Source organism: Anopheles merus, chromosome 2R, assembly GCF_017562075.2.
Source record: "Anopheles merus strain MAF chromosome 2R, AmerM5.1, whole genome shotgun sequence".
Taxonomy (NCBI): Eukaryota; Metazoa; Arthropoda; class Insecta; order Diptera; family Culicidae; genus Anopheles; species Anopheles merus.
In genome coordinates, this window is record NC_054082.1 from 24,016,952 (window position 1) to 24,302,420 (window position 285,469).

Consider the following 285,469-nt stretch of genomic DNA (forward strand, 5'->3'; position numbering starts at 1 on the left):
AATTTTACATGACATTTATTTAAATTTATTGTTATGACACTTCTTCAGCTCTGATTTGTGTGTATGTGTCTCGTTTTAGAACCATCCACAAATTTCAAATTTCATGTTCAATCTCAAAAATGTAGCCACCAACCAACATTCCATCGTTTTGCATAGAAAGGCAGCGAGAAAGCCACAACATTCAGCCACATTTTCCTCTCCCGCCCGATTCCGAGCCAAGCAACTGGTGAAGGAATTTTAATTTCAGTTTTCAATTCCTTGTCCACCGGTGCTCCGGTGGCGCTGTGCCTGCTCCTTTCGCGATGGTGGAGCGTATCGTTTTCGTCCTCCAGTCCATACCCAGCTCATAAGACCTTCGAGTGGGAAGTTTTCAACTTGAACTTTTCACAAAATACTAAAATACGTGCGCCTTCCCCTTTGCGTTCTCCTATCCCCCCCCCCCCCCCTTCGGTAAACTATTAAACTGCAATTACATTTCGCTTCCTTCCCCTGTACGGGGAAAGTCTCGCCGTTGAAGAACGGTTTTCACCCTACCGTGAGTTTTTTTTTTCACACACCGGTACGGGCAGCTTTTTTTTAGCGCTGGGTCTTCTACGGGAGGAAGCAATAAACTCAACATCAATACGGCACTCGAGCAGCGAACAGGCACACAAAATATCGAACCGATTGCGACTCTCTTCCCGTGCTTCACAGCTTCATTTAGAGCGGCTTTGACACCCACTGAGCGACACCGGTTTTTTTTTGGGGGCGATGTGTAGGAGGAACTTTCTCAGCTTCCTTTCCTTTTCGCTACACGTAGCCTTATTAACACTTCAGTGAAAGGTTTTTTCTTTCTTTTTTTCCCCGCCACACGACAAACGACACGTGATACAAAGCTAGTGATGGTGCATGGGGAGGAGAGGCTTGTCGGAAAATCCGAAACTAATAACGATTTTACGGGTTTTTGTGTTTCTTTCCTTTCGTTTTACTCTTTGTTGCCAAGCGGTTTGGGTAAAAATGATTTAAAAAAAATGAAAAGGTGAGATTCTTTCATTGAGAAGGAACGAAATAAATATTCGCGAAGAATAACCAAGGCAGTTAACTGAAGTAAAAGCAGCTAACAAATACATAATCTACAATTAAACTTTTTTGTATAAAATGCCACAAAATCCTTCAATATACCATGAAACGTATGAAAAAGATTTGCAGCCAAAAAAAAACTCCACTAAAAGTAGTTTGGTTTATATTTATCGTAGGGATTTTCTATTGTACGATTGCTTTCTTTACCATCGCTTCTTACCCAACCTCTTCATCCTATCGATTGAAAAAGAACCTCCAAAAGTACCTACGTAATATACAAAGGAGCGAAGAATCGACTGGCGCTTCATTCTTCATTCTTGCCAGCCGTTCCGATATGCCCAAAGGTAATATTACGACAGGGGAGTGCACACATTATCTCCTGGGGATTTAGAAGGCAAACTAAATCCTCAATAAATATCCGTTCGCCACCACCGCCTTGCTTTAATGCTTTGAAAATCTCCACTGAAAAAAGGAAGAAAAAAAAAAGATTAAACAATTCATTCCCCCTGCAAGGCTAGGTTCGGTGTCCCCTTTCAGGGCAAGCGTTACTAGCTCGACTCCTCCGGGAACTTAGGTTCAGGTTTGTTTCCTTTTCCTTTCGGTGTGAAAATTATTTGCCTTATGTTTTTTTGCAACCTAACCTACACTCGTTCTGGTAGCTGGTTTGGCCGTGATGTGGAACCTCAAACCATCCCTGCTGCCGGTGGTTTGGTCTGAGAAGAAGTTGGGGTCAAAATTGAAAGAATAATATATTGTCACACCCTCACCGTTCTGCCCGTCGAGAGCTCTCTGCTGTGAGCTTAAGCGTGCCCTCTAAACAACACCAAATCCCCAATAACAGTTGGGGGTTCCCAAAAACTGCCCAAAACTTCGCTGGCTGTTGAAAGTGTGGCCAGTTTAGGCCGTTTGTGCGGTAGTAGAGCCGAAATGTTATCTTTTTTTTTGTTTCATGTGTACCCGGGAATGTAAAAACAGGCTGAAAATGTGCGTAATTCCCGCTAACGTTCGATTGAAAGCCGATGAGCGCGTTGCGAGGGAAAACGCTCCCGGGAAGTGCTTCATTGATACCAGATAACAATGGCATTCGTTGTACCCCTTGATGCGTATTGTGTGGCGAAATTTAACGGCAGAGTTAAATACTTCTTTTTTTTTGTATTTGGAAATTTGCATTTTTGGAGCTTTACTGCATCCATCTATGCTAAATGCATCAATAGTGCGGCAATCATAATGAGCTGAAAATGTACCGAGAGAAGTCTGATAACTACGGACCCACACTGTATTACTTATTTTCGAATTGGCGAGAGATTATTTGGAAATTGAATGTAGAATTTTTCACTATTGAGGATTAGAGCAATTCGATGCTTTTATACACAGCAAGGTATTGTACCTTTTCTCGATGAAATCATTCCAGAAAAGCCCGTCAAAAATGTCTATAAATTATGTTGCTTTTTTGCATTTTAAATTGCCACTTGTCTCACAGCTCATTTTGAATTTTCAACTACCGTCAGCACAACCTGGTTCCCTTTACAAGGAACCACACAAGTTGGCAGCTTCCAACTAGTCGGCAGGTTTGTACAATCATAGTGACATATAGTTTATCGGTCCCCCAAACAGTTTGTCTGGCGGGTTTGCATTTGTTTTCTTCAATTCCCATTTTCACGCTGTCGCGATGTCCTTCGATGTCAGTGGTGTTAAAATATTCATCTTCGCAGCCCCTGCCCTTGTTTTGTGTACTGCTGCTCACTATTTTCGTTGCGCTTGGTTGTATGTGTGTGGGCTAGAATTTATTTCACTTGTTGTACACTCGCTAAAGCGAATAGTTTTGCAGCTTTTTGTTTCGTGAAGGACGCGCGACCGTTGCGGAATGTGGTACGCAAAAAAAATCCGAATTGGTAAAAGGCTGTAAATGGGATATCCTTCCAACAAAAACAACAACAACAACAACAGCAACAATAACAACAACACTAACAAAATCCATGCCATCATGTCATCTGAGATGCATTTTTTAACTGCATGACATTGTGCTCGACTTTTTCCCTCTTTTGACTTGCCGTCGGTGGATGGTAGATTGTTGTGCAGTTTTACGCCACCGTGCCACCGTCGATGCCGTTGTGTGGGAAAGTTTTTATTGTTTTTAATAATCATCCGCCGTCGGTGCTTGTATGGGGCGCTTCCTTTTAACCGAGCATGGAGAATGGACCAAAGAAGCGCATCTTTGGCAGGGGCAGGGGATGTAATAAGGAAAGCAAAATGTTCGCAAAAGTAAGACATGGCTGTGTGCACTCCCATCAGCCTGTGACACGGTGACACACCGTGTTTTTTTTTTCATGCCTTACTACTTCAACTCCCGGCCCAGCAAGATATTCCATTCGCGCTGAATGAATTGCAGGAAGCAAGCAAGAAAAAAAAACTTTGCAAAAGAATGTGCCGTCCTTCGTTGTTATCGCCATTTTTTTTCCTTCGCTCGAGATACGAACAAAATTTAATCAATCAAAACTCAACCGCCCGGTAAAAGTTGCATCATTGCATCGGTGTGTGGCATGTTCTATTTTTATTATTTTGTTGCGGTTAGTGAGCTTTCTAACTGTGATCTTCATGTTTTTTTGTTTTGTTTTATGCCTTACAACACAGCTATCGCATGACTGGGGAAAACAAACTGGGTGGTAGCATATAAAATGTGCACTTCAATCTTCAATCCGAGGCTTTCGTGTGCATTGTTTTCTGCTCATGCTGCTCATCCGTGCTCAGGCTGATGGTGGTTGTTGGAGGCAGTTCTATTCGTGGAGGATTGGTTCAATGCATAACATATTGATGATGTCTTCTGTAAGGGCAGTATTGAGCAACAGCTAAGCAATGCATTCATGTTGCTGTTACATTTTCAATCCATTTTGCTTCTGTGTTGAATTGTTACCCGCTTGCTAGAAGTTCTTTTGTTTAATCTTTGTATAGAAAATGCCATGGTTTTTCATTTTATGTGGTGTCACGATGATTTTTAGAAGCTTTAAATATCGATGCTTTGTAATTAAATACATTTCAATTGATCAAACAAATAACAGCGCAAAAAATGAAGCAAAGAAAGTCCAACAATCCAAAACCTTAATTACGATTGAAGAATGTTTGCAAATTTACACGACGGAGGGCCAAGCCAATACCATTCTTGGTCTGAATACGTCTTTTGTTTAAACATTTAATCCCTTTGATTGTCTATAGTTTGCGGTTACTCTATTCAAATAGACCGAGCATCGTGGAGCAGACGACCTCGACCGTGAACCAGACAAATCTCACCCAAATTGGTTGCGGATCGGTGTCTACTACCATTGCCGGCATAAGCACCCATTTCTCTCCCCCGCCGGCACGTGTTGATGCTTTTCAGCTGCTCCATGGTGCGTGTGGAACAATTTTAATTAACATTCATCTGCCAATCTACACCGTAAGACGACGGGGCGATGGGGGCGCTCATCAAAGTCATGTGGCTGCTTCAATCGAGTCGAAACTCCCCAGTTCTCCCCAGTCACATGGGAGCGGTACAGTGATGAAGTATTTTTGAAATGTGGTTTTACAGTGTTTACTGCTTAACAATTTCGATTGAAGCGCTTGAATCGAGTCGCAGTCGGTGTAAGCCCCCGTTCACAGCATCCAACCCGACGTACATCCCCATGACATGGCGATGGATGATGATGGATTGACAGGTTCGGTATTATGGAGCACGGAATGTACGTTCATCTCCAGATCGTTATCACTTTGAGGTAGTATAATCATCAATATGCGTTCATAATAATTGTCTGTCCCCTGGGGCAAGTTTGGTTTTCCTGCTCTTTCAGTGAATATTCATTAAGTAAATCGGAATGGAAATGGTACAGCAAAATGAACAATCGTTTCAGGAAGGTCTGCACAATGTGTACCAATTTATGGACAGATCAATGAGTGGAGGAATTGTTTTTTCCGCCTTTTCCAATATCAAATGCATATTGTTGCAGCATCATCTGTCATATTGCCTGATGTGATGGAAATGTATTTCTTTGATGTTTGTGTAATAAGCAGAATTTTTAAATGCTTATCAACGCAGAGAGGGAGAGAGAGAGAGAGAGAAGAGAGAAAAAGTTACATTTCTTCCGGTTAGCAGGACCATCTACTGCTGCTGCCAGTTCGTGTAGGTTCTACATTCTACGTGGAATGATTGCAGGTAACGCAAGCTACCATTTGCTCTCTACCCAAATTCTGACGACGGACAGATCCGACAGTTTGACAGAATGTTCATTATCGGGGTTGAAGCAGGAATCAACTTTCTTTGAAGATGAAACGAACGTCACAAAGGCCAAGTAGCGATCGAAGAGCTTGCAAAATCCAGATCCCCGATACGGAGAGCACAGTGCCTGTGTGCTTGACTTGTGTGCACCATCCGAACCGTTTTTTCCCTCCGATGCCTCCGTCTCGGAAACACTGGTTTACCTTCTCAAGCGTACAGATAACAAGGAGCTTCACCTATTGCACGTACCAATCGCCATCGCCAAGGCCAGCACAGCACTATTGCTTTAAAGTTTGTAAACGATCGCAAAGAAAAGCGTTTCCGTTTGACCACCGCAAGAACAACGAAACACTGGAGAAGAGTAAATGGTCAACGGTCGGAAAAGACAGGGAATCAAATAATAAAAAGGGGACATTATTTTCACCACCAAATCCTGTATCCGACAGCCCGGACGTGGGTGCGTTTGTGTTCGTTTGCTTGGGAGTGTTTTATTTTACGTGGGGCCATTTCAATTCCGTTGCACTTTTCATTTTTCGTCGCCAAATTTTGTGCTCGACAGCTCGGGGCTAATGTGACGTGTGTACGTCATACACGCACGCACTTCAAAAGCAGAGCGATTCGCAGTGCTGAAGTAGCATTTTACTGGGGTGAAAAGTTCTAGGAATAATTTGTCATTCATTTCGATGGTTGTATTGATGCCGTGATAGTATAGTTGGAGCAGGACTTGATTGTGAAATGCTGCAGCAATTGATATATCTTTTCGTTTCGTTGCTGTGAGTCAAACTAACAAACAACATCGTTTCGTGAGGATAAAAAATGAGAAGAAACCTTTACTATATTAACTGTACTATATTTTTGACTCATCTTCAAACATTGTGGCTGGAAAATATCACCTCATTACAAACACAAACACCCTAGATCCTGCCCCAATTTTTAATCGTCTATTCGGTCCTTTGGAACCGTCCCACACAGCCCCTAAAAATGGTAGCTTCATCCTAATGTGCCATAAAACTGTTGTTTGGTCTGCAATTTGTAAAAACCCACTATCTTCGTCCAAAAAAAAAACCAGAACGGTGACACTTACCAGACCCACAATAGCTGTGACGTGAAAAAATTTCATCCTTTTTAATAAGTTTACCATAACATAATCCACTCCGACACCGACGGCACATCACGGACGAAGAGTGTCCTTTTTTCCCCATAGCCCAGAAGAAGGGAACTATTAAAAAATGAAACCAGCACCACCAGCACCGAAAAAGGAAAACGGCTCCGTTTGGTGCAACAATTTATCACCGGTGGGGGCCGACGGCTCGTAGCCGTTGAACCACTTAGACCTATCGTGCGGAGCTTTGCCTAGTGCATCACAAACCCACACACACACACACACACACACACACGCACACAGATACACCTTTTGAACCGGTACATTTCCGGTCACGTGCGCTGGACGGTGGAATTTAGATCAATCTACCATTACCGCGACCCGAGGCTTCCTCCAAACAGAACTTACATACTGCATCGTTTTGGATTAAGCAACCGCAAAACCGTAAGTGTGTGTGTATGTGTGTGCACTAGGTTATGTGCCTTCTCCGTGTAGGCTCCTATCGCGTGTACCATCTAGTGTCCCCTGGTGGGCCTGGTGGCCTGGAGCCTTACAAGAAGTGTCCATGTTCCGTAATGGTGGTGGCGCCGGCAGCAGTGGTCGCAATGAGTGATGAAAATGACAACATTTGCACGAACGTCAGCTGGTTTTGCGCTAAAACAAAAGCACTGGCGCATTCCCCCCGTTTCGGGAGGGCGCCGAAAGGGGTAAAGGAAATGCACTTTTGGCTTTTTTGGAGTTGTCTGTGTTTCTTTCGTTCCATTTCAACCGACAGTAGCGATTGGGGTGCTGGGTTGATGATAAAGGCAAACATTCAACGTGGTGATACAGGATAGAGTGAACTAAGTATATCAAAAGACAGTGTAAATGAGGATAAATTAATGAATCCTCACAAAATATCGAGCGTCACATCGGAGCGTCGGTTTGTCGGCTCTTGTTTGTTGATACAAATGATGCCTGGGATTGAAACATTTGCTGATAAATGAAACAATTGTATGTTTACAGTTCTTAGTACTCAGCAAGTTTCACTTTATACTTCAAATCGGTAGGTTTTCGCTTATCGCACTTACGGACGATGGGAACGAGTGCAAGAGCACGAAGTGAAAACGAAACCAATTTTCCGACTTCGTGCCATGCTTGTGTGCGCCTATAGACAAAAAGGGAAAGTAAGAGATACGTTTTCATTTTGCTGTCCCTCCTGGCGAACTATTGCATTATAGAGTCCTTTTTGGAGGGCTGTCGAATAGAGGACATTTTCATACAAAAAATGTGTACATTTGATTTTTTTTTCTTGCTTACTTAAATCAACCAAACGCCATAATCAATAGTCATTATTTTGTTATTATAAAAATACTTTTCATATTGAAGTATTTAGAAAAAAAAACATCCTTATAAAAGCCCTTAACATTTTTTAAATTACTTGGACTTGGACTCTACTTAAAAACAATCCTGCCTGTACTAAGAAGATTCGTTACCCGATGTACTACCAGCGCGTTTGACAGCCCTGACTGGCTAAGCTTCCGCTTCGGGTGTTGTTTAAGCGTCGGGGCTCGGTTCGTGCCGTCGTTCGGGGCCCGATCCATTCGTACACAAATGCTGCCGCTGCACACATCGACGGTCGCGTTTGGCGGTGTAAGCTCCCGGGTCCAGATGAATATTGTTTACATTCTACATCGATTCTGCCGTGCACGATCAACACGCTGCCGTAATAACCAGCTGGCAGTGGTGCCGCTAACAACACACAAGCGTGTTCGCCAAGTGTTTTGTGCCATATGTGTGTGCGGTGTGGTGGAGGTTGAATATCATTAGATAAAAAAATCCCCAAAACACACACAAAATACAATCAAGCACTACAAATAACATATGGCCGGATCGGATCTGGAAGACAGTGACGCGGTGGTACGCAAATGATTAATATTACCGTTTCCCTCACAATAGTGTGTTGTTACGTGGCCCCTCGTGTAACCTCGCGCACGAGGGGGAAAAACAATATGGCTTTCCGTCGCTGCTCCGGTGAAGTGATTTGTTCGACGATTGTTAATATTTATTCACTGCCGTGTTTTTGTGTGCAATGCGGAAAACTAACGCTCTCGCTGTGCCCCACCACGCTGTTTGGTGGTAAGGGGCTTCGAGTGTCGCGTGCAGTAACGCGTGTGCTACGACTAAGTTTTGAAGCTGCCGAAGCTATCGTAGTAGTGGCACAATAGTGTATATTGCGTTTGTGGTTGTGGTGGTTGCTATGGCTAGCGAGTATAACGCAGGGCATGGATTCGCCTGCGAGTGGTATTAATAGTGCGGCGAAATGAAGTTTGAAATGATATGTTGTGATTTTTTTAAATATTCGGTGTTAGAAGTGACCTTACTATGAAAAAAGATAACATATATAGCATATATAACAACACATATACAATTACTCGAAAAGTGGAAACTTGATTTTTCATCATTTGTGAATACTTAACGTTTGATGAAGCCCATCATCATTTTAATACATGCGATCGCATGCAAAGTTGACCATTAGTTGGTGGAAATCAATTTCACGTTGTGTTTGTATGCATTTGAAGCATGTGGCTGTGAGCAGTTTTACTGTTTTTTTCTATCTTTCGCTTACATTGATTATTTTTTACCCTTACCCCATCTGCCACTTTGTTCCGCAACAATCGACAAGGGCACGGTTATTGATGACCGGCAGCGACATCGTTGTAGGTTTTCCTCCCTTTCAATAAAGCAAGACACTGCGTGTGTGTGTGTGTGTGTGTGTGTGTGTGTGTGTATTGTGGTATGCCTGAGGCTAAAAGCCTTTCAGGTTACCCAACTGTGGCGAATAGAAGTAGCGTCGCGCAAAAGGGAACCCGCGCATTGCTTTGCTTTGGTGCAGCTGTACCGTGCTTCAACTCCTGCCTCCTGTCTGTCCTGTGCGCGTATCGGTAATAGGATTAGCGGGATTAGGTGGTAAAATGGTACCGCCACAACCTCTCCCAGCCGCGCAGGATCGGCACCAGCAACGATCGGCCACGAGCGGCCATTCGGCAAGAATAGGTTCTGCACAGTGTTTGCCGCAGGTCGTGCGGGGAGGACAATAATACCACTCACTTTGACCTTCTGTCACCCTGGCCAACCATCTTCTTTTTGCTGCCCTTTTGGTGGATGTGGAATCGGGAGCAGCTAATCAGGTGTTGCTGGCGGTTGTTGCATTTGGCATTTGGGATTTGGTTGGTTCTGATTCCGAAACGGCAAGAATTAGTGGCCGCCGACGTCGCTTCGAAACGTCCAGTAATTCATGCGATCGAATTGCTCAGCGAGGATTAGAACGGCTCGAGATTTAAGTGAATTAACCGAAGCTCCAGGGTAGAACCTTCTCAAACCAGGGGTAACGGGGTAAAGCCTGTGCGCGTTACAGAGGATAATACACTTTGATGTGAAAGTCTTACCTGGGTGATGGAACCCACGCTGCTGCTTCTGTGACATGCTGTGGCCAGTGGCAGCTGGAAAGATGGGCGGAAAGGGCCCGGATGGTTTGCTTTTAATTGCAAAAATGTGTTCAAAGTAGTAAGAGCACATTTACCACCGGTACGCCGAGCATTCTGTTTCAGTTACCGAGCTACTTCTAACGACAACGACGTGCGGGTGTATTTTTTGGTGAAGATGTGATCTAAAATACTAATTTTAAACAGGCACAAAGCCGCTGAGATGGCGCTGAAAATGGGCCGCTTTTGCGTCTTTTCAACGAAATGGATTTTCACACGTGCGTAACCGTTCACAGCCCGGAGCGTGTAGCGGCGAGACGAGGGAGCCTTTATGATAATGATAACACCGGCCAAGTAGTCTGCCAAATGTCCTCACAGTTTGCCCGGTTTTGCGGGGGTGGGAGGCACCCATTGCCCACGTTTGAAATGAGTGAAACGGGTCGGTAGTCGCTTTTGGGTTTTAGGGGAGCATTTGCTTTATTCATGTGTCCTCCTTTTAAGGAATGTCACTAATTTCTTATCAAATGTCTTCTTTTTTAGGGCGGGCAATGTGGGGCTAATTTAGGTAGTAGCGGTTGGCACGTCTTTATGTAGCTTAATGTCCATTTATTGTTACTTTAGTTGATAAAATATACGAAATAAACGTTGTACAGGAAGATGATCGTTGATCGACGATTTTGAATAATTTTGAATAAGCTCCAGAACTTACAAAAGATGCAATGTATGTAAATGTATGCCGAACATTCGACGAAGAACTCTGATATGTGGTATTTACTTTAAAAATTTTAAAAAAATATACTTGAAAGGATAATTTAATGCTTCACTCTGCGTAACTGCAATGCAATAACTTCAATTAATACAGCAACGTAATGAAATTAGCAAAACGATCATTTCTATCAATTCAATGTAATTGTTATTGACTGACAAATGAAACAAATTATTTCAGCAATTCTTCGAAGTTACATTTATTTATGTCGTCAATCCCGATAATTGACTATTAATTATATCCGTTAGCCTTGCCATATTTTACAATCCATGCTGTTCTTGTTGAAACAAAGGTTTACTGAAATAGGTAAAAAAAAGGATTTGCTAGAAAAATAGAAACCGTACATTCAATAAGATGCCCTACCATTAAAATACGGTTACAACCTCATGAACAACTGCGTAATCAACTCATAGAATCCGTATCATTCCACTCCAATCCGTGCATTACCCATTAATAAGTGGAACACACACACGCACACATCAGCATCCCCGTAGCTTCCGTGTTTCGTTTTTCAAACCCAAGCAGCAGCGAATACACTAGAAGCATATTTTACACAGCAATGCGCGTGGGAAAATGTTCCTTCCTGCCGTGTGCATTCCCTTGGCTGCACATCAACTCGGTCACCCGAAGGCGTTGGGTTGCATTGTCGAGTGCGAAGATCAAAGCCGTGCCTTGCTTCTCCGGGCAATGAAAATGAAAACTGAGTGAAGCCGAAGTAGAAGAACGAGCTTTACGAGGAGCCAAACCAAAGAAAGGAAAACTCTCCTCGACGAACGACATATTCCCGTACATTGAGCGAAGCGTACACGACAAATAACCACTTGGAATGCTGCCTTTACATTAGCGGCTGCTGCACAGCTTCTCACCTTGCTCTACCTTACATTTAGCGCTGTGCGCTGGATTAATGTGTGACGATTTTTCCCTTAATTAATCTGTTACTCGACGCTTTCCTCCGACGTACGATGCCTGGTGCCGGATGCGTAATTGAAAGCGGTGGATAGGAATTCGCATTCATTTTACCCACCGTTCGCCCGGATAAGGATGCTACCATTTTACGTGCATACGAGGGCTCATCAGTTGAGGATTGACACAGTTTTTTTTTTACAACTGTGGATTGTAAATACAAAAACAAACTGGCGTTTCTCCTGCCATCTGCACTAATTGGCCTCGAGTGAATGCATTTGCGGGTGAATGTGCGGGACTAATCGGTGGATGCGAAAACCTTGCATTAACGTTGGGCACATTTTATGTGGCTTGCAAGTGGTGAGAGCTACACGGTGAGAGGTTACTTTCACTTAATGCGCTAGCAAGCATTAGGGTAGCTCCTTAAAGACAATGAAGTGCAGGGGAAGGGAGCTTTCATTTGAACACGTTAGAATATGTCATTGAAAGTCCAAATGCACCTTATTTTGGAAGACGAATACAGACCGTTGCATTTACCCACACCAAACCCCGTGTGTCTCTGTGCATTAACAAATTCACATCTACCTAGCTCCACACCACGTGTGCGGATGTGGGTCAACTACTAGAAGGCGATGGGGTTTTAGTAGCAACAAACCAACTGCTGCCGCCTGTGCCGGTTGAATACAATGATACACGAAAGCAACCACATCGCTTCGGCTAGCTACGTGCGCATAGTAGAACATTCTTCGCTGTGAGACAGGTGGTGAGCGCTCCGGCAAACTCAATGTTGGAAAAGGGAAGAAAGCACAAGGTAGGAGTGAAGTGAAATACAAAAAAACCAGTACACCATTGTTAAGCGTTGTTTCGAATAGATAGACGCGGTGAATCCGAACGAAGCTGTGGTTTAGCGAAGTGAATGGGTTTTATTTTCGTCAGCCCAAGAATGTGACACAGTTTCGCGCAAGTATGTCTTTCTAAAAATCTTAATTACGGGAAAAGCATGCCCGGAAGCGAACGCGCACAATGCTTTCAGGATTATTTAAGACTTTGTACACTTTGTTCGTTTTGGACTGTATGGTTAAGATGTTTTTTTTTGTGTGTGTTTGTATGTGCACATTTGGATGGATTGGATTTTTATTTTCTGGTTTATACTTTGTTGATGCTAAGTTTTCTCTTGGGACAGTTAAAACGATAATGTTGTGAGACATTTCGTTCCTGTAAAAGATGTATTATGATTGTTTTGAAAGAAAATGTAGATGCGAAAGAGACCCCCCAAGGTCTAAAATCTCTATAACTAGACAACAACAGCAGCAACATCTTTCATTTACTCTTTTATCGTTCTTCATCCTACAAGCTTTCGTTAAAGAAAACAGGAACAGGATACAGATTCTTCCATAACGCATTATCGCTCGTGCTTTACCCGATTCGTACAATTTCGTGCAGCGTTGTGCCGTCATAGCATTTGACGCATTTGGCTTAATGATCTACCAATTCTTGGAACAACTGTCGATTAATACGTCAATCAAAGACGAAACAGCAAAGCAAGGGTTTACGAGAACGGTTTTCACTACTTCCCCCGTGTGTATGGTGGAATTCGTCGACAGGCAATGGTTACCCCAGTAGCATAGCTGTGCCAAATTCGGTATAGAAATATGTTATGCCTCATTGTTTAATCGATTTAATCTATGAAAACTGAACAGCGAACCATATTTTGAAACGCACTCATCCATGGAAGCTTGACGTGGAAATTAAAATGCGTCAAGTTTGCTGCTATATTGTTTGACATAATTATTATCATTACATTATTTCTACACTTGTACAGCCTCTCCTAACCGGTGAGGCCATATTGTTGAACGTTGGCTGCATTGTATGAACGTACGGTGATGGGCAGTGCTGCAAAATGTCTTGAGTATCACGAGATTTTCACCAACGAAAACAATGAACATATCCGTGGTAGCTTGATGCTCATTGCTGATAGTCAAAAAAAGTGCGTCATGACATGCAGAACACGACATGTGAATACTTGAGTCCAACGCGATACTCTGACTGACAAGCTTAACTTAATGCCGGCGCAAGCATAATCATGATTTTTTTCTGGCTGTGATCAGTACTGCCAAATGCCACTGTTTCAGTCATCAACGCTCTTGACCGAAACGAAGCTCAAATCAGATCACGTACACAACTGAGATGATCAGTGACTATACTCAAACAGTTGGAGAATCAATCACATGCTTGGTGACATTTAGTTTAGCACCCAACTTTTGGTCACTCACTTGGTCACGACATTGTTGTAGGCAATAATCGCGACATTCTTGGAATATACTTTGCGCGTGGGCTCTAGCAACAAAATTAGCATGCTTTCTCCCTCTATCTGCTTTGATTATCTGTCGGGTCAAACAGAGCGAGAAAACATGCTCATTTTGTTTCTTGGAACAACTCGCACGCACCGCATATCTCCCATGACCATCGCGATGATCACCGACTGAAAATGTCGCGACCAAGTGATTGAACACGAGTTGGTTGCACACAATGTCACTAAGCATGCGATGGTCGCACCAACTGTTTGAGGCTCGCCTCTGATCATTACAGTAGAGCTCGTGACGCTGAAATGATTTTGTTTCAGCCGGAATTTGTCATGACTATGTTAGTGACACTTTGCAAAACTGATCACAGCAAAAAAAAGTCATGACATAGTGATTGACCAACCGATGGTCGCAAACATGTCATGAGCATATATTAGTCACACCAACCGTTCTGAGTATCACCTCTGATTATCACAATTGAGTACGTGACGCTGATATGGATTTTGTTTCAGTCTGATTTTTTATGACATTGATAGTGACATTTTGCAGCACTGGTAATGGGATATTGATACCGATTTGTGTTAAATTACGTTGACCTTCTACTAATGATAAAAAGTCCTTCGTGCATTGTTGTTCTAGTTCATCACATATTGTTACGTGCAAAAACAGAAAAACAGGACGTAATAGAGAGAAAGTCAATACAATTTTAAACCCAATGAACGAATGAATTGCACTTTCAATTGTAATGAATTTAGCAAAAAAAAAAGCAAAAGTCCACCACTGATGAGCTCATGCCACCCCATCGCGAACCTTGAATCATGACCACATCCAAGGATTAGCCTTGCACATGCTAACGCACCGCATTGGTCCGCGAACGAAATGATCGCCACGATTGAAAACTTTATTCCACACTGCCTCGCACAACGGCCCCGTCAAATGGTAGTAATTATTTGTATTTGGAATTCCCTCCCTTTGCTCGAGGCTTGACACTGAATCAATCGGTCGGTGGGTCTAAAAATGGACACGCCTTTACACGACGTGACGATGGCGTGGTCTCTCCTCCTGCTCAGTAGCCTTTCGGTTCGCTAATTCAACCACGCGGTGCTCCACGAAATTGGAAGTCGACGGGCGAGGCCGAAATATGTTTCCATTTCCGCCATACCGGTATGCCCTTCCGCGTGCACTAATTGAAGTCGAAGCGATTAGCATAAAACGTGTGCACGAGTGTGACGCCGATGCCAAAACGGCTACCGACCGACAGCACCAAAAACCTGCCAGTCCCGGGTTCGGGGTTCGGGGCGGGCAAAATTCTTCCATTCCGTGCTGAAGCAGTGCTGAGCAGCGTTTGATAATTCAATCACAAACTTTGCACATCTCCGTTTCATTTCCGCCGTTTTGATTCCATTCCCGTGAACCCGTGGTGGTCCAAGAGCAAAGGGTCAGGCGACGGATGCTTGCCGATGGTCAGATGTCCAGCAAACGCTTTCCAGCCGGTTGGGAAGAGTGTCGAAGAGTCGAGTGAAAAATGATGTTCCGTTTGTTAGCCGAGCCAGCTGGGGCCAGTCATTCGCTTTCGTTTTCATTTTGCAGGGTGTTTTTTCTTCTTATGTTTGTGCGTGTGTTCGTTGTTGTTTATTCGCCCCATTTCGCTGCTTCATTTCCTAAAACGATTCCCATTTTATGACGCCAGACGAAGAGATTTCAGTGATTTCGACGGAAGTTAGCATTTCAAGTGTCCACTCACTGACGCCTGCTCGAGACTCCGAGTGCGTTGTTGCGTCCAGTGTGGGCTGAGTTTGTGTGTGTGCGTGTTGACTTTCCCCTAACGGAAGTACGCTCAACAAGTGGTTTTATACACTAGTTTGTTCGTTTGTCGCTGTAAGAGGCGGTAGAAGCTGTCCAGCTTCGAAAAACACGATACTCCCGCTCGGGGCGGTGCGTTAGTACGACACAATGGCTACGTCATTCTTTGGCTCCTCGACGACGCCCGCACCTATGGCGTCGGCGGCCGGAGCCGGTACCGTTGGACTGTTGGACAAGCTGGACCACTTGCTCAGTACGACCGTGCTGCACGAGGCACGCGTTTATCCTGTAACCATACCGCCGGCCACAGCAGGTTATCGACCGTCGGACGCGCTGGGCAATGTGTCCGAAATGAGTTCATCAGTACCCGCCGCCACCTCGCCGACGGTTCTGACCACTGTGGTACAGACCGATGATTTCGTCGTCCTACCAGGTATACCCACCCACCCCGACCCCGGAGCTGTGTGTGTGAGCTGTGATTTTTGCAATCTTTTATCATTTTATTTTCGCTCCATAATCTTGGGAACGAATCTACTGCTTGGTGTCCCTCTTAACTCATTTCCCTCGTTTTGGGCGTTTTTTTTTTCTCTCCCGTGTTCTTCACTTTTCGTCCCCATTTCCAGGGCCAGAGGATGTGCTGCTACTCAACACGACCACTGGACTGTACCAGCAATCGGTGACGCTAACCGCACGAATGTATCCGATTGAGGCCACCGCGGCAAAGTCGATCTGGGGCCTACCGACGCTGATCTGGGGTATACTGATCGGAACGGTCGTGATATTGATACTGATCCTAGCGACACTCTTCTTCTGCTGCTGGGTGCAGCCACGTACGCGCAAACTGCTCAACTCGAGCTACTACACGACCACCGCCAACAACGGAAACGGTAGGTTTGGACGAGGTATTTTGCACGTTTCAAGCTCATTTCTGTAATTCTCTGAAGGATCGTGACTCAGGCTTGGTACTTCTATTTGTAATACTTTAAAAACATTCATCATTTCAAGCTTAGTATCGTGTATGTCTAAGCTTCTTGTTGTATATAATATTTATTTAGCAAAACTATATGGATCATAAAACCGTTTTTGAATCATGTTGGCATGCGAAGTATTTGAAATTTTTTTTACGACGGTTGTTTTACTTTGAACTTTTGATTTATCCCTCTGGAGAACACTTCAAACAAAAAGTGGTTTTAACAGTATGTCATCCAGTTATAGAGTATTCCGGTGTATCATTGCGTCTTTGCCATCCTTGATCTAGCAGGCCTGAGCTTCAAGTTTTGATGGTGTAATTTATTTAACGATATTATTATCTTCGTCTTTGGTGTGCTCTAACCTTTTTCGTTTCCAAGTCCATCACGCCCTATCTTTTCTTGTTACTTGATCCTCGAATAGGCATTTCTTTTGACTTCGATGTAATTAAAATGTTTTGATTTCTTTCACGACACTTCCCCCGACAGCCTCCCAAAGCTCGATTGTAGCCAAATCGTGCACCAGCAGCGACTCGAACCAACTAGTGATGCCCCTATCGATCGGCATCTGTCCACCGCAGTACAGTGCCCCGCCACCGCCCTCCACCAGCACCAACACCCCGCAGCACACCGCAGCGAGCGGCAGCAACAGCTCGCTACATCATGCTTCAACCCATCCTGCCGGCGGATGTGCACACCATACCTGTAGCGCCGTCCCAGCAACCACGACCAACCAGCAGCAGCAGCAGTGCAACAGCATGGCATCCGGTGGGCAGGACTACGGCCACCTAAAGTACGGCAGCTCACCGCAGCAGTACGCCGCCCAGCAGTACGCTCACCATCATCATCATACACAGCAGCAGCAACAGCAGCAACATCACCAACATCAATGCATACATTATCAGCAACAGCAACAACAATACAATCAACAGCAGCAGCAGCAGCAACAGCAGCAGCAACATCACCATCACCAGCAGCAGCAGCAACACGTACAGCTGCATGGGCACCACATACACGGACAGCAGCAGTATAGTCCCTACAACCAGCACCAGTACTATCATCATCCATCAGCTCAGCAACAGCAGCAGCAGCAGCAGCACCAACAACAGTACCTTCACTATCAACAACATCAGCAACAACATCACCAGCAGCAGCAAAGGTTGGCTCGTGTAAAGTCATCGAGTAAAGCAAGGATGTGTTAAATAATGTATCATTTTTCATTGTAGAGAGCACCATCATCAGCATCATCAACAGCAGCAGCAGCAGCAGCAAACACAACAGATACAGCATCAACATCATCAATCTTCCTCAGGTCATAACCACCACCAGTCGCCACAGCAGAGTCAGCTGGTGCACACGCAACTGCACAAGTCGATGTGGGCGATCAATCCACTGTACGCTTCCAGTGGAGGTAAGGCAGCTCGCCCTTGGCTGGACATACTCCTGAAAAAAAAACCCCTTCGCCTTCAATCTAATTCTGCGAATCGGTAACTCTTTTCCTCAGTGATCAACGATGAGAATGAGGGTGACACGAACACCACCTACCGGACACGATCCCTACCTTCGTGGGGTAAGAATAAGCAGCGCCCGCTTTCCAATGCAGACGATCTGGAGGAGCTGTACGCGAAGGTACTAAGATCTCATACACTTAAAAGCTATAATGCAACCACACTAGTTGACATGCCATTAATTCAACTTTTTCTCTTGCTGTAGGTGAATTTTAGTAAAAAACGACGCAACAGGATGCGCAATGATGAAGCTGCCATTATTGCCCTGTGCCGGTCGCGGTCGCAGAATCTTGCCGCACTGCCCCACGCCGCCGATCAGGATGCAGTGGTCGTGTACGATGAACGCACTGCCCTCTAGATCAAAATGCAGGCTTCCTGGTAGTTCTCTTACTGTAAATCGAAAAAAAAAACACGTCAATAGATATTTGTAGCTATAGAAGGTGGAAAGGAAAGGAGTATATCTTAGGCTGTCGTCACCTGTCACTGGTGGAAAGCATCGCTCTAGTCTCTAGTCGAATACGTTCGTACACGTGCGCGTAGTTGTTGAATCACTTCATACCGCTCGGTAGCATAGTCGCGTTTCGTGCAAGGAACAACCCGTGTTGTTATCTTTGCCTACGTATGCATACCGCAACCACCCCCAGTGCCATTTTAGCTCCCGTTAGTGTTGAGTGAGCGTGCGAGGAAACAATTTCCTAGTGCTCTAGCTGAAGGTTTGAACAACCCCAAAAAATTAAATGCTCAATTGCACTTGAAGACGGTGAAGTAAGCAAACGAACAACCATCGACGATAGCATCAATTTGCATCATATTGCATAAGTCATTTGTAATCACCCGTTGTTGCATTCCATCAGAGTAGCATAAAATTCGTATCCTTCTTTTAAAACGATTTCATGCTCCTCACCTATTTGCGAAGAGCGTACTATCAGTTTAAACATACCAGGAACTCGCCACATGGTGGTAGCATTCGTCTTCTGCCTATCAGGTGCAATTTTGCGCGAAACGACTAAACTTCTCTTCGGCTAGCGAATGTTGATGGTTGCGTAAACAAATTAGCTAGTATTAACAGGAACCGATTCAACGATCCCCTCCCCAACCCCCCTCCTTATGTCACACAAAAGATGTACATGTGTTGAAAAGAAGACTGATGAACGAACCCGACAAAAAAAGAACTCAACTCCCGCTGATATTTAATAGTACTTTCACATCACCGTTTGTGGATCGTAGGTGTATCGATTGGGCTGGGAGAGAAGAAAAACTCGAGATATCGCCAATATTCCCATTTTTATCTACATCTACATTGCTGCCGAGAGAAAAGCGGGCCGTTGGAAACGTTCACGGCAAAACGTTCAGTATTTTTTAGAACGCCTGCCCAAAACCTTCCCATGCACTACACATTGTTCGGAGTAGGAAGCAGCTAGCAGAAAGTTAGTAAAATGTTTAAATCGCGCCAACGCTTTTTAGTTTAAAGTGGTGCCGAGTGGAAATCCCGGAAATAGCACCGTAGGTGGTAAAGTGCAGTAGAATCGTTGTGTTTTTTTTGTTGTTGTGTGGATCGCCAAACTATCGCGGAATGGAAGGTATGCAATTTCTTCTTGCCGGATTAATCTTATCATTCGTCGTAGAAAATCATTAGCAAACTCGTTAAATGGAAATTGTATCGAACCAGTGGATCCAAGAGGCTTGAAGCTTGGCGGCGTACAGGTAATGAGATAGAGAGAGAGAGAGAGAGAGAGAGAGAGAGAGAGAGAGAGAGAGAGAGAGAGAGAGAGAGAGAGAGAGAGAGAGAGAGAGAGAGAGAGAGAGATAGAGAGAGAGAGAGATAGAGAGAGAGAGAGAGATAGAGAGAGAGAGAGGGAGAGAGAGAGGCAATCAACGTGTTGGAATTATTAGAAAAAGAGTGGGCAATCATGGTTAAGGGCAGCCGATAGGCTAGAATGGAACACGAACAGGAAAATAGTAGAGAAATTTGTAACATGCGAATATCGTTGGAATGTATAAAGTGAATTGATGAATTAAGCTAAAATCGACCACACAAGATGTGTTTTGTTTTATTATTGTGCTTTGATGACTCTAAAATGAAAACTGAAGTACTTATTTGTGTTTTGCTGTGGTTTTCATCACAAAATTAATAATTATAACAACGCGCTGATCATAACATCGAATGTAAAATAAATTTCTTTTTCTGCTTATGTTTTAAATTCGTCAAAAATATAAAACCATGCACATTTTCTGCAAGAGTTCAATTCTATAAAAAATTTAGTGTTTAAACGTACTAAATTAAAATTAAACCCTTAATTAAATTTATGAAATGTATTTTGTTTGTATCTTCAAACAGATAATACCGTTTTGAAGATTTATATCATCACGAGTCGATCATTTTTGTTATTCAGCATTCAAGAAACAATTTAAAATACACTTTCCATGCTAAACTACTTAACTTTTCAGTGCACAACTTCTGCATAAAGTAATTTAGATATTGATTAAATGGCATGTTTATTGACGTGAGCAAACAAATATGAATGGATTTCGTTTATTCACATTAAAATACTTTTTATTTCTCCTGTCGCATAAACTCACAAGTTTTTATATATCTCCTCTCAAACTGATATTTTACACCGAACCGTACTAACGGTACATTCAAATCGCCATCCGTCCAAACGTTTATACCACACACTCGAGGTGTGCCCAAATGCCAAGATGTAGACAGCCCCGGTTGCTGCTCTGCCGATGCACACTATGGGCAACGGAGCTAGCACCCCCGGTCAAATTTCGGACGCATGTGACTGAGGTGTTATTGTTATTGGTTTGTTATTGTTTTTTAACTGCTGGTGGAGGATGCAGTGAAAACGCGGATCGCTCGTGCCGTGCCGTGTCTTTCTGCTACGGGAAGGGAGACAGATAACAGCAGCAGCAGCACCAGCAGCACCAGCAGCAGCTCGTGGTCAATATCGTACCTCAATTAACTGTTGACGACCGAGCGGCTCGGCAAGCTGTGCCGAGGGACCAAGAGGGGGACAAAATCCGGGTGATTCTGGTACCACCACCCCGCCGCACTCACGGCACAATCATCCTCTCCGATGGTGCGTGTGCGTAAAGTGTCGAGTTCGTGCAGTTAAAGTGAGCAAGAAGGGAGGGGAAAAAAACAGTGCGACCGTCTCACAAGTGAACGAGAAGAAGAAGCAGCAGCAGCAGAAACAAACCCCACACACAACAGCAACAAAGAGAAGAAACGTTCGAGCTCGATAAGAGACACCGAGAGGCACAAGGAATGACTTCTTATTGTCGGTCAGGCCCTTAAGAAAGACGGTTGTCGTTAGTGTGTGTGTGTGTGTGTGTTTTTTTTCTTCTGTTTTTTTCCCGTATTTGGATTTGCGTTGGGGTCGTTGGTTTCATTTTCGACTGCCGTCCACTAATAACTACTCACTTTCCGGTGCATTTCGGGCCCGTGCGAAACCGTCGTTGGGACACCCCTTCTCCCTCGGAAAGCAGTTCCCGCAGTCATCAACCCTCCAAAACCTCGCGTGAATATCGTGTGTGTGTGTGTCCTGTGTGTGTTTGTGTGTGCTGTACGTGCGTGCAAAGTGAAGCAGTGTGGACGGTTTTGGTACATAAATTAGCCCGCATTAATCACCACCACCAATCGATCGATACCGTTCTTCGGACACATTCGGACACTGGCCGTGTCCCTTGGCGTGCCCCCCCCCCCCCCCACTCCCAAGGCTGTGTTCTTCCCCTTCTAGTGTGTGTGTGAACGGTGGTGTACGGTACGGTGTGTATCACGTTTCGCAACCCCGGAACTATGGAATTCAAACCCCCGGACAAGTGGTCCTAGTACATCATACTTCTTTCGTACTACCGTGGTCTGTGCGCGTGTGTGTGGCTTATCTCGCAATGTTGCTTTAAACGCAATCGCGCTACCTGTATGCAAATTTGCTGCTTGTTTTCCTAAGTTGCCGCATCGCTCATCTGTTTTTCTGTCCGTTCCTCCCAAAAACCCACCCCGAGTGTATGTGTGCCCTGTATGTGTGCGTGGTGCAGTCTCGTGAGTTTGAGATCTTCGGCAGCAAGTGATTCTCACAAGTTTCACAAAAGGGGTCCTAGTAAGCTACGAAAAAGTACAAAAGGGTGGTGAGCGGGCACGCACCATTCGTAAAGACGCAAACGGCAAAGGCAGGCTACGAAATAATTAGTGCAAACCGCGTCCCCCCTTCACCGCACCGCCGTGTATACGCGCGCGCATTCGTGTAATACGCGACGCACGACCCGATTATGGCCCGGTCGGGAAGATGGGCAATGTTAAAAATAATAGCACAACACCTTACCGCTGCCGTCCTGCCGCTGCTGCTGCTGGGCGGTGCCACCTGGCGCACGGTCGACAGTAGAGCGGTGGTCGACCGGGGGCACGATGTCGGATCGCCGGAAATGCAACCGATTGTCGGCGGCGCCGAGCGGGTTGCAATTGTGACGGTGGTGCCAGGTACCGGGGGCACACTGCGGCTGTACGGGGACGCTGGGGACGGACGCACGTTTTTGGTCGATCGTGTACGGGCGCAGTGTCATGAGCAGCAGCTGCACGTGGTCGAATCCTTTCCGCCCGGCGTGGAACGATCAGCAGCCGTGCCGGCGATGGAGGAGGAGCTCTGGCGAGGTGGTACGATGCTGTGCTGGTCTCTGCAGGGAAATGTGATTGAGCTCGTGATCAAAGAAGAGTAAGTACATTACATTTGCGCCTCCATTCATCCATTTTAATCGATCTCTTTTTTTATGGTGACTCATTCATTAATTCATTCATTTCCCATACATCAATCGGCTTTTGGTGGTGATACATTCACTCATAAATTCCTGATCCAACAAATTAGCATATGAACCAGCACCAACACCACCAACGAGAAGCTAAAGCTAAGGATATTGCGCAATCTGAAGCGATCGATGGGGGTTAGAGGATGATTTTTAGAGGCTGCAAACGGATACGGATTTACGCATTTACAGCGCATACACAGTTTAGAATTTGGATGTTTTCCGCTACCAATTGCAACGCTGCTGCATTAATAGTCGCTAAGTTTAGGCATTTAATTAACCACTTAACTCGATCAGACGATCGTCCGTTCTGCACATTACAGACACAAACACGTGACGAATGGCTAATGTTAACATATTGTCCCCTAGGAAGGAAGAATGTTTCATGTGCCGTCTACGTTTTGTGCTATTGTTTGTTTTAACTTATTGCGTCACTTGCTAAACAGCCATGCCCGGCGGGGGGGGGGGGGGGGGGATTTATTAAATTACAATTAGGGTGCGAAAGCTCATCCACCTAAATGCTTGTTGCATTGATGCTTCCCCAGCTTTCGCTTTCACCGGGCACACCCGGGTCCGGCGGCACCGAATGGTTTAAAATGCAAAAAAAATCACACGGCCACGCCATGCCACACCGTTACAGTATCCCTCAATGAATCACGTCACCGCGCGCTGGTTTTTCGCTCCCGCTGCTGCCGAGTTACAGCAGGAACGTGTAGCCGCCCTTTGCGTCACAAATCGTCCGATGATGGGACCCACACACACACACACACACACACACACACACACACACTCGTCCATGCACATTTTGCCCCAGAACGTTTGATGGTGACGCGGTTTTCCGTGTGTCGCGTCTACTACGGCCTGGACAGCAGGGGGTAAATGCATGGGGTATTTTGGGGCCGGGTTTCGGGGTTGCACGCCATTTGCGCCAACTGTCCACGCTGTTTGGCAAGCGCGCCACTCACTTTCATTAGAACGTGCTGTGTCGTGGTTGTAGTGAATGGAATTTCTACGACGGCACGCATCCATCCACCTTTACAGCAACATGCACACACACGCAAACAAAACACTTGCTGCCGACGCCAGCAAGTGACCTTCGAACGGAACGGAACGGAAGGAAGCACAATTTGAACCAAGGGAGGAGAAAAAACATACACACACACACACGGGAGAACCAGCGTGGCTTGGAGCATGGTTTTGCCGTACGTTGGCCTTCGCTAATCCGTCGGGAGCGCTGTTACGCTGCCCCCGTGTGGCAATGCTGCAACATAACAACACGCTGTGCGATGGTTGAAGGTGATCAGCACCGTTGGCGAATTGTTCTAATTCGATAGACAGACTCGATGGTGTTAGCTGGTTATGAAAACAATCGGGTTTGCGCTCCGAATTGTTTAATACCAAAAATAGTAACCACTGTGGTACCAACTCAATTGACCGCTTAAGAAAGTAGCGATCATGCCTGTGTGTTGGTAGATCTTTCGTTAAGATTGTTTAATCTGTTCATTCTTTCACACTCATTATCCATAGTGCAGCATGATGCACTGTTACTCGCGCGGACTAACAGCATGTGAACGTGCGTTAGTCGGCCATTTTCCCAGTGATCGGATGTTAGTGACACACACATATACACTCGCGAACACAGAGCTACACCAAAGACAATTCCGAAAGGGTTTGAATCGAACCACATCATCTTACAGCTGCGTCCACGTTCGCTAACGTCGGTTCCAAACCATGACGTCATGAGGATGGTTCATCTCGCACGATGCGCTTGTTGCGGCAGTGGCACTCGAGGAAAAGACAGAACAAAAAGTGGCATGATGCCTCCTGCAACAACTAGACAGGGCCAGCAGTTCAGGTGATTTGCATCCGTGCAGTGCATTGCTGGCGATGATGTCAGCTGACACTTTTGATTGGTTTTTTTTTGTTGCTTGGACATGATTTCCTCGATACACTAGAAACAACCCGAAAGTCGACTTAAAGTGCGGAAAATCACACAAGACTGGTTTGAGTAGTTGATTATTATTGTTATGTACCTTTAAACGTTGTTGGTTGTTTGCTTCACTTTCATACATTTTTTGGCGACTTTGCACGAAAGCTGAATTACAAGTACAGGTAAAAGACTTTTTCACCTTAGTTTCTTCGATTATTTGACGACTTAAGCCCGGATTACAGCATCAGATGGGATTTTCCGATATATTTCATTAAATATTAATGAGAATATGACTTTTTGTATACCAAAAGAAAGGATATTCAATTCCCCAAATATTTAGAACATATTGAATTATTATAAAACTTAAAAAAAATAATTGCATTTCCTTGTGATTAATCGCTTTGTTTACGGCCAAACAAATAATAGTAATTTAAATTTAAATCATTATTTTAATATATTTTGTAAACTAAATAGTATTCATAGGGGAACTGAATATCCTTTCTTTTGGTGTACGATAAGCCATATTCTGATAAATATTATAAATAATATATATATATAAATATAAATATAAATATAAATAAATATCAAAAAATTTAAATATCAATAAATATCAATAAATATAAATATAAATAGCCATATAAATAAATATCAAGCCTGTGCAAAACAGCCTGAGAATGTTTCATTGGTAAAAAACAAACTTAAAATTGAAAATATGACAATCATATTTATATCATGTAAACGTAAAAAGAAAATGCTAAAATCCACTGGCTGGATATTAATTGAATGTGAGCTTGTTTTACTGACGATTTTTATTCCATGCTAGTGCCATGTAAATGTCCAACACATCCCACAAAGCCACTTCAGAGCCACAAATACAATGCTTCCGCCAGAGCGCTTCACATGCGTTGCTTATCGCAGCAACCCTTGCTTATCAGCCGTTAAATGCTACCATCGCGTCTTTGAACGAAACATCGTCGCTCGTACCTGTGCTTCCACCTGTGACGTGTACACCAATTTGCACAGATTATGAAGCAGTGATGGTTTAGCGGTCGGTATCGTTCGCTAGTATGTGGCGGATAACAGTACAGAAGCAAGCCAATGTAAGCCGGCCCAACACGTTTTACACGCTTGTGAACAATTCTTCATTGTCAACGTGAGTCATTCAGATTTTGTTTTCAAAAAACAGCAAGCATTTCAATACTAAACATCGACTGACGACGTAAGCTTCAAATGCGCTCTAAGCTAGCAAAGAGGTTAATCTTGCATTATTTGGTTTACACCCACAGCCTGATGAAATGTAGCTACCGGGGGCCGTTGGGTTCGAAAGACACAAAATGCCGGCCGGCACCTGCAAAACCGGCTTCGGGCGCTCATTGTCACTTCCCAAAAGGGGGCTATATATATATATGTAATGTAATGTGCTGATAATAGTACAGAGCCTGCCCGGTTATCTGCCGGCGGTGGGAGGGCTGATTTGATTTGTCGAGCGTTTCTTTAAAGCCACTTGGGCCAGTATGTGGTTGCCAGCCTTCAAAGCGATGGTTGACCGGTTTTTAGATATAGGGACCGACCGGCGAGCTCCGGCGTGGCTTCCTGTTATCTGTGCACTTTATTCTGTATTTTTGTTCACTTTGATTTGCTTGATAAAAATGATGGAGAATGGTGGTGGTTGTGGTGGGAACGAGTGGTGCCAATTTGATTCTGTTTTTTTCCATACCGAAAGATGAACTGGATCATTAACAGCTGTCGAAGAAATTGCTCTGAACGTTTTTGTGTTTTGAAAGACACATTTTTCTGTTAATATGATAAAAAAGAATAAAACGAACAAGACGATCTTAAACTTCTTTGATCATGTTACTATTAGATAGAAAACAACAGACAGTCAATGATATTAGCATGCTTTGCAAAAATATAATCCTGTACAATTCAAAATTGCTCCCAAAACGGTCTCTTAATGCTCAACTAATGCGCAATTAAATTCGCTCGACCAAACTCGATCGTACGATCGTAGGCACACACACACACACACACGCACATCCCTACCCATACCTATGAAGAAAGCACTGGAAAAGCATGCGACGTCTTCGTGATGCGGCACAAGAACGTAAACAACGTGTCTGCTATCGAGCGATCATCCGATTGGTGCACCGATGCCAAAGACGGACAAAAACAACGCCTGTAGTTGTTTTTGTCTTTCGCAACGGTGACTGAGAACCTTGATCCTTTCATATGTACAATTACGAAAAGATTATGTAGATAGGTAGATGCTTACATATTAAAAAGGCAATGGGAAAGTTAGGAATGTTATATCCATGCTAAACAGCGTCTCATGACCTTTAAGATCGTCTATAAATTATAAAAAATGTTCTCGCTGTTCTAAAAGTTGTTTTAGGACAACAAACGATTTTATTTAGATAAAAAAAGGTTTATGTTTAAGTAGTAAAAGATGACTTTTGTATTCGCAAACAACGGATGAGGGAAGAGATTTTTGTGGCAAACAATGATAAATATTATCAAACAAATATGGACACTGGCAAAATGTTTCATAAATGCGCAATTGAGCTTGTCCGACTTGGGTCGGTACTTTGGAATGCAAGTTGCATATGAAACGTAAACAGCAATCTTCCGATGGGCGAAGCGTGTTTGACAAAAACAACTTTTTTTTCGCCAGGGATGACTCATAGTCTGCGTTCTTAAGATATAGACCACCACAACCACTCCACGTGGGGCTGTGGTTGGAAAGTAAAGGGCAAAAGACAAAGCGCGAAGGGTCGTCAAAAGTAGACAGTTGTTGCAACCACCATATTGGATAAGAATAAACCTTATTAAAAAAAACTATTAAAATGCTTTTAATGACATCTTTACAAGCAAAACAATTAGGTAAAATATTGATACGATCAATAAATAACACTGACAAAATGGTGAAGCAATTAAACACTCTAGAGGACGCAAAAACAACACATACAGGAAACGATCCAATGGCATCCTGGAAATGCTTGTGCTGTTGCCATGCATGCCACACGGATGCACACATAGCTTCACTCAAATCACTGCACCGAGGTTCGGTAGGCGAAATAACTACTGTCTGAAAAGAATCACCCCACGGCGGGGAGAAGGCATCAAACGATCATCCGATTTGGAAATGGAATGAAGAAGAAGAAAAGGCACACACCACGACAGTTAAGGGTTGAATCATACGTTGTTTTGTGAATGCTGAACAAGTGAACAGCAAGGGAACGCAAGGTCGTCAGCTAAAGGACGTTTGGTTGCGCGTTTGGTTTCGGAAGGGATGCTATCCGAAGTGAAGTAAGAAGACGCCCATTTTATCCTTTGTTTTCTACATCTATTCAAAGCTCATTTACATAAATATGTATTTAATGCGGACGATGCAAACAAAGCACCGGAACAAGATTGTTCGTCAACTCGCTTTCGCTGATTTACTTAATCGATTTTTAAATTTTTGGGATCTAAATTTTGCTACCGGCCTCGCTGTTGTTCCGCTCATCCATCATATTGATAGGTATCGTGTCATCTTGCGATGGCTAGCGATGACATCATAAAAGCCAGCTCTTGAATGGAATGAACAATTTTGCACTATTGCAATAGTGCTTGGTGCATGGGAACTATTCAATCACCCAATTGTAGCACTTTTTTTTGTATTTTTTTTTTACTAAACATTAATTTGCATTTCATCTTTATCATCTTTTCTCACAGTGCGCAAATAATACCAGTACTAAAGACTGACCTACCCAGCAGCAGTGACATTGGGAGCACCAATGAACAACGCTCAAAGCGCAACATTGATAAGGATAGTGATGCGAACAGCATCATCCACGTTGAGAACCCCGAAACCGAGGATCAGGGCACACTTCGCATCGAAGGATATCGAATCGAAAACTCGGAACTGGCGCCCGAACGAGACGATAACGATGTACCGTCGGTGCGCATCAACACGCAGGTGCAGCTGCGCCTGTTCGGTACGGGTATTACGCGGAATGTGGCCATCATCTTCACGCACGAAACCTACCGGTTCGGGGGCCCGTGTCAGGTGCCGGTCACGGAAAAGTTTCACGTAAGCTTTGCTCAGTGCAGTGCAGCCGGGGGCGATGCAATTAATGCCATTTGCTTTTCACTTTTCTCCCAGGTAACGTATGCGGAACCGAACGGTCGCAGTGGGCTGGTGGAAATCGAGCTGCCGGAAGTGATCAAGAACAAAAAGTATTTCTACATGTGCGCAAAGTACGAGAGCGTCGATCCGTTGGAAGGCTCGGATGAATACGATAAGGTACGAGGGTGAAAGCGTGGGAAGAGGGAAGGGAGAAGAGTACGCTTTAACGATGCAAACAGCATGGAGGACCATGTGCGCTTCCCCACCACATGGTCGTGTTTGCGCTTGGGTAGTGCATGTGGATAGTATACATCTAGGCGCTTACCTTGTGAATTCATCGATTCTTTCACAATTCGCAGGAAGCATCGAAAGTAAACCCTTTTCTACACCAAGGATCGGATATGTGGTTGCGCATGACTAGCCATCAGCCGTTGCTACCGCTCTGGCTGTCGATCACAGTGATTGCCGTGTGTCTGATGTTTTCGGCGCTCTTCTCTGGCCTTAACTTAGGTCTTATGTCGTTGGATAAAACCGATTTGCAGGTACGCTTTGCTCGTGTGTTTGTGTTACACTACCACTACCATACTGATTATCATTGCCCATGCCCAATAGATCCTGTGCAATACTGGCAGCGACAAGGAAAAGGAATACGCCAGGGCCATTCAGCCGGTTCGCAAGCACGGCAACTATTTGCTGTGCAGCATTCTGCTCGGCAACGTGCTGGTCAACTCAACGTTCACCATCCTGCTGGACAGTCTTACATCGGGACTGTTTGCCGTCATTGGTTCCACCGTTGCGATTGTAATTTTTGGCGAAATCATTCCACAGGTGAGACAGAAAAGTTTTGGATGAAAAGCGCAGCAGCGAAAACACTGAAGCAAAGTAATTAACTTAACCGTTTATCATAGGCCATCTGTTCGCGACACGGTCTCGCGGTAGGAGCGAAAACTATTTATATCACCCGAGCGTTTATGATGCTCACATATCCAGTATCGTACCCAACGTCGAAAATACTCGACCTTATTCTGGGCAAGGAAATTGGCAATTTCTACGATCGCGACCGGCTAAAGGAGTTGGTCCAGGTAAAACGATCCCCATTAGCACTCATTGGACAGTGGCAAACAGATGTACAAATGTATAATATCATTATATTGCTCGCCCCGCTGCAGGTTACGAAAGATGTAAACGATTTGGATAAGGATGAAGTGAACGTCATTTCCGGTGTTCTTGAGTTGCGTAAGAAAAAAGTGGAAGACGTGATGACTCGTCTCGAAGATGCCTACATGCTGCCGATGGATGCAGTGATGGATTTCGAAACCATCTCCGAAATTATGCAGACAGGTAACAGCGCGATCCATGTGTGATCATTTTGATTGTTTGCACAATGTTTGGCATGTTTTTTTTCATTTCAGGCTATTCGCGCATTCCCGTGTACGAAGGGGAACGCACGAACATAAAATCCATCCTGCACATCAAGGATCTGGCATTCGTCGACCCGGACGATAACACCCCGATACGGCAGATTTGCGAGTTTTACGGCAACCGGTTACACTTCGTCTTCTTCGACCAGACGCTGGACGTAATGTTTAAGGAGTTTAAAAGTGGCGAGTTCGGGCACATGGCGTTCATACAGAACGTAAACTCGGAGGGCGAGGGCGATCCGTACTACTACACGCTTGGGCTGATCACGCTCGAGGACGTGATTGAGGAGCTGATACAGGCAGAAATAGTCGACGAAACGGACGTGTTCACCGACAACCAGAGCAAAGTACCGCGCAAACGTATCAAGCGGCAGGGTGTGCCACTGTTCGGCCATCGGTCGGACAAAAATATGGAAGTGCAGCGTATACGCATCGGCCCGCAGCTTCTGTTCGCTACGTACCAATTCATATCGACCGGTAAGTGCAGAGCGCTTTGTCAGTAATGTTTTATTTTCCGGAAATATGATGAAAGTGCAAACGCGTTATCATTTCCATTAAGGCGTAACGGCGTTTACACCAACCTGCATCTCGGAAACGATCCTGCGCCGCTTGCTGAGTCAAAACATTTTCCATCACATCAAGATCAAGAGCAAAACAAACAACGAACGCGTGGTAATTATCGAGCGCGGTGCTGCGATCGACCATTTTGTGCTGATCCTCGAAGGGCGCGTGGAGGTAACCGTAGGCAAGGAGAATTTGCTGTTTGAGAGCGGACCGTTCACCTACTACGGGCTGCAGGCGATCGTGCAAAGTCCCAGCTGTGGTAAGACAGCACACTTACATTGCTACTTTTACGGATGATATCATGTTGTTGCTAAATTTAACGTTATGTTTTGATTCGTATTGCCCCAGATACGTCCACCAACACGCCGCAGCAAATTTTGGGATCGCTTGAATCAATCAATCGCGACGCCAACTCCAAGCATGTCTTCATACCGGACTACACGGTGAAGGCGATCACGGACGTGCTGTACTTGCAGATCCACCGCAATCTCTATCTGGCGGCCAAACGTGCCACACTGATGGAGCGCAAGCAGAAACTGGGCGACCAGTCGATGGATCCAATCGACGCGGAGGTAGAGCAGGTATGATATCAGAGCAAGTCGTCAGTGACAGAGCTTCCTGTAATGTTTTTTTTTTTGGTTTTGCTACTCTAGTTGATGCACTCGCTGGATAAAGCAGACCAGAACAGTATCACACCCGATGCCACCAACTTGACTGTCAATTCCGGGGCGAAGGCTAGTAAATCGTCAAGCGATGTGGCCTCACCGATTACGGCCTTAAATGTAAGTTTAGCGTGCGTTTAGAAGCAACATCCTTTTCCTCCCTTCGGATATTGTTTGCATTTCGATATATGAATTGATACAAATGATATGTATAAGTTTGTACCCCGACTGTAGCCCGTGAATGTTCTGTGTAAGTGTAACACTAATGTGAACAGTGTGTAGCTGTGTACTTAGGTTTTTGATCGTCGTCGTTATTAGTGATCATTGTTTTACCCGTTGTAAAAGCTAACCGGTTGCAATTCCATGTTTTTTCTGTCTTTTTCTCATTAAAGGATCCTATTAACAATACGAACTCCTCTGTGACTCGCAACCATATAGTATTAGAGCACGACAATTCTTCCAGTGCCGCTGCTGCCAACGATATTAACATAGGTAGTTACAATTGAAAAATGTACCCCCAATAATAGCATTTTGTGTAGTGTCCCCTGTTACCTGTTAATTGACAGCCAAGAGCCGTCAATAAGCAACAAGCATCCGTACACTAATCCATAATCCTTCGCCATGTTTCTGCCACACACATCCGGTTTGCCGTCTGCCGGGGTTTTGTTACAGGAGCATCGACCAGCTACGGAAATGAAATGGTTGTCGCCGGGGACCGGGACACGGATCCCAGCAGTGCCCCACTGCTGCCAAAGCCATAACCCACGGTGTACCTCGTTGTACTGTACTACACCCTCGCGTACAGCACCAGCAGAGCATCCGGCCATGCATCGAACGCATCATCACCACCAACACCACCACCCGGACCATTGCCAATTCGATAGGAGTTTATCGTTCGACTGTTGGATGTCGTGTTAGCCTGTGCGTGCGTGCGTGCGTGCGTGTTCCGATCCACTTCCTCACTCTGATCCCCTCTAAACTACCTACTTGTTCGATAAATTTACTCTGCTATATATTATTAAAAACCGTTACCTAGAGTTTATCAGGGTTTGTGCTAATAATCGTGGGGCATTTTTGTTTTTGTTTTAAACTTACGCAAAGCACGTGCAATACACGGACCGAACGCGTACGCGAAAGAGTAGTAGTAGAAATGCGCTATACGCGCTAGTGAGATTTGTTAACGTTGTTGGGCCAGAGATTGTTGTTTAACGACTGTGTAAATTAGTATTACTGTTATTATTTTCGCGTGACGCTCGGGTTGTGCTCCCCAAAACCCCGTCCGACGGTATCATGACGGAGCAACACTTAAAGGCATAAAAGAACGCCCCGCCGCAACATTGCACCCGTGGATTGGATCAGTGCTGCTGCTGAAAAGTCGGTGGTAGTGTATCTCCTCGCAGCAATCGTTATAGCCAGCGTCTGTCGTTAAGGCAATCGTTTTGTAGCCAATTCCTTCACTCAGTTAATCCACACCTGAGCGTACAAAAGAGCGTGCCTACTTCTCCGTCCGCCGGACCGCCGGATCAAGCGGCAACCGGGGACCGGGAAGGATCGCGAAAGCCCCGTTACTGACTGGTGAAAGTATACCGAGCGATAGAACAAACACAAACGTCTATTGGACGTCGAGGGGCACCGTGTGCTATATTTATCCTAGGACGAGCAATCCGTGCGCGATGTACTTACGGGATGGGAGGGAGGCGTAGGCAAAAATGTATCGCGATGGTTGATGGTCCGCAACACTGTAGAACCCAAAAAGTGAAGCCAAAAGATTAAAAAAAAAAAAAAAACACACACACACATGTGCGGCCATGATGGCTCCAGCGAATTAGGAAAGTAGTGTATGATAGGGTACAATCGAAATGGTAAAACGCGTTAAAAGCAAGATCGTGTGACTGAGCGCACTTAACAGTACCGTATCGGGAAATATGGAAAACCCTATTGTTTAGTGTACAGGACAGCGGATTAGGAACGAAACCGAAGATGTATCGAGGTCTGCAAGCATTCAGCCGTTGTTTTCGGTGTGCAGCACGGTTTGTTTGTTTTTTTTTTTTTTTGTTGGTTTTAGTTCTATTACGAAGCTTTGGTTAATCGTTTATGTTTTTTTTGGCAACAAGGGTAGAAGCAAAGACACAACAACCACAAAAAAAGGTAAAATACATCTTTGATATAGTGAGATAGTGTAATTTGGCTAGGCGCCGTGCAACGAGCTAGTTCAGCAAGTAGGTAAGCAAGTAGCGAATTTCGCAACGAAAAAACAGAAAAAAAGAAATATTTTTCCACTTTCCACTCGTAGTTGAATTTGAATACCACGAAGAAAATATACACATCTACGTGCATGGGTGCGCCATTGTATAATAACTGCGTGTGATTAACTGCGTTCACCCTCTCTGTAGCATGAAAGAAAGTATCTACGCGTCTTAACTGTAACTGAATGTAAGTGTTTATTATTATTTCGTCCATTTCATGTTTCCTCAAAACCAGTTAAAATGTGCAAGAAAGGTTTGCAAACAGCAGTAAAATAGTAAAACAAAACAGTTAACACACACCATAAACTTTCAGTCCGCACTGTACGATTCAGATGAATCGCTATCGATGGGACCGGACTGGAAACCGATGCCGTGCAATCCGTTCATGGCGAACCTATACTTCAGAAAACAAATGGGTAAGTAGCTCTATATTTTACGTACGATCACTAGCACATCGTCGGTTTTCATTTACCTGTGCCTAGCTGTTGAAATTTGCCTCAATGCATCAAACGGTGTATACGCAGGTGTGCTGACATATGACGCTCCGCTAAAGACCATGGAAGATAAAATGTATCATCAATTATCTGCCTAGCCGAGACTGAGACCGATTCGTTCGCCCCCCCCCCCTTCGATAGTCACACGCAATTGATCTTACGGTCGGTGACAGTGATTGGTTAGAAAATAGGCTCTTATCGCAAGATGCCCGGCAGAACCGATTCATCGCACAACGGTTCTGTTTTAGCGCATCGCTTGCTAATGACGTTAGTAGGGGGGTAATTTTGTGTACGCAAATTGTTGGGCGTCAATCAAGGTGGACCAGAAATTAGTGAAATCAATCACATGAACGGAAAAGATGGAATGCACACTCAAAAAAAAAAAGTGCAGATGCTAATCAGACGGGCGAAGGCTTGGCATGGGAAAGTGATGCATCATCTCTGGCTCTATAGTGTCGGACAGGGACGAAGACGAATCAAACGCCATCATCTATTTGTAATCGTATTACTTGCGTGGGCCAAAGTTTTCCAAGAAACGGCAAACCCTTTACCGAACTCGGAAGAGTTGGTAAAGTGCGACAGACACACACACACACACACCCTGTAAAAATAGATTGAAATATTCCTGAAGTGACTATTATCATCTAGTTGATAAGCATGGGCAGATTTTAATAGTCATTTCAGGGTATAAGTGTGTTGTGCAAGGGGAGCAGCTCAATGTCAGCTGGCGGGTGTGTAATAATTATCACATAATCGTATCTTACGGCGCCGCCTACCCCACTACTAACTGCGGCGCAATGATGGTTGATAAGCGCTCCTTTCTATTTTTGGTAAACAAGCATTAATTTTGGAAACTGCGGTAGCTGCTCGAATTAATATTCGAATTAATATACTTACTTACTTAACCTTAACATGTTTATCCATTTTTCTAATGGGACTCCAAAGTTCTACTAAACTCAGTACACTTCTATCCTGTCATCTTGGACACTCACTAACGAAAAGGGGTTGAGTTCGCATAACAAAAAAAAAGGAAGGCACACTGAGCGGTGTGCAATCTAAGCTGTTTGAAATGTTGTACAGGTATTCCCTAATATACGCCATTAGGGCAAACACGTATATCAAATATTCGCGTAACTAAAATTTCGAGGTTTTCAGTCAAATTATAGCTAAGTTTCGTAGACTTTTGCATGAGGTGGTAGGTTTTAGCCACTAAATTAATTTATTGGTCTTGGTTTTGAACTGAAGATTACAATTTTGTTCCTTTGAAAATGGTTTTAAAATACGACACAATTAAGATCTCAAATCAGTACAAAGTGTTCAAAGAATTGTCAAATTTCAGAAAATTACCTACAGCAAAATCGCGTATGTCGGCGAATAACTGTACTTCAAATACTATAGACCGGTTGTAAATATTCGCAACATGCCTCCAGGCACTGGCATAAGTTAAATTCTCGACAGCACATTTATGCACATTCCATATGAACGAAGGCATTACACCACAAACGCTTTTTGCACTGTGCTCGAGTGGATCAATCGTTTCCTAAAGTGTGTCCGCTTAGTGTTCTAGTCCGGCTGGGTGCTGGAGGAGGATGGTACAGTTTTGCGTCATGATCCCGGCAGTACCCTGGCTAGCCGGCTAGGGATGATAATCGTCGATGACTTAAGCTTTCTATGGTGTGCTCTTGAACGGTAACAAGTAGATTCGATTGCTAGACTGGTTGTAAATTAATTGACTTTCCCCCCAGTGTGTGTGTGTGTGTGTTTTAATCCGGTTACGCGTGGCACCTATCAACGCTGGCGCTAATCAGTGTCCCCTGTTCTTGTCTACCTTGGGCAGGAAGTCATTTTATGTGATGGCCATTGCACGTAGGGTGATAGTGGTTTGATGCGCGAAAGAACGCTTTTCCTGGTGTGCAGATATGGGGAAATTGATTAAAAAAGAAGCTTGAAAAGGGGTGTTTTGCTATCGGGAAAATGGCCTCTGCACTGTTAAATTACTAATCACAAGGTGACTGTGGTATAACCTTCAAACCGTCAAACGTTCTTAACCTCAGCGCCATTGCTTACGCCGGTAACACAATCCAATTGGAATCAGGCAACCGAATGGGAATTTCACAATCACGCAAGCAAGTACGCTTAGTTCGAGTACTGTCTATCATACTTCTAAGGTTTATGGGATAAGTATAATGACCAGCAGTAAGTTTTAGGAAGCAAACACTTTAACAGTTGTTAACAGCACTAAGTCACAGCTTGCAGCCGTCAAACTACTACTCCTATGGAGGTGCGTTTGATTTGATTTGACAACGAGCACACGCATTTTTGGTTTGCGGCCTGTGATTGCCCTCGAAGTTAGCACGTACACCGGGAGAGTTCAAAGCGCCCGAATACAAAAAGTGAACGACGGTGGATCGTTTTGGTCATCCAGTTTCGGAAGCGGACACCTTCGTGGAAAAGGGAGGGGTTGCCAACGATCGTCCAAAAAGGTTTCGTCGGGCAAGTAGGGGGAATTATCACACCCATGTCGAAACACGCCCCTCCGCCAGCTGGTTGATACTAGAAATAATTAGCAAGCTTCTTCTTTTTTTGTTTTGTTTACTAGCCCGCTTTCACACGGTTGTAGTAATTGTTTTGAAATAGAATCAGATATGATTCTCCGCGACTTTAACCTAGAAGCTTAGGGTAGAGCATTCGCTTTGTAGGCATTTCAACTTAAAACTTTGTTAACGGGTGACGAATGCCGCTTGTTAACCTGCACTGGCGGCGAGTGGGCACCACGTGCTTCAACAGGCTTAAATATGCTTTTTCTGAGTTATTCATGGTAGTGAGCTTGAATTGAATGAAAATAAAGCCTTTTTTTCTAATATTCAATTACAAAAAAATATTGTGAAAATAGGTAGTTGATACACTTATTCGTGATCAGGATATTAATGATCATAATTACGCCTTGAAATGATTTTCTGTACTGTGACTTTTCGAAAACCAAACCATACTTTTGGTCATAATTGATAACTCTTAACCGGCACACCTGTACTAATTGGCGCACCTCAGCTGGATGTGAAATAAAGATGCTGTACTGCTACAGTACCAGCCCGTCGCTATCTGTGTGCCGTCTGTCGGTGCAGCTGTTGCGTGCTTATCTCTCCCCGTTGGAGAAAAGAAAGATCCCCGTACCCCGTACCGTATCCCAGCCGAACGGCGATAGTTCCTTGCAGGAAGGAGTCGATCGATCTACTCAACCTGACAGCATCATCCTACACAAACACACTTGCGCATCAGACCCCTCCCAATACTACGCTGCCGGCTCGGCCCGGATGTACTATACCACCACGCTGTGCCCTGTACCCCTCTAAACATTCCCTCTCACTCCCGCACATTATCTTCGGCGGTCACTAGAGTGACACACGCTGCGCTTCTTTCCTCGTTTGGGACTAAAGCCGACGATTGCACTTGGTAGCCGATGATTTTTTTTTACCACGCGCGTGTATTCGTGCGTCTGTGTACGTAGTTGTAGTGGTAGCAGTAGTAGTGGTACTATTAGTAGTAGTAGTAGTAGCTAGTCGCACATCGGAAAACATTGTTAGCTCTACATATTGACACCCCGGCGAGCTGGTGCTGGTGCGTACCCTGGAGGGACCGGGCCCGGCCGCGGCGGTATAAAAGCGTGTCGCCAAATGAAGACGCTTTTTAGAAGTCTTGCGAAGACGGTCGCCGTCAGACGCCGGGTCTAGGCGCGCTTTGTTGTTTGTGTTGAAGCGATCGCGCGGTGGTCACGTTAGCCAGTCGTATGTTAATGTAGGAGAGGGCGGGCAGCTTTTCCCCCCTTCCGCACTACCGGGTCTGGGTCGTCTGGTGCTGTGGGATGCGGGCAGGTGTTGTTGTTTTGGGGCGCAGGATGTGTTTTCCCCTAAATAGGAGTGTGCATTGTTTGTTCAACCCTGCTAGCCGTTATGCTGTCTGTGTAGAGCTGGGCATGAATGTCTGTGTTAGTTGTTAGTAGCTTTCTATGGGGAAAAGGTTTTAAAATGTAATGGTGCTTTTTTCAATGTATTGTTTAGTGTAAAACAGCCCAGTAATCGACAACTCGTGTAATGCATCATTAGCATATACACACTCACACAGCGTGCAGACGATCGCTTCTATCGGTCTTACCATTCTTTTACAGCAATATTTCTCTGTTATCCCCTTTCTCGCCCAAAAACAGTTCCTTCGAACCGTACGAAGTACAGTGCAGTGTGGTGGTGTAGTGAAACGTGCTGTGCTTGTGTGGTGACTAGCGTTGAATGTGTGTACGTGAGTGACAGGCAATAGTGGAAGATTCCGGCAGCAAAACCCTATCCCGAATCCCATCTGCCAAATTGCGGACTTAGTGAGGCAACGCAAAGTGACGGAAACAGTGGCCCGAAACAGGGTTACAGGTTAGTTTGCGCTTTCTTCTTTGTACTACACCAGCAGCAGTAGTTATTGTTACCCACATCATCATCATCATCATCATCATCAACACATTATCATCACATTACCGTCAACTTCGTCATTTACATACCAGTTGCCAGTGTTGTGCGCTTGTGTCTGTGCGGTTCTTTGCGGTTGGATGGTGTGGAACTTTTGCACTACTTGGTGTGCCCGGAAAGGGATACGAAATTGAAGAAAATTAGACAATATGACGACCGTACAAATCTGGGCGCAAAACCCCGCGAACGCACGGTCGCTGTCACGTGTCGCAATGGGAGTTCCCTCCCTTAGTAACCTTTTGAGTGTTTGGCGGGGGTTTCAAGTAGATGCGTTGAAGCCCGGTACATACTTCTTTCTTCCTCATTTACACCAACATATGTTTGCTCCACATTTTGCTGTGCTATGTGTGTTATGTTGCAATGTTGCACTTCGTCTACCGCTAACGATTCTTACCCGTAGCTGCTTCCTAGACAGTGTGTCGAGGGCCACGGTACGCCACGCATACTTTTGCCAGCAATTTGCATCTCTCGGTGCATCTCTCATTTAGAGAGCAGTGCCGCGTTTCCCGTTTGTCTCATCCATCCCTCCTTCCGGTCAACGGGGGGAGGGTCGTAGGAATCCGGCCCGAGGAGGCGTAGCGAATGATTTCGATCTTGACTCCGTGATTTGCTCCCGCAGCTCATCTGGGGCACTGCGATGTGCCCCCCCCCCCCCCACAACACACATGCACAAGAATGCACATAAGCGCAGCAGGCGGCCTTTGCGGACAATTGGACGTACGTGCTAGCGTCTGTGTGACACCATTGGGTGGAGAGAGAAAAAAGGAAACGGCCCCGAACCTGGCTTTGCTTAGACTTGGGTACACGATTTGTACCATGGAGCAGCCGTCATAGCTCCATCATTAGCCCAAAACATTTCTGCACTGCAATGATTAAGCTGTTACAATATCGATAAAAAAAACCTGCCGGAACAACCTTTAAAACCCCACAATCCGTAGGTGATCAATTGCCCAATATTATCACCATTCAATTAAGACCGATGATCGCGTGACAGTTGATTCCACCCAATCAATCGGTTTGTGTGTTGCTTGTTTTGCCGGGCGATAGTACAACATAATTGGCTATTGGCACTCACCCTCAAAACACTGTACACAGAGTGTTTGCAGCAAGTATGATCGATTATTAATGGTCTGCTGTTCAGGGGCAGAGCCTTCGAAGCCAGCGGCTTGGAAGGGAAGAACGAACGAAGTGGGTTACACAGCCTTATCGCAGTTCCGATATTAATTGATGTAAACGCAAACATCGCCATCGCTTACAAATAGCTGGCCTGCGCATGGTGGAGGAGAGTTTGAATGCTGCTCCTTACCGCGATCGCATGCTCACTTTCACCGCGCTTTAGCGATCCAGTGTGCCGTGGACGTGGTGGATTGTGACAGTGGGCAAAGTGCGTTCGGACCGCCACCACTGGTACCACCAGCAGTGGGCACAATTTTAAATTCAACCACAAAAAAGGAGGCTTTTGATTAGGCACCAAGCCTGTTGGAGGTGCAACGGCACCGGTTCCATCGCGATGCACTTGCTCCAACACCCCGCGATTCTGGCGGGTGGCTGTGCGAACACAGACGAGAAGCTTTGCAGCAACATATTTATTCATGAGCTGTGCTGATGCCCATATTAGACGACTTTGTCGCTGGCGGGCGGGAGGAAAAAAAACTCGAACCAGTCCCGCGGGAGTCGGACTGTCAGGGAGGCGAGACGATCAGCGCCCGGTCAGCTCGGATTATGTCTTTCGGTTTGGTTGTGTGAGGCGGCCGTGCCGTTTCGTCGTGACATAAATTCCATTTCCCTTGGCCGCAGTTCCGGAGAGTGTGCGTCAGTACTACTACTACTGCTGCGCACTCATCCTCACGCTCTCGGAACTGTCGCGCACCATTCGGTACGACAGGAGTGGACAGTTTTTGGGGCCGGCAGACTCCGACCAGGCCAAGCTCGTGGCCGAAGCTCGCGAATCGAACCGCGAACAGCTTACTGCTGGCCAGCACGCTCGAAACGAATCGATCGAGCGGGAGGGTCGAGAGTGTATTCGGCTAAGCGGACCGTGGACCAGAGGAGGGGGGGGGGAGGGGTAAGGGCTACCTCACGCGCGTTGCTGATGTGGTGGAGAGAAGCGAGTGGCTGAGAACGTGGCGTTGGAGGGGTTGTGCCACGGTCCGCCATTTAAAACGCGCGGGAGGAAGGGTTAAGAACAATAAAACATCACCAATTAGTTGGACGCGGGTGTTTGGTTCTAGTTTATAAATAAGGGTACCGTGTCGGCGATCCCCAATAGTCGGTTGCAATTCGTCGTCGGGTTCGTGCGAGTAGTGCTCGTAATACAGGGAGAGAGAGAGAACGAGAGCGCTATTTGATGAGATCGGCAGTGCGAACAGAGCAGCTAGCGCGTTGCTAGGGTAGCCAATCGTCCTGCCACATCTTCCTGCCAGGAGAGCATTTCGAACGCTTGCGGTGACGGTTGCGCAAGGATAAAACGCATAGTGGTGATGGTGACGAAAAGGCGTGACACAAATTTTGGGTGCAAAGAAAAGTGTCCTTATCGGTCGTAAGAGTGATAATTACTGTTTATCTTGCTGTACAATTTTGATCGAATTTTACAAGTGCGGCGCGTTCGCGTGCAAAGCCTCACAGGGGACCAAGGTGAAGTGTGCTGGAGCTTTAAAAAATCAGCCAATTGTTCAAGTGCGCAAGCGAACGGCAAGTGTCCCAGATTATCACCCACCCACCCACCAGCAGCGCTGTGTTTCTAGCCGTCCAGCTTTTTGCCCCGGTGCGCATCCGGGCTACAACACAGGTTCAAGTGGTTGTTGTGGCGCGTGCATAGCTGTCGGACGTTTCGCGCGCTCGTCCTCCATCACCGGCGCGAGCTCGTGACAGTTCCCGAGGGTACCGAATATCCCCATCATCATCGTTAGCTGCTGCTGGTCGCTGCTAATAGCTCGGGCGAGATTCGCTCTAAACGGCCACGGCAAGCGGGCAAGTGAGCTTAGTGTGTGAGATTTGGAACGACCGTATCTCCCGCCGGCACCCACCTGCCCTGCCGCTCGCACGTGTAAGCTTGGTATCAGCGTACAACCCGGAACCTGCCCGCTGTTTTTTTGCTTTGTGCCGGAGCCGGAGCGCTCCCGGAGCGAAATCATGAAGAAAACGTAATTATACACAGCTGCGCAATCGACCAGCAGTACTAATAGTAGTAGTAGTAGTAGTAATTGTAGTAGTAGTATTAGTAGATTGTTCTCCCTTTTCGTTCCACCGCATCTAATCCTGCATCCAGCACTCGCGTGCTCATCATTTGCATTCTTTTCGTAACCCTCTCGCCACTGCCCCGGGCCGCAAACGATCATGCGGTGCGATCGAATTTGGAATCGATCGGGTGAGCAACACTCTCCGCCGCCTGCTCCGCCTCCATCCCAGTGCAGTGGCGTCGTTGATTGGTGAGAACAATTCCCACGGCTGACCGGGTTGGGTCGGGTGTCTGCGCTCCGCTCAGTAGCAACCTCAGCAAGGGACAGCAGGTGGGGGCACCGTGTGTAGTGCAAAAACATGGGGAGAAGGGGATGGGGTGGGGGGTGTGGTTCTGATGCACCCCTCTTTGGACCTGCAACACGATTTTGGTCGCCCGAAACAGCCTGTAGTGCGTCAAGTGAGCGGTGCGTGCCGGGTGGCGATCATCTGATCGTGTAGCGCGCCCCGGTGGGAATGACCCAAAGGGACGGAAGGTGATGGATGTTCGTGAACTCGCACGCACTTTGTCTCAAGGCTGTAAGGGAGCGTTTTTGTTGTTGTTTTACATTGCGAAATATTTGTGCAACGTTGCTAATTAGATTGGCAGCCAATTCGTATTGTCGTAGAAATTATATTGCGGCTTGAAAAGGGGTTTTTGTTATTGATGGGTTTTTTGTCCTGTTTAAACTACATTACATTACATATTGGAAATTGCAAAAAATATGTAAATTTGTAATTTGAAATTGAATTTACGGTTTACTGTCACAGATTTTTTAGGATTCATGAATGCTCCACTTTTTTGCTTATTACCGTATTCTACGATTTTTGAATGTCTGCCTGTCAATACATTTTGTTTTCCAAATGCTTCATTTATTTTAAAATTGTATGTTACGATGTCGATAAATGATTTGATATTTATTTATTGAATTCAACCGACCGCAAGAAGGGGCTCCCTTGAGTTGGGATGGTGAAGATTTCATGATCCTTGGAAAACAACCAAAACACAACTACTCGTAAATACTATCATTCATTAATACTTACATTAGCTAATTTAAAGTTTATCCTGACCTAAAACCTTGACATCAACAAAACCTGGATATCCCTTTTCACTGTTTCTGGATAAAGTATTGTCCTTGGATATGAATAGTGCTTAAAAATGTCATATCCTGAATAGCTATGAACTCGTTCATATCTTCATCCGGTGCCAAATGTGTTATATTTAATGTTTGCCGCAAACCGCAAAACTATTCTACAGTACCAGCCACCGCATCACAGAACTGCATAACACTACATACCGAGAGCGTTCACAAACGATCACAACACCTTAAACCCGCCATCGACATATAGACACAAGGGGTGCGTGTGTGTGTCTGAATTGATAATTTCATTGCCGTTTGTTTGCGTGTTCCACCGGTCGCATCGCATCGGGGTTTGTGGAAACTTTTGACAGCGTCCTTGGCTCATGCCAAAAATGGTACGATCGCGGTTCTACTAGCAACCGCAGTAGCAGTTAGGCAGGACGGAAGAGGTGTCATGTTGAATGCGCGTTATATCAGCAACGCCAGGACGGCTGGAGCGATTCTCTACGCATAGAACCTCGGGCCAGACGCCAGACGGAAGGGTGCACCGTCGGTTTTAATTGCGCATTCGCTGCTCCTAAATCAATGCCTATCCCATACCCTCCCCGTTCTCGACAACCTGTCCGCCATTCCGGCCCGTTATCAACAGCAAACCACCCGTGGCCGTGTTTGTCTGTGCGCGCCATGGCAATTATGAAGCTTTGATTAATTGATTAACTTTTAATTGATTTATTAAATTCTGCCGCTTATTAATGGTGAAAAGCTTATCATGTGGCGGGTGGTGGTGCAAGGGCCAGCGGTGTACCGGTCGCACTGGCAACACTGTCTCCAAACGGCGGTGGCTTGATCGTTTGCTTCGCCGGCCGAACGGTCGAACGATCGAAACGCGAAACAATTAGCTTAAAATGGAATGAAAACATGTCTTGAGCACGCAATGGTAACGTGTTTGCAAGGAATGCCTTTTCTAGCGGTGCAGCAACTCTCAACCTCTCGGCTGGTGAGATTTTCTGCAAACAGATGCCACTGGGGGAATAACAACTACAAAAAATCCCCCCCTGTGAACCTGTCATTCGTTGGCGTTGGGTGACGAAATGCGCGTCCATAAATCTTCTAACGATGGTGCAGTCGGATGGTACGGTACGCACAAATCTGCCACTCTCGATTGGGTGGGTTTGATAATGATTTCCAGTCCGGCACTCCATAAGCAGAGTGAAAATAATATTAATGTACCAACGTGCAGTTTGCGGCAGATCTGTTTTTTTTGCAAGTTTTTTGCTTGCCCCCTGGCAAAATCATTTGAGCTGTAGCGTAGCGCCCTTTAATGAACGATGAAGGATGTTTACTGCGGGGTGTAAGTGATGTGATATGTTTTTATTTTCCTTTCTTATCTGTCAAGAGTTTCATACCAGCATTTCATGCCTCCATAAACAAATCACATGTACACATTTTATGTCCAACTGGGACATGTGTTGTTTGTTAGATAGAAGAGGGTTTTTGTCTCAATTGAGTCGAATGGGCCACACTTTATTTAACAAACATTTGCCCAACAAACAATCTATCAGGTTGCCTAGGCCGACGTAGCCTTTGCACCATCAATGCGAATTGCTCTGATGAGCTGAATCATCCGCTCGGTGTGGCCCCTTTTGCTGTCAGAAAAGCTCCCTGCGATAGGCTGGAATTTTGCACGCGATCGTCACGCGACCGGACAAGTGGACACAGCAGGATGGCAAAGCAGCAAAGTTCACACACGCCTATTGTCACGAGCATACGCATAAGCATAAAAGGGTGGATCCAAACCCAAACAGGACGGAACCGGAAAAAAGCCAACCGAACTGTAACATTGGCGCCAGCCGAACCTAAACCAATTGCTTGCTCACTCTGAACGTGTAATTGATCCTGATCTGGCCCAGGCGTGAATCGCGTTGCAACGCACAATTGAGTGGACGGGCTAATGGAGTCAATAGATTTATTTGTTGTTGTCCCACTGCTCTAATTATGTTGTTGGTTTGATAGCCTGGGGCTTTGAACAACAATTTGTATGACATGACGCAAGCGGCCGTTCAATGACCACCAGCATATGATCCGTGCGCTCAACCGTAATGCGATCAAGTTCAAGCTGGATGTTGGCTGTTGGTTGGCGAGGTGTTAAAAGCTTACATCCTTTTTCGTGTGCCAACTGTCCTGTTCGTGCGTCAGTGAGGTAATGGTTTGGTAAACAGACGTATTATGCTGAGCAGCTCTCAAACATAGCCCGTCTTTTCCGTCCTTTTAGATGCAGTTAGCGTGCTATTAACGGTGGTGTTACATCACGCGCATTAATGGGCGTTTAGCTTGACAGATGTTTTGGAAGTGTATGTTCTCTGAATGCGGAAGGGTTGCAACTATACATATCGTAGACATTACAGGAGGTTCAATTAGGATTTTTCGATTATCAAAATCCGAAATCCACAAATTTGAAGATCACAAGACGGGATGTTTCGGAAGTCCAAGGATTCGCTAAAGTATATGTAATGAAGTTTGGATATGGTTCCGATCTGATTATCCGATAGTTTATAAGGCCGGCATGTGTGGATTAAGAGTAGGCCGTATTGGAGTATTGTATAAGTCTGATATCCGGCAAACATATCATGATCGCGATCATAATAGCTTAGCTAAACAAGATCATCACCAACGAAAATGTTCAGAAGATTCTCATTCGGAGCAAAATGAAATACATACTCAGAATTAACGTTAAACAGTGTCAGAAACCATCCAGAATGAAACGCATTTTATCCAAGAAATAGTTCTCAGCATACATTTCATTACTGCGCTGCTTCCTTTGGCGGAGTCCACCTAGTCCACCTTTATGTGTTGCCGAATGTCTGTTTCATCCGGTCTGATGGCTGCAAACGATCGATTAACCACTGACCTGTATGGCGCTCGGTGCCGATTAGCGATTGACGTTAGTGGAGAGCGTGCGCTCGTGTCAGTTATTGGTTGGCCGTTTTCCCCGGCCCAGGCGAAGCACTGGGGCTTGGATTATGTCACCTTTAATTGTACGATTTTATTGTCCGTCCGACATCACCAAACGGGCATCGTGGTGGAGGGAGCTTGTGACGTACTAGGATCGATTTGCGGGTGCAAATCGTGATCGTGACCATGATTAGAAGGATGCGTATGATTTGACACTTACCAGCAAGACACAAAGCAACGCTGATGTCGATCGCAAGCGTGTTCTGATGGGTTGATGTTGAAAGAAAAATCCCTCAACAAAAATTAACAACAAACATGCAAAGACACATAAATTGTGCATTGTTTCTAAAAAGCTGAGGCTTTTCACACTCACACACCCACTTGCTGCTGACATCCGCTTTCTAGAATGCGTTGGACTTTTACCATCGGTTTACCGACCCGGGCCAACCCGTGTGTACGGTCGAGTCTGGTCGAGACACCTTTTAGCATACTTATCACATTGACCATGCCTGTGCCGTGCCAGACCCTCATCATCGTAATCATCATCATCATCATCATCTTCATCATCGCTACACCGGTAGCCCGGCCTAGTGTACGGGGTCCGACCGGGCGGTAAGTTTGATGTCGTGACTCACATGACTCGCATGACGCGATGATGAACAGTGAACCGTTTATCACCGTGCCTGTCCATAAGGGGTTCGCTGGTTGAGGGACACGATCGCCACGTGTTCGGTCGGCAGGGTCTGCTGCTCCTGTCCGAAGGGTTTATTTTTTTTGTGCCAAGTCGCAAAGCACGCGACGGTATGTGAAATAAGCATGCAAATAATGGCATGTGAATTGTAGTTGTCGATCGATGTGTTACAAATATCTTACTTCTATCATACGATCATGGAGGCACAATTCAATAAAGATATAGTTTTCACCACAATGTTAATCACATGTTCTGCAAGGCATCACCCATCTGTTTGGAAGGAACTCTCCAAATGTGCGAATCGCTCCCATTCTTAGGTAACTTGTTTATCCCATACCAATTAAAACGGAGGTTTCACGTGACGTGCAAAGCAGGAGTGCGAATTGGAAACATAAATAGACTACTTGTTAATAACACTTTTTTATTTTATTCCCACCGTTGACAGCTTCTTGCTCCGGTGGCGCGGGTTTTCCATAGGGTTCAAAATGAAAACCCTAATTCCACATGTGGCCAGATCCTCCTCGTTGCGAAAAGTGGCCAACCAATATAGCTCCCATGCAGTAGAGCACGGTTAAGCGGGAGGCGGCACTGTTTACCCCCCGCTTCACATGTGCTGATTCAATTAGCGCCTATCTGTCCAGCCCATCGGATGCCCCTCCATAATCGGGATGCGATTGCTATTCGCGCTGATCTGATCGAGTTTTAAAAAGCACAGCACAAACTGAAACAGCAAACGGACGTGGACGCGCTCGTGACTCGTAACTGGATACGCAAATAAATTGGAAGGCAGTTGCGATCGTGTGCGACTATTTGTGTGACACGCTGCCAACCCATGCAAACACAAATGTATGGTGGGGTGAGATGGGTTACAGAGGGCGACACGATCGCGCACCGTGTGTCAACAATCGTAATAGGATGAGAGATGAGAAGATTGGAGACCCCGCGCGCGCGTGTGTGTGTGTGTACATGTTTTGCTGAAGCTAAACTAGTCAATCAGAACTGCGAGTGGTGGCATCGGCCCAGATTTGGTAATGTGACGCCTATTAGTTATGGCAATTGTTTTCAGCATTATCACCTCCAAGTACGGTGGGGACGGGACGGCGTTTTTCCGAGGTACGGCGTCTTATCGGCCAATTGACATGCTAATGAATGGCCCGTCGTCCTAGACCTAGTTTTAGTGGGTATTTGTTTTGTAGTTCCCGAAGGTAAGCATATGGAGTGGTATCTAGAGGACTTTTGGACACATTGAAGCTTTAGTGGATGTCGGTGGTAAATGTGTTTGTATTTTTTTCGTAAAATAAGCTGCTATCAAGTGCATTGAAAGATGCCCTTCGATTAACATCATTTGACTGGCGCGCGTCTAATGAAGATGCAGTGCCTGGCCCAGCCACCCTGTTGCGCCCCTTTTACCAGAAGCAGTCTGAATCGTAAGGCTAAGTAGCAAATGATTCGCTCTAATGGCAAATGATAAGTATCGCTGTAATCTTCGTATCATCCCCTCCCCGTGAGGTATAGGGTAGGATGAGAGAAGATGGGCACGGAATGTGATCCAACGAGCGAACGAGCGAGCGATGGGAGATTAACAATTCGACAGAACAAACGCACATCGCTACAACTATCCCTCTGCTTGAACGGGAACGGGGTGTATTCGGCGCACATAGAAATGACGCATGTGGAGCAACTCGACCCAATGCCCTCGAACTTTGACGATCAAACCCGGCTTTTCTCGGCACCAGACGGCCCATTGTTCGGAGAGCGTCTTTATAAAGCTTCCGTCAGCAGACGGAGCGCGGCATCGGTATGCGACAATCTAGCGGATATGATGTACTGAGCGAAGTTTTATGCATCTACTCCCTCCTGTGTTTAGCACTGCAAGAATCACACCAAACTTTGGAGCGTTTGTAACAGCAGCGCGGAAACCCAACAGCATCGAGTATCCAAAACCCCCATCCCGCCCCAGGTCCGCACGGATGGCATTTAATTTCTCATCCACAACCCCGGCCAGTCGGCAGCACTCATTAGACGCACGGCGGGCACATTGCGGCTACCCGCCTGAAACAATAATTATTGTTGAAGCGTCAAACAAAGGGTGGCCCGAAGCCGATTGTTCGAATTCCACGGCTCACGGCAAGCGTGCAGCTGAACTCGTGCGCCTCCGGTGCAACGGCGAACGCCGTTTGTTACGGTTGCAACGCGGGGAGCGGGGTGGGTAGCAGCATCCAGCGGTCGATAGCATCCCGGTGCCACGTGGTTGGGCGGAACTTAAACGACACACGCACGCATACAGGCACACGTACAACGATGCTGATGTCTGATTTCCAATCAATCAGAGATATCTGAGCGCTTGGATCGCTTTGTGCCCGTGGAGGGTCGGTCGATCGGTCGTGGAAGGCTGGAACTGACTTATTAGTGCATCTTCTCACCCGCCCACAGTTGACCTTTTGGCATTGATTGTGGGTGTAAATGTGGGCGAAAAGTTTTGCGAGATGGAACGATTGGAGAAATGAAATCATATTTCTATGGCAAAACGGGTGCGCAACCGGTAGCGATTTACAATCAACCTAAGCAACTTGTTTCGGAGATGTTGAACTCATGCGGCCTTCCGGGCGCTAATCGCTGGACGGCGTGGCTAAACACTCAATTACAAGCATGAAACCAGCGGTCTCCTTGGGTTATATTCAATAAGTAGGCGGCAAGTGTGTTTGGTAAACGTGTTTCAATATGCAATAACAAATGGCATAAACAAAAACTGAGTTCTTAGACTGTCGGTATCGCGTGGCTTTATTCGCTAGATCACGTATTTATCTGCGACTCCAGCTCATCAGAACTAGTTTGGAAATCTGCAGAGCTTAAGGCAACTCAGGTTATTGTGTAAACGCTCGGTTATCGCGCATTAAAATTTCCCTAGCACTAACTCGTGTCCGTTATTGCCGTTTTCTTGAATTACTGTTTGAAATAGTATTTGTTTTATCTAATCGTTGTCATTTCATACCATCTGTCATATTATTCTAGCAATAAACCTTTCAATCCTTCCGTAAAGTGCTAGAACATTGATATAATACTTAATACACTAAGGTATATATGAATGTATAATTTAGTATGAACGGGTGAATTTGAAAGATAGGACAATAAGAATAAATTGTATTTGTTAAGCTTTTCGATTTTACTTTTGGAACGTTTTAGAACGAATATACAGTATCGTTCGTTTTATTAATTAATCTCCAAAAGAATAACAGGGTAGTAGTAATGGTTGGCTTGAGGACGCGTGTCTTTCATTTAACACCTAGATAGATCATGTAGATCATGTGTGGACGGACAATGGAGGAGCCGCTATAATGACGAGCTATACGAGATGTACGGCGACCTCACTGTCGTACAGCGTATCAAGCTCGCCAGGCTCCGGTGGGCTGGCCATGTTGTGCGCCTGGAAACGAACGACCCAGCCCGTAAAGTCTTTTTAGGCCGTCCACAAGGACAGAGGAAGCGTGGTAGGCCCAAAATGAGGTGGCAAGATGGCGTGGAGGCGTCCGCCATTAAGGCCGGGATAAGGGACTGGCAAACAATGGCGCGAGACCGCGAGCAGTTTCGTACACACCTGAGGCAGGCCAAGACCGCAAATCGGTTGTAGCGCCGGATAAGTCAGTAAGATCATGTAGTCAACAAAGCGAATAAGCAGTTGGGTTTCATTCCTCGGATGGGCTCTGAGATTCGTGACCCGCTCTTTGTCTGAAGGCATTGTAATGCTGCTGGGCTCGCTCTTTTCTGAATTATGCTAGTGTTGTATGGACTCCAGCTGGAGGTACTGCTACGCAGAGATTAGAAAGAGTACAGAGGAAATTTACGCGTATCGCATAATTCGTATATTTCTGCACGGTTTTAATGCTCCTGTGCCTTCCTATCTTCTCTGCTGCCGTAAGCTGTGATTTATTGACATTAAGGCTCGTTCCATTCCATCGTATCGCCCAATCCCTTCGTTTTTGTGATATACCTCCCATATACATCCCTTCCCATCGATCGGCTTTTGTTCAGAATGATCCCTTCTTAAGAGGCTTCGCTTCATTTAATCGAGTTTGACTCTTTCGTTCCTGTGTCCCGCTCAGGTTCTCGTCGCTCCGCATCCTCCGCACTATCTACTTTCTCCCATCCTTATTTTTTACTTTCTCTTTCCCTAGCGTTTAAGTATTATATATTGTGAAACCCTGGGTGGCAGTCAATACAAATATTCAAATAAACAAATAAACAATAAATAAGTTAATAAGTTGGAATACGGCGGAATGAATTATGAATGAATCCCCAACATCAAGTCACTCATGCATACATATTTTGTTCAAATTACGATCAAAGCAAGAAATATCATTAATATTACTATTTAGTTAGGTTTAGGCTATCTGGCAAATACCATGGACATAGTGAAGACAATTATCATTATTATGGTTTAAATTATTAGTTCCATGATTTCATGAACGCTTCGCATGCTTCTTATCCCTTTTACCATATAAGAAAGACATGATACAATTGCAAACATTGTCCAAATGTTAGTTTATTGACTGCAAAACCCCTTCCCGTTTCCCGGCAGTATTATCAAGATGCCTTCGGAGGAAGGGAATGTTTCCTCCCAGTCGTCCAGCGGCGACACGAAGCGCAAGGTCAGCATCATCACCGAACCGGTCGTCGAGCGATTAGGTCACGATAATTTGGGCTTTGAGCAGAACAAACGCAAAATATCGCAGGTAGGTACCACACACGCTGTGGTTGCTTTTGGACGGATATTTCTGCAGTGGAACCTCCTTTCACCAACTCTTTGCAAACAATCCCATAGCAATCGCATCATTCCGAGGAAGGACCGGCGCGAAGAAAAAGTAACCTGCACAACAACAACTTTGACACCTCGTCCATCCACAGCGGTAAGTGCTTTACTTGGGAAAATGCTTCAGAAGATCAGTAGGCTGTAATCCAATTCCTTTTGCGTTATCAATTCCAGATCGCTACAATGGCGAGGCTGGTGGTCGTGCCAAAAAGCAATCGTTCTCGGAGGCGCTGGAAAAGATCGAACGAGACTATGATAACTCCCGGCTGGAGCAGTCGTGGATCTATTCGCTGTGCATGCGATGTCGGGTGGAGTACACAACGCCCTCGTGGGAACCGCCCGGCTGGCAGAAAGTGTGTCCCTATCCGTTGTGTCCGTCCTACCGCCAGTTTGCCCGTATCCTGTCCATCATTCTTATAGGTATGGTTGGTGGTGGTGCATACCAGATAATTCGGAATACCTCAACAAATACGTGTTTTGTTCCCCTTGCAGGTGTACTACTATGGATAACGGCGTTTGTCATCATTGGCGACACTGCCGCACCCGGTGGACAGTTGTTTCAGCTTGTCGTGCTAACAGTGGCTGCCAACTTTGGCGGGTTTCTCATCTCCCTAACGACGCTGCCCCGGCTGATCGGGATGCTGATGGTGGGCATACTGTTCCAGGTGAGTTAGTACTCATGGTTGCCCCAGGTGACACCAGTGGGCGTTAGTTATCGATCGGCTCAGACGGTGTTTGTAGATCGAGCAGTCGAAAAAGGTCACCCAGTCTTCGATGGAGACTGTTGGTTCCAGGAATAGTAGTATCGCTGGACCTTTCCGACGACGCCTCATTAGGTCGAACAGACAGGGTGGTAGATAGAGAGAGAGAGAGAGAGAGAGCACTGTACGGATAATAAATTAGTGCTGCCCGTTTGCCACCGCAATGGTACACGCGCTCTGCATACGGGAGGCACACTTATTGTATTAAGTCATCTTCAACCCACTTCCACCCCTTAGCGCTCGGACAGGCCCTTGCGCACAGGGCAGGAAGGAATGTGCGAAAGATTGATGAAGAGTTGATTGCATATGCATTTTCGCAGCAAACCTCGGTCGGTTTGCATCTACTTAAACCGATGGACGAGCGGGGGGTCCGGGCTCGCGACTAACGTAACGTTTGGTATTTATCGTGAACCATCTCGGTATCATGCTGCGCTCGAATTTGCGCTCATCAGCCCATTAGACCGTGATATGTATGCGCAGAATGAGTTTGTTGCCAGTACACGACGCTAAATGAGACCGCATACGGAGGATAAGGGCAACGTGTTATCAAAGGAAAACAGAGGACATTTAGGATGGGCAGTGAAAAGTGAATAGAACTAGATTTTGTTTAGTGATAAAATGTTGCCAAATGTTAACATTAGAAAGACATGAGATATGACAAATTTTAAAATATTTCCCTAATAAGACTTAAAATATTCGTTTAAAAATATTATAAATATTACACTCTCGATAGCGATGCAAGGCACTGTGAACAAATGTCCTATCCAGTTGGATTCATAGTCTTTCGAATTGTCAAATTCAACTAGATGTTTGCACAACTGAATACAAGCAATCCGATTCAGCGGTTGTGCAGATTTACCTGTCGCGATGAGCAAATCTTCATGTTTCAAAAGAAACGTAAGGTTTTTTTTTCATTTTCAAGACATTTTTAAACGCCTTTGGACGATTTGTATGTACGCATGGTCTGATGGTAAAATGCGTGGTAAATTGGTACAAATAAGTTGAGGCATGCATATAAGTAACCCCATATAAGCTCGCAATGGACACATAGATTATGATAATTCCTATATGATATAAGCACACTAAGGTTTGTAAACAATCTACTCACCTCTCTTCTCCACACTCCACAGAACGTCGGCTGGGTGAATCTGGACGGCGAGTTCCAGATCGTGACGGCCGAGCTGCGCAAGCTGGCCCTGGTAATCATTCTGATCCGAGCCGGGCTAGAGATGGACCCGACCGCGTTCAAGAAGATCTACAAAACCATCCTGAAGCTCGGTCTCATCCCGTGGTTCGTCGAGTGCTCGCTGATTGCCGTGTGCGCCCGGTTCTTCCTGCAGCTGCCGTGGATGTGGAGCATACTGCTCGGCTCGATCGTGGGCGCCGTGTCGCCGGCCGTCGTCGTGCCCTGCCTGTTCCGGTTGCGCACCAAGGGGTACGGTGTGGTGAAGGGCATCCCGACACTGATCATTGCGGTGGCCGGCATCGACGACGCAGTGTCGGTGGCCGGGTTCGGCATCATCTCGAGCATCATGTTCAGCACGCAAAGCCTCGGGCTGCAGATTGCCCAGGCGCCGGTGTGCATTATCGGCGGGCTGGGTTTCGGTGTGGTGTGGGGCTTCCTGTGCAAGTATGTGCCCGAGCCGGGCGATGCGTACGTGGTGCCGATTCGCACACTGATGCTGTTCGGGGGCGGACTGCTGGCCGTGTTTGGCAGTGAGGAGATCCACTTCGAGGGCGCCGGTCCGCTGGGCGTTGTGTTTGCGGCGTTCACTGCGTCGTACTTTTGGTGCGGGCAGGGCTGGGAGCTGGAGGACAATCCGGTTTCGACGGCGTTCGAAATCTTCTGGATGATCTTCGAACCGATCCTGTTCGGCATCACGGGCGCGTCTATTAAGGTAGGGAGGGTTGGGACACCCGTTCCAGCGGTCTGCGCACGTTACTTATCACGATTCTTCATCCGCAGATTGCTGAGCTGGATCCTCACATCGTATCGATCGGTGTCGGTAGCATTTACGCGGTTGCTGTGATCCGCATCTTGACAACGGTGGCAATCGCTTTTGGCGACAAGCTAAACGTCAAGGAGAAGGTAAGGTTGCTGGTTGTTGTTGACAACAGACTTAACGCTAACTCGCTTTCTCTAACTCGTTGCCAGATCTTTGTTGCCATTTCCTGGATGTCCAAAGCGACGGTACAGGCCGCCCTAGGTCCCGTCGCCTTGAAGACGGTTATGTCGAACGAAAACCGCACGGAGGAGGAAGTCCACTACGCCGAGCTAGTGAAGATGGTGTGCATCCTGAGCATCATCCTGACGGCCCCGCTCGGGGCCATTCTCATATCCGTCACCGGCACCAAGCTGCTCAAGAAAACGAAGCAGCAGCTTGAGCCGTTGGATGGTACGTTGGGTGCGTTGGGTTTTTTTTTTTAATTTCTTCTTCAATCCTTTCTCCCCGAACCACCAGCTACTGTATTCCCATTTATTTTCCAGGCTGGCGGCGAAGTCATCGGCCCTCGCTGCACGACATCAGTATCATCGACGAGGAGGAGGAGCGGGAAGATATCGAGGGCATTGCGGACGAGGATACGGCTGCCAACACGCTGTCCAACGCGCAAACGGCGACAGCGTTCACCATCACGAAATAGAGCCGCACTAGAGGCGAGAAGTTATTCTTTTTTGGGGGAGAATAAAAGCGAAAAAGGATATCGTAAGACAATTGTTCCGGAAAACGAGAGAGCGAGAGAGAGAGAGAGAGAGAGAGAGATGAAGAGAGAGAAACCCAAGAAAGCGTAAGAACAGCAAGCAAAGGAGCGTTAGTAATGTGCTCCGTTAGGGTTAGGGCCACCGCGTAAGGGCACTGATCGTCGTATTGCCGGCGTGTTTCGGTGCATTCGGTTTAGTTAGCGTACAGTGTTGTTATAGCCTAATCAGTAGTTGTAGTGTTTCTTTTCGATATACAAAAAACAAAACCAGTCACGATGGCCAGCTAATATTCCATTCTAATCCCAGCTCAAAGCGATATATCTTCCAACAATGATGGTGACCGTGATCCTTTTTTTTTTTGTAGATAAAACAGAGAGCGTATTTTCCAGAGCAATGTATACATTCCAAACATTTTATCCACTCCAGACAGGCATAGTTAAGGGAAGATTGTATGTGACTACGAGGATGCCAGAGATCCCGCCCGATTATCGACCGCTGGGTTTTGCTACGCAAGAACGAACGAAAGGGACCATCAGGGGCATGTATTAGTTATTAGCGCGCCTTTTTTTTTACGACGGGGATAACGATCCCTCTCTTACACTATTTACTTTGTTTTAACGTGAAATGAAATAGTACTCGCAAGCGCTGTTAGTTAGTTAGTGTAGCACTGTTATAGCTCATTACTGTTGTTGCATGGAACAAGCATGTACTGTAAGATATAAGAATAGTACTTACTATCCGCGTGAGTTGACGTTCTTTTGTACGCTTGCGGAAAGAAACCAGCCCCAGTTTGGGACTGGCATGCCATCGTGTCGTTGTTGTCGTTTTTTTTTTGTAAATTCATTTATTTTATCGCTAAAATTAACACAGGAACATAGTCTAAAACCTTACATCTTATATCAACGACCCTCCGGCTCCCTTCATTGCGCAAAGCCCCTTAGTTCCCAGCCACGGTTGTGTTGTCGGTGTCGCTTCACTTAGCTGAGCTTAGAAGCACACGCGAAACGGTTTCTTTTATTGGTAATTTTTTTTGGTACCATTGAAAAATCTCATGTCTTTTGTGTGTGTGTGTGTGAGAGAGAGTGGTTGTGTTTGTCTGTTTGTGCGTATTCTTACAGAGTTTTTCAAGGGGTTCTCATCATTTTGGAACACTTTTTAGACACTGTCTTATAGGAAGTGAACTTTATGTGACATTTGTGAATCCAATAGGAATGTCCAGGGTGCCTGTCCAAAAAGGCTTACGGCCCTTTTAAAATAGGAACATTGTAAATTCCTATTGCATTCACAATTGCGGTCCCGTAATAAAGAGTCAACAACATGTCCTAAAATTTTGAAAACTCCTTGAAACCCCCTTGTAATAAGTCCCAATGCGGGTGCTGTGCTGATTCGAACCTTCCCACACTCACACACATCCAGCTTCCCGACGGATATTGCACACCGGACAGCAAAAAAGGGGAGCAGAATCGTTTCCCCCCCCCCCTCCCCCTGTCCTGGGCTTCTCAAGGTATCTTTGCTTGCTTTTGCTGCTTTGCTGTTTTTCCGTTCGCTGCAAGTGCTTACTGCTGCGTGATAAAATTACCACTATTGCTACCGATGCTGCCCGGCCCGGAGCTGTCCGAGTAGTGTGCGTCGCTGGTGCTACTGCTGCGCGCGTGGTTCCGATCGCCGATGCTGCAGCAGCTCGGATGGTAGATCGTCTTTTGGGAGAGATTCGTCAGGACGCTCGTTTCACTGCGCAGCGTAAACTCTTTCGTGCGGGCTTGCTGCAATGGAACGCGAAGGAACACAGATTTCAGTGAAAGGCACAAGAAACGCCCGAAACGGGAGTCGCTTACCTCAATCAGTACTGCCGCAATGTCGTAAAACAGCCGTTCCACATTGTCCGCCTGCTTGGCGGACGTTTCGAGGAAGTACATGCCGTGCTGTTTCGCAAACTCGGCCCCGACCTCCTGCGGGATCTCCCGATCGTCCCGGTCCGTCTTGTTGCCGACGAGAATTTTTAACACTTTCGAATTTGCGTGCTCCTGTATTTCGCGCAACCAGTCGGGCAGACAGTCGAACGTGGGCTGGCAGCTAATGTCGTACACTGAAGAAGATAAAAAAACGGCGTTAGCAGAAAGCGTTATTACAGTTGAGTGTTTTTATAGGGACATTTTAGTACCACTTACCTAGTATGAGGGCGGACGCGGATCGATAGTAGCTTTGCGTGATCGAACGAAACCGCTCCTGGCCGGCCGTGTCCCAGATCTGTAGCTTAATCTTCTGATTGTCCACCTCGACCGTTTTGATCATAAAGTCCACCCCGATCGTGGCACCCTGGCCGGGCGGGAAGAGCCCCTGGGTGAACCTTCGCACCAGGCACGTTTTGCCGACGCCCGCGTTGCCCACCAGGACGACTTTGAACAGAAATTTGTAATCCTCCATCGCTACTGGCTTCTAAAGGTACGGGAACGGGTGATCTCAACACAGACAGCAGGCACCAAACCCGACGGACACGGTGATGCAACTTGGACCCACTGTTCCACCTTCCCAACTGCACAGTGTTGTGGCACGATGCAACCACTTGAAAAAGAAGAGAGAAAGAGAGAAAGGACAAAATTCGGTTAGTAAGTTGATAACAGCGATTGGTGCGAGTGGAGGGTCGGTGGCATGGTACAATCTTCCAAATGCGCGTGTTCCATTATCACAAAATGCTTTTTTTTAAAGTGAATCTTCTCCCCTGATGCTCCTCACTTTCCCACCACTATCACCCGCGCGATCGAAAGTGATCGCGCGTACGAATGAGTCATAAATTACGCGTACACCTAGGCACCATTAGCGCGACCACTCTGACCGCAATATTGGTGGGTTTGCGTGTACTTTAACAGCAGCACGGCGTCCGATTGCGTGACGTTCGTTGCGTGCGATCGCGATGGGTTCAAACATACCAGCACTAATAAAAAAAAGCACGCACACACACATACACTAGTAAACAGCTGATCCACTTTGGCCGAAGGAAGCGTTACCGTGTCTAATCAACCCGTGCCCGATCAGCCGGTCAAGTGAAGTTCGCTGACTTTCGATTTTATTTACCGATTCGTACCGATTCGTGCTGCACATCGTGAAACGGCCACTGCGGCACACATGAGCGTTTGTGTGCGTGTGTGTGTGTGTGTGTTTTAAACCCTTCCTCTACCGTTCAACTGCAACGAGAAGGGAAGGGGACCACCGTCTATTGGGCCATGGAGAGCCACTATTGCTATAGGGGAGCGGTACGGCTGGTTGTGTTCTTCGTTAACGGTGGTGTGTAGTGTTCCACTTTCTTGGTTACTTCGATGTGATTTCCTTTTCGTTACAATGTGCACCGCCTTCCCCCCTCCCCTCCAACCCACACTGCGCACACGAAGAGAGAAGGTTTGTTATCATCCCAAATCGAATCGACGTTTGCAGAAAGTCGTTTGCCCGCGCAGATGCGTGTGGAGCAATTACGCCGTTTGAGGTTTTTTTTTCTCCCTAGAAATGGTGGTGCAGCGGCCGCTATTTGGTGCAAATAATGCACCGATTAGCAGCCAGTAACCGTTTTTCTATCGTGGCCTTGTCCTTTGCGGTTCGGTCGACGGTCGAGAGGGCTGTTAAAGTTAAGGTCGATGGTAGTTTTCAAACTGGCAACTCAAGGCCAAAAAAATAAGTGCGTCGTTTCTTCGGGTAAATGAAACGCTCCATCGAAGTCAGTGATAGGAAGCTTAAATAAAAAAATATATAAATTATAAAAATATTTGTTTTTTCCTCAATAAATAAAGACATTTTAAATGTTCTTCTTAATCACGCGGATGGCTTCCGTTTTAAACCGCTGGATGGTTTGTTTTTGGTTTTTTAACAAGACCGCTTTTTGATAAGCAATCTGCCGGCAGATAACAACAATTCGTTACAATGTTATAACTATTCAAGTTAAAACGCTTCAAACCCAAAAAAACTGTGTTTCCGGACTTTTCAAACATTTCTTCACTTACGTCACAAACAAAACAAAAAACGCTTTATCGACTTCCTTCTTATCAGCCCTTGTTACCATCGCTTATCGTCGTGTAATTTGATATGCGATCGCTCGCCGCACCCTTCGGCGGAGGAGGAAAAACAGGCAAATGTGTTTTCAATCAAAATCATTATTCTTGCCCGGGTCTGGGATGGCAAACGAATTCCATCCCTCTTTGCATTCTGGCGTGGCGTTGAATAACATCGAACAGCAACGGAATCGAATATCGAACGGAATCGTCCAACGACCGGACTGGGACGGAGCGGCTCGTAAGCTCCCTTCCACGCTCAATATCAATCAATTTAATTGAACGCCATCACACCAACGGCGTAGCAGGCGGCGCCCTGTGCATACTATTTTTTACTTTACTTTACTTTGCTCCTGGTGGCGACAGTGGCCTACTGCCAGGACACAGTCAATTCGGCGACATTTTGGGCCTAGCAACAGCACCACTTTGTGTCATTGCGATCGACGGGTGGGCTCGCCCCTTAGCGTAACTGTAGCTGTGGCCAAGCGTGGTGCATTCAAATACGCGTAATTCCCCTTTCGGGCAAGGCGCACCCTTTTTGGTGTATGTGCGTGTTCGTGCGAGCGTGTGTGTGTGTGTGTGTGTGCTGTTTATACTGCTTTGTTTACGGTACAGGGCATGCTAATTATTACAGCACCGCGCGCTCAGTTTGTTTTGCTCTTATCCTTCCGCTATGCCGGCTTTGAAGGGAAGGATGCGTGAACGCTACGCGTCGAGCAGGCGTGGGATGGCCGTGATGGCTTGGCTTGTTCGTCGTGCTGTAAACGGGTGGGTCATAGTAGCGGAATCTCGCCGATCGCTTTTGACCATCTTCATCGTCGTCGTGGTTGAGAGGTGATACAATTCCAGTCCGACAATCACGCATTCGAGGAGCGCGCGCGCGTGTGTGTGTGTCCCTCGGCAGCTCGCTCCATTCGGTCGATGATGTCGTTCCGGCTAGCTGCACCCCACGGTCAAGCAAAGGTTCATAAATTCAACCCTCGCCTTCTACCCTCGCCCTGCTCCATTCGCTCCCGTACCGGCCCTGCACTGTGTTCATTCGGTTCGTCGTCAGGTTCGTTGTCACCACCCCTCACGCTCTGCGCTCTGCACGCTCCGGGGAAGGGAAGTTCCGCTCGTGCGATGCAACGATGAACGAGAACGCAGGGCGGGGGGGGGGGTTTCCACACACCGCCGTAGTAACCTTCTCAACCCGGACGGAGCAATTACACACACACACACACCTCGTGCAATCGCGGTAGATTGAATTGGTCACCTCATGACCACACGCCATCGCCATCGTGTGGCCATTTTCGTAAAGCTCCAAATTTGTCTCGCTACTTGTGGGCGACGATGACGGGGTACTAACACCACCACTCTTCCTCGTGCTGCCGATGACTAATCGTTCAGTGAAACGGAACCGTGCCTCCGTTCGTCGATGGTCTGCGGTCAAGGATAACGCAGGATGGTTGGAAATTTGTTACCGTTTTACGGCTGTTTGCTTCGTGCTTCTTCTCATGGCACAGCTGGGGTGGGGTGGGCACGATTTCTCCCCCCCCCCTCTCCTCCTGCACTTGTAGGTCACGGTGGTTGGTGTCCGCGGTGCATTCAACCAAACGGCAAACAAAAGGCAACCGATTGTACCGTCGTCGTGTGGGTGAGCTGTTGTTTTTACAGTTGCAAAATCCCGTCCACATGCCTTCCTACCCCTCCTTACCATTCGCTAAATCACACCCGCCCGTGGTAAGAGGTCGCGCATCGTCCGTGAACACACACACACACACACACAGCAACCACTCCGCACACTGCACTGGATGGGGACTGACGAACGAAAACAACGAAGCACACGGGAAAGTAATGCACTAGCTGCAGTCACTAACGAGCCCAACGGAGCAACCGAGTTGGAAGAGGTGGGGAGGGGGGAAAAAGTACAACAAAAACCGAGATGCAATGTGCACTCCGAACTCGCGAAACTGCAGCAGCAGCTTCTTCTCTCTGCTTATCTGCCTGCTTTCACCCCTCAAACGCACCTGGTCTTGGGTTGGTCGGTAAACGGGGGCGTGGGGGAGCGCAACTCCTTTCCTTTTTTCGATCCGCTCACTTCCTCACACCGATTGCAGATGATTTTCATTCACAACATTGCACTTTTCCCCCCTTGTTGCTGGCGAGTGGAAACAATGGTGACACTGGCGCGGCTGCGAACTGCACGGACTAACGGTACGGTGAACAATAATATTGTTTCGCTACCAACACACCAACCTGCTGTTTTCCAGTTGTTGCAGCGCTCGCTGCCTGTGTGTGTGTGTGTGTGTATGCGTAGTGCTGTTGCTGCTGTCCCCTTCTCTAAAACGCACAACTACATCCACAATCGTCAGGGGTGTGCAATCGTTTAGTGAAAGAGGGCAAATAGCAATAAATGCCATTTTCAATAGATCAGATAGTTTTCAGCTAAGTTGGATCACTAATTAGGTTTTTTTTATTAATAATTTTGTTATGTGAAAGATATTACACACATTTTGGCAATGAAAAGTACAACAACGGAGTGAAATTTAAATTTTAATTAAAAATTATTTTTAACTTTATATTTATTAGTTGCCGACCACTGTATTGCACAATTTGACAGCTCGTTGCCCTGTTTGGGAGAGATTTGCGTAAAGCGAGTCTACACTTTCTCTGTCTCTTTCTCTCAAATAAGAGAATCTGCCACTCCACGCTAGAGCAAAACATCACAATCGCTCTCGCTCTAACTAACACACCATCGCTGCTTGCTTCTCTGCGAAAGCGTCTAGCGATGCACACGCTTTCTCTCCCTCTCTCACTCTCCCTATTACGTTCGCGCACTCAAAGCGTCGTACTCTGCGTGCGTGCTCCTCAACCGAATTGGAACCATCGTTCCGGGGTGTGATGCGAATCTTTGGCCCCCCTCTACGGTGGAGCCGGAGCTAATAAATACCCAACCGCTAACAGCGTTATCAACTCGCAGCATCCAGCTCCAGGGGCCAGAATTGAATCTTGCACGCTCGAGCAAACAGCCTGCTCTCGTACCGCGCTAATCAACCATGACGATCGTACGGTACTATTCCGCCGGTGCACTGTCTGCCGCAAAAACAAACGCGTTGCTGGAATCGCTGAAAGCGGTAAGTTTTTACATTCAATAATATCCTGCGAGCGTGCGCGGGTGCGAGAGAATACGATCGAGCGGTTAAATTGGTGTAGAATTGGTGAAGTGATCGTCGGTGTGTCGCGGTGGGTTTATGTGTCGCTCTAGGGCCACTTGATTGATGACCTTTCTCAGGCGAAGAGACGCGTAAGCATGTAAATCCGGTTTCTGCACGTGTTTCTGCTTAGGGAACGCCAAAACACGCTGCCCATATGTGTGTGTGATCTTGTACGGGACAAATCAGCTGTTGTGGGGGGAGCACTCGTGTTTCATGGTGCTAGTTGCTTTTTTTAAATTAAAGTTGTTAATTCAACAGCAAAATATGTTTTTCAAAGTGAAATAATCTTCCTCACAACCCATCCCCCAATGGACTTGGCAACAAACGTCCGTGTTCCAGAGACAGGGCCCATAATCTTATTTGTTGCAGCATGCTGGAATTGCGTAGGAACGGGACTATTGGTGTGTTTTTCTAACGATCAGCGCAAACGGAAAGAGTGAGGCAAAAATAACAAACAAACAGAACGACGAACGGTCAGGATCGGCGCACGGAAACTGTGTCAGTAACAGAGGAAGCAATTCCACACCCCGTACGGGCTGGAGTTTGTTGCTCGGCAACGGTGTGGCTCGATCGACGATCATCTCGAAGCCGGAGGGAGGGGAAGGTCTGCGCGCACGATCTCGTGTTGCAGGACCTTCGGCCTGATAAGCGAAAGTGGAAGATGATTACGCTAACGTCACTGATAAGCCGCATATGAGGGAGCGAGCGAGAGGGAGCGAGATTGTTATTTTTGAACCTAAACACAATCAATCCCTTTCGCTTTTTTGAATTAAAATTAACTTTTGGCTTGTTTGGCTTATGTTTTCTCATTTGTTCTCCCCCCCCCCCCCCCCCCTTAAGGTCAACCCGCGCGTTCAAACGCTGCAGACGGAGAAATGCTTCTACGTGCAGAACAATCGCTACGAGCAGCTGCCGGCCAACGTCGACGCGATGCTGCGCGGCATCCTGAAGGAGCTGGACGCGGCAGACCAGCTGTCGGGGAAGGCGGGACTGGTGGCCGGATCCAGCCAGGTGGTGATTGAGATAGGGCCGCGGTTCAATTTCTCCACCGCCGCCAGCACGAACAGTGTCAGCATTTGTCACAACTTGGGGCTGGACTTTATCGAACGCATCGAGGTGTCCACCCGCTATCTGGTCGGGCTGGATGGAGCGGTCGGTAAGGATGGGGCGGGTATCGTTTCCGCGCTGTTGCCCACGCTGCACGATCCGATGACGCAGTGCCAGTACACGGAGCGCAACATCCCGGCGAAGGATTTCTACGAGATGGTGTCCCGATCGAAGGAAGACTGGTACTTCGTGCCCCTGCTGGAGCAGGGTCGTCGTGCGCTGGAGGAGATTAATGTGAAAAATGGTACGCATTAGGCGGACAGCCTTTTTTCTATTGGATTTTTTTTCACATTTAAATTCCCATCATTGCAGGGCTCGCGTTTGACGAATGGGACCTTGAGTACTACACCAACCTGTTCGTGAAGGTGCTGAAGCGCAATCCTACCAACGTGGAGCTGTTCGACTGTGCGCAGTGCAACAGCGAGCACTCGCGGCACTGGTTCTTCAAGGGCAAGCTTACCGTGGACGGGAAGCCGAAGCAGCAGTCGTTGATTGAGATGATCTGTGACACGCAGCGGCACACCAACCCGAACAATACGGTCAAGTTCAGCGACAATAGTAGCGCGATCCGGGGCTACCAGCATACGGCCCTCCGGGCGTCCTGCTTCGACGGGCCGGGGAAATTTGTGCAGCGATCGGTACAGTCGGATCTGATCTTTACGGCCGAGACGCACAACATGCCGACGGCGGTGTCTCCGTTCAGTGGGGCGACCACTGGCACCGGGGGTCGGTTGCGTGATGTGCAGAGCATTGGGCGCGGCGGTTTACCGATCGCCGGTACGGCCGGGTACTGTGTGGGTATGCTGAACATTCCGGGTCACAAGCTGCCGTACGAGAGCGAGCAGGAGTATCCGGGTTCGTTCGCCCGTCCGCTGAAGGTGCTGATCGAGGCGAGCGACGGTGCGTCGGACTATGGCAACAAGTTTGGCGAGCCGGTCATTTGTGGCTTTGCCATTTCGTTCGGCACGGTGCAGTCGGACGGACGGCGTAAAGAGTACGTGAAGCCGATCATGTTCAGCGGTGGCGTTGGTACGATGGACTCCGGTCTGGTGGATAAGAAGGATCCGAAGCGGGGTAAGTGATCGATTGAACTGTGAAATGAGTTTCTGTTGCTATTAAATACGTTTTTCCTACACTTTCCTCACGTTAGGCATGCTGTTGGCCAAGATCGGCGGTCCAGTGTATCGTATCGGTGTCGGTGGCGGTGCGGCCAGTTCGGTGGAGGTGCAGGGCGACAGCACGAACAGCGAGCTCGACTTTAACGCCGTCCAGCGCGGTGACGCGGAGATGGAGAACAAGCTGAACCGCGTAGTGCGCGCCTGCATCGAGATGGGCGACCGCAACCCGATTCTGGCCATCCACGACCAGGGCGCCGGGGGTAACTGTAACGTGCTGAAGGAGCTGGTCGAACCGGGCTGTGCCGGTGCGGTCATTTTCTCCAAAGCGTTCCAGCTCGGCGATCCGACCATTTCCACGCTGGAACTGTGGGGCGCCGAGTATCAGGAAAACAATGCCGTCCTGCTGGACGCAAGCGATCGCGACCTGTTGCAGCGGATCTGCGATCGCGAGCGGTGTCCGGTTTCGTTCGTCGGACAGGTGACCGGTTCCGGGTACGTCACGCTGCTGGAGCAAGAGTTTGACGCCGGCGCGGACAGGTTTGCCGACCGCAGCAAGTGCGGCAAGGAGCTGGTCCACGTTCCGTTCGACATGCACCTGGACCACGTGCTGGGCAAGATGCCGCAGAAGGAGTTTAAGCTGCAGCACATCGGCGAGCGGTTGGACGAGTTCCAGCTAACGGCCAAGGTGAAGCTGCCGGAAGCGCTGAACCTGGTGCTGTCGGCCGCCACCGTCGGCAGCAAGCGCTACCTAACGAACAAGGTGGACCGGTCGGTGACGGGTCTGGTGGCGCAGCAGCAGTGCGTGGGCCCGCTGCACACACCGCTGGCCGACTTCGGGCTGGTGGCGGTGTCGCACTTTGCCCGCGAAGGCGTCGCCACGTCCATCGGCGCCCAGCCGATCAAGGGGCTGGTCGATCCGGCCAAGGCTGCCCGCATGACGGTGGCGGAAGCGCTCTCGAACCTGGTGTTTGTGGGCATCAGCGAGCTGGCGGACGTGAAGTGCTCGGGCAACTGGATGTGGGCGGCCAAGGTGCCTGGCGAAGGGGCCAAGCTGGTCGATGCGTGCGAGGCGATGTGCGAGCTGATGGGCCAGCTGTCGATCGCGATCGACGGCGGCAAGGATTCGCTCTCGATGGCGGCCCGCGTGAACGGCGAAACGGTCGTCAGCCCGGGCACGCTCGTGGTGTCGACGTACGCGCCCTGCCCGGATGTGACGGTGAAGGTGACGCCCGACCTGAAGGCGGCTGCCCTAGGCACCGACACGACCCTGCTCTACGTTGCGATCGAGGGGCAGCGCTTCCGGCTCGGCGGCTCCGTACTGGCCCAGTGCTACGGCCGGCTCGGCGGCGACTGTCCGGATGTGGGCAACGCGCAGTGCTTGAAGAGCGCGTTCAACGTCACGCAGCAGCTGCTGCGACAGGGCATGCTGCTGTCCGGGCACGACTGCAGCGATGGTGGCCTCATTACGGCGGTGCTCGAGATGGCGTTTGCCGGGCTGACGGCGGTCGAGATCAATCTGGAGCAGCTGCTGGCATCGAGCGGCGGTGCCTGCAGCCAGGAGGAAGCAGCCATCCGTGCCCTGTTCGCGGAGGAATGCGGCTGGGTGCTGGAGGTGCAGCAGGCGAACGTGGCCGCCGTGACGGACGCATTCCGCAAAGCTGCCGTGCCGTGCTTCACCGTCGGTCGCGGTGTGGCCGTGGCCGATCTGCATTCGCGACAGTCCGTGTCGGTGCGAGTCGGCGCGAAGGTGGTGCTGCTGCAGGACAGCCTGTTCAATCTGTTCAATCGCTGGGAATCGACCAGCTTCGAGATTGAAAAGCTGCAGAAAGCAAAGGCAAGCGCAATCGAGGAGTACACGGGCATGGAGCGGCGCACCGGGCCGCACTATACGGTCAGCTTCAATCCGGACGCGGTGTACGCGGACCTGAAGCTCGGGCCGGCCGGGCCGCAGGTGGCGCTGATTCGGGAGGAGGGCACCAACGGCGATCGGGAGATGGCGGCCGCACTGTTCAGTGCCGGCTTCGAGGTGCACGACGTGGTCATGAACGATCTGCTGCAGGGCCGCACAACGCTCGATCGCTACCGTGGCATCGTGTTTCCGGGTGAGTTTGGTCTTCATTTCCTTAAACAAAGAGGTTTTTTCTTTACATTTTTTGTGTTTTTTTTCCGCCAGGTGGATTCAGTTACGCAGACACGCTCGGTTCGGCCAAGGGCTGGGCGGCCTGCATCCAGTACAACGGTACGATCGCACCACAGTTCGAGCACTTCCGGCAGCGCGAGGACACGTTCTCGCTCGGTGTCTGCAACGGCTGCCAGCTGATGGGACTGATCGGATGGGTCGAGACGGGGCTGGCACCGACGGCCGCCGCGCCAACCGTGCCGGAGGTAGTGCTGGTCGGCAATCGGTCGGAGAAGTTCGAAAGTCGCTGGGTGACGCTGCGTGTTCCGGCGAGCCGGTCGATCATGCTACGCCGTCTGGCGGGCAGTGTGCTCGGCTGTTGGGTGGCACACGGTGAGGGTCGGTTCTCGTTCCGTACCGATGCGAGCCGCGACCGGCTGCTGATGAGCCAGTGCGTTACGATGCAGTACGTGGACGATGCGAGCAATCCGACCGAGCAGTACCCGATGAACCCGAACGGCAGCCCGCTGGGCATTGCGGGCGTTTGCTCGCCGGACGGGCGCCACCTGGCCATCATGCCCCACCCGGAGCGTTGCGTGCAGATGTGGCAGTGGCCGTACGTAACCGCCGATTTCCCGTGCAAAAACGCCGCCCCCTGGATGTCGATGTTCCAGGAGGCGTACCTGTGGTGCAATGGGCAGCAACAGTAAAGCAATACTCTTCCATACACCCGAAAAGAACATTCCCCAACTGGCACGGAGCACAAGGTGTAGTGGCAGCACTAATCCTTTGCTTTCACCTTTCGATCCGATCATCTCTGTTGCCTTTTGCAAATTTAATTGAAGTGCTTTGCTGATAAAGCTAAAAGCTTCCCCACGCCGTTTTATTCCCCGCGCGCAACCACTGGCCCTTGGGGTGGCAGTGTCTTATAGTTTAAGTATCCAGCTCCGCATGTAACGGTAGCAGCTCGTAGCATAAGATCCGCCAAGCCATTGAAATAAACGGCTTCAAGTTAATCACAATTTATACGTCTCACCATGCTGCCTTGGCGCACGGGGCAACCGCCACATTCATCCTCGTGTGAATACACTCGCAAACTGTAGGGCGAGGGCGAAAGGTAAACACACGGCTCCGGCGTTCCCGGCCCCGGTGTGTAATGAAGTCAAACCATTTAGTGTGTATCATGAAGATAGATTCCGGGAATTAAACTCATAGCTCGCAGCAGACGGGTGGGTGGGTAGCCGGGCGCCCAGCGACCGAGGCGCTACCTCTATATCAGCTGCCGATCGAAACGAAGGACCTGCCCGCGGTGCGGTGTCAAAGCAGGGAAAAGGGCACTCACAAAAAAAAGGGAACAATCAATCCTCCGAGAAGAGTCTTGAGAAACCAGCACTTAAAATTCAACCGCAAATCCAGTACGGTGCGGTGTGGAAGGATCGCGGCGACGAAGGGCTGTGTGCAGAGGAAAAGAAACGAGTGGTGAGAAAAGTTTTCCCATGGAAATGGTGCTTACTTTGGCATCGGGGAGGGTTTTTTTTTCTTCCCTTCCGCCTGCCTCATGGTGTTTTTGGCAATGGAGTAAAGGATGGTAAACGAGGTTCGCATTTCCGTGCAGCATCCCACGCATCCTTCGCTGGTAATCGAAGGGCGCTCGCTTAATCGATACGGCGAAACGGGAACAGCAGATTGAAGCCAGAGTCTCGCTCCTCGAGCGTCCTCGAGGAGCAAAAGAGCAGGTAAGATAATTAGCTACACTTGAGGTGTGTACGGTTGGAGAATTGCGTTTATTTTACGGCGGCAGCACGATGGGGTGCTATGGAAGCAGAGCAGGTTCGAAGGATCCGGTTCATTTCACTTTCACCTACCCCGGTACGCCGGCGGACCGCTTGCTGCAACCACCTCCCCCCGGTCTCGGGCCCATCGAAAGCGGGGCAAAGCGGAGAGGACCGACAATAAATAAGTATCTTTATTTGGCCCCACAGCCACAGACACGCTCCGCTCGTTTCGGTTGTGAATCTTTGTAATGTAATCTGCCCTCTTCCCAAAACACCACTTTCTCTCATACACACACACCTTCCAGGAAAGATTCTGACAGGCTTGCCGGTGATGCTACTTCTCGGTTCCGGCAAAATCGAATCACGAGAAACGCACCGACAGGGTGGAAGCGCTCGGACAGGGTGGTAAGCTTGCCAATTGTTCGTACCGAAAGCCTCCCCGGTAGGCGGCTCAGGTATGTGTGTGTGTGTGTGTTGCCTGTGCCGTCAACCCCCAGAAGGAGCAACAGCAACAGCAGTTGCGATAGCAACGAGCACGCCTCCTGCTACAGTGGAGCCCGAGCCCTTGAGGGGAGAGAAAAACGGAAATGTTTAAATTCTCTTCCACGCATCCGCTGGATGATTTTCCTGCGCGGCCCTTGACGGTGCTGCACTTACCACTCGCTGGCCCGCCCTGCCGAGAAATGATTTCTTGTCTGTTTTTTTTTTCGTGTTCGCAATCTCGGCACCCGGTCGACTGCTGCTACGGGGAATCTGTTTCCCCGTTAAGTGTGAAGCGTTCGGTTCGCGTTCGAGAAACTTCATGACCCGCCGAGCCTACACACCGGGCCAAGCCAAGCTGGCAGCTCCACATTCATCCGCTTCGTGATAGGCTCGGGTAGGCTACACAGGTAGGATGGGGCATCAGCTTCGGAGAATTGGAAAGAAAGATCCGGCATGGTGTTGGGGTGGGGCGCGAACCCGGTAAGCTGATAGTTGTCAGCTCCTGCCCGTGGGTTGTCTCCGCTGGCTGGATGGGAGGACAAAAAGTATCGCACTCCACACCGTCAAGGGGGACTGCTGGTGGTGCTGCACGAAATGTGACGGAAAATTCCTACGAACGCGTCCGGCCTCACCGTCGGGCACACTGCGTGCCAATAGCGAGCAGTACACCTGGGGCGAAAATAGGGGGGCGGAAAACAGCAGTGAAAGAAATGACTCGTGGAAGGTTCATCCTGCGCCCAGGCGGAACCACTTTGCTATTTCGAGTTTGTTGCCGAATGTAGGGGTAGGACAAGGGAAGGTAATGCCACCCGTGCTGTTTCTTCGAAATATAAATTCGCTGGAATGTGTAACAATGGTACTGTAAAAAAAAAAAACGTTTAACTGACCTGCCATTCAACCAGTTCGCTTTCAAGCAGTGAAATCATTATCAGCACGAGGTTGTTAAGTTGTACCTGAAAGTATGCAATCGGTACGACTGCGCATGTTTGATGGAGACTGCTAAATAGCTGAATACGTGTTAATTATAATTGTTGAAAGGAAAATTGCAAAAAAAAAATCAGATAAGGAAATGGGACAGTTTTGATGAAATGATGTAAAAAGAGGTGTTAAAATATTTATTTATTTATTTAATTTTTAGTATGACGGCTTTTTACTAGCCGTATTGTTAACACTTCTTGTGCAAACGGTTTACATAATTCTCAAGGTATTTCCCCCTTGTTGTTTTGCCTTATACGGAGGCGTTATAATAGTTAACTCACAAATAACATTTTATATAGGAAAGAGGGTAAAAGTAAAGCTCAGCCCTCTACGTTACATAGGAAAAGCGTTAGATTCCTTAAAAGATTCCCAAGCATCATTTTTAATATCGATTTTTCGATCCACGCGACCGACCGGTGTACATTGGTTCGACAAAAAATATGTAAAACTGCGATGAAAATGTAAGCTATTTGTGTTAAGATTAAATGATATCAACGAGGTAAAATTCTTAATTTACATGTAAAATGCAGGTATGTTATTATTCATTGTTTCACTTTGATTTATGAAAAATGATCGTCGAAAGTTCTTCAAAACATTTAAAGCATTAAATTGGAGTAACACATATTTAAAATATATGTAAATAAATTAAATATATAAGATGTATTTATCACACATTCAATTTACTTTTCTGGCCTTTTTGAATCATAATTACATAAGGTGCGAGGGCACTATTATTAGAGCGCTTAATTAGGTTTTAGATAAAATTTTCATTAATTATGATTTTAATGTTCCAGTTTTACCTATAGGCTGGAAAATAAAAAAATAAGCATTTCTTGTAATGAAATCAATGTTTATTTTCAATGTTGTTAACTTTAAAAGCTGTAATTTTTAAAGTTGTTATTACTCTGATTGATGTAAAGAATAATCAGATAATAATAATATCATAACGTTTTTTGTTATACTAATGATAATGTTCATAATTGTTGCTTTTCTCATTATACCATAAACTAGCGTAACGTAGAGGGCTGAGTCTTAATTTTACCGGAAAGAGAACAGGAATTTGTAATGCGATGAGCATACATTTAGGCGCATAGTTGTTCGAGAGAAAGCTCATAGCTCAATCTAATGCGTGGTCGACCTAGTAATGTGAATGTATAAAAACTAAGAAAAAACTATACACTCAAAGTCTTTTTTTTCGATATCAACCGTGTCCACTTTATTTCATCACTGTTTTGTTACAACGTCACATGGTGTACGCATTGGTGGCTCCGGCCACGCATTGTCCCAATGGGTTGCTGTGTCTGTCTGTTTGTGTGTGAGTATGAATTCTGTTTCTGTTTCTGGGAAGATGCCAATTATTATGGCTCTCATACAGCACAACATTGTTTGTAAGTTATTTCTTCTATGTACAAGCTTCGACCTACAGCAACCGTTCGCCCGTTCGGCCACCGATCGAACGAATCCTACCGCATCAGTACTTTCGTGTGTACAAAAAAACAATAACAAAAAACAACTAAAATGGGAGGTTTCCTCCCATCACATGTTGGCAGGGACATTTCTATACAGAAATTTCCTGTATCTGCACTCGCTTTTTGCTGGTGGAGCTGGCGGGCCCATCGGTTGGTTGCTGCGATTGCTGCGATTGATGGAGATGATGCAGATGCTGATGCTGATGGTGCAGCTGATGCAGTGAGGGAGGCCGTAATATCCCTGCCGTAGCACTGCCACTGCCACCTGGTACGTGCAGCTCGGACCCATCACGATGTGTGTACTCCTTGGCCGTTGCCAACGATCGCGTGCTGCCACCGATGGCTGGGGTGGAGCGAAAGTCTTCGCGTAGATCGCGCCTCCGTGTCATGGTCGCGGTGCTGGCCATCGTTGGTCGGGGTGCCGGATTGCCCGTGCCAACGAGCAGATGCGACACTTCGGCTAGATCGTACTGGGTGGACTGATTGCACAGCTCCTTGGGCAGACTGACGACGGAGTAGCTGCGGGTGTCGCGCGTATGAACCGGTGGCGGTGCCTGATCCGTGCCGAGCGAGGAGGCCGATCCGGAGGAGGATTGATCGTCCGATGGGTTCGGCGACACGATGGACACTTTCTTCGGTGAAACCGTACGATTGCTGCTGCAGGACGATTGATGGTGATGGTAGAGATGTTGCTGCTGCTGCTGCTGCTGCTGCTGAAGTTCGCATTTGTGCGAGTGCTTAATGGCGGAGGTACTGCTGCGCCGCATGGAAGTAGCGTGACCGTGCCCGTGATAGTGCGGTGTCAGCGATAGTTCGATTGTCTGTATGCTGTTCGGGCCACTGCCACCGCCGGGTGCTGCCTTCGCGCTAGTGGCAGTGGTGCTGGAGGCGCTCGAAGCCACCCGTAACGGGGCACCCTTCGTGTGGGGCGCCGGTCCATCGTCCTCCTGGTGAGGTGGCGGTGCAACACTGAAGGACGTTTCCTCCTTCACCTCGCCGGAAGCGGCGGCGGCAGCGGCCGCTGCTGCCGCGACCGCGCCCGAAGACGACTCGACCACGTTCAGGCGCGATTCCAGCTCGAGCAGGTTGATCTTCATGCGGGAGTTGCTTTCGCGCTTTTCCCGCTGATAGTAGATCGCGACAAAGATCAGCACGTTGAGGAAGAGCAGAAAGCACCCAACGCCGATCGTGATGGCCAGCGCGGTCGAGTAGCTGCGATGGTAGCTGTTCGTCAGTCGGTTGATCAGGCTGCGGTTGGAGTCACTGTGCTGGGTGGGAAGCGCTGAATTGTGCAGCGGCCAGGAAGCGGATGCCGTCTGGATGAAGGTGATGTTGGGAGGACACTCTGGAAAACGGGAGACCGGAAAGAGAAGCGTGTTTGTGGGTGTTAAGGATAACTAAAAGGAGGTAAAACGATGCACGAAACTGTACGTTTGAATAGCTGTAGAGCACAATTTGCCTGCATGTATACAATTTTCGTAACAAACCGCCTACAGGTATGCAAATTATTAAGCGTAGATATGGTTTTTAACACAGCAAAGAGCTGTAAGCCATAATGAGCCTACATGTATGCAATTGGCGTAACAAAACGCCTACAGTTGTGCAAAATATTAAGCGTAGATGTGGTTTTTAACACAGTTTTAAATGACGTACCCGTTGAAATGGATTGCAGTATGGTGGAGGCGATCGTTTCCGTTTTGTGCATTTTGGAGGTGGTCGATGTTACAAAGCCAATGTGCATCAGCGGCGGCTCTATGATTTGCTCCCGCACAAGACCTATGCTCCCAGGAAAGAGAGCAAGAGCGGAAAAAAGGTTTTAATTAAGCTCCATTGTCCAACGGATCGCAATGCAATGGACCATACCGTCGTAGAACATGGGATTTTCCTCGCTAAAGTGATGATGTCGCATCGACAGTTCGGGTATGTTGAAGGAAGAGTGCAGCTGTGGTATCAAGCTTAGCCAGAGGGAAAGTTTGTGCCCTCGGTAGTGACTCTTCGGTACAACCTGGCTCCCTGTTAAAGTAAAAATGTGAAACAACAATGCCTCATGTACAAAATGTAAATAAAGCAAACTGTTTAACAATATTTTCCCAATACTCTCTTTCACGAATCCTCCCGAGTACATCATGGCCAACCCACAGCTGTCACAGTGCTGTTAATGTAAATATTACCCAGCGCCTCCCGCTTACCTATTTCCATGAAAACCTGATTGGTGGTGTCATAGTGTCCCCAAAACGGTAGATTGTACTTGATGGTCGTAAACCCGCTGTACACGTAGTCGCTGTCCACGCTGTAGTAGCTCGGCTCCGTCTCACTACGACCACCCGACTCGCCCCCGTCCCGTCTATCACCATTCTCCTCCTCCTCCTCCTCCTCGTCCTCATCATCGCCACCCCGACCACCGTTGCCGTTCGAACCGCCCAGCGTCCCAGCCTCCTCGCTCGAACCGTACGCGGCCCCTTCGCTCGAGCCGTACCGCTGCAGATCGTTTGAAAATCTCGTTCGCTTCCGGCGCGAATGCTTCGGCTGGCGGGCGCTCTGTTGCTCCTTGCGGTAGTACTGCTGGAGCTGCTGCTGCATCAACGCCTGCTCGGGCGTTAGCAACGGTTGGGCCGGCATGCCCGGAAGTGGGTTTCGCGGTTGGGGCGGTGGATCCTGCTGGCGAAAGGATGACACCAGCTGACGCATGAGCGTCTCGTTGTGTGGTTTCTTTGCCGGATTCCAGCTACGCTTATTGTTACTGTTCACGAACACATCCATCCGTGGTGTGCGAAGCCCGTTCGGGTTTCTGGAAGGGAGGTAGGTGGGCGTAGAGGAAAGATAACATAAAACGGTAAAACGGTGATGAGTGGTGCGCAACGCAACCAAGCACAGCTTGAAAACTTGACTATGAGCATTAAATGAGACAACAGCCACGGGGTGGCTTCCCATCAGTTTTCGATGCGGTTCCCATTGCGCCACGGATGACGGATACGTACCCTGTTTTTACAAAATTACACAAATAGCGCATCACGGTACTGCTGACCTGCATGTCCAGCCGGGTGAGGGTGAGTGGGAACATCGGTGATGGTGAGAATCCTAATGCAAAAGGCACATCCTCGCCTCGAACGGACCCAGTTCGCTGTGGAGCCATGAAGGAGTAAGCAGAGCGACAAAGGAAATAGAACGCACTTTACTAACTTGAGAAAAATTAATTTTATAAGCTTGGCAGACGGTACGCTACGACCACTACGACTTGGAACAACTTAAAATGACCTGACTGTCCGGCAAAATGTGTCACCAGCATTCAACAGCAGCGATGTGATTACAGATGCCATGGTAACAAGGCTCGGTAGGATCAAACCGGAAGAAAAAACATGAAAGAATTTCTAGAAACATTACCGGGCTAGTATGACATTTTAATGAAAGCGGTCTGGAATTCTGTCTGCAGCAAGTGGGTTATGCAGAGTGCAATAAGAGAAAACATGGCTCGCTCGGGTTTTGAATGATGCCTCTTGGCATCACAAGAAATTATTTATGGCAGAATTAACTCCATAGTATTTGACCCTTTGATGTCAATCGGAAAGTCCTAAATTGCACTCGAGACCAACAACATTCGTGTACTATCAACTGCTACTGGTAAATGCACTTTGCTGATGTATGAAGTGTGGAAAGGGTTGCTCACGACAAATAAACTCATTTTTCACTAATTTCGGCAGTGGAACTGCGTTTTCATTTTGTAGCATAGCCTATTTGCAATAAAAAGCTACACATATTGCATAACTTTAGGCGACGCTGAGCATTCCACGAAGCGCAACATACAAATTACCCGTAAAGTATGCAATTTGCACGACAAAACTATTCCGCCTGTGTGCAATTCAAACCACGTGCCACGCTCAATGAAGTCTTATCTGTATAGTACCTGGATGCCTGAATGCTGTAGTATTAAAACATTTAACGCTGCTACGCTTTACCTGGGGAAACTTCCACTCGTGCGACTGGTGCTTAAAGTGCAGAAAGTACGACCGTCCACCCTGGAGACTGTGCAGGTGGCTTAGCTGCACGAGCGGTGCCGCCGTCAGCCCGTCGCTTAGCAGCTCCAACACTGCGTCCCGGTATCCGTAGGCGCTTCTCGGCGACCGTTCCCAGTTGGTGTATTCGTTCTGCAAAGTAAAGTGACGCATGAAAAATAAATAAAAAATACCGAAAATACATTAGCACTGTCAAATCCTTACGGGGGGTTTTTTTTTCGGTGAGGATAATTGAAAAATCAATCAACCCTCAGCTAAACACCAAAAGAATAAAACGCAAAACTCGTGTTCGTAACCACAGTTTCAGACGGGGAGAAGGGGAAGACAGAAATGTTAACCTCCGTCCGCACTGTGGCAAATCTGTCCTTTTCTTATTCGCTAGATAAAAGTTATTTCTTCCGGAGGCGTTTGGCGGCACGGCGGGAAATCGAAAATGAAGGACAAAATAAATGTCCCTGACAGTTGGCTCGGCTCGGGCATTTATTTTCTGCCATTCGCTTTTAGCGCGATCCTTTCATCGCCGCCCGGCGTGCTGGGAACGGGATCGAACATTCTGCAGCGAGGATTTCGATTTCGGGGGCAGCCCTGCCGCGACTTTCAGCACCCATTTATTAGATAATTACCAATTTATGGATTTGAGCCCTTCCCTGTGCTTCACTTGCCTGCACACGGTTTTGGCGAAGCGTTAATAAGATTTTTTGTGTGATTAATTTAGCAACACTAGCCGGTTTGCCGCTTAGCAGCACCGGAGCCACTTACCCCCTAGCCATTAATTTGCTTTGGCTAATCAATTTAAAGGCATATTGTAAGACTGACACCAAAATGCTGTTGGTAGTCAAAGGTTTAAGAGGACTTTGTGATAGCTTCGGAGTTTTCGAAGGAAAGGCAGGCATACGAAAACCTCAAATAGGCTTGAGAGGGATTTAGTTCCGAGCTTAAGCATTTTTGTTTTCAAGAGCAACTTTCAAGTGAATCCAGATGGCAAATAAAACGTATAGTTGCGTATAGCTGTAACCACTGAGCTTAAGAGCTTTGCTTTCATTCTAATTAAAGTTGCATGAAAGACAAGCAAGACGGCGAGAAGAGTGGCCGGTTTCACTGTTCCCACGTTAGCAGTGCCTTTTGCAGGGTTTCTCTGGTTGGGGTTTTTGCGATATCTAAACAAAACATGGGATATTTTGTATCTTTTTTTATCATATGCAGTCATATTTTCACAGTCCACAGGTCACAGTTTAAAAACATTCGTCTTTATAAAATATTTATTCAGTTTTCAAAAATGGTCATATTGCATAACTTACGGCGCTTAGCTTTTCTATCTAGATGTATCCTATGTACTAAAATATGATGAATTGTTTTAAATTATATAGTTAAATAAACTATATTTTCTAAGCCTATACCATACACCAAAAAATACGCGCAATATAAAAAAGAAAGAGTAAAGAACTCGTTAAACATTTGACCCAAACTCAACACTCACGATTGCGCTACTAACCCTGCCCACTACCGCCTCTGCCTGTTCCCTACAAACTTCAAAAAGGAAACCATCTTCGATGGAACTTCAATATGGTATAAAATGTTTGAAGCTCCGGTGTTTGTACCGTTTGCCTCTAAATAATTAAATTGCTTTTTATTGATTAAAACGTGCGACCACCAGCAGCGGTGGGAAAATCGGAGCGCGCTCGCAACCCTCCCCCCCCTTTCCTCGGCACATTTTTAAATTCCACCCCTCTCTATCTCTCCCTTTGGCTTCATTTTGGCTCAAACCACCGTCAAGTTTGAGTTTCATTATTCACCTCCAGCCAGACAACTTCCGACAGCCTCTGGCCTTCCGGAGTTGTTATTTTGCTGGGGTTTTTTTTACCCCTCCAGTTTGAAGTATCATCTCAGGCGCGGGCCTGAGACGAAACGGTAGCGATCCGCGTGCTCGGGTTGAGGAATTAAACCGAATTTGCTTAAAGATAGTTTACGCTCTCACTTTGACTGCGGTTTCGCGTGTGCTGAAAGCAACCCCGAACCGAACCGGGAGCTAACCACAGCCACGGGCGAAACACTACCGCCGCCTGCTACCGTACCGATGGCGAGTCCGCTACTACCTTACCTTCAGTGCCGAGTAGATCTCGTTCAGATGATACCGGTAGGTGTTGCGTACGAAGGTGCGCAGGATGCGGTCGCGCTTGGTTTCGTTGAAACCGAACTCGAGATCTGCCGCCGTCAGCTCGAGGTAGGACTCGTACGTCGTCAGCCCGAACAGGACGTCCTGCTTGTGGAAGTTGCTGAACTCGATGCCGCTAGTACTGCGTGGAGGAATGTGGAAATGGGAACGAAATCAGCAGAATAGCGTTGAGTGTAAAACTTTACGCAAGGTAAAGTTGCTCGCGGTGCAAAGGTCAGCCAGGGAGGAGGAACGTGTGATCGTGCGGAGAATGATGATGGTGATGGCGGTGGTGGTAGCAAGCCGTGCCTCCAAACATCGTCGTCATCATCATCACCACCACCACCACCACCAACATCATCACCATCATCATCATCATTATTGTTATTATCATCATCAGCATCTTACCTGGCGATGGCGGAGTCGGTCGGTATTTTAAGATTATTAATAACGGCCGCTTTGGCCGGTGTTATGACGGTTCCGTCGACAAACGGTGCAAATCCTGGCAAAAATCTGTTTTTCCGCCGGGAGCGGCCGGTAAATGAAAGGTAGGAAATTAAAAATCACAGCACAAGATAATCATTATCGGCGGATGGGAGAGTTTGTTGATATTTGCTCGCGTCCGAATGTACCGTGACCCGCCGGGCCGGGAGAGTTCCCGAGTAAATGATATTTATTTGAGGAATTATTACATTTTCTATTTAATACAATACGAACAGTACATGAAAAAATTGGTAATTTTTAAGCAGATTTGCACTTTTGTTTCAGCTCAGTAATGGAATAAATGGTGCGTTTGGTACGCACCACTGCCGAAACCGACAACGCCCCAATTTGTGTTTACACTTAGTGCACTTTAATGGATGAGTTCGTACCGTTCTGGGACCGGTATAACACGTGTAGGAAAGTTTCAAGTGGCAGCAAGGCAGCCGAAACAAAACTGTACACTCCAACGACAACGTCGGTGTCGGTCGAAAGTGGGTCGGTTATGGGTACGAAAAGTTAGAGTGTAAAGTTTGCTCTACCGTTTCGACATTCATGCGTACAGGAAACGCTTGTTCTGGCCTTTTTTAAAATAAAAAATAAACTTCATATACGAATTATTGTTTTACGCTCTAATACAATTTTGTACAACTGTATTTTGAAGGCATAATTTTTGTAATACAACAATATGTTACATACATAAGCCTTGTGTCATCATTATCAATATCAACCGCTGCGCACATGCTTGGCCCAGTTTTGTGAAACAGTTCTAATCACGTTTGAAGTATATATTGCATTCAATTAACAAACCTTGTGCTTACCGACATGCAAATGAGAGTAAGTAGCAATCAAATTAAAACATTCAACAAATTCGCTCGATGTACATTGTAATCGGTGTAGGGTGAAAGGATTCCACCAAAACCCCTTGCTGGAAATAATTGAAACGTAGGCAGATGCAGACGCATAATACATACTAATGATAGGTACGGGAAGGTACACGGTACGAGCACGCCGAACGAGTGAATTAACTTTTCATACGGCAAATATTGAGCGTTCTGGGAAGCCGTTTTGCATACATTCGGGCGACTCGCTGCAGCTAAAGGGCCAACGAGGTCACTATGCTATTAAAATGATAAGATATTTTTAACAAGCGCACGAGGTAGATGCATTACCCATCGCTTGACATAGTTCCGTGAAGATGCGAGGTGATTATTTTGTACGCTAGTTTCAGTGACAGCACCGCATTGCAATTAAGGTGTTTGAGATTTCATTTTCGTTAATTATGTTTTTGTGTATTGGACATTTTGTACCAGTTTAACGATGAAAATAAGATAGACTAGTATCTTCTCACGTGCGAAGTAATTTTTATATAAAATGGTAATTTATTAGAAAAAAAAAACTAAAAACATTGAACAAATAGTGTTTCGCGAAGTAATGTTTGGGCAATAGTAAGTATTAGTATTAGTGATGCGCCTAAATGTATGCAATTAGCTAAAAATACCTCAATCGGCAATCTACTATCCCTGAAACAGCATTATTACCCGCACTTCAAGTAATTCATCGATTAAACTCTTTATCGTGTTTGTATACAGTCCATTAATTCCAATTTGGAGTTTCGGGGCTTTCCAAAACATAGTAATAATCAAACAACATTACTGTAACCGTAAAACACTTTTAAAATCCCATAAAGTAACAATTAGCCCATTGGCTCATAACTTTTGGTTTGGCTACAAACACACACACAAAAGGCCAAATCGTACGCAAACACTACACCGAGAAAGGTCCGAGCGACCGAGAAACGTGGTGACCGTGGTAAAACCCCTCATTAAAAGCATAAACACTCCGAGGACAGCATGAAACATTTATGATGTAAAATTAATGGACGACCAGGTCGGTTGCCCGGGTGAGCCTTTTTCCTTTTCCCTCCACCACCGCGGAAAGGCGGATCAGGAAACCCCCTTCAGTGGGAGCTGGCAATAAAAGTGACTTTCACATCGGAAAAAAAACAAACACGGAACGGGCCAGCGGTACAATGAAGCGGGAACGGGACTGGACAGAAGAATAAAAAAACAACAAAGTAAACTTACCTAGGACTACTCAACGATATATTCATAAGCTCCGCAAGTGATTTGGTCCGCAAACAGGGGGCCAAATCTTCGTTCACTACGTCGCCCGTGCATGAGGTCTGTTGAGCAACTTTGCGCTTCACGGACAGCGGATCCCGCTGGATCGCCCACGGTGAAAGGGCGGACCCGCTCAGCAGCACCACGCGGTGAATCAGATCTGAGAGAGAAAGAGAAGGCCAGCAGCTTGCAGGAACCGTCCGGGAGAAAACACTGGGAGGAACAACTGAGATACACAAAAAAAAAAAACAAACTTACCTCCTGCTACCGGCGAGACGGCGAGGATGTTGGCGAGAGCCGCACCGGTCCCGTGCCCCATCAGCGTAATCTTTGCCGGGTCGCCCCCGAAAGCGACCAGATTCTCGCGCAACCAGTGCAGCCCGGCCACGAGATCCATCAGTCCGAAGTTGCCCTGAGCACTTCCCTTAGCACCAGTTTTCAAAAAACCTAGCAAAACGAACGAACCAAACGACGGACAATATTGGTTGAAAGTTGGAAAGGAAAAACGCCGCTCCCTTGACAGACTGGGGCGCTTAGCCTACGCAATGGTGCTCCGCCGTGCTCATCATCTCTGCTCTGGTTTGGCTAGTCGCTCGGGTAACGGTGTCGCTTTAGCGCTTTATTTGAGTTCTCTTCCATTTCCAATTGCACCGTCCATTTGATGCGAAGAATATTGTTTCCCAACGACCGGACCGAAGCGTACTACCGCTTTCGGCCGGGGAAACTGAAGCGCAAACTATGAACATTGGAGGGAAAAAGAACAAAAAAGAACGGACGAAACTCTCCCACAAGATAATGATCTTGCTAATTTGCAAGATTTCATTCCACGAAATGGACGTTGCGTCCGTTGCGTTTTGTGTCTTCGTTTTCTTGCGAATGGCAAACGACGCTTCTGCTTCGAGTTTGAACTCGATGCAATCATATCAAGTAAATAAAAACCCCGGCTGAAAGGATACCGCTTTCGGATTGTTTACTTGTCCGTTCGCTTTGCGTACAACTTTTCATCGCGGAAATAGTCGCTTAAAGTTTGGATTGTCAGTCAGTGGCAAGTTTCCGTGTTTGTGCGTTGTATGCTTTTTAATTTTCTGTGGTTTTCTTAATTGGAGGAAAGTTAGTTCGTTCGAAAGTCAGTTCCAGCTTTTAATTGACTCTGTGCCGTGAGACAGGATCGGGAACGGAGATAAAAATGACACCGCTCATGATGCTTAGTAATGCAACAAAAAAAAAAGACAGTAACGATTTGCATAATCAATTCATTCTTGTTTTACTATAACACTAATACTATCCTACTCAGTTATTTTGTATAACTTTATAAATTATGAGTTGAATCTGAACATCTTTTATCTTCAATATTGCGTCCTTTGCCGTCACTAATCGCTTTTAATTTGTAGTAAATATAATTGTTTATATTCATTTGAAGGTGCTACATTAAAAAGCAGTTAGTATTTAAAAAGATTGTCTAAGTAGCAAGATGTAATTTGCCAACAGTTGAACGCGGCGTGCATTAAGAGTGTCTACTTGTTCGGTCTTGTACAGCGCCTAGAAGTATGCAATAAGTAAACTTATTTTCTGGTATTAGCAAACTTTCGCCCTTGCCTGGCTCGCGCGGTCTGCGGAGGTGGAGCGCATGTACAGTTTATTATTTTCAAATAATATGTTTATCATTTGCAATCAGAAGTTCTTTTTATATGCTATAAAACTAATTACAAAAGTATACTTGGTAACTATCATGCATACCTTCAGGCGCTGAACCAGATCACCAATGATGTATTCTGCACTATTGACCATGGTTGTTACATAGATCAATCAATGAAATTAAGTACTATTTTCCTTGTCGCATCGAGTCATATCGAGTCGTCACACGAGACTGTGTCCATCTATCCAGCCCGGTCAGTGGTTTATTTGTCTTTCTGTTTGAGCGCGCTCTCGTCAAAAGTTAAGCATTGCCCTTGCAATCATCTCTCCACTTAAGCTAAACGCTACACGACCCTATACAACCAAAGTTTTTTTCCGGCCATGAAGTTCATTCACTCACTCCCACAGCTCGTTCCGACGAAAGCCACAATGTGAATGATTCGCTTTCTTTTTGCTACCATACACCACGTGCTTTAGCTGCACACACACACACACACACACACATTTTGGGCATCCTCAAAACCCCGCCAGCGGCAAACAGATGTGCCCCGCCCTGTGCTCCTCATTATTGCTCAAGTCGTGCAAACAAACTTCATAAAAATGTCAACAGTTTCTGTGCAACAATAACAACAATGACACAGGACACGGGAGCATGAAGTTTTTCGAAACAAAAAAGAACGAACACACATAAACACAACACACCTGCTGCTTGGAAGTTTGTGAGCTTTATTGGAAACTTTTCCTTTTGTTGTTGCGAAAAGAAAACATCAAATGAGGGTATTTATCTAGTGGAGCGCTTCCGAAGAGCACGGCGTAACGATGGGCGTAAAGATAGAGCGGGCCAATGAAAAGGAGAGCAAAGCGAGGGAGGGGGACGGGATTAAGAAAAGGACGGCGGGGCGTCGTACTTACCTAAAACTCCTAGCCTAAAATTTATTGTAACTACGATAACATTCCCGTTCATTGCAAGCGTTGAACCATCGTAATGGTTGCCAGAGTTCCACTCGTAGGACTCGCCATGGATATATACAATTGATGGTTTGAGGTGATCTGGCCGATGTGCTGTATCTTCTGTGTGCCGCGTGTTGCAGTTTAATGGACAGAGAGTACATTGATCGTAGTTAAAGTTAAAGGACAAAACAAGGGTACCATTCGATGGGGCATGCCCGCATACACTCGCACGAACGTTGTTGGTTCCTGCGGACGGCTTCACTCCCACAATGCTTGCAGTCGTTCTCGTAACCGTGCTACACTGCAATGCACTACGGAATTGAGGCCGGTCCGAGGATGGACTTCTTCACTTGGCATCCGCGTGGGTCGGTGAGTCACTGTGGCGCTTACCTGCGTGTGGCACGTACAGATTAAGATACAGGCAGTCCTCCGACTGGTTGACCAGCGTCGGTACCAGCCGCCGGAGCTGCTTCAGTCGATCGATCGGCAGATCTCCCAGCACGCCCGCATCGGTGCCGTCCAGCTTGGGCAGCTTCTGCGGGCAGACGGGCGCAAACCGATCGACCAACCGTGGTGCCTTCCACGTAGACGGCGTTACTGGTGGCATGTACCTGGAACGGTGGGGCAAAAAAAAAGAAACTCGATTACCAACGTCAACCATCCCAGCCAGCGCCCAAACCTACCTGAGACTGCCGATTGGAGGTGACGCGTACGGTACACCCAGGAAGCCCTCGACGACCACCGGCACCGTCCGGAAGACGATGCCGCGCAGTGGTCCATACTTCGTCTTGACCAAGCTGTTGCTATAGGTGATGTTGTTGAGTGAGGCGGCAGGCCCGGGGCCAGTTCCGGCCACGCCCGTCGGCACCATTCTGCCCGCCCCGGTAAGCCATAGCGTGAGTAGCAGGAAGACTACAGCCAGTTGCCGATCGTGTTGCCGTCCGTCCGCGCGTCTCCCGAGTGCCTTCATTGGCGGCGCGATCGTTGTGGGACCGTAGTCGGAAGCGGATGCGTCACTAGCATGCTTCGGTGGCGGGCCCGTTGCTCCACGCACTATCCCAACTGGCGACGCGGGCGATGGCGCCGACGACCATTGCCGTGATCCGCGGGCTGGGCCGATGGCCGGGTTCGGCTCGCTGCTGTCCCGTTCACAACCATTCAGCCATACCAGGACGGATCAACCGGCACGGCCTGGAGATGGAAGAACCGGAAGTGGCAAAACGTTACCGTCTACATGGCTTGCAGATCGACAGTCACAGTCACAGCACTAGATCAATCACTGGTGGCCATCCCGAATAGCGGGTGCACCACAGATCCCGGATCTGCTCACACGGAGCACCAACGCAGAACTACGCCAGCACGGTCCCGGAGCTGTCCGTTTTATAGACGGACAAGCACCCAGGCCTGGCGCAGCACCGAGTGTAAATGCCAAAGACCGCAAAGTGATGACACACTGCCATCTGCGAGAACCATTCGTGCGGGAACAGTAATTAATGTTTCTGTATAAAATTGCACTGCGGAAGGAAGAAAACACATCCCACAACATGTTTGCGCACCGTGGCAGGCTTTTGATTTTCCATCATTAAAAAGATGCATTCTGTCACGAGGATTAAATGTTTACTCTCGACTACTTTTCATTCCACTCGTCTCACAATAAACTCCCCGTTTGTTTTTTTCAATTGGGCTCCGGAAGTCAGCAAACCTTCACTCCTTGAGATGGGGACGGCACAAAAGATGTCCCACCCATAGCAGCACGCGCCCATGAATAGGATAATGGTTGATGGTTTACCGATGCGTATCCTGAGCCCTCTGTGATGGGTTACGGACTAAAAAGGATCCGGCATTCAATATCTACACGCCAGCATCAGCCAGAACAACTTCCACCACCTCCGGTTTGCAAAGAAAAGAACCGGGATGGAGCCGGTGGCTGGCCCTTCCTGCTCGGAGCGTTCACTGTCAGTGGCGCTTCGCATGATGCTTCTTGGGCATGATGATGATGCTTTGCATATTTCATAACCTCATTTCATCTATCCAAACAGTCATCACAAACGGGTCTGTGGCGGCTTCCAACGGCACTCTAGGTCCGCTCGCTAGGTAGCATCCATTTTTCGAGACACGTTATCGATAAGGTTGAAAATCGTAAAAAAAAAGAACGCGAAACAATCAACGAGAGCTAAATGATAACGTCCCGAAACGACCCAAAGCGGTCCCGAGCATCGCACATTACATACTCCATTAGCATCCTGTGATGGTACGAAAAACGGGGCCGCCGCTCGCAACAAGTCCAAGCAAAGGCGCGTACCGCCGGTTCCGTAACGGTTGATTAACAATTTGGACCGTTTTCCGGGTGCCACGGTGCGGCCCGGTGACGCGTTGCTGACGCGGTGAGAAAATCACCTTCTCTTGTTTTTTTTTTTTTTGTTAGTGCTTCTGCACTGCAGGTCTATTAGACGGTGGGGGGTAGCATAGGTTTTTTTTCGTTTGCTTTTTCACTCTTGGCGTGCGCTGGTGTGAGGCGTACTGATTTCTTGCACCAGCGCAACCCGGAATGGGAAATGGGAACGTAGGGCATGCTCCGGAAACCGTTTGGCAACCGATTTCCCAAATTGACAGTGATGCTGCACGGAGCAGGATGCTTAACGGGATGCCGGGTACTTGTGTACTTAAGCGGCGACACGTCTCCCGTCCTCTTTGCCTCTCTCTCTCTCTCTCGGGTCGCTGGGGGTTATGTATGCACAATGCTGCACACACACGATGCGACCCCCCTCTAAACTAGGCCACGGCAGGGGGTCTTGCCGGGGGCGTGGTATGATGAGCTAAGCTTCTATATCCGCCAGCAAATATGCATACATGATCCAGAGATGGTAGCGCAACCATGCTCGTGGAGTGGATTCGCAGTGCTTTACCCCGGCACGACACGACACAAGGGTTGACAACGGTTTTCCAGTGCCAGTTCTGCATGAGTCAGAGTTCGATTGTGTCTGTGTGTGTGTGTGTGTGTGTGTGTGTGTGTGTGTGTGTGTGTGTGTGTGTGTGTGTGTGTGCTTTTGTATGTTCTACAACGGGAGAGAAGAATGGTCGAACGAAAAAAAAAACACCCGGGAGACCCCGGCTGTCATCCGCATTTGACTTTTTGGCTCCAGTCCGGATCAGTACGTATATTGAGGATGAGTGCAGTGGAAATGGTTGAACACAAAAACTCGCCTCAACCAAAACCCTTGTTTTTTGTGTTTTTTTTTTTTTTTTTTTTTTTTTTTGGAGGACGTTTGCTGACCCCATATCTTTGGGTATCCTCGTTCGCTCGCCCCTCATCCCGCCTTCCCCCCTGCTCAAGTACTCAAGTTTGCGCTTTGTTTAAACATTAATTATCAATCAGTCCATCAGTCCGCGGAAGGGCGCAGGGCGAGCGAGCGAGCGAGCGAGCGAGCGAAGAAGTACAGCCCAGTTTGTTGTTTCTGTTTTAATTGGTTGTGTGGAATGTTGGGTGCTTTGTTTTAATTTTTCTCCACTCGCTGTGGCGAAATGGGCTCCCGGCGGGTGGGTCTTTCCGGATCGTTGAAAGATATTCGCCCGTTCGTTGCGCTGGTCGGGAAGCAGCATAAGCACCCGCGCAAGGGCGGCGAAGCGCAGCGCAGTGCTGGGACCGGCGTCTCGCGTCGTAACGCTCTGCACGACCCCGAACCGGGGCTGGTGTAGAATAATTAGGTTAAACTCTTCCCGCACTGTGTGACACAGTGTACATGCGCAGCGAGACCAACTTCTAACCAGCTTTTCGGGGGAAGCAATTTTGGCCATCCGCCCGAGAAACTACGCTCGTCCCGCGATGGGCAAAGTATGTACACTGTACGCTGGCAAGTGAAACTTTCACACTGCCCTGTTCTCCCCCCATCCCCTACACACAAACACACACACACACATTCTGGAATGCAATACGAGGGGGGTTTGGACAGGCACTGGAGTGCCTGCCGGCCTGCCATCCCTGTGCACGGTGGCAGCATTCCAACGAGGGTAAAAACAGCAACAACATACCAAAAAAAAAAAAACCCTTCGAAAAGTCGTAAACTGGTGTCCCCGTTGCTGTCGCACGCGCGACAGTAAAATTAACCGCCCGAAAGTATGCACGCACTTGTCTCATTCGACGACTTTTGGTGTGCGGTGCTGGGCCGAACTTTTCCTTTCTCTCTCTTTTTTTGTGTCCTGGGTTTTGTGACCGTTTCCTTAACTTCGCGCTATGGTTGTGTGCGATAGAGTGAGCTTCCGCTTTGTTCACTGGCTGGCCTTGAATGGAATTAATTTTACGAAAGTTTTTCTCACCGCCAGCGTGTGAACGCCGGCTAAACCTGCCCGCCCGGGGCCGGCAGTTGCTTCCGGTGTCAGTTTTATGAGTGTACTATGTCCGACGTTTTGAACGGAACGAAACAGCAATCAAAAAAAGAACAAATAAAGCCCACTTTTGAAGTTGCGAAGGAATGATGGCTAACTGTTGGTGGAACAGTTAAGCTCAAGGATTTTCGTTTTTTTTTTGGGGGAAGAGGAAGTACGCTGACTCATTTACAATAAGGTCGCAGTGAAAGTTTTGTTTCACTTTGCGTAAGTCGCATGAAAGGATTTGAAGTTGATATCAACAGCTCCGGGTGAAGTCATTTCTTAATTAGGAAGAGTTTTTGAAGCAATGAGCAACGGTAGCGCAGTGTCCAAAAGATTAAAATACAGCTGTAACAAGATGTACTACGACGGAGCAGAGCCTAAATGTATGCAATCCGCAAGTACAAATCGCTCATATTCACACTATCATCAGTATTAAACTGACAGCAATTTATGGTTTCATCAGCAGTTCGTTTGCTAGCACACTTTAGCAAAGCTCGGGGCGATAGTAGTAGTTTCCCGATCTGCACATACAGCAGATAAAACTGTGCCACTTTGTTCTAGAAACCCTTCTCCCCCTTTTCTTCCTCACTGCATGGAATGTGATTAAAGTTAATCGGTGCCTTAAAAATACCCCCTGACCCCTCCCACCGCCCTCGAAAAAGTGGACGATGTTCCTTGAAACTCATTACACCGAATTTGGTGGAACGCGTGCAGGCCAAATAATAGACGAAAAAGGGATTGACATAATTTTAATAGCGTGCCTTTATCTCGGTGCCTCCGATGACCGGAGCGTTTTAAATATTTATCGCACTGGCTCCTACGTGCCCCGTTTTTCTGCCTCGTGCAGCACTTTATCGGAGTACGCCCCCCCCCCCCCCCCCGGTGCTGGGCCGGATATGGAGGAAGTGCCGCAAACACAGGCAACCGTAAAACAGGGCAAATTATTATCCCATTTCCAGATCCCTACCAGAAACCCTACTACTCACTGCCCCGCTCTCCCGCCCAGTCGACATCTTACGTTTTAACGACCCGGCCCCGGAAAATCACGGGCCAATAAAACGATCCCCCCCCCCCCCCCGGGAGAATATTAACCAGCCGAAGCAGGAAAGATTTATCATCGAGTCAAACACGCCATTGTGACACGGCGGAATTAAACACATGCTTAACCCGGGCGGGCTAGCTTCAAAGCACCCTCGGCAAAGGCCACCAAAGGCGGTGCAAGAAAAAGTATTGGAAGGGGGAAAAAAACATTGAAGAAAGGACTAACAAACAAAAAAGTACACGAAGGGATAGCAAAAAACAAAACAAAAAAAAACTTTGCTGGTAGCATATCCTTACATCAGTCAGAAGCCGCCTTTACTGATGCTGCTGTTGTTGCTGCCGTTGCTGCCGCTTCAACTTCCCCATTAATCTTCCAGGCAGCTGTCGCTGCTACTTCCGGCCCTAGATGGAGCGTGGCAGAAGGGGAGCCGGTCAGAAGTATCGCGGCAATTTCGGGAAAACGAATTCTTAACCCACATAAGCCTCTCCCCGCTTCGTGCAAACCATCCTGCCAACCGCTCCGTACCCAGTGTTCGCGCCTCGTTAATGCGATGTGAAGCAGTGATCGATAATCAATTCGAAGAAGCGAAATCATTCGTTTCCATTTGACCCGGTTTGCCCCTGCACCTACACCTGCCATCGCTCCGCACCTTAGCCCGCGCTCGAGCTTTGTTTGAATTCCTGCAGGAAATACAAGCACAAAGCTTTTCGAACAGAAGAAATTAAAAACCATCCCACCAGGCCTGGGCCTTCGCCCTGTGGCTGGAGCGTCTGGCTAAGGCGCACGCTTTCGACTTTTTAAAAGATAAGCTGCCCTGGCAGCACCGTTGTCCTTTGCCAACTTCCGCTCCGCTCACCACCAGCCGACTGATCCCGCTTCCCATCCACTTACACGTTTCCACGTCCCGAGGGAAGATTGAGCCGTGGAATCGAAAGACAAGGAAATAAATGCGTCCCGCTCTGCCATGGCTGTCGAAAGCAAGGGCCCCGGCGATGGATAAATCAATTGCTCGGCAAGCGAAATACGGAACGATGAATTTGCATATTTCTTCATCTAGCCCCGAAAGCCCCAAAACCCAAGCCCTCCTCTAAATCATTCCCAGTGCCTCGGGACACTGACACACACACACACACACACAGTCACACGAACGCACACGTTGCTACCCCTGTTTTTTGGAGGGGGGAATGCAAAAGTGGGGCGAAGGGTCAGGGTGACTTTCTGCACACATGCAAATTGGAAGCACACACTGGCACCGTATTTATGGGTAGAAGCACTCCCGGTTACCAGCAAGTCAAGCCACTTAAAGACGCTTAACTTATGCATTATACCGGGCGGAATGCGGTAGGTTTGGAATTGAATTAAAAGTTTTAATTTAATCTACCGCAAATCAACACCACCACCAACGGCAGTGGAGGATTTCTAGCTTTGCGGAAGCTCTTACTTTGCCCCGGGCGTAACGCTATAAATCACTAGCGACTGGGGGTGGATTCAACGCGTTAGCCCGCAGGGTCAGCCAAGGTGGGCCATTTGTTGATGAACATGTGTAGGAATTGTAGGAAATTTATTCGACTTTCCGGGTTTGGGAGGGGACGAGCTAGTTGAAAGGTCGTACGGACGAATAAAGACAAAACTGTACATTAGCATGAGAATGTATTTGCAAAAGTAAAACATTGCCTGCAGACTGTAAAGGAAGTATGGCAATTGCATACTTTTAGGTGCGTTCTCGATTTGTTAAAATGTACGCCTAAATATAGGTAGCTTATTAAATTAATAGTTTTTAAGAGTTTTTTTTAATGTTGATAAACTTGTTCTTCGATTCAAAATGATTATTCAATGGAAAAAGAATAGCAAGCAAATTCGTTCACATGGTGTGAATTATCACCTATCACCGGTTAAATACTAATGCCAGCTGCCATTCTGTCAAGTTTATAAATGCAATTCAATTCGAATGCAATTCAAATTTCAACAAACCCATTCAGACATTTAAATTGAACAGCCAATCGTGCTGATCACGCTTTGCATAATATAAACCTTTACTTGCAAGTCTCGCGTGCGACACGATGGACATGATGGAATGACGGAGAAATCAATCTCACATTGCCATTTTTTTTGTGCTTTCTACTCAGCCTTTCCAAGAAATCGGTAAATTACGGTTACATTTCGTTGACTTTCTTTCCAATTAATCCTTTAATGCACTAGCAAAACCCTTCCCTTTAGTGGGAATTTCAAGCTATGCTGCTGTCCTGCAACAAGAGGATTAACTTTCAACGAAACAACCCGCCCGCCTGTTTGTAGGCAAATCGTTATCACTTTGCAGGAGCTCCTGCTTTCGGGCGCTTACTTTAGTACCAGCAAAACGCGGCCCATTTTTCACACCTCCTCTGTCCGTTTCCCTAGCGACAGCTGAAGGGTGTGGCAGGGCATTTTATTTTTCAAAATTTTACCATTTTTTCGCATGCCACTATACAACATTTCCCGCAGGACTAATCGCCACCAAAACCTGCCCCGGACCGGTGTCATAAATATTTAAAACAGCGTTCACCGTTTTTTTCCCGCCTTTCTGCGATCGGCGCTTTATTTTTCTCCGTTGTTGCCAAATGGACTGGAGAGTGTCGAAATTCCGTCCGGCCAGGCTGTTGCTTCTCTTATTGTTTCACTTTCCCACCGAGGCCATTTCCAATATATTCCTGGGGTTTTCGGCGAGTTTTTTTCCAATTTTCGCCTCGCTTTCCCCCGTAAAAACCGCAAACCATTTCTGTCCCAGAAATTGAAAAGTTACCAAACAAACAAACAAACAAACAAAAAAACGATCAACGATTTCCCCGAACAGTAAGCAGGACAGAACGCATACCGACACAGAACGGCACACGCTTCGGGAAAACCCCGTCTGGAAAGGCCTCGCCAAAATATAATCATAATCGAATCATCGTCCTGCCATGCAGCCATTCATAAATTCATGATGATTTTCTCGGTGATTTGAAAATCCCACCGGGATTTTCCTCTGCCTCGCCTGCACGGCAGAGTGCGGTACATGCAATGGATGTCTGAGATGGTAAAAGCTGGCCAACTCAGCAGCGCAAGGAAGGTGGCCTGTTCGCTGGAAAATGAGGCGTTCGATTCTCGGTCTCCCGATTTGGTACGTCTCGTGCGGGACCACTCCGACTGGGTCCTTCGCTTCATTCCTCAAACCACCATCACACGGGTGGAGAGCAAGCATGACAGCAGTGCTCCTTTTTTCCATTTTGCATGTGGCACTATCAGCATCATCTTTGCGTTTGTTTGTTTGTTTTTTTTTTTGCCCGCTGGCTCGCATTTTGATGCACGATCAAACGGACTCAAAAACACTGTGGTCGGGTTGGCCGGCACCATGGTTGGGCCAGAGGCTCGGAATAACTTTTCCCTCCCAGTGTGGTGTGGCGGAGAAGCCATCGGAACGCAACAATAACGGGCAATGAAAGAAAAGGAGAAAAAAGGGATACTCTCGGCGGCGGGATTATAGGTTACACTTTTCTGACAGCACACCCGACCCGGCCAGAGTGGGTGCTAGGGGGCGTTGGGCAGGCAGACCGGGCAGAAAATATTTGTGCTTCCCAAAGGAAGTTACTTCGGCATGGTTTCGGTCGTCCTTTCGGTCGTACAACGCTGGGCTTTATTTATCGCTTCCCAGCATTGACGCACCGAAAGGCGTCCTGGTTTTCCTTTCGCCCGCCCAAACCTCGGCTCGTGTCGAGGCGGAGATTTGCATGATGTCGGAAAACCGCCAATCAAATCAAAATACGCGCTTCACCATTTCCGTCCTAATGTGTGGTTTCACTTCAAACGGAATTACAAAGCAGCAGCAGCAGCAGCAGCAGCGATGGCGGCGGCCGCAACACCAGCACCCCGGGAAAACAGATTTTGTGCGTATCGTGCCGGCTCCCTGCGGGTCCATCACACCAGTCACTCCCATCTTTCCTAACAACACGGTGTTTTTTTCTGTTTTGTTTTCCATTTCTTTTTGCTGTCCCTCTCTCTCTCTCTCTCTCTTGCTGTCGTTTTGTTGCACTCCGGACTCGTTGCGCTAATAGAGCCATAAGCGCTTGGGCCCCCGGATCCCCGGCCGCTAAGCGCGCAAATTGTTCATAATTGTAATGGATGCCCGCGTTGTGTCGTGCGTTGGCGCCTCAGCTGCCGCTTCCGGTGTGCGCACATCGTCACGACACCGCCACCGCACAAGGGCTGCCGGCAATTCGGCGGAGGTGGTGTTAAAATATTAACATTTGCATACCTTTCGGCGAAGTTTTGTTCACTGGATGGAGATGTGCGTGTGTGCGTGGGAAGGTGTTTCGGTGGGAGCGGAAGCGTGTATGTGGGCTCGCGTTTTACCTTTTGCGCGAAAGCATACGCACGGCGCAACGAACACACTGGGCACTGGGTGTATTAGGTATCGCAAAACAGCCCGGCCTGAAGTTTCGGTTTTTTTTTCAAGCTAGCGGACAGGCAAGCCCTCTAAACGCACACACACACAAACACCTACACACATACAACATGGTGTATGCATAGTATTAGGATGATTTTATATGTTTATGTTCCGCCAGCTCCGATGATAACAACAGCATCCGGTGAGTGGCCTTTTTTTGTTGGGTTGGCGTTGCTGTTGCCGGCCTCCGCCAGCACATGTCCTGCCCGTGTTTGCCGCGCTCGTAGCAGTGGGCCGGCGGATTGTGTTTTATTCGGTTCCCTTCCATCCGTTCCGTTCGACCCCCAAAACGACCTACCAGCCCACAAATTGCCGATGATTTTGTGCTTAAGTGGTTGTTGCTTTTGCAGCCTCCGTTCTGTGGTTCGGTTCTTTGTTTCGGCTTCGGCCTGGTCTAGTCGGAAACATCCGCTCGCCACTTTTTCTCGTTTTGATTTGATTGTTGGTTGTTTGTGTTGCTATTCCCAGCAGTCGTGCCACAAGTCTATGCTCCTATGGAGCGCAGGGATCAGCATGGTGGCCAGTGTGGCAGTATTTGTTTAGGATTTGTGTACGTACTTTTTTAACCCATGTCTCGGCGTGGTGCTTTATCACTACTTACAAGACGGGTTTGAAACATCTTGGAAGATGGACCGTGATACGCAAAGGGTGTCCGTTCGTGCCCGGTGAACGGGCAGCAAACAGGGCAGCTGACAGGAGCTTAATTTATGCAAACGACAAGGTGTAAGATGAACGATGTGCGCACGAAGTATGATAAAGTAATAATAACTTTACAGAGTTATAATAAAATATTTACTGCGTGCTATGTGGTGCACAATAGGACACCATTAAGATGTTAGAGTATTTTAATGCGCCTAAGCTTATGCAAACATAACGCATGTCGCGTTTAAATCACGAGAAACAAAAAAACAGATGTCGTAGAATGTGAGCTGTTTGAATAGTTTTTTGTGCTTGTTAAAAAATACATTTTTAACTACTTCATATTTGTAATCAATATTTTGTTTTTTTTTTAATTTTAATAAAATGTTTCTTATATGTAACAAGAGTTTAATAATTTTTTATAAGTTTGATATTAATCCATGTATAAATATATACATACACATCAAATATGATTGATAAAATGTTTAACATTCAAATGAGGAATAATTTCGCAAGAATCAAAAGCTAGCGTAAATTAAAATCATTCCAAAGAAAAACAGAACGCTCGTCACTTCAAACCCATATCGTGCCGTGTGGTTTATCAAATCTATTAAACACACAATCTAATCCGTCCTCAAAACAGCTTGTCAATCCCTGCTCAATATCGATGGTCCGGTGCTCGTCCAGCACAAGTGGAAGTTGTTGCATTTGTCGGGTCGATTTGATGTTGCGTAAAATAAATCACAGATTGGTCGGTCGATGAAACTGGTATAAAAGGCTCGAACCGTCGCTTCCTCCCTTCTCGGGGGTCGAGTGGAACGAGAGAGAGAGAAAAAAAAGGGCGGCCCATTTAACGATGGCACCAGAGTGACTGATAATGCTATAGTTTTGTTTTTCCCATCGGTCTTTTCACGCAGCTATGCTCTGGGCGTAGGGAGTGATAATAAGTGGGGAGTGAGAAGCGGCAGAAGCGACCAAACCCAACCCCAACCAATCCATCTCCGTGGAAGTGCCATCGCTCGCTTGGATCGCCGTGCGTCGGATAACACGAAACGAAATGGAACGAGCAAAACAAGAAGAAAAAAAAGAACGAAGCACGAAATCGCTTTTGATCAGTGAATGATAGTCCCCTCCCAAAAAAGAAGAAGGAAAAAAACAAGCTACGAAATGTTGCGATCAAACCTTCCCACTGGAGGAGCCGACGATATTGACTGCGAAACGGAGTGATGGATCAAAACGCTTGGGCAAAGGCTTATATCGAATTATGCTTCGATTTTGCTTCCAATCGGTGTTGATTTCGGGCGCAAAGTCGTGCTTCGCATTCGAAACAGGGCAGTCAGGCGACCGTCCCGGCCGTCGTATGTGAAATCCGGTTAGGAGAAGTTAAAACGTGCACACGCGTAACACATTAAAGTGCGAGGAGAGAAGCGGAAAAAAACGATACAAGGAAAAACAAGCTTCATTTTGACGCAGTGAAGTTTTGCTTCATCCTTGATTTATCTGTACGTTTATCGCATCGCTTAGTTCGACCGGTTCGGTGCGGCGCTTAAACTGTGCGTGTGTGTGTGTGTGTGCGCTCGACAGTGCGTATATTTGTAGTATCATGCGTGTGTCTGCTGACATTTTAATGAATTTATGATGAACATCGTCAATTGGTTGCTTTTATGCATCACAAGTGTGCCGTTAAGTGGCGCATCGAATGGACCCTCAATCGCACCATCAAACCGCTGGCAAATGTGATACACTGGGTGTTTACAGTGTGTTTGAAAAGAAAATAAAAAAGAAGGTATTAAAAAATTTACTTCATCTATGAAACGGTAGCATAACTTTAGGCGTAAATATTTAGTACACTAGCATGCTTATCGCAGACATAATACATTCAGTCTAGTAGTTAGGTAGATGCTGTCTACTTAAGTCACAATAAGCCCATTCATTTGTTGCAAAACAAGCAATTATGTGTTTTGGTTGCATTGCCAAAATGAGAGCTAAATAATAACATATGTAAGTACAGTCAGGATGACGGAAATAGCGAGGCTAAAAATAAATTGCAGCATCGAAAATATGCATGCATACCTTCAGGCGCTTAGCATCTATTGCACAACGCTGTCGAGAGTTGTGTTACCTTTCCAAATATTAATTTTTTTGCAAGCTTCTCTTCATCAAACCTGAAACACACTGTACATTCACAAACGCTCCAGCCCTCGTGTTTACGCGTATCGGTTGAATTTATTGTATTTCATGCCGGCCAGTGCTCGTCCCTTCCCAATTTCCCATTAGCACCACAGCGATAGCGCAACATTCAATGTTTGCCCGGTGTCCGGTGCGTCATTTATTTTGCTTGCTTCATGTAGTTGCACAATGTAGCTCGCTGGTAATACATTTACTTCTACTTACTACATGCCCGATTTCGCACTGTTCCCACCCGGCCGCTTTTTGCTGGCAGCTGTTAATTATTCTACCAATCGGTACCAAACCGAACCATTAATGTGTTGTTGGTGTTCTGTTTTACTCATCCGTTCCTCTTCCTCTGCCCACTTGTTTTGTGGCCAACCGCGGTAGTACTTTAAGTTTCGAATGGGGCCCAACTCGTCGCACACACACATAAGCACACACCGCCGGTTGGATGGGCACAAAGTTTAAGATTGAAATTTGTGACTTTCCGCAATTTTATCAAATTTTATTGTCCACAGTGTGTGAAAATTTATCGTCAATTTACTTTGCCTTTCCTTTGCTTTTGTTTTCTTTTTTTGCTTGAGTTTTTTCTTTCTGGCGCCGGCACGACAATGCGTGATACCCTGAACGCCTTTAGTACAGGTTGCGTACATCCCGAGAGGTAGGTAGCCGCTTCCGCTAAGCATGGTTTATCTTCTGTCCGATAAAAATTTTATTACAGCAAACTTCTCCTCCACCTTCACTTTACGATGGATCTCGGGGAAAACCCTTTTTTTTTTGCTGCGTGCGTCGCGCTATCATGATCGCACCGAGCAGTGGGAGCAGAGCAAGCAAAAAAAAAGATACTCCCCATGCGAAAAAGATTGAGGTAAAACTGAATTTGATGACGAAAGTTTTTTTCTCCAACCGCTTCACGCTTCAAAGTTTAGGCTTTTATTTAATAGCGCGCGCATAAATCGGTTCAGAAAGCGGACGCCTGTACATGTACGGCACGGTTATGGATGAACGCATAAAAACCATCGCTTTCAATGCTGCACTTGATGAATGGCTCGGGGAAATGGGAGCGAACATTGTGGCTGTGAGTTGTGAATGTGAATATTGAAACTTGAAGTAAAGGAAAACAAGAAAAAAGGAATGGAGACTTAAGAACGCGTAGGACGGTGTAGGTTTACAAAGGAGGGTGTTTTTGGCGATGCTCACTTAATTTTAGATTGGAAAGAGTGTTAGTTGTATTTTTTAAAGGCGTATCTTTTTATTGGGGTGTTGAATAAAATTTCAGAAATTTATTTTACGGAAATTATAAGAAACATATTTAAACTGAGCTATTAGTCACCCAAGTAGAGCTGGCAAGACAGGAACAGACTTCCGTCCCTACCAAGGCTACCAAGTTTTAGCAGCAGCTGGTAAAAAGGGTTTTATGATTTTTTTTTATATAAAATTTTAAGATCACCTGATCAGATTCAATAAGTCTCATATAATCAATACCACTAGAGCTACAGACAGGATTGTTGCGCCAACGAAGAAGCAGAAGGAATTTCAGCAAAACAGTACTAACACGAACCAAACAAAATGATTCTCCATAACGAGGCCGGTTGTGAGAGAGAGAGAGAGAGAGAGAGAGAGAGAGCTCGCTGAACAATTATAATTATAATGTTTTATTTGCATTTTTCATAATTAAACATAAATATTCCCGAGTTATGTTTGATTAATCGGAAGTTTACATTAAATTATGTTGTACTACCAGCAGCTAATTATGTATGTTATCCTATCATTCAATTCACCCCACAAATGCCCTTTACCACGCCCAGCAGCGTGCAGCGTTCTTGTCATAGCTTTCTTACACCCAATCACGCGCACTCGCTGTCAATTATCAAATTCTATAATTGAGTCATAATTAGTTCAACTGCATCCGTTCCCTTCCCATCATGCTCCCGCTGGCCCATTCACTCTCTATCTCACACACATGTGAAGCACATTCTGTCGTGTTAATTAATTTCGCAAACGTATAGCAACAACGCAAAACCTTGTCCTGCACGACCAAACCCGTCCATCTATGACAATGGCCGATGGTTGCCCATGGAAGGTTGCCCACCGCTGGTACGCCTCAAAAGCCCTACTCACAATAGGAAAATATCGACTTTTAATTCGCCAAAAAGCGAACGCCCGGCCACAACTCGCCCTACAAAATTGACGCACGATCGCAGAGGCGGACGGTAAAGTCCATTAAATTCAATTCGTGTACACGCAAAAGTTATGCCATGCATGTAAACTCAGTTCCCAAAAAACCCCCATCCCGAAGGCTCCGTCCCACAGACTGCTGCAGGGAAGTTCGGTTAGTTGGAGGTTTTCATTTTTCGGAGGGGGTTGCTTCACCCCAATGACCGGCCCATCGTTCGACACCCTCGCCTAGATTCGTACCGTTTTGTACGCCATTTTTCGGGGAAGGCCAAAGTGCAAATATATTACACACAGCGATGGTGAGAGAAGCGAATAGCAACAACAGCCAAAAAAAAGACGAAAAACAAGGGGCGATGAAAAGTTTCATTGTACTCCGCTCTGGTCAAATTTGTTCATGCAAAGCACTTACCAACGAAACCCAGGTCAGATGGTACGCGAACCAGGAGGTTTTGCGACCCTGATTTTGTTCCCTCCCCCATCCGAACACCACCTTCATGTGGAGGTTGGGGTGAGGTTCAGTCCTCTGCCCCTTACGGGAGCCCCATGGAGCCTCACATCGCGGCAGAGCAAAACTTTGATTTCATTATAGTTTCCCCACAGTCAACTTTTGTCATTCAGCAACATCCGACCGCTCTCCGTGCCGGGCCTGCTGCTGCTGCCGCGATGCTGCCCGAACATTCCCGAGTCAGCTGAGAGCAGTTGTATTCATTAAGTAGGGCCACCGGCTTTGAAGCGACCGGTGAGCGTTGGGTGGCACATGCTGCCCGTGCTGAGGGTGCGGTGCCGAAGGTGAGGGACCAAAAACACGATTGTCACCTCTCGCCAGAAGGTCCTTTACTTGTTCCTCTTCCATCGCTTCCATCGTTTTGCTTCCCTTCTCTCTTTCTCGCGCGCACCCACACGCTTTCTTTCACTTTATGGAAAAAATACGTTCATGATTACGATTTCCCATCAAATTCAGCACAGCCAAACCACCCCACCGGCGTAAGGGGCCAACAACAACAACAACAACAACAACAACAACCCCAACCCAGCATAAAGGAATCCGAACGCCAGCCTCCCCTGCGGGTAAGACCAGTTCCTTCATTTGCTGACCGTGGAGAAAGACAACAGCCAGCCAAACAAATCCCACCCGGTACGTTGTACCTTGTTTCATCTGGTTTCTTTTTTTTTCTCTGCAATTTGGTTTTGTGTCTTCTTTTTCTTCTTTTACTTCGGCAAGGCATTATGTACACAACAAAATAACGGCAGCGGCGGTGGGAAAGCAAAAAAAAAAACGAACAAAAAAAACGAAACAATCGCTTCGAAACGCTTGGGAAACGTGTGTCGGGGTAAGCTTCAGCGATGATGAAACGGCAAGAAAGAAGCAAACCGGAGAAGAAAAGTCTTTGAATACCTTCGGGGCAAACTGGTGATGCTGGGCGGTGGACGCCGGGACTGGAGGAGGGAGCGGTGGGGAGAAATATTGAGCCGAAGACTTTGTAAAAAGTCGAAAAGGCTTTTTTGTCCCACTCCCGACGGTGGTGCAGATCACGCGTTACGGCCGCACGGTGGGTTGCGTGGTGTAGTGTTTTGGAAATAGTTTGTTTATTTATTTATTTGTTTTGTATACGTGAGCTTGTATGTTTTTCATTAAGCTGATTTTTAAAATTATCATTTTAAGGTTTAAATTAAACTAAATTCAATTAAATTAGATTGTTTGAAAAGCCGACAGCAATTTTTGCGCCAAACAAGAAAAAGAGGTATCGTGCAAGGTAGTACACCAGCTGCTAAACGTTAGAAAAATTACAAAAGAGTTGCACGCAGCGCAATATTATTGAAAATAATAATGAATTTCAAGCATTATACTATAGTTCATTTTTTATTTCTCATAGTTACAGGGCAAAATAAACTGAACCAAAAAAAACCACCCATCCAATACGCCACTGTGCGGTGGCAGCATGTCCCACTGGAAGGGACACACATACACATTGAAGAAGAAAAAAAAGGAAAAGCGCTGTCAAAGAGTAAGACGCGCATCCGAGCCGAGACCGCCAACACCACCAATTCGCTCGTAAAAGGACAATAACGGAAATGGAAAAAATAAAATAAAAATATCATCTTCGGCAATATAACGGCAACATAACAAAACGAAATGAAAACTGCAAGATAAGGACACCTTCCAGCAGGTGGAAAGGAAATTCGAGCCGCCCTAGAGAAGACAGAGCGACGCAGATAAGAGCTCGTCCAAACTCGCTCGCACACATACACGGGCACGCAGCGTGCCCAATCGTCCCTTGAAACAAAAAAAAAACGAAAACGATGAAAGAAACGGACAGGTGAACCTTTGCCTGCTTTACCATTCTATTTCACCGAAAGTCCCTTACACCCCAAACCCTACAATTTGTGTTTATGCGAATGTGTGTGTATGTGTGTGTGAGTAGATTGAGAATGGGATTTAAATTTCTCTGGCCCCGGTCGGTGCTTTCGGCATTACCGCGCTCCATCCGTCGGCCGGGAGCTAATGGAGGCGCCCGGTGATCCACTCGGCGGTGACCTCGGTGATAAGTGGAAATTTAATTCAATTCCTTTGTTGGCGATTCGTTTCGTCCACCGTTTATTCATCTGTGTGTGTGTGAGTGTTTTTTTGTTTCGTTTCCTTTCGCAGTTTTTTGGTTACTTTTGCCGCTTGAACGTTTACGCCGCGGGGTTCGCTGGGTCCAGGTCGATTTGCTTCGGTCGCGCGTGCCTGCGACACCGCGACGCTGAGCAATGGTTTAAAGTTGCTGGTTGCGCAAAGTGAAGCCAAGAACGGTTGGCAGGCCGCAATGGCCTGGTGCTGGTGAATTATGAGCACACGATTTAGTGAAAGTGGGTATTAAGCGAATCCCTTACAGGTGGCCGATGTGACGTGGAAAGGAATGGGAAGTATGGGGGTATTTAACGGGCGGGAGTGGGAAGTTTTGAAAATGATTTCCTGTTCAAAAATAGCCTGCACACACCAGCCTCCAGCATCGTAATCAAGGAAAGTATTCATGAAGATGTAGACTGTGTGTGTGTGTGTGTGTGTTTTGCGCCAGACTTTCCAGTTCGTCAACTCCCAATCTGTCAAATGGAGACGCCCAATCTGGGGTTGCATGATTTTGACATAACGTTTAACATGATTGAGCAAACGGGGGTATGCAGGGGCAGGGGTGGCAGGGGAGGCAGCCGACAGGCAGGTAAGCTGTGAGTAAAATAAATGACAAACATTAGGGCGACTTCATGAAGGGTCGGGAAAAATGGGTGTTGCGTTTCGCCCGCCGAGCAAACACCGGGGGAAGATAACACCCCTTCCTTTCAATCCTTCAAAGCGGTGAAACAAGATAAGTAGCAGGAGAAGAAAAGAAAAACAAGTAGAATAGAACATCACTTGTCACTCGTAGTGGAGCACACACACACACATGGGTACACATACACAACGCCACCATCACGAGGCAGCAAACACAGCAAAACCTAACAAAATAACGCAAATACACACATACACACACACAAAAATATACCCGTGCGGTTGAAAAGTGTTCCTGCTCTCGGCGTTTCAAACCGGTTTTTTCTGGTTTTACCTTTTGTGTTTTCCCACCAGGCAAGTTGCCACACGTACACAGGAGAAGAAATCTGGTGCCATACTGCCCGATTCGATCGGTTCAGACGTAGGGCACTAGGGGAAGGCCCAAACTCGCACGACACGATGTGCACGACTCGATAGGAAGCAAATCCGTTTAGCGCTTATCCGTATTGCGTGTGTTTGCTTTGCCTCTGCTCTTTGCCAAAACTTCGCGCAGCCCCACTGAGCACGGAGCAACAAAGCAAACGGAACATATTGCTGCAGCAAAATATTGCAGCAGCAGCAGCAGTGGCGGCGGCGGCGCTGTTTGTTACCACACGGCACCAACCGGCCCGTGCCCGAAACAATTAAACGATTCCGGTACGGATACGCACACGGTTCGGCGAGATGGTGAAGCAATCATACGGCGCGCTGTTTCTCGCTCGAGGATGCGCCACAAACGTACCGCCGAATTGAGGCACATGCTTGGGGGCAGGTGCGATACGGTTCGGCGGCTACCGAGCGGTTTATCTTCTGTAAACAATCATTAAAATATTTTTTGTTTAATGATGTCTTTCGGTATTGCTGGTTTTACAATTCAATTTGAGCGCTTGTATCCTTGCATGTTTGCATTCTGCTCACCGCGGGGAATTAAGTTAGCCTCATGTGCACGGTTTGACCGTAAAACGAGTAACAAGAATACATATTTTCTGTCGTCTCAACTACTTTAATACATTTGTAGTTGTTCACTTGCTCTTAAACGTAATCTCGCTGTTGCAAGTAACAAACAAATGTTCGTTGAAGTGTAGGATGTTCGATATGTGCCTAACTGCCACAGTTTGGTATGTGAATTTCTTTGCTCTATTATAACAGCAAAAGGACCCACCTTCTAGGAAGTATAATATACAAGCAGATGATCCTATTCAGCAATATTAATATAGATATCCTTTTCTGTGACCCTGCTCGAGGATATAACATATTTACTAAACCTCAAATATATTTGTCTGATCCGTTTATTGCATTGCCTCTCTGTACCTTCAAGAAAAATACCTTCAAGAAAAAGCTTTACCATACACAATAACAGTTCATCAGTAAGCCATTGGATGTTTTTTTTTTGTCTGCTGAATGATTGTTTTCCACTTCCATAAATCAAAACGCTCGTGCATTCAATTACTAGCGGCTCCAATTAAATCTAACCAACCGATACAATACCGTTCAACATTCATCAAAGCGAAACACACAGCAGCGTCAAAATCCATCTTCATTTACGCTCATCAACAGAGAGTCTCGTCTCGCCCCGTCCCGCCATCGACAAACCTGTCGACGAAGCTCGCAAGCACCGCGCGAGAATAACAAATCAAGCTCGCTGCAGGGAGCTTCGCACGGGAATGGTACCGTGTTGCCGTGTGACTTGCCGTGTGTTTTTTTTCTCTCTCCGAATCCATCCCCACCGAGCTCCGGTTTCAATTACGAGCGGCACCTCGGAACGCAGCAGCTGTGGAAAGTGGCTGCAATTGGATACCGCTTCGCATGGAGATGGAGGGAATGGGAAAATATATGCAGTAATTATTCAAAATCTCCCTCCCAGAAAGGAGGGCAACGCAAGCTGAAAACAATCGTCTATTATCATTCGAGAGAAATTGATAGCGCCAGACGAAGGTGTGCAGCCAGCGAAGGTGGTGGGGCAAAGCAAAGAAGACAACACACACACACACACACACACACAGAGCAAAAAGCAAAAATGTATGCAAACGAGCAGCAACCCACAATGAGATGTCGTAGGAAGGAAAGAGAGATCTATTGGAGAGAGAAAAAAAACGAATAATAGCGGACAAGAAAAAATGAAGCAATAGAGCGAACAACACCGCGTCGCACCGTGGAGTGGTAGGCTCAGCTTTCTTTCTTTTGAGCGCGAATAAATAATAAACAATGATTCGTGTGCGAAGTGAACATTTTCGTGGGAGTTTCCTTTTTTTTTGTTGTGTCCGCTCCTTTTTGTCCCCATCATTGTTTCGTTTGCATTGCGAACACAAAGCAAAACAACAGCAGCAGCACAAAAAAGGTAGCGAAAAACGAGAGTAGGAAGGAGTGATGCCTGGGACGAAGAGTGGGGATAGGCGGGAGATTTCCATGACAACGACTACGCCCTTCCGGCTGTCCGAGGCGACAGTGGGCCAAAGTCAGAGCAGCTGTTACCCGGCCCGGCCAGTTTTGCCCGCGTTGACAACGTACCGCGACAACCATTAGCTTTCCATTGGCTTTAAAACCACACCGCTGTGCGACACCGTTGCTTTTCATTAGCGCTGCACATTTATTAGCTAACGTTGGTGCGTACGGTACGGTGGGAAGGGAGTAGGGGGGGTCGGGAAGGGTGCGATCCCCGCATCGCCCGCACGTGGACCGCAGAAGCGATGGAGACGCCTGGTCGCTCGCCCGCGACACACGCTTTTTTCCCACGGTGCGAAGCGGTGTAGGTGTTAGGCGAGTGTGTATGTAAAGTATAACCGGATCAAGGTAGTACTAGCGCGTGGAAGGGAATGAAAGAAAATGGAGAGAGGGGGGGGGGAGAGGTAGATGAGCAGCCCGCAAAAAGTGAAATAGTAGCGGCGGCAGGAGGTGAGCTTCTTTCGGTTGTTCTTGGGGACGCTGTTATGCAAATGAATCGTGCAAAATGCGTGAACACATTTGAGGCTAAGAATACGTGCGCGGGCAGCAGGAGATGCGAGCAAGCTTTGGCGAAAGGTATAAGATGATACGGCAAATGCGGGCGTTGGCCGCCGATCTCTTCTCTATCTCCACCACGCTTCCCTCGGCTCTGGCTCGGCCGGGATGGATGGAAAGTGGGAGAAAATTGCGAACGACTTACAGGCGGGATTGGTAGGGCGTGATTTGTTCGGGGTAGATTAAGGGAAGTGCAAACGAGATGGATGGGGCGGAAAGAAGCTCGCGCTGAAAAGAGGAAGCAAGGACTGGGGAGCGTGAAGGGGGGGTGGGGGGGGGTTGAATTTTGTTGTAACGAATAAAATAAAAACCTCTCCCTCGCCGTCATGAGCCGTACCGCTTGTGGCAGTGGCTGCTGCTACGGCCGTGTGCCCGCAGGCACTCCACGGCAAAAGGATACGAATTGAGGAGTTTTTTCTTTCTTTCTTTCTTTCTTTTTGTTTGTACGTGTGTCTCGTTCTAGCGCCCCTTTGCTACGTGGGAACAAATCCCCCTCCTCAGTTTTCTGCTGCCTTTCGCACGTATGTGTACGCGTTTGTGCGTGGCTGTGTTTGTCTCTCCAACACGCCTCACGCTATTCTATCACGCAAGAACGCGCCCTGAATGTTGATCCTTCGCTCGGGGATTTTTTTTTGTTTGCTTCATCTTGTTTTTCATCCACTTTTTAAAGCGTTTTTTGTCTTCATTTTATCTTATACACGCGGCGGGCTGTAAGTGGCTCTTTAGATGGCAGACATTTTTCCCAGCTTACCCAGCGACCTGCTATGAAAAGAAGAGTGAAAATCACTCCGAAACACAGCGATACACACAACCACACCCTTAGCCGGTGCTATCCACGCACAATCCCGTCGCCCGGGCACTTAAATCTTAAACGCTAAATTACAGTTTAATCACACGGAAGCAGCTACTGAAAGATGATCAACGATGTTCCCCTGCGCACGGTGCCGAGTGATACACCTCTCCGGGGGGATTTTGTCTGCATTGCATTTTCCCCCGCGAAAACGGGGAAAACGAATGTAGAGCGGATGGGACCCGGTTGAAAAGTTTTCCCTCAAGAAATGTGCCCCGCTCCGGCGAGCATGACGTGTAGCGGTGATCCAGCCGGCTTACAATGTTAAAAATAATAAACAGAACAGGATGTCAAGTACAGCAGTACAGCACACGGTGGGCAAGCAGTAGCCAGGGAGGGGTGGGGGGAGGGGGTGCAAGGACGGCTCGCCCGGTAGTACGACACCACGAGCAGCGATTAACTGCGTACGCAATGGTTGTGACAACGGGAGCAACAACATCAATAAACCTGCTTCAGCGTAAGTTAACAAGACTGTATTGTGATGCAGGCTGGGCTAAATTTAGGCGCTTTGCAACACGGCAAGCTATTAATCAATGTGCTATTATCAGTACAATCAAGTTAACATTGTTTGGCATCGGTGGCCTGGGTAACTTGAGCTGGTAGCGATCGTTTTACAGTAGTTGCCTTCGGGGCAGCTGCCTTCAGAGTGGACCGAAGGGACAGGTAAAACTAATTGCGTAATTCATTCACTTCAGGCAGCGCAACGAGCACTCCAGCTTCCACAACCCGCTCCAGCGCGACGTTGCAACGGATCACAGTGGACAGTTTTGATAAATGTCAAGGTGACACACTCACGGATGCATTCCGCCACGATGCAGATGGGACAGATAGAAACAGAAGAAGTGTGTGTGTGAGAAAGAGAGAGACCAACACTGCTGAAAGAAAGCAACAGAGTGCAGGCAAGATAATATGCAAACATGTGGTTTTACATGGTCCGGATTGAATGTAAGCACCGCACCGGGGACACGTGTAAAGCGTGTGAGCGAAGGAGGGAGTAAAATAACCCTCACCCCATGCCTTCCTCTCTCCCCTCCCCTAACACACAGGGGTAGGTATCTTTCGGGCCCGGTCTCGGGCTCTAATTGAAAACCGGCCACCACTTGAATGAAAATTCATCTTCCGCCGTCATGTTCGCTTTGTGTAACTGGTCCCCCGTTGTGTGTCGGTGTCGGTACGCCTTGCTGCCGCCATCCCGTCGGCACGCTGATGTGTCACTAATCAGGCCCGTTCTGAGGGCGTTCCTCCTGCCCCAAACCACCCCCTTGCCATCGCACGAGCCTAACCGTCCGCCAAAAACCCGTGTTATTACGTTCCGTGCCGAGCGTTTCCCGTTTTCACGTCCCGTGCGCCCTCGGTCCAGCTGTGGGCCGGATTTCGTCACACGCTCTGGTGGGTGGTAGAAGGACATGTAGCGATAGCCGGCCAACCAGTCATCGAGTCGGCACGGACCGCGCATACACGGGTCTGTGTGTGTGTGTGTGTATGTCTGTGTGCTACAGCATGGTTTCGCCCATCGTCGATCATGGTACTACCACCCCCCCCCCCCCCCTCCTCTCCGAATGGCACGACGCAGGCACGTCGAGAAAAATAAACCCTAACCTCACCATCTCCAGGACCACTTTCATCCTCACTCTCTCTCTCTTTCTCTCTCTCTCTGTTTCACGCTCTTGTGCAGTGCAAGCAGTGGCCAGATAGGGAGAAAGGGGAAGGGTGCCTTTTGCCCCTTTTCTCTGCGCCAGCATCCACCCACTCCCAGCCCGGCCCCTCTCGGTTGCGGGTAGGATGGGAAGAAAAATGATGATTAGATGCTGACGGGAAGATAGATGACATGACCGGATCGTTGTTGTAGCGTAGATTGCCGAGCGGGACACGCAGAGCGAAAACAAAAAACAAAAAAAAAGAACGAGGGTAACGTGGGAAGAGGGCGAAACAACGGAACACAAAAATGTGCCTGGAGGGAAATTCTGTAGCGCGTTCGTGCCGTGCACCGTGCCACCGCCGACCACGAGAAGCAGCACTTGGTGGTCTCGCAAATTGCGAAACCTTAACAACGGTCCACCCCGTTCTCGCTCTCGCCCGCACCCTTCCCCCGGACCGTCCCGCATGCCCTCGCAACGTCAAGTATGTGTGTGTGTGTGGTTGTGTGCGTATGAGTAAGTGTATCTGTGTGTTGTGGGGGTCAAATTGAGTGGAGAGTGGTTCTTCAGTACATTGCGTGAGCTGGAAAACCGGGATGGTGGGACGACCAACAACAACAACAACAACGGCAGAACAAGAATAAAAACCCCCACACAGACACACACACAGAATGAAGCAAGTCAGAAAAAAGGAAAGAAAACAAGAACAACAACAACAACACACACAAAAGTAAAGAGCGAAGTGCAAACATTTTTGCACTCTGCGCTCTGCTTTCTATTGCTGTCAGAAGTTTTCTTCTCTTTTTTTTTGCTGGTTATTGTTGTTGCTTGCATCACCTCTTGAACATGAGCTGGAGGGAGGGGGGGGGGGGGTTTGGTGGGAAGGGGGATGGACCCGCACTTCCTGTGCAGTTTCGCACCAAGGCACAGTTAAGCGGATCAGAAGGCGATGACGTTGACAGAGCAACAGCAGGCCGAAGAGCCTTCGTCCGGTTTGCCCACGAGTGGTAGTCATCACAATGGCGCTTCACATAGGCGGCTTTGACGCTCGTCTCGATTGAGCGAGTGTGCGTGACAGAGAGAGAGAGAGATAGAGAGAGAGTAAAGAACCGTTAAAATATGCGAGAAAGGGAAAGAAATGCTGTGTTGTAGGGAGGGAAAAAGAAAAACATAGGAAAGTTAAAAAAATCAAACAACATCCAACCACATACGTACCCATACCCACACTCAAAACGCCGTGGGAAAAGCTGGGACACTTATACACCACCAACGAGTGGGGGGGAGGGGGGGTTTCGTGCAGCAGCAGCCCATGCAGTTACTTCCGCACGGCGCTGCGTGCGCGTACACTAACCCGTCAAAAGAGCTCACGTCCACAGGGTGTACACAAATCTCGCATTGACACTTACTTAAACGGGCAGTTGCTTTCACCGCCAGCGGGTGTGCCCTGTGTGTGTGTTTTTTTTTACTTCCTCACTGCGACTCACTATCTTATCCTTTGCAACCTTTTCCACCCCATCTCCCCCCCCCCTGTTTTTATGTTCACATTTTCAGTGGCACGTTTTATTGCGCCGTCTGCGAGCGATTTTCAGCAAAGGAAGCCACATACACATGCACATGCACGCCATCAGGGCCGGGGTACCATTAGGCGCCAGCACAAGGCTACACTCGGTTCGTACACTGGCCCAGTCGGATATTGTACCATAATGCCATCAATAAAGCTCCTCTACTATAATCCTCATCTTGCTAAATAAAAACTCGCCCAAACGCGATAGATAATGGCGCTGGGGCAGAAGAAACCCGTCCGACACTACATGGCATGGAAAAGCGAAAAGGTCCTCGCAGCACAGCAGCAGCTCAATTTCTACCACGATGGATGACGACACGATGACCGTCCGCCACCAGCGCGATGGCCAATAGAGATCGATCGCAACCCATCGACAAGCCCATCTCGGCGATGGACGGGACGAGCTTATCGAACCTTGACTAATGCTCTTTTTACTAAGGCCTTTTTACACGCGGCACCGAATGGGCCCCCCCCCCCCCTCGATCACTGGTAGGCCTATAGCACCGCCTCCGCTGCAAAGCTGTACAACCTGTGGGAAGGGACCCCTCCAAAAAAAAAGGGGACAAACATCTTAGGACAGAGAGAATGAAAAGTTTCGGAAATTCGGGGGTCAAAAAAGGGAGAAGCACAGATATATATATTAAGGATAACGATATTCGACCGGTTCCGAACAAGAGAGCCGAACATGGAATACGAAATATCGCATTACTGGCCGTAATGCCCGCTTGGTATGTCATGCGACTCTTTTTTTCCTCGTTTTTGCTTCACTTCTGAGTAGGAATGGCAATAAAAGCGCAAGGATGCGCCGGATCTCGAGTGCTCCCTCGTTGACCCGCCAAACGATGGCCATCTCATTAATGATGGGTGTGTTTTCTTTTATCCGCAAATGACTCCCAAGTTTGTTTGGTTACGTGGGTCTATGTTTGAATATGTCTGTGTGTGCGTCTGTGTGTTTATTATGGACATATGGCCCGGTTGTTGCTCGCTTTTTCCACCCGTTTTTGGCTACGCTGCACGATCCCTTTTTTGCTCGTGTTTGTACTCGTGTTTGGTTCCGGATCGTTGGCTTTTGGCTTTCCATTACACGCACACACACACACAAAGGCCACCTCCGCCGGCATGTTCTCGGAACATCACGCTGCCACGCTCGGTCACCCTCCTCCGGGTGCTCCCGTGATCGTGATTGACGCCCTAAAGGGCAAACGGGGTCCCCAGTGAAAACCCAGCGTTGCCTTCCTTTCTCCCTGGGGGGAATATAGGGACATGGGGTTCGCCGCTATAGAAAAACCCCCAGCGCAAGGCAAAGCGGGGCAAACCCCTGCTGCCATAAAATGGTGCTGCAGGTGCGAATGAGCACACGGTGCACATGGTGCAAAAGGTAAACAATTAATGGGCGCTTCCAAGAAAAGCGGTGCTCCTGGGAGGATGCTTTTTTTTTGCGTGATGGACGATCCCCTTCCGGGGTCGGTTGGGCAGGGTCCAGCTGCCGGTGTGCTAGTCCAGCATTCCTGTACATCGATCGGGGGTTCAGCTTCTGGAGCGAAACCACTTGACCAGCGCCCTACAGCAGTCGCATCAAAACGTCTTAGCACACACACACACTCCAGGGAAGGAATGCGCGCAATTCCGGGATGCGGTTTTCCAGCAGCTGGGATGGCTGGTTTTTACCTAAAGCCGGCAGTTTCGGCCCCTTCGAGCCGGATACACTCATCGATTTCCTATTTCGAGGAAGGAAGCAGAAAACTTCCCAGCACGGAAGTGAACGATTTAATCCAATACTCACACTCCTGCCCTACCCCTCTGCCCAATCTGCCTGTGGGGCAGATTTCCAATCGAATTAGCAAACAAACCATGTACACACACACACTTGCCGCCCGCTTTCTACGACGCCGGAAATGAGCATTTCGTGGCGCAGCCTTAAGTCCGGCTACCAAGAAGGCAACGCAGGAATCCTGGCAAAGCGCCTAAACCGAAACAACAAAAACAACTGCTAGAATAACGACAAACAACAACACACACAAAAAAACAACAACAGTTAAACCGGATTAACGAAAGTAACGGTCTCGTTTCCCTCGGCGACCAAGCCCGCAGGGCAAGCAATTTCGCGGTTGCCGCATAAGCCGTAGCTGCTGCTGCTGCTGCCGTTTTTTTTGTCCTCTATTTGAGCCCTGCCCAGATCTTGGGGGGGGGAGCACGGGCTTTGCTGGGCGTTAAATTACCACTTTCAGCCGCTGACGGAGCCGCTGACGTCGGTCGCAGCAGATCGGTTTGTTTACATAGGGGTAAAGGGTACCGGCGTCATTCTTCCTTTTGCTGCAGGAGCGTCTTCTACGGCGCACTGCTTCTGCTTATCGGAGGCTATCCAATTTCCAGCGAAACCCATGCAAGACCACGACTTCCAGCGGCGAATGTGTTAATTTTCGGTTTGAAGGGGTCCTTCGGCTCATCGCGCCACACTTTGTTGTGACAAACCTTCTGCTCCTTTCATTCGTTCCATTCGTGCCTATGTGTCTGTGTGTGTGGCTGTGTATTTGTGTATGGGTATAGCGATTAACACTTCATTTCCGTCCTGCCGTGTGCGAGATGGACGGAATCGGGGAAAGTGATCCTAATGAAAATAATTCGCAATTTCATCTTTGTTGTGCCTGCCGCCAAGGACAACCCCACGCTCCCTCTTTGCATCCTTGCCACCTCCGCAACCGTCCACCAGGGGTGTCCGACGGGGCGGCTCAACAAACAGCGGTTCAACAGCGCCGTCCTGGGACGGCCTGGCTCGGGGCTGGCCCTTCTGGCCGACGTACTTTCGTTTCGCTCACACATTCGCTCACGGCCGCTTACTCATACCCTCATCGGGTGCCCTGGCTGACTCACTCACTTGCTGGCGTTCGTCACTCACCGATTGCAGCCTACCTCCGCCCCATCCATCCCCCTCCTTGCCCCCTCTCCCTCCACGGGGACTGTAAAATGATGGTATGGACCTACACACACACACACACATACACAATCAAACACATATGCTACATCATGCTCTCGTCCTAACGATGGATGCTGAGGGCGCTTCTTGCTCGCTTCGGGAGGGGCGGCAGGCGCACCAAGCGAGTCCTCAAGGATTACTTCTTGAGTTGCACGGCGAAGAAGGGAAGAAGGCGGGGAGGGGGGGGGGAGAACGGGGTGTAAGAGGGTGAAAGCACGGGGAACAATGAGCACGGGGCTGCCGGGAACGTGCAGATCGATACGTTATTTACAACACATAACGGGGTTTCCCATTCCCATTCGAGCATCCTTGGCAGCTTCCACGGCTGTGCGCCCTGCATTCCTGCACGTACCCGAAGCACAGCCCCAAATGCCCTCTGCCTTCCCTACCCCCGGTTCGTACCCAAGGGCGAAAGCCGTAACCGTCCTCGGAACCGCTTGGATAGCTGTGCAAGCTTTTCTTCCCACAGAGCTAGGCGCCAAGCCATTACAATGCTCCAGATTTTCCAGAATGGCTAGAAATGGAGGTGGGTTGGTAGCGGTTTCTCATACTTTTTGTGTGTGTGTGTTTGTGTGTGTAGCTGATGCGTTCAAATACTTAAAACTCATCGAATCAGAACCGATTCCGGAAAATCCCGCCGGATGCAGTAAGGGCTCAGCATTGCTGTTGGCCGAGCCACTGCTGAAACAGGCCACGTGACGGAGCAGTCGCGTCAGCGGGCTGTAACGACGTTCCACAAGTCGATTGATAAAACGTCACCCCCCCCCCCCCTCTTGGCTATCATCAAACGTTGGACTTCGAGGAAAGCGATCCTTCGACGCGATAATGAGCGGTAATGAAGGGCAAAAGGGGAACACGCCGAACGGGACGACATTTTCAGTTACCGCAGACCATTAGACCATATTAGTGCTACCGAGCTGAGGTTTTTGCGTACCGGAAATGAACCTTTCTGCTCCTTTGCTCCTGCTTGCTTGCTCGACGAACCTCGCGGGTCTCCTCTTTCGGTGTGGTTTAAGGGTATCCTTTTGGCTATTCCACGCGCTCGTTGTCTACTGCCGCCGTGTGCACTTGAAGCACGCTTTTCTTTTCTTTTTTCACAAACACTCGCACACACACACACACTCACACACACACACACACACTTCAAGAACCACACAAACACAGCACCACTTTTCGCCTTTTGCTTTGCAAACACGTCACGCGGATAAATCTTCCCACTTCCACTGGGCGCACGATACGGGCACTGGTGCCGAACGGTGGATGGTTTTCTGCGTTGGCACGGCCTGCTACGCGCTTCCAGCAAGTTTAGGACGAATCTGCAACCACCACTCGTGCAATCGTGCACCTTACACACGCGCTCACTCGCTCGGGGCCAGTCACCAGTCGCACGCACGGGAACCACGCACGGCACGGCAGGGCAGAAAATACGGATGCAAAAGCCCAGGGAAACGGTGTGCGAGCTAGTGCGCACAGTGAGAGAGAGAGAGAGAGAAAGCACAGGCGGAGGCTGTGGAAATTGGAAAGCTGTCAACAAAATGACGACGACGGGCGACGACAGCACGGACCACCAGCACGGCTCACTACGCACGGGCGAGCACCGCTTACGCCAGCCAGCTAGCGGGCAGGCAACGACAACGACGACAGCGAGGACGACGTGACACCCGTGTGTCCTTGCGAGATGAAAGCAGCAGCGGAGCCAACCAAGCCGAAACTGGTGCCGGATGCTGCGCTCGCCCGAGTCCGGAGCGCGCTTGACATTCGATCGTCCGATAGCGTTGAGCCGTGAGTGCCCGCGTGCGTGTGCGTGCACAGGAGAGTACAGTGAGCACCGTGCAGCCTTCGCGTCTGAAGAGCGCGTGAGCGCAGCAGAGCGCTTCGCGGAGAGGTCGTGCGTGGTGGGGGACGGCCGGGCGATGAAAGGGAAGTGCTGATTGAGAGCACAAATATGATGGTAATGAACACGATAAGCTCTCGAGTGCCTCTCTTGCAGGAAAAGCGTCATGTCAAAAGGTGACCACGGAGCTTTCCCGCTGAGCTTTCACTCACACTGCACTACCGATTTGTTTAGCCGTGACGTGCGCTTTGCTCTCTCTCTCCCTCTCTCTGTGCTCTCAGATCGCATGCGTTGCTAACGAGACTACTACTAGAAGGAGGGGGGGGGGAGATGAATTTGATTGAACGAGAGGAGGTCGGGGAGCTCGTTTGGTACGTGAGCCTCATCGCCGTGGGGGTTGATGGATTGGGACATTTTTTCGGTGGCTACTGCGCGGGTTGCCGCGCCTGCAGCTGACAGATGTCACGGAAACGTGTTTGGAGGTTTTAAAAAGTTACGTTACACTTTTTGGCGCATGGGGATCAGTGGAAAAATGAGGGAAGAAAACCAAGCCTGGTATAATCCTTTCTGCCAGCGGTGGTAGCAAGTGTATCTGACAAGTGAACTGTGCCGTTGACCCTTGGCTACGCCGAGCGAAGGATTGTAAAACATGCAGCGATTTATCCACAACCCTGAAAAGTGAAAGGTACGAGCAGTTGAAGTTTAAGCAGCAAGCAAGCAGCGGTTTAATGCATGGCATCTGGATTTGTATCTGGATCGGGGACGTGATCAACATGACTCTTTATTTCACGCGAATTATATTATTTTACAATAAAACAACCTTTTTAGCAACGTTGTTTGTTATCGTTTGTTATCTCTTTCTGCATCTATCGCACTCTCTGTCGATTGTTACACGAAGTTAGCCGTAGGATCGAATCGATCGTTTATATTTATTAACAGTATCAATGATAGTATCAAATCAATCAATGATACTTGAAAATCAACAATATAATTGATCATACGACAAAAGTTTAGCAACTACAGTAGAACCGGCAGGCGGATTCACCGGTGGGCCGCTAAACCGTGCGCATGAATTTGACAGTTGATGAAGTTGAAAAACCATTTTTTGTGGACCGGTGGACCGGATTTTTTACACAAATTGTCGAAACAATCTTCGTATTGGAAAAAATCGAAAAATATTCTATTGTTGGGTAATCAATTGGTTTAAAGTGAATTTTTACTAAAATCAGTTATTTCTATAATATTTATATGAATTCGAAATTGCTTCAGTGAATGGTTTAGTTATAATGCACACAATACCGTTTAAGGAGGATAAAAATTAGATCCAAAACGCTTTGTTGCATTGTCCCTAAAGGGTTTATCCAAAGTGTCGCACACTCATGGCCCAAATGATCCAACACGTTCAGAAAAGTAAAATTGGCATATTATTTCATTGTTTTTTTTCTCAAAACCTAAACGTCAAAGCCCTCTGGTTCCAACGATATTTTTCCATCCACTTTTGGGACATTAAGCAAAGCTTTCGCACCGTGCGCGGCACATGCGCACCAGTAGACACCACCAAGTGCACCACGAGCGTGCTACGTACGAATAGCGCGTCAGTTTTCGGCAGCAACAGCAAACGGATAGCGTTTTCCGGGGGGTCTACCGTGCGGCAAAATTCGTGCCAGAAGCTCAATACATCATGTGAATGGGCCGATTGATTTTCACCCACCATCGGAGACGATTCGAAGACGATTACGGTGCACACGACCATTGCAGGGTAGGGAGGAAAAAAGAGGAGTCCATTGAAAAGTGTTTTAAAACGTTCGGAATTTCGTGCGCGTTCCGGGCCTGACCAACAAACGAAGGAAGCAAAAACAACAACAACAGCAACAACAAAACACGAGGGAAAAAATCAGTTCATAAAGATAATTAGTTGTCAGTGCTATGGCTGTAACGCCCCATTGAGAACCCAATGAAGTGACGTTAGCAATCTAGTTGAAGAGTGAAATCTAATCGCACAGTGACCGCCTCGTACAAACATTGAGTGAAAAAAAGAGAACTCCAATCGCCCTGTTCTAGCCAGCGTAAAACGTTTGTGCTCGGTACTGAAGATTACAGAAGCTTCCTGCCAAGGTACGTACCATCGAGGCGCCCTTTCGTGCACCTAGCTGTTTCTTGGAACTTCTCTTTCCTACTGCAAGTGCGGTAAGCCCAAGGCAGATCAATTACGCCAAACCAATTACGTCCGTCGCTTACGCTGGCAGTGTGTCGGTCACTCGGAACGGCGGAACCGTATTACGAAATGACACGAAATCAACCACGTTTCGCGTAAGAAGTGGCAGGCTTTCGTACAAGTACAAGTGGTGCGTTCGGGCACCACCTACTCCAACGTGGCGCGCATGAACTCACTACTGTGCCAGCGGGAATTATTTTTATCACAACCATCATCATCATCATCATCATCATCATCATCATCACAGCCATTATTACCGCCATCATGTTGACCGAAATGGGGCACATTGGACGAACCGCGCTTCCGGAATTCGGCGTTCGGTGCGGGAGCAACAGAAAAGGGGGTAAAAAAACCCACCAAACCACCTTGCTACCATGCTACCGTTTCATTCAAGGTCGCTGTCATTCACGTGTCTTGATTTGATAGGCATTTGGTGCGTTCATGCAGGGAGGAAGCATAAAGCTCACACCCCCATTCAAGCTGAACCATTCGAAGCACATCGACACGTGATGAGCGGTATATTTTCCGAACACTTTTTTTGTATCGGCAATCGAACGGCACCTAGATGTCGATTAGTGTGAGTGTATGTGTGTCCTCGGAGGGGGTTTGAGCAGAAACAAAAGGGAGGAAATTCCGGGCGCCGGTGCTTGAAATGGTCACCAGAAATATTTACGAGTGGATGAGAGGGGAGGAGGGGGACGGGTGGGCAAAAAAGGAACAAAGCACTCGATTTACGTCACACTTAGCGAGGTCGATTGCGGTCGATTACTCCTACTTGCAGGCCAACGAATGCCGGTCATGACCGGTTACAATTATAGCAAAGCCATTTGCATCAACCATTGCTCGTTGCAGAGTGGGTGGTGGGTTGCGTATTTCACTGCCTCCACTGGCAAAGGGTGGAGAAACTTATTTTTACATTACAATATTTGCTTTGATTGTTTGCGCATTATTATGTCGCCCCTAAATAGCGACAATCCGCAGTACGCATCGAAGCACTTTCATTGCACTCCCAAGCAACAACGATTGTTCGCTCTGCGTGTTGCCTACATCTAGACGTGTTTGGGGCTGTTGCCTACATCTAGGCGTGAAATAGACATTTTGTTAATTTTGCTTGCCATTCAGTTATAAAATGAAAAATAAAGTTTGCCACGCTGCAAATGTATTTCGTGGCGGCCTTTCACCCATTCAAGGTCAGCATTAGCTAATGTGAACCACTGCTGAGACACGCTCGTGTTCTAATGGTTCACTCTCATCTCATACAGCAACTGCGCGCGTGCTGTGCTCGGTGGGTGTCTCTTGCTTTCGGGTGAAATGCTACCCGAAAAGTACGCTCACGCTCGCTCGCAAACCAACCCAACGACAGCAAATCATTCAGCAAACGCACCATGCAGTCGTGGGTTGCGCGTGATTCCCTCCCATGCGACCCAGTGTTTGTGTGTGTGTGTGTGTCGCCAAACTGCCAAGCGAGTGCGCTCCCTTTTCGGCAAACTGCGTCGAGATAGACCGGAACGTTCTCCACGGTTTTGATTCCACGGCCTCGGAAAGCCAATCCCTACCACTCCCCTGACTGCCATGCCAGAAGCCGAAGGTCGAGGACACGGAAAGCTTTCGCACTAATACCGACGCGCGCCCCGACGTGGAAGGGGCGGGCGAATTGTTACGAATTCATTCTTGCGTAGGCTGAGAAAGTTGGGACAAATTGGTGCGTCGTTGTGCGCGAAAAACACAGTTCGTCCACCCAAAGCTCATCCCACCCCAGCCAAGAAACGCTGATTCGAATTCTGTTGCCCGGTATGATGAGTTGCCGTGCCCCCGATTAAACGCCTTCACCTTTTTCTTAAAGGTTACGCTTGCGGCAAGCAACCTCCACCTGGATTAGGAACGGCAAATCGACGTGTCCGGCTTTCTTTGCTCTCTCTCTCTCTCTCTCTCTCTCTCTCTCTCTCTCTCTCTCTCTCTCTCTCTCTCTCTCTCGTTCCCTCTGTTATCGTTTGCTGGCGTAACGAAATTCATTTCTATTTCCAAATCCTGTTGAATAATTCATTGACCTTAAGATGGGCACCAGGTAATGGGATTATTTTCGGTGCGCCTGTGTTCTTCTTCCGCCCGATTCTTCTGTGCGCCCAATCTTAACATGCGCTATGTTTTTTTTTTTTTTTTTTGTATGCTTCCCCTCTTTTTTGGCACCTGCCCAACCAGGTCGAACTCGGGACAAACAAGCAAAAAACAAAAAAACGCTTCCAGTTTTCCGCTCCGTTTTAATCACTTTAATTTCTCTGCCAGCGACATTTCAAGGATTGTCGGAAATTTATTTCATACTTTGTGTGTGCTGTGTTACGAGCCCAACGACGCAACAGTGAGGGGGGGTTTTTGTGCGAATGTGTACGCTAACTTCAAGCAAAACAATAAAAAAGGGAAATATAAAGGTTTCTGCTTCTGATCATAATGTTACCAAACTACACGATTTGCATAGCATCATTTGCATCACCCTGATTAATATGTGTGTTTGAGCATGGGAGAGACCAGCTCGCAGGTTCGTGCCAATTTGACATGCACAAAAGCAGGTGTACGTGAAGTCGATCTAATTAAAAGCTGGCTGGCAAGTTTAGCGGAAAAGATTTACGACCCGATGCCAAGACGCCGATGCTCGCATAAATCGAGCTGGGGGTCCCCCTTTTCATCCTGTGCCTGTCCAGCCTTAAGCCCTGCCGGCTGCAACCGTTCGAGATGGAAAATGTAGGAAAGCATTACAATTACAACAGCAAGAAAATGTGAAATTTTCCTAACAAGTACACACACACACTTTCACAATGAAAATGAAGCAGACAACAAGCAGAAACAGAAGGGGAAAAGGGAACCAAAACGCATAATGAACGCGATGAACGTTCGCACAACATATAAATTCTGTGTGCGTCTGCATGGCAAAAGAGGGGAGGGGGGGGGTTGCCTTTGTTCGTTCGCTTTTGTTATTGGAGATTTAGTGCGCGTGTCGTGTCGTTTTTCCAACCGGCCAACTCTTGGGAATTTTCCATTATTTTGTACCGAGCTTCCAGGTCCATTACCTAGCCCGAGCCCGTCGCGCTCAGGAGCATGTGTCCCCGCGATGCGTTCAAGAGCATTATTATTAGCGTGAGGGATTGTGTGTGTGTGTGTGTTTTTTTTTTCAACTTTTTGTTGCTGAGTGGCTTGGTGGCAGTGGGCGGGCGAGAAGATTAATTTATGTACAGTGCCGGTCGGTGAAGTGGTTTTCTTTGAAATGGAATTACATTTTTGCCCACTGTTTCTGCGGTAAGCGATACTTTTACGGTGCGCTGTGGGCGAGTGTGCTATTTTTAATGGAATGCAATAATGAGAGAGGCCAATCCACACACCACCAGACGAAATTTCAAGGATCAGCAGTGAAATTCTGGTGAATTTGCGTTGAGTTAATTTTGCGGTTTATGATGATCAGGTCCAACGTTTAAAAGATGATGATAACAGGGTCTGTGTGGGTGTGTTTTCAATCCGATTGATAGCTTAGCCGATGCTATCAGACCATTAAAAGCCATTTAAATGTCGCAACACAAAAATATGTGAATTGCCATTAAATCTAAAAGGTTTTTAATTAAGTGTAATATCTAAAAACTCTATTTAATCTCGATATGTTCAATCAGATTCAATCTTTTAGCAATGCTTTAACAACAAAACAATTGTTGTTCTTTGAAAACATTGTTTCTTTGAATTATGATATTATTTTTTTCATATAAGTATATATTCTCAATTTGGACATCTCACAACCGCTGTTGGAGGTGGCCGTCTGTAGCTGTAGCTAGTGTTGACTTGATCGATCTTCTTCTTCTTCTTTGGCACAACAACCGGTGTCGACCACCAAAAAGGCCTGCCTCTGTACCGCTTTTAAGCTTGGCGGATTTCAGTGACTTATTTGATTACCATACCCAGATAATCAAAGTCATACACGTATGGGAGGCACACGGGGGTCTGGTCCATTCGGGGCTTGAACCCATGACGGGCATGTTTGGTTAAGTCGTGCGTTAAGTCGTCGTTGTTCGATTAGAGATAGAGAGAATTAAACACACCTGGTACCACACACCTCAGAATGGCTCTGGATGGGACTCGATACCTTACGGCCTCGTATAAGCCAGTGCAATTACACATTAGACTACCGAGTCGGGGTTGCCTTTTTGCTGTCAAAAGCTATTATGTTCTTTCGAGTAGTTGATAGATATACAAAGTGGGAGCTTTTAAACTTGTATCAAGGTAAAATGAACAGTTAATATTTTAATGTGCTCTTGTACACATATGCAACAACTGTAGTATTCGATATATCGATTGAACAAACGAAGAAACTTTTCCAGTTAGCTGGTCCTGAGCAAGTAACTTCGATAAGAATGGAACATTTTCTGGTGCCACGCGTTCCAATCGGCATACCACTATACTTCTTTTGTAAATTAACATCTCTCATTGCGTGCAGGTCCCATGCTTCTATACGCTACTGAATGTAGCCTCTTTTCATAGCCCTGTAAGAGAAAGCTGTGGATGGGTTTGTAACTGAATTAACCACCAATTTCCTTTCCTTTTACAATGAGCTCTTTTGTACTTCGAAATGTAAAAGATGGTGAAGATGGTGGTGGTGAATAGGGAAGCCGAATTTATGCCGCACAAAATGAAACGCTGATAATGCATTACTCCACACCCATTTCCGGATTATTGCTGACCCAAATTCCGATCCCAAAATGCGGCCCACTATCGGGGTGAGAGGAGGCCTGGTCTCTATTTTTCACTCACACTCCAAAAGCCATTCGTTTCGCGAGCAGCAATTTCCGTCGCGCTGTTTTATGTGTTTTTTTTTCGCGCTTTTCATTTTCTCATTCACCGCACTACCGGGGGCGGTGGATGGTAAAATGAAATTTGAAGCAAATGGCAGCGATTTCCACGAGGTGTTCAGGCAAGGCCTCGTGGTTCATGGTTTTTTGATTAGCAAGAAGCTACGGTCTACTCGCGCAGCAGTAGTGGCAAAAGTGTTTTTCATTACATTGTTGTGTCACTTTTTTGTTTGTTTGCAGCTCACCACCCTCATCTTCCTATCAGCAAAAGCAGGTTAATAAGATTACACACCCGCAGCTGGGCGATGTGCACCAGAATTCGCAAGGGCATCATCAACCCGAACTATCCGGGCTTTCAGTCGCTGGCTTACACGCTGAACGATGACAACTTTGACTACAGCTCGGAAAACCCCTCCGACGATGAGGAGGACTCGTACGTGTCGGAATCGGACGACAACGAGATGAAGCAGCACGAAAGGAAGCCGGAAGTGGAGCCGGAAAGGCACGCAGACGAGCCGGGTGACGAAAATGGCAACTCATACGACCAGCGTGGCAGCGAGATGGGGGCGGGTGAGCACGCGATGCATTTAAATTCCACCATGGACGTACCGAAAGCTCGAGCCTCCACCTTTTACCAGCCCGCGATGCCACTCACAACGGCACTCGAGGCGGAGGAATGCTTCGCAGAGTCGGAATCGCCCTACCGTCGCACCCGGATGCGCCTCATACCGACTGGGCGCCACTCTCCCGCCCTGACGACGGCAATGACGTTCGGCACGGAGGACAAGCTGGACGCAGCGGAGCTAATCTATGCCTGCACACCGCCGGACATTGTGCTGCAGCACAGCTACGAGCATCGTACGAGCGTATTCGGGCCGTGCAAAGAGTTGGCCAAGATGTCGCTGGAACATGCCACCAATCAGAAGCCGGATTTGATACCGCAGCAACAGCAACCAGCAGACAATGAGCCGGGTTCGGAGAAAGAAAGTTGTAAGGCGCAGCTTGCGGACGCGCTGCTAAAAGATGTGATCGAAATTGAAAGAAACGATGAGAACGAGAACGAGGCGGAGCTTGGGCAGGATGACGACGACGAGCGGGACGATGAAGGTAACCGATCGCCACCGTCCCCTGCGATCGAGTTGCATCAGGCGGAGGATACGTTCTCGATTACAAACTGCACCATCGGCAGCAGCTTCCAGCAGCACCAAACGTCGCTACTGTCACCCGGCGAGATGCTGGACGAAACGATCCAGTGCTACGACGGCTCGATCACAGACGACGCCCTGTCGGACGATTCGGAACAGGAGTCGGAAGAGGGTGAATTCGAGTACAAACCGTACGGCGGACGGGACGATGGCTCGCCGAGAAGCGGCTACGCGACGTCCCCGAGCGATGTGCCCGCTTCCGGCGACAGTGGCGACAGTGCAGGATCAAGCCCGGGCGAGGTGCGGTACCATCTGGTGGACGACTGTTCGAACCAAACGGTACAGATCACTCGATCGCGCCAATCGAACGAACAGTCGCCCACCAACCATCATCACTATCACCTGCTGCAGCAATACGCTACATCCAGCGGTACGGACTACCACGGCAACCCGTCAGTAGAGCAGGAAATTAACTGTAACAGCTACTACGACAGCTCGGCCGGATATCACGCTCAAAACGATCCCTCCGAGTACGGGCGCCAGTATGTGGCAGCAAACCGGAACGAATCGATCGCAATGGAATTCTCCGAGACACGTCCGACAACGCTTAACCTAATTCGAAGAGAAACCAACTGTTTAGCGGACGAAATACACGCGGCTACAGATACTCAGCTTCCCTCGTTTGCGGACACAAAGGTTAGCTAAGATCATGGGGGGTTCTTTTGAACGATTACTTTATGTTTTCATTCCCTTCGTTCTACTGCAGCCTCTCGAAAAGCCCGAATCAATGAGTACGGAGACGGTGGTTCCTGCCCACCGACAGTCCTATCCAAAAGGTAAGAACTGCAATGAAACCTCGAAGAAAAAAAAAGGATCACAAGTAACACAGCTTGCATTCCGATTTATTGTTTTTTTTTTTTTTTGTAGTTGCGAAAATAAACCCCTTCTGCGAGGCCCTGTTTGAGGAGAATGACACGTGCGACTTCTTCACCAAACAGGCCAAGCTGCAGATCGAAGCACGGATGGCACTCTGCCAGGCGAAGGATATGGCTCACATGCAGATGGAGGTACGTCATGGAAATGCAAACACCAGTCCACTCTGTGAGCAATGTAAAAGGCACATGTTTAATGCTTTTGGTTTTCCAGATCGAAAAACGCAGCCTGCCACTGTCCCCCGTCACGAGGGTGATCCACACGGCCGTCGAAAAGGCGGGCCTGAGTTTGGCGGCGGACAAGCGACGCCTGTCTCGTTACTACCTAACCCGGCTCAACGTGCATCAGCTGCAGACGATCCTGACCGAGCTGCAGGGCCACGCGGAGGTGCTGAACGAGGAGCTGGTGGAGTTGCTAATGGTGCGGGACGATCTGCACATCAGCCAGGACGCCACGCTGATCGAAATCGAGGATCTGTCGCGATATCTGTAAGTGGGTTGGGTGGAGTGATTGCCATCTGCGTTATTGTGGATTGTTTTTTTTTCTTCTCTACCAGTTGTGCCAAGGAACAGACGATCATTCACGCTGAACGGCAGCGCAAAAGCCGCTACTGGAACAACAACCGAGCGGCGGCGCACCTGCAATCGCATCCGAAGCAGCAGCCGTCCTTACCGCAACCACCGATACGATCGACGTGTGGTACGGCGATCCCAGCATATCGTTACCATTAAAACAAAAACAAAAACAGCGCGTGCCGATTTAGGTTAGGCAAGCTTCTCAACCGCACAGGGAGAAGGAACCACATTCAAATGATCTAGATACAAACAAAATGAAGAGAGAAAAAAAACACAGATAAAGCAAATAATGATAACTAAACCAGAACATACAAAGACAAAAACATGAACAAATGGACCCAAAAACGAAATGATAACAATACAGTATGTAAACCCAGAACAATCCTCGATCACAAACATCACAACAAAGGCCACCGTCACACGTGGTTTGCAAAAAATATGCACAAAAGTATGTAACATTCCCGCCAACGCACCGAAACTCCCAGCCAGCCAGACACACACAGTCACCCATACACCACACCCTTGCATTGAGCCGCATAGTGCAATAGTGCAACGTGAGCTGCTGGAAGAAAAAGCCGAGAATCTCACCTTGTGATAGAATATGCCTGCGCTAGAAACCATGTACTGTACTTGTAAACGGTGGAAGGTATACTGCATCCTCTGCAAAACAATCATACTAGTTCTCACTGATCACTAATCTATCCCTAAACATCATTCATCACCCAACATCATCATCATCATCATCATCACGATCGTCACTATCGTCATCCAAACGAAAGTCTCTCCCAATCTCATAGTCTCTAACTAACAATCAACGCTCTGGTGATACACAAAGATAATACTGCAAATTGTTGTCTCTATTTTTCGATATCTAAAATCCTCTACGCTCTTTGCCCGTACTGAAAGTAAGCTAAAACAAAACGAAAATCTATCCACTTTAATCTAACCCCTTCCGCCACTTTCCCCCAACTGGTACACGTGCATGCTCTCCTAACGTTGCTACTTCCTGCGTTAAAGCGAATATTTGTTGCAAAAAAGAATAATAATACAAAAAAAACACATGTATAAGTGGAAGTGAACGTTTAACAAAATAAATGACAACATTTTCACGTTGATTTACCTGTTTTCTTTCCCGTGCTTTCGGCCTTTGAGCCAGAAAGAATAATTACCCATTACGCTTCCCTTTACTGTATGGGTTGATAGTTTCTATTTTTTCTTGCGTTGTTTATCCCTCCCCGTGCGAACACGTTCGGGTCAGTCGACCGATATGACCGTTTGATTCTTCGCCTTGTTCGAGGCGTCGTACGGTGCGATCGCATCGTCTACGGTGTCCGGTTCCGCCGTATCCGCCGCCACCGAAATCATGTCCAGCATACCCTGCAGGTTCAGGAACTCCTGCACCAGCTGCTCCTCCGTCTGCAGCTTGTTCGCGAGCGTCACGAACGCTTTGCCCACGATCGTGCCGGCAAACTTTTCCAGCGAATCTTCGTACACGTCCAGCAGAATATTGCCCGCGTCGATCAGCACGGGCGTGAACCGATAGTCGCCGATGTGACGCGTGAGAAAGTTGATGAAGTGCACCAACGACTCGGGCGAACGATCGTCCAGCGCCCGGTGCAGACCCTTCCGCCGGATTAGCTCCTTAATGAGGGCCACGGTTTTCTCCGGCCACATTCCCCTTACCTTGGCCGCCATGACCGCATCCAGGGCCTTCTTGTACTCGTACTTACGCAGTGCCCGATCGTGCCCTTCGTAGCGCACGTACTTGAACTCCTCCACCTGCTGGTCGGCCGGCTCGAAGATGTGCTGGTGGTGGCCCTTGCGCACCCGCTGTTTCGGCTGCTCGTCCCGCGGATCGCCCTCGCGCCGATAGATGGCGATCAAACCGTCCACCATGCCCGTCACGAGCGTGTCGTCGTTCTTCGAGATGCCGAGGCTCAGAATCGCGTTCGAGCTGTCGATCGTGTGCACCACCTGGTAGGTGGCTATGTCGTACACCTTCACGTGCCGGTCCAAGCTGCCGGAAAACAGACGCTTGCCATCGCTGGCCAGCTGCAGGCAGGTGACCGTTTTGTGGTGCTGGGAGAGCTGGGCCAGCTGCCGGCCGCCGGACAGGGCATCGTACACGTTCACCGAGGTACCGCCGGCACTGATGAAGATGCCACCGCTCGGCAAAAACACCAACGATTCTACCGGCTGCCCGTGGTCCACGGTCATGACGCACTCTTTCACACGCGTGTCGTACATTCGGATTTTACGGTCATACCCGCCGGACAGGATTATGTTCGGGCTGACCGGGCTGGTGCAACCGGCCCGAATGTAGTCCTCGTGGCCGGTGAACGTGTGCAGATGGTTTTCCGTCGCAATATCCCAGTACCCGACGGTACGATCGTCCGAGAAGCTCGCTACATGGTGTCCGTCCGCGGTAAAGAACGTGCGATGCACCGGAGCCTTGTGACCCTCGAAGTATCGCAGGATCGTGCGGGTGGTCACATCGAACAGGCGCACTTTGCCGAGTTCGTCGCCCGCCACCAGCAGATTGCCGTCCTTGCGAAACGATCCGCCGTGGGCTGCCTCTTGGAACTTTGTTATGTTTTTCACCACGAGCTTTGTGATGGGGTTGTAGATCTGCACGCGGACCGAGGCTGTCACCGCGAACAGGTACGGTTCTACCGGGCAGAAGTCGATGTAGTCGATGGCACCGAACTCTTTCACCAGTGTGGGCACCTAGCCAGCGATAAGAGACCACATCAGTATGCGCTAATACAGCGGTGAGTGAGATGCAGCTTTCAACTACTTCTAGCGACTTACCCCTAGCTTTTTCCAATAGATTGTGTCCGGCGACAGTACCGTCGCGGTTTTTGCGTAGATTTTACTATCGGTTTTCTTGAATTGAGACATTTTAACTGCACATGAAAAAAACTTTGTTTCACTGTATCGGCACCTACGCCAGCACGTGCGTTCGTTTGACGTTTGTTTGTTTATATGGTTTGTTTACAAATTGCGCTGAACAGGGCGCTGAACGGTCATCAAACTATCGTGTAATGTTTTTTTGTTGTTATAATTATGTTTAATTAATAATTTATTTCAGCCTGTATTTAAAAATGAAGCAAAACGAAATATTCAATCATCTGCTGTAGCGATTTGAAACTCAATAATCACCCGATAATTCTTGCACATAATGATATTCGGCCACGAATATCGAGGTCCGATCCCTCTGTCCAGATTCCAACTGCTAGAATAGCACTTTTCGTGCAGTTTTGCTCGACCGCTGTCATCTGTTGTCATTGCGTGCCAAACGTAAACACCCGCTACGTCATACGCAAAATCGCAACAAAAGTAGCAGATTTCTCCAATCGCTGCGGCTAGTTTTCGGTACAAAACAGAAAATGGTACGTTGAATACGTGCAAAAATACCCTTTCGTAAGTGTGTACTAATGCCAATCCTTTCCACAGAGTGCGATATTCAACTTTCAAAGCCTTCTTTCCGTTCTGCTGCTGCTGATATGCACCTGCACGTATCTTCGGTCGCTGTTTCCCAGCATTGTGGATCGAAATAAAACCGGGTAAGGAATGTATAAAACTCGCAAAACACAACGCTAGAGATTAAAACGCTCAAGCACTAATGACATGCCTATCTTGTATTGTAGTATGCTTGGACTGTTCTGGAAGTTTGCCCGAGTAGGCGAAAGGAAATCACCGTACGTTTCGTTTGCGTGTCTCGTGATGGCTGTTTCTATATTATTTTGGTCTTAACGTGTAATTATTGTATGAATATGTGAAAAAACGACTGCTGAAATGATGCATTTGAATGAATAAAGTGTATGTGTACAATTATTTCCAACTAATGTATGTAGGCAGGCCTTTTACGATTGTACAGACTGCAGATGATTGCCAGATTCTATAACTCGTCTTTATGTATGTACATGTTTGAGGTTAGTCGTATTTATTATTTTTAATTTTCCCTCATATAAATAAAGTTATTTTACCAACTTCATCTCCTACAAAAAATTAAAAATCTATTTTCTATCTCGTTCCGACAACTCGAGCCCGTGGCAGTGCTCGAATCGAGTACGCGCCTGTCACTGTCATTTCACATTCCTGGAAAAACATCAAAATCAGCCCGTTTCATTCACTCTCGCTGGTGGCACTCGCTCTTCCCCCAGCTGCTAAACAATAATATTGTGTGTGCCACAATTGCTTTTTGATCCAGCCCGGAGAGCTTTTTTCCATCAACTTCCATCGCTGTCGTCGTTTCAGAAATAGCTGGCGAAAAAAGTGCGTCGTTCAGCGCCGTACGTAGCAGCTCGTATCTTTTTCTTTTTGGTTGCAACCCCGCCTGAGCAATAGGTAGCAACAGTGGAAGAAGCAATAGTGGTAGCAATTTTTTGTCGTCGTTGTCGTCGTCGTCGTCGTCGTCGTCGTGGTGTCGTGGTCGTAACCAATCTCTCGCGCTGTACCGAGGTCGGTGTGTGCAGCAGGAAGTTTTGGTGTGCGGGAAAGAACTTGCTCTCGCTGCTTGCCCGTAGCAAAGTCTGTGTACCTTCTTTGTGTGAAACTGTGCGTGCTGTGACTGCCAGCCATTGTGTGAAGCGGGGAAAGGTCGTGCGTGCGTGTGTGTGTGTGTGCATGGTGTAGTTCTAATTCCGCGGCTGTGCATGGTGTGAAAAGCGGAAATTCGCGATGACTATCAAACCCGTGGTCAATCAGAAAAGTGCTAAAGAGGAAACGCAGGAGGGCACGCCTCAGAACGTGCACGGTGTGGGGAATGCGGGCGTCCGTACGTCGCACCGTAATGTGGTGCTTAATCAGCTGTCGTCATCGGAATCGCAGGTAAATATTGGCTCGTCCGGGTGGTTCCTTTTACCCCTCCATTATTGTCAAACCTGCCCCACCTCCGCTATGCGGTGGAGGGAGGGAGGTTAAAAGTGTTAAAAGTGAGGGAGGTTAAAAAGTGTAACCCACACCTGCCCAGCAGCGCCCGTACAAGCCTTTTTGGAATGCATGTGTAGCGAAGCAATATGTGTGTCACGCTTATTTTTCCTTCTTGCCTTGTTCCTTCCTCTCTGGTTCTCTGTTTTCTCCACAGGCACTGCCAAGGGAAAAACGGGTGCTAACACCGCACAGCTTCGACAGTGACAGCGTAGTACGTCATCGTAGGAGCCCACACAAAAAGTAAGAAAATTATCACCGTACACCGACAGTAGTACCTTCTCCCACCCTAACGATGCTTCATGTACGTCCACCCCGAACCATCCACCCCCGACTCGACGGAAGGTACAGCTTTATCGGGAAATCGGTCCTCCCACGGGTGGAGTGGGACGAGTATGCTGCTCAACCGTAGTATCGATTTCCAATTCCAATGTTCTTTCCAAATGGCGTCGCCGTGTGGTCGTCATCGTCGTCATGTTGTGTGCGTGTGTAATGGTTGGGAAGGGGTGCATACTTTTGTTTTTTTTTGCACCCCAAAAAGAGTTGCTTTGATTGTACGGAAATTACTCCGTTCGGCGTTTCGGCCATGTTTGTAAGGTTCCGATTGCAACGAATCTCTTCCCCCTTCGTCCCATCTTCCAGCGCACAGTGCTTTGATTAAAGGGAGGATGCTTGCAGAGACCACCGTCACGGTTTACTGCCGCACAGAGATGATGCAGTATTTACATACTAATTCCGATTTCAAGAAGAAGTAAACCTCCACCAAGATGGCACTTGAGATCGGTGCCGAACTCGAAGAACGTGCTACGGGCGAAACTGCAGCGTGCGCCGTGGCGTGCTTCTACTTTTCTTCACCCCTCGGTATTCCTTCGCATCCTGTCGTCGCTTTATTTGGACTGGCGTGAAAACAGATCTGGCTTTTCGCCTACCCCCCACCACCCATATGCATTGTCTTGCGAGATTCGGCGGATCCGTGAGGAGGAGGAGTAGGAGGAGTGACTATTTTTAGGTGTTGACCTCCGCTCTCTTCTGTGTCGCTTCTTTCCTTCTGGCCCCGTATGGTGTGTGTGTGTGTGTGTGTGTGTGTCGCCTGCCGTGGCCTCAGAGCGTGTGTCCGTACTATGATTTATGTTAGTTTGTTTATTTTTTGTTCCTGCTATTAACACTGAAGCAAAAAAGTCTCCTCTGTCTCAATGCTATGCTTGGGGCATGGGACGGTTTTTCTGGAAAGTTGGTTTTATGTTCCTCTTTTTGGATTATTGAACGGTTTTAAATGTTTAAAAAATATTACCGTAGATTAGAAATTCGAGATCATGATCGTTTTCTTTGCAGCAAATGTCATGCAAACGTCAAAGCGAAACAGTGAAAGAAGCAGATTAGAAAGTAAACAAAACTCCACTCCACTCCCGTTTCCTCTTCATTTGCCGGCCAAATTATGGAAATGCTTACCTTTTTTCTGGAACTTGACGACGGAATTATAATACTAAATTTTAGATCAAAATTTGTAACTAATTTATTTTGATTGAATTTTTAAACTAATTTATTGCTTAATTTGAACAAAACTAGTACTGAAATGCTAGTTGAAAATTAGCTAAATATACCAAAATACTAAATCCATCCTTTTCTACTTCTAGTCTTGGACGTCTAAAGCGTGACCATTACCACAAGCGTGAAAGTCGCGAACGGGAAAAGGCAACCGGTTCACCCAGCTATCATCATCATGTGGTGCTGCAACCGTCTGCCAGTGGCAAAAAGCAGTCCACCGCCTGCTCCAGCACACTGGCCAGTGCGGCGGGCGGGGGTCGATCTCCCAAAAGCACCCACCAGTCAGCCGGGGCAGGTGGATCGCTGCTAAACAGCCACCAGGCTGTGGTGGGCAGTCCGGGAGCGTCCGGTGTCGATCTGAACGCGGTGCTGGAGGAGGTCCGCTCGGGGTACAACAGTGGCGATGAGTATATCGACTCGAAGGACGCGCAGCTGACGGCGGACGAGTGGAAGAAGCGCGACGAAGCGTTCGCGAAGGTCCTGTCCGAGCGGGGCTTCATTCTGCACGAGATGGAGGAGGACGGTGCGTGCCTGTTTCGGGCGATATCGCTGCAGATCTACGGCGATCAGGAGATGCACGAAGCGATCCGCCAGCAAACGATGGACTACATTGTAAGTTGGAGTGGGATAAACTGTGGGGAATGTGCAGCGATCGGTGTGGTACTGTACATCCTGGCGTTCTTTTCTGTTTTGCAGTATCAAAATCGCGAATATTTCGCACAATTCGTTACCGAAGATATCGCCGATTACGTCGAGCGAAAGCGCGCCAATCACGTGCACGGCAATCACATAGAAATTCAAGCAATGTCTGAAATGTACAATCGTTCCGTGGAACTGTATTGCTATCAAACAGGTAGGCAGAGCGCAGAGGAGGTTTAATGTAACCTCCCCCCCCCCCCTCCTCGCATGGATTAACAACCTTTCCCTTCACCGTTACAGAACCTACCAACATTTTCAACTCGGATCAAATCAACAATGGCAACGAACCGTTCCGGCTGTCCTACCAGCGCAGCTCGCACTACAACGCCATCGTCAACCCGTACAAAGCGTCCGTCGGCGTAGGGCTCGGCCTGGCCGGCTACCGGCCGGACGAGCTCGACATCAAGCAGGTGGCGGACGCGGTGCGCATGAGCGAGGAGCTCGAGATCGAGAAGACGATGCTGGAGGACAAGCTGAAAACGACCGACTGGGAGGCAACGAACGAAGAGATCGAGGAGCAGATTGCCCGCGAATCGTACGCCCAGTACTGCCGGGAAGCGCGGCTCGGGGCCGGCGGTGGCTCCAGCCAGAACAAAAGCACCAGCAGCACGATCACCTCGACCGAAATGATGGCCGCCTGTGCCAGCGGGTCCCAGTCGGCTTCCTCGTATCTGCTCGAGCTTCGCAAATCGCCGCCGTCGGCAGGCCATGGCAACCAGCAGCAGGCGCCCATTTCGTCCGGCATGGGAAGCGATCGGGGCGCCTGCTCGTCCAGCTCCAAGAACAGTTCGTTCGAACTGGACTGCTGCTCGTCCTCGCCGTCATCCTCCCAGCAGCATTACTACTACGGAAGCGGCGCAAGCTCGAACGGCAATGGCACGGGAAGCAACAATAATAGCACCAGCTGCAGCAGCGAATGTAACCGTCGGAAAAAGCGTAACATTAATTCACCGTAAGTGCTCGCCTCCGGTCCAACTGTTCCGTGCGCGCGTGTGTGTGTGTGCGTGTGTGTGTGGCATTATTATCAACTAACGCATTCAGTTTTCAACTCAATTTGCCCAACAGGATCGAGAAAACGAACAGCGCAGAAACGAAAAAGTGCAAAGCGAACGGTAACCGTACATCCAGCACATCCTCGAACAGTCCACGCCGTTCCGAAAGCCCTGCTGAAGGTAAGGGGTGCAACAATGGTTGTGTTTGTGCTGCAAACAGATCAAATTAATGGTTCCTTCATTGTAGAAAAATCCCCCACGCCATCTCCACCGAGCACGTCGAGCACAATGCCGCCTCCGGCCAGAGACGGCACAGAGGAGGAAAGCAGTAGCAGTGGTAGTGGTGGCGCTGGTGCTGGTGGCGTTGGTGCAAGTGTCCTCTTTCCATCGTCCCTGCCACCATCGACGGGAGCAGCGCGCGACGAAACGCCAATGTCCGAGTTTTATCAGTCCCTGCTCGAGTCTTCCTACACAGACGACGGTAGTGAGTACATTCCATTTGAGCCCTGCAAGCACCAAACAACCCATCGTCCCCATTCCCAGTCCCAGGGCTAACGTACAGTCGACTTTCTTTCAGGCTTCGGACAGTTGTCGGAGCGGGAAATGATCCAGAAAGCGCTCGAGGAGTCGGCGATGGATTTTGTGAAGCGCGGCGACAACTCCAAAGCTTTCCAGGAGGATAAGTACGGCACAACGGACGAAGAGTACGATTCCCCATCGCCGTAAGCGTGTGCGGGAAAAAAGGAATGTGACCAGCTGTTTTGGGGGAAAGCGTCCTGGGGCGTGTCGTCTGTTCCCCTCTTCCGGTCATTGAATGTACATTTTAAAACAGGTTTTAGGTTAAAACCGGGAAAAATGGCGTGTGTTGTCGTCAGACAGGCGCACACAACATACACACAGCTATATTATGCACATACACTACACAGCAGGGATACAGAGAAGATACATAAAACACACGCAGCCAAACACAATGCACATGTCTGCGATTTACTCTTATTTTTATCTTGTAGGTTGATAAGAGAGAATGCTTCGTTTTTTTTCCTCTCTCTTTTTAGGATATTTTACGTTTGGCTATAGGTTATGATGGTAAAGTGTGTTCTTTGCTTATTTGTTTGTTTTCTCCCTTTTTGTGCTACTAAAAATTGCAAGTGATCGTCACACACACACACAAACACAAGCAAACACACTTGGGGCATAACGTACTGGGGACGGATCGCCCGTGTGTAATGATAGAGCTGCAACCGGAAATGGATTGTTGTTGGATATGCAATGAAAATAATGAAAAGAAGAAAAACGGGCACGAGGAAACCCGCACCACGCAGAACCACCCGTATGCAATTTAGTGCGTAATTTACGTGTAACTAACTAATTTAAGGTACCGCCGCTGTACATTTCCCGCTGAAAACAAAAGGCGCACGCATTTTACGCTTCGCGTCTCCTAACGGTATCGTTGCAACGTTGTACAAAGTAGAGGATAGTGTGACTGTATGGGTGCACATGGCAGGGACGAGTTTTTTTTGTTCATTGTTGTTCTGCGATGATGTGAACTTTTCGTTAGCGTTCTTGTCCGCTCTCTGCAAGACATTATTAGCGGGCAAAATGCGTAAATATCGGTTGCGGCGTTTGCAGCATTCAAACTAGATTCTGTTTCTATGTATGAGCGTGTGTGTGTGTGTGTTTGTGTTTTAAATCGTCAAGAGTGTTCCTCTTATAAGATTAGCACAGTTTTACACTTGCAACAAACACGACAACAAAAACTTACCCCACGAGGGAACACACTCCAAGGTTTGGGAGGGCGCGTGGTTCGTGTACCTATAAGTATAACATTTTCAAAATTCTCTTCTAACGCTCTAAACCAAGACAAAACGAGGGAGGAGGAACAAATAAAAGTGAACATAATAAAAGTATCATAATTAATAAAATCCAAAGTGATGAATTAGGATTGAACTGCAAAACCCGTGGTATATGTGATTTACAGAGAGTTTGCGAAATAGCCCCCTGTTTTTTATAGTTTCTTTCTTTAAATCAACCCTCAAGCTATCCCTCTAGAACGCATCTAGCTTCATTTTATATTTATATATTTCCTTTTTTTATATTATCTATGCACTGCTCGTCGCGTCATAACTTAAACATACTGACTCGTGAGGTTGTGGTACATTCGTTTGCTAGCAGCTAGTGTCCGAGCACGCAAACACGGGTGAAAATGCGTTAAAATACGTAAAAAAAAACAGAAAAGCAAATGCTCAAGAACGAGAAGCAGGAGGGCGGGAGGAGTACGGCTGGAGAAGGAACGTGGAAACAGAACGGAACGAATGTTCACGGAAAGCTAGTGTGGAGCTGGGTGGTTTCGAAACCAAAAGACGGAGTAGTAGCACGAGAGGTACGAGTGGTTCGAGAGAACGTTTGAACACTTTCTAGACAAACTCGTAACCGATGCCAAACTGGAACCCTTTCACTACCCGATCGCCCGCCTCGTACGAGAGCGGCTGGCAGTAGTTGAACTCGATGCGCGCCTTCTGGCCCATGCGGAACGCGATGCCGATTCCTGCCGTGCTGCGCAGTTTGTCTGCAAGGAAACAAAAATTCGGTCCAATGAAAAAGTGCGCACTTGCTTGCCCGCGACCACCGAATCACACCTACCCGTAGTGTAAGTATCGCACGTGCCGATATTGTAGAACGCATGTGTCCGGAACAGATTGCCGAACCCGCCGAAGTACTGGTTGAAGGGTAGCGGGCTCCACAGATGCAGCCCCGTCGTCCAGTACGATCGACAGCCGGCCGCAATGCCGTCGCGCCGCGGACAAGCACCGGCCAGCTCAAAGCCGCGCAACGTTTGCGGACCGCCGGGGAAAAACAGTTGATTGATCGGTAGCGATTCCTTGCGCTTGTCCTGCAGTATCGCACCGATCCGACCGCACAGCTGCACCGAGGCGCCGAGAAACAGTGGCACGTTCAGCTCGGCATGCAGCTCCTGCCGTACGATGCCGAGCTGGGACAGGCGGCTACCGATCAGCTCGGTCGTGCCCTTTGCGTACACGCCGCTCGACGGAAACACGCTATCGTCCCGACCCTCGTACTGGCCAATGTAGCGGAAGGTAGACACTAGCCGAGGGCCGCAATGTTCGCGCACGAAGAACGGCGTCTGCTTGTCGAGCGCAAACAGCTCCTTCATGCCCAGCTCGTACTGGAGGCTGTTGCTGAAGCCGAGCGACGGGATGGCGAAGGAAAAGTCGAGCAGCGCACCGTTGTCCTCGAGCCGATACTTGGACCAGGGATGGGGCGATGCATTCCGGAACACGGTGAGGGAAGTTCTGAAACACCGGACAAGGGAAGCGTGAGGTTACCAGCTAACCTCGGAAACCATTGTCCATCATACTTACTCTGGCTCATAATCGCCCACGGCCGTATGGTAAAAGGGTTTGGTGAGCTTAATATTCACCACACTGTTGCGCACGTAGCTGCGGCTTAGGTTTAAGCTGAGCCGTTCGCCACGTCCAAACAGATTCGGCGTGACCAATTCTAAGGGTATGGAGCGAAAGAGCAACAACAAACACGGTTAAAACGATTCAGAAATGGTACACCAATCAGATAATGTTGCTTTTGTCCTACCGGTGGTAGCAGCTCCATCGTTTTGGCCAACCTCAACACCAACGTTGCCAGTGATGCGGGACAGCTCCTCGCCCGTGAACGTGACCGTGTACCCGTTCTTGGACGCTCCCTCGCCCTTGCTCGTATCGATTGAGATGCGCAGGTTCTTGTAGATGCCTAATCGGAGCAGATCATCCTTGACGCTAAAATCCGAAACGGACAAAACGAAATGTCAATATACAACACACGCTATGGGACTGGCTCGGCGGCCACTAGTACTTTGCCGTCTCCACGATAACGTCCTGAAAGTTTTGCGCATTGAACAGGTGACGTGCCGCCCGCTGTACGTAGTCGTCGTGCGTCCGCTTCAGCCCTGCTATGTACACCCGGTCCACCCGTGCCTTGAAGCGGGTAAAATCCGGCTCCCGGCGACCTTCCTGGGACGGTTCTGCCTGTTTAAAGGAGATAGACGAAACAGGAATTAGCCATTAGCTATGCAAGAAGCTGACAGTGGGCACATTTCACCCGGCCGCGGATCATCACCACAAAACCGGGGGGAGAAGGTTCCGCTTACCCTGGACGTTCCGCCTCCCATGTTATGTAATGTGTCCGGTGGTCTTTTTCGGTTTCGGTTGGTTCCACGCACTGGACGGCGAGTAGCTTTGCTACCGTGCACACTAATTTACAATGAAACGGATTTAATTTCGTGCGATAAAACGCCTAATAAAGAATCATGCTGCTTTTAGGTTGCGCCAACAATAAACAACGAATGAATGACGACAGACAGGACGCGTGAATTGCAATGCTTCATTGAGCGGGTAAATACGACGTGTAAATTGTTGTGATATCTAATGAAATCAGCTTTATATTACAGTTTTGTGGCTTAGAATTATTATGAAAAAGAAAACTGCATTTAATTTGATTTTTTTTTACTGAAAAATAGAAATTAAATCGCATTGCATGTTGTTCATGATGGTGTGTACACGCCCTGTGTCAGCTGTCCTTCTGTCTGTTTGACAGCTTTGAGTGCACCGTGGCCCATCACTAATGATAACTTGTGAAACAAATAAAAAAAAACTTTTACTTTTGAGGGTAATTTTATTATAAAACAATATGCTAAAATAATGCAAATGATATACACAATCAAATACATGTTTTGCAACGATGAACGTTAAAGTACAGCGCTCGCAGACAGATTTGCCGTTCGGTCAAAAGAGTTGTAACTGGCAAGGGTGTTTTATAACTTTGACGCCGTGCAATGGTGCTAATGAAAGGTGAGCAACTAATAAATTCAATTTGTTCGATCTACAACTTTTTCCTCATTCATTTTGTATGTTTCTCATTCATTTTGTCACAGAGCATACATCTGCAACTCACCCACCTAAATTCGACAACAACCATGACCACGTGGTTGTAACGGATTATTTTAAATACATGCAACAAGTTTCTGCACATTTGCAAGTCCGGAAATTGCATTTCATGTAGGGGTTCTTGCATATGCGTACATCTCAAGAAGTGTTCATCAGAAAAATGCAAAACCATTAGCTTGAATGTCGATTTTATTGATTAAAGATGGACAGTTTAAAAACTATATGACAATTTAAACAAATACCCCTTTGTAAAGAGAACAGATATTTGACCCATACCCAACCTCCAAGAAGATGCAAAACTTACTACCCATGCACGTTGGATTTACTTTAATTCAGTTGATTTTATTTGAAAATGGATTGTTCGAAAAAGAAAAACATAAAAAATTACAAAACTTATTGCATTGCGCAATACAACATGATCGTTTGTCTGCACCGGAAAGATGTGGGATGATGAAGAGAGGGGACGAATGAGCGAGAAGGAGAGAGAGAGAGAGATAGAGAGAGAGTATCGCCCAGGTCGAGATGTAGATCGAAAGAAAGAAGAATCACAACAGAACATCGAGGAGTCTTCATTTTTCATGGTACATCCCCCTTACAGGGAAGCCTATAGTAGAACTCTCATGTCCGGTAGTAGTAATCTACTGCTTTTCCACTACTGTACTACTGCACCTACGAAAGGTGAATCCTAGCCTCTATCTCTCTCGCTATTTTTTCTCATATACGCTCTCTCTCTCTCTATTATAGTTTCTGTTGAAAATTGCTTTGCTGCAATCTCTCTCTATTATAGTTTCTGTTGAAAATTACAGGATTGTGATGTTTTATGCTGTATTTTTGTTTGTTTGTTTGTTGTTTATCGTTTGCATCTTAGTGCGTTTCCTCTCCCGATAAATATATACTTCTAATATCACAAACTTGACTAATGGTTCATATACTGCTTGCTGTTACTGTCGAGGATCGATCTGTGTCGTGTTGGTTGGGCGGGGAAGAGGGCGGATCGGTGATGTAAAGGGTAACAAACAAAGTTTGTAACAAACACAAAAAAAATATATAAAAAAGAGTTTGCAAGGTAGTTTTCGATTTTTGTTGTGTTTTTTTTTGTTCTTTTTTTCAGTGGTTATGTTATTTGAGGATCATCTTTTTTCATCTTTTTCTTCAAACACTGTTCGCTTCGCTACTGCTTAGGATAGGAGCATGTCCGCATGCTAATTGATTAAGATGGTTACTGCAGTGGCCGCCCGTGGCTCACTTAGTTCTTGGCTGACTGCTCCGAGGTCGACTCGGGGGCAGTCTTGATCTCGGGGTACTCCAGCTTCGCGCCCGGCTCGCAGGTGAACGTCGGGCAGCAGGCCGGGAACGGGGCCGTCTTGTTGGTCTTCTCCGTGTCCAGCTTGCACTTGTCGTTGGCCAGTGGCAGCGGGCCGCAGTCCTCTACCAGCTCGAGCAGGCTGCAGTATAGGGGTAGAGAAGCAGGGATTGGTTAAGTAGAAAGATGAAAGTAGAAACAACGTTAAAGTCGTGCCAAACTTACCGTGGCTGAGCATCGTCCGACAGCACGCAGGTGGAACGGCCACAGAATGGAGTCAGATCCCAGTACTGGCCCGGCTCGAAGGTGGCACACTTGGTCGAGGCGAAGCACATGCCGGGGAAGTCTGGAAGTTGTACACAAGCGTGGGAAGGGATTGAGCAAAAGGTTGAAGAGTTCATTTTTGTTTTACAATAACATAAAAAATACGGACCGAAACAAAGTCCCAAGATGCCGGACACACGCATCGTTTGGCGCACGAAGCTTCCCAAGGAAATCCAACCGGTTTTTGGAAAACAATGCGCAAAGAAAGCAAAACGCGTAAAAGGAAACAAACAGCAATACTACCAAAATTTTGCACACTAATGATCGCATCAAAAACTGGTTTCCGGTGTCGCTTTGCCTCGAAGATCTATTTCTGGAGGGACGGTCTTTATTCTTCTCCCCGGGGAAATCCCACAGCGAACCCACACCCGAACCATTGCCTTCACGCATGCAAGAGCACGCCGCGTGTGCGCAGCAAGAACGACAATAGCTCGTCTTTCATGTCCACCGTCCAAACCAAGCAAACCAGGGGGGCATTGGCTTGTGTGGGGTTTCCAAAAAAAAGTGTGCCCATCGGACTGGACAGTTTAGCGAAACCTTTTCGCGTGTCGCAATCCAATGATATAATATGCAAATTCGGCACCATTACGCCCGAGAAGAAGACTTGCTTGCTCGGTTCAGTTTGGGGTTGTCCGAGTCCCCCGCGAAAGAGTTCAGGTTTCAGGTTGGTTGCATACACGAGCAGCATATGACTCATGCGCGTGCAAACATTGAATTGCCGCTGGATGCTGGAGAAATAAGAAATAAGCCCCCCCCCCCCCCCCGTTGGCGGTGTGAAAAGTGGCAGCAACTTATTTACCTTTCCGCAAGCCATCCATTTACGGCTGTACCGGGAGTACAAGCTTCCGTGCGGGGTACGTGTATCCGATCGTTGCATAACGCGAGTCGCGCGAAAGTGAACTTTGTGCGAGCAAGATTGAATGTCGGAAAGATCGCGAAGCGAACGAACTTAAAAAAAAAAAAAAACAGTGGACTGGAAAAAGGGAAGTGAGACCTAGAGTGGAATGATCCCATAAAACACATCCACACTAGCAGCTCCCTTCACTTCTGGCGCACGACTTGGCACGACATTTGCAAGCCTGTCGAGCGCACTCGATCCTCGATAATCTCGATCAACCTCATCCACCCCGCTCTCGATGATCCCCTGAACTGGCTGGCAGGTTGGGAACTGGCTAATCACTGCACGCTGTTGCCACTGTGTTGCAGCAACTCTCTGCTGGCCTTCGACCACGGTCGCGAAGAGATCGTACGAGAAGGGGATTACCGCAACCCACCCACCCCATCGAAGCCCTCTTCGAAGCTGGTGAACGTTTTTTTTTTCACGCTCGGAATAGCAAATTAGCACACGAATTGAGAGAGTGGTGGACATTTTTGTTGTTGTGCTAATGTGCTGCCCCAGCCACCGGCGTGCGTCCCAGCCGACTGCTGATCGCCGCCCGATCACTATCACCTTGACAGTGGCCGTCCACACAGTTGTTGGTTTGGTACGAACGGTAAACAAAGGCGTCATCGTCGGACGCTTTTGTCAGCTGCTGTCGCCACCAATGCCGATGCTAATTAATTAGTCAGCAGGGATTGGTGATTGTTGAGCTTTTCATGCCTTCCGAGGGCTAGGGGAATGGGATGGTGCATTAGAAGCGATACAGCACACAGTAGCTCTGCTTTAGAAATCTGCCTGATTTTTTCTTGAGCACTATGTGTTGGCTTTTGCAAAGCGAGTGATATTGAGGGCGGTTTAGAGATTGCGGAAACACACAAACACACACACATCATTGCAGAGCAATGTTTGAATAGCACATATGAGTAATGTTACTTCCGTGCTAGTATCGAATGAAAAGCTGAACCATGAAATGGGAGTCAAAACAGCGCTTACAAAATCACGCACTGCCATAGACGGCGAACCCGAGACCCTTACAAAGAGGACTGCAACAAAAACGGTTGTTATTTCAAATAGGAGGAAGAACAATTTTGATTGTTTTTATATCTTGCACACAGTTTTTTTGGTGACATTTTCAACTGCATAGTAATGGGAAGAGTTATATGCTTTAGCCCTTTATTTTTTTTAATATTACATTTCATTTTTAAATTTTTTTTTTTGCAATGTACATCTTAAACAGTTTTATGATCCAATTTAGACAGCAAATTAAAACATTTGTCAGGTTTTTGCAGTGCTTTGCTTTACGATGAAAAGCAAGCAGAAACATATATTGAAAAGCCATTGTTTTAATGAAACCGTTGCTTAACTAAATAAGGAACGATTCACACTTGGGTGGGTTTTATTATTTTCAACAATAAATCATCGTTGTACACATGATCGTGCTCATCGTCATGAAGGATTGTCTTGAACATTCGTGGACAAGATCGTGCCCACAATGTAGCAAACAATCGTAACCCACCATTTAGCTGCGGAAAGCTTACGAAACAGCACCCCCACGCGCCATCCGTGAAGCAGAAAAAAAAACCTCAACAACAATGAGGAAAGCAACCCAAGTACAAACTAATAATACGAATTAAATTGCCAAAGATTGCACACCCATTGGAAAGTGAAAGGATCAACACTCCGGATCCGGTTGCCGGTGTACGGTTTTAACAAGCGGGTAAGAAGAGGGGGAGGGGGGAGGGGGTGAGCAAGTTTCCTGCATACAGACTGATCGGTGAAATCGATTAACGATCCGGTACAAATCTATAACGCCCGAACCAATACTAAAGTGCGCAGAGTGGCAAAAGCAGAGCTTTGCTGTGGGACTCGCTTCCCCGAAAACCGCCCCAAGTACACCACAGCGTTAGGGGGTATACGATCACCAACGATCCATTAGAGTGCGTTAATGATTTACAAAGTATGACGGTTGGCGTTGCAACTGTAGATGCAGCAACACGTTCAGGGTCACAGTAAAGCGCAGGGGGATAAGTGCTTTATAAAACAATCATTCACACAGCCCAGGTGCAGTCACTTGCGAGTGGGTTGGGTTGATCATGGGAAGGGAAAAAAATACAAACACACAGCACAGTTACCATGAACCAAGCGTTTTTTTTTTGTAATGCGCGGATGATGAACCGATGGGAGGTTGAAGACTCTGCGCGATGGCACATCGGCATCAAATCGGCGTGAAATTATCCCCTGCAGCCCCTCCACAAACACAATGTCTCATCCGAATTTGTGGGGAGCTTCTGTTTTTTTTTTTTTCAGTGTCAATGCGTAACGGTTATGTTAATGGGCGCCGTGAGCATAGCGCCATGACACTGTGCGTGCTAGCGACAAACGAGACAAAACCAACGTATTCGATTTGGCTTTTCACGTCGGACGGAAACGGAAACGGTTGGCCCTGTGGGCATTGCTCTCTCCGCTCCGACAAGGAAAAGAAGCTTCCAGATCGGTTGCCGCGGACAACGGCAGCAATGATCTTACCGCAGAAGACGAACCCTGCTGCGGCCGGTTTCTGTGGCCCTCCTTTGTTCGTTAGGTGCAAATTAGCAGCAAAGCTTTTATACGCCGTTTTAAAACAGCACGGCACAAAATCGATCTTTTTGCTTCAGTATCTTTTTCCACTCCCCATCGGCTTGAAGGTGACACTGAAAACACACACACACACACACACAGTGGACACAGTGCGCGGGGTGGACTTAATTAACCACAAAACCGGTGTAAATAACGGCGACAGGTGATGGTGGTTTTCCCTTTTTGCTAGTCGGCAGACCAACCCCTAACGATACTCTCATTTTCATATCCTTCTTGTTAGCTTGCCATGCGCACTCTCCATGTCCACCCCTTCCACCGTCCTGCTTTGGGTTGCCTGCGAGCAGGTTGCAGTAGTGGATAGAAATTTTAATCACCACCCTTGCAAAGCCTGGTAGTAGCGCATTTTAGGCACGCACTTTAGGCCCACCCGTTAACAGGTTTGCAGCGGGTCAGTCATCAAAAACCCTCTCAGACCCATAGAAAGGTGTATAAAGCGGGCTGGGGGTGGTGGTGGTGGTGGTGGTGGTGTGCGATGTAGTACCGTCGACGCCCCAAAGGATCGGAACCGGTCCCTCGACTTCAATGCCAACAGGCAGACCGTACCGTACACCGCTGCTTTTGCTCTCAATACCGCATTCGCGCACTGGACCGTATGCCGCAACCCCAGCCTACTATGCTAACTGTCACTTTGGATTGTAGTGTACCAGTTCGCAGCGTACAACTGTTGTAAGGTTCCGCGTAAGAGACGGAGCGATCGCCATCGCCCGCTCACACACAGCAAGCAGCCTCGCCCCGATCAAAAGCAGTGATCGGGAGGGCATGTTAAGGTAAGGTAGCATGTAACTACTAACCCATGCGTACTACCCGGTGGCGAGTAAGTGCTGCTCATTTAGACACATTCGAACCGGTTTCGGGTTGCATTTTTGCGCGCGGCTTTGAAAAAAGAACCGCGCGACACACACTAAATCGTGATTGTTTTGTGAACGAACGCATGGCCGCGTCGGCCGCGTTGCACAATTGCTTGGCATGCGGCTCTGTGCTCGCGCGTGTGCCCACTGCTTAGTGAGCCGTGTGTCACCCGTGGAATGCTTCTTGGTGGAATCAATTCCCCCAAAAGGAGGACACACCGCCTGACATGCCTGCAATCGTAGGCCGATCAACCGATTGGTAAAAGGGAAGGAAGGAAACCGTTGCAACCGCACCCTTGCGTAGCCGGCAAATGCGTCTGCCTACGGAAACTCTACCACCAGCGGGCACCCGATCCGATTGTATCGACGTCTTTCGACAGTGTTGCTGTACGAAATTGCGCTGCTAGTATTGCATATCGATCGGCCAACCTCCCTCGAAGGTGTGGTACCATGTGCTAACCGTTCCGTTTCAGGGACGGCTCGAGGCAGGGCTGTTCGTCTTCTGCTGCTGCTGCTGCTGCTGCTGCGGGTGGTACAATGTACACACACACACACACTTTGGCCAAGTGGGCAACGCAGCTATTGCATTGCACAAAAGTCCCTCCCCGAGCGGGTGTGGCCCGCTGGGCGCGCGAATCAAAACCGATCCGACTCGGAGATGCGACATTGCGCCAACGACATTCCGCGTGTTCCGTCTGCTGGAAACAACGGCGCCGCGCTTTGCGCAAAACGGCTCATGAACAATTGGGTCGGTGCACACACACACACTTACCTCGCAGAACATCGGCAGGGATGAGTCGTTTGTAGGTCTTTCCACCTTCGGCCGGGGCGGCGGCGGCGGCCGCATCTTTCGTGGCCGGAGCCTCATCGGCGGCCTGGACGTAGCAGAAGCTGAGGGCCAGCACGGCAACGACGGTGAACGAGCGCATCTTGGTGTGTGTTTGTGTGGGAAGGTGGCACGCACAGTGGGTTCTATAATGATATCATAGGCACAGGACCAAATTCGGGGAAGAAACAAACAAGAAAATGAATCAGTTGTAAAGGGGAGTTGGAACTTGCGCGAGCACACTTGCTGCAAACAACACTACTTAGCCTACTAATGGACTAATGGCGCGTGTACTAAGAGTTTCGTTTCAAGTGAGCAAATACAAATATCTCTCTCTTGTTGTCGCTGTGGCTACATTGTGGTGTCGTTGATCAGATCATCCGGCATTTTTTTTGTACGAAGGGACAGGGACCACAACCACGTGCATGCGGGCAACTAGCACCGGGACCGCCCGAGAGCGTGTGGTATGTTTTTGTGATTTTTATTATTTTGTTGATGCTACCAGTTGCGTCCATTGCTTTGTTAACCATTTGAGCAGCCGATCCCGGAACAACAAAAAAAGAAGAAAGAACCCCGTAGTTGCAGGCGAGGGAACACACACAATTTTCTAATAAAAATTAATCAGCACACCGTGGGGCGCACGAGCTGTCCAAGTACGGGCGACGCGAGAGTCACAGACAGTCACAACGACGACGCACAACAAAAAAAAAAACTTACACACATTCGATCGTGCAAAGGTGCACATTCTCCTGTGAGGCATGAGAGCACTTCTAGCAAAACACAGCGCAAATGTACTAAAATAAATGTAGCCTACTTAGAACACACTTAAAATGCTCGGAGAGACACATACACACACGCACGCACGACACACTGTACACTCAACACTGAACCTTTGTACTGACCTGGCAAAGCGACGGTTAACAACTTTGGTCCAGCTGCGATTGGGGGGAGGGACAATCCCGAAACGGCTCGATAAACGAACGCACCACACAGATGGTTTGACGATGAATGACGCTGGCCGTGCGCGAGATTCGCTATTTCTTGCTTTTCTGCTGTACCCCACCACCAGCCCGCCCAATTTCATCCCTTTCCCAACCGCTCCGAAACCGAACCCCATTTGATGGGCACGCGCTCAAGCGAGTGAGAGAGAGAGAGAGAAAGAGAGAGCGAATCGTATGCTCACTCCAGCGAGTGCACACGAGATGCACACGATGCGCGATCGTGGTACAATGGTACCGAAATGGAAAGAGAGGGAGAGAGGGCGAGAGAGGTGGAAATGGGGGGGGGGTTCGTTGCTTAGCACCCTTTTGCTGTCTGTGCGCCTTCTTTTCGGTGGTTTGGTTGCGACTTTTGGTGGTGGGGGTTGGGCAGGAAAGCGTAGTATAAGGCGAGATAGATAGATAGAGAGAGAGAGAGAGAGAGCGAGAGAGAGAAAGAGAGAAGAAAAAAACGGACGACAAACGCCTGTTATGGTGTTCAAGAAGGCGACGGTGACTACTACCAGCACTACTACCCTTACAGCTTTAGTGCGAATAATAACAGCAGCAATAATTACAATCCTCACTCCAGACGCTTCGAATCGCAATTGGATGGTGAAAGTCGCGCCCGCACAGTCATCGACGGTAGTCCTCGTTGTCGTCGCGGTAGTGGGCTTTTTCCTTAAGGCGGTCTTTTTTTTTGTTTCGTTCATTTTTAAACGTATCATCAGAGATTATTCTACCGGAGAGTTGGTGTGGAGCCACCGTTGTGTTGGCTGTTGGTTGGCCCGTAAAAGGCCGGTGAAAGGAAATCGGATGGGCACGGGTGCGTGACGCCTACACGTGCTCAGCCGCTTGGGGCAGGCTTTTTTTCTGCATCCGAAGCTGTGAACTTTGAACCTTTTGGTGTTTTGTTTTACGAGTCCATGAGTCAATTTTGCATTTTGGAGTTGGTGATGTAAAGTGGTAAAATATGTTTTTCTTTATTAAATTTTAATTAAAATTTGGAATGGAATCAGGAAGTGTCATAGGTTGATCGTTGCCAAAGTAGCACCTTGCAGCTGCTAATCCCCTGCCATAAACGCACACCATGAAAGGCGCATTCAAATGTCAACAAATAGTAAACTCGATCATTCATGCAAAAGCAAAATGCAGCATGCACGAATACGAGCCTGGGGCGACTTTTTGTCCCTATTCCCCCCTCTCCCAGGGAGTGCACATTTACACACACACACAGACATCGAACACCCCACCCTCCACGCCAATCCGGGCCGGGGGACCGGGTGTGTTCGAGAAAAATCTATCCAAAGTCACACACGCGTCACACGCGGCGGTCTGCATCGATTCGCGCTTCCTTTTACTACTGGCGGCCTGGCGGTGAATGCAGCGGGCAGTCCAGCGGTTGTGTTGGTGGCGATCGTAATGTGGTGAATGTGGATTGGTTAAGGGGACCGGAGGCACACCGGCCCGAACAAGTTTGTCACGCTAATTTCTTGACTCACCCAAACGTAGTCGATCGAGTTTTTTGGTTTTTGTTCGTTTTTCCCTGCCTACAAGGCGTACAGTAGAAGGAAGTCGTCTTCCTCTCGACATCGATCGACGAACGAGCCACCCCTTAATTGGACGTTGATTAGAGAAAAATGAGGGGGAAACAAACAAGAAAAAGGTAACCAAGCTGGTGGTGCTGCTGCTTCGATTACGTCCTTGCTACTCGATCTTTCGATCACGTACAAGGACGCACGGCGCGTGTGCTGCGGATAATCAATTTAAAACTGGCCCTTCTCATCATTTCAAACACATTCAGCATGAATTCGCTAAGATTAAATTCATTCAAGAAGGGGTCCACCGAAATGATCGGTTTTTCCCGCAACCGATCTCGATTAGGTAGCCGGGGCCGGGGCGGCACGCGTCCGGTCTCCGGCTTCCGGATTTACCATCAATGAACGCCCTTTGCCGCGCTCCCTGCCATCCTTCTCCGAGGGCACGATCATCGATCATCCTCCATTCAATGAGCTTTTTACGCGTGCTGTACGTGTAAACGATGGTGAGAAAAAATGAGTGCCCACTCATCACCACAGCACAGTATTGTGTGACTGTGTTTGATTTCCTAAACAGCCCCGGAACTGCCCTGATGCTGCGGCTGCTTGCGGCCCGTTTGATCCACCGACCGATGTATCAGTCGTATGGCAGAGTGTAGCACGAAGGTGAAATGGTTTGGCACGGGAAAACACACACCCACACCCACCGCAAACCTTCAACGGTGATGGAGGTCATTTTGGGGCTGAGCGAGAGAGAAAAAAAGCAGGGGAACGATCTGTGTATGTGATTAATCATGCGCTTTGGTGCATTGGTTACAAATGGAAGCACTTTTGAGCAAACACCCATAAACACACGAAAACAAGGTCAAGGTGAAGAATGGCCGGGAAAGCTCCGGCACGATCGCGTCGAGTTACCGTTTCGGTTTCAGGTTTTGATTAATTTAATCAGATCTCTCCTTCCAGATTTTCCCTATCAACATTGCTTATGAATAATATTTGCAAATTCTTAAGATAAACCCATCAAACACGATAATTTAAATGCGCGATTGTGTGCTATTTTGCGCCTCTTTCTACCAGCGTTGCGTCTTTTGATGTTTTTTTCTTCTCTCTCTATCGCGAGCTAAATCAACCACCATACTATTTAACAATCCGGCAGGGAAAAACCCACACGAAAACCTTCCCATAAAGGTAAATAATTTACGTTTTCTCTTGCTATTTTGCGATTTTTTTTCGTTTTGTTTTCTGAAGATGATGAGAATGGTGGCATGGAAAATGGAGATTTGGGAGGCAGGTTCCGACCCCCCGGATCGAGAGAAAACACCCCACGACCCACAACACAATGCGACATGCGATTCCACCGGTGTGACGTAGTGTTTGAAGACGAAGTAATAAACACCTGGTAGGAAGAAAACGTGCATTTCGTGCGTTCACGAGCGGGCAAAATGGTGCGCACGGAGTGTGGGGCACAAATCAACCCGCCGGCACAATTGTTTGTAGTTGCTTTTTGGTGTGTGTGTGTGTGTGTGTGTGTGTGTGTGTGTGTGTGTGTGTGTGTGTTTTTTTTATGTTGCAAATGTGAATTTTTGCATATAATGGAATGATGAAAGGAAGAAATAGACTAAACGATCTACGACGATCGTTTAATGCCCTTGTCTTTAACGGGAGGAACGATCGTCTATAGTTTTGTTGGGGTGAGGAAATGAAAGCTTTCTTTACAGGTCACAACACATCCAAACCGTTTCGATATGTGTTTCGATCGTTTTTTTGTGGATACTGCTTTTTGGCTGAGACGTTTCCATTAAGTACGATAAAATAAAGTACGATTAAAATGTGTTTTAAGAAGGTAAAGCTTAGTAAGATAAGAAAATAGGTGTTTACCGAAAAAAAAAAATATTTCAAAAACTGGCATAAACGTATGCCCAAATACCAAAAGAAAAGAAGAAAAAATAGTAGGTAGAAAGATGTTAGAAGAATGTGTAGTAGTATCAAAACAAAGAATAAAAGGAAACGCAAAAAAGAGCAAGCAAGTTTTGGAACATGCTAATTCAATCAGTTTTCAAAATTGACTTCTAGAAGCTGAATGTTAATGAAAGAAGTTAAAAGGGGAACATTAAGAAGACAAAGAATAATTAAAAGAACGGTAAGAAACAGAAGAATAGAAAACCTAGAAGCAAAAGAAGAAGAAGAAGAAGAAGAAGAAGAAGAAGAAGAAGAAGAAGAAGAAGAAGAAGAAGAAGAAGAAGCAGAAGCAGAAGAAGAAGAAGAAGGAGAAAAAGAAATAATCCGAACAAAAACAATACGATCAGAAGAATAGAAATGAGAAAACGCCACTGTTTTTTTTAACTAAAATTAAGAATATGACTCAAGGACCGTAAAGATATCAGGTCAAGTTATAAGCCCGTTTTGACAGCTAGGTGGAAGAAGAATCAACGAAGAAAACTGACAGTTAGTTTTCCGCGTTTGGCGAACGCTTCAAGTTCTCGAAGGAAAATTTCCATTTTAAATCACGGGCTGTGTTCTAATAAATTAAAATATTCACCCAAATTGATCTCCACCAAATATTGACCATGCAAAACGTAAACAATCCATCAATACATATACAAGCGGAAAACCATCTGTCAAAATCGGAGCCCAGGGGGGGGATCGCCAAAAGCGCTAAAACTACACCTCATTATACATTCCACCTTGATATGACTAGTTTATAAACTTTAAATCAACTAACATGCACCTCGTGGGTTCAAGCCCCGAATGGATCGTGCCTTCCCCCACGTAGGGCTGATAATCCTGCTATGAGTAATCTGTAAGTCACTGAAAGCCAAGCCCACTAGTGGTACAGAAGCAGGCCTTGACCGTCATTGATTGTTGTGCCAAAGAAGAAGCATAATGATTTAAATTATTGCTCTTTCTTTTCCACTCTTACTCTTTTATATTGTATGTTACTTGTCAATGAAAATACTATCAAATCGAATAGAAAACAATATCGTAACAAGCGTCATCGTCATACTTCCCCAAGTGATAACCTTAAAGGGCTAACCTTTCGGTGCGTAATGATGAAAAACCGGAAGCATTTTCCTCTTCCAGCTAGAATGCACGCTGGTTGGCATTGTCCAGTTTCCAGGTGCTTCTGTTGGGAGTTTTTGACGTCATAGGATAACAACTTTTCTCATAGTGTTTGTTGTGATAGTTAACTGTTTTCCACTGACCTTTACCAGCTCTGGGTAGGTGGCATTGTGCAGAAAGCTTTAATTTTGCAAAACTTTGTTCATTTGCCATGCCAACGGTTGTTACGCTAAAGAACAAGTTTGCACAGCACTGACCCTAGAATTTACATGATGATAGACTCTCTGGCTCCCCCCCCCCCCTCCCGGACAGCGGAAATGAGGCAAACGCGTGTCGTGGACGGTAAAGTCTCTCGCCCTCCCATCATGGGTAACCAAAAGCGTATGCGTCTGAAAATGTTTTGAGCTGTACCTTCAAATGATGCCCACATGCCCACTGCATTATCGGACGCATTTCGGAAGCTTGCGCATTATGCCGCGCAATGACGCATGCAGTGGCATGGGCTGGAATGGATGACATGACAGTTGACGGGGCTGTATGTACTGCCACCAGTGGACCATTATGCAACACTGCTGCACTGCCGTACACGATGCGGCCGAAGGTCTGCTGGGCAGCGATTTACTGGCCCTACTCCACCCGATGCGTTCTGAGCCGAACCGGTCCGGGGGCGAGTAGTATGAGACGGGGGAAAGGAGGAGCGACCAGATGGAAATTACCAAATCGGATGTCTTGAAAAGATTCGCTTGCAGCAATAGTGGTTACCATGGGTACACGAACGACGTCAAATCGCGCGCGTTTGTCAGTTTGTCACGTGCGCAAGCCGTTTACGCAGACTGTCGGTGGAACCATTACGAATTTCATCCCCCCCCTCCCTCTCCTTGTGCGGCGCAACCGCCATCGAGAGTTGGTTTGGCTGGCTTATAGTGAATTGCCGGTCAGGGACAGGGAAACCCCCTGATTCCGACACGTTCCTAGAAGTTCGATCCGCGGCAAAGTCAACAGTATTGCTTATTTTAAACCAGCCGGCCCAGCCCACATGCGTCACATCCGTCACAGCAGGGAGGAGATAGCTTCCCAAAAGAGGAGACAGAAATAAAAGTATCACTTCAAGCGTAGGGAGAGGGGGGGGGGGGTGGGGGAGTTTTACCGTACAACTGGTTAAGACCGTTTTCTGAAGCTTTTAAATGTCATCCCTCACCACAAACGGTCTGGCGATGGAGGTGTTTCGGAAGGTTTTGTAATGCTCGCCCGTCAATAAATCGAGTTACCGACACGCCGCGTACATGAGCAATGGCAATGGCTCCGGTCCGGTCTGGTTTCGGCGAAACGAAAAGTGGTCAAAATCAAACTGGTTCCCCGGTCTGGGCGCATCGGTGCGGTTCGAGGTTGGGCTTGTGCTCAGTTTGGGTCGGCTCAGCTTCGATTTAAAGATCATTGCTGTCCGTAGTATGATTTATGAGCGCCACCGTGCTTTGTTGAGGCGTGAAGAGACGTGAGAGTGTTGGTTGAGGGAGAATACGCAGAAAGAAGTGCACATATAAAATAATGACATTTTTTGACAAAATTATTTACATAATTTCATGCACAAGGAGAACTGTATAATAATACTGTAAAGGTACAAAAATACGCTAAAGATAAGCAAATGTAACAGTACAATCGAATACATTTCTCTCAAGACTGAATGTTAAGATTTTCGAGGGAATATCATCTATTGCTCCGATGCATTTTAAAATAGCTGGCATGTTTAAAAGTAAAATATAAACAAATAAACATAAAATTTGATAACAGAATTAAATGTAAACATTAAAAAAAATTAAGCACTATCACTGGCATCTACGGGGAGCACTTTGGCCCCCGCGTTCTGTAATTGCGAACCGCGATTACAGTAAAGCGCCTAAATGTAGGCAAATCTCTAAATAAAGGGATGTAGCCTGACGTCCTGTGGATATTGCGATTCACTGTAGATTTATTTGAGATATTACGGAGGAAGTTTCAGAAAAAAAACAACACAAAACCTGTTTAACAAAAGAGGAAAATTGATCCAATGTTTTTTATTATTATTATTATTTCCTTTCTGCATTATTTAATCATCCTTTCTTAGTATCAACTCCACTTAATCATTCCCTAAGGATTATCCATTGTTACGAACAGGCGTGTTCAGCTTGTGTGTGTGTGTGAGTGTGTTTGCTTTCTCGAATTATAAATATTATTGACTGTAGTATAAGTAGCAAATGTTATCTTGTTCCCACATGCATTATCTTTATTTACTCTTGCCAAAAACGTTTCTTCGATTGCAGATTGTGTCTGCACACCACGCTACCTAAATCCATCTTACAGCTTTAACGCTTTTTCCATTGTCTTTGTCCGTTGTTCTCAATTGTTTCGTTCCTGTTTTATTTTATGCTTCGCCGAGACCTTAGTAACGTTTAATCGCCAAGTGGGCAGCAAAAGAAGCGGAGTCAAATTAAAAGCCCACACAGTGCACACCACGGCACTGTTTGCGGTTGAAATCGTGTACGAGTAATAGAGTAAAGGTATACCGGACATTATTTCTTGTCTTTGTAGTGGTATCCTGAAGAGGAAGAAACACAAAACCTTGATTTCTATTGCTTTCACTACACAACGGTTAACTACTGTTTCGTGCGCTGTACAGTGTAGTGCACCGGAAATGGGTAAACGCAAACTCCCTTAAACGCTAACCTGCTATCGCCATTTGTCGTCTACTGTAGTAGAAGGTGTGTGTGTGTGTGTGTTTTTGGCTAACTTTTGATTCTGTTTGCATGTATGATTTTTTCTTTGTATGTATGACTTCAGGCAACTGTGCAACAGGGCGTTCCTTATAAAGCAATAATGCTCTTCCCCGCCTGGCTGATAGTCTTACACAGAGCAAACAAATGTGCAAAAGGTGCAATAATGGCAGAGCTATATGCGCGCTTTTCTTAACCCTCCATTTCTGCTCGGCAAAAGTTGGCACCATAATTGGGGTTTCATACTATACGAATGGCCTGTTCAATTGTTTGCTATCGCACGAAATCATATGCGTTGCCGTCTGTCTTCCATTTGTAAAAAAAAAACAATGCTAACACTTCTCAACACAATACTAAAATTGCTCAACAAAAACCGTAACGCAACGCTTAACTTTATAAATCTTCGACAGCTATGTATTATGCAAGCACTGAAACTCAGAGGCATACAAAATGATTTACTATCGAAACACGTGTGTGGCGCGCACGTGTTTTAGTCTCGATTGCGCGCGCCTCAGACACACCACCACCACCACAGGTATGACAAATCTCACTGCCCTACTGGCTGTCTTTCACTTCACTGAGCTTGATTGTTATCTTCAATGTGTTGATGTTACTTTAAAGGGTGCGATATACTACGGCATGTTTTGTCCACAGTGTGACACTCGTGTTCTTTTTTGTTTCTGCTCTTTTTATTTTCTCGCTTCCATCCCACACAAACCACAATTTAATCTCACTTTCGGTATAATCTTCTCACTGCATCCTCTGTCTCGCTTACATACATTCTCGTTTCTCCTACCATTAGGATATGCGCAACGGTTACGGTTTCCTTACTCGGTATAAATATCTACTTGCATCAAACCATCCTTGCCTCATTGTTGGCACATTGGCCAACATTAACCGCAACCAACTCACTTACAGCCTTACCTGCCTACATATATATAGGATAACAAACGAAGGTCCTGCGCGTGTGCCCCTTCCCTTTTCACTGTCTTTGCTACCACCGGTCCCTTCTCTTTACCGCCTCACTCATTCCATCACCATGTTCTTGGTTCAGTCTTATGATATACAGTTACTATTAATGCTACTTTCATGCCATACAGTACCTTCCACTCCTAATCTAACGGTGTGTGTATGTTTGTGTGTGTGAATATGAATGACATAGAAGGTTATGGGATTAGCTGCCATACAATTTCAGCCTGCAATCGGCGGGATAAAGCTGCCCCGAAACGTTACAACGTAACGTAAGGAAAAAAAAAAGAAGGAAAACAATCTTGTGGTCAACTATACATGTGAGCAGTCCGAACAAACAGAAAGGAAAAAGAGTGAATTACAACAAACAATAATAATTTATCAACACAAAACATAGACATTTTAGGGAAGAATAATGCTTAATAACAGCATTCTGGAAACACACGCAATACACAGATGGCAATCAAATCCACACTCTTTTTTTGACAATTTTGAGCAAGGGAAGATTAAAAAAATGAAACAAGAAGTTACGAAAAATAGGACTAATTAGCACAAACTTATGTAAAAGATATTCACATACACACACAAACATCGAAGGAGGATAGTAGAAGTAAAGCTTACAATTGAAAGGAAAGGACAGAAGCGAAAGGAAATAGAAAATTGTATAATAGAAAGGTTCTACCTAATATCTACTGGTTGGTTTTGGTGACTGACTATTTATGCTCTGGTTGGTTGGTTGGTTACGTTTACCGGGGCGCTACTCCTGATCTACTTAAGTAAAGGTTCCTGATACTGTGCTGCTGATGATCCTGGTTTGTACTACTGCGTGTACTACTGAATGGCTTCCCCCAGCGCAAAGCGGTACGTGTGTTTGTGTGTGTTTGAAACGTAAATGCTACATACTTCTTTAAAACGAGCAGCAAACGATGAATAGTATGGGGTAGAGGAGGTACGGGAAATCGGTTAAATTAAGAATGCTTTTTCACAGCGAGCGAGGAAAATCATTTCAGCTAAGCGCATTTAGTACACATTTGTTGTCGTTATTTGGTGGTGATGGTTGGTGTTGTTACATTTGGGCAAACAGTGCACATCGGGTTCTGTACAGCTTGCCTGGTGCGATACACATGATACACAAACAATGAGCACACTGTTGCTAAACTGTACATACTCCCTCCTCTCACTTCCCTACCGGATGGACTTCCGAAAGGGCGGAGAATTTGATTGGTTTGTGTCTGTCTGTGTGTTTGTTAAAGGGGAGACCCCCTTTGTCCTGTTATGACTGGATTATTGGTTACACAGAACGCGGAATACACCCGCGCCCGTGCTCATTCTCTATTGCATCTATGCGTTGCGGTATATGCAGCTACCGCACTACTACACGGGGTCCGCTCACTGCGGACTAGCCTCCTGCCTTTGTTCTGCCACTGCCGGCGCCTCCTGAGGTGACGGGGTGGAGGCTTTAGCACTGCTCCGATCCGCTGCACCCGGTGGCTGGGGCTGCCAGCGGGAGGACCGTGCCGGTGACCGCTAGGCCAACTGTCATTCGCCCTTCAGCAGCTTGCTAAACTTCTCCTGCTGCTTCTCCTTCCATTCCTTCTTTGGTTTCGAGCGCTTCAGCTGCCCGTCCCAGACGAGATCGACCAGACCGCCCTGGTCGGCGATGACGCGCTTCACGCGGTTCGCGAAATCGATCGCCGACTCGCCCTCCTGCCGCTCCATCGGTGGCAGATACCAGACGTCGCACACGATCGCCCAGGAGGTCATCATGAGGAACAGGTACTGCATCATCGAGTAGCGCGAGCTGTTCCAGAAAGCATCACCAAACCGTGGATCGTATCTAAAAAAAAAGAGGTACAGGGTAGGTCGTAAGTTTGCGGTTTGCGAAAGCAGCCCTCTCACGCTCCTTACTTGATGGCCACTGGATAGATGACGCCGCCAACCTCAAAGCTGCCCTTTTTGAACTGCATCACGGAGGTGTTGTTGATGCAGGTGCCCTCGGGGAAGATTAGGATCGGTGGATTTTTCGGATCGGTCACGTGCTCCTTTAACCTGTGTGAGAAGAACAAAAAAACCCATTGCGATTAATGTACAGTTGCCAGAGTATGTGTTTTATTTGTGCGTTACGCTTACCTCTTCGCCACCAGAATACGATCCTTTGCTTCTGCACGCTCGAACCAGATGTGCGGCGAGGCTCGGGCCAGGGCACGCTGAAGCACGCCCAAAAATCCGCCATGTCGTTGCCCGATCTTTCAATCACCATTCGAAGGAGCAGGAACGGACGGTGGATAAAATGCAACAAATCATGTTAATACTTCCATTAAAGCTTGTTTAAAAAATGCAACAATTTTTACGAGCGCGTAGGTGAGAATGTACAAACGGTAGAGAGAGAGAGAGACCGAGAGAGTGAGTGAGAGATCCTACACGGTTGTGGCCGTACTTACCAGCGAGTAACAATTGTCACACATTAACATTAACACATCGATGGGACTGGTATGATTTGCCACGCAGATGCCATTCAATGGACGATTCTGTATGTTATGATAATTGACCACAGATGATAATGCACTCGACAGAAAGCCGAAACACTGAATCAGCACACTCTTGACCAGGGCGCGCTTGATGGAACCTTCCGGCACGCACCCCACGACGGCGGTGCAGAGCGTCAACCAAATGACCTAAATGTGGAACACGGATGCCATGTGGGAGAGAGAGAGAGAGAGAGAGAGAGAAGGGAAAAAGATCGATGCATTGGTGGTGCAGTTGTTGGGTAATATGTACAAATGGTCTCATGTGCAATTGTTACAGATGCCAATGGGTGGAACGGATTTGGGGGACTTTGGTTTTGGTTTTTTACAGTATGCCCTAAAGATGGGATGGTCTTCGAATAACGGTGGTAGACACAACGGTGGTACAAATTGTGGTACAAATTGTGCCTATTGCCATGGATTATTAGCTTGGTGGAATATTGTTCACAGGGTGCGAAACATTGTTCCTGCTGCCAAAAAATGAATAATGATGATGAGGATGGTATGTCCCAATTTTAATCGCTATACTTCATTTAGGATTGTTTTCCAGTTCTGTGCACATTCTAATGCTTATGAGAGGTTAATTGGTATACACTTGTAGCATGTAACACTACTTTACTGGTTGAGTCTAAAGCATCTTTTTAAATGCAGTTTGATTTGTTTAACGTATGTCTAAAGCTTCAAATGTAAAACAAACATTGAGCCGCCTCAAAGACATCTGCTTCGATCAATACAGCGAAATTCATTATCCGTATCGTCCTTGATAATTAAACTTTCCATCGTGATTATCGTGCACTAACTAATGTCCCTGCCTGATTCGCACACAGTTCCATATGACCTCAGCATGTTTGACGTCATCATCCAGTTGAAAGGACGTGCAGGAAGATTTGCTCAACGGAGGAAACAGGCAATGCAGGGAGAACTCCCCCCGTCCCCATCCGCTTTACATCCATCTTCTGGCAACACAACAAATGCAACAGATGAGATTGGGAGCGATAGTGGAGACGCAATGTCAACAGCAACCATGCGCCGTAGCGACTAGCCAAAGAGTAAGGCTTCTTCATTCACCGAACAACACGTTCGCGCTCCGTTCGTTCGGGCCGTCCCTCGCCACGATGCCAAACCCCAACGTTCGTAGTAATGCTCACGTACCTATAGAGGTCTGTTGCAGAGCAACGTAACTGCATCGTAACACAGGTCCATGCCATCCATGTTGTCGCCCACTCTCATGCAACCGTCGTCTGGTGTATGTGTGTGTGTTTGTGTGAAAGTGTTTGTGTTATCACCTGATTTGAACTTTGCCTTCCTGCATGCAAGTACAGTGCAGTGGCACCACCTGTGCCACCCGTGCTGTTGCCGTCTACCATGCATTAGTTCAAAGTGGCGATGCGGTTACGAAATTGATTTCCACTACAACAATCTGCTCATCTTATCGCAAAGTGGGGGGAAATAAAATAGGAAGGAAAGTGTGTTGGCAGGGTACCGTCACGGACACGGTCCGTTCGGCGATAAGGTAGCAATTTGTTCGAGAGTGCGCGCACATTGACACAGCAAAACGGGTCTGGGAGGGATGATGGTATATTATTTTGTTGTGATTTTCTAAATCCTCTGGATAAGTGAGTTTTGAGTAACGTGAGCCAGTATTGTGAAGGAAATTAAAATAAAACTGACTGAAACTGATTTACACTGTGTGCTTTTTCGAGGAAATATTATCTTTTTTAATTAAAGCTATTTTAATTGAAATTTGTTACTATAATCAACTTTTAATTCGGAAAATTTTGTTATCTATTTTCCATAAAATGAGACTAATCTAATTCATTTTAAAATGTAGATAAATCAAAACATGTGACTATTCATTTCCTTATAAATACTGACCAAACATACGGATTAGTATGTAATCTGCTAAATACTAAGTAAACTTAAAATTGATTGATTTTTACTTCCTCTAAAGATTCTAAGAAACGCGCTTACTTGTTTCGAAATTGCCAGAGAAATGAAGTCGATAAATAAAGTGAACAGTAAACGTGCCGAATGGAGGATGATGTCGCATCCAACAAACAAAGGACAACCAGGTTCCTAAATAATGAAACATTGACGACACAAACAACAGGCGATCGTGGATCGTGCATGAACGTGAATATTTACAAAATGCACTGCTCTCCGCAGAGAGTGCTCTCACACGACCGAGTGTGTACGGAGCGTTCGATGAGCTGATGAGAAGATTGAACACAATCACAATCACAACGGTCAAAAAATACGGATAACCAGCACAGGATCGCATGAATGTCTCTAAGAACCGTCGCTCGCAAAAATACTTTTGTATAACACCGCTCAGTAGACCGAAGCCCAACATCTCACCAGCGAGTAGGTACAGTCGGTGGACAGGATCGCAATGTCAATCGGTGTCGTGTGGTTCGCCACGCAGAAGCCACAGTTTTTCGGCTTGTACTCGGGGTGGTGGAACCGTACCACGCCCGAAATCGAGCGGGTAATCATACGGAACGTGTGCTTAAACACGATATCGTTCATCGCACGGCGCAACCGGTACGTCGGAATCATGCCCACGAACGCGAAGCCAATCACGCAGTAGACCACCTTTTGTTTTGTTTTTGTTTTTGGGGTTTGTTTGGAGCGGAAGAAGAGAGATTTTGTTTTAGTTTCAGCATCGCAGAAGAAGACCATTCCATCCCGTGGGGAAAAGAAATTTAGAAACAGTTAGTATGCACATTATAAACCGCAGCGTTAGAGGATCGGCTTTATCCATCCGGCGGCTGTTGTAAGGAAGCGTTAGGGAGATTTGTTTCCAACACAAAATGGATCTTTTTTATCGGGCTAGAAACATTTGGTGGTTACAATCTTCCAAACCTCCTTGCCCACAACGCGCCGTGGAACCGTGTGCTGCCGTGTGTGTGCCACGTACCCACACAGCCACTTACCCCGATGAAGCAGATGAGCACCCGCATCGGCATCAGGATAAAGTATCGAATCAAAAACCCGATCATCCATATCACCGTCAACCGCCAGCTGATGAACTCGTACTGCCGGTTGGTGCGCGTGAGCAGGTTCCAATTTTTTAGCTCCTCCGCCAGGAACCGGCTCGTCACCTGATCCTCGATGATGGCCTCCATGCCCGACTTGACGTAGTCGAGACAGTTCGACAGCTTGAAGCCGGCTGCCTCGTGCTCGCCGCCGCCGCCCTCCGACCCATCCGATTTGGTTTCCTCGTCGCCCTCTTCACCCTGATCGCGCGTACCGCCCGCGCCCTCCTCCTGCGGTTCGGCACTTTTGCTGCGCGTGTCATCGATCATCTCCGGCGATAGGATGAGCGATTCGGCCCGGCTAATGACGGTGTTGCCACCGTTCGCAATGTGTGAGGAGGTGTCGCGTCCGTTCATGTACCGGTGGCTGCCACCGTTCGGTATGGTGCCGTTCGTTTTGGCGCTTCCCGTGCCATCGCCGGTGTCGGCCGTGTCCGGGCTAGGATTGTCACCGCTGGGTGCGTCCTCATCTTCTGGATCTGATTGTGTAATGTTGGCAAACTGCTGCTTCCGCACCGATTCAATGTTCTGACGACCGAACTAAAAGAGGAAGGAGAGGGAGAAAGAGAAAGAGGGATGGTTAATCGTATCAAACTAAACACAAATTAAAATATTTGAGGTCAATAATGTAAAAACTTGGATGAATATAGCTATGCCTTAAGTAGACCCAAATGAAATGCACAAATTTATCTTTGTTTTGTATTATAGCAAAGCAACAATCTGTCCTTTTCTCTTCTTTTTTGTATTAATTCAAGCAAAAACTTGGTCCCTTCACACTGGACACCTACAAGATAAATTACCAACTAATTACTCATTTCAACCTTTATTGAAGTTTTTTTTTCTTATAGAATTGAAAAAAAAAGTTCATCCATGCGTGCGGCAGGTACGATCGAACGTTTACGTATTGGGGGGAGGGAAGCGTATAAAAACAAAATCACAGAGCGAAAAATCTGGCATCATCTTTGAGACGCGACGTTTTTGGTTGAGAATTTGGAGGTCAACGACGAGCAGCAGCGAAAAGGCCAGCTCGCGATGTGCTTGACGGGCGCGTTTCAACAGAACGCAGTTCATTAATAATTGCGTCATGCGGCAGCCCCCTCCCCCCCTTCTCCTCATCAGATGACGACATCAGCAGCATCCGGAGCGAAAGGAAGATTGTTATGGTTGTTCGCACTATCGAATATAAGAGGTTGGATTTATTTTCCTTTTTGAAGCTTAAGTCTTTCTTTGTAGCGTTTGTTTAGAGTTGTTATAAATTGCTCAACCGTGTATTAGTAGTCCCAGCTGTTACGTATATTTATATACCGCTCAGCTGATCTGTCTGGTGCCTGAGATAACAAGCAATCGTCTTGCTCTCTCCCTCTCTCTCTCTCTCTCTGTCAGCGAGACGTCTACATCTCCGATCACACGGTTCGTCTGGCGGCAACTATTTTATTTTTTTCTGATAAAAAAACACATCCATCCGCACGGAAGGGAGCACACAGCGTACGCATTTGGTCCTCACTATGGCCACCGTCTACGGCGCCAATGGTTTGAAGCGTGGAAAATTGTTTTCGATTACCCCGCCGCTTGCACTGTGCCATGGGATTCGAGAACGCACGAGAAGAAGGATGCAGCACACCAGAGCGGTAGTAATCGCTTGGCGGGCCGCTGAGTCCTCGTCGGAGAAGGAAAACAAAATCACGCCACTGCGCGCTCTGCTGCCATTGCCATTGTGACAGTGGGATGCAAGTACACTTCAGTGAACTTCCACTCTCGCCCGTAAGTGCAGGCCCGTAAAGGTGTCGTGGTGTGTTGGAAGAGTGACACGCTTCCTACTCCGCTTCAGCAGGAGGGTCGTAATGGAGCAAATAAATAAAGCTAATTTGTAAGTAAACTGAAACCCCGCCACCGTAACACAACGGAGGCGCATCCCACCGCGTCATTGGGGTGATGATACGGGTTGAGAAGCGGTAGAGTGCAAGGGTTCCATCCGGGTGACGATGGCAACAAGAAGATGATCCGTGAATAGTAAACAAAACAGTATACCCATCCGGCGCAACTACAGCGCCCCCGTCCCACCCAAAAGGGCGGAATGTTCTGGATGCTGTACGGTTGGAGAGTATTATTTTGTCGAAATCATAAATCAGAAATACTTGATAACAACACGGAGCGTTTTATATGGTGATTGATAACAGACCTGCGCACGTCACGGCGGATAATGCGCGATAGATGGGCAACGAAACGTACACCAAAACGATCGCACAGACCGGCGGCTGTGGTCTGTCGCTATGGTTCGCTCCTGCTACAATAAGCTAATAAACAGTGCTTGGGGGGAGAGCATTATTATTTCAAAACAAAATATAAAACAAAAAACCCTCATACAGGCTGTGCGGGTAAAGGGCGAGGGTCGGCGTAGTGGAGGATTTCTATCGAACATTCCGATATAAGCTGTTGATAAGGAAATGGCATTCTCCCCAGTACTCTCTCCCTCTCCTGCCGAATGTAATCTTATCGTTGGTGCACGGGGTACACACGGTTTTTGGGGATGGCGCTTTTTGCGTCGCGTTTGGCTCAGCGTGTATAAATTAAGTGCAAAAAATGAAGGTATCATTAAACACCACAACAAACAGGCCAATACCATTCAATCAATCCTTTACGCCTCGGTCCATGATGCGAGGTGCATCAAACTTATCGCGCACGCCCAGATAAAATGTTTGCCCACAAAGGGTGAGCCAAAGTGCTTAGCGCTTATCCACTTGTGTTTGTTACTATTAACAGCATTATTATTATGCACATAGTCGTCGTCACCGTGGCATTATCATTTTGCCAGGAAGCAGTGCACCAATGCCATTGACCCTTGTTTGCGGAGGGCAAAGCTAGGTTCACAAATATCACGTGCTGGGCGCACTTCATAACCGTCCCTTAATGGATTCAGTCGCTCTCTATCACCGACTTCCTTTTGCACCTTCTTGTTCCGAAGCTTTCTGGGCCTCCATTAACACCCGAGCTGACATTGAATCTCCGGTATTGGGTTCTAGTGTAATGAGGCGTAAACAAACACCCTCCTGCGCACCTTCCCGTGCGTGCGCTACTATCGGGGAGAGGGTGGGGCCCCAGCTTTTCGGGTTCACTGGCGATGGGGTCGTCAATCGTACCGGCCCCCTCTCCCCAATCGGGCCATTTAAAATGACAACAAAAATAGCAATATCAATCGTGCCGCAGCGAGGGGCTCGATCTCGGGCCCGTTGCGTTTGGGTTGCATTGGACCAGTACTGCAGTGTAGTGTGTCGTTTTGATTATTGACTTTGCTGCGGAGAAGCTTTGCTGCATGTGTGTGTGTGTGTTGGTGTGCTTGTTCCCTGCCGGAGCTACCAAGGCATAGGGCACCGCACAGCACAACACTACTGGCACTTTATCTGCAAATGAAAACAAAGACAAACGATGAATAAATGTGCATTTTTGTTCCTCTCCGTTGCGGTGGGGTCGCCATAGACTGTATACAGCACCAGTGGTGGTGGCACGTGGTGTTGGTGAAATCCGACAGCGAAACTCACAGACCCATACAGCGTTGGCCTTGACCGCTTCGTAGAGAAATCGCGTAACACACACGCACTCTGTATAAAAGCGTAGCGACTTTGTCCGTACACGGGGAGGCGATTATAATTTCACGGTCAAGCTTATAGATAATGGACCGCCGCCACCGTTTAGACCTAGCGAAAAGGGCTGCGACAAATGGCATACCACAACGACTGCACTGCAGCAGCAGCGGAACGGTTCGATCGAACGGAATCACTTCCACCAGCTGGTTGCTAACGTTTCCTGTCACTTCAATGCTAACTAGTTGAAACCTTTGCATCCAAAAAGAAACAGTTACGGTGCCTTGCAACGGGCTAGACGCAGCAGCTGTATGCTCGCTGTTCCGCGTAGTAATTACAGCATGTATGCACACGTGTGTAACCCTGCCTGGCTGCCCTGCTGGAGGCAAAGGTTTCTTTTTGGTGCGTATATTTCAAATCTACCAAACGCCACCACACTGTCGCACTTTGGACCTTCAATCACGAAACCGTTCGCCCGCAAAAAAATAGGGGAGATTCGTTGGTCGTTGGGTCGGGCCTGCCTGTTGGAAACAACTGCAACAGATTACCCGTTCATTAGCAAGTTAAAGTGCTGGCTGCCCAATTCCCGCACGACCGGCACGACCAATGCACGATGGCAAAAGCTCAACCACAGCAGGAAAAAAAAACACACACACATGTGTGTGTATGTACAAAACAACAAGCAGCACACCATGTGAAACGAACCTCCTTCAAGGTTCCCTTCTTGCTCGTTGTTGCGCTCATTGTCGCGCGTTTAACGCAAACTTAGGTGAACCTAGCGCGCAGACAAAACGCAAAATCCGGTCGGTCGGCGCGTTTCCATGTTCCAGCGTTTAACATCGCCGTTGATAAGGCATAATGATGATTCAGCATAAGTCGGTGCCACCTCCACTCCTCTGCTCTGCTAGGGACGATTCGTTTGTGGACAGACTGTGGCTGTTTACGTGTTCTCCCTCCTTGCGCCCTTAGCGATTCCCTCCCTACGTGTGTAGAATAATAAAATTGAAACTTTTAAATCTGCTGACCAACGCCGATCAACCCCGCGACACGTTTTTGGTATTACCACCCCACCACACATCCGGGCGGGTGGTCCGGGGGTTGGTTATCGATTATGGATTCAATTCTCCCGCTTTGATAATCTTCGGCTTCCGTCGGGCTGGACTGAAGACGGCGCTGTGAAGGCCAAACGGTGTGAAACGTGGGCAAGATTGTCCCGTGCAGCCCGTTTATCGACACGGCTTTCTTCTTAATCGTTGCCTGCTCATGTTGGCAGGTTTTGTGCTGCGGTGCTGCAATTCAGCACAGAAAGGGCAGCTAAGCAGGCGGCGTTGATTGAAGCGCCATCCTTTCTCGCGTATCCTTTGAGACAACTTTAGCGACGCGACTAGCGCGAGACAAGCGAAGGGATTATTGATTTTCTTTCCAGACGCATGACATCCTCCCACACACACACACAGACGCACAGCCGCCGCTTTGGGATGGGTTGGGCGCACCAGATACACAATCAAACAAGCGAAAAATGCAGGACGACGAGAACGTGGTCCCCGTTTCGAAAGCGGGTCAGTTCCCGAAACCGCGCTCCGCGCAGCTACCTTACCTCGAATATTTTCACCAGCAGGTTCACGTAGAGCCGCCGCACGCCGAACGATTTTCCGATCGATGCCATAAACACGATGGAAAATAGGAAGGCGAAGAACGGTGTCAGCGTCACCATCGACATGATGGACCAGGCCGCCTGCAATCCGCCCATCCTGCTGTCCGATTGGCCTCGTCCTAATTCCGCAGGATAATGCCGGTACCCTTCCTCTCTTTCTCTTTCTCTCTCTCTCCGTCCTTCGGTGTCGTCGTAATTGGGAAAGGTTGCTGCACACACTACAACTCACTCTTCCCACATAAACGGTGATTTTTTGTTGTTGTTGCGCGGGGGCAAACACACACGCGCACCAGCACTGAACAACACCACCACGTAACAATCACGGGGCACTAAATTCGTCACCCCAAAAACGAGCACGACTCAGCCTTTAGCCCACTCGGGTGTGTGCGTATGTGTTGTCCTTTTGTGCACACAGCTTCCTTTCCTTCGGGCGGCAGAGCACATGCACACACCGAAGCCACTTACACCAAAACGCACAGCGCACACTTCCTCCGACGGTGTTATGTTTACGTTCACGCACCACGGTTCACTGTGCCCTTTTGTTCCTTGGCCGTCGTGCTATTTATCACGTCTGGAGACCCGCAGCCGAACAGTTATGCTTTGAGCCGTGTTTTTTTATTCATGCCGAAGGCGCGATAGTCGTCAGTGGTCTGAAGCGTAGCCGATGGAACTCTCCCATCTCGTCACACAAACAATATGCGTTGCAATGACAGCGGGTACGGCACAGTGGTAGCAAACGAGAAGGGTAGCTGTGCGCATGATGACGGCACTATGGGCGTTTCGTGCGGGGTTGTTTGGGCAAAATTTCAAACACATGTAAGCCGCTTTTTAGCGGATATCTTGAATAAAATAAATGATGGAGCCCAAATTTCAGAAAGAAATGTAAGATAATTTTGAAGCGACAAATCCAATTTACAATATTGTGTTTTTTGATAGAGATTTTTTGGCCGCCTAATTGTTCATAGTTAAAACAGCAGAAGTGAAGAACGATTTTGTCCAAGCAAATATTACAATCCCATAGTTTAAAATGGACGCGTAGTCTACACCAGCTGTCCATAGTTTGAAAAGGTTTAAACAAGAAAAGAGCCGCGAGTTGTGAAATAGATTTTTTGATTGAAAATTGTGGATAAATTGACTCATTTTCTCGGTGTAATAGAAGGGATAATAATTGAGAAGCATAGTTTATCAATTAAAATATTTTATGCACATTTACTCAATTTTGAAGTCAGCGGTCCGGTTTAGTTTTGCATCTGGCAAGTAGAGGGCGTCTGCAGAGCAGAAGAAAGAATATTCCCAGTGGACAATTTTGTTCTTTTTAACCGTTTTATTACGCACTAAATTTAAACCTTTATTTCGATAGCTGGCAATTTTAACACCTTTCTAGAACTTATCGGAATGAAGTTTATTTGAAATAATTTTTATTTTTAATCCTTTAATTTTTTATAACCAAGTTCATATTAGGTTGGTAAAACCTTAGCTACATGTACCTTACTAAACGTTACGTTGGCGTTACGCAGCATTATATCAGTGTACTGGTTAAGAGGAACACATATACATTGGTCTCTTACGGCTCTGTTCAGTTGTTTCCGAAATGTGGACATCGAAAAGTATTACCTAAAATCAAAATTCCAAATTGATCTGAATTTCTGATATTTCTTTGAAAACCATGTGTGACAGGTAAAGCGAGCCCCCGATAAGCTGATGTATGACGATGTAGCGCAAGGCCGCTGCCAGACACATCAAAAACTCACCGTAACGAAAAAAATTACTGATGAAATATAACGCATTATTACGCTTTTTTATCGTTCGATCGATTTCGGTCCACCCGTCGGCGCAGCTAAATCCCAACGAAAATGCTGTATGATTCTGCGTCGCAAAACAGCAATTTAACTCAAATAAAACTTAAGTTTTCCAATTATTGTCAGTAAAATTAAGGAAATCCAAACTCACTTTTTGTTTGCTTATAATAACAAGCGTTATTTTTCTGCTGTTTTTTTATCACTACGGTGGTTTGTCGGTGTGTCTGACAGCGACTAGAAACAGTCAAGTGCTGTTCTATTCATGGTTTCGACTAGTGTTGGGAATTTCGTTAAAAAGGAACGAAACTAGCTAATTTTTGAAAAGGAAAGGAACGTGAACCAGGGGTGATTCGGATTTTGCTGGAGTCGGAATCGGACTAACAATAACCGGCGTCGGCTCGTAGTTGTGGCTGCGTTCTAACGAGCACAACTCTAATACGATGTACAGAGCCTTTTCATAACGACAGATTTAATTTGTCAGCTCGAAATGTCGTAGCATAACGAATTTCTTTTCAAAATGTATAATGCCTGGCTGACACATTCATTATGAAACAAGATACTAAGCATTTCATTAAAGTCCTCTATTTGACGCAACGTCCTTCGCGGACATGCCAACCTATACAGGCTTTCGAGACTTTATTTATTACCACGCATCCGGCTGATAACGATCAACCGCGTTTTAGTTTGTGTGCTCTTTTTTTAATTACTCAATCCTTGCTACGGAGGGAAGGCCCATTTTAGGCTTGAACCCATGACGGGCATGTTATTGAGTCGTTCGAGTTGACGACTGTACCACGGGACCGCTCCTTGATTAAAGTATACAACGCAAAATATAAACAAAGGAAAAAATTGTGGAAAAATAACTCCAAAGCTTTATTCAACATAAGCTTACTTACTTGCTTTCTTATCTGGAGTATTTGCAACCGCTCACACCTTCGGGCCTCGTGCGTACAACATAAAAACATGATATACGTACGATATACTCCCGGCTTCGACTGTTGCGACAAGCTCTCGGAGGTGAACAGCTTCTTCGTTATATCGTAAGGTCTGGTTAGCAGCCAACATCCTTCCGCACAACTTAGCTTCCATGCTGTAGTCGTTGCAGATCTTTGATCCAAAGGGGGTCAAATGTTTGACGACTTCCAGCTTATGTAACGCATTCTTCGATGACCGTTATTTGGGAATGCATAACGAGGGCTAAACATGAACAACAACAACTCGGCAGTGGTAATTTACATACATTTATAAGAATTTTATTTTTATTTGATTTTTGAAATAGTTTCATAGTTTAGAGCTTTTTTGTTTGTGAATCTGTCTATGTGTGTGTTGGTATGTCTGTGTATAGTTTGTTCTTGTGTCGTCGTGGGAGATGTACAGATACAATGATTCAAAAATTATAAAATATTATTACTCTTCCATCAATATTACTCTTGTGCGTTCCCTATCGTAACGCAACGCTTCATTTAATGATGCGTTACACGAACGCAAGAGCAACTAACCATCGAGCAGCGCCGAATCGGCAAAGACCGTCTTTCCCTATGGTGGTAGTGGTGGTCCTGGTGGTGGTGTTGCTTGTATGTGTATGCATCAGAAAATTCCGTTACTTAACAGTTACAGTTTCTAATATATTTTACTTAGCAGCACGGTTTGCCTATGCTTTGCACCATCGACACACATACCCACGCACAACGATTGGTTGCTCTTGTTTTGTATGTTAGATTTAATTTTACTTATATCCTTTCCTTACTTATACTTAGTAGTGTCTGCTCATCATTTCGTTGCTTTCGCTCGGTGGCATATTCTACCTCTTTTCTGCTACTGCTGCTTCTGTCCTGTTCACCTGTTCAATTGTTTTACTTCCCTTACATCAATGGAATGGATCCTTTTCCACTGTGTATCCTGGGATGTGTTTGGGTATGTGTGTGTGTGTGTGAGTGAGTGTGTGTGTGTGTGTGAGTGAGTGTGTGTGTGTGTGTGTGATTTTTGTGTTTTAATTTTCAATAAATTTTCGTACGAACGAAGTTAGATGTTGTGGGCAAAAGGGGTTCAATATTTCCTTGATGATTGTAGCCTAAATCGCACGCAGTGCTCACATTAAACTTTACACATACTCTCATATTCAGTACCATATGAGGAACCTTTTGTTTGCTTCAAAGCTTAGTATACTAAAAGATTCACTGCGGTGCCGCAGGCTAATCTTTCCTTCAATTTGAACGGAAAATAGCTACCCATTTTTACACCTTCTACTAATAAATTGCAGCAACTGCAATGTGTAGCATTGCAACGACCTCCGTTACAGGATGGTTGATTAAACTTGCCGACGATCGGGGAAATTCGAGTAAAGGACAGTAAAGATGGCATTAGGGGGAAGGAAGGGAAGAAAACACAGGGGAAAAAAAGGAAACTCAAGCGAGACTGGACCAATCCTTCCTGTCCACCTTGCTGGTTTATCACAGTTTTATGTAGGAAAACTAAACATCATTCGGACATCGTTGCTAGACGACATCGTGACGCTTTGTGTTACAGGCGAAAGAAGGAACGGAAACGTGATCAGCTGGACGTTTGCAAGCGTACGAAGCAATCTGTGGACGGTCCTGTAATTATTTTGCAATCGTGGCGTAACTATCGCCACGTTTAGGGGGAGGTGGAGGAAGGGGGAGCATGGCTGTACATGGCTTCAACATTTACTACACAGCGTTCTCAGAAGGGAGTCCGGATCAGCATCTCGGGACGAAATGAGACCAGCGATGTCGTTTAAATAAATGCACTAACAAAGGGGAGATAGACGGAACCCTAGCTTGCTTGCTTTCGGAGCCGCCGGTATGTCCAACCGATATGTCCATTGCGAATGCCCGAGAAGTCTAGGATGGCAACGGCTCGATCACACAACCATAGTTCTGCGCTTAGCCTCTGGTTTGCTCGTCCCGGAATGGTCAAGGCGGCGATCGCCAGGTGATCGTTTATGTACAGATTTAAAAAGTAACTTCTTGTGGGCCAGGGGTCCTTCTTCCTGATCCATTCGACATCCGTTCCGGTGCGGAACCGCTCTTAACCCTTATCCTTGCCGCCCGGACCGACCGTAACGCCGAGCAGATGCTCGCCGGCCATCAGCCCACCCGCCGGCTGATGCGCGTAGTTGCGTATCTGGTGCAGCGAGATCAGCTGGTTCGGGAACGCGTTCGAGGGGCTCTGGGACATGGCGGCCTTCTGGTTCTGGAAGCTGATCGCATCGTACAGGTAGGAGGGCCGCTGCGTCGCCAGCTGATGATGGTGCTGCAGGCCGTTCAGGTGCGGCGGCATCGCGTTGATCGGCGTGAAGGCCGAGTTGCTTGTCGCCTTCGCTATGCTGCCGGTGTCGTAGTTCATCGGCGTCGAGACGGGCGGGATCGCGAGGTTACCACCGTTCATGGTACCGTTGTGTTGCTGTTGGGGTGGAGGTTGCTGCTGCTGCTGCTGCTGTGCGGACGCTTGATTGGCGGCACCGGAGCCTGCATTCCCACCGTTACCAACGACACTGTCCGGTGGCCCTCGGGTGGCCGCCGGTCCTACCATCTCGTCGACGGCCTCGTCTCGCTGATGCTGGTGCTGCTGCTGTTGTTGTTGTTGCTGTTGTTGCTGTGGTGGTCCCCCTCCTCCCGGGTGATCCGTCCCGTTCGACTGTGGCCCATTGCCGGTGCTCCCGTTGCTCCCGTTCGTTGCACTACCGTTCGGGGTGAGGCTGAACTCGTGGTGATTGTTCTGCTGGTTGATGACGTCGTTGATGGTGGCTGCCGCCGAATCGGGGCTCACCTTCGGCCAGAAGGCGCTCTCCCCCGCCATGCTGGTGGCCGCGCCACCATTGGACGTGGCCCCGTTCGATGCACTGCCCGAGCTGCTGCTGCTACCCGGCGTGGACGCGCTCAGATTGACCGTGCTGCTGCTGCTGCGCGTCCCAATCGGGGGCCGCTTGTCCGTCCGCTCCGCGTGCTTCTGCATGTGCTTGGACAGGTAGGTTTCCTGCGTGTACGACTTGCCACAGTACTGGCAGATGTGCGTCTTCAGGTGCTTCGACTCCTTGTGCTTCGGGATGTGCTCCAGCAGGGCCGGCTCGTCCGCGAAACACTTGTAGCAGGAGTTGCACTTGTACGGTTTGTCCGTTTGGTGGCAGCGCGAGTGCGACTGCAGGTTGGACAGCTGCGAGAACGCTTTGAGGCAGCCCGAGTGCCGACACTTGTACGGTTTGTCGCCGGTGTGCGTCCGGATGTGCTGCTGCAGATGGGATAGCTGGGTGAACTTGCGCTGGCAGATCTCGCACCGGTACGGCTTGATCCCGAGATGGATGCGCGTGTGCTGGGACAGATAGCTCGAGTTGGCGAACGCCTTATTGCACTGGGAGCATTTGTAGGGTTTCGCTTCGCGCATGTGAATCTGCGTGTGCAGCTGCAGGTCCGCCTTGGAGGTGAAGATCTGCAAGAAGAGTTAGAGAGGGAGCAGAAAAGGGCCGTTACTTAGTGGTGGAGATGTGAGCTGGAGATGGGGTAAACTGGGCTTAATGGATACTATAGCTACCTCGGAGCTACCTCGAAGAGCACGATTGTATGATAGGATTATTCGGATCGGTTAGATCCTAGCCATCCAAGAGAAGAGCAATTTTGATCGCCAAATATAGTATATAGATGATATTTATTGTACGTCCCTTGATGTCTCACTGCCATTACGCAATGTACCAACTAAGCTATAGAACGGTATCCGAATCAACGTGGCCTCAAAACCCCCCCTGGGTTTGGTGTAGGAACACTTGTAGCTCGAGACATCAGATACTACTCAGGCGCCAGTGTTGCGGCCCACAGCTGCGCGTAATAGCATAAAAATAGCGGAAAAAGATCCCGAAACCCACTACCTACTGCACCGTCCAGTGGCTTGCGGGTGCGGAAGGCTTACCGACGGCATACCACCACCACCGGAAGCGTCGGATTGCGGGCGTGATGATTGCGTTTGGTGGTAGAATTTGCACATAATTTCTCACCCCTCATACGAACGGTTAGTGGACGGCAACACAAAAAAAAAACACACAAACTCACAGCCAGAAAAGCGTTCTTCCATGTCCATCGTGGTTGTCATCGTGTATTCCGCACGGGAGGGTGTAATTAAAAACTGAAATGCCTGCAACCAACCACCACCCTACCCAGAAACGTCATCCCCAAGCGGAGCCTGGGTGGTGCAAAAGTTTTTCTGTTGGAAATGGGTGTGCGAGAGCTTTCAATTGTCGCCATGTTTGGGCGCACATTTGTGGGACAAACAGAAGCTCTTGTTACGCTTATTGCACGCTCAATTGGTAATAAGCTTATTATTGTGGTGAAAAGAACATAAACTACAGTTTGAAGTATGCATCATGCATAATGCGGCACGTCTTGCTTTCAATATCTTGAAGACGGGCTTGATGGGAATTTATTCGTTTAAATAATCACACTTATACTTTATACACACTTGCCAACTGGAACCAGGAACTTCCAGCTGCTTACCTTCGAATCCTTATCATCGAGCAAGTCGTCCTCGTCTTCCAGCAACTGTTGCTGTGTCTGCTGTTGCATCAGCAGTACCCCATTCGCTGGAGAAGATGGACAGGAGCTGTCCAGTTCCTTCTTCTCCACAATGAACTGCTTAAGCTCTAGATCGATCTGATCGCCGGCGGGATTCGTGGCACCGCCTGCATTACGTCCACCACCGACGGCAGTGGATGGTCCGCTCTGAGCGGTTGGAGGAACACTATTAACAACAGCACCACCACCACCATTTACACTTTGAGGCCCACTGACGATGGGACCACCAGTTGCCGGATTTACACTCGCATTTGGACGGTGATTGCCACTGTCAACCCCCAGATGGTTACTGTTGAGCCGCTCGTCCACGAGCGGTACGCCATTGCTTCCGACCAGCAGCCCGTTCACGGCCAGCGATAAGTTGCCGGGCACAGCACCGACCGTGTTGAGCCCATTGGACGACTTGAGGGGAAATTCGTGATGCGTGACAATTCCGTTCGATAGAAAGGGCTTTTGATTCTGTTGCTGCTGTAGATGGTGCTGCGGAAGCTGCGTGTGTTGCTGATGTGGCAGCTGCTGCTGCACTGTTGGAAGTGGATGCTGTTGCTGCTGCTGCTGCTGCGGCTGTTGATGATTGTAGCCCAACACAGCCGGATTGTTGCCATTGTTCTGGATCGGTGTGAAGGTAACCGTGAGCTGGGTGTTCGGTGCCGACGCGAGGATGCCTCTTTCGTTGAGCGATCGCAGCTGATCGATCGAGCGATGAAATTGGCTGTAATCACCGCCCGCCGCTATTTCCCCGATCAGCGGCGAATTGTGATAGTCCAGGCCACCTCCCGGGCGGGCGTACTCGACGACACGTCCCTCCAGCTTGCCGGTCAGGGATGGAGTCTAGCGAAGAGACACTCTCAATCACGCTCACTGGCAATCGAATGATGCACGAGCCACGCGGTTCTGTTTGTTACACACTGTTTTTAATTGGGGAAATGGTTCACATTGATGGTGCAGTTATTCTGTTTGTATATTTCATCAACTTTTCGTTGTCACTGTTGGAGGAAGCTATATAGAAGCGTGCAAAGAATTGTACAGAGACATATGATTTTTTTTCAATAACCGAGGTGTAATGAAAACGTATACAAAAAACACTGAAAACATTCAATAACTTGGAATGGAAATAATTTTTGCAGAAAATCCTTTTTCGATCATTTTGAGAATTACTGTAAATGAAACAGCCGTCGGTAGCAATGTCTTCCAGCAACTAGCAAAACTTAACACTCAGGAACTAAAGTATCTAAACGATTTCAAAGACATAAATGCTGAGTTAAATACTATTTTGGATGCGTTTACTATGCTTCTGTGCTGATCTTCAAAATGATAACTTTTGAGATTGAATAATGATAATTTCTGGATTCCTTTCACATAATTCCAGTAGAGAGTATAGCATAGCCAGGAAATATTTTGACTCTTTGGATCGGACTAGCAATCTGAAGTCGTTTTAACACCACTCACACGCACTGTTGCTCTTTGTCACTTTACCAACTCACCATTTCACGCATTAAAAAAAGGCAATCGAGCACAAAATTTCATTCTCAGTCACACAACAATTAACACACACACACTCACAACACGCATCGCAAAAGGCACTTTGAGAATTAGATACGTCTGATCGAAAACTCGTCCTGCTAAGAAAGATCCTTCGTCCTACGGCGCTAAGTTGGCTTCCGATCGAACGCCAACGGGAGAGCCACTCAACCATTCCCTCCGGCTCGGCCGAAGGGAACGGTTGAATGAGTAGCCGCCGCGTGCGAGTCGCGATCGGACCACTGATCTGCTTTGTCTTCGGTCGCGACCCCACCATTAGTTCGGCGGAAAATCCACTTTTCTATCATGCTATTCTGTTCCGTTTGCATTCGCGTGCTGCTTTTTTGTGGTTGTTGTTGTTCGTTCGTTCGTTTGTTTGTCGCTTTTTCCAGCCATGACATTTCACTTTTTGCCCCGGTGTGTTTTGTCTGTATGTGTGTGTGTGTGTGTTGAATGTTTGTTTGGATTTTCGGTGGACTTTTTTTCTATATACATATTTTCCTTTTTTTTTAGCGCATCCTCCCTTCACACAGTACTGCGATTGCCACCCGCACGATGACGTTTTTCTTGGTGGCATTCGCAGGACGACTGCGATTGCTATTCTCTCGCGCTTTAAACGTTTTTGCCCATTTACCAACAGCGCCGCTTTTGCTTCCACCACCGACCACCGGTGCGAGCTATACCGATCCGGCCGTATGTTTTTGTGGATGCGTTTTTTTTTGCTGTCGTCACCAGGGCACAGGCCCCACAGACGCGACTCTTTTTGCCCCGCGCGACACTTCGCAAGGTCGTGGACTGGAGGCGGCAGAGCAGGTCCATTTCTTGTTCACGATTTGCTGCTGCCGTTTTTTATATCTACATTGCATTTCCACTTTTTCTTTCGATAACAAAATCACTCTCGTGGGCAGGACGAGGCAGGCAAGTGGTGTGTTTGTTTTTGCTGCTGCTGCTGCTGCTGCTGCTGCCTCTTGTTGTCACAATTACACGCGCGGAAAGGCGCGCAATCGGCATTCGATTCACGATCGGCGGCTTGGCTGCATGGTCGCATTCGCCGTCAAACCGTGGCCGCGCGTAGCTCAGCGCGATCATTTATCCCGTGAAAGTGTCGCGAAAAACAGTCCCTGTGCTCGAGTGTGCGATGACACCATGAACGTGGTGTGCGTTTGGGCTAGTTTTGGATTATAAATGCCCCTTTCCAGTCCAGGCTATGTTTGCTTACTTATGCTTCACCTTCAAGATAAGCGGCCGGACAATTGCAATTCCCACTGTCCCGCGAAACAAATCGGTGTCGCGAGAAAAACACACGCACACAACACAACACGCGCCCTCACTAAACGCTTGCGTTCCGGTTTCCGACTCGCTTTGTTTCCGCTTTTTTGAAAGATTTTCCTGCGAGGTACGCCAACCGTCGGTCGGTCCGCGTGCGACAGTCGTCCGTGCGGGCAGAGCGCAATTTTTATGTGCTGTTACTCATTAGAATGTAAAAACTCGACTGATTTTTTTGCTCCACCGAAAAAATGCTGCTCCCTGCTGCCGTGTGGCGGCTGTGGCGTCTGCCGTGAGCGTCGAGCGGCTGAACGTCCCAGGGTTCCATGGCTGCGCCGCCCCGGCCGCCTTGTTTCCGTGTGCACAGCACAGGGGATCGTCTTCGTTTTCGTCTCATTTGAACGCGCGCGCGGTTCGGTACGCGCGTACCCACACCCCTTGCGGCGGCGGTGGCGATGGCCGGACGCCGCTTTTGCAGGCCTGCCCGAGGAGCAGCCGAGGCCGAAACTGGCCGAACCGTCGGGTTGTGATGCTACCGTGGTTTTCCACCGATTTGAAAAAGGAGGGAAGGCGGGGAGATGGGAGTGTATCATTTGCATGGGAAAACAGGGAAGAAGGAAAGGATGTTGCTCCCCGGTCCCGAGTTGGGGCCTCCAGGAGGGGTGGTAGCGAAAGGTATACCTGATGAAGATACGATTGGGTGGCTTACGGCGAACCCAAAGTGCAGGCAGCTGGGAAGTGTCGGTGTGTGTGTGTGTGTGTGCCAGTGTGAGATAGAGAGCGAAGGAGAGACAGAGAGTGAAAGAAACTGAGTGAGAGCGGAACGGTGTGTTGTGCGTGTGTGTCACTCTAGGATGGGGGTAGGGATGGCAGTGATGGGGGGGAAAAAATCGTGTGCAAATTTTTCAACCCTCCGACGGGAAACCCTTGCGCTGACCAGACCCACCCGACGAGACGATGACACGACGATCGTGCGCTCGATGGCAGCGAACGCATTTACGTCGAGTGCGGCGCGAAGGGTTGGTCTTGCAAACGGTTGTTTTGTAAAGGGAAAGTGGAGGATGGAAGGGGGGAGTAAAACGACCGAAGAAAATGGCACTCGAAGCTGGGCAGCAACGGCCAAAAGCCCCTAGCGGTGTGAGCATTAGCTGACAAACGCGATCTGTTGCAGCAAAGGTGGTTTTAATATTGTACTAAAGGAATTATTGTGATCAATTAACATGTGATCAATGTTTGTTTGCCAAAGCAAAAAATCGAAATAATAAGAGAAAAATGGAATAACGGTACTTTTGATTGTACAAATTCAAATCAGATAAAAAGAAATCAAATTTTAGAATAAAAAACTGAGACAATACACATAAAACATATAAATATATAAATCACAAAAGAAAATAGGAGAACAGAAACACATTAAACTATCCAAGAAACAAAAAGGAGCAAACAATATCAACACAAACAAAAATTAAGAACGTATGTACAGTTAAACAACAAGCAAATGTATAAGTTAGGTTGAATAAAAAAAAGTAGATAAAAAAGTACAACAGTGGATAAATAACAGAAATGTGGCTAAACAAAACAACAGAGTATAAATAAAAGAAAAAAAGTATAAAACATAAACATAAAGAACTGTAGGCTTGATGTAAATTACAGCAATTTATTTAGATAACAGCCAACACAAAGAGAAAACACAAAAAAAAGCTAGAAAAGTTTGTTTGAATTTACTGGACTTGTAGAACATTAAAAAACTGAACAAATACAGTAGCAAAAATTAAACACAAAACATCAGAGTTTATTATTAAATAAGAAAACTCGATTGCAGTACCGTTTCTCCGGCAGAACGGGGTGTCCGATTTTTCACCAAACCGTAAATGAGTGCAGATTAAAAAAAAAAAAAGAAGCAGCCAGAAGACGAAGCACACGAAATGAGTAGAGTGGAGAGAATTAAAAAAGGAACCAAACGACCTAGTGTAGCCAGGAAGGTCCAGAAGAGCAGTCAAACGGCGAGCGGGGGCAGCTCCATCTCTCCCGGCAGGTGGGTGGCTTGGGTGGGTTTTTCGCACACAGGGCATTCGGCACACAAAATAAAAATCCTGTACAGCGAGGATGTGCCGCGCGCAAGAGCAACGGAGAAAAAATCCGAGATTTTTGCATGTGTTGTTGCATCCGGTGTCCGGGTCGGGTTGCGTCGTCTGTCTGTGGTACGAAAGGGGCAACCAACACGTCCAACGCGACTCGTCGTGCTTGTCCAGCACTCAGCGCAGGAACTGGGGGGGTGCAGTGACTGCTGGAACAGACGTGCAATGTTTGTGGGTGCCCTATTGCACAAGGCCACCCGAACGGCGGACCAACGACGGTCCACCAATACCAGAGCCTGAACGTGTTTGTGTGTGTGTGTGTTTGTGTCTGGCAAGAAACGACCAAAAGGACACGCGGAAGAAATAAAAAAAAAGCTACCTACGGCCACCCAAACACGCGCGCAAACCAAGCGGAGGAAAAAATAGATCCTTCTTCGCTTCGGTTTCGCCTCTATCTTGCTCTCAGGTTCAGGCTAGCACGAGGCCGTACGAGTAAGCGTGATGGAGGCGCATTTTTTCCCCAGCTTTTGCGTGGATTTTTTCTCGTTGACCGTGCGCGCGTGTGTGTGTGTGTGTGAAGGAGGGTGAGTTACGCAGTCAAATTTGAATTATCCCCTCCCCTCGGCGTCCCTCGCAGCGCACCGGTCCCCGGTAGCGTGGTTTCTTTTTTCGCTTTTCCTTGCCGCTTCGGCATCGCGACCGACCCCGAACGCTGTCCGCTTTTCCGCAAACGAACGGCACGAACAAGATGATACCAGCTTCCCGCTGGCTGGCGGAGCTGGCGTGGCTGGCTGCTGCTACCGCGAGAGAGGATGCGTTTCAGCCCGGCGTGTGCCCGATTGCGCCACAATGGAATAAAAAGAACATTAGCGTATACATAGGCACCGATGCTGGTCAGCAGCACCTTGTTTCGCGCGCGCACCATGGAGCATTCGGGGATGTTTCTTTTTCCGAATAGCGAACAGCGGGATACGTGCACTAACTGTGTGTGTGTGTGTGTGTGTGTGTGTGTTGAGTGTGGTGCTACTTTTTCCAAGTCTTTTTTAAAAAAGGGTGTTTTTGCTCCTCTTTTCTCGCCCGACACGGGGACGCATTGTTGTTTTGGGGGCGAGAAAAGGATCTCCAAAGCTGACGCTCTAAACCTGCCTCGCTCTGTGCCGGGCGGGAAGAAAATAAAAATACATGCACACACACACACACTCTCGTACACAATCCGTAACTCACACACACTCACGGGGCAGGAATTTTTATTTTCGCTCCAAAAGGATAAGGAAAAGCGAGCAAAAGAAAGCGGCACTCGGCTGTTCAGCACCTCCGAACCTGCACCAACACAGATAATTCTGGCGTGGTTCGCCTTTCGGTTCGGTTTCTTTTTTCCACGACTCTACACGGCCTTCCCTTCCGTGGGTGTCCACCCTGGTCCGCCAGGGGAAGGGAAATGGGTTGCGGAAAACGGGTCCGCTTCTATGTGGCTTCGGTTTGACGCACGAAAACGACGCATCGGCGGTGCGTGCCGATGGATGCGTTTGCCGCGTGCATGTTGCGCTTATTGATTGCCGGCTGCATATGTGTGTTTTGCTCCGTGGGGATTGTGATTGGGGGAGGTATGGGAGGGGGTAGTTATTTCGCCATTTACTACACTAGCTCGCTGCCTAGACAAAACAACACACTAGCACGATTTGGGACGGGGAAACATCGCGTTTCTCTTGCACACATTCGGTGGGGTGTATGTGTTGTTAAGCAAATGAATCGGGGTTTGAAATGAGTGAGCAATAATTTGGCAACTTTTCTATAAATTTTTAACTGTTAAACTGTTCAGAAGAACAAAAAAACATGCCAAGGTTAACCAAATGTGTGACAAAATGTACAAATTAAACATAAAAGTTAATTTAACTAGATTATGTTTATGTACACGTACAATCATACTCGTCTGTTATGCTGTGGAAATAGTGTGGAGTACAAACTTCACTTAACTAATTTAGCCTCATAAACCAATCGCAGGTTTTTCCTAATAGAAATAATATCCAGCTCGGAATCGAATCCAACGTTAAAGTGTTTTTTTTTTTGTTATTTTCCTTCAAAACGGATGACAATAATGTCATTATACATAAAGTAATAAGCACTTTTTTCAACTATCTTAAAAAAATACTCTCGTGTGTTTTTTTAAAAGGGATACCAAACAGTTTTTAAAAGAGTTGAAATAGTTTCTTAGCAGAAAAAAACAAGCAAATTCTTCGAAAAAGCCGAGGTGCAATCTATTTCTTCAATCGATCGTGTTCCAAAATTAGGCCCCTTAGCCGGAGGCCCTTAGTCGGCTTAATCTTTGTAGAATGCTGTAAAAAAAAAATCCAAAAGGAAACTCAAATCCCGGTAAAAATTAGATGCAAGCTAAAACCGAATCCGAAGCGCAGCAGCAGCAGCAACGTACACACACACACACACACACACGGCGGTGCAATCTTGCGTTCCAGCACAAAAGACAAGCTGCCGATATTTCTCCGTTTTCTAGAAATTCTACCTCGAAGCAGTTCCAATCGAAACCCAGTTCGTCAAACAAAGCAACGCAAAAACGGCCACATTCCCTGGGCAAACGCACAAACAGCAAACGCACAAGGAGAAAAGCGTGCGGAAAATGTGTGCAACAGCGGCTGGGGGAGAAAAAAAAATGCAATTTCAAATTTGTACCCAACGCACTCGCCGTTTGGGGCTGCTGAAGACCGAACCATGCAACGCATACGTACCACCGTCTCGCCTGCGTCTATGTGCGTTCGCTCGGGTGCGTCAAACGAGCGTATCGTCTCATCATCGCATACCCATTCCGGTCGAGCTGGACGCCAGGGAGACGAATTTCCATACGTGCATGTATGTGCGTATGGAAAGTTTGGGCAGAGGGACGGTACAGGACGGGGCAGTTGATTAAATGATAGAGCCATCGGCGTACGCGGTGCCGAAACCGTGCGGGAAGCTGAACGCACACACACACACACACACACACACACACACACACACCACACACACACACACACACACACACACACACACACACACACACACACACACACACACACACACACACACACACACACACACACACACACACACACACACACCACACACACACACACACACACACACACACACAAACACACACACACACACACACACACACACACACACACACACACACACACACACACACACACGCACAACACGAAGCAGAAAAATTGGTAGAAGTTTCCCAAATTTGTGCCTCACCCCCTCTGCCAACGTTTCGTCCCATTCCACGCCAGCAAGGACCGCGCATCGTGCATGGCCGTTTCGAGGTGGAAATTTTAGCTCTTTCTAGCTCGTGGAAAGTGCTCCCGCGCAACGGCAACATCAACGGCCCCGAAGAGGGAAGACGGAAAAGGAGTTCGATACAGAGCCGCGTTTTTTTCTGTTTCTTTTTTTTTGCAAGCTTTTTTTCTCCATTTGCCCCTGTCTAAGCTGTGAGTTTCGAAAGCAAGGGGTAGAAGGAAAGCGACAGCGACCTCATCAGCCAGCGGCAGATTCCGTTGCGCTTACCGAAAGGGTGGAGCAAGAGAGGGGGGGGGGGGAGAGGGAACGGCTTGGATGGTGAAGCATTTCCACCACATAAAGTGACGATGGAAAACGCTGTGGAAAAATGTATCCCAGCGTTGTTTCCATCCCGGGCATTTGCGGTTTTGCCCTTCTCAATTTAGCGCTTTTCTCCCGCTCCCTTTTCTCCAGCTGTTGAAATGAATTTTTGACAATTGTTTTGGCTGCATCGACTTACCGTCTACATGCATCAGTGGAACGATTTTTACATAACACTCTTTTCTCTCGTGCTTCCCACGCGAATGCAGCCGGGGCAAAATGAATTGAATGAATTATAAATTTAGCTGCCCGCTTGTAGCAGGGTTAGGTGGCGGAGTTAGCTTGTTTAGCGGGTTGTTAGTCGATCAGGTTTTGGTTTAACGTGCTGTTTTTTTTCTTTTTTGCTCTCCGTTTATTTAAAGTCTTCATGAAACGCTTCACATGTGCTGACTTGTCCAATTAAAGGGGCAAAAAACCTTGTTCAATCCTTGCATTTTGAAACAAAACTGTGGATGAACTAACACACACACACATTAACGGCGAAAGAGTCCCGTCACCTAATGAAAAGGGGAAAGTTTTCGCTCTAAGAGGGTTTTTTTCCTATGTGTGCACTGCTGCCCCGAATCGTAGCCTTTTCCCGGGCACAAAACAATTGATTCGGTTCTAGAAATCTTTTTTTTTCCTTTTTCTTTTTGTTTTGTCGTACTACCTTTCCCGCTTTGCGCTTTGTGCTGAAACATCACTTTCAACCGGACACCAACTTCCGGCTGTCGTTAGGGAAGTTGTTGTCACCACTCGCCGCTTTGCTGCTGGACACTTTGCTACCGATTTCAATATTGTGTCCCCCTCTCAAGGGTGTGGATGCTGAGTGTGGTGGATTGGAAACTTTTCCTTCAAAAAATGGCGCAAGTGACGCACGAACGTGTCGAAAACGAATGGATCGTGGGAAAGTGTGCTGCAAAATGATTTTTACTCCAGAGAACAAGCGGCAGGTATTGGAACCTTTTGTGCTATTTCAAGGGTCAACATAGCTTCATTTATTTGTTAATTGAGCATGGATTCGTAGTGTGTGTTTTATGCACAAAACTATTAAAATTTAGCTCAAACAATTAACGATTGATGGTACCAGAATAAAAATTGCAAAAGAAAACGTTTTGAAGGGAAAGCAAAAAACCTGATTCAATTTCGGGCAAGTAATTTTTCAACACTCTTTATGTCAAACAAACACAAAAGAAAACGAAGGAAACAACACGAACATGCACAAAATTGTTCGGTTTTGTTCGTTTGAAGCGCTTGGCAAAAAGTTGATTTTTCTAACGCACAACGGACAGCAAGAAGTTAAAAAGGCTCCCCCCCCTCCCCCCAATCTGGGGTTTGCTCCGACAAAGACTGCTTTCGCTTCATTTTTCAATGAAACGCCGGCTCCCCGCTGCCGCTCGAAAGCGCGTTGTAATAGTACACTCTTTGTTCTTGCTGAAAAGTATTCCATCACCTTGGCTGCATCGAACGGAGAAGGGTTCCTTTTTGTTGGAGTAAAAAAAACAAACAAAAATGACGACCCCAAACCTATCCCGACGAAAAAAGAATGTAAGCAACTCCACGGGCAAAAGATCTTGAAAACAATTCCACGTGGGTGGGTGGTACGAAAAGTACGAAGGCACCGAAAATCAACCCAAGGATGGACAACAAAGAAGAACAAAAAACAAAAAAACACCCGTGAAAAAGTGGTGAAATTGAAAGCGAACTGGCCGGACGACCGATCGGACGAGGATAGTACGGGGAGGGGAAAGTAAAAGGGGAAGCGGGATGGGCTTTGAATCGACCTTCGAGCAACGCTGGCTTGGGGAAGCCTGCGCTAAACGGGCCCAGGGTTTAAGGAGTGTAAGTAAGATGTTGCCGAGTGGACTCCATATTTCGTTTCCTTTCATTAGCTTGATTGAGTGTTTGTAATTAGTTGATAATGAGTTTCTTCTCATTTTTTTTCTTGCTGCACTTCCTGGCGCGTTCCCGCTTGTCTCGACTGCTCGGCTGGGGCTGCTTGGCGGGCGTCGAGTGCAGAAATTGAAGGACCGTTTCATTTTATAGGCAAAGAAAGAGGATAGGCCGAAAAACAAGGGGAGAGACAGTATTCCCTAGCATGTCTAAAAATACACCCAAAACGGTGTAATGAAGGCTTTTCCGAAGCGAAACTACGGGTTTGTACTGGTATCGAGGGTAAAGCTTTGAATATTGTGAGGCTAGTCGAACGCATAATGCTCTATTTCATTACCAATACACACAATAGAATAATTGAAAATTCTTTTTCATATCAGAACGCTCAATAAGAGAAAGCCAGCTAATGTAACGCCACGAAACAGAAGTAGATCATAAGATTACGTCAGCGGCTGTCTGGCAAATCTCTTCGCTAAGAGCGTCATAATTATTTAAACACATCTAAAGTACATGCTCTTCGGTACACGTCGACCGCGTCGAGACCGGTCGGACGCTTCCGCACACCGGAAGAAACGTATGTATGTTTGCCTCAGACCTAACACTAACCGGGTCCCATTTAATTAGCGTTCTACAGGCCTGTGTTCAAGCAGGACGGTTGAAAGCGTGTTAATTATTTACAGCCCAGCCCAGTAGGCACCATAGGACGTCTGTTCGAGGCTTAAGTTTGGACGCGCCCGTGAACGCACTGACGCTCACCCAAATGCGGATCAAACCGTACTCCGTCGAGGTAGCTCATTATGCACGGGGATGGCTGAAAGGAATGTGTATGCTACCTACCTGCGGACACATTTTGCACTGATACTTTCGGCCCGTTCCGTTCGGCAGCCCGGTTGCACCGATCTTGGTAGCGTTGATGGGCTGCGGGACGACGAGCAGTGCGGCGGCAGGATTGGTCGGTCCACCACCGGCATGGCCGAGGCCCCCGCCCGGCGAGCTGCTGCTGGAGGAACCGCGGGCCCCGTACAGCTGGCTCATCTGGGCCGCGCCCGTTTGCATCGTGTGGTGGTCCAGCAGGCGGCCATCGTCGATCATGTGACCCTTCTGCAGGTTGTTGTGATGGTGATGGTGGTGATGGTGGTGATGATCGACCGGATTCATTTTCGCCTATCAAAAACATAAGCGGAAGCAATTAAAGCGGTTTAATGAATATAGAAGAAATGTACAGTGAAATAAAAAAAAACATTAAATTATATGTCAATTAATGGAAATTAAAATCATCTGCGCAACATGCTCTTTAAATAATAATAATAATAGATAAATACAATAAATAACAAAAATGAATCAATCAAACAGAACGAAAAAAGTATGGCTCAAACGTCTGAGCTAGAAATGTGTTACATCATCAGACACACACACACACACACACACTACCTCGTATCCTTGCTTCATGGACATTGGGTTTCGCGGTGCCGGCCAACCACCGTACGTGTCCATGTCCTTCGTGTGCTGACCACATTGCTAGCGTCCGGGATCGCAGCACATTAACAACCGTGCGGGAATTGCGGAAGCAGGCGTGCGTTGTAAGCATTGCACAGATATGATTTGCATACAGAGAATGGTAGATCCCATTTGTATGCCACGGTTGATAATCCGACAACAATCCGAACGCGTTAGCAAAAGGAAAAGAGACAAGAAAATTCAAGGAGTTTGTTAGTTAGGTTAAAGGTAGTTAGGTACAGATGCTAGAAAAGGAATGGTGTTATGTGAAAGATTGTTCTTATTATTGAATGATCTTTTGCGTGATGTTTGAATGATGTTATCAAATGGTTCACTTTCCGGTTTCAATATGCAAAACAAGACCTTTAACTATTTAAATTGATCTATTTTATGCAAACAATGATGATAAGCATTGCTATTAAATCCTAAAAACATGCAATAAAATCCAATCATTTCCAAAAACCGCTCACAACATAGCAAAATTGGCCCACGCAAGTACAGCTGGCCACTGGCCGCCTCACAATTATTCAATCAAGATGACCGTTTCCAGCTAACACTTGGTTCCATACATTTGCACACGCTAAATAAGTGTTCGTGTTTAAAATCATTCCCACCCGCCAAACCCCTTCGCGGACGCCAGCACTGGGCTGGCACTTCGCAGAAAAGCGTGTCGAGAGAGCTCAAACACCGAGCGAATGAAACTGAACCGCGCGTTTGGTGTGCCGTGTAAAATGATGTCCACTTGCAAGCGGATGGTCGGATGAAGTGCGGAATAATTTTCCCATGCGAAAGAGAGGCGCGAAACAACGAGCGGAAAAAAAAGAAAAGGAAAAAATGAAAACAAACCGGAAGAAAGCCTTCCAAGCGCGGCCAAGATAAGTTCCTGCCGCGATCTCCCCCCGTCAAGAGGGGAACGAGGGTTGGGTTCGGGAAACGGGGGGGGGACAGAATCCTTGCAAATGAAGGCAGAGGAACGTTCGCCCGTTCCCTTTAAATAGCGAAAAAAAAACCCGTGCATTTTTACCACGCGTTGACGAAAAGCGGATGGAAGCGGGGCGACAAGGGAAAGCGACAAAAAGGTGGACCGTGGCGAGCATAAGAGGGTGGAAAAATTATTTAAAATACTGGAAAAAATTAGCTCAAGGGTGGAAAATTTTTATATCAAAGTTATTTTTTAATTGAATTTTTTTCCTCCCTTTCGTGGTGCGCGTTCGGGAACGAACGCGAGCCGTTTTCGCACACTTTTCTCTGGCGGCCTCGGTGCCGGCGTGCGCGCGCGTGTGTGTGTTTGTGCTGCTTTTTATGCTCTCTGTGCTTGCGGGGTGCTGCCATGGGGCCGCCCTCACCCGTTTGGTAGTGCGGGTGAAAATTAAACCGGCCAAAGCAGGCCCGGAACTGGAAGGTGGCCAAAAGGATCTTCCCCGACAATTCTCCATCTCTCGACGCTGCCGACGCTGTGTAGTGCGGGGAGTGGGGGGGGGGGGGGGTCCAGTGTGTTCCGGCCCAGTAAGGCTCGAGGGCAGAAGGGCGAACAGTGTTCTCGTCTCCTCGTTTTCTCGCCTCCGCTTTGATTGCATCACTTTGATGGAGGTTTCGACGCGTTGGTCGTATGGAAGGGTGGGGATAGCAGAAGGGTGCAAAGAGAGAAGGAGAGCTTCCCCGTACCAGGAACGCGGCGGCTGCGGGGTTTGGTGGGGCCACAAGCGGGCCTGGGAAAGTTTGAAACGTGTTGATGAATCTATGGTAACGATAGAAAGGATCTGCTGCTGCTGCTGCTGCTGCTGAGCGCGTTTGTCCGTTTCGGTTCGGTATGGTGGAAGCATTTTTTTTTATCCTTTCTCGCCATTTTTCCGAGCATTCTCTAGTTTTTGAAACCTTTCTCCCGGGCAGACACGGAAAGTGCGTCGGACAGGATGCGATACATCGGACAAAATTTTTCCGACCTAAACCAAGCCACGATCACACCGATGGGTGACGGGGCAGTGGGCAAAAAAGGTGGACGCTGTTGGTCCGGGGGGTATACTAGTGAAACAAAATTGGAAAATGGAAGCGAAACGCCAGTGTCTGTAGTTCGAATTTGGCGTTTGTGTGAGAAAGGCAACGATCATCATCGTCATCATCGTGGGATTGAGACCTGGACGGCGGCTAACACACACGCCTATGTATGTGTGTGTGTGGTGTATGTTTGCCGTTGAAGGTTGTCCCTGAAAGTAATGGGAGCAACAGGGAAGGTTGGACAGTAGTCACGGAACCCATTTGCAGGCGTACCGGGCAATAGCATTGGACCGATGTACGCTGTACATTAAATGATTTACTTCGCAGCTACGCTTTTCCGGCCGGAACCGAACGATGGCGATGCGTACACGTACAACCGCACAAAACCGTGACTGGGGTTTAGGATGGCGATGGTAACCGGAACGACCGCGGCCGTCATTTTTGCGAACGGCAGGCGGAAACTCCCGGTTGGGAAACGCAATCAGCGTGTGTTTTGAGGAGGAATTAACGCGAGAAGAAAGGGAGAGAGCGCCTGTGCAGGACGATATTTGCTCCAGACTCGTTTGAAATTCGTAGTTTTAATTAGATTTTTTTTTGCCTTTCGCCATACACGCCCCGGCCAGTTCGGCCTGTCAGCGAGTTTCGGAATAAAAGTTTTGGATAATGATAAAAATTGTGTGGCGATGATAATAAGAAGCATGGCATGGCACGGGGAGCTTGAATAGGTGGAATGCAATTCCACAGTTGCAGTTGCAGTGACAGTGCAGTGACAATGATTAACACAGCACAATTGCATAAAAGGCTCTTTCAAATGATGAGAACTTATGACGCACTAATCATGGTTCATTGGCACGAGAAATGCAAATTCAAGTTAGTTTTAATCTCTGCAGCTCTTTATGGTATGTTTGAGTGTACATTTATGCTTGTTTGGAATAGACCTTAGAGACTTCTAGCTTATCAGAATCGAACCAGAGCTTGTAGTGAATGCCGATTAATCAGTATATTTTACAAACTCTTTCAATTCTTTTTTCTATTTGGCGTCTAACGTCCTATGCGGACATGGGCCATGGGTTCATGTCCCGGATGGACCGTGCTATGGTAATAAATAAGTTGCTGTAAGCCAAGCTCACTAGTGGTACAAGTAGGCCTTGATCTACAACGGTTTATGAGCCAATTTGCTAGACTTTGGGTACGGTCGATTTCAGGATTGAACCCATGACGGGCATCGTCGTACGAGTTAACGAAAGTACCAAAGGACCGTCCACTGTTTCGATTAGATTACAGAATCCTTTATTTATTTAATGTCCTTCTTATTTCTTGAACTTCATTGCATAAAAAAGGAATAAAATGAACAACTAAACGACTTTAATAGTTTTATCTCTTAAAAATTGAAACCAAAAAACGAGCTTAGACTGCCAACCTAACCCATCATCTACAAATTAATCCGCCCGGAAAGAATCGCGATTTGCGCGGGACCGTTCGGCGCGCCGAAAATGATCCCACCCAGCCAGGAGGGGTTAGTAAACAGCGTCGCAGCGCTTCGCTAACTACAAATATTTGAATTTAATCATGAAAAATGGGAGTCTATTTTTCTTTCTCTTTGTTACGCCGCGAACCGTACCACGCGAACGCCCGCGAACGGATGCGGATCCAACGCGGCCAGCAAGTATTGATGGTCGCAGATCCTACTGAGTGGTGAAAGGGGGGAAAAAAACAAAACAAAAAGCAAACACAGGGATCCTAGGGGTGTACGTATGGTAGCAAAAATTGAAAAATAGACCAGCGAAATGTAATGAATGCTCGACGCTTCGACCAGGCCATAAATCATTGGGTGAGAGCAAATTTCTGAAATCAAAGCCTCCGAAAACGTGGCGCTTTGGCTCGCTACTGTCCTGCTTCACAGTGCATAAGGGATAAGGCACGATACGGTACACCCGGCAGATACATACACCTCGTGGTTCGTGGCACCGTGGCCAAATCACATGCCATGTTCGGGTTGGAACAAAAGGCGGAGAGCATGAAAAATAGTCATCTTTCGTATGGAGCTTCCGGGCGTACGGCTCACTCGCTACATGGTCGTAGTAGTAATTGGAGACGCAATTGAAGGCGCGCTCCAGGAGGTTTGCAGCTCGTACCGAAGTTGCACGTTTGCTTGGCTGTGTCTAGATGACAGCCAACATCATTCATGAGACTGTTTCCGCATGAGATAGCGATGGGCGATTTGTTGCGTATCTTTTAGACGCATCTGTCAGGGTTTATTCAAACAAGCGTTTATAAGAGTGCAATTTTTATTCAGATAATAGTTTACATTGAAACTTATGCAGTTTGCTAACTGACAAAATTGCTCTTAAATAATTTACTCTTTTGCCATGATTAATAACACTCTCTTCGCTTATAACTTTGGCGCAAAAGGTTGAAAACCACTGATTTAAATTGATGAAAAGGAACGGTTCTTGTTATGAGAAAATGAAAAGGATAGGAATCGAACCACATTACAATGACCGAAGGGACTACTATTAGACAATTTTGACGCTCCGTAAAAATCGCTAAGAAGCATCAATAATAACTGTTCTTTAAAATTATAATTACTTAACTTAACAGTGTCCATTTCACACATGTGTCCCTTGGATCAAACCATTCCAATCGCTTGTACATATTCTAACAACACAGAAAACTTCACGGTGCAACCCGACCCTCGAACGAACGCTCCAGCTTGTCGGCGTGTGTTGGATGTCTGTAAATCCAAGCGCAAACGTATCGTGCTGGCAAGGCTGTAAAGGCCACCTATACAAATGTCCATTTGTTGGCAGCTTAGTGTTGGTGACGCGTATGGGACAGTGTGCAAGTGAGCGTAGTTTTTTTTTCTCTCTTTTTAAGTGTTTCGTGGTTTTTCCTTTTTACCGATGCCTCAGGAACGATACAGTGGAAACGGTGGATTTTTCCCCGCCACTGAATAACTTTTTTTCTTCGTTTCTATTTTTTTTCATTCTGCGCGAGAGCGAGAGAAAGAATGAAACAGATCGCAAGATGAAACGGAATCGTTCGCGTTCCCTTGGTCTGCTTTCTTTTCGAAATCGAACGGTTTCAATTCAACCATGGTGATGAAAAAAAAGCGGGGAAATCAATACAAACACATAGAAGCATTAGGACTAAAAGAGTGTGAGAGACAGAGAAAGAAGGAGAGGGAAAGAGATAGAGATATAAAGACAGAGAAAGAAAGAGAGAAAGAGGGAGAGAGCTCGAAAAAATGTCCTAATGTTGAATTGAACTAAATCCGATGCAATTCCGGCTGTGTTTCCCGCTTTTCTCCTGCATATTACTAGCGTGCGCACTGGGTTGAATGCTGCAGCGGTGTTTGTGTTTGTGCGCTAGCAAGAAAAACTGCGCCTGTACTGGTGTGAACATGGTTAGAAATTCGAGAGCAGTGCTCGCACCATCAGGAGCCGTTGGTCGTGGTGGAGGTGCATGGTAGTTTGTTCGGTTTCGTTCTGGGCAATGTGGGAAATGTTTACGAATAGTAAATTTCACACCAACTACGATATCATTGAGCGATGGCACACATTTTCGCTATGGAAGAACCGAGCTACATGGAAAGGAAAATCATCCACAAACGATGTAAAATAAATAAAACATATTTCACGGTCAATTTTGCAACCGAACGACAAACCGACGAGAAATGGTTGAAAGGAAATTTAATTCCATAAACTGGCCACACATACGAAAAATCAAAAAAACCAGAACGACAGCCGCAAACGTAAAGGGCAAAAAATGTAGAAGCAAAACACAACAATCCTGACCATCCCCAAGAAGCCGTCGGTTGGCAGAGGCTCCAAAAGTTGAAATCACATTCTCACCCTCCCTGAAACCTCGCAGAAGCGGACGGACGGAGAGAGAGAGAGAGAGAACGAGAAAGGCGAGGACGAGGACGATGGCATGAATGTGTTTGTTTTCATTTTGTTGTTGTTGCTGCTGCTGCTGCTACTTCATAAAACATTCTTTGTTACGCTGGTGTGTATGGTTGGTTTGGTCCTGCCCCTGCTTCATCTTTTTGCTGCCTTCTTACATATCCTCTGGGCCTGCTTTCTCTTCCATCGTAATCAACCGTCTCGTAGAATCTCATAGAGCAAAAAAAGGGAAGAAAATCACAAGGACATTCCAGCCTTCTTGTGGGATGAGAAATGCTTTCACCTAGTACGCTCTACAACAGCAGCTTGGGGAGAGATTCTTAAGGGAAATTGTCTTTTTTTTGCGGGCAGATTTTCCGTTCCTGTTGTGGGTGATGGCTGAGGTAACTTTCTCTAGCACCTTCGGAAATTCTTTCTTCTACCCGAGATGGATGCGGACGATGGCATACGAAGCCAAACACATGCGCATATGGGAATCGTAACGCTTATGGATGAAACGGGGCAAGTGTAGGGAAACAAAGAAGGGGCAGAAGTCTGTTTCTTTTGAAAAAGCGGTGAAAGCGTTCTTTGCTGGGAATGCTGAAGAAATATTTCTATTGCGCTGATGGTGGCAATTGATGACAAACAAGACAATATTCCTGAGAAAAGCCAGACAATCTCGGTCCATTATTAGGCTGATTCTCGGAACAAGGGGGAAAATGAGAGTTCAGCCCCAGCCACGAAATTGGAATTCATGATTGAAAACGCCAATGCTCTTTGCTGTTAACTGCTGTGCTCCTTTTGCGATTTGAAGAAAACGTTTGCCTGTCCCTTACCGTACTGTAGCCTGTACTGTAGACAGTAAAGAAAACGGTACAAAAAACGAAAACCCAAACAGCCGGGACTCACCTCCACCGGTCCATTCCACATGTAGTGCATGCCGACGGCGGCCGGATCGTGGTGCGGGTTGGACGTCATGTGCTCGGCCATCACCGCGCTCATCCAGTGCACCAGGCCCTGGGTCGGGTTCTGGCCCTGCACCCCTCCCGGCACGGGCATCTGGTTAAAGTTCGGGATAGCCGTGGCGGTCGCCGTCGTGCTGCTGGAATCGGGAGTGGCTCCCTCGTTGGCCGCTAGGCTCGAACCGGCGGACGGTGATTGCGGTGGGCCACCGCCACCACAGCTCAACGCCCGGCACTTGGTGTCTTCCGGGTGCCGACAGTTGCCGGTGCTCGAAGACGCCGGCCCTACGTTGGACTGCGTGCCAGAGGATGCTGCTGCCGCTGCTGCTGCCGCCGCCGCCGCCGCCGAGTGGGTCAGATGATGGGAATGGTGCGGATGGTGATGGTGGTGATGATGGTGGTGCGGATGGTGCGGATGATGCAGATGGGGCGGCGTACCGTGGTGGTTGTTGTTGCCCTTCGTGTAGTCGTTGTTGTTCGTTGCCTCCGAAAGCCACGGGAACGCGTTCGACGGTTTCTGAAGACGGAGTGGGAAGAGAAGGAAAACAATGTTTAATGTGTGCGTGTGCGGTTAATTGGATGCTGAGTATCAATTGGCGAATGATGGGATTCACACATGCTGCTGGCAGCTCGCAAAAGGGAGGGCGGCGGTGTGGACCGGGTGTTTTTTTAAGCCTGTTAAGCTCATTATAATAATAAGGCTTAAAAGGGAGAATGACGAATTAAAGATGAATTCCACAATGGACGGCTTTAATTTGCTTTTCGCGCTTATCGATAAAACGTAACCAAAAAAAAAAAAAACGGAAAAACGATCCAAAAACGAAACATTTATTTATTGAATGGAAATCAACAATTGTGGAGCAATTACAGCCGACTGGCATCATTGTCTTCGCAAACCACAATGACCTCAAACTAACCTCCAGCATTTCATCGCGCGCGTCAACATCACACCCCACTTCCGGAACGGCACCGTTGCCACCGCTACTTTCCGGCCGGCCATGCGGTGCGGGCGCGCTCGGGAACAAACACTTCTGAAGCTGGCCCACGCCGGCGAGTGCCGTCTCGAGTGGACTGGACAAATCTTCCGCCTTCTCGTCGAGTCCGGTTTCGTCGCCGGACGCGTCGGCTTCAAAACCGTCCGAGGCCGGCGCCGGTACACGATGCCGCTTGGTTGGCCGCTGCTTCTTGAGCAGATTGGCCGAGGCGGCAAACAAGTTCTGGTAGAATTGGGCCCGCAGTATGAACGCCGACTTGGGTGGCATTTCCGTGTCCGTGGTGTCGTCGTCCTCGTCACCACCATCGTCGTCAGCGTCGTGATGGAGGTGGGCCGCAGAGGAGGTGTTGGTTAAATGTTTCGTGCGAAAATTGGTTTGTGAGGGACAATCTTCTGCGTAGCGCAGTGGACGCTCGCAAGAATCTTGATGATCGTAGCCATAGCTACTTCTGGTTTTGGTGGTTTCTTTGTACAGCATCTCATCGGTTTGAACGGGAGATAGACGATTGTAAAGATCGTCTTTAATGCGCAGCTTAGACGACATCATCGGTGTAGAATATAGCGCGAGCCTTGAACTCACTTGTAGGAACAATTATTTATTCACGTTAGAGATCGAATAGGGTCGATCCCACACAATTTATTGCTGAGCTATAAATACAGTCTCACGCTTTCTCTCTCTCTTTCTTGCTCTCTCTCTCTCTCTCTCTCTTTCTCTCTCTCTCTCTTTCTATTATTCTCCCTCAAATTCACTTCTACTCACTACTCCACACGCCTGGTGAAAATACTTAATAACACTCGCTCACTTCTCACACTCACCAACTCACCACTGGCTCACCAAGGAACTAACTCACCAAACAGCCTACGATTGTGTTTGCACTTTAAGATGCCTCTCCTTGCCCCCACTGTATAAACACACCACCATTCACCACACTTCAAAGTGACCACAGAAATGGGGAGGATAAGGACTTTCGCTTTTTTTTCCGGTCACTTCTTACGATTTGCTCGCGCGAAGAGCAAAACTATTAGAATAATGTCGGGCTCGCGTAATCCTTTCGGCTATTTTCCCTCCGTTCTCTCACGTTTTCGCACAGGGACGAGGAAGTTTTCCTCGTTGAAAGTTTTGGCAAAACTTTACCGACCTGCTTCTGCAGGAAGTTAGTTTGGCTTCCGGCAGTTCGGTTATCCCAGTGCGTTTCATTTGCGGTAAGGGTATTAGTGACCTGGAGGGCACAGCGTATGACACAATTTCTATTTCCGCATGTTGAATGAAGGTTTCTGCCCCAGATTAGCTGCCGCATTAACTGAGCACAGTACAGAAGATGTGTGCTAAACTATTTCCGTCACAACAGCGCCCGGGTAGCGTTGGTTGATAAACTATAAAGGCTCGTTGGGTAACACTTAGGAACTGTTGGTTTCGCTTGCTGCGGATCAGTGGCCGCGTTTGTGTGTGTGTGTGTGTGTGTGTGTTTGCATGGGCCAGTCACTTCACCTTCGCAGTATCACACGGTTCGCTTAGGAGCGGATAGGAACGTTAAGTTGCCGGGTTCAGGTTACGCGTCTCTGTTCAGCCACAGCTTAAGGCACCGACTGGCGAATGATGGAAATGATGGACCACGCGCGCGTAGTTTGTCGATCACCGGGTACGCCCGATCGCACACATCCTTGCCCGAGCTCTGACACAATTGCCAAACGGCCACGGAGCGCGTAGCGTCACCGCGATGCTGTCCATATCGGCGGAAGCTGGCAGCAATAGTGGCAGAAACAGCAACAGCAGCATCGGCCACGACCAGTACGACAACGACGGCGAATACGACTACGACCACGGCAACGACGACCGGAACGAAGCAAACGTCTTGACGCTCATAACACTACTTCTATTCCTGCCATTGAGGGAGGGGGGGGGGGGGGGGGGAAGAAGGTGCTCGCCGCTGCTCAAACAAAACCGAGAAAAATGCTGCGAGAAAAATATAAGTTTTATATATACACACATATATTTTCTTCTTGCTCGCAGCCACCCAGTAAAGGCGGACGACTGTGTGTGGTACGACCGCCGTCTTCCCCTTGGCTCTTGGGTCGTGTATTTTCTTTTTGTGTGTGTGTGTGTGTGTGCCGTTGTTTTGTGTTCACTAGGAACTGCCGTATGCACAGTATTGGACTGGCCGCCGGAGCCAGATGGGATGGGGGCCGCTTCCCTCGAGCTTCCCTTTTCCCTTCCCCCTTCTCGGGCAGTGTGTGTGTGTGGGAGGGGGGGGGGGGAGGGGGCACGGGTTTGAGGATGTTCGGTTCTCTCCGTTCGGTGTGTGGCTGTGCTTTATTTTTTTGTGTTCATTTTATTTGCTCCTCTTGTTGCTTTCCTTCCACACTGCCCATTTCTTTTCGCTCGTCCATGGCCACGTTGTCGCTACATTCTGTGCACTGACGATGCTTGTGTGTGTGTGTGTGAGAGTTTTTTTTCTTCCTTTCTGTACACCATGACTCCTTTTCGCTTACTGCTGCTGCTGCTTCACTATCTCCATGTACGAGCTAACTCCCGCGTATTACCCGCGCGCGCTCGTCTGACAGAATAGGGGCAAGGGGGGGGGGGGGGGAAGGATATGTGTTCCACTGGGTCCCCATTCCCCATCCTCTCAACCCTCAATCCTTTGCCGATCTGCTGCGAAGTCCTTAACCCGGGTGCGATGTGTTTTTCTTTTTCTTCTATGCCGCCCTCCTTCCCTTGTTTGTCGGCACTGCTGTGCGGCGCTTTTCTTTCGTATGTTGCACTCCCTGCTGCTACGGCTGCTTTCTTTCGACTGGGTGTGTTGTTAGCTTTGGCCACCCACGATGCCCTTCGCGGTTCCTTCGCGTGCATGGTGTGCCGGGCATCTTTTCCTGTACTTCCAACAAAACGCTCGAAAAAAAAAATGAAGCCATAACACCACATTCACCAGCGTCTGTATGTGTTGTATGTGTCTAAAAGGATGAACGCGTTTTTCCCTCATTTCTTGCTTTCGCTCTTCTCTAGCGCTTTCTCATTTTCTTCTCCCTTTTCTTTTGTTGCTGTCGGCGATTTGCGCTTTTTTTCTTTGCATGTTGACTTGTGTGTCTCTATGTGTGTGTGTGTGTGTGTGTGTGTGTATCTGTGTGTTTGAGCTACACTCACTTGTCACAGGTTCTTTTGCTTTCTTTACGTTTTTTTTTTTGCTGCTTAGTCCGCCGATTTGCCTTTCCACCCGGGCAGGTCCTTGCGCTTGGTTGGTCTCGCCGCGCCGTAAAGCGCGCATTTTCTCACACGCTCTCTGCGCGCTCAGCGCGCTCGTTTTGCTACTTCCGTGTGGTCCATCGGTTCAGCTATCCATCGATACGAACGCTTCTTTGCCAGCCGCCAGAAGCTGTTGATTTAAAACTCGTCGAAGCAAACCAACCCCTGTGTGTATGTATGTGTGTGCAAGTCCCGAGGCTGTATGTGTGAAGGGCGAATGAGCTTGTGTTTTCTTGCTTTTTCTTCTTCTCCTACAAAGCGCTTTTCTTGGTCCGAGTGGGTGGGTTGTTGGTGATGGGTGGAGGATTATTTTATTCTTGTTGCTGAATGATTTTTACTCTCCTCCACACGGGCAGCTCGTCCTTGTTGCATGCAGAGCACGTTTGCATTTGCGCGCCTTTTTCCCAGCGTGCACTGCTTTTTTCCTCCCCCGAAGGATGGTGGGAAGAATGTGTTATGTTTTTTTTTTCATTATTACATTGTAGGATATGTTTATTGTATAGTTTTGCCAGGAGCTTCCATTGCATGCTTCTTGTGGAACGAGTTGAAGAGTATCACTACAAAATGTTTCAATGTGTGTATTTGTATTCAGCTCTTACTTTTATTGCTGTATTTGTCTCATGAGAAAATTGTGCCGTTTTTTTAAATTTCATTACAAAGTTAGTTTTGGTTAAAGTATGAATTTGATATCCCTACTTTATGTTTTGAAAAAATACCCTGCACATATTATTTTCATTGCATTTTGATACACTTCTGTCGTTTTGTTCGAAAACTCCGACCGATGATACAACTCATAAGAATAGTACTGATACCAAAAGGAATCAGCTCAAAAAGCAGGAAGTAAAATAAAATATCAAATTGGTTCGGCCAATCCTTATGTGCTGCAGTCAGGGATGTGCACTTAGCCAGCAAAACATAAAAATTAAAAAAAAACGAACCAAAGAAAATGAAAAAAGAGTCAAGAAATGCATTGATATAGTGTGTTTTTCGGCAGCAGGCAGGACTGAAGCAAGGGGAAACCGAAGCAAGCTAGCTACAGCTTGGTACATACCACTGTTTCCCTGTGTGACGGTTTAAGATGCTCATAAAAACATACGAAGAAACACGAACGTGAAATGGAAAGCTTAAGAGAAGTGAACAAAAAAGTGGCTTGGTAGTAGCGTGAGGTAGTAGTGTGTGCAGAAAGAGAAAAGGATCCCATTTCGGAGTTGTTGGGAAAAATCGTAAAAATGAAACATATTCTGCGCTCCATACTGAGTGAGGTGAGGCGAGGACCAAGATTGTGGTGAGGTGGGGGATAGTTTGAGATACAAACTCGGGGAGAAGTTTCTATTCCATTTATTTGTTTTGATATGCTCTTACTAATGGCGTAGATATGAAACAAACAAAAAACGCTCAAAAAATGGTTACCTAGATAAAACGTACAAGTTACAGTTGAATCTTCTTTAATACAGCCATACTTCTCTGTTATCATTAGCATACTAGAGCTAATTTAATCAATACTTTTTTTAACATAATTTGGTCTAAAACTGTTTATCAATAAATGTGAATAAAACTTTATTTTAGATCATTTAAATTTCATGTGTGTAAACTTGTTAAAATTAAAGTTTAGCCGTTAAGTTCAACGGCCGTTAAACGCGCCAAACTGCCATATCTGCAAAAGGCGGTTTTCGCCGCAATTTACGACCTAGCGAAAATGTTTTTTTCACGATTTGTATGGAGCAAAGACACACACCCAAATTATGGTCACAAATTATGGATGGGAAGTTTATGGTTCTGACTTCTGTTTCACTCTTGCTCACAGGCGATGATGTCCCGTCGCATTCTCACAATACCATCGGCTCTACGGTTTGGTTGTTGCTGCTCTTTCTCGCACGTGAGGGAGTTTTCTTTCTCCTTGTTTTTCCCGTGTGTGGTATTGGCTGCGAACGATCAGTATCCTCATGATCCGTTAGTTAGTTAAAGGTAAATTGTTAGAAGCAATGACTGTGGCACACCAAATTCTGCACAAATTCATGCCCGTTTATGTGCCACGCTGTATGGAAAACGTTTTGTGACTAGCACAACAACACAATCTAGCAACACAGCCCAGCCTTTGATCATGAATAATAAAAAAAATACCTTAAGCACACGTATGATGTTGTGAGTGGATTTGGGACATTTTATGCGGACGAGCAACAATTAAATGCCGCATATTGTATACCCTTTATACCATACGTCAGAATGCTTTTAATCGTCACTATGCTGCTCTTTTCAACATGCGTAGCGACTCTTTTGACGCAGTCGATCATCACAACGAGTCTGGATCCTACGAGGCCATACGAGATCGATTCCCATCCGAACCATTCCCCCGAAAGCAAGATCCGGCTATAGGATAGCGTGACTTTAGTACGGTTAACGAACCGTACGGTTAAGGAGCCACAGCATTGCTACGTGGTTCCAAAGAGCGCTGATATGTGGTCAGCGGGGCGCCAGGTAGTTTGGAAGGTACCATTCCGACTCGTGAGAGCAGCGAATTCGAATGGAATCGCACCTCCCAAATGATCCAGATGGTTCCGACCCGGTAGGTCGGCCCGCATTCAGTGGCGTATTACCACGACTGGAGGCCCTAAGCGGACACACGAAAGTTGACCATTCGGATGTGTCGAGCGAGAAGTTTTATGAGGAATTCTAAACCAGAGAAGGATTGCGAAGCACTTTTACTTCCGAGTAGGGGGGATGGGTTCCTCTCCTCGGGGCCCCACGTGGCCGCTTAGTTTGCGTACTGGTTGAACCGCCCCTGCTCGCACCTTACTATTGTTTGCCTGAAGCACGGCAAATACAGTTTAAATTTTACATTTAGTTTACATTTACATCCTAAAGCATACTAGCCATATTGAAAAGCAACACGAATAGAAAGGAAAGAAGGGGGAAGGGAGTAAGGAAAAGGGGAGCAAACAAGAGCGGAAGGAGGAGCGGGAAGGGTGATTATCGAAGAGGTGAGATGAAAAGATGAAGGCGTGGGTTGCGTACAGCAGCGCGAATTGTTCCGGAGCGACGATAAGTTCTAAACAATGGGGGACGAGAGCGAAGCGAGCTGAAGGGAGCATACAGGAACGGGAAGGACATACAGGAAGGGAGCAATATGCATTTTTTGTAGGTCGATGTTCTTCCTTCCAGCCACACTTTGGAAAGAAATTTCGGATAGTTAGCCCTTGCTACGAGAGACGGTTCGCACGAGGATTGAACCGAAGACGAGCATGTTGTTAATTCGTGCAAGTTGACGTTACCTGCTACTAATTAGTTTTCCGGGATAGCGGGATTGCCAGTCCTGGGCCACTAGGACCATACGGGGCTTGAACCTAGGACGGGTATGTTGTTGTGTTGTGTTCGGGGAGCACGACAACGAGGGGCAGCCGAAACCAGCCAAGCCATCCATAGAATGCGGGGACGCGTAGAGCAGCTTGGCGCGTGGCTCCGGCTGCACCATCGGCATTTAAGGCTCCCGGGGGGCCGGTCGCCACAGCCAATCCCCGAACGCAGCCGCGGCGCCTTCGACAATGCATGCAGCATAAACGTCCCTTACGCTTGCTGCGTCAATGGCGAGTGCAGCGACGGGCTAGAACACAACTCTCTATGCCCCCCTCCAGATAGCGATATGGCCGCGCAGCACCATCCGCAACGATGATGCGTCTTCAAAAAAGGCGAGAGAAAGAACAAGCTAGGCATCGCGAGCGAGCGATGCGTGCCCCAGATAAGCCGAGGCGGACCCTCCTCGCTCACAGCATCGAGCGAGAGGCAGGGGAGACGTGCATTTCTTTCTTCCGGAGAGTAGCCCCCGTTAATTAGGAAGAAGGCGGTACAACATGGTGTTTTAATCCTTACCTGCATTCCCTATTGTTTGGGAAGGAAGAAGAAGGGGGGGAGGGGGAGGGGTTGCAGGAATTGTGGATTGTTGAACAAAAAAAATAAAAAAATGAAAAGAAAAATGTGTTCAAAGACATCATCCTTCATTGGAATATTTGACATTTTTTAGCATTGGTTGGCTTCACATGATATGTTGTGTGTGCTAGTGCATTGATGATCGTCCATTGATTGATTTTTTTGTTCACAAGTGCAACTAATTGCACTAACAAACAATATAAAACCCGTGCGCTGCATGCGTCCGATCGATCCGGCAAATAGCTCCAACGGTAAATCTATTCATACATCCACACGACAACTTGCACGCTGATCAAATCCAGTTTCGAACGACGGCTCTAGCCAACGCGCAATGCATCAAGCAGCCAAAAAAACGGGAAGGAAAAAAAATAACCAAGTCAAGCACACAAGGCAAGGTCAAGCATTCGCCAATAACTGCTGGGAGAGAAAGGTGGGAATGAAAGAGGTGGGGAAGCAACGTCACTCAAAACGAATATGATCCGGGTGAACGGATAAAGAAGACAGCAGACAAGCGATATCACTCCCGCTACCATGTGAGAATAGCGAGATGGATCGGTACGGTACCCACCCAGAGAAAGAGTGAGGGGGAGAGAGGGTATCGACTTTTTGAACCACTTTTTTATGGCCATTGTCTTAGACAAAAACCATGATCGAAATACTCCAGAAAATCCGCCATAATTGTGGCGTTTTTCGGCTTAAAAAAATTCGCTTCGTCGTATATTGACTTAAATGCGACGAACCCGACGTCGGGTGAACGTTCACACGACGTACACCCGACGTCGGAAATATTTGAAATTGTCGGTTGGGCGCTTGGGTGTATGCTAGCGCCATCTATTGATTTTTCTATGAAATAGCCCACGTACGCCTGATGGTATGCAATTTGCTATACAATGTACCAGGCAGGGGCTCTCGTCGTCGTTGAGGGAACTCATTTTGAGATGGTACTTCATTTAACTGCTAAAATAGTATGTTTAACATTAACCTTTTACTTTGATTTTAAAATTCGATAGCGTATTGCACAATTCCAAATGAAAGTGTACAATTCAAGGCCCAATTTGTTTCACCACAATGGGAAAAAAGGAGTTTTTTTGTTTCGTCTGCTTGGATGTTACTGTGCCTCTTATTATCTTACATCAGCTTTTTCTATTATCCTATGCTTCAAATAGACACAACTTCCTTAATGGATCAGCGTCTTTACTAGTTTTTTGTTGACATTAAACATGCATGTTTTGCAGGCAGATAGAAGACACCTTAATTACAATGTTTAAATGCATCCATTACATGGATGTAAATTCAAATCATTCGCCGGAGTGGTTTTTGTTGCGTGATACGCGATCAAGAGTGAAAAACGCCACTTCAACAATGCAGTTTCCTTTTGATCCACGAAGATAAGATAGTAGCAATCGTTTAGAGAGAAAACAAACCAAATAGAGAAAGAAAAAACAAGTCAAGATAACTGTCTTACCCAACACCATAAATAACGATGCAATTGAACGGTGGTGCGTTAGGCAGGCGTTGGCGATCTTCTGTCCCGTCCCGAATCCCTCTTTCTCCCCTTAGGGTCCCCATCCTGCCGTGTGCTCTCCCGTGCTTCCGCATTTATGTTACGAAGCAAAGTGCCCGTTTGCCACGCGTGATACGATGCGTGCAGTGCATTTAGAGTGCAAAACGTCGCGATCGCCACTTGTGTTCACCTGTGCCTGTTGCTGGGACGCGAACCCAGTGTCGCCGTCGGTAGGCGCCATCATCCCTACGGAGCGAGGGCCTTTCGATATGTGTGTGTATGTTGGTAAGTGGTTTTTTTTTTGTGTTCGTCAATTCAATCGTAACATAATATGAGCAAGACAAAAAACACTCTTAGCTGATGGTACGTCTTATCTTCGATCGATTTGGAGCGTCCAGAAAGGGGGTGCTGTTTGTAACTATTTTATGCGTTCATCTGTGTGTTGGTTGTTTCTTTTTCCCTCCTTCCCCGCGATACTACTTTAGAATCTCTTTACCACCATTCAACTATAATCCCTTCGAACGTCGGACGGCACGCTCGGATCGTATTTACATTTTAATCAAAAGCCGTGGTTGTATGCGCGAGACATGCTAGGTTACATAATGATTTCTTTCCATTTGGTCCGTTGGCTCGGACGGGAAGACGTTATGCGATTAATACAGATGTACAAGGATTAGGGTAAACGGTGATAAAGTAGATGTATGCGAAAACGCAAAGCGAAGAAGAAAAATGCATTCAAATGCAGCATATTTAAGTTGAACTTCATTTGAGTGAGATGTACATTCTCCCTTAGCTTCAGAGAAATTTCTTCAAAGGATTTCTGAGATTATACAATAATCAGAATTTTGAATTCCCATTAATTGCAATACTAATAAGCATTGAGAAACTAACTAGACATGTAATTGAAAATAGAAGTAGCATCCCCTAGCACAAATCCTGCTAGTACACTCAGTGAGTTCCTAAGCATTTGTTGAGCATTTGCTCCAGCTCCAAAGGCGAACGAACGTTCTCTCTCAATTCCCACCGGGGGGAAAACTCGGGAAAACTCTCTCGGGAAAAGCTCACCACACTTTTGTGACTCTTTCTCCGTGTGGCTAAACTAAGGGCGTGGCTTTTCATTTTGCAAAGGCCCCAACAAAAAACATCAACACTCACCCCAAAGCCGTATTGCTTCTGGTCGCTCTGCCCGAAAGGAAACGCGTCCTGGCAGAGGAACAATTTGGCACTGTTGCACCCCGGTGTTGCAACCCATTTGCACCACGCCTTTATTTTCGCAGCTCACTAATTTGCGAACATGCACAATTCTAACCGAACAATGCCGCCAGCAAATGAGGATGCATGCAACGCAAAAAGGAGGGTGTCTTTTTTTTGCTGGCTGCAGTTGCAGCGCATTTGCCGCCACTGTTGCTGTCTCCTGCTGTGTGTTGCCCCTGTATTCGTTTGCTCCTTTGGATGTGTTGCACACAGCGAGTCCTCGGCACGCACCTGGCATGACCTGGGAAGGTTTTGGTTTCGTGCCAAGATTTGCACTCATTACAAGCAAACCGACACGCCATTTACGAGGTTAATAAAGAATGCCAGCATTTAGCTTCCGTTTTCTTATCTCTGGGCTTGTTGTTTTGTGTGTGTGTGTTACCCTGTGTGAAGTGATTTTAATTCTACTCAAAAAGACCACAATTTCGTGATCGTTTGTTTCCCGCTTTTTTTGGGAGGGAGAGCTCATGGTTTAGGAAGAAAGCTTCTCAATGAGCGGTCAGCAGCATAACGATCGGCATTTCCACGTATCATTAGCTGTCTGTCAGATGCTGCGGTCACATGAGCAAATGCTGCTAAATGAGCTGTCGAAATGTGTGTATGTGCATGGTTTGGTATTTTTCGAAATAAGTACACCAATTTCTGAACGCCGTGCAACCGCTCGGCCGCCCAATGAATGGAACGCTTTTAACAGCTCTGTGGTTTTTGGCTGGTGCCAGCAGCTCCTTTCAAGCACAGGTGCCCAGCCCAGTACAATGGGTTCGCTTGGATTTTTCGACCGTCGGACGTTTCCAAGCAACTGGTACCGCGCGAATGATTGCGGTTTGGTACTTTTGCAAACGAGTAATGTCCAAGAAAGGCTTCCGAAAGCAGGGTGTAGCTGCGCAGCTAGGAAACGTTCGCTCCACAATAAAGCATGTCGGGCAGCACGAGCGCCCCCGGCAATGGGGACCCCTGTATCCGCAAGGATCCTGCTCGACCGGCTCCGGACACCCGGGCACCACCGTAGGGTATGGGGCGGAAACCGAGCTCTGAATTTCAAATCAGTTCCTAACGTCCCCGACTCCCCGGTGTTGCTTGCAATGGTGTCTTCGGTGTGCAGTTGTGCAGTTGCGCCGTGCAGTTGGCGAATGGGACATAATTTATACACCAGACGGAAGACATTAGTTCCCGAGACGCGAAGAGAGCGAAAGAGTGCGAGCGAGGCGTGTGCTCGTTGGACCAACACGCGTCCATCGGCGGGGATAACTTGCGGAGTGCATTTGTTTTTCCATTGCAAACTCTTCCACAACTCACCTCCATCCGCCTAACGATGGCTAGGCCTTCAAGGCGTAGCGTCCGAATCACCGAAATGGGGAAATAATTGATGGGGGACGTTTTTCACGGCTTTTCCACAGTTTGGCGCTTTAAGTTAAGAGCACATTCCCGTCCCGAATGTCGGGTACGGTCTTCGCCAGCGTCGTGCACATGCGACGGGGCTTTCTTTGTGACAATTACTGCATTCCTCTGTCACGTTACACCGCACCATCTCCTACGCCGTGCAACGTATTGGTCCAGGTGGCACAAGCTAATAAACCGTGTGTGGTGTATTTTTCCACGGAAATCGGTACACTTTAGCGTCCCAGACAGGAAGCGTCATCCAAGACGGCTTCCGATTTCCGGTGCATTTCAATCCGGCAGCACGTGGAAAACGGTACCAACCACTAAACCAGACCACAGAAAGGCGAGCGGAGGGTTGGCAGTGGGGTAACAATCATCATTTCATGGAACTACGCACCACGCATTGGAAGCGGGTCAGAAGTGCGGAAAAAAATCGTGTCGTCGGTCGGTTGCGGCGGTTAAACGTTTCGGTCAACAAGATCGATCAGTCCGTGCACTAATCATGCGCAATTTTTCGATCGGCTGGCCCCGTGTTCCGTTCGATTGGCGATGCAATTGGCTCGGCGGTGGAGCTGTGGTGATGTGCACCCGGGGACGACAAACAATGCGGTTTACCGGTGAGCAGCATCCTCATCTAAATGGTGCTCCGGATGCAATGTGAGCGTTGAAAGTGGCGGACTGGGTAGATGCAGTTAGGTATAGCGGGTTGATGCAATACAACGCTGATTGTTTTGTTCGCGCGCGTGTGTGTGTTTGTGTGTGTGTGTGTGTGTGTGTGTGAAAGGAACGGTTCATTCATGGATGCATCGAGACCGGAGATGGTCTCCGGTCTGGGGTGAACGTGGGATGCGAACGAATACCTACACTGTTGGCCGCAAATTGCTGTTGTGATGACGGTGGGTCCGTTGTTTGTTCGACTGCTGTTGTGATTCGGTTTTCACGGTGATTGAAAGATAAAGTTTGAACAGAACGGAGCTTGTTTACACAGCGGAACGCATCTATTTGTAGTGCAATCGTTTGTTTTAGAATCAAATTGTGATACAATGATTTCGAAGAGCTTCAAATACAGTGTGATGTAGCGAGACAATCGTATCCTACAATCATTATATAAAGATGGTTTAGAATAGTGAAGACGGTAAGAATTTAGAAGAATTATAATTTTGTTACAATTAAAATTATAAGAATTTTTATGCCATTAAATACCAATGATAACATAACTCATATCGATCTACATGTTCTTTAACACTCTACTGGAACTATATATTATTCAAAGCTTTGTTCATTCATTTGAAAACAATCAGGCTCAATTGTTAGGTCAATGTGCAAGTTTGTGTATGAAGTCGAATGTACAGAGGTTTCAGGAGTTCGATAGGAACTTAAATAAGACATTAAACCTTCCTATAGTATCTCGAACGGAGCGTATGAATAGACAAATCAATTAATTTAGACTCTTGCTCATGAAAGTCATATGATGAAATAGTAGGTTGGATACAATAAACTTAGTTTGATAACACTTCCCAAAGAGGTGCTCACGCTAATGGCGAAGAAGAAAAGTATGATTTAAGCACTCAAGACTTTGATGAAATGTTCAGGGTTTCTCACGATTTATTGGTTGCTTCCTGGAATTTGTCGGGTTCGTCTCACGATTTATTCACCATTTCCCATATATTTTTGGATCGTTCCCACGATATATTGGAATCATCCTACTGGATTTCAATACAATTGATCCAAAAAAATCAGTGAAACGCTCAATGGATCGTGAAAACCCCTGCAAACATCCAAGAATAGTTTATAAGATGCCAATACTCAATGGAATAATGATGTAGTTTAAAAGAAGTAATCTTGTCCACTAATTCAATTCGCAGATTCCTCAGTCATTTCCTTACAATGGGAAAACTTGTCATAACATCATCACATTGAACGACAAATAAAGCTTTCAAACACTTTTTATTACACTGTGTTTTGTGAAATCCTGGATCTTCGTCGGCATTGTCGGAACACTGCTCTATCACATGCTTTTCATTCCATCTCTTTGGCTGTCCCTTCGATGACCCAAAAATAATGATCGAAAACAAATTGAGGCAAAAAACACACAAGAAAACGGCCCAAAATTGGTTCACTCGTGAAATAAAGCCAACCATCAAACAAGCAAACGTGACGAAGAAAGTGTATCAAATTTACTAACTGCGTCTCCTCTGCTGCTGCTGCTGCTGCTGTTCTTGCTGCGGTGGATTTGCATTTCAACTGCACGGCCGGAAGTACGGTTATCAATATTCAATAAAATAAAACGCTCAATAATGAATGGCAGTGGCGCTGCCACACCACTACATTTGCACAAACTAGACGTCCTTGGAGGGAGGAGGCAGCGAACCGCCGAAACCGAAGGGGGATAGCAGGAAACGGATTCCCGAAACGAGAGAAAAACAACGTTACGTACAACGAATCAATTCTGCGTCTTGTGTGGAAACTGAAGAGTTGCCGTGAACAGGAAGCCCTTTAGAATAGAAGAAGCATTGCAACAAAAAAAAACACGACCAAAGCAATAAGCAAGCAAGGCGGATTGGTTTTGCATTTTTCCTTTCCAATGTCCGGAAGAGCGAAACGAAATGCAAGGACGCCGTAGAACGCACACCGGCGGAGGACGGACAATTGCAAAACCCCGAACGACAGTGGAGTGAGTTTGTGTCTTTCCAGGATTGCCAATTTATTGTAATTCGTATTTAAACCGTTCCTAACGATATGCAATTTACGAAACTCCACCGTGCGGCCGGCGGGAAAAGTTCGATCGGGTGGCCTAATGAGAGGCCAGGGCGGGCCAGGCCGTTTTGCCGTTCCCGTTCGTTACATTGCAGCAAGCTGGCGAAATCATCCGCCGGATCCAACCATTGAGCCTCTCCGCTCAACGATCAGGTGCAACAGGGCGTCGTTTTGGCCACCGTGCAGGCGCAGCACAGGCGCGTTCGCACGATGAAGTCGCTCGGAAGCGGCTGACGCACCGGGACAGGACAGATGCTGCGCCGTGCAATTACGCGATCGGCATGAAGATTTGCGACTGCATCTGACGTTCGGCACTGGCGTGCTTGGTGTGTAACGACACGCGGCAACGTCTTATTTGCGGACGCGTTGTTTAACAAGTCTTCACCCAAACCACCACCAAGGGTGAGTGACTTCCGAGCTGTGGTGACATTGGCGACATTAGTGTGGTTCCCGTTTTCCCCCGCTGGCTCTGAATATTGATGTCATAGTCCCTGGGTTGGGTTTTGAACGTTATTTCTAAAGCCATTCCATTGTGATATTCTGTGGCTTTTGCACACTGTGTGTCCCCTATTGTTCTACGGCAGGGCATCAAACTGGAAGCCCCCAAAAGTGAGGCAGCAAAATTTCACTGCAAAGATGGCACGCCGCTGCTCGAGTGGCGATCGATGGGATCTATTCTTTGCAGATACACCCACCGTGCGGAGTTGCTTCACTTTGCGGACGTTGTGCCATTTTCCATCGTCGCCTTGTTTTTGCGTCCCCTACACGCGGTAGCTACGCAATCCCCGGTATCCCTTCGCACGCTGACAAAACAAAACCCGCTGGATGAGATGAGATGAGCGGCAAGATAATGTTTGTTCAATGTTCTGGCTTTGGTCGGGGCCGGTTGTTTGGGGGTGGATTAGGATGAGGATGGGCTTTCCTGGTTTTCTTTTTTATTTGATTAATTGTCTTCGATGCTAATGATACGGTGCTTTGTTTGAAGAGACTTGCCCAGTGTGAAACAATCGCTGCCAGAGAGCATTGGGTTTTCTGGGTCGTTGATCCATCTTTTTTTGGGGGAAGAAAGTCAGGGTGCGTTTGAGAAGTTAGGTCGAGTAATTCAGGCAGAATGCACCTGAAAAAAGCGTTGGAAAATTGTTGATAAAGATGTTTCCCGGAAGGAAATAGAACATTGAGAATGTTAATCGATATTTCGAGAATGGAAACATTTCTGTGCGTCGTTTTGTTTGCTATTCTGTACAAAACAATGCAGAACAGCAGTTCAGAATAAGCTAGTGTAACATTTGCTTGAAAATACTGTTTTACAGATCTTTGAATTATACAAAAGTGGTATGACTTCTTTTTTACTGTAAATTTAACTTTACCCTTATTCCTTACGTACGTTAAGTGTCCTACAACCACCAACAGTGTAAGGCAACAGTCAACATCAACGATACGCGCTCGTCATGTTGAGCAGAGCACAGTACAGCAGCATCCGCCGGGCCACGTCTTTAATGTTTGATTAACGAACCCTGTGCATCGGGACGAAGCGGAAAGCCCCTGGAAACGCCCATAACGACTCACCGGAATTGAGTGAATGACGTTGACAATCCGCCAGCACCCATCACCGATCCGTCCGTGGTGTTCCAGCCGTCCATTACGTAAAGTGCGTTTGCACACGAATACGTTCCCTGCGGCGGAGAGTGACGCGCGGAGTGCAAAATAAGAAGACAAATTTCTTTCCTCGTTGTCCTTCCACCCCTGCTTCTCTTCACCCTCGCCCCCCCCCCCCCACTCATCTTTAACTTCCTCCCACCGTCAATCGATGACAGTTGCACGATGACGGATTTACGCGGCGGATTGCCCGGGAATGATATATTGGTTCGGGGGGGTGCGCCCCCAGTTTTGCACAGCTACGCGCAATGCTCGAGCATTACGGTCGGATCGTGCACACTTCACGGCATTCGGGCATACTATCCTTAACCTTGCCGATAGATGGTGGTGGCGTGGAAAACAATTAATCAGAACAGGCCACACAAATTCCGGCTGATTTCGAGTTCCGGGCTGCTAATCGATAGTGTTATGATGAGACGGGAACGCGGCGAATTGTTCTCTCTCTCTCGCAGACGCTCAGTTGATAATTATGATGGTGATGATGGGGCTGTTGCTGCTGCCGCTCACGATAATGATTATTGTAATTAGCTGTGGGACTTTCGGAGGGAACGCAATCGTTGCGCTATTAAAAGGGCAAGTGAATCTGCTACATGGGTGCTAAGTAAGTGCAATTTAGAAGAATAATGGACATTGTTTTATGCAAATGAACTCGATCAATGTCAGTTTTTTGTTTTGTTTCGGCGTGGCAAACAAGGACTAAATATGTCCCGTTTCAATCAGACTGTCATTTACCGCTCTGCTCTGATGTGTGCCGGCATGCGATGATGAAACTGTGCACGGTTAAAACTTAATCCCACACTGAACCACTAATCGGGCGACGAGGCGCACAAAATGGCGCTAAAATGGGGCTCATTTTATCACGTACACGTGCTCGATGATTATGGACCTGATTTTCCTGGGCAAGTACATCGAAGGTGAGGAAAATTAACTTCACACCGTCGTGTGTGGTGTGTGTGTGTATGTGGGCAACAGAGGTGTCGCCTCATCTCGCGAACATGCAATCGATGGCACAATTATGCAAAATTGATCGCAATCCATTTGCATAATCGGTATGCGATCGCAATAAGCTTTAATGCAAAAGTGTCAAGCTAATGAGCGGGGCGGTCCTCTTAACGTGTGAGTGTGTGTGTGTGTAATTCCGTGATTGCATTGCTGTCATTAAGTATTAATAATCTAGATGATATTGATAGGGAAATGATTAGCTACAAGCTGTTAATTAGATGGCTCAGAGTGTGAAGCACGAAGAATGTCTTAGATTTGATTATGTTGACAAAAGGATCAGTTTTGATAGATTGATAGAAATGATCCAACAACCTTAACAGATGGTAGCCAGAAGTTCTCTAAAGTTTATTAAAACATAAAATTAATAATAATTTAATGTTTAAAAATAGAGCAAACGCTCCCATTCAGCAATCCCACGACATTTCGCACAGTAACCGATGGACGGCTTCTCAAGCACCGGAAAACATTCCGTGCCATTTTTGGGGTTAGAATACGCCAGCAATGTGCACTAATTGCTCTATTGTAGCAACCATTTATTTCACGGTAAACGATTCGAAACATTCGCCATCACGACCAATCTCCGAGTTCAACCAAACGACCAATGGGCTTTGCCACAGAGGAAAGAAAAAGCAGCAACCCTTCTGCCACTCTCGCTCCCACTTCTCAGTGCCCTACCCCAGCTAATTGTTTGACCAGTACGGGCAACATTCTAATGAGCAGTTTCGGTCACACTCCCCCAGTACCCGAAAATGGACCAATAATGCATTCACCGCCCATAGAATGCACTTCATCTTGCGAACATCCCCACAGTCCGAGGCTCAAAATGTGTCTCGTTAGCAAAAGGCACATCACCGCCATTGTGCCTCCACTGTGGAGTGGAGTGAGAAGAGAGGAGTTTGGCGAGGATGCTGAAGAGCTAATTAGGGGTGCAAAAATGCCCGTTCGAACCTTAAACAAGCACGATTTGCACCGAATTCCCCACGTGACGTGCGCGTGATTTTGCACGCAACACAAAACACAACCGAACCGCGCACAGAACGCGTCCATTTTCTCGTTTTTTGTTGTTGCTGTTGTTGTTGTGAGTGAAGCTCGCCTCAATTGTGTGACTTTGCCAAAGATGGAGATTCTCGGTCACGAGCCACCCAGGAAGGTTTGCTGGAGCTTTGCGAGCCATCACTTGCGAGCGGGGAGCAAAAAAAAAAGGACATCACTCAAAGCCTCAGCCAAATAAGCACCGGGCACAATTAACTCTTCGGAGAGCACGAGCCCCGAGAGTCTCGGTTGCGCATCGGTGGCGAGTGTGAGTGGCCAACCACTTCTTCCTGTGGATTGTCCACCATCCCGAACCATTATCGCCCCTTTTCGCGCACTAATTATTTTCCCATAATTGAGATTTGTGCGTGCTTGCAGAGGCTGGCGTTCTTTACTTACACTGTGTAGCAAACACTGCTTTGGCCTTAAAAAGCCGAGCAATTCCGTACCGAGCGGTAGTAGTGGGTTCGGTTTTTACTTCCACCACACAGCGACGGCACTTCCAATTGAGCCCATGTACAATTGACACTTTGTGGGGAGGTTTGATGGTAATTAAAATCAAATCACCCTTCGATAGTGTGTGCGTGCGTGTTTGCCGCCCGTCGGATCGCGATCGGAGGATGCACTTCCCGAGGGTTGATGATTAGCTGTGCAATTCGTTTGGTGGATGGTGGTTTCCCATTTTTGGGACGGTGCTCGCGATTTTAATTAATTGCTCTGTTCAATCGAGCATGGGCTGAAGCGGGAACTTGCTGGCGGAAAAAAGCACACACACACACGCACACACAAAGCAAACACGTGCGTGTCAATTAATTGAGCCAGTGTTTTCCTTTTTAGGGGTTATGGGAGAACATTTTACTCCCATTTGCCACTCCCCCCGTGGTGCCGGACGAAGAATGCCGGATGGATGTCACCCATGATGTCGCATCTGCCGTGCGAAGCCGTTGGAGCCCATCTCCGACTGCGTACAGTGACCGTGAATGCATTTGCACCACCGATAGACAATCTCGTTTCGCACCATGATGCGCTTGTGTTGGTATCTGTTGGTGTGCGCGCTGCGTGCTAATGTCTGCATTTGGCCACACAGGCCGCGCACCGAAACCGATCCGATATCATTACGCGCGGTTGACCCTCACTTGTCTTTGATTGGAACAGTGTCCGGATCCCCAATAAGGCACCTTCGCCTACGAGTGTGACTCTCTCCCTCTGGCGCGCTCTCTCTCTCTATCTTGGGTGGGGAACGGGGTTTTACAGCTCGACAATGTGATCAAAATCAATCGCAGACCGCAATGAACCGCCCGGTAAGGGCGACCCATACTAGCTTCTGCCACCCGGTCTAGTCGAACCGATCGGGTGGAGCGGATTGGGCACCAGCGACGTTTTCCTTCGCACCATCGGTGGGCCGACCGACCGACCGTTCGCTGACCAAAAATCGACCACTCATTACAGCGAGCGAAGGGGGGGATGGGGGTGGAGTGGCCACAATGGTACACGGCTGCTGGCCGTTTATGGAGTGCCCGGGATCGATTGAGACAGTTTTGATTAATTACTTGCGATCGCTGGAAATGGGGAGGCTGGCAATCGTGGCAAGAAAAACACACAGCCCACCATCCCAGGCGCAAGTGCAACCAGTGCAGATGGCGGTGCTGGAATTAGTGCAAGAATGCAATCGATAATTGCAACACGCATCCGCTGCACACTCACATGTGCATGCTGATGCTGCTGCGGTGGGGTAGGAGTGGTGTAGTTTCATTACCGATCGGCCAGCAGCATTCCGGCCAATCGTCGGGTTCGTCCGGAGGCGTTGAAATGTGTCTTCGGATTGTGTTTCATGCGCGCGGTCGATGGTAACGTTGTTAGGCGCTGTAACATTGGTTGAGACAGCGTTGATTTATCAGATTACAAGCGTTTCCCGTAAGGGTAGCGTAGGATAGATTTGATAAGTTAATTACAAGCATAGGTGTAACAATGAACTGTGTCTGAACACCAAATACAGATGTATTTTGTGTGTGTGCTTTGTAAAGGTACACGCAGTAAAGATATCGTTCAAGTGACTCACTTATCAACCACTACAGCATCAGGACACTGCAGACTTGCTAGGGGGGGCCAATCAGCCTTTTTGTGCATGTATTGATGCCATCGCACCCTCTTAAAACAGACCAAAGAAGCAATGCTACGACTAACCGGTGTCATTCTGATCAAGGAATCAGCTCATAGATACCGTCACGTTTGCGTTTTCTCTTTAACCCTTCCACATACATTGAATTAATATCCTGGCAGAACGTCTGTCTTTTCAGCGCAGGTAATAGTTCACGGTAGAGTCCAAAACTTAGATCCTCGGAAGTTAATTTCGACCTTTGCGAAACGAATAAACGTTCCATGTCTTTGATGCAAAATAGATTTAACGTTTGAAAGACTTGAATAGTTGGATAATTTTACGTTAGTTCTTCTTAAACCTTAATATAATGATCTTTGCAACCAAGCCGTTCTATTAGACTTGTTAATAGTATTGTGAAAAAAGGAGCAAACTGTATCCATTAATTCAATTTTTTTCTTACAAATACAAAGCGCTCTCGCTCCTTATCGTATAACAAACCTCAAGGATTTTCAAATTGACTTCAATTTGCATAAGACTTTCGTCATTTAAAGTTCAATATCCTTCAGAATATGTACCAAATCTTCAACAAATTTAGGATGAAAGTAGCAGCTTACTAAACACAGTGCAAGTCCTGCCTATCTTTGCAGCAGCAAAATAATCGTGCTCATCTCATTTTGTAAACCATTTCGTTAAGACTCCAGGCTTCATCTTCTGTACTCTCGTTATCCTCCACAGTGCCACATCCTTACATCATTCCTGCAGCACTTGCTCACCAGTCCACCACCAATCAACCACGCTGCTGCGCACTTTAGTTCGGCGATTGAGTTGTCTTTAAGAACGTGCCATCAAACCTCATTGCTGTTGCTGCTGCTGATGCTGCTCATCATCATCACCATTGAACGGCAGGCCGTGGTGTTGTTGATTGCGTCACCGCGTAAACGGCCCGCTTAACGACGAATGTCATCAGGCACGAGATGACGCCGCACGACTATGTATTACACACACACACCCCTGGTTCGCCAATCAGTTTGCCGTCGCCGCCATGAACTAACTGCACCCGCCAATGACCATCATTACCGGCGATTACCAATCAACTGAACGAAGCATCGAACTTTGGTGTAATGCATGCCGCCGACGGAGCTAGCAAACAAAAAAAAAGTGCATTTTTGCTTGCGCATCGTTGTGTCGGGGCGCTGGTGATTCGTTACATTACGCGTAGCATTCTACCGCGTGGATGTTCCACAAAGTCGATTGTTGTTGTGCATAAAAAAATGAATAATGCTAGCAGGTGGTCTGCGCCGGCTTAAGGAGGTCCCTCTCACATGAATGTGACAATTTGTAGCTCAATAGAACATAATATTTGAAATTAAAGAGCATCGCTTAAATGGAACAAAAAAGCGTAATTGATAAGAAGCTTTTAACTTAATTTTCGCCTTCACTCATCGACATCATCTGTAAGCAATCACGATGTCAACGGATCAATGCGTCGCTCACAAGCCCAATGCCCGCAGCTATTGCTTTCATATGCTGGTGCGTATGGCTTACTGATATGGGAAGGGGCGGAAGCGGTTTTCCCACCGGCTCAAAGAGTGCTCATTAATTTCTAACATATCATCAACACATTTACGGGCGACATGGTTGAGAAAATTTATTGCAGCTCCCGCTCCCGCGTCTCGCGTCGCGTTTGAAAAGCCACGGCGACGTAGCCCTCGAGCGATGCCCGGGCCCAGAAAAGCGGCCGAGAGATGGAGCCGGCGTTGTGTAGCATAAAAAAGACAACAAAAGTTAGAACGGGTAAAGGAGCAAACGTAAGAATAAAAAAAAACGCGCTTTGGCGATGATTTATGTGAGTTTATGTATGTGAATCCACACGAACGCTGCACACGGGAGTCGAAAAGGCATTTATGTGTGTGCGTTTTTTTGTGTTATGCTACTTATATGCATACTGGCATTTTATTCAAAATTTGGGCTGGCTTCCGAAAACGTGAAACGATTCGCAAACTCTTTGACAAATGGGTTTAACAAATTTTCGTACATCCGCCTATACCATTCGGTGCATGATTTTCTCTCTCGCAGTAGAGAATATTTGGTTCTTGGGCTATAGTTGGCCTCTTTTCAGTTTTGACATCTTTATCATAAATCGATTTGTACGCGGTAGCATGGCAGCGCGTTACGACGAGCATTTACATAAAGTGTTTTTAATGACGTTTGCCGCGCGGGAAGATGCTTCGCTGCGTAAATTCAAGCGCGGCCGATGTGTTGTGACACATTTGTCATAATTCCTTGACAGTGTAGGTGACAGTGGTGGCTGGAGGTAGCACCATATTCAACGCTAATAAACCTTCGCACGAACTGTATTTGTACATCATTAGATGTAATATTCAGAATTACTTGAAAATTATACAGATAAAACAACACGTGCAATTTTGTGTTGCCTAGCGGGCTGAACAATTACCAAATTTAACAGCAAATGAAACAATGTAAATAGTACCTTTCCACTACAAACAGCTAACGAGCGATGGGTGCAATTGCGGCGGCACCTCAACCCCGCCACGGCATTTGCTTTGAAAATCGTTCTACTCATTACAGCATAATTCGCTCATTCACACAACAGACAAACGCACCAAAACTGCTCCACACAATGACCGCGAGGGCCCCCTTGCTTTGTCAAAAATTATGCTTCCGATGCACATCCGGTGCAAGCCCGACCGGCGAGAAGCTACCTGCAAAATCGTTCCGTGCCGGTGTGTTGTTGTGCCCGCCGGGCGAATTTGTCATTACAAGTGTTGGACCTGCCAACTATCTCATTAGACACCTTGCCGACCATCGTGAAGGGCCGCGGTGGCCGCCACCTTCGGCCGCCACCGCCACTAATGCTGTGCGGTCAATTGATGGCAAATGACTGTTATTATGTGCACCGGGGCCGAGGCAGGATTAATTTGTGCCGCCCCGCGTATCGTCCCAGCCGGTGCCGGCCGGCAGGAGCATTTTAGCGCGCTTAGCTCACAAGCCGCCGGCGCACTGCACTAGCGGGGTGTCACTAGCGCACGCGAAAGCGATGTGCGTCGCCGGGCCGTTTCGTTGCGAGCTTAATGTTTATGATTTGTTTCGCTCGCTTTAGTGCGCCGGTGCGTGTTGATGGTGTTGGAGCGTTTTGCAATGAGAATGAGTGGGCAGTGGGCCGTAGTGAGAGTGGGCAAGTGCATTTGGTCGGCGGTCGGTTGGGGGTGGCCCATTTCGTTTGGTAATTATTTAGCTGTCTAGACAATATTTTGGGTATTTTAATGAGGTAAAAGGAACATGTACGTTCCTTTAAAGAATAAAACTTATTAAAAATCTCTTTTACGAAAACAATAAAGTCCATGAAAAGAATGCAAGGCATGTTCGAACCATTACACTTCGTTAGTTATTAACATAATATGCATTTAAGAAATCTTACAGAGGTTTTGCAATAATTGGCTTTAAAACATGAGTTCAAATGTAGGGAATACCGAGACACTTCACTGAAACATTTGCTTTAATTGTCAAATTAAAATATAATGATTGCTTGCAAACCAGTTCGTAGCATAATGTTGCAGTATTTTGGCAACAGACAACAGTTTTACTGCTGTCGTTGGTAACCATTTATTAGCAACAAAGACAAACAGACATGTCTCATTACACAAATGCTGCAGAATTTAAGAATGAACTGCATTCGTAGCCCCATCGCTGGCCACACTCCATCTTAAGGCGCAGTAACAACAACACCATGAAATACGTCCAGTGTGTAATCCAACCCTCCGGCCACTTCCTTGTGGTTGGTAGCGTCGCCAATGTTGAAACAGCGTTGAGCGTACACCACCAATGACCGAGTCGTACCGAGCCGAAAAACCTTCCCAAAAGCGGGGTAAGGGTCTGGTTCTCAATCCCTGCCCGATTTCCTGCCTGCCAAAAGCACGGCTGCCAAATTACGGTTTGCAATTTTTAATGCTGCATGCAACTCATGAATGCATAAACAGTCCGAGTGTAACAGCAGCAGAACCATGACGATTCGCACCGGTGGTGGTGGTGGTGGTGGTGTTGCGGTGCCGTGACAGGGAAGTACTTGTGTGTACGTAGTTTGCAGTTTCACAAGTTGCTACTATTTAGGTTGTCCTCTGGTGTTTCCATTCCCCCCTTTTCCGTATTACACACAATTAACATATCCATTTGGCTAACCGCCAACACACACACACACACACCCCGCGATGTGTGGTCCGGGTTTTGGTATTTTTATGGTTCAATTCAACCCCTACCTGGACACTCCTCTGTCCCATCGCTTCCTCTTGCTGCAAACTGGCCCAGGTTTGTCACTCGTGTGTGTGTTTCCCTGCGGCCACAGCAGAGAGTGGTCGCAGGAGCTGGCTGGCGTGGTGTCGTACGCGTCGAGGCAGGGGTTTAGAAAGTGCGGGCGAATTCCTTACGCGGTTCGCTTCGGCCCGCCCGAAAGAGATCCTTGCGCGAGTTGCGAGTAGGTGGTTGCCGCGGGGGTTGCCGCTGGTCATGTACACCGATGGCAGAGCGATGTAGATCTTATCGGGTCGATTGGTAAATCCTCGTTAGCGCTTCGTTTGTTCTGCGGCTGTTCGGTCGTATCGATACGCTTTACGCGAGCTCGCGCAATGTCCTCGCCGGGGTTGTTTTGTGTTGTGCCGCCGCCGCCACGCCGCGTTTAGTTGGACGTCTGATAAGGTGGAGGGATGTTTAAACGTCGCATGGGGAGCGAGAGGAAGCGCCACTCGGGAGGGCCAACCCAGTCAAGCAGGGTTAAATGACAAACACTGCTCTAATAGTGTACATGGGGTAAAACGATAAGCAAAACCGTGTATGCTGGAAGGGGTTTCCTTCGTGTTCACATCTACTGTAAAGACCATGTAGCTATTTTAATTTAGAACAGGATAATGAGAAAGATAATGTCAGCTAATTGATAGGAATATATGAGTTTAAGTTTCAAACAATAACAAATCACTCCATCAACATGAAGCAATGTATAAGGTAGGAAGTGGCGTGTCTTTCGTGTGTGATTTTATGTTCACGATTGCAAATAAGCTTGTATAAATGCCGCTCCATATTAGTAATTAGTAAAGTAAAATCCTTAGCACGGTTATTGTCTCACTTAGCATTATACAGTTTTTCTTTGCACATTTACATAGTGCACGTACGAGCGCAATCCTTCGCGCGATGCTTAGAGCACACTCTAAGTAGTTTACTATTCTGCAAGGTGTGCCACGCGTCAAAAAGGCGTTCAACTCGTACGATTAGCACATACGCCAAGGATATCCCGTCCTAGCCAACGCTCTGCCAGCCATGATGAAGACAGCTACAAACGTACCCTCCCGTAGATGCTCACCGAAAAGGAGTGTCCGATTGCGCAACCAGCCCGACCCCGCCAGTGAGGTGTGATGGAAATAATTGACTCGATTGAATTGCATTGCGCGAACCAGCTGCCGCCATCGCACGCACTGTGTGAAGGCTGCGAATGCGTTAATGCGCACGACCCCGAGCCCAACCCATTTACACGCTCCACAAGCGTTTGTCAAAGCTGTACCATGCTGTTTATGTGCCTAGATGGTCTCGTTTGGTCGCTTATTTTCCATCATTCAATTATCATAAATCACTGCGACGTTGCGGTTGAGCCGTGTTTACTCGCCGCACAACTGGAAAAAGGGGGAATCGCAAAGCACGGTGCCCATTTTCCACACGTGATTATCATCTCATTTGGGGCGAGTTTTATTTGAATAACATAATCGTGAGTGTGTGTGTGTGTGTGTGTGCGTGTGTGTAGGCAGTGGTTTTTATCGACACCAGCATCAGATGCGACACACAATGTACGGATCTGAGCAATTCGCTCGCCCAACCCAAACACCGCCATTAGGTGTGAATAAAAGTGGTCCGGTCGAGTTTTTCTATCGGTACCATCCGGCTCATTAGGCACCCGATGTCTCACAACTGACCCGTTGGGTGGCCGGAACTGCACGCCGTCATCTGTATGACGAGTGTAAAAACCGTGACCGACCCATCAATGTCATTGTGTGGCATCGTGGAAGTGACGTTGTCACTAGAGAAGCAGCACTATTACTGTTTGTTTGAAGAGGGAAATTAACGATGAAATAGTTCAATTTACAACAAAATTGAGCGTACCGGCAGCGTTCTAGAATCCAGTTTTAATCCTACCCACGGCAGGTCATGCTCTAGATTTTTACCGCCAGCGCACGATAAGGTGCCGATACCTGACCACCTTTATGGCTGGGCCCCCGGAATCATAATTGGTTGTGCATTAAAAGCGGGGCTCTATAGAAAATTAGTTTTCCATTGCATGTAAAACGAGCCTACCATCGCTTAATCGCCCCATACTTAAAACCCCGCTTTAATTGGGTACTGCTTGTGTAATGTTACTTGTCCGCCCGGGCCACCGCGCGGGCCACTTGCTACGTTGCTACTGACTGTTTCATTACCTTCCCCCTTTTTTTTGTTGCACCGAATGCACGATCCACGAATGTTCGAAATCCCATTTGTACCGCAGTCGCGCGCACGCGGATTTACCTTTCGCGATCGTTTATTATCCAAAAGGGCACGACGGCCGGGCGCTACTGGAAGTAACGCACACACACACACACAAACTGCTGCAAAATGAAGAGGGTAATAATTTTCCCTTAACCTTAACGCTACTAAACATCCGGCGTCCGTCCCCGGGACAGGGGCGAAGAGTAAGAAGTGGTTGGTAGCTGCCTCCCAAGTTCCAACATGGGCTCGACGCGCAATGCGTTCGCGAATTTTTCCACACGATCGGTGCACGCACGCCCGATCCGTTTTTAATTCTCCACAATTATAGGCTTTTTATTAATCCTTTGGCGCGTTGCTTCGGCTTGTTTGTGTGTGTGTGTGTGTGTTTTTGTGTGTGTTTGTGGGGCTGTGTTTGGCTGCATTACTTAATAAGCCGCGGCAATGGCCGCTGTCAGATCATCCTGTGCATGAGGCGTAGCGTGTAGCCAACGGAAGTGGATCCTTTCGCTAATGAATAGCCCACGGAACACGATGGCTGTTGGTGGAGCCATCATCTTTAGTTCGGGAAACGGGAAAGATCGTGCGGATCGTGGTGGCTACGAAAGAAAGTCCCATTAAAGTACGATCTGATCTAGCACGGAACGGAACAGGTGAACTCTGCACTTCAAAGGTGGTCATTTCTGATGAATCATTTGATTGACTGGTGGTGTCGATTCAGTAATCTTTGTTACAAATAACATCAAAAACAGCTGACAGGTTGAGCTGACAATATCATCAGCAAGCAAAGAGCTGTAATCATTTGCACATTAGAAAACGAAAGGATCACCTGTCATATTCACGATTTGACAGAACAGACTTACTTTTTATCAAATGCCGTCATTGCCTGATAATAGGTATTATCAACCAGATTAGAAGAGATCCCAAATAAAAACTGCTAATATCCTTAATAGACACACAATTTCGCCTACCTTATTGGGGAAATCCACTGCCAGCATACAGTCGCTGTAGTTGTTCTCGGTCTTTATGGGGGTCGGTCCGGCGAGGGGACTGCAGAGTTGTCCAACGCTGAGCTGGGCTTCTCTATACCACGGATACATAGCTCACGTACGCTGGCGCTTGGCGGTAACGAACGTACAAGAACATTTTCCACCCACACTGCACTGAATGCACATGCACTGTAATTGTGCCTTAAAACGATGCTACTGTCGAGAGTGCCACACCTGGCGAAGGGGACAAGAATCTCGCTCACTTCAAACAGGAGATACGATGTACGGACACCTGATGGACACAATTTATAATATCTTTTTGTTGAACGACACAACACACTTTCTTCGGCAATATTTTTGAGTACAAAATGGTTAGATACCGTTGAGTTTTGTCACAAGTTACATTCATTCATATCATAACGCTCGCAATGACGCTTCCTGACGACACACGCTTTGTGCGCAATTCTCACTGGCAACAGATAGGTTCAGCACATGCAATTCGCTGATTAGCGCTGGTTAATTTTGGTTTGCGGTAGAAGTCGAACCCCCAAACCCCTATGTGAGTATACGCTCAACACGAAACACGAAACATATTAGCAACAAATCGACTGTGTAAACAAAACGCACGCACCGCTCACCCGGTTCAGCATGTCTCGCCGCAGAAGGATGGGGAAAATGTGTGGAAATTGTTTACTGCTAGCCGTGTTGACATTAGCTCACGTTCGCCTGCACTTGTGCTACACACCCTAACCTGTTTTCCTCACAATGACACTCGACACAGAGAAAACATGACACTTTGAGGGAAAGTGGTACGGCTAAGCGGGATCGCCTTGAGCAAGAACAATAGGTGCCCGTCATGGAACGGGAATGCAATTATCAATTGCATAGGAGGTTAAAGAGCTGAATACTCCGATGTCACTATTTATGGTTTGGCTTAATTAACACGTATTTTCAGTTAGCTCCTGGACACTTGTTTCCCATCCACCAGCAGCACTATTCACCACTATGCGTTTCCTTTTGGGACGTTTATTTTTTGCGCTATTCGTGTCACGCTTCTTACACCGCCACAACGTCTTCGTTCCGGTTAGCTGGAAACGCGGCAACGTTTTCTCCCCGTTTGTGTCACGGTGTCACGTTTTGTCACTTGCTACGGCAGACACACCTTATGCACGATGGACCGGTTCCAGGGCGGTTATTCCGGCGCGCCAACGTCGAGTCGGCAGTTCAGACTAAAAACTCCACTCCACGACACGGACACACACGGACACCGTTTTGGTAAAAGGCGTTTTTTTAGCACACGCTCCCCAGTGCGACTGGCAAGGCTGTTGCGGACGTCTGACAACAACCCACCGCGCGAGTTCGGGTTTGCCAGAGCGTTCAAAGCTCTGGTGGGGCGCAGGCTCTGTAGCGCGCACCAGGGCCGTACTCTTTCTCACAATCATGCTCAGCGTATTGCTTTCTCGCTTGAACCCGTTTGTCCCCCCTCAAGAAGTCGCTCACGGGATCACGTTGCGCTCCGTTGTAAGGTTCCGTCGCAGCCTCTCACAGCTCTCTGAGTGTTTGAGGAGTTTTGGGGAGTACAAAATAGAAAAAAAACAAGAGCAGCGAACTCGCAGCGCTTCGTGCTGAATCACAGAACTGACTGCTGACTCGGTTGGTGGAGGAAAAGAACAGAGAGAGAGAGAAATTGTGTGTGAGTCGCATGGTAGGGAACAAGTCGGGAGCTATTATTTATGCGTATTTCTGCAACAAACAAATCAGCCACCCCCTTTCATGTGTGGTTTAATGTTGGATGGATTTTTTAATGCATTTATAGATTGTTTCGCGCACGGTTCCATGGCACCACATACTTTAAGAATGTTAATAGCGTATTGTGATTGCAAATAAAAAAAAGCAGGTGCCCTGCTCACACAAATCAATCCCACCTGCCATTGCGTTCTTGTGCGCTAGTTTGCTGGGCTGAAAATTATGAATCAAACCCATCATGCCGCGGGTGTGAAATATTTGCCACCTATTATTGGAAATGGAGCCTTGTAGCAGTGCATTAAAACCGATCAATTAAACACTTCAATGCGCGGTTTAAAGTGGGTTCGGAATGTGGATCAGGCATATGGACACTTTGATACTCGCTGTCCATAGCCATATGAACTTGAACCAGAACATTCCCACCCCATTTACATGTGTGCGCTGATGCGCTCCCTTCTCACGGCATAACTCATCGGTTCCGTGGGTTTGTGCTGCAAATTTCCCACACCGGCATCGCTTCCGGATGCTGTTTGGGCGTAGCGACAAATGCGTTTCGTTTCGCATCTCTCACTTTTGCTGCACATTATCAAACACATCATCTGGAGAACGTTACTGGCTGCCACTAATGAGCCAAGGGGTTCGTCTGCAGCCTGGACCCAGAAAGGAATGACGCTACGCAGCATTTGCTTCTTAACTCCAGATGTGTGTGTGTGAGGGATTTGGGATCGGGTAAAAGGTTCATCGTCCGTCGGGCATTGCAGCAACTGTCAGGGACTGTGTCTTCTTTAAAGTGACGCATAATTTGCCATCCGTTGTCAAAATGTGGTGGCGCATTAATTCGTCCTCCCATTCGTTATCTCTCGAGGCAGTGGCTGCGAAATGTGCAGCAGACTTTGTGTCGCGACGGCATTCAGTCTGATGTTTGGTGGGAACATTAGGAATTGGAATGAGAAATTAACAGCACACTACAGAGATGAAGGATTTAAGCAATTTCATTGTGAATTTGAAGATGTAACAACTTCATTCCTGATGCAATTTTTGTTCGTTCCATCTCGTGCCCTTTTTTGCCACAAGTGCGGGAAACCTCAAAACACACAATGAACTATGCAAATGGAGCAAACGCGGGCTGGCCGGGATCTTGTGATCGGTGCATCAAAATTCCCTTACTAAATTCCCTGCACATCCAATCGCCCTGCTTCGGTCCAACCACCCAACCGGTTCCCAAACCCCGCCAGATCTGACCTGGTGGTCATGACCTACCCCTCATATATGACGCGCTCGCAAGGAAATGACGAGCCGAGAGGGGTCGTTGATGCTGTTTCTTTATTCTTTTTTTTTTTTTGCTACGCTGGAATTTGTTTTCGTGAGATTGCCTGTTTTTCTCCCCTGAGGCTGGGTCATGTCTGGCAGTTTCGATCGCTTTGAATTCATTGCAATGTTGAGACGAAATGCGAAAAGTAATGGAATGGTGTATGTGTGGATGTGTTGGGGCCTTTTTTTCGGAAGAAGCATTTGCTTCTCCACGATGTGTTTCGTGCAAGTGCAAAAACAGAGAGAATAAAGTGTTGCTTCATTGTTTTTGTTTGTCTGTTTGTTTGTTTATCTGCCATCTAACGTGCAGACACATTGGAGGGGGGGAGGTGATGGGAGGTCCATTACATCGTTGGACAAATTAGGAGGCTTCTGTTTTGTTACATCAGCACGGGGTATTAAAACTGGTTCGATTGGACTATTTTAAGCATGTAGACCTCATTCCAGAAATGAATGCAGCATTTGGTAACGTTTATTGCAGCAAAAATTGATCTACAAGATGACATACTAACAAATGAAGCGAGCAAAATGATGCATGTCAACTGTCACACAGTTTGATTCTGCTTGAAAGTACCAGCAGAAGATTGTGTATAAAATATTCATCTCGGAACTGTGCGGGACAGTACGTAAAAAAAGGCGCACTACATTCACCTGTAATAATATGGCGATAGTTAAGCGATTACGGTAAACAATGTAATTATTTCACTGAGACGCCTTTTTCAAGCTCGCTTGATCACATTTCAGTGTCAGACAGTTTATTCGGCTGCCGTACTTTCCATACCACCGTGTGCAGTGCAGTTGTGCAGCATGCAAAAAAGGCCAGCAAAAAGAGCGTGTTTTTATTGTGAAAAAAGGAAGAAACCATTAGCGAAAGAAGCCCCCAAGGGGAGGCAAAAGTTGTGGTACAATAAAAACAAAGCATAAACCAAACAAAACAAAAATATTAAAAAAAAGCCCATGGACGTGAGACCACAACCGGGCCCCATCAGTCATACAGCAGTCATCATCGATTTTTTATGCCCCCTTAAATGTTTGCAGTTTTTCTTTCGAGTCCGGATCGGTGTCACTGACACTCTTAAAGCTGTCTAGAAGTAACACATTATTTCTAGTTTGTTGGTTTTTTGTTGTGTGTTGGGCCGTTTGGCCGAAAGCAACAATTTCATTAGCTTGCATTGGCTGTTTTTCTAAAATAGAGGGACTGAGAGCGGACAAAACGAAACAAGGGAAGGGGAAATTGGAATTACTAATAGATTTATTAGCTTATGATTTGAAATGAAAGATTAATTTTTAATATTGATTTCATCTCTAAACCGTTCAGTTCTATTGTTACAATCTTCAATTTAACAAACGGATGTATTTATTTATCTCTTTGCTTAGTGTTTACGTATGTAAAACACAAACATAAACATTTAATAATTATGCTTTTTAAACGATAGATTCAAAAATGTTTTGTTTTAAATTTTTTATTAAAAATAGTGTGGGACCGCTAGGATGAACGTGAATTTTTCCAACCTTGCCGCACGTTTTCCGACGGCAATTTGATACGGCGCAGTCGCATGAGTTACGTCACTCCGCCTCCGAAACTGAGCGCCGCGATATGGTGGCCGGTTGCGATTGGTCGCTTTTTTTGCGCCGCACGCCAACGGGGTGTGTGCGTGGGGTGGAAAAACACGTGGGATGGAAAAGAGCAACAACAAAAGAAGGGCTGCAAACATACAGAGCAAACCTGTTTCTAGGAAGAAGCGGGATGGCAAGAGAGCCGAAGCTTAGTAAAAAAAGGGGAGCTTTAATGGGGTTGGTCAGGGGGGAAACGGCGTAACTAGGAGGAGAACAAGGGACCGTGTTGGTCAGCTTAGTTGAGTGCCGAGGCTGAGATCTCTATAGTCTCTCGCAGACGATGAAGTCTCTCTTGTTGCATTCAGCACCATGGACAGGGTTCGTTGTTTTAATGGTGTTGATTGGGGAATTGTTATAAGAATGAGGTTTGATGTGTTTCACCAAATGTATCGTAAAAACAGCAATCCATAGCGGAGTACATTGAAATTCAATTGCACTCCACTGAAGCTTGCATCGCTAACCCTGCATAGTTGAGTGCTTTGGCACACCCGTTGCATAGCATTGCAAGCAAAGCGCACCGAGCAGGGCTGCTGCTAGCCGGCGCCTTGCTGCATACGAAAGCGTGTACCACCAACTCAACCGAAAGGAAAAATGTCCGCTCATCAACTCATCAGCAAAGACAGCAGCAAAACAAAACAACCAACAGCCAACAGTGGCAAAAACCAACTCGCTGTATAAAACGCTGCACGGCTAACAAAAAAAAGGAAACTGAAACAGACATAGAAGCAATACGGCTGGTTGCAATCAGAAAAAAAGAGTACGATCAGACAAAACACGGTAGAACAAAACAAGCAACACTATCGTAATGAGTAGAAAAGAATCGCATCGGGCGTGCAATTAAAGCAATTATTTAATTAAACATAAAAACACACATACACACACACACACACAAACAGAGCGCCATGCATTCGGGCGACATAAATATACATCGTTGGCAGGCGGACAAGGAATTAGCTTGGCCGGGGGCCGAGGGAGCGGTGCATCGGTGCATAATTTTATTAAACGCTATCGAAGGAAAGGATCTCTAAATGAAAATGAAATTGATGTTATGCATCATTCATTAGGCCGGAACAAAATGGAGTCGAGCAAATTTATTGATCGAAGCGTGTAGCTAAAGCGACGAAGAATTGTTTGCTTTGCTAGGTTTACACCTAATGGAATAATGAGAGAGAGAAAAACAAATGCCTTCCGTAAGCTGTTTCTAAATTGTACAGAAAGCATGTAAACTGATACACTTGCCCGCAGCGACTAATTACTTGCGTGGCTCGGTAACAATCGATAGTGAATGAGAACTGGCGCTGGTGAAAGAAAACTGCAGCCCCAAAGCAGCGCTTTGTTTGCCGGCGGTTCAAAGACTCCTTGCCGAGGCACGGGGTGGCAATGAATGAATCGAGCATGAGTCAGCCCGTTTTCAGGTGTTTGGGTCATTGGAACCTGTGTGACCCGAACGTACTCACCCGTACCCGAACGTGCACGTGAATCACATCAGCGCTCTGGTCGCGTTTCTGCAATCATTACGATGTGATATGTGTTGGAGAGAGAGAGAGAGAGAGAGAGAGAGAGAGAGAGAGAGAGAGAGAGAGAGAGAGAGAGAGATGCGAAAGTACACCAAAGATGGTGAAAGATGACGACGAGAGCAAGGCTAATGATGGTGAATTTCGTGAGAATGGTGTGTTTGGTTGCAGGGGCCACTGTTCAGCGTGCTACAATTTAAGTCCTTCGACTTCCTTCGACCACCTTTAATTCTGTCAAAACATCGGCAACACTTGCCCCATGTACCGAGCAGCAGCAGCAGCAGACAAACAAAGCAAGTGTGCTTTTTGAACGAGATTTGCGTTGGCCGATAAGGACCAACCAATGCATTTGGGGTCATTTGAGCAAGTCATTGCGATGGATCAACGCAAACAGCCCCCGAATACGCCCTGCGCTGCTTCCTTCATTAAAGGTTGCTTTTGAACGAAATCCAATAAGTTGTGGCGGACACGTGTGTGTCTGTGCGGAAGGAACCAACCATCCAGTCTGTCACGTATGATTGTCTCCGGGAGCAGCTCAATCTAACTTCCATTTCCCAAGGGCTATTAGTGCGACATGTTCATCTAACCTCACCCAAAAGGAAGGGAAGGTAACAACAACGCCACTCTTTCATTAGACACATTAGCGGCTTTGTTTCGTGCAGTTTGCCAACACGCACACACACACACACACACACGCGCCAGCAAAAATGCGGCGAGGAGATTGAAACGTGGAAGCGATCCAACCACCCAGCAAAGGACGTGGCCGGCTGCATGATTTTTCGTTTTATGAAGCTTGTAAAAAATGTATTAAAAGCATTACGCACACCGATCGGCAGGGAACAGGAAAATTAAAGAGCCTATCATTTTCCGAACCCAGCCCTCTCGATCACCACCGCGGTCTGTGTGTGTGTGTGCACCGATCGCTCGCTAAACAGTTTCGGAATCGATCGTGATGAGAGGATCGGCTGGTTGAAAAAAAATAGCCCCTTCAAGCACGATCTTCATCATCATCATCGTCAAGACGATCAGCATTACCGTCGTCGTCGTCGTCGTCATCATCATCATCACACCGTCAAGTCACCCAAGTCATGTATGAATGAAATGGTTCGAATGTGAGGTCGGTGGGCACATTGAATGAATTGCACAGTTAACGGTGTTAATACGTTTTGCAACAAGGCGCGGCCGGGCGGCCGGTGGCCAAAAGGTGATGCCGAAAAAGTGGAGCGGATGTGTGTGTGTGTGTGCCGCGGCACTAAAGTGATCAATCCGGATCGATCTGCTCTGATCTGACGCCGTACACCGACACCACCAAGTGTTTGTGTGTACGTCTATCTGAGAGAAGGTACACGAGCGTGCGCGCGCGCGACGGTTCCATTATAAGGAAATTAAACATGAAATAGATTCGTCACAGTGAAAATTGTTATTCATTCATTGCCGCACCGAATGTGTCGGCTGGGTGCTGGTTGCTACCGCTTGAGAGGGGCAGGCTGGGCCAGTTCGTTCTAAAGCTGAATGGATAGCTGCAGTGCAGTGTGATGCTGGACCAGTGTTGCCAGACTTTTGAAGTTTTTGCCTGCAAAGCTTCTTAAATTATTTCGTGAAAATTTGGATAGATTTTTATGTAATTGTATAGTTCTTTTATGTATGTTAACCTTAACGTCCGGTTAAGTTCGTAAGGCTATTTTCTACTCCAACTGGCAACACTGCTCCGCCCGCAGGATGAGATTGCATGCGGTTTAGCGATCTCTGTTCTCGGCGACATGGTAATAATCTGTAGCGGATTAGCCGCTCCAGGCCGCCTTCCTTAAGCCCTGCACACGGGCAAAGGCAGGGTGGGGGAGAATTTTGGGGCAGCGGTCACTTTCAAAGAGCAGTGCGGCCGGGCGCCGTAACATCAAAAGCAACACCTCTCGCTGACCGGCGGGATGAGCTCTGGAGCTTTGTTGCACGTTGATTAGTTCACGACCCCTTCCTGTGCCCTCCACTCGACCACACTATCGGCAAAGATTAACTCCAAGGACCAGAAGGGAACGTTGTTAGCTACCGGGCGCCCTTTTCTGTAACCCCACCCAGTGCGGGGTTAAGTAGTGGGCCAGATTTTCACTTCATCCCGGAGGGCAGGAGAACAACAAAAAAAGGTCTCGATATTAAACTATACAAACACAGCGAGCGTAAATTGTGTTGTCTTTTAGCGGCATTTTCTCCTGATTTTCTCCCGCCCGGCACGGAGCAGAGAGCGGGAGGGAGACGGCGCGTGATGCAGCGAACGGAAGGGTCGGGTACGGTTTAATCCATCAGCAGCACTATTTGGCAAGGATTTTTGAACGAAACAACGTCCAACTGATTGCCCTCATTTATCTCTCTTATCTCATTTTTCACCAGCCCAAGAGAGCGGGCAGTGGAGTGAAATGTTTCCCGCACTGGGCATCCTTTGCTGGGGCGGGGTGTGTGGTTCGACCCGGCTGGAGTGCAAATTGCGGATTACCCCAAATTGCGGGTGCTTCTGTTTTCACTCAGAAGGTGGCTCGCGGGTGGGACCACTGTGGGAAGGTACTGGAGAGCTGACGTGGGGACATTTACTCCAGCGCATTTTGCCATGCTGCCACCGTGCGGACAACATCTCACAGGCTGGTGTGTTCGAGAAGCTGTTCGCGCGGGGTCAGTCACGCCAAAATCTCACGTTTGCCATCATGATAAGCTTTAGTTTTTGCTGCTGCTGCTGCTGGTGCTGCTGCTGGTGCTGCTGAGAATCCTTCCCATTTCTGTGCGGCGGCAAAGAATAACCGAAACGGTGGGCGAAAACGTGGGGTGAAGAATATAATAAATGTCCATCGGGTTGTTCTCACTTGGCTTGTGTGTGCGGCAGATCAGAGCCACCAGCAATCAGCTAATGAGTCCCTGGGACCGAGTTGTTGTGGTCGAAATTTTTGGCATAGTTGATTGATATGTTGTGGCGCTGGTCGGAGCGTGTTCGGAAGTTTGTCTCAGGGATCTGGATTCAAGGCTGCGGCCACATGCAGGCTGTGTATTTGTGTAAGTTTGAGAGTTAGAGGGAAGAAAGAAGCATCGGTTGAGTGATTCGAGGAAATCTGTTTGTCTTTGGGTTCCATTTTTATGATCGCATCCATTCGTTTCCGGATTACTGTCTAAAGAAAGCGATACGTTTAAACCCCGTAATGCAAGTACAATAAATATTTGCATCCCTAAAAACATGCCATTGAAAATACCTGTACAGCAAGTGGGCAAGTGAGGGCAGTGAATGAAACGCATGAAGTAAGGCCACCAACACACAGCACCATACACAACAAGCAAACTTCCGACAGTCCATCGAATGCTCGTTGAAAACGCGCTACGTTCGTTAAATGGCTATTGATTTAACCCCGTTCGATCGTTAGCGGCATCCCGGGCTCGGTCGTTTCGGAGTAATGATGATGGAGATTTAATTTTATTTGCAAACCAAATGGCCCTCATTAATGACGGTCGGAGTGTGTCACTCCCATTGCGCGCTGGCGGAAATGCAGCCAGTGCGGTTTCAATTTTTCATTTTCGCTCATTTGGCTCTCTGCTCGGTGCGGAGTGGAAAGTGGCCACCCGCGAATGTGATTTTTACAATAGTAATTAACTAATTTTTTCATTAATTATAATCCACACGGGACCGGCCGCCGTGAAAGTGACGCCAATGGAGAGAAGTTGCTGAGAGAGAGAGAGAGAGAGAGAGATGGAAATGAGGAGACATGGGTATGTTTTTTGTGAAGCTTCTGGGCTTTTTTACCACGCTCGAAAGCATCGTGTGGGGTTTTGCTCTTTGGAGCCATTTGGCGCTAAACTCTCTGGGCTATACACATTGTGGTCCTAAGATCTTGTTAGAAGCGTAATTGCAGAGGGGGAAATTTGGTCATTTTTGTGTTGATTATTTCCTACAGCACGTTGAACCTCTGAAAAGGTAGAGAAAGGAAATTGTTTTTTTACTGAAGTTCAGTTTTAAAAGCACGCGAAACAATGTATGCAAGACATCAAACACATTTGTGCATCATACAATTAAGCTAAAACACAAAGAAAGTGATGAATGTCCTGCCCGGATGTCTCATTCCCTTTCAATACAAGTGGTTTGAAGAAAAAATAAAAACATATCACAATCGGACGCCTCACTTTGGTCTGAAATTGCACGTCCTCTCTTCGCTCCGTTCCAATACATACGCGTGCTTTAATTTTCCAACACGGAACCGAAATGAGAAATGAAGACGAATGGCCGTTCCCTCCCAGCGCGGGATGAAGTGGTTCGCGTTGAGCAGATTTTTACGATTGCTATCTATTGCCCGGTATGACCGAGCGCCCTCCAAGACACCGGCGGGATACTGCCACGACCGGTAGCCGTTTCCGTCGCTGGCAGGCAAACAACGTCCCGACAACGTCCATTCAATGGTGCCGTTGCTGCCAGTGCGTTTCATTTAAAGCGCACAACGAAACATTTCATTAACTGTCGGATTTTCAGTGTTTTCACGCGCCCCGCGAGCAGATCTCGCCCGAAAACGGGAGAAGATGATGTGCTTGTGCTCCGGCTCTTCGGCGCTGCCCCTGACCATCCAGCGCTCAAAGCCAATGCTCATCAATCTGGCTGTGGCTGTGTAGTAGTGTGGATTGAGGAAAGCAGGGAAAGGGATTCCCCATGTGCGGGGTTAATTGTTTTCCTTTTACTGTCGTTTCTTAATTTTTGTTCTGCTTTTGATCGCTCTGCCAGTGCCCTGTAGTGGTGGTGTGTGCATTTTGGACGAGTTCCTGCAGAATGCAGCTCCCACAGAATCCATCCAAACGGTTTGTTACTTTCTTTTGCCTGTTTCGTTGCCTCCCGATTCAGGAGCTCGAGTGTATCAGAATCGCAAGAGCCAATTATACCACGGAGAAGGTATAAAGTATGTTGTTTACGACATTGCTTGATTTGTCGACCGAAACGTCAAAACACAATTCATTAAAGGGAGGATGCGCAAGTGTGAGGGTGAAATTTGTGTAAAATTTAATATAATTAGCAATGACCATTTGATTTAAGCGTCCAATTTGAAGAAGAATCTTAATCCCCAATTAAATTCACATTCAAAATCCCTTTTCCGATGTGAAGTAGTTTCATTTAGGAACATTCAGGAGAAAAGTAAGGGTTATTTGAATATTAGTAGAATTAAACATAATTCATCGCTCCAGACACCAATGGGGAGTTGCAATGATGCCTTTGTCATCACGTTTAAGTTTGCCTACTCCTCGCCGATCGAGTTTTAAAGATTGGGAAGTTTGACCAGCGATACAGTTGTAAAACCAAGAGCCCAATCCATTATCTTAATTCAAAACATGTAAACGCAAAACTGCCAAACCCGTTCCATGAGCATGTTCCATGACCTTTGTAAGCACTCACATTGGCACTAATTCTTCGTCCCAAGATTACAGACACTCACAGATATCTATTGTTTATTGGCTTTTTTCTCCATCCCGTTAGTAGAGGAGGAAAAACTGCGAAACACTTACACGCAAGTCGATAAAGCGGGGGCAAGAAAAACACTCCTCACTTGATGGCGTTTGCCGTTGGGAAACGGTGCACGGAGCAAAAAAGAAAACCTGCTCCTGCTGTATCTTGCCTGCTTTTTGTTCTCAAGCCTTTTCCCCCCAAACACTACCACGACCACCAAGATATGTGCTGTCGAATGTGTGGCCCTTCATGCGAGTTGGATTTAATTAAAATGTATCCAAATTAGCTATTCATTGCATGTTCCGTCCTCGGACGACTCGGCGAGCCGTTATGGATATCCTGCCCGATAGTGGTTTTGCCCGAAAATGGTTGGTTAGTGTATGCCTTCCCTTTCGCCCGAGCGTGGACCCCTTCTGTCGTGGGTTTGGGGCCACGGTGTGCTGGGTTAAGGCGTTCGGGCTGACCTCAACAGATCAGTGCGAATATAAATTATTAATTTATTTCGAAACCCGAAACCGAACGCATCCGATCTTCTGTATGTGTTTGCCTTGTGCGGATGTGACATCTAAAACGGTGAACGAAACGAGTAAAGATATGCGATGCAGTATGCGTAAAATGAGTAAAATTGAAGCGTATCTTAAAGCGTATCAAACGTTTTCCCTCACATTCTTCGCCACGATAAAACAGATCATTCCTTTCCCTGCTCATTTGGCCAGTCGTCAATGATGCCCTGCTTAAATGGCTTTGCTTAATTTCTTCGCACAAACTAACGGGCGGAGGAAATCTGCTAAACCACCCCCCCCCTTCCCCCACTACAAAAGCCTTGGTTTTAGCCATGGAAAGCGACTAATGATAGACAGGCGGTTTAATCGAAAAAATACAGTTTGATAAATTGCTTCAATGGCAACATCGACACGCTCGCTTCATTCGTCGTCGTCGACGTCGTCTCGACTTGGGCAAACACCATGCACCGAGCTGCTAATGATGTTACTCTAGGCACATTATTCCAGTTCGTACCGTTCGTGTGAGTGTGTTCGTGTGTTTTATTTTGGAGGAAAAAATCAGTAGCAACACAACACAAACCGAAGCGCTATAAAACATTTTTGTATGATTTCTGTAAACATAACTGACTTTTTCGCTGCAGGCGATTCAATAGTGCAGGGAATGCATGTTCAACCCTTTTTACCTTCTCGCCACGGTACCGCATTTCTAATGATTGGAGTCGAGGGCGAAAGGGGAAAAAAATCCCGACTAAAACCAACATACCTTGCATTGATTTCATATCTTCTAGAAAACACAAATATGTCAAATATTTGTCGGCGGCAACATTGAATCGGCAATCAAAGCGAGAATCCTGCCCGCGGGAAGCGCATCAATCCGGCTCTCGTTGCGGGTTTTTGTGTGGTGGTTTTGGATTTTTTCTCCCGATGTTCTGGCTCGACCTCTACCCCATCGGTCCCTGTTTGTAGAGGCGTTTTTTTGTATTATCCCTTCTTCACCGTTTCGTCTAATGTCCGTGCGTCTTTCATATTTTGTGCGTCCTCGTGAGTGACGGCGAAGCTTCAAATTCTGCCAGACGATATTTTAGCTACGCGTCAAAGCGGTTGTTCCTCGATCGTGAAATTAAAAAATTCACCTCCATTCGTTCTTCTCCACCGCGCTCAATTTTTTGGCGTTTTTGGGTGCAAAATGCTCTTGCTGGTGGTGGAAGCGTAAAAGAAAAAAAAAACAAAAAGAATCGCAGGGCAGATTGGAACATACAGCAAGCAAACGGGGAAACAGGGCAAGCAAACAAACATACCCGGGCCTGAACAAAACCTGAATAAAAAAACGCTGATCGGTGATCGAAAATGGAGCGACTTTCGCTTTCCGAGCGACGGATCATTCACTGTCAGCTTGCGGTTGCATCGCGCGCGCGGCCAGCGGTAACATTCTTTCGCTGGCAATTTCTCGTCCTGCACCGGCCGGTGTTTGTTGGGTTACCGCGTGGTTGTCCCGGGGACGATCTTCACGCCATGGACGATCGTTTAACGATGCGTAGTTTTTTTTTTGGGATGATTTTTTGCAGTTGTTGTTATTGTTGCTGCGTTCAGCTGCCCCGAGCGGGACCGAGGATTTGCAGACTTTAGCAGCGTGGATGACGTTCATTTGGTAGCGTTTGACTAACGTTTTCGCTCGTTTTCGGGGAGAGGCGATTATACGTCCTTTTCGACTTGATTGACATCAAACAGGCATGGGGGCTAGGATTGACGTGGTTTTGCCGGAGTTGACAATGAATCGATCGGTTGTTTGGTTGGTTGTTGCTGCCTCTTTTATTCGCTTTATTGTAAGAAATCGTCAAGCGCGAGTTCCTTTTTTCATGGGATGAAAGAAACCGCAAACGGACACGAGAATGGTGCATTATTGATCTTGGCTTTTGATGAGAATGTTTTGTAAAAATCAATAATTTGATAAGTAATAAAATTAAGTCTTTGGCTATTGAATAAATTAGACATTTTATACGCTTTAAGTACAGTTGAAATACTACTCTTAAAAATTAATACACACTGTCAACACGAAAACAATCTAGTCTCAAGATTACGCGTGTGACGGTTTTGCTAAAAACCCTCCAAATGTGTCCCCATCATGGGAACGCTCGTACCGTCCCATGAAGATGCTCCATCAGTTTCATCCATATTTATAATCTCTGTCCAGTCGAAATAAAGCTACTGTTCTGGCGCTGACTGACTGCCGTGTGTGTGTGTGTGTGTGTGTGTGTGTGTGTGTGTGTGTGTGTACGCGTGATGGTTGCGAAAATATTGCCGCCAATTTCGACGACATAGCCTTACTGCCCCTCACTGCCGACAAATCTTATCTTGGGATCAATTTTTTTGCAACCAACCGCTTGCGTCCTCTTGCGACCAAAGTAGCGAGCAAAGTACAACACATCGGGTCGATCGCGATCTTGGATCGCCGCGTGTGCGCACACAGTTTTCTACACGCTAGCCGCAGACATTGAATTTTAATTTAGAACCGCTTGTAAGCTCGCTCTACATCTTATCGGTCGGGTTGGTTATTCTTTTGGCGCGTTCAGCATCAGCAGCCCTTTTTCCTTCCGTCTTTCTACAGTGTCCTACGGGCCCGATCGGAGGTAGTATCTCTTTCTAGACTAATTTATCGCCCCGCTGACGTCGGGAGCAGTCGAAATCGAAACGTCACAAAGCCGTCCACGGACGGGGCAGAGCGTTCGGTTTTGTGCTTGCGGAGAGTTAAAGGTTGCGCCAAACGGCCGGCCAGCCGGTGGTTGCCAGCCAGCAAATAAAACAATAATAATAACAATTCATCAAATAAATTAAACGGCCGCTGCACATAAATAAAACGGTATCATAAATTTAATTAGTGAAGGAATTTTCCCATACGCGAACGGGCGGCCAGAGTTATGCTGCGGTGCTGCGGTGTATCTGCGGTGGGCCAAGACGTTCCGGTCGGCGGTTCTTGGGGTGGGCTGCCGGCGAACGGTGCAACTGGTTATGGGATTTTGGGAGAATTATGGAAGGAAACATTTTTCTTGCTAAGGTACGTCGCGGCATCTCACCAGCTAGGAACCTTTTGGAGCAGGCGGAAGATAGCATGAAGAATTAGCTAATCAATTTCAGAGTTCAATAATTTGCTCAGGAAATTGATAAGCTTAGCGAGTATTTTTACTATTTTACTGAAGATGTTGAACAAGTTTCCATTTTATGTTGCAGTATTATCTTAAAGGTTCATCCAGAGCGAAAGAATGTTTCCACAATTTGCAACAAAATTGCTCCTTCCGTTTGGAAACATTATGGTCCATGATACTCCAACTACTGGCTACACCCTCGCAGATGTGTCACGCCAGCAAACGTAAGGCGTCTGCTTCTTGCCTTGGCAAAAGACGAATGATATATTACCACTTATTAAAGACAAATTTTTGGCAAACGAAGAAACGCATTGGTAGAAGCGGAAGGTTGGCCGAGCAGCCACCGAAACCGTTTATCCGCTAGACTCCTTAACAAGTAATCCCTCCAGCAAAGGCGCCAAACTCAAGCTGCTTCGTCGCACTCTATCCGGGCGAACTCGGAACAGCTTCCCGGCGAGAAAAGGAGCATTGGATGTGGCTACAGCATGAAAGCAAAATTTGTCCCAAATGATGTGACACCTTCTGACTGGCGCTTTTGTGTGTGTATGTTTGTACGTGCGCCAAACGCAGTTGTATGCTGACGAAGCGACTGCTTTTGGGTGGTAGAATAAATGTTTATTTAAAGACCACATGCAGCGCAGCGGACTACGATTGTCTTTGGGCAGCGAGGCGCAAAAGACGCCTGCCCAAGTGAGCTAGACGGGAAAAGTGGGAGTCGATTGTCCGCTGTAACGGAAGCTAGTCCCGAGCGTTCGATAGTTTGCCAACTCATCATCGGCACATTCGTCCTGGTTGCGATGTCCTGCTGCTATCGGTCGACCCCGGGGTCGGGCGCACGCAAACAATGCTATAAATTTGTAACCCTTTCGTTGGGCATGAGCAAGCGCAAGAAAAGAACAATTGAGAGTTATGATAGTAAAGCTATGAAAAATGGATCTGATTTGCCGCGGAAGGAGTTCCTTGTAGAAAAGGCATTGAATCCATCGGCACAAAAGGAATAGTTGGGGAGCAAAGTTGGCCCCAAGAGGAAATTGATTATTGTATTTGAATGTGGTTTGTGCTCCTCGCAAAATGAATCCTCAACAATTCCAACCCCATATCCTTGCTCTTTGTTTTACATCGCTATTGGTTAATGGGGGGAGTGGGATTGTAACGCTTCCAAGAAATCAACACTTGAGCGCCGCATCAATTCCCAGCCAGGCTAATCGAACCCTGGGAACCAGTTGGTGATGAAGTTTCCTACACCCGTCGTAAAGTGCGTGATTTATGCTACAGTAGACAACGGCTACAGCTGCTACCAGTTGAGCAGGGGCGTAAGTTCTCACCGGCTGTAACGATCTGAAGTCAGCAACCATCTGAACATACACACAAAAAAATCCACAATTCCTTCCACAACCAGCTCGAGACGCAGCCTTTAACGCTGATCAACACTTTGGCCAAAAACTGGAAGGGAAAATAAAACTGCTCGCAACATCCAAACCTAACCCAAACCCCGACAGTCGGGTTCATAAAAAAGCCGTTGCTGGAGAAGAAGACATGAAAAACCTCCTATCCCAACAGAGCCGAGCTCCCGCTTGTTCGCAAAGTCACAAATCATGTGCAAAGTTATCGACAAACGTTCATCTGTTGATTGCTGGAGGCACCTTGCAGTTAAAACAAAATTATGGCCCAACGCGGCGCCAATGACTGAGTGCCTTGGTGGCCACACTGCCACAACTCTTTTAGCGCGCGTCGATCGTAGCCGATCGTGCTGTGCGGATCGGGAGTCGTAAGGGAGTCCACCTTTTCCCATCGCTTCGATCCCGGAAAGGCCGCGGTGAACTTTGCTCCCAGTTCCATTATTTTTTTGCGTGCACAGTGGTGCCACGTTGGCACGAACGATAAATATTTGTCTTTGGCCTTCTGTTGTTGGAGAGAGTTTCGGTGGACTTTTCTTCGCTTAGACCCCCTTTGCAGACGTCTTGCACATTGTCATTGAAGTGGAAAATGAATGGTTTATCCTGCGTGTGGTGCGCGTTGTCTATTGCGGAAGGAAGAAGTAGATGCTGCACCAAATGAGACGAACCAGATCCGCTGCCCGAGTTCCTCATCCCTTTGCCATAGCCACATACGGACGAGCTCGAAGAAAAGGGATGTAAATCTCGCTTCTTTTATCCTTTCGGCAGAAGATTTACACCGCGCTACCTGGTGTGTGCGTTCGTGTCCTTTTGGCCTCCCGTTTTCCGCTCAATCCCCGTGCAAAGAATGTTAAGCTCTCTTTCTCCAGGCGCCACACACACACAGGCTGGGCGAAATCTGTTCCGTAAGCCGAACCGACCGAACAGATAAATCCTTGCGACCAAGCCATGGCATACTCACATATTTCACTTCGCACGACGCTCTCGACGCAGTTGCCGGAACGGTTCATTTGCTTAATTTACTACCATAATAAACATGTTATCACATCGTCTTAGAACTTGTGCCATTCTTTTGAGGCTGTTCCCCTTCTTGGCCTGTTGAAGCATTTCTTACTCTTTGCCCCCGTTTGCTGCTATGTTTTTTTTTTGTTGTTGCTTGAGGCATTTTTCTTTCAATGGCCCAAAACGAAACGTTGGGATTTTAATTCGACCCTCCGTTGTTCCTGTTTGGCACGATGGTAAGGAACTGTTTTTGTGAAAACAATTCTTCTTACAAATGACCATCAAATGGTTGGGATGTCTGGGAACGAGGGGTGAAAAACGGGTTGGTTGGCAGTGATATTTTCTTTAAATTGGATTAATCTACCGTAGCCAAGGGGAAAGGAGGGAGAAAATCGTATGGAGTGGGTGGCATTTTCGGATCGGAAGGGGTTGTTTTGGTAAATCCTACCACATAAAAAGACAAATAAAGACATACATCACAAAGGGAAACGGTGAAAATGGTGCTGATATGATGTTTCTCTCACCTGGGCGGGTTGGAGAAAATGCAAAGCACAGGACAGGTGAATGTTTAAGAGGATTTAAAGTGTAACGTTTTTAGCCCCTGTTAAGAAGGTTTTAATTACTACAACATTTCTTTTCAACATAGGCGCTCTGAAGGAGTTTCGTTTTTCTGCAGAAAATTGACAAAAAGACGTATTATTGTGAATTATTGTGATGCGCATGAAAGAACCTTTGAATTCAAAGCATCGATTCATGAATCTTACGCTCTGATCCAATCCAATTTTCGATTACTTTTTTGCTGACCTTTCTTTCTCGATGTGTGTGTTTTTGAACTCGGGTGAAAAATTTAGCACACAATCCATTTTGCATTTGAATCGCTTTTCAAATTTGTTTTTCTTTTCTCACAGCAAAAGACGAACCCAACAAGCAAACAAAAACTTGTGCAAACTACTGGCGTAGTAGAGTTTTTTTTTCATTTCCAAGAAAGTCCTAACCAGCTCAAAGAGGCCAACGTGTCTCAAAGCGTGCACATGTGTGCATATGTGTTTAAAGAAAATTTTCCCCGAGGGAAAAGCAATAAATTTTAAATTTAAAGTAAGAAAAAAGAACCCAACTGGCCAACTTACCGAGCAAACTCGACCTGCTGACACAAGCGGGAAACTGTTATTAGAATAATTGAGTCCGGAAAAAGATGTGTTTTGCGCTGGGTGGAAATAGTTCCGTGCTGTGCCGGATTGGTCGCAAAAGGGGAATCAGAATAGTTTTTTTTTTTTTGGTAGAAAATTGTAAAGTTTGATGGAGATAAAAAATGGCGTAATTGTGTTTCGAGGCTATCAAAAGTTTGTTAAGACGTGTGTTTTGCCTTCTATTTTTGCAGTGAGTTTATTTGGTGTTTACAAACCAATTTTCAAGAAACTAGAATAATAGTTCTAGGCAATTTTGTTCCTTGTGAGAAATAAGATAACTGAAAGTAACATTTCAGTCTGAATAATTCTTCTTGACAGTTTAAATTTCGCACAATTTAATCAAAGAGCGTAGAAAAAAAAACTCGTGATTATTAACCCAATTAAGACTCACACTTTTTTACTTCCAAATAAAGGGCCTCCTTTACAGAAAGGAGAAAACACAGTAACTTCTTCCATCTAGATGGTGTTCGCAAATAATCAACATTAGCCTGCATTGGATCAACATTTGGACAGGGAACAAAACACACAGCACCACCGCGTATCACTCGCCTCCTCAGGCCAACCAACGGCTGAAGATAAGCCAACCAACGGCTCCTACATTCTAAGAGGAAAACAAATACCCTCCCAACGAAAAAGCGACCGTATGACCAGGCTAACCACACTGTCAGCCTGACGATAGAAAACTGTTGTCCCTTCGCTGGCATTTGTTGTTTTTTCACACTCACACTCTCCTTCTCCTGCTCCTGGCTTCTTCCCATGAGACCGTTTATCGTCCGGCCAGCGTCCAGTGGCTGCCACACGCTTTCTGGTAGCTGAGTGAAGCCAGAGGACATTAAAAATGATGTTTATAAATGATGATTATTAAAGTCAGGAGAGTCAGCGCTAGCGTTACAGCGTGCGCTTTCGGCCAGCCGAAAGCAAACGCATTTCTACTCGGGTTTGACGGTGGTAGTCCCCGGCATGATTTAGGGCGCACAAACCCACTTTCTAACGGTGTGTGTGTGTGCGGTGTGTTGGCCGTTGGCGACAAGGAGGATAGGGATGCTTCGAGAGCAGGGGGACACTTCTCTAGCACGATGGAGAAAGCCATAGCAAGAGAGCTGAAATGGAGTAATGTTTGTGTATCAGTGCAAAAGACAGAAACCCGTCATGTCACGCTAAATTTTTCTTTCCCGAAACGTCTTGAGCAATTTTCCTTCTCTAGTCCCCCTGTTTCCACCATCAATGCGGCTCAAGAAGGTCGAAGGAAAATGCACAACCTCATCGGGCGCTTACACCGCCGGCAGGAGCGCACACATGTCAGCCAGGACACCCAGGGAATGTTATCTCATAAAACGTGCCGAGTGCAATAAATCACCCTCAGGATGATTGCGGGCTCGGTTTGCGTCGTGCACAGTGTGTGTGTGTGTGTGTGTGTGTTTGTGTGTGTGTAGTCCTACCTTAGATCCAAAACGCAGCATCCTTCATGGCGTGGCTTGGCGCTTTGGAAGGGAAAGTGTTTTACACTCCGGCACCACCGGGGTTCGCTGTTTGCTTCCACCAGCAGTCTGCGAAGAGTTTGTCAACTGACACTGGAAAACTATAAATTTTCCTTTTTGCCTGGAAACGGGAAGAGTTCTACGCGGTCGGTCTGACACCGATCGCTGACACAACCCACCCAGGCATGTTGCGCTTCCTGCGGGGGAAGGAGCGCTGGCGAAAGTGTCTGATAGTTTAGAAGAAAGATGATAAAAATATGTCTTACCAAATTTGGTGGGTGCTGTTATGTCATGTTTTTGGGTTAGAAAGTTAAACGGTGTTCGCACGTTGCGGCTGGGGCTGGCTGATTGAGGCTGATGATATTACTTTACACCCGTAGCATCGAATAGATGGCCAGAGAAGGAACTGTTTTTGAATTGAACGCAAATCGTGGAAAATAATCGTTTTGAAACTGCTTTTTTGTAGGAGAAAATTGAGTACAAGTGCGAGTATTTTCATAAAATCCCAATTATGGTACATTAGAACCATTCCAAATGGAAAGAATAACAGCCCAATGGTTTTGGAAAACGATAGCATAGCAGTTGATTTGCATATTTCCGTCCGCTATAAGACCGCTATTACAGCTGCCACTAATCATCGCTTCGCTGAGGTGCTTAAAATTCCACCGAACGATATCCGGATGCTACAATCTCCCATGACGAAAAGGAATTGTTTAAACTGTAAACATGCCAAACCCCTTGAGTGGCTCCGGAATGTCCCCGGGTGGGCAGGTCATATTCGATAAACAACCATCCAAACGATTTCCTTTACGTCCCAGACAAAAAGTAACAAATCACTTACAATTAATTAAACTCCCGGCCCGGGCTCCATTAGGAAAAAGCTTACGCACTAAACCATTAAACACGATGTTACGGTATCACAATCGATCTGGGGGTTGGCTTGTGCCGGACTTTTTTTTTTGCATCCCAGAATATCTGTGTCCGGATGACGATTTAATTTTCTACAAGGCTGCTTGACCAACCCGATGCTGTCCCAAATGGGACGATGTTTTAAATGACCGCACAAAAATCACTACCGATAAAAGGAATGTCCACGAGGGGAGGAGTGACTTGTTTCCTATTCCACAGTAACCTCTCAAAGCAGTCAGCTATACAGGGGCTCCAAAAGACTGTACGGACGGCTGGATAGTGTCAGTGCTTAACCCTTTTTCTTGACCGTTCGAAGGACAAGCAGTCTTACAAGGTGATAGTGCGTTACGGACGCCCACCTCAGACGTCGGCAATCCTTCCACTAACCCCTTGTCGCTAAGTAACTGGTGTGATAAATATTCTTATCCCAAAGGAGTTTGCCCTTGTCATGGTCATCACTTGACCGGTGGCTGGCAGAGAAACTAATCGCAAATCGCAACCTCCCAGCAAAGGGGGGACTACTACATCTGTGCAAATCGAACCCATCGAGCTTGGTCAGCACCTTGCCAGGAAAGGAACATGATTGCAGGGATTTTTGAACTCTCATCATCCACCCTTCCTGGTGATGTGGTGCGGGGCAAAAGGTCATTTGTCCTATCCTTAAACAGGACTCGCTTATCGGTTTAATTATTTGTTCCGACATTTGCCGGTTAACCGCAGCAGCAGGCCACTTTGGAGCGAGAAAAGGAGGATACCGGCTGCTTTTGGGCGCACTGATCAAGGCACTGTTTTAAGGATTGGCGTTATTTATGGGGAATCTTATGCTTATAGAAATCAATAGGAAAGTGTATTCTTTTTTCACCGCCCGAGAGTTGTATGTCGTTTCCGACGGGTGATGGGCTTTGTGAATGTACTTTTGTGAATAGTTGAACCGAAACGAAGGCATGAATGGATGCAAAAGCGAGTAAACAACCACTGTGCCGTGAATCACACATCGTCGAGGGAATCAAATGTGAACCCGTGCGCCGTTTCTACAGTGTGGGATGTTCGATTACGAGTAGCAGATTATCCCTATACTTGATGCCTTTTAGCGGAAGATATCAACACGAAGGAGTAAACATCTTTTAAATTCTAAAGCTTGGACCTTGGGTACATAAACTGAGGTTCTATTGTGTTTTGTTTCTGTTAGCGACTTGTAATAATTATGTTTGTATCACTGACGTAATTAATATCTTCGTATCGTATCAATTAGGGCTTCGGTTTCCTTTTTCTTGACGCTGAAGTAATTCGACGTTTCCACTCAATCATATACCCACCACTGTAGCATCAAAGTAGGCATAACTGTAGTACACAAATTCGCCCACCATTTGGGCCTTCCACCCATAATCGGCCACCAATTCACCAGCCCCGGTCCGGGCGAAAAACGCAACCAGGATAAACCAAGCCAATTGAATAGGGAATGAATTTGTCTCTGTCGCATCGGTCGGCATCAAGACGCCATCGGCTTCCGAGTGCGAAATCACCGCTCCCTTCCACCGCGATAGTTTCCCAAAAACCTTCACCACTGCCAATAGTTGCCTGCTCTGGTGGGGAGGGATCCCGTTGGCTCGTTGGTGCGAAACCTTTCTCGCATTCATGCGGCCGGAGACGGTACGGCCCAGACGGACGAACAGTGACAGTGACACTGGAACGAAAGGCCGTTTTGGAAATGCGTCCAGCTGCGGAAGACGAAATAAATCAGTAATGCATAAGATATGCTGATACGCGTGCTGATCCACCTCCAACCCGCGGACGTTGCTGGCCCGCGCTTGCCGAAACTAGAGGCGATGCTGCGTTCGCATGATTTTTCATCTACGAGGAAAAATGGATGTGATGGAGAGGGATTGCTTTTTTCTCCTTTCATGTGCACGTTTGTCATTTGTTTGCCGCGCCGCTTTGATTAAGCGGATCCCGCGTGACGTGAAAGCGTGCTCACGACCAAATACGCCACGACGGGTGTGTGAGTGAGTGTGCGTTCATGAATATTAATACTTTTACGGCGGGGGCACTGGGCGGAATCGTTCGTGTCCAATAAATATCCTCGCTGTACATTTCTATTAACAATTATCAATCATGCTATAGAGCACTCAATTCTGACACACCATTACACGGGATATATGGATGTTCTGCCGGTGCTCTGGGGCAAGATGCCATCGTCACCATGTTGCTTACATCTTCTTTTGATAAAAACTATTGTTTCTTATGTGTGTAAAAATCAAGTGTCTAGTTGAATGAAGAAACACTCAATTAATCTCACAAATTCCAAGATTACTTTAAAAAGTCAACAAAAATAAACTGCTGCCGTTCGAGTGACATAAACACCTTTCCCATTAAACATCGTTTCCCGCTCGCTAATCGTGACCCCGAAACACAAACACTTTTCACTGTCGTTAGCACAATCCCGTAAACAATCTGTCTACAAGACTTTAAGGATTTTCCTGTTATTAATTTCCCGCCCGTTATGGTAATGCCAGAGAAGCGTCCCAAACCTAAACGCCCGCCTGTTCGTGATGTTTTCCTGCGGGGTGTTCGATTTTTGGGGAACCGGATATTTGCTTCGTCCCTTTTCTCGCCGGCCGGCGGGGCCGAAGGGGATGCGTTAGGATTAGTGATGTGCGTTGCGTTCCGAACCTGCCAGGTGCGATCCGTTCCAGCATGCAAGCATCCACACCACGATCCTTATTTTTAATCCAAGTAGGTTCAAACTGAACCGGTTGCTCCTACCGTTCTTTGCGATCCGACTTAAACCAGCTGCTATCAACGATCGTATCGGTCCAATCTGAACCGGTCGTTCGCAGCGTACTCTGTGATCTGTGCTGGGCCAGTTGTTCTCAATGCTCTTTACGATCTGGCTTAGAACGCTCGACATTCTACTCTCTTTGATTTGATGAGCCGGTTTGCTGTAAACAAATCATCCAGGTTCAATACGAACCTATTTCTCTCAGCTTTATGTTCCATTGTAATGCGATGAGCGTACAACTGTACCGCGAGTATCGTCGCGGTAGGTCAGTGTTTCGCTTACATATATCGAGGTAGAATAATGCTTTGTTCGAAGCGGACTTTTCAACACTTGATCGTCCAGGCGATCATAAAAACCCAGAAGGGGTTTCCATTACTGGAAACGTTGGAGTTTAGAAGCCTTACCTTGCGAAGAAGGACATAAATAAATAAATAAATAACTAAATAACTAAACTCTTGAAATATGTTGGAAGACGAAGTTTTTAGGCAGCGTAACGTCCTATCTTGACAGTCCGAACGAATCTGACTTGCCACGGTCGGAATTGGTTTTATTTATACTCAATAAGTTTCGTACATTTGGTTTTGGAATGTGGTTTTGTCCTAATGAAAGGTTGTTGATATGAGGTGCAATCTATACATTATATCGGAGTGGGGTGTCAGTCATTATGTGCCTATGCTGCGCTTTTAGTGTTTTTACTAAGGTTCTGGAAAGTACAAACTGTTCTAGCTAAAGACCGGGTGCGTTCGTCGATCTTTGCCTACACTGCGCTTTTAGCAATAAGTTGCTATGCGTTCTCGGCTCACCTAGTTTGCCTGCAGTAACGCCTGATGTGCTTAATATGCGTCTTTCGGGGGGTTTCAAGAAGTGTGTCACTATTGTTTTTATACGAACGGTAGGGCCTGAATTCTTACGGTTGGTTTGTTATGGTATGATCTGATTTGCTGAGTGTGTTATAATGAATGTGTTGCAATAGTGTGGTTTGGCTTTCCGAGGTGTGTTACAATGTGTCTATAGCTGATAGTGTGTATTATAATAAGTTCTGTTTAGCAGATATGCTACACCATTCGGTCTGCAATGCACGATGATCTGCTCTCTTTCTCGATGAGGTTGGGCTGGTTTGCAAACCTCGTCAACCTCACCAACTTCGCTAACCTCGCCAATCAACCTCGCACATCTCACAACCAACCTCGCACACCAACCTCGCCGATCTCGCTAATCTCGCCAACCAACCTCGTCAACCTCACTTTCCAAACTCGCTAATCTCGCTAACCTCACTTTCCAAACTCGCTATACTCGCTAACCTCGATTTGCAAGCTTGCTATCCTCGCCAACCTCATTTTTCTAACTCGCTAAAATCACTAACCTCACTTACCAAAATGACTAATCTCACTTTATAAACTCGCTTAAATCGGCAACCCCACTTTCCAAACTTCCTAGCCTCACAAACCACACTTTCCACAGTCGCTAACCTCACTAAACTCACTTTCCAAACTCGCTAAACTCACTTTTCAAACTTCATAAACTCAATTTCCGAACTCACTAAACAAACTTTCCAAACTCGCTAAACTCACTTTACTCACATACTCACTACACTCACTAAACAAACTCGCAAAACTCACTTTCCAAACTCACTAAACTCACTTTTAAAACTCAATAAACTCAATTTCCAAACTCACTTAACTCGCTAAACTCGCTAACCTCACATTCCAAACGTGCTAATCCCGCCAACCAACTTCGCCGCTACCAACCTGAGTACGTGACGGTGACATGGAATATGTTTCAGTCAGATTTTTTATGACATTGAGAGTGAAATTTTGCAGCCCTGATTATTACAATTGAAAAAGGAAAAAAATCATCGATATTTGTTAAAAAAAACACCACAGAATGATTTGACTTACAATGCAATGTATAGCGGGTCGCTTAAATTAAGCGTTTTTATTTTAGTAGTAGAATATATTTATACGTTCGATAAACTATTGCTTAGCTCTGTTTGAACTGAAACGGTGTGATTATTTAACATAACATATATTACAAAATATTGAATGGAAACTTACAAGTTATCCATATGTAAAGTGAACATCTGAAAAAGGCAAAACCATGGCAGATTATCGTGAACCTGCGTTCCGCGTTTCGTTCTTTTTCTCCAAATTGTCAGGTTCGTTCCGTTCCACAATTTTTGGAACTATTCCCATCACTAGTTAGGATGCGTTTCGAGGCAGAAAACAAGGTACCGTTCAGCCACTTGCTGACACGCAAACCACCCTTCTTACGAGGACGATGGGGCGGATAGGGGACTCAAAATCTGACCGGTTGGAACGGGAAATGTAATGAATTGATGTTATTAATTCGGGTCGATTGTCGACCTGTGTTTATGCGTGTCTGGCAGGTATTCTTGGAGTGTCGATGAAGGTGCTGCAGAACATGATTTGATGCCGTTAGCTTGCGTCGTTCTAACGAGCATCGCGTGCTGACCGGGGAACAATATTGGACCGTTGGAACGTTTCCTGTCTGTTCGGGTCTGCTTCATTTTGCAAAGGATATTAGCTGTGAAGCATCTGTTGAGGAATTTAATATGCGCCCAATTTCGAGCATTACTGAACGCGTGAGAATGCTGTGAATCACAGCCTGTGATTGAAAAAGGATCTGCATTATTAATGTTTTTATTTATCATGTTACAAAATTCTGGACGGTCTCCTAACCGTCTGACTATTCTTGTGAGTTGCTTTCAACTGTAGGTAAGATTAACTTTAAACGCACACACGAATCGGTAAGTGATATGCTCATCTAATGGTAATCGTCTCCCAAAACAACATTATTCCTTTTGCAACGATGATGGCAATGATGATGATGATGATGATCCAAAATGGTTTGCCCCTAGCAAACAGGATGCTAGTTTACACTTCCATCACTTCCTTTCTTCAGTATAATGCTCTGCAAACAATCACTAATACCCCACCCCAAAAGAAGTCCTCCCTGGCCAATTTCTTGAAGAAAGTTGTAAAGTTTCAGTGAACACAGAGCTCTTGTGTCGGGCGGGAGGCGTGACGCACACACAAGATAAATGACGTATATGTGTGTTGATAATGGCTTCTTAAGAAGGTGTTGAGCCGTCTCATCATTTGCATACCTACTCATCGCCCCTCTGAGATCGACCTGCTGCGTGGGTTGATGGCGGAAATAGGGCGTACGACGTTCGAAGTCAGCCGCCAGAAGGTGTTTTTGGGTGCAGGCTTTGTTTGTTTTAAGGATATAAAGAGGAAAACACACTCCCTTCGAAAGCGAACCCACCTGCCCACCGGACCGGACATATTTGAGCGTCCCGAAACGAATTTACCACTTGTAAAAGTTCACGTTCTTTACACTAATTGATACCTTTCGATTCGCTAATGGAACGCTGTTTGCTGCTTCTTTTTTTTTCTTATCGAACCCCGGATGCCAACGACTCCGTGATCCATATTTATTACGCACTGTTTGCTGCTGGTTTTTGGCATCGAACATTAAGTGTTTAATTTCACCTGAAGCATGTGCTTGCGCACTTGCGTGCGCACCAACGTGTGTGCTTTGCTTCGCAAGACGCAGACTTCAATAGACGCCTTTTAGGTCCGGATCAGGAGACGGCGCTCTCCCACTCTCTTTTCCTCGCACTCTTGGGTGGGTTCTGCGACCACCAGAAGTACACCGTGAGCGTATGGCCGAAAGCGGTTGGCGTCACGTTTCATCTCCGGCTCGGGAAAACATTCAAGTCACGTCCGCATCATTAAAAATTATTGATTGCCCAAAATAAACTATTTCATCTGGAGCACTACTACCACTACCGGAGGAGTATGACTGCCGGAGATGAAGCTTGTCATGAGGTTGAAGGGATGCTGTTGGTAGCATGATATGAACGGTTCTTTCTCTTACCCGTATGATGAGTAAGCGAGGAAGCTGGTTGGATGTGTCAGGAAGCATTAATGAAATAATCGAAATCGGGAGCGAATTATTTCGTTTAATTTTTAACGCCTGATCGCTCTTAACTTCTTAAGGTACTGCTTCTCTTCTTCCGGAAATTGAGCTTTTTTAAGGAATGAAATGATTTATACTTTATGACTATTTTGATATAGTCTTGGCTTACAGACATCTTTTTGGAAATCTGTAAGCGCACGTTGGATCACAATTCTTCCGATCAGTTCAATATCATGATCGCCACACTGTCTCATCATCCCTCGGGTGCAATCCATAATAAAACGATCGGCGTTCAACTTCATTATCACATAAGGCTCGTAATTGACGTAATCTGTAGCACCTCCACCATTTCGTTCGACCGGCCCAACACACCAATAATCCTGTTGCGAAACAGCGAAATGAGTGTGTTTAGCATGCCCATGTTACGAATCCGTGATCTTGTGCGAATGGAAAAAAACGGACCATCATTTTTAGAACTTTTGCCACCACCACCCTAATGAGAACCGTTAATCGATACCGAAGAGGAGATCTACAGACGAAGCGCACGAAGCACAAGTTTGGTTTTTATATCATTTCTCCATTTCGCAGGACGAGACGCGATCGACAGACGGCGAACTACCGGAGTTACGCGCATCGATCGGTGGCTAGTGTGAGCGCTGCCGTTCCCGTTTCGGGGAAGGATCATCCATCGAACTGAGCAAATGATAATTATACGGCCGATTCGTCATTTGTAGTCATTATAAAGTCATTTGGTGAGTTTCGTTTTTTTTTCTTTCTTTGATGTGTGTATGCGTGTGTGTGGCTGTGTGTGTGTTTCCGATCGATGCCTCGATCGTCCACATCGCTTGCACGATATCCACAGACAGGTCTGTGTGACGATGGGGTCTTATTTTCAAAAAGGGGATAATGTACCACCTGGCACGATAGCTTCTGTCTGTGGCGAATCTTAATTACCGGGACCGGGGCAAGAGAGCATCGCGAAAAATCATCACTCGGGTCGGGTTGTGTGCATCGCGTAGATTCAACCTTCCCGTCGATGGCACAAGAAATCAAGGACCTACCTACCTGAGCAGCACCCAGCCAAACGATCTCTCGAGTCCCACGACGAAGTCCACACCAAACCACACCGTTTCATCGTCGGCAGGACGAATCACGGTGAACATTATGTTGTAATTATTTATGAATTCACCCCGTTCCTGCAGCTCCGGTGCTGAGCAAGCGGTGCATTCAAGTCATCGTCAGCGGGTCAGAACCGTCTGCCCGGGCGGCTGCTCCAAATTTGGACCGGGGCCGCCGACGAAGCCGACCCCCAAAGGAAATCGAATGCAACTCGCGCCGTATAACTGGCGCGGGATGCGGTACGAGATCAAAGGAATTAGTCACCGCCAAGACGAAGCGCTCAAGATGACTGACGGATCGCAAGCGGGAATGGAATGGATGCGCCCTTTGGCAGCGTGCTGTGTGCTGTGTGTTTGCGCTGTGAAGCTGTGAAGGGAGTTTCGGGAGCACCGGCCAGAATTTAGAGACGCGAAACAGTGGCGACCCATTCGTCTAATCGTGTCTAATCGATACAGCAATCACCTTGACATTCTTCACCATTTGCCTTAGACGCGATGGATGTGTCGTCCGCTCGGAACAGAAACGCACAACAGACCGGGCCGGTCGAAAAACGATAACCGTCTAGAACGCTTCCAAACGTATCTGGAGCATGATCCCGCCCCTTCCCTTTTTTCTAACACAGGTGGACGCAACGGTAGCGAAAAACCGGTAGCATTTTTCAGTTGTCACCGTCGTTTGTCGGCGGAATGTCTTTACCGGGCCAAAAATGTATCTCCAAAACAGCACCAAAAATTAATCTCCCGAAACGATTTTCGAGCCGTCGTCGAACGGCGTGTTTTCGTGCGCATGATGGAAGATGAGTTGCGAAGTGGCCACCGCAGCCATACATCAATCGGTTGGATTAGATTGATCGTTACCCCTTCTCTTGGGGATAGATACCAGGATGTGTCTGATGCAACCTCCAAAACGAACGGGAAAGAAAAGAAAAAAAAAATGCGACGTTTCTCTCGTCCGTCTTCTGATAAAGGCTTTCTCGTGCGCTTGCCGAAAACTGCATCAGGCATGGTTTTGCCGGTTGTAGGATGCAGTGCGCACAACCAAAAAAGCATAATGAGCAGCGAGCGGAGAGTGCACCAGTCTTACGATCCTGCTACCAGACACACAATTAATGATCATTCGCTCCGATCTGGTTCCAAATTAGGGAGGGCTGGCTCAGAACCAAGACGTCCTCAGTCAGGCCCGCCGAAAAACTGGCCCCGAAAACAACAAAGTACCGTTGCTTTTCACCGCTATCTTAAATTAGCTACCAACGCCCGAAAACCTCTCGGCACTCGGTCGCTCTTCCTAAGCTGGGAGCGATGCCGCTGACGCTAAACGATTAGACGTGAACGCATTTCAGGTGCATTTTGGGCAAAGCTGCATCACCTAAAGGCGATCACCTTGATTGGAGATAATTTTAGCTTTCCAAGATTTAGCACAAACGCACACACCGAATCAACCCCCTGTCTGATCTTGGGCGATTTGCAGTTCGGAGGAGGGCGGCTCGGCCGATCGCTTTAATGTAAACAAATTACAAATTTAAAGCGCATTCTGTCTGTGCTACTTACGAATTAGTTTCTCGTGGTATGCAAAGCAGCAAAGCATCGATTGATTTCGATTTTTGTATCGTTGTGGAACGAAGAAAATTGATGTAATTTATAAAAAAACTCAATTTTTGACATAAAATGTATCCGAAATGTGGCAATACAGAGTTGTTGATACGCTTCTGTATCTGAGAAATTAGTTGTTTATTATTAACTCGATTGTTAAAAGATATTAAACTAACAATCATATGAACAAAACCAACCCATAGCCACAACTTTTTAATAAGAAAAGTCCTTTTTTTTCCTGATTCCTCTAGGAGTCCGCGCGCACACCGTCAGTTGACTGTTAGATGCACCACAAACTCGGCAACGAAAATTTGCATAAAATTTGCGTGCAAAATGCTAATGATGCAAAACAGAAACTTTGTTCCCGTCCATCCTTCTGGTCGGGTTCTGCTCTCCTGAGCTGTGGTATTCTATCAGCCCTGCCAGACGCAAACTGTATCGAATCGGGCCAATTTCTATCTGCTCGCTGCTCTGACCGAGATCGTGTCAAGGATAGATGCCGAGCGGGAACAAATCAGTCCAGCAGCAACACCCAACACCCACCCAGTTCGGTTTCGGGGGATGTGTTGGTTTTTGCACTCCGACTCCTACTTCTACAATCGCTTCTGTCCATTAGTGTGCAGGTTGTTGTAGGGAATTGTGCTGCAAATTGAATTTGCTTACCATTGAAACGTGACCGTGGCTAGATCAATATTACCACGACCGGATCTTCCCAGAGGGAGCCCTTTTTGCCATGATACGTATTCATCGTAAGAAAATGAAGCGAACGACACTACTCAGTGCGTTTAGGGATATCCGGAGAGGAAGAGCTGAAGTAGCGACGATTGTTTATGAAAGTTGTAGATTATTTATTTTTGATTGTAACGAAATAAATCTTCAAATTTTAGCTCTCCCCAAAAAACTCTGCCAGCATCATGGGTGGGTGGTGGTAAATAAGTTCCCATCTACCAAGGGCACAGAGTCACAAGACACAGCAGTACGGTTCCCCGTTTCGCTCGACCTGTGCGCAAGGAAGGGAAAGAGGAGGGCTCAACCTGAGTGTGTGTGTGTGCGTGAGCAATTGGTGCGTTTGGTTCATGCTCGGCAGCATAAATCATTGAACCGTAACAGGGCGTTTGGACGGGCCCGGAAACTTTTCTTTACATTTTGTGAACGCTATTACTTCCCACCAAGCCCGCCGAGTAGTTTTGCATCTCAATGTGAATTCCCCGCCATCCATAGGAACAGTTTCAACTGGCAAGACATTACAGCACTCGGTACGTAAAATTGTCAATGGGGGAAAAAAACGTCACACAAGTACAAGCGGAACTCATGCCATCTTGACACCGCGGACGGGGAGATTTTCTCACCTTTCCCTCCCGCAGTTGGCCCGCGCAGATGGATAGGCGGAAAATTAAGTTCAATTTAGCGTCGAAACAATGTCAAAGTGGTGCCGAAAACGAGCCATAAATGCCTTCCCAACTTCTGACTGACAACAAGCATTTGCCGTGCACAGTCCGGTGGTGGTGGTGGTGTTGGTGATTAAAAACCTATTTGTCTCATTTTTAACGCCACTCGATCATCGTCAGCAGTCGAGCGGGAAGCGAACGGCCAGGGACAGTCAGCCCCGATCACAATACTCCACGGCATAACGCCGTGCGATTATATGCCCACGGTGGCGTTTGGCTCTGTCTGTGCGTCTGTCTGTCGGTGTCATCTGTGTTTGTGCGATTATTCGGTACCATCCGTTGGCTTTGGCGGTGGTAAATTCGGTGCCCATTTGGTGTGATGTTGTGCAGCTTCAAAAAGATGTGCCGCGTTCTAATGACGGCCAGGAAATGACTGGCCCGGACGATGCAACGCAAACCACCCGGATATGACCCTCCTTCAGCAGTGCATTTTGCTTGGTTTGGTTTTTGGAATGGGCGTTTCTTCAAAAGTCGTTGCAAAATTATATAATTCCGAGTGGAAGAGGGTGCGCGATGATGAACAAATGCTTAGCAGATGTGAGCAACCTTCAACATTGTTGTGGTTATCCGGTGTCATTCTAATGATGTGCTATTTTAGAAGCAAATCTTGTTTACTTCTTAAGTTATTAAACAGTACTTAATTAAATAACAGAGAAACAGTTCTCCGACGCTTTGAAAACAATTAAATCCAAACAATGTTGGTTTGTTGGCTCACCCCACACATACAGCTTATCGTTCTGGCTCATCCACCACCAATCACCATCAATGGTGATCGATATCTGGTGGCATTACAAAATCTGTGCCTCGTACAGAACATCACCCGAGAAGAGATGTAAGTGCAGAAAGCGAGATTGCAACAAAAAGCAGGGAACTGCCACAACCGGCTTGCAATTCTTTGTCCGCTTTCCTCCTCCTCCTCCTCCTCCTACCCCCATCCCGGAAGGCACGAACGAACGAACGAAAACAAACATTGCCAAACAAACCGTCACAAGAACCACACATTTTGCGTCGCGATGTTGTCGGACACCATCGCGAGCTGCGTGTAATGAGCCAAGGGAACCACCCTACACAGCCATCGTTGCCGTGGTCGTCCGCCTTTCAGTGCAAGATTAAGACGGGGGCCCGTAATCCGTACCGGCAATCGCGATGGCGCTAGCCGTAAATATGCAATAATCACCCGCCACCAGTAGAGAATGTCCGGGGACCGCCGTGGATCCGCACCACAAAGGGATGCGATTGTTGCACGCAACACACAACCGGAGGGTGGGGAAAGATCCGGAATTCGGCAAACCGCGCGGAGGTTCCAGAACATCTTTCCAGCCCTGCTCGATCGATGGGACGGTACGATAAGATAAGCTGTGAACGGCCACAGTTAAAACGGATGCGAGTGCCCGGTCGGGCGGGCAAATCGTATGGTAATCGTCCGTTGTGCTGTGCCTTCAAGTAAATCGATTATGTTTTGCGCGCTGCTGCGGTTTGCTTGGGCCGGTTGTTTACCCCTTTTCGCGAATAACAGATCAATCGGAGCAGATCGACATGCTTTTTCGGGAGTTCGGAGAGCTCCACCACCAACTCCCATCCCATGCCACTGCTTTCAATTCTAGTGTCGAAGCCGGGCTCCGTAGCACAGCACTTGTGTGGAGATTATGTTGTGTGCGACGACAATTACCGCTCCGCAGCGAATCTGGCATGTAAAGCAATCCGGGTCACTTGTAATGGGTTGTCGTCGGCGCAGCAGTACACGGCTACCGTTGCTGAGAGCGGCGGGTTGCGGTAAAACAATAGCATCAACTTTACATGACAGCGGTACAAGAGCAGACCATGCCGAAGACGACGCTGTTTGCCGGCCGCCCAAACAACCTGGGATTTGCATACGTCCCGGGCCATGGGAACGGTCGTTTATCGTTATTAATTGTTAATTCCCTTACACGGCACGGCTCGGAGGTCTTCGGGCTGGAGTGGGCTGAAAAGAACAATATGCATTTCAATATGCACTACTGTCGGCAATGTTTCAATTACTGGCCCGGCTTTCCCTGCGCTACCGCGCCGTGTCTAACGCTTCTCGTGTGGAGAGATTGGTTGCTCGCTTTTTTGTTCTGTTGCTTGTTGGTTTTACACACGGGAAATGCTAATTTCACTGTTATGTGCTACCAATTTTCCACCCTTTTGGGCAAATGGCAATTCAATGTATGCAGTATTCAGCCCTCCTTTCACTGATGGGTGGGCCATACAAAAAAATTGGCGAAACAAAAAATGGTTACAGTTTTCTACACGGTGCTTTTTCCGTTGCACCACCGCGATGGTCAATAAAAATGAAATTAAAAATTAAAATAAATTACTCTTGATTAATCGAATAAATAAATAGAAATCAAGCACCGCCTGGTCAGGTCAGCGAAAGGCTCCCGGTGTCCTGCCGTGGTGGTGTGAAGCTCATCAGAAAGTTGTAAAATAAATTAAGCTTCGCTTGTCTTTGCGCTCGCATGGATGGTGGAAATGATAAAAATGCACCCATGCTGCTGCTTTCCTTTCCCCGTTCTCCGCTTCGTCTGTGCTCACCTCGAACGCATGGCTCCGGGGAATGCACGATGCGCTTCCGGGCGATGTGCAGGGGTGTCGGGTAGGAACCATCGGCCATTCAGTAAGGGCTTTCTCTCTCTCTCTCCGTTATTCCTCCTGGACGGAACTCAGCCTAATTGGAATGGCCCAAAATCGAGTTTAATGAAACAAAAGTTCGCAAAATAAATATGTACATTTCATTTGCTTGTAGAGCTACTGCTGCTGCTGCACGGCGACGACACCGGCAGCATGAATGAATGCATTACTGGAGTGTGTTGCATACTGCTCCCCATTCGGTGCCGTCCTCTTTCCCAGGTGAGATAACAAACCAAATCATCGGGAAGGGGCGAGGGCCCGTGGAGGCGATGCAGCATGCGCTGACAGCGGGTTGATTTTCCTTCGAGCGAAGACAGAAGAAAAGCGCCTTTGTGTGTTGTACAGGTAGTGCAAAAATTAAGCGAAGGGAAAACCGCTTCTTGCTGCTACTGGCGCGCACGAGTGGCCCGGGAACGGGACACGGTGGTGATGGCACAGACTGACGGCAGAAAATGATAAATTATGATGCGATGCCTCAATTTAACGTTAATATTTCATTTATGCCACTGGAATTGCGCGGTCCAACCTCCCGCAGCCATGCCCGCTGGCACCAACTGCTCCCTGGTGATGGTGTGTCTGCCCATCGTGCATCGTATGCATCAAGTGCAGCGGGGAGTGGTGCATCACACGCGGTAGTGGTTGGTATGTCGTGCGGTGTCGTGTTCGTACGACTAGCGGTGGAATGCTGTCCATTTTTTTTTTCCTTTCTCATTTCGTCAGTGTTCTTGTTCCCTTCACGTGCCATACGCCGCGCCTGTCTTGGTTGCGTTTCTTTGGGCGTATTTGCTCAAAACTCTTTGGTTTTTGCTGCTGCTCTTTGGTACGAGTTTTTCCACAGTGAGTGATAATTATTTAAAACTCATTCATCTTTCCTGCACTCATCGACACTCGCCCTTCCTCCCAGCTCTCCCAGGTAGCTCCCAGCTAGAGGTAGAAGGATTCATTAAATTTCATCGAACTGACCACGGGTCGTCGCCACGCTCGCCATCCGTGCATCACCGGACACGGAAGGTGAGGGAAAGCATGTACGATACCGGAGAGCTAATGGGATGACGGTACATGCACTTGCAACTACCTGAGCATTTCATCTGATGAGCATTGAACACTTTTTCTGCGTGTGTGATATCGTCACTCGGGGTTTTTTTTTTTTGTTTTCTTCTACTGTGCTGCCCAGCTGCTGTCCTTTTGGATGAAGATGGCTGTAATGAAGCTGAAAAACAAAAGCAAGGAAAATCAACCAGGAACGTACAGATTATGTTTTCACATTGCACGGAAAGAGCGGGTGACGGTTGACAGACGGTTAATTTAGAAGAATTAAAAGATCACCAGCCACCAGCCTCACAGTAGCAAACACATTCACACACTCCCCATCTCTCAATACGATTGTTTCTTTCAGGCGTAAATGAAGCAAAAAGACGATGGAAATGTTTTTCCACACAATCAACTCCCATTCCACGGAATGTCATCACATTCATGATTGCGCGCTGTAGCAACTCCCGTCTCTCTGTACCCGTTTTGAAGGTTAATGGTGTCCTCGGCGTGAACTCATCCATTCACATTCCAACCCCAAAACGCTCAACATTCCACCGGTCGCCGATAAGGTCGCGTACACGCGGTACACTTTGCTAGAAGTTTCTTGCCTGCAAAAGAAAACAAACTTGGGATTTACAGCTCCTGGGAGAATAATTTCACACCAACGGCAGTAATCCCCCTGCCCGTTCAGCGCACTGTCACACAGCATCAAGGCGGCTCAATCAAACTAGGGGACGCTGTAGCTTCGATGCGATGAAATGGAAACATCCTTCTTGTTGCAAGGAGACTACCACTTACCTCCTCCTCAAACACGCCCGGGTGTGTGGAGTGAGCAGAGCCATAAAAAATCTATCGAAAGTCAATAAAACAGTTTAAAAAGTTATCCAACAAGTTGGCTAAATTTCGGGCGCGCGAGAGGGTCCGAAATCATCGCCGTTCATTGATCCGCGCGGCCATAAACGCCATGAGCTATGAGGAAAATTGCCCTTTTCTCTGGTGCAAGATGGGGTAGAGTTGATATGGTTAAGGGTGTTTTGGGCGTTGAGAAGTGTATTTTCCTTTTCTTACTCAACACTTGGATAGTTTGCCCTATAAAGAGACAAACAAAGTTCGAATGGTAATAGAAGGATGGTGTGTTCGGGATGTTATAATTTGTTCTTGAAGAGAGAATCTAAGCTGTGTCACGAAGAAGACACATTCCTAAATCACAAATCGCACGGTTAGATCTCTGCTAGAGGCATAAAATCGTAGTGAAGAAGTCCCTTTTAAGAAAAATAACTTCCCACTGCCAATTGTTTGCTGGTAGTACCAAAACGACTCCTTCCCGTTTCGATTTGTCGACGTTGTGCGCTTTGGCTTTTCCGCTTTGCCTTCCTGTTTGGCTTCAATAATAAGACTGTAGCAGTTTCTCCAACCCACGGCCACACACACACACAATCAGATCAATGGAAACCGGAAGCAAAACGATAGCCAGAAAGTACAACTTTTCTCAAACTCCCATACCAACATTCTTCGTTGTCAGTTTCGGTTTGGCACAAGTTGGACAGAAGAAAAAAAAAACACAAAAAAAATCTTCTGGATTTTCCCACACTGATTATAAAGTTACGCCCATACCCTGGAGGCAACGGTTGCCCTGGTACGCTGGTTGTACTGTCGACGATCGATCGGGATGCTCATTTCTCGGTGGCCAATAATTAAGCCACAAATTCCAGTACAGTGGCGTGGCCGGTGGCGGGTGGCTTCGGTTCTTATCAAATCAAGGAAAATTCACAGTCATTCATCGTTTGTTGGTCTAATTTTATCGCTCTGCTCAACATCCTCATGGAATGTGGGTCTTCCAAAGGATGGGAGGAGGCCCAAATGGTGTCACACTGTCAATGCCGTGCTGCTTGAATTCCTGCCGCAAAGATGGGATAGATAGTTAGCGCTAAAAAATAAACAACAGTTCCAAACAGTAACCAAAAAGAATGAAAAAAAAAACAAGAAACTCTCAACCGATACTTCCTGTCGCGAGCCGTCGCCGCCGCCGCCACCGTAGCCCAGTCATTTCCGTTCCCAGCGACGTTCCCTTTCCTGCACCACCGGCAAGTGACAAGTCATCGCCGATCGATTGCAGTTTCCTCGCGAGCGACTTGTTTCGCGATAGTGTGGCCGGCCTGTCGCAAAGCAACGACAACAGCAACGGTGATGAGCATTGAAAAGCAAAATAAAAAATGACCAACTCATCTGCCCATCTCCAACCTATTCGTTCGCACCAGTGGAATAGTTTTCAGCAGAACAATTAAATGCTTCGATGCTTCGGCGCGAAACCACTGACTCCATTCTTCGCCTGTCCAGTGGGGAGTGGGGGGAAGATTCTACGCACACGGCGGAAGTTAACGGTAGTGGCCTGTTTTAAAGCAAGGACAAAACGGTACTGACAACGGCCGGCGCTCGTGGTGAAAGTCGCTCAAGAGCGAACGTTCCGCCGGCGGACGAAATGGGCCAAATCCTTTCCCGTTCAGTGGTTCCTTGGCACAAGGGAGAGGTGGGTTGGGAAACTCTTTCCCTCTGTAGCCGCCGCAAGAACGAGAGAAAGAGAGAGATAGAGAGGGTGAGGAATGTTTTAATTAGAATTTAATTGAAAACAATTTCTGAAGCATTTTGAGCATCGCCGGATCGGAAATGCCAACGGTAGAGGCGCAAACGTAAACGGCGTGTGCGGTTGCGTATCTTCTCCCGCGCCAAGTTAATGTCCGGAAGAGCCTTATAAAGTGTCAGCTTTGAGTGTGAGTAGTGGTTATGCCGTTGTTCTGTGTTTATTTTATTGCAATTTTGGATGGCGGCCGTTTTGGGCCATTCTGGGTGACAAATTATGGGAACTGAGCATTTAATATCGCTTCTTCAAAATCACCTTGCAATGAACATGGAGTTATCTTCGTCAAAGCAAACACACAGCTGTGTAAGAAAATGATTGAATTACTTTATTTTAGGCGCATCAGAAAATCAGCTACACATAACCTCGTCCCTTCTTTGCTGCTCCCAATTGTTCAAGTTGTGTGTGCTTTAGCCACCGTGTTGGTGAATCAATCTACCCGGGAAAGGCATACACAGAGTAGTGTGAACATAACCTAACCGTGACCCCGAAATTTCTCTACCCACACACACACACACACACAGTAGAGCAACAACACCGGAAGCCAGAGCCCGCACCGACAATAGCACCCCAAAACCGAAAGCATCAGCCAATTCGTTCGACTTGATCGATCGATTGCTTGGCCCACAGCAGTAGCACCAGCAGCAGCAGTACACTGGCCGCGCGGTCACCATTATCGAAATTAATCAAGCGTAATCGTTCAACAGCGGCGGCTTCTTGGCGGCCGTCTTCAATTCACCTTCGGCCCCGGGTCCAGCCTCAAACTGAGGCTGGTGCGGTTGAGTTTCCGCGAGAAAATTGGGTAATCAAAGCGATACATTTCGGAAGCTCGCTCGTTGGTTCCCTTGGGGCGTTTCATTACAACTCTGGTGGAACAATGGTCCGTTGTGAGTCGAAGGTTTTCAAAAGGGAAGACTACGGTTAGTCTTCAATTTCATTGACGCCTTGGGCTAGGGGGGAGGGATGAAATTGGATTATTGCGGACCAAACATGGGAATTGCGATGATGCAGGAGTTCCTAGTGGACATTATTCAATATCGTGCATGAGTTGAGGTGAGATTGATTGTACTCTATAGATAAGTAATCTTAAGAGGTGTAGGAACGATGCATGATTAAAATACTAAAGCTGTATTTAATGCAAAGCAGCACAGTATCCACACCAGCTAGGATCAATTTATTAGTTCCCTGTTAAAAGTCGTTGTGAATCATTTGGTTCTCCTCGATTTTTCCCCGAAGCGCAACATCTCACTCTCCAATATACCTTTCTCCTAACCTGAGCACGCTTATCTATTCCCCCCGTTCAAGCACTCAATTGATTATTCTATACCAGCGGGCTGCTCTCGTCGCCCAGTTTTGGGGGCGGAGTACCTTAGCACTCGAGGGAAATCTCAGGTACCCAAAGCTGTTCCTGTTCCCTTCCAGCATGTGCAGCAAAGCGACACGGCTACATGGCTCGTCTCCTCGGTTTGGCTGGCTCGGGTTTTTCCAACCAAACCCCCACCGGCTGAACAATGCCGATCGGCCGACCCGAAACAGAGACAATCAATGTTTCCGGGTGTTGTTACTGCTGTTTTCCAACCTCCTGGCCCCCAGAAGCGGGCTCCGGAGTGGAAAATGATACGACGTCCCCATGCCCGGGCACGAAGCCCAGCACCAAAACCGGTACACGACTATCGCGATGATGATGTCACGGAGGCGTGGAGGTAGCATAAACGATGCTAAACCCTTCCACCGAGCATGGGTGCAGCCCCGTTTGGGGTCTGCTAGTGATGGGGAGAGCACCGGAAGGGTTCGTCTGCGTCTGCGCACGAATGCGATGGTTAAGAGCTGCCGGTGGTGAAGGAGTTGGAAGGTGGTCCCCAACTAGCCCGCACAGTAAATGGCTCCTAGTTTTCCGCCCCGTACGATCGTCAACAACGCCGAACGGCGGTTTATCATTTTAATCTTCTACCAGGGAGTCTCGCATACCTATCCTTCGTTGGGCGTTTAATCTACCTTTTTCCTTCTTTTTTGTGTGTGGCTTCACGTTTGTGTTCTTCCAACCATACTTTTGCAGCTAAAAGGCTTACTGGGTGGCCCTCCCCCTGCCACAGGATTACTGTATAACCCTCCCTTTAAAAAACATTCATTTTGCGCTGCAATTGCACTTCAATTTCAAGTGCAAACACCTTCTCCGTTTGGTTGAGCAGCACAATCTTGAACCGTGCACCGGGTGGCTCTGGACGGGGGCAACACCGAATGCAACATTGTAGCTAATGACGACACATTTGTAATCCGTTTCCCCGTTTTGCGTGTACCCTTCAAAGGTGGTGCAAGCTGCGTGAAGTTTTAGGGTGGAACAGAGATTTAACTTACACGGTGGCGAGATTTGAAGCGCTCCGGAGTGTCATGTAATGCTTGTACCGTAGTAGGACTTGCGTTCTAATGATGATGCATCTGCGTGCATTTGATTGTTTGTTTGCAGCGGTCGGTACAGAACCGTGGAGCGATGCAATCGTACCGAGGAAGAGATTGGGATTTACCAGATTGGATAACCAAACCATGTTTTGTTACACTTAATAGACAGTAAGGAATGATTCCTCATCATTAGATAGTATTGTAATGTAAGAAAGTCATGCAATAAACCATTTGTTTTGAGTATTTGTTGACAAAACGTTAAATTGGAAGCCGATAGCCGAATAGAACTCTATCTGTTTATGAAACATTATACTTTTGACGGAAAGTTTGCTGGTTTAAGGCTCTGAGTTTGATGGGATTCAATTTGAAAAGATGAATAAACTTTAAACTTAGACTAAAGAACAATGTTTTCAATTGTCCTGTTTTCTACCTAAACTGTTCAAACAAGTAATGAAAACCTAAATAAATCACCAATAACTGTTTCCGTACTTGTTAGAGTTAATAAAAACGTGATCAACAAATCAATAACTTCAGAACAAATGAATGAATATACAAATGAATATACTTAATATACCTTTTACCAAACAAAATCTAACCATTATCGCTCTTCTAATGACTTATGATTTATAGTTAACGTATACCATATTCTATATCAATTTAAATTTGATGAATTAAACAATACGGCAATACCGTTTCTCCTGCATAAGTGAATTTCCAACATTGATCCAACATCCACCAAACCAACGATCAAACATTACCTATTCTCTTCATTTCTCCACATCATCACACTCACATTCAACCGTCTTCCAAGATGGCTAAGGTGTGCCGCAATAATTAACACCGTTGCACAGCAGTTCATCCTTAACCTTGCCCAATGAAAGATAGATTTGCTGTGAAACTCCCGCGCTACCCCCTTTCCCCTGTATCCCGACACATGTGTGGCGGATGGTGTGTGCCTCGAGTGCCCGCGAGGGAGTAATGATGGTTGGCTCGATTATCGTTGATTGCGTTGTGATGCGATTTGTTAACGATAATGATAATTGACTTCTGTTTGCGCCTGCCGTTCCCGCACCACCATCCCATGACCAAGACAGCAAGATAAACGACGGATTTTGAACCGGGAGCAGGAAGGTACCGGACCGGAAGCCTTCCGTTTCGGTTCCGTAAAGCACCACCAGAATGGCTTAATCAGCAACACCACACTTCCCGTGGCTGCAGCACAGACGGCCGCGCGGAGTTGAGCCGCCGAACCTTTCTCCGGTGCTCCGATTAAGTGATTAGAGAGCCAATCAACACCCGCTCTTTGTTACCGGGATTCCTGTGGATTCGACACGTCACGAGTGAGCCGTGTGTTGCCTATCTTTCCTTTCCGGTGTGTCGTGAGCATGAGTGTGTGTGTGTGTGTGTGTGTGAATGTGCTCAGTTCTTCGGCGTGGCCTATTCTCACGTTTCACGACCCAACACGGAAACATTCCACGCTCCATTTGCGTCAACGGGATTGCGCGCGCGTGTGCAGCTCGCCGGATGTCAACTGGCCCACCGCGGGAGTGACGAGTGACCCAAGAACGTTTGCCCATTTTCGGGACCGGGAACGAAGGGGTGGGGCGTAACATACGGCGAAACATTCCAACCGGCGAACCGGCCACACGCTTTCCAAAAGCAGTCACCTGCCAACTGGGCAACGTCTTTGGGCCGATACATCGTACAACCCAGGGGCCAACCCAGACGCAGACGGGACACAATTTGTTTGGCAAGGGATTTTTATTTAAATCAGTACAAATTGGGAAACGGTGGTACGGTCCCGTGGCAGGGTGGGCGGCAGGGTGGAACATTTTTGAAATATTTCACCATTGCCCTTGTGTGGAGCGCAGGGCTGGGACAGATCCGATCGGAGCGCTGTTCTTTATGGCAACAGGGGATCATTATGAGCTGTCCGATACAGTAAACGCTATGCACGTTACATGAGGCAAGAGTTTTGGACTCCATTTGGATAGTGTGATGGTTGAGATAAACCCATCTGGACGACAGGCTGGAGGTAGGGCCTTAAGATAGGCAACTTAAAATCGATCGCACAACTACACTTCTCATCTCATAACTCCGAAATTCAATTCAAATAAGACATATCCCTGCCGCCCCATTAACATCCCAAGACTATATCCCAAACCTCTCCGAGCGTGCTTGCATGCTGGTCACGATTTCCCCAGCGGAATTTCTCAGCCCGCATATGCCAAGGACATTCGCGTGCCGAACCTCGCCCATTTATCCGCGCGACGCATTATGACCGTTCCTCCGGCGATACATCTCATTAAATTAAGCGAATGGAATCCGTAACCCTGTTCGCTCCCGCTTTAGCGCTTTCACAGTTTCCCGTGTTTGGAGCTGCACAACGACCGTGAATGGTCCGCCGACTCGGGCCCGGGAGTATGCAGCCGATTTCCTTATCGACCAGCAAAACCCGGCCGACATGCCGTCACCGGTGCACTGCACCAACACTCACACACAGATGTGCCGCATAACCGACCGACAATGCGACATTACTGGACCTTCGCTGGCCCGCTTTAGACAGATTGAAGGCACCCGATAGTCACCAGAAACATAGTCCAACGTAGCGAAATGGGTGTGGGGGGGGGGGGAAACTCCAAACACGGGGCCTACCCATTAGAAGGGCAAACAGGGCACCAGACAGATGCGAGACAGTGGCAGAACGAAATGCAAGGTTGGGGATAATTATCATATTTCTACCATTAGCAAACAACGCTAGGCACTGGTCGGTCGGTCGATGGGACAGCTCTCTAGGTGCGTTGCCCGTTTGCCTAATGAAACAATTACCGCCAGTAAGTTGTCGGCGCGGAGTGTGACGGTAGTAGCTGCCGAGGTTACTTACCCGAAAGGAAGTATCTACTGTGGGACGCTTGCCAGCCAGCCAAGCCAGGGTTTGGGAAAAATGTCGTCTTTGCGTGTCTAATGGCTTATTGGAATTTTTCCAAACTGTTGGCCTTGGTCTGGGGTTAACGGACACGGCGCTCAAGATGATGATGATGATGATGATGATGATGATGGTGATGGTAGTGCTAATGATGCTAGCAGATGGGCAGAATGTTGCAGTTTCAGTATATTATTGGGAGAAGATTTGTGGCTTAATTAAAGAGCCTTGCAGTGGATGCTGAAATGCCAGTGCCAGTTGTTTGGGGAAAGTAGTGAGTGCTGCATTCGTTAATTTACTGTGGAGGATTTGTAGTATTTAACGCTCTAAGGATATTAAAATGGAAATGTTTGAGTTTGAACCTTGCGTTTGTATTGATTCCTAATGATCTTTGTTCTCAGTATCGTCTTCGAATGTTTCAATGTGTCTCTTTTTCTGATTTAACTCTGCTATTTACAGACGAACTTCTTCACCACTTACGCTATTGTCGATCTAGCTCTAGAATGGGGTTTCTGTCAGACTCCTAACATAGTGTTAAGGTATTCTGTAGGGCACACTTCGAAATACTTCGTCAGATCGAAAGATATTAAATTCTGAGATTCTTCTAGAGATTCTAGTAAGACTTATTCTATTGTGATATTAGACACGATAAAATGAACTCCAATTTAAGCTTTTCCGCACCAATCACGCAATAATTCGATGTCGAGATGACTCTATACTAGGAATAGACGATTGAATGTTAATAGGTTACTAACCTGACCTAACCTGAAATTGATCTTATTTGAAGTACTTCAACTCTATGTACATTTTTCGTCTTTATTGTCCATCTTTGGCAGTTTGATTAGTAGAAAAGCTTTTATAAACCACGCATGCAGCTCTCCCTCACAAACCCATACACACGGTCCACTCGTTTCCGGGCAATGCGTCTATCCCCATCATCAGTGCCAATTTGTAGCTACAAATGAGTTAACGATCCTCTCGCACAGCCCACGCGCACACCTAACGATGTCCATTACGCCCGGGACGCACTCGCCAACAAAGCGGCTGCCCTTTTGACCCAACGCGGCTGATACAGTTTGCCGTGGCCCATTTGCTGCTGCCATCGTCCCGGTTGCAAGGTAGGGAAATTGCATTTTGATGTCTGCCATAACCCATGCTTGCTTCTGTCTCTCCCCCCCTTGCGCCATGGTCCAAATGGCAGCCATTACTGTGGGGTTGGTCGTTTTTTTTTTGTTCGTTGTTTTCGCTTCGCTTATTCATTTGTCCCGTTTTGTTGATTTTTGCGGCCACCGGTTCCTACTCACACAATGGGCAGGAAAGGGCATGTGCATGCAACTAGCTAGTATGTGCAATGAGGCAACCCCAAAAGTAGCCCGTTCCCGTTCTTATACTGGCATGGAAGACAAAAAAGCGCTTGGGCCAATAAAAATAATTCCAAAATTATTTTATTTCCCCTGTTTTTCAACCCCTTTTGCTCACCAGGCCACCGGCAAGGGAATTGAATTGGCAAACGTTTCACACCCTCTCCCTCGCCACGACATTGCAAGCTTGCCCGTTTGTCATCGTTCGTTTGGCAACACAGAAAGCGGCAACAAACGGAGGGCACCGGAGCCTACGAAATATGGTAAGAATTTTTATTTGTCCCTCTCGCCCACTTGCACTCCATCACCACGCACCGGCAATGACCGACGACCGTGTGTACCGCGGCAGGATTAAGCGCCAGCCTTACGGGCGAACGCAATTTTAAGCCCCGTGAATCGTGCATCCTGACCACGCCTCGTTTTTACTGCACCTTTGATGATGGTGCAGCCCGAAAGTGCAGTTCAAACAGTCGTCGTCCCGTCGCAGCTGCGCGACGGTGCGCGTGTGCGTTTGTGATGCACTTTTGATGCCCCACACACAGTCACACACACCTTCTATCATTTCGTCCGTGCGCCGAACACGTTTCGATTCATTCTCTCCCCTCGCCTTTGTTGCATCCTCTTTGCACTCCAATAGTTTCCGCCGACATCCACCGTGCAGTGGATCAGTTTGCTGTTTTTCAACCGTCCAAGCTGTCGCTTATCACGTGCCACCGACGTACGGCCAAATGCAACCGTTTCCGGTTCGTATTATGCCGGGGACGGGGTACGTGCTTGGGTGAGAGGAAAAAAAAAGACCGAACCTCCCCGATAATTCCCACCCGGTCCCGGTCCGTCTGGTCTGGCGGTATGGCTACATTTTCATTTTCCATGTGCAGTGTGAACCGCGGTCCGACTTATGACTGGAAGCTCTGTGGCAAGCAAAACAAACAAGGCTAGAAGGAATGCTAATGGGGGGGAGGGGGAGGAAAGGAAACGAAACAGTGAAAACCGCGGGCCTTGCTGGTGCTCCCTGCCGGGACCCCAACGCAATGGGGCATCGGGCTTAATATCGACTGCAATTGAGTGTAATTGAATAATTCGAGATATTTGATGGTGAAGTTTTTGCATGCGGCGTTGGCTTCAGTTCATGTCGCTTTTGGTGTTTTTTGCACCTCGCACCCAGCCGGTGGGAAATGGAACCCCGGAAGCGTAATAAAGCGCCGAACGGAGCATTAGCGCTTTCTAGCCGGCCCGGAAGGATGCTTATGACACACGGTTTGGTTGGACGCGAAATTCTGAAACTTATAGGTCAATTATCACATTAAACAGGAATGCGCTGCGTGTTCCATTTGGAGAAAGTGTTGAGTACGTTGGTTTTTGTACGTCTCATCGCAGCAAAGGTGTGACCCGTTGGGAGGCGTTTCCTTATGGTTTTTGGATGAAGTGACACATATGAGCCTCATCCTCGTCCTATTGTGCAATATTGACAATAATAATCAAAATAAATACGAATAATTTAATAGTAAATAGGATTTTTTGTATTTCTTATTCTAATTACTTCTTTTTGTACATCCACATCCGTTTTTATGTTTGCTTAGCATAGGCACAGATTAGATAGGACTATACGAGCGGTCGGCAAACTTTACGTCCTAAGGAGCGAAATTCTACAATAATGTTCGTAGAGTTTCACGTGAATTGCGAAATTGTTAAACCAAGAGCAATTATGTGTGGATGTTCTATAAAATATATGAACTGTTAAGAGTCGCCATCTAGATATCAAAGAGCCGCACTTTGCCGATCGCTGAACTTGACTATAAATAATCAATCCATGCTATGAGAGAAGACACTGATTGAAAATTGAACGTTAGGCTTCTTGCTATATGCGGATGACGTTAAAATTTTTCTTCCTGTATCTTCTACAGCTGATTGTCTAATCCTTCAATCCTGGCTCTGTAAATTCTCTGCATGGTGTGCTTCTAACGGTTTAGTCCTGTGTCCTGAAAAATGTTCTGTCTTGTCTTTCTTCCGTTCCTCTGTAAGTATAACTCATGCTTATAGTGTCTGTGATGCCCCTATTCCCCGTGCGTCCTTGTCTAAGGATCTTGGCGTCTTCTTTGACCCGAGTCTTTCTTTCAAGGAGCACACGGACTATGTCATCAACAAGGCCAACAAAAGTCTTGGTTATATTTGTCGCATGTCCACTGAAATTCGTGATCCTTTTTGTCTTAAGTCCCTTTATTGTTGTTGAGTCCGTTCCGTACTAGAATATGCCTGTGTCATCTGGTCTCCTGTCCAACTATCTCTGCTCCAAAGGATTAAGAGGATCCAGAGACGTTTTACAAGGATTGTATTTCGTAGGTCGCTGGGTCATCACTCTATTCCGCTTCCTTCGTATGACGATAGATGCACTCTATTAGGCCTTGCCAAGTTGGAGCACCGCCTCTCGGTCGCTCAGGCTTCTTTCATTGCTGGCATATTGCTCAATACGATTGATGCTCCTTCACTTCTGTCGCGCTTACATTTGTATGCACCTTGTCGCACCTTAAGTTATCGTTTTCGTCTCTAGTTACCTATATGTCGTACACGTTTTGCTCGCAATGAGCCTTTTGTAAGAGCTATGTCGCCTTTTAATAGTAGTTCAGATCTGTTCGATTTCAACCTATCCTATCCTGTCTACCGATCCCGTCTTCGCTCCTTTTCCGTTCCTACTCCTTCGTGAATAAAATAAAAATAAATAAATAAATAAATAGAAATCAATGCGTCCTCCATTATACAATGGAGTCATCTCTGACTGTGATGGTTCTGGACTATCTTTGTATGTATGTTAAGGTATTTTTGAACTAAATCATGTAATATTAAGTACACCATTTGCCATCCTGTTTCGACTTTTGAAGCTATACTGTGTTTTAATCAATGTAAGATCTAAGTTACTACAGCAAGTACAGCAACGTTCTTGCACTCACTCAGCCCTTAGCATCCCATATTCACGCACAATCGATTTGCTTTATAAGTCACCATTCAATGCAACACCAAAATGCGCCAAAAAATAAGAAAACAACACCCCAACCATGAAATATTCCTTAATCTCCACCCAAACCCTCCTCCAACCCCCGGACGATCCTCTTCCAGGGGGTTTCCTTTCCTCCCCCCAGAAACCCAATCGCAAACCCGCATCTTAACAACGCTAACGAACCGAAAACTGTACGCCTTTGCCAAACTTGGTCATCCCGCTGAAATCCCGTGGTCGCCCCAATGTCCTTTAGAAAATCGCGCATCGCAGCGAAAGAATAATGGCAGATTTCTGCTTCCCGAAAAAGGGGCCCAGCTCGACCGCCCCTCGATCATGCTTTGGCGGATGCGCTTTTGGATGCGCTTCTCCCTAGATGGAAATCGTCCATAGCAAAAGGGGGACATAGGGGGAAAGAGACAGACAGAGAGAGAGAGAGAGAGAGAGAGAGAGAGAGAGATGGACTTTTGGAGCAGTTTTCATCGTCGAAATCATCGTCGTCACTGTCGCAGCGGGTTTGCCTTCGTCTTCTTCTTCTCGTCCTTCCCATCCGACGAGTCTCGAGATTGATTGATTGATAAATGGATGAATTTTAAATTTTTCACCCGTTTTCCACGCATTACCCCTCCCCGCCCCGTCAGTCCCCTTCCCCACTATTGCTCGAATATGGGTGGGTGGCTTTACGTGAATGCCGTTCAATGGCGGAACGATTGCCGTCGATCGAATGGTATCGATTGTGTACCATGAAATGTGGTGGAGCAGCACAGAGGCGGAGGAGGACACACACCAGACACCAAAGCCAAACGACCAATGCCCGTTTTGCAAACGCGGTCGCCATCTTTGCCGCACCGGTGCACACCGTCGTCATCGTTGTTTAATTTTGCGATAAATCTGCTCCCGATGCAGCGAACGGGGGAGCGAACATCGGAGATATCAGCAATCAGGGGCAGAGCGACCATTTTGCTGTGCTGAAGGTCCCGTACATTGTTTTATTGTGCGGCATTCAGACAATTGTACACGGCAGCGATCGTGCAGCGATCAGAGATATGCATTATGACGCTGTGTGTGATAGAGCAACCAGTCGAATGGCATGAAGCAAGGAAAAACAGCTAATTTTATTAGAAGGGAAATGATACTAATCTTGGCGTTGGCAGTTGTTTGCTTCTGCTTTAAGACAGGACAGTAACGACCGCAGACGAGCGTCTTTAAGCGGCTGCCACGGAACGAAATGGCGAAACGTCCACCTCATCGAGCTCGATATCGATTGTCCGAACCGATTTCTTCCCATTTTCTGTCGCTTCTTTCGCCTTCCTTCTTTGCGCCGTTTATCCTCGAACGCTGCCGAAAGACCGGTAGGAGGTGCAGAAAAATGTGATTCAATAATTAATCATCCTGCCCCGTGCACACCGAAAGCCATCGCGCGCGAGGCGGCGTATCGTCTTGCCCGGAGGCAACCGTTGATTCCCCTGAGAGAGCGGGATCGATCGAAACCGCGCCGATCAAGGATGTCGGTCGACGTGTCCGCACCGGCTTCTGCTGCCGCTTGACCCGGGACGGGACTTTCAATTTCTACACCGGCAGACACCGGCAGCAACGAGCAGCAGCAACAGAAGCAGCTGTAAATGACCCGGCTTTCCGGGGGCTCTCCGGCCAACGGGGAAGACTTGTTCAAGGCTTCACTTTGGCGTCAGAACTTGGCATTCCATCAACCGTTTTCGCCCGTTTTCTTCCCTCCTTCCCTTGAGTGTTCCCTGCTGCTCTGGTGCTATCAAGTGCAGATACGACAAAACTTGTCGTGGCAGGAAGGGAGCGAAACATGTCACGTGAATCGTTGATGGGCCGCAAAATTCGAGCAATCAATTGGGGGAATCAATTGCAAAACGAGGAAGGAGAGATAGAGGGAGCGGGATTTGAGTTCCTTTCCGATTGTGTTTATGCTTTTTTTTTTGACGTCGTCTTCCATCTTGGGCAGAACATCTTGGAAGGTTGGGAATGTATTGCACTGAGTTTAGAATTTCAAAACATCGTCTTTGTCGCCTCTTTTCCGTACGTTCGGCAGCAGGCCCACAGAGCAGGCTTGTTTAAATATTGAGTAAGCTACACTAATCAGCTTAAAAGTGCACAAAAAGTCAAACCTCGCACATCTCAAACTCAAAAGCCTTTTCTTCGGACGTTCTTAAGAACTTGCTGACCGCCGATTTAATCTGCTTTCAAAACCTGGGCATCCAGGTTTTAATGCTATCAATCATAATATTGGGTTCGACTGCATTACGTGGCACGTACACGTTTTGGGCATCCTCTTCCCGTGTCCTTCGGATTATCAAACACTCATAAATCATGCAGCCAGTTGCGGGGAGTCTAGTAGCCGCAAGACAAACTTCCACCACCACTTACCATCCTGTCATATGTGTGGTCAGTAAGTCACTAAAGAAGAGACAACTTTTGCGGAAAATCACTTCAAAATTCTTCGCTTTCGGGCGCAAAAAGAAGTGGGCAATCTTTAAGAACCGATCATGCAGGACTTACCACTTTCACCACAGCACCTACCCTAGTGAAGACGAAAGGAGCACAAAAACACCCTCACACACACACACACCGGGTATCGTTCGTAAGTTAAAACATATTTATAAGCAGCCGAGCTCAGCCCAGCTGACGGCGGTTAGTTGTGTGAGGTTGCGGATGATTTTCCAGTCCCTTACCGCAGCAAATCTCCCGATCCCGTAGGTGGTGGGAGATTGTGCGAAGAAGGAGGAATGCAGGGACTCGTTTGATTTGCTGTTTATCGTTTCATCACAACCACATCACGTGCGATACATCCATCGATTCATATTCCTTCAGCGAGCTGCTTAGCAGTAGCAGCTTGTGTGAACAAATTCGAACGGAAAATTCTGGGAAAGTAAAAAAGAGCAATCCCGGCAAAACCAAAAATCAACACAGAATGAAAAATAGACAAAGCACAGGGGGCAGGGCAGGGCGAAGGAACACTGACCGCTGAGGTGAAAGCGATTTCCCACATATTTTTGCACCATTTGCGGGACAAATGTTTGTCCAACAATATATTGGTTGGTAAAAGGACGCTGGAAGATGTTGAGGTTCAGTACAGTGCGGGGCATTATGTTAGTAGAAGATGCAAAATAATAAAAATGCAATAATCATTAAATTATAGAACTATCAAGTAACTATTACAAAATAAAAAAAATAATAATAGTAAAATATTACAACACAAACACAAAGAGTAAAAATAACAGAATAAGTTGAATTGTATTTTATATTTAAACGCAAAAGTTCGGTTTAATTCCTATATTATCGCTCCTCACTGTAATGTACGTTATGGGCGGATTTTTTTCTACACACAGCCACAACACAACCAAAGCAGTCAACAAAAAACGAAATGTGAAAAAAAAATCAGTCTGTCGCACGACTTTCCGCAAAAGAAAACCGATAAAAATGTATTTCGAACGGGGGAAAACTTCTCGTTAAAAAAAGCACCCCTACAGGAAAAAGAATTCCACGTCGTAAAGGGCAATCCGGTGACAATGCTGGTGGTCAATACCGATCCAATAGTGATAAGGAAAGGAAGCGAAGCGAGTCCTGTAAGAACAATAGAAAGAGAAAAAAAGGAAAGATAAAAAAAACCCCAAACATGTCCAAACTATGTTTAAATGGCGGTAGTAGTTATTACACCGTGCCACAAAACGTTTCCTAAAAAGCGCACATATTGCCATGGGAAATTTGCTGCCACACACACACACACCCACTGTCCAGTGCTGGAAACTCTCTGCAAAGAACAAACACGAAAATCAGGAAAGACAGAGGGAGAGAGATAGAGTAAAAAAACATTCCAACTTTCTTTCCCGAACGAATGAAAGTGTGAAATTTGTACATGGCCCAGCTGCGGGGTAGGGGGTTTCCCTTTCCCTTCCCCGTTTGTGTCTTTCAAACTACCCGGAATGACTTTCTTTGCCACGTTTTTGATGCACTAAACGGGAAAGGAACGGGAAGTATCAGTCTGATACAAAAAAAAACCTCACAAACACACGTAAAGAAAGGACTCAGATTGCGGGTAAGAGAAACCGTACAGTGTGTTAATATGTACGATATGCGATGGTCAGATTTGTTTGCTGCTACTATGCGCATTTGTGGCTCTCTGACTTCCACCACCGAAAGGCCCGAGCTCGGTGGACGACCTTTTTACCTCCTCGTGTGATGGCGTGTGGATGGTTATGATGATTTATGCGCCCGTGGCCCACGTGCAAAGGGGCGCATTTATTATGAAAGAAGTGCGAAAAGAAGGATTCAAGGATCTGGCGGGATCTCTGACCCTGCCGGCTGTCCGTACGGGGCAAAAGGGTGGGCTACTGATAAGTAGCTTTAATGTGGGAAACGAGGCCAGTGCATTATTTGGTTGGCAGGTACTGCAAGATGGTAGGGAAAAGAGTTGAACAAATTTTAAAATTTAATGCACAAAAGGGTTTACTTTAATGCAATTTGAATCTGTAACACACTTGGAGCCGGTCTCGTGATACAGTCGTCAACTCGTACGGCATAACAACATGCCTGTCATGGGTTCAAGCCCCGAATGGATCGTGCCACCATAAGAAGGACTGACTGCAGGGGGAATCAATAAGACACTGAAAGCCAGCCCCACAAGTGGTACAGGCAGGCTTTGATCGACAACGGTTGTTGAGCCAAAGAAGAAAAAGAAGAATAAGAAGAAGAATAAGTATTGGTAAACTCAATTTGCAGATCAATTCCTGAACTAACCGCGTACAACATAAAACCTTTACTGGTGTTTCACTGAAGCTGGTGTATCCCGAGGCCTCTTCTATTGCAATGTTTAGTAAGAATGGAAAACTATAAGCTTATTTATGGCTTCAAATTCCCTAATTTTAGTCTCAAGAATTGACGCGTTTCAGTCACTTGATGTTAAGCTTGAACTAGAATTGAAATATCAGAAATTATAAAAAAACATCGAAGCAACAAAGAACACGAAAAATCAATCAGTTAGGGATATGTTAGCCAATATTTTTACCGATTTAGCAGCAGCTTAGATGGTGAAGAAAGGGGTCTGTAGCTCACCATTGAAGATTCAGTAATGATTGATGTCTAAGGGAAATGTTTGACGCTACTTTGAACATTCTTTTTCCCTCAGGTCTATCACCAAACTTCACTTTTAGAAATGAAACGAACTCTAAAGCTACTCCTGGAAGGAGTAGTGCATTTGTAATGCTCGATGAGGTGTTTATACAACTTGACACTAAGAATATAGAGATATTAAGGGATAGGCCTGTCCTGAATGTCCTACATCTGAATCTAACCTTCTCTTTTTGTGTGCAATTTAAATTAAATCATTTTAAACAAACCACCTAAACACGATATAAATATTTGATAAAATAATATAAAAGCCATGAAAAGGTAATTGAATTTCTTATCAAAGGACGATAATCAAGAATTTTCAAGTCTTAGTCATTCGCGGCAAACGGTTGTTTCTGTTTGCATGATACTACCACCTTTAAAAAAACCCGGCAATTTCACATTCTGCCAACAATCAGCGCTCAAAAAAATGTAGATGTGCCAAAATATCCCAAACAAACATCAGAAGTACATGGGCGATAAAAACTCAACATGACCACCAATTCCCCAATATCACGTCCTCGCACCCAGTGACACACACACACCAGTTCAAGTGCGGTTTGACTTTTATTCGAACAAATAAAAGTCGAGGCTGGAAACGCTTGGCTGCTAATTCAGTTGGGTATGATTAAAATGTTTATTTTTCCCAGCCACTGCACATCGCCTCCTGTCTCGTACTTCATCTACAGGGATGCCAGGAAAGAATGGCAAATGGCCACAAATAAAATCATCCAAAAATGTTACCCTACCCTTCCCACACCTGTACGGTACTTGCCGGATGCTCAACTTTCTCACCACCACTTCGGTCTGCCTCCTACGCTCGACCCCTACGCTCATTCGGCTGATGGTCAGTGGCCAGGTAATGATCCGAAATCGTTACCACCGTGCTTTTCGTATATCATTTTCATTTATCATCCCGCCAGCATCATTATCCCCTTCGGAGTTTTCCAGTGGGAAAAGTGGAAAAGCGTATCGAGCCTGTGTCATTAGAGCCGGGAACCCCTCGTTTCGTATACGAGCGGACCCTTCACTGGGGAAGAAAAATAAAACCACCCCAATCCACCTTCCAAAACATGCCTGCAATTGTCCTAACCTCGAGTCGGTTAGAAAACACACTTCGGTATCCTGCTTGACCGTCTCGAGCGAGTCCTCGTTCCTCGCTGTGTGTGTGTGCGTGTGTGTACAAATACCGCTGAATGCTCGAAAGGACATGTTCATCTCCCGGAAGCAGCACCCGGAAGGGAGGTGAACGAGTACAGCGAACAATCAAATACATTTAACCTAAATTACTTTAATAGATAATTTGTCTGGCTCCCTCCTATTCCCTTGCGTCCTCCCTCTTTGTCTGCCTACAGCTAATCCTACTCAGTATATCCTAGAAGGGCGACTTACCATTTGACATTCCCAATTCACGTGGAAACCTTGGGACACACAAGCACCGCAACAAAAAAAATCCCCATGTAATTCCAGCACACCACACGCGCGTGTCATGGCACTGGGTCACGGATTAGCCTGACGGAAAGATGAATTGATTAGCATGCTGGTGAGATGTCCGGCTGCGGCTTCTTTAAACCCAAAGCGGAGCGGGCTTTACCGGTGACGGACAGTTTGCAAAACCAACATTGTAAGGTAATTGTGGGGTTTTGGATTAAAAATTGTTGACACTCATCCCTGAGGTGAAGGCGAGAGTTGTTGTCCACATTGCGCAAAGGTGACTTTTCCCCCGGTGTACTACGCAAGGTAAGAAGGCAGGTTTTTGTTTACCTTCCAGCATCAATCACGGAAAAGTGCTCGAGTGGTGGTGGTGGTGATACCCCTTTTTTCGTACTGTCATTCTACACCCGCGTCACGTGGGGGTAGGGGAATGATGCTAATAACACATTCTACGCCCGTACGGAGGATGATTTTAGTTTTCCCCTTTCTCGGCATGCTCGCATCGGGCGGTAGGCATTGTGCTAATGAATTTTGCCAACAGCCTCCGTGCCCAAATGGGAAAACAATTTTAGACTAATTTTAAACTAAAATTTAATGAACGTCATGACTGGACGGGATTTTTCCGGCAGCAAATCATAGGCAAATTGACTTTCACTGCTTTACACTTGCACGATTCATTAGATGGAAAGGGGTTAAAGGTAAGGGGTAGGTTATACTTGACGAAATCAATCTTACAGAACAGACTTTTGTAAAAAGATAGGTGTTAGAAATAAAAAAAATGATATTGATTTTTAATCTTCATCTTCATGAATTAGAAATTAATGTATTTTAATTTAATTATACCATTAAATGGAAATACAAAAAAAACATAAATTTTCGAAAATATGCATTAAATGAGTAAAATTGAAGCAAAGTGTCTGTATGCTTCATATAAATAATAAATCGTTAAACGCTACCAGTAATTAATATCAAAATTGTACATTTGTCAGCTAGTTTTCCATAGTGCCTTCAGAATATTGAGAAAAAAGTGGGAGGAGCCTATTTGACCCGGAGTAGCTGTTAACGCCATCTATACGTCACAATTGGAAGCTCGCTACTGCCATCTGCAGGTTTTTACTCGAAACATACATATGAGAATTTAAAAAGAACGGTGGTTCTTCTGTTAGAATTTCCTTTAATTCGTTTTAGAAACACTTTTTATAAATCAAAAAATACCAATAGATTCTTGATTGTTCTTTATTCACATCAAATAGACACACTTAGAATACACTTTTGAATCTACATTATTTAAGGAGAAGCCGTCTAAATCTTTAACAATCGCAACACATTCAATTCCACCGCAAGGCGTGATACACCTTTACCCAAAGATCAATGTGTTCATTCTGCCCTCCTCTTAGCCTGCAAACGTTTCCCAACTGACCTGTGCTTCATCTTCATCGTGTTGTGCCTCGTGGCTGGTCGTTGGTGTGAGAAATTACTTCCGCAGAAATCAACGCAGAAACAGAAACCAACCACCGCACCACCGAAAGCCATTGCCCATTTCCGTTGCGCTTCCATCGCTGATTGCAAACCAGTTTTCGGTGCAGCGCTCGATGCGCTCGATGCATTCGATGCGTTCCCATGCGTTGGAGGCTTTCGCTTCGTTGCAGGCTGCGGGCTTCATTATGTGCTGCCGGATGAAGGATATCTTCCCTCCGCATATCGGTGTGTATGTGTGTGCGTTACCTTCTTCGTAAGGAGAATGAGTTGAGGTCCCATTTATTTTGCATCTTTCGTAACATCTTAACCGGTATCGGTCTTTTTTTGCATCTTTCTGACGCATATTCTAGTCCCCCTGCTTGGAGGAAAAGAGCAGAATCCAGCCTAAGGCTAACGGGATCAGTTGTATTTGCAATGGAACGAGAACGAGAAGTCGCAAAGGGAAGTCGTTTACAGTGCGCTTGCTGCGAGGAAGGTGGAATAAATTGATAGGCTCTATCTAGACCACACAGCAAGGTTGGAATGATCTCATTACACCTTGGCACCAGAGTTGCACAATTAGCGGGGTTAAAATCCATTTCCCGAATTTAAATCATATCAGTGCTGCGGCTTTATAGTTCGCGATCTGCCTTTGCAATCTTCTCCGGTCGCCAGCAGTTCACCAAGGTCATCTTGATGGGGACAAAGTGATACTCCCCAAAGCCATCATACTCCCCACCGGGGGCTTTCTTCTAACCGCTTGATCCTGCCCGAGATAAGGCAAGCGATGATGGCAGTTCAGCAGAATCGTTAAAAACCCATCACCCCTAGACGACCCAGCGACGACCATCAACAACAGTTGACGACGGCTCACAAAACGATCCTCCACAGCGCGTGCTGCCAGTGTGGATCTCGGTTGACGGACACACTTTCGAGCTTTGCCTCTTGTGGTCTCAACGTCGTTGTACGATACGGAAACGCTTCATGGTGAGGCATGCTACCCAGCTCTGGACTCCGCGTCAAACATTTCAGTGCTACAGTGTGGTAATTAAATTAGGAGTTTTTTTTTGGGTATGTGTCTTGCACGTTTCCATTAAAACAACGCTGGGAGATAGTAGGAAGTGTGTTTGTAAGCAAGGAGAAATACTTAAGTTATTTAATAGATTCTGTTTCGCAAGGACAACATTTAAGCTCGGTGTTAGTTGTCGTGGAATTAAATACTAACTCGTACAATATAGAGCAATTATTAAAGTGCATTTATAACGACATTAAGCCTAGCTGTCAAACTGAGTCTTTGGCGGATTGATGTATGAACGACAGCGAGAAATAGAAACTTCAGAAAGAGTTTAAAGTATTAAACAAAATAGCAATTTATACCCTTTTCTAGTATTGCATACATTTTAAAATCTTTGAAAGTTATTAAGATTTTGAGAGCAGCACAAATTTGTAAACTTATAATTACCAACCGCCAAATCACAACCCCTTCTCCAGTAGCTTAGGTTCATCCCTAGAACAACTGTTTTAATCATCGCAGCTAATGAATTTGTTCAACTAATCCTCCAACTCCAATCCTCCACCCTCTCCACCCCAAAACCCAACCAAAAGCGGAAAGGATCTGCCTTGTGACCCGTAAAATAACCCTCCCTCTAAGGCACTACTGACGGTCCGCGTCGCTTTCAGACCTCCTGGTCAAGCTTCTCCGCACAATCTTAATTACGCGCAAAAATCAAACCACCTGCAACGCAACGCAAAACGCAGCTTCGGCCAACGGGAGGAAAATTAGAAGCGTGCTTAGTGTGGCCGCATCGACTCCCTCCTCTTCCCCCCCGCAGCAGAAGAAGGAATCTATTAATAGAGGTCACCGGTAATTGCTAATTACCGACCCTGCGTCGTGGCTCGTGCGCACCACACTCTAAAACTATTAGATCAGGGAAAGATCATTTGAGCGGACTGGACTGGAATGAAGGGTTTTTTGTTTTGTTTTGTTTTGTTTTGGGGAGTTTGGATGAAACTCCCGCTTCCAAGAGGGAGGGGGGAGGGGAAGCAACATAAAATGCCCTCCCAAAAAGCACACACTTAATCCCCCCCCCGTATCCTGGCGAACGCCATCAAAAGCTCCGTTCGGTGAAGTTGATCGCGGCCGCAACTTTACTGCTGACACGTGTTCATTATGAGCGTGTTTGTGGCAAATGGGGTTTAATTAAAATTACATTTTATTCACTACACTCCACGCACTTTTGAGACGAAGCAAGGGGCGAGCGGTCGTGGGGGATGGGAAGGGATGGGCCGGCGAAGAAATTGCCTCCGTGAAACTGACCATCTAATGGTTGTTTGCGATGGTAGTTTTGTACATTTTACCCAAGACGTCACTGGACCTCAGCTGACTTAACGGGTGCCGCGCGTGAGGTATGTTACGAATTTCTCTCGTAGCCATAAGAGTGCTTTTTATCCTTTTATCCAGGTGAATAACCGATGTAGTTTCTTTCTTTTACGAGCGACATTTTTTGTTTTATTTGCCCGTGTAGAGCGATGTTTTCACTCGGCTCGGCGGTGTCTCCAACCATAGATAGTTACAATTCATCAACATAAACAGTTTTAAGGTAAAGGTAGTTAAAATGGGGCAGAGATGCAAGACAACTCTATTGGCAAAAGGAAAAGTGTGCTGCAAGTGTACACTTTAGAAAAGGTAGCTTGTTGAACAAATAACAGTAACATCATCGCATTTAACTGCCTTCGATTAAAATAATTTTCTCTATTTGCTTAACATTTACTATTCATCAACCACCACGCGGCTGGCTTATTAACAATTAACAGCAGAGCTCGTTTACAAATCACCCTTTCCCCCTTCCCCCCCATCCCCCTGCCACTCATGGCAAACGATCGAAGGGGATCGAAATAATTTACAACAAATCAAAAGCAATTTTTTCCAACATTTTCATTACGCTTTTTCCGCTCAATAATGCACACCTTAATGATGGGTGAGCTGTACGAATGGACTGTTTGTTTTTTTTTGCACACATACACACCATGCAGTTTTAAAACATTAAACGGCCGACACTTCTGGAAGCGGGAAAAGAAAAGACGCTTCCTTTGGTTTTAATTTCCCCATATCAATTAATGTGAACCCTGTGTGAGCTCCCTGTTGAATAATTAAAACCCCCGTTTTACGCCTTTCCTTCTTGCATTCACCCATCCAAAGCCGGTTCCGAAATCGATGCTCATCACCCCGAGTGCCACACATGGCACCACGCACACGAGCTGATTGATTCCGACAGTTCCAGGACACGACTTTCTGTTATGATACCCCATTAATTCTTCCACCCTGTCGATGGACGCACGATACAGAATGCAGGGAAGGAAGGAAGAAAGAATTGGAGTGAAAAAAAAAACAAACAAAAGAACACCCCCATTCAAACACCCGGTGAGCTAATGGATAGGAAGGAACTGGATCCTGCAAGGACATCTCATGCCCGCTTCCCCCAACAGTTGGGGTCCCCCGAATAAACGCTGGCATTCAAATGACCTACCTCAACCAAGTGGCGCTGAAGAACGGATGTATATGTACGGAATGAAATGCATTCTTACCAAACATAACAAAAAAAAAGTATTGGAAAAAAACACCCAAAAAACACAAATCTTCTCAGTCGGAAGGAAAAAAAAGCCTCCCAAGCTATTAACCCGACAACCGCAGGGAAAGATGCATCTGCGACGACCCAGGTTGGGTGGGGAGAAAAAGGCTGAAGAATACAAGAAGTGGATTAAACAAAAACTCCAACTCCACTCAGAACCCAACTTCTGCATAAAAACAACAAATGGATCGTGACAAAAAATACATATTCCAACTAAAAGAACAAAAAGCCACCACCAAAACACACACACACACACACACACACGCGCGGTTGAATAAAATGTGGGATCCACCGCCAGCCGTTCAGCCGAGAACGAAGAGAGAGAAAAAAGCACACCCCGAAACGCCACCACCAAAAAGCGGGCCACCAAATGTATGAAAAAAGACATGTAATCTCGGGTGTTTCTTGCGGGTTGTTGTGGGATTGCTTGTTGTTTTTTTTTCTTCTGTGGAACTTGTCTTTTGGACACGCGAGCTCCGTCGCGATCATCAGACCAAACGGGCCAAACTGTTCTCCCGCGCAGCGATCAAGAAAGGCTGTTGAGAAAAATGTTTTTCATTTCCCCGCGCTTGTGAACAATGACGCCGGCTGGTTCGATCGTCCGCTCGTGCCCGCTGTCCGCTGGGTTTGATGGACGAAAGAGCAACAAAAAATGGAAAAACACCCCCTTGCCCCTATCAGAACTTCAAACGCAAGATGATCTTTAAGAACGTGACCATAACCGGGTCAGTGTGGTGTGCGAGCGGCTGCCGAAACAGTACGGAAAGTAGAACACACTGTGTTTTCTGTGTTTTCTGTTTTTTTGGGGTGGGACTAGATTTTTTGTCTTTTGCTCCTCAAATGCAACACACGTTGATCACATGTCCCGAAACTAAACACCTTACGGTGGCATTATGGATCTTACAAAACGGAAAGGGATATTAGAGAAGAGAGAACCAAACCAACCCGAAAAAAAAACCTGATCATAACCAGCAATTCATCATGCTTTTAACCTTTCCACAGAAAAGGAAACTCCAACAGAAGCATGAAAACCCAACTGTTTACACCTTCCCCGGGGGTGGGATCGAGTGAAAAGGATTCGATTAAAACGAAGAACCCCTGATCTGATCGTGCACAACAGTGGTCGTGGCGGGTGCATCCGCATCGATCTTGCGATGCACTTTAATGTGTTTTTTTTTGTGTTTCCTCCTCATGTTTAGACCAGAGGAATTACTTTCCATTTTTACCCCTTATGGGTCACATTCCCTTTCAACGTAACAGTAGGAGGAAAGTGAGAATTTGTCTTTTTTCTGTGGATTTTACTCAAAGATGGCCTCAGCTTCGCGGGGGTTGGTACTATTAAATAATGGAATAAATTTAGTCAGCTGTTGCTGGATGGAAAGGAGGCTGAGACAATGATCTTATCGGGAGCCGCAAGCCGCAAGGACTCTAATGGAGCTTTTCTTTTGGTATTGATAAACATCTCCTCTTGAAGCAAGGATACTGTTGGTTTTGGGCATTGTATCGGAGAGTTTACGTTTACAGCTTGCATCCTTTGTCGGTATGTGATTGTTTTGTGATTGAAGAATGCAAGTAATCGTGTTTTGTTTGCTGTTTCACCTTCGAACCAACCGCATATTGTGGCGCTCAATTTCAATTGCAGTGGTGTCCTTCTACATGGGAGAGAGAGGAAATGTTGGGCTAGATTGCTGTATCAATATCTCATACTTATTATTGTACTCACCTTACGTCTTGTTTGTGGTGAGAAAACGCATATTTCCCAACGAAAGGAACCCCAGCTTTGTTATACTCAATATGGTATATGACACCCTGTACATCATATCAATCTTAGTGGTTCAATGATCAGTAGGGGAAAACGGGACAAAATGGGCATGTGAAGCAGTTTATTGAATAGTCCTTTGGAGAATTGGTATGTACAACAAAACACATAATAAACAAAACATTTATTCTTAACATTTATTATTTATTCTTTATTCTATGGATTAAAATTGCCACCCAGAATGAAAATAACTTAAAAACATGAAAAAACTGTAAAATAGATGTTGACGTTTTACGAGGAGCAATTTTGACACGCGGAGCAAAATGGGGATAGCCGTGGGGCAAAACGAGCTTATGTAAACAAACTGTGAAACGTCAAAGCACTGGAGCAATATGGGCCACAACAACTGCGCTTAGGCAATGGTCTTTGCTTTTGCGCACGATTCGTGAAATGTATTCTCGTCCTATCTTTTGTTTTTCTGTTCAGGAAAGCCGTTAAAATTCTTCCACAATTATGTTATGAAAATTAAAACAGTTTTTACACGTTTTAATATACAAAATCGAATATTTTGAAGCTGTACCTGTTATGATTATTGTGACGACAAATACAACACCATAGCCTCACGAAGCGTCATATGTCAAAAGCATCTGCCCATTTTGCCCCAAACGTAACTGCCCATTGTGCCCAACGGGAAGCATTTTTGTATTTTTGTAATATTAGTAAAAATACCCATTCAATCTCCTTGCTTTCTTGAGACAATTTGTATAGAAATATCATATCTTTAAAAGGTATATCATGTAAAACTTCCACGCATCCCTGTGACATTGGTTTAAGCTTATTTTCAAAGTGGCAAAAATTACATCAATATGCTACTAAATCTTATTTTACATTTTTCATGATTATTTGTTATGTAAGGGTAATGATACTTACATGGTGTTCATAGAACACTCTAATAAATACATTTTGAGCATTGGAAAATATCTTTGTAGTGAAATATTGCTTAAATAGAGGGTGACCATTTTTCCCCACAAGCCCATTTTGCCCCGTTTTCCTCCGCTTCGATTTCGCAGTTATTTTTTCATAATATGCTCGTCAAGAAACCTTTTTTGGTATCCTTTATCGTCAGATACACGCTATTATACATGGAGACTTGGCGTCTCCTTCCTTGAGTGCAGAGCGTTGAGCCGTCTTACATTACTGGATTACGTCTCAAAGCCTGAAGCTCGTACTGCTCTATTCCATAAAGTGCAGCAAGTAAAATGAATCCACCATCCACCACTTTCGATAGCAAGGCTTGAATATCGAGAAGCGAAACAGTGTTCAAGAAGCGTATGGTAATGGAAATGTAGATGGTTATACCACGAGAGGAGGACAACCGCCGATGTACACACATACTCAAGCTTAACACTGTAAGTGTTAATGAACTGCGACTTTACAGAAAAAAAAATATCTAAAACATTGCCTTAACAAACAAATCGTAAAGTGATGGCAAGTCCTACAACCCACAGAAGCAGCAGCGATTTCGTTCATAAAATTTGTGTAAACAAAACCTCTACTCAACATATTGCTCAAAAAAAAGTCAACAAATGTAGTCCTAAACAAAAAACTTCAAATGAAAAAAATACAGTGTTCCCACGGATTTTTTGCTGTTGTTGAACAAAAAACTTACTCATTTTCGCGACCACTGCATGCGTTCGCTCTCCTTTGCTCCGCGTCCGCTGCGTGCTGCGTATATCCCTCCAACAATGGTGTTAAAATGATTGGATTATTGCAATAGAATATGCTTCCAGGCCAGTGCAGCGTGTCGTGAGAGCATATTGTTACTTCTTCTTTTTTTTTCTACACAATGTATTATAAAAAACACACACAATATTGTATCGGGCTTTAGGCCAATTGTTACGTGTAATACAAAGCGGCATAGTACAGAGGCGGAGGAAAAGCTGTAGCTTGAAAGCAAACGGCTGTTAGTCTAAATACAGCATACACAAAAAAAAGAACCCAACTCACCAGGAGTGGTAGTCAAATATTCATAAAAAGGACTTCCAGGATACGCTTTTTATAATAATTCTAATGTATAAGGAAGTAAATCAAGTTTTTTTAGGTCTGATGCTCGTTGCTCGTTGGTAGCGTGTTATTCCTTCGAAGCGGAGCTATATATCCTACTGTTCTATTTATTAAACATTCAGCGTGATGGTTGAGCGGTGAGTTAAGAGGAGAGTGAAGGAAAAAAAACAACACCGTTTCCTATTTTCTTCCACCACCGGTAACCCTTTAGCGTGAGTCACGTCAGTTTTTTGCCTATCCTATCGCTTCCTAACAAAGTTCTAGATTTTTTTTCTCCTCTCTCCCTTTCACTCTCCCTGCGACCATCGATTAACGTATCCTTCCGTCTGCTTCCTTGGTTAGAGGATCATTTTTTCTATCATTTATTTAAAAAAACTGTATTTTTTTACTACTAACAATCCTTGCTACCGCTGCCAGTAACCGTTTTTCATACATTAAATTTCAAATGAACACAAAAAAAAAAACGCCAGAACCCGTTCTGTGTGCCCCGCGTAACGGCACGGAGCGCACTGCAAACACTGCAAGAGCGAGAAAAAAAAAGATAGTTTTAAATGCTGGCAAACGGGCGAATAGAAAAAACTCATCCCGTATGCATAATGCCGTTAATGCCCGCCACGGATCTACGTGCAGCTTTCGATCGTCACCGGCAAAGGGCAAGGACGGAAGGAAAAAAAGTGCTAGTTCGCCTGCCTGGGCCTCCGGGTTGCGGGCCGTTTGTGTGCGCGCGTTTTTCCAACAACCGGCGTGACCGGGCGCAGCGTTTTTCACATTTCCCATCCTGGCGTCCTTGTCACCTGGGCCCGTGGGTTTTGATGCCCCACCCGGTACCGTTAATTTTTGGTGCCTGCCTGCGTGTGTGTGTGTGTGTGTATTGCCAGTTTATGTTTAGTGTCACACACATGACCACGGATAGTTTTTGTGTGCGTTTCTCTCGCCCGTAAATTAAAGCACATCGGTGATGCAACTAATGCAACTTTTCCACTGGTTGGCTGGAGCGTATATAGAACAAAGACCTGAGGACACCCATCATTTGATACGCAGCGACGTTTGACGCGGTCGAGCACGATCACGTACGCCCAGGGGCGATATCTGGCGCGTAAAGAAGGTTTTTTTTCGCTCAAACCCTATCTCATCTAGTAACCCTTCATCTGCATGTTCATATTATCAAACAATATAAAAAAAGGTATAAAATAACCAGCAACAACAACAAAAAATCTTACCCCACACATGCTTTCCCGTCGTAAAATCGTTAGTCAGAATTTTGGCGCTTTTTTCATGGCGCGTTTTGTTTGGGAACGTTTATCAGCCGAGGGAAAAGGGAAAAAATAGTTCTTTTGGGTGGTTTTTTTTTTCGCCAATCTCCACACCACCACTACCGTTGCCATGGTAAGGCGCGGCCATGATGATTGCAGCGCGTTAACCTTTCGGGAAGGGGTGTGTAGCAGCGCCGCGCTTCCGATAATTCAATGAACATGAAATTAAAAACGGCAACATTTCCATGAGGGTTGGTTTAGTTAAAATGTTACAAAATGGAGCCTTTTTGGGTGGGGGATTTTTTGTGAAGAATTTTAGATTTTTTTTTTAGGAAAATGTTGTCCTGCAACACGAAAATGGGCGCACATGCGTGAACAATTGATGGTTAAATTATACAAAATGAATCTTTTCTATGCAGTGGTTTGCAGGGTTGTGAAAGGAATGAAAGAGCAGGGAGGAGGAATGAAAGGACGTTTTATTGCAGATTTAAAGGAATATTAAAATCTAGATGTCCTTACTTCACCAGAGGCAAAAGCAAATTAGTTTGAGTTGAACACCATAAGCTCATAATCATGCAAACGTCATGCTGCCGGACAAACTGTTCGAAAAAAAAGAATCATCTGAATTTAATGTTGTAGCATTTTATCTCAAAGTTAATTTAGTTACACTTTTTTTCCCTTTGCTACTTCACCGCTCCACAGACGTACTCGGTACTGATAAACATATCAAATATGCAATCGAACGTCTGCATCTCGCCAGCAACATGATAGGTTTGATAATCAAAACTCAAAATGAACATTGGCTGCTTTAGAGCAAAAAAAAAAAACAAGCAAACAAACACAAACTACGCTTCATTTTCAAATACCCTTGATAGCACAATGATAGTAAACCCACTCCCCCACTCGACGTGTGGCACGAGAAAATGGCGGAAAAATGTAAATTAGCGTTTTTTTTTTCTCTCTTCTCTCTCGCATATTCTGTCCCTCGCAATGCTGTTGCGCCTTTTGGGAAATGAATCCGATTTTTATTTTTTTTTCTTCCCAACGAACGTCTCTCGCTCTCTCTCCCTCTAACGCACCGAGGCCATCACACTTTGGGGTGGAAATTAAGCCAATTGTCTAGGGTGGTGGTGATGAGCCAAAGCACACAACAAGCCAATGTACAAACGAGCAAGCAAGCAAACAAAAAAAAGCCCACACAGAAATTACTCATCCGCTCGACTGTATCGAGTCAACTATTTTCCGATGCATCAAATTGAGCGTTGATCGGATCGGTTCGGTGCAATTGCAGCTCATTTAACGCCAGCTGCGGCCATCTTGCACGGGGTTTTTTTTTCAACCAGGAAAAGTTCCGCCGTGTCAGAGAGGGAGAGGAAAGATGAAGAGTGCAGCAAAAAAGGCACTGTTGGTCACAAAAAAAACTATAACCCACTGACACAGGCGCACACACACACCTCGGAACTGGGTGAGTCGAGAATTTCTAGGAGCAAAAACTACAAGTACAAAAAACAGGGCTACTGCTCACCGGTGCCCACCCCATCATCATCAGCGCCCCATCATCGTCATCGACGAACCTGAACTTCTGGAGTGCAGCGTACAGTGCAAAGCAAAAAGCGCACCGGTGAGCCACAAGGAAAACTCAACCAGGTATTTTAGTGGGCACCTAGTAATCAAGTGATTATACTGTGCAGGTTCGCATGAGATACAGCGCCTCACAAAGCCCGAGCCGTGTCGAGCCGGCGCTCACTCAAAATTTCACGGATGTGAGTAAGAAAAATTTCCCGATTCGATGGCGCAGTTCGGGCGCACAACAGCACACAGATATTGAAAAAAAATACAACCACAAATGCACCCAACAAACGAATCCCACATCCCTCGGCCACCTGTGTGAGCTTCCAGCCGGTTACAGCTCAGAGGGAAAATGGCGGCAAAGCTTGCAGAAGCTACTGCGTTTTTTCCCTCGCAACTTGAAATTACGAATCAACTCTTTTAATTATCGTATAAAGAAAGGAAATGAGTAATTAAAGTTAAGGTTTTTTGTTTGCATATTGATGCTATAATTCGAAGAAAAAAATGCTTAATGTGTTAATTTGAACAGTGGACCAGAAGGGGAAATAGTAGCACAATAACGGCCGATCTCTTTCATCAAAACTATTTAACTGTCGTTATTTACATGATCAACAAAGTCTTCTATTAGAGTGACTAAAACATGCAATTTATTCCCTCTACGATACCATCCTATCTGTAAATTTGTATTTTTCTTTTTTATTATTTGGCTTTACGTACTATGTCGAACTTTTCTGATTATTTATCATCGATTTAATCCGAATTGCGATATTGATACTCTCAGGATCATAATTAATTCTAGATGTATTCCGTATACCGATGGAGTAACACAGTGGCGGATTAAGCGTATCGGGGCCCTAGGCGGAAAGACGAGTTGAGGCTCCCTGTAAATGGTAAATGTTGTTGTGGTGGGGGGGGGGGGGGAGGGTTGCAAATGATTCGCCAGCCTCGGGGCCCCAACGGCCATCCTTCCGGGGGCTAGCCCTTGTCGCTAGTACTCTGTCCATACGGCATACTATAGAATGGCAATCTACGGGGCCCCTAAATTGGCGAGGCCCCAGGCGACCACCCAGTCCGCCTACCGTTAGATCCGCCACTGGAGTAACATACCATGAGTCAGAAAGCTATAAAAACAGTTATACAAAGAGATCTTCATAAAGAACAATGCGCATTCCGACGATCATATTATTACTTTCAGTCATGGTTTTTAGAGGTTTAGGTGACGTTCGAGGCTGTTATTACTTAAATTATGCAATGGTTATTACTCATGTTACCTTTTATGAAGTTAAGATTAGAACAACCAACAGATTTTGATGTAATTTTGAATAGTTCTATCCACCATCTAGCTCTGTTAATGCCATTGAAATCCGTAAAGTTCAATTGAAGCTTGAAATTCATAGGATGTCTGAAACCTGAAATGTCTAATGAAATCTCAAATTACCTATCACTGGTTGCTTGGTCCTACAATGCACAAACAGTGTTGAAATGCGATGTAATAGATCGGAAACGGAGCAGAGCTAGTAAAAGAAATTCGGTAAAGGTTTGAAGGTTTTATGAATTTATCAACCAACGACGCCAAAACGATGTCCTTAAAATGACTCTGCGTAGAGCTTCTAATATCTTGAGTTATGACGAAAACTGGAAAGATGAAACATTTTTCGTCTGAAATTCTTAATCTCACTAACTCAAGGTGAAAGCCAAGCTAAAGTTACTGATTAAATTTAGGTTTTTTTGGAATCTCCATCCCAGGCATCACCATCTTAGCAGATCATTCAATCCAAACCCAGACCGACCAATGCATTAAATTGTCAGATTTGCAGACATTCTCATATTCACCCTGCCATAATCAAGCCCGCTGTAATAATGTCGGCTCAATTCGTAAAAAAAGGAACGGTTTAAATACTCATCGCCCAGCTTTAAAGTGCCCGGTTTATCATTAACGGCAGCAAATTCTTATCGAAACCAGTTTTTCTCGTCCTACCGCCGTGAAGATGCTGGAGAAACGAGAGAAGATCATCAACAACAACAATAGCAGTAGTAACAAAAAACGACGGTTAACTGTCCCACCCAGCACACAAGCAAAGAGTATTCGTAATTAAATCTCCTATTTCCCATTCAAGGCCATAAAAGACGCGACTTTCGCGCTCGCTCGCTTGGTCGCAATCGTATCCACC

At 46.9% G+C, this 285,469-nt stretch overlaps 14 protein-coding genes and 1 long non-coding RNA gene across 36 annotated transcripts; 7 read left to right on the plus strand and 8 right to left on the minus strand.

Annotated features, from left to right (window-relative positions):
* The first annotated feature begins 14,230 nt into the window (after positions 1-14,230).
* Positions 14,231-19,899, plus strand: LOC121589940 (G-box-binding factor-like). Its single transcript, XM_041909235.1, has 6 exons — positions 14,231-16,079; positions 16,270-16,533; positions 17,104-17,773; positions 17,841-18,025; positions 18,119-18,243; positions 18,328-19,899. Exons 1-6 carry the CDS (start codon positions 15,797-15,799, stop codon positions 18,478-18,480), a joined length of 1,680 nt encoding a protein of 559 aa, XP_041765169.1. The 5' UTR covers positions 14,231-15,796; the 3' UTR covers positions 18,481-19,899.
* A 1,024-nt stretch (positions 19,900-20,923) lies between these two features.
* Positions 20,924-33,959, plus strand: LOC121589937 (unextended protein). The gene is made up of 13 exons (XM_041909216.1): positions 20,924-22,834; positions 28,567-28,924; positions 28,997-29,137; positions 29,320-29,502; positions 29,573-29,788; positions 29,869-30,042; positions 30,130-30,301; positions 30,373-30,858; positions 30,941-31,204; positions 31,294-31,526; positions 31,599-31,727; positions 32,000-32,099; positions 32,280-33,959. Exons 1-13 carry the CDS (start codon positions 22,395-22,397, stop codon positions 32,366-32,368), a joined length of 2,985 nt encoding a protein of 994 aa, XP_041765150.1. The 5' UTR covers positions 20,924-22,394; the 3' UTR covers positions 32,369-33,959.
* Positions 33,960-34,029: 70 nt separating this feature from the next.
* On the minus strand, positions 34,030-53,513 carry LOC121589941. The gene is made up of 3 exons (XR_006004362.1): positions 53,473-53,513; positions 34,326-34,400; positions 34,030-34,247 (listed from the first exon to the last, which is right to left on the minus strand). It is a non-coding gene; the product is annotated as an uncharacterized LOC121589941 (long non-coding RNA).
* On the plus strand, positions 38,019-55,140 carry LOC121589938 (sodium/hydrogen exchanger 9B2). 8 transcript variants are annotated; one of them, XM_041909219.1, is made up of 10 exons: positions 38,019-38,129; positions 38,549-38,762; positions 51,373-51,526; positions 51,616-51,700; positions 51,778-52,023; positions 52,096-52,268; positions 53,495-54,262; positions 54,331-54,453; positions 54,520-54,769; positions 54,853-55,140. In XM_041909219.1, exons 3-10 carry the CDS (start codon positions 51,383-51,385, stop codon positions 55,005-55,007), a joined length of 1,944 nt encoding a protein of 647 aa, XP_041765153.1. In that variant the 5' UTR covers positions 38,019-38,129; positions 38,549-38,762; positions 51,373-51,382; the 3' UTR covers positions 55,008-55,140. The 8 variants fall into 8 exon arrangements, with proteins under 8 accessions (XP_041765153.1, XP_041765154.1, XP_041765155.1 ...); XM_041909220.1 differs by having other exon boundaries at positions 38,022-38,129; positions 38,510-38,762; XM_041909221.1 differs by having other exon boundaries at positions 38,032-38,139.
* A 497-nt stretch (positions 55,141-55,637) lies between these two features.
* On the minus strand, positions 55,638-61,362 carry LOC121589939 (ras-related protein Rab-30). Of its 8 annotated transcripts, none has more exons than XM_041909226.1 (4): positions 61,112-61,362; positions 57,234-57,627; positions 56,901-57,151; positions 55,638-56,828 (listed from the first exon to the last, which is right to left on the minus strand). In XM_041909226.1, the coding sequence occupies exons 2-4, from the start codon at positions 57,487-57,489 to the stop codon at positions 56,622-56,624; spliced, it is 714 nt and encodes a 237-aa protein (XP_041765160.1). In that variant the 5' UTR covers positions 57,490-57,627; positions 61,112-61,362; the 3' UTR covers positions 55,638-56,621. The 8 variants fall into 8 exon arrangements, with proteins under 8 accessions (XP_041765160.1, XP_041765166.1, XP_041765164.1 ...); XM_041909232.1 differs by lacking the exon at positions 61,112-61,362 and adding an exon at positions 60,799-61,077; XM_041909230.1 differs by lacking the exon at positions 61,112-61,362 and adding an exon at positions 58,148-58,732.
* Positions 61,363-61,999: 637 nt separating this feature from the next.
* Positions 62,000-67,665, plus strand: LOC121588724 (phosphoribosylformylglycinamidine synthase). Its single transcript, XM_041907007.1, has 5 exons — positions 62,000-62,218; positions 63,140-63,650; positions 63,719-64,480; positions 64,557-66,626; positions 66,698-67,665. The coding sequence occupies exons 1-5, from the start codon at positions 62,141-62,143 to the stop codon at positions 67,351-67,353; spliced, it is 4,077 nt and encodes a 1,358-aa protein (XP_041762941.1). The 5' UTR covers positions 62,000-62,140; the 3' UTR covers positions 67,354-67,665.
* Positions 67,666-70,899: 3,234 nt separating this feature from the next.
* LOC121588742 (neuroligin-3) lies at positions 70,900-112,588 on the minus strand. 2 transcript variants are annotated; one of them, XM_041907039.1, is made up of 14 exons: positions 111,800-112,588; positions 83,383-83,890; positions 83,090-83,310; positions 82,661-82,816; positions 80,372-80,560; positions 80,078-80,273; positions 77,919-78,023; positions 77,457-77,652; positions 75,302-75,490; positions 74,327-74,469; positions 73,538-74,136; positions 73,212-73,361; positions 73,002-73,124; positions 70,900-72,693 (listed from the first exon to the last, which is right to left on the minus strand). In XM_041907039.1, the coding sequence occupies exons 2-14, from the start codon at positions 83,667-83,669 to the stop codon at positions 71,438-71,440; spliced, it is 3,810 nt and encodes a 1,269-aa protein (XP_041762973.1). In that variant the 5' UTR covers positions 83,670-83,890; positions 111,800-112,588; the 3' UTR covers positions 70,900-71,437. The 2 variants fall into 2 exon arrangements, with proteins under 2 accessions (XP_041762973.1, XP_041762972.1); XM_041907038.1 differs by having other exon boundaries at positions 70,901-72,693; positions 82,661-82,819.
* Positions 112,589-114,262: 1,674 nt separating this feature from the next.
* Positions 114,263-123,295, plus strand: LOC121588719 (schwannomin-interacting protein 1-like). Of its 2 annotated transcripts, none has more exons than XM_041907001.1 (6): positions 114,263-114,814; positions 119,978-121,578; positions 121,649-121,718; positions 121,810-121,949; positions 122,029-122,303; positions 122,372-123,295. In XM_041907001.1, the coding sequence occupies exons 2-6, from the start codon at positions 120,043-120,045 to the stop codon at positions 122,544-122,546; spliced, it is 2,196 nt and encodes a 731-aa protein (XP_041762935.1). In that variant the 5' UTR covers positions 114,263-114,814; positions 119,978-120,042; the 3' UTR covers positions 122,547-123,295. The 2 variants fall into 2 exon arrangements, with proteins under 2 accessions (XP_041762935.1, XP_041762936.1); XM_041907002.1 differs by lacking the exon at positions 114,263-114,814 and adding an exon at positions 118,075-118,202.
* A 180-nt stretch (positions 123,296-123,475) lies between these two features.
* LOC121588720 (U3 small nucleolar RNA-associated protein 15 homolog) lies at positions 123,476-125,378 on the minus strand. The gene is made up of 2 exons (XM_041907003.1): positions 125,202-125,378; positions 123,476-125,117 (listed from the first exon to the last, which is right to left on the minus strand). Exons 1-2 carry the CDS (start codon positions 125,289-125,291, stop codon positions 123,645-123,647), a joined length of 1,563 nt encoding a protein of 520 aa, XP_041762937.1. The 5' UTR covers positions 125,292-125,378; the 3' UTR covers positions 123,476-123,644.
* A 311-nt stretch (positions 125,379-125,689) lies between these two features.
* LOC121588856 (protein kish) lies at positions 125,690-126,238 on the plus strand. Its single transcript, XM_041907286.1, has 3 exons — positions 125,690-125,782; positions 125,847-125,956; positions 126,041-126,238. Exons 1-3 carry the CDS (start codon positions 125,780-125,782, stop codon positions 126,144-126,146), a joined length of 219 nt encoding a protein of 72 aa, XP_041763220.1. The 5' UTR covers positions 125,690-125,779; the 3' UTR covers positions 126,147-126,238.
* Positions 126,239-126,491: 253 nt separating this feature from the next.
* Positions 126,492-132,513, plus strand: LOC121588855 (OTU domain-containing protein 5-B). Of its 2 annotated transcripts, none has more exons than XM_041907284.1 (8): positions 126,492-127,223; positions 127,480-127,565; positions 128,957-129,479; positions 129,564-129,720; positions 129,807-130,518; positions 130,608-130,738; positions 130,806-131,042; positions 131,136-132,513. In XM_041907284.1, the coding sequence occupies exons 1-8, from the start codon at positions 127,074-127,076 to the stop codon at positions 131,282-131,284; spliced, it is 2,145 nt and encodes a 714-aa protein (XP_041763218.1). In that variant the 5' UTR covers positions 126,492-127,073; the 3' UTR covers positions 131,285-132,513. The 2 variants fall into 2 exon arrangements, with proteins under 2 accessions (XP_041763218.1, XP_041763219.1); XM_041907285.1 differs by having other exon boundaries at positions 126,495-127,223; positions 130,632-130,738.
* A 106-nt stretch (positions 132,514-132,619) lies between these two features.
* On the minus strand, positions 132,620-134,993 carry LOC121589919 (SAM50-like protein CG7639). Its single transcript, XM_041909178.1, has 6 exons — positions 134,721-134,993; positions 134,426-134,598; positions 134,168-134,349; positions 133,939-134,077; positions 133,199-133,869; positions 132,620-133,124 (listed from the first exon to the last, which is right to left on the minus strand). Exons 1-6 carry the CDS (start codon positions 134,739-134,741, stop codon positions 132,973-132,975), a joined length of 1,338 nt encoding a protein of 445 aa, XP_041765112.1. The 5' UTR covers positions 134,742-134,993; the 3' UTR covers positions 132,620-132,972.
* An 844-nt stretch (positions 134,994-135,837) lies between these two features.
* LOC121589144 lies at positions 135,838-143,370 on the minus strand. Of its 2 annotated transcripts, none has more exons than XM_041907816.1 (4): positions 143,237-143,370; positions 142,281-142,480; positions 137,045-137,165; positions 135,838-136,961 (listed from the first exon to the last, which is right to left on the minus strand). In XM_041907816.1, the coding sequence occupies exons 2-4, from the start codon at positions 142,435-142,437 to the stop codon at positions 136,763-136,765; spliced, it is 477 nt and encodes a 158-aa protein (XP_041763750.1). In that variant the 5' UTR covers positions 142,438-142,480; positions 143,237-143,370; the 3' UTR covers positions 135,838-136,762. The 2 variants fall into 2 exon arrangements, with proteins under 2 accessions (XP_041763750.1, XP_041763751.1); XM_041907817.1 differs by lacking the exon at positions 143,237-143,370 and adding an exon at positions 143,052-143,150.
* A 6,773-nt stretch (positions 143,371-150,143) lies between these two features.
* LOC121603623 (glycerol-3-phosphate acyltransferase 3) lies at positions 150,144-163,144 on the minus strand. Of its 2 annotated transcripts, none has more exons than XM_041932627.1 (6): positions 162,364-163,144; positions 157,087-157,728; positions 154,067-154,300; positions 153,756-153,871; positions 153,534-153,674; positions 150,144-153,462 (listed from the first exon to the last, which is right to left on the minus strand). In XM_041932627.1, exons 1-6 carry the CDS (start codon positions 162,514-162,516, stop codon positions 153,165-153,167), a joined length of 1,584 nt encoding a protein of 527 aa, XP_041788561.1. In that variant the 5' UTR covers positions 162,517-163,144; the 3' UTR covers positions 150,144-153,164. The 2 variants fall into 2 exon arrangements, with proteins under 2 accessions (XP_041788561.1, XP_041788560.1); XM_041932626.1 differs by lacking the exon at positions 154,067-154,300 and adding an exon at positions 156,509-156,745.
* Positions 163,145-165,503: 2,359 nt separating this feature from the next.
* LOC121589620 (zinc finger protein rotund) lies at positions 165,504-218,196 on the minus strand. Of its 3 annotated transcripts, none has more exons than XM_041908684.1 (5): positions 216,857-218,196; positions 188,475-189,044; positions 181,621-181,707; positions 181,027-181,353; positions 165,504-168,665 (listed from the first exon to the last, which is right to left on the minus strand). In XM_041908684.1, the coding sequence occupies exons 1-5, from the start codon at positions 216,983-216,985 to the stop codon at positions 167,268-167,270; spliced, it is 2,511 nt and encodes an 836-aa protein (XP_041764618.1). In that variant the 5' UTR covers positions 216,986-218,196; the 3' UTR covers positions 165,504-167,267. The 3 variants fall into 3 exon arrangements, with proteins under 3 accessions (XP_041764618.1, XP_041764616.1, XP_041764617.1); XM_041908682.1 differs by lacking the exon at positions 216,857-218,196 and adding an exon at positions 189,445-191,324; XM_041908683.1 differs by lacking the exons at positions 181,621-181,707; positions 216,857-218,196 and adding an exon at positions 189,445-191,324.
* Positions 218,197-285,469: the final 67,273 nt, after the last annotated feature.

Coding starts and splice junctions, on each gene's coding strand:
- LOC121589940 (XM_041909235.1), top strand. CDS start 15,797: ATGGCTACGTCATTCTTTGGCTCCTCGACGACGCCCGCACCTATGGCG. Junction 16,080..16,269: donor TGATTTCGTCGTCCTACCAG/GTATACCCACCC, acceptor CCCCATTTCCAG/GGCCAGAGGATGTGCTGCTA. Junction 16,534..17,103: donor CACCGCCAACAACGGAAACG/GTAGGTTTGGAC, acceptor TTCCCCCGACAG/CCTCCCAAAGCTCGATTGTA.
- LOC121589937 (XM_041909216.1), top strand. CDS start 22,395: ATGGCCCGGTCGGGAAGATGGGCAATGTTAAAAATAATAGCACAACAC. Junction 30,043..30,129: donor GGCTAAAGGAGTTGGTCCAG/GTAAAACGATCC, acceptor GCCCCGCTGCAG/GTTACGAAAGATGTAAACGA. Junction 31,205..31,293: donor CGTGCAAAGTCCCAGCTGTG/GTAAGACAGCAC, acceptor GTATTGCCCCAG/ATACGTCCACCAACACGCCG.
- LOC121589938 (XM_041909217.1), top strand. Junction 54,263..54,330: donor TCACGGGCGCGTCTATTAAG/GTAGGGAGGGTT, acceptor CTTCATCCGCAG/ATTGCTGAGCTGGATCCTCA. Junction 54,454..54,519: donor AGCTAAACGTCAAGGAGAAG/GTAAGGTTGCTG, acceptor ACTCGTTGCCAG/ATCTTTGTTGCCATTTCCTG.
- LOC121589939 (XM_041909226.1), bottom strand. CDS start 57,489: ATGGAGGATTACAAATTTCTGTTCAAAGTCGTCCTGGTGGGCAACGCG. Junction 57,152..57,233: donor CGCGTCCGCCCTCATACTAG/GTAAGTGGTACT, acceptor TATCTTCTTCAG/TGTACGACATTAGCTGCCAG. Junction 56,829..56,900: donor TTGCGGCAGTACTGATTGAG/GTAAGCGACTCC, acceptor GTTCCATTGCAG/CAAGCCCGCACGAAAGAGTT.
- LOC121588724 (XM_041907007.1), top strand. CDS start 62,141: ATGACGATCGTACGGTACTATTCCGCCGGTGCACTGTCTGCCGCAAAA. Junction 64,481..64,556: donor TAAGAAGGATCCGAAGCGGG/GTAAGTGATCGA, acceptor TCCTCACGTTAG/GCATGCTGTTGGCCAAGATC. Junction 66,627..66,697: donor CCGTGGCATCGTGTTTCCGG/GTGAGTTTGGTC, acceptor TTTTTCCGCCAG/GTGGATTCAGTTACGCAGAC.
- LOC121588742 (XM_041907038.1), bottom strand. CDS start 83,669: ATGAAGGCACTCGGGAGACGCGCGGACGGACGGCAACACGATCGGCAA. Junction 82,820..83,089: donor TCTGTACGTGCCACACGCAG/GTAAGCGCCACA, acceptor CGCGGCACACAG/AAGATACAGCACATCGGCCA. Junction 73,125..73,211: donor AAATCCCATGTTCTACGACG/GTATGGTCCATT, acceptor CTGGGAGCATAG/GTCTTGTGCGGGAGCAAATC.
- LOC121588719 (XM_041907001.1), top strand. CDS start 120,043: ATGTGCACCAGAATTCGCAAGGGCATCATCAACCCGAACTATCCGGGC. Junction 121,719..121,809: donor CCGACAGTCCTATCCAAAAG/GTAAGAACTGCA, acceptor TTTTTTTTGTAG/TTGCGAAAATAAACCCCTTC. Junction 122,304..122,371: donor GAGGATCTGTCGCGATATCT/GTAAGTGGGTTG, acceptor CTTCTCTACCAG/TTGTGCCAAGGAACAGACGA.
- LOC121588720 (XM_041907003.1), bottom strand. CDS start 125,291: ATGTCTCAATTCAAGAAAACCGATAGTAAAATCTACGCAAAAACCGCG. Junction 125,118..125,201: donor TCTATTGGAAAAAGCTAGGG/GTAAGTCGCTAG, acceptor ATCGCTGGCTAG/GTGCCCACACTGGTGAAAGA.
- LOC121588856 (XM_041907286.1), top strand. Junction 125,957..126,040: donor GTGGATCGAAATAAAACCGG/GTAAGGAATGTA, acceptor CTTGTATTGTAG/TATGCTTGGACTGTTCTGGA.
- LOC121588855 (XM_041907284.1), top strand. CDS start 127,074: ATGACTATCAAACCCGTGGTCAATCAGAAAAGTGCTAAAGAGGAAACG. Junction 130,519..130,607: donor AAGCGTAACATTAATTCACC/GTAAGTGCTCGC, acceptor TAACGCATTCAG/TTTTCAACTCAATTTGCCCA. Junction 131,043..131,135: donor TTCCTACACAGACGACGGTA/GTGAGTACATTC, acceptor ACTTTCTTTCAG/GCTTCGGACAGTTGTCGGAG.
- LOC121589919 (XM_041909178.1), bottom strand. CDS start 134,741: ATGGGAGGCGGAACGTCCAGG. Junction 134,350..134,425: donor GTTATCGTGGAGACGGCAAA/GTACTAGTGGCC, acceptor TTCGGATTTTAG/CGTCAAGGATGATCTGCTCC. Junction 133,125..133,198: donor GTGCGATACTTACACTACGG/GTAGGTGTGATT, acceptor GTTTCCTTGCAG/ACAAACTGCGCAGCACGGCA.
- LOC121589144 (XM_041907816.1), bottom strand. CDS start 142,437: ATGCGCTCGTTCACCGTCGTTGCCGTGCTGGCCCTCAGCTTCTGCTAC. Junction 137,166..142,280: donor CCCTGCCGATGTTCTGCGAG/GTAAGTGTGTGT, acceptor TACAACTTCCAG/ACTTCCCCGGCATGTGCTTC. Junction 136,962..137,044: donor TCGGACGATGCTCAGCCACG/GTAAGTTTGGCA, acceptor CCTATACTGCAG/CCTGCTCGAGCTGGTAGAGG.
- LOC121603623 (XM_041932626.1), bottom strand. CDS start 162,516: ATGGGCGGATTGCAGGCGGCCTGGTCCATCATGTCGATGGTGACGCTG. Junction 156,746..157,086: donor TGCTCATCTGCTTCATCGGG/GTAAGTGGCTGT, acceptor ACAAAACAAAAG/GTGGTCTACTGCGTGATTGG. Junction 153,872..156,508: donor CCGACTGTACCTACTCGCTG/GTGAGATGTTGG, acceptor GGTGATTGAAAG/ATCGGGCAACGACATGGCGG.
- LOC121589620 (XM_041908682.1), bottom strand. CDS start 190,068: ATGATGTCGTCTAAGCTGCGCATTAAAGACGATCTTTACAATCGTCTA. Junction 189,045..189,444: donor CGCGCGATGAAATGCTGGAG/GTTAGTTTGAGG, acceptor CTCCGTCTTCAG/AAACCGTCGAACGCGTTCCC. Junction 181,708..188,474: donor TGTGGAATGGACCGGTGGAG/GTGAGTCCCGGC, acceptor CCCGGACGCTAG/CAATGTGGTCAGCACACGAA.